Here is a 220,521-nt window from a genome sequence, read left to right as displayed (position 1 = left end):
AAACCACAAAACCTTTTTTCTTCCTAGTCCTCCAGGCCTGTGATGGGAGGGGCTGCTGTGAAGGTCTCTGACATGCCCTGGAGAGATTTTCCCCATTGTCTTCGTGATTAACATTCGTCTCCTTGTTACTTAAGCAAATTCTGCAGCAGGATTGAATTTCTCCCCAGAAAATGGGTTTTTCTTTGTGCATCATTAGGCTACAAATTTTCCAAACTTTCGTGTTCTGCTTCCTCTTGAATGCTTTACCACTTAGAAATTTCTTCTGCCAGATACCCTAAATAATCTCTCTCAAGTTCAGAGTTCTACAGATCTCTAGGGCAGGGGCACAATGCCACCAGTCTCTTTGCTAAGGCATAGCAAGAGTCACCTTTGCTCCAGTTCCCAAGAAGTTACTCCTCTCCATCTGAAACCAACTCAGCCTGGACTTCATTATCCATATCACTATTAGCATTTTGGTCAAAACCATTCAACAAGTCTCTAGGAAGTTCCAAACTTTCCCACACCTTCCTGTCTTCTTCTGAGCCCTCCAAACTTTCAACCTCTGCTTGTTACCCAGTTCCAAAGTTGCTTCTACATTTTTGGGTATCTTTATAGCAGCACTCCACTCAGTGTACTATATTAGTCCGTTCTCATGCTGCTATAAAGAACTGCCAGCCGGGCATGGTGGCTCATGCCTGTAATCCCAGCACTTTGGGAGGCCGAGGCGGGTGGATCACGAGGTCAGGAGATTGAGACCATCCTGGCTAACATGGTGAAACCCCGTCTCTACTAAAAATACAAAAAATTAGCCAGGCAAGGTGGCAGGCACCTGTAGTCTCAGCTACTTGGGAGGCTAAGGCAGGAGAATGGCGTGAACCCTGGGGGGCGGAGCTTGCAGTGAGCTGAGATAGCGCCACTGCACTCCAGCCTGGGTGACAGCAAAACTCCTTCTCAAAAAAAAAAAAAAAAAAAAAGAACTGCCTGAGCCTGGGTAACTTATAAATGAAAGAGATTTAGTTGACTCACAGTTCCACATGGCTAGGGAGGCCTCAGGAAACTTACAATTGTGACAGAAGGGGAAGCAAACACATCCTTCTTTACATGGCGGCAGGAGAGAAAAGTGCAGAGCAAAAGGGAGAAAAACCCTTTATAAAATCATCAGATCTCATGAGAACTCACTCACTACCAGGAGAACAGCACGGGGAAACCACTTCTATGATCAAATTACCTCCCACAAGCCCCTCCCTCAACACATGGGGATTATAACTTGGATTACAAATCATTATGAGATTTGGGTGGGGATACAGAGCCAGGCCATATCACTTACTTTGGTAGCTCACATGAGAGCTCACATGAGAGAGCCTGGCAACTCCCATTCTTGCTCTCTTGCACCCACCCTCTCTTGCTTGCTCTCTTGCCATGTGACACACCTGCTCCCCTTTTGCATTCTACCATGATGTAAGCTTCCTGAGGCCCTCACCAGAAGCCGAGCAGATGTTGGTACTGTGCTTATACAGCCTGCAGAACTGTGAGCCAAAATAAACCTCTTTTCTTTATAAATTACCCAGCCTTAGGTATTTCTTTATAGCAACACAAAAACTAATATACCATCTGTCTACATTAGTCCAGTTAATGATTATCTTCATAGTGTGTGATGTTATGTAATTATAATCTTAGTATATAATTTTGAAATTTTTAAAATTATAGGCATCTTTCTATGTTGCTACATAGTCATCACTATTATTATGATGACAATGTGGCTCTTTCATGATTGTTTCAGAATGTCTTCCATACTAGCTAATTTAATTTTTGCCAGTCCAATCCCATGAAACAAATTGAATAGACATTATACTAAATACTTACAAAGGAAAACTACTGGGAAAATTCAGAGCGAATTATTGTTAAAACTGCCTAAAACAAATTAGGAAACTAAAATTGATCCATAGATGCAATTTTAGGTAATACCCACAGCCAGTTCCCATGGATGTGAAAAAGTAAAGGGGGTGGACTATCCAAGAATCATTCTCAAACTTGCTATAAGTACAAATATCTGAAATTTTTATGAGCTTTCATTTATTTTTCACATAAGACAAACATTTCATATATGATATATTTAGTAGCATTTCTTCAATCTACAGAGGAGCACTTAAAGTCTGTTCCTCCACCAATGACTACATGCATTTTTAGCAGCTTATATGCTTATTAATAATATGATGATTTAGTTTCAGAAGGGGCATCATTGTCTTGCCATAGGTCAAGGTATGTCTTGCCACTACTAGTTTATCTTTACTTATTATACTGTCTTATAATGTCTTACATGGTGAATCAAATCTTTAAATTCCTGTTGGCTTCTATTATTTTCATCCTTCTTTCCATATTCTGTTTTACCAGTGGGCTGTATAAAACACCAGCATCAAAATCACCAAGAATGCTTCTTAAAGTACAAATTCCTGGCGTTCCCTAAAGATCTATTCACCAGAATTTCTGGGGTAGAGCCACAATCATTTTTCATTTCCTCCATGAGTCTTAGATTACACTTAGATATTCACAGGATAGATCATATTGGGAATTTTTTCAGTGTTAATGTTCTGTTTGAGTTTATCTCCCCACCAAGAAGAGGAGAAAGAAAATGAGGTGTCTGCCTGTGTAGTGGATTCATACATAGAATATTATTATTACCTCCTGTTAGAAAAAAAAAAGGTGGAGGGAGTAAAAGTTACACTAAGTTTAGTATTAAACATTAAATGTGGTTTGGGTTAAAACTTAAAAATTTACTTGATGAGAATAACTTGTTATCTAAGTTAGCAAACTGTGTTAAAGTATCAGCCCCACATGTAGACTTATGTCTTCCTAGGACGCAGTGAGAGATAAGCCTCTGCTTCTGATGTGGCAGCTTTGGAGGAGTTAGAATAGTGAAGAAGTAGCTCTGCTCTAATGGGTGGGAGGGGACAGTGGTGGCCACAGAAAATAGAAGACCTTTGTAAAATGTGCGAGTCCTAGCCACAGATCAAGGTTTCTGTGGTTGACCTGACATTTATCCTGTTCTGATGACCTGTTAAGAGCAGACTCCCCTTCTCAAATTATGCCCCTCTATACTATGACTAGTAAACAAGACTCTAAAAGGATCCTTGTTCACCCTGAGAGGAAAAATGTCAACGTTGCTTCTCCATTCAAGAATACCCAATACATAGATAGTTGGGGCTCTTCCTCCTCTTTTGAGTACCTGGCTGCAAAAGATTGAATCAGGCAGAAAGATAACTGGGATCCATCCAGAAGCCAAGCCACTACAGTGATTTTAATTAGCAAGTCTGCTGTTTTAGACATGATTTCTCATTTACGTTTTTCTATAATTCATTCAACCATTACTTATTGGCTGCCTATGTGTATGTGCCAGGTGCTATTATTTTAAGTTTTCAGCATGCATGAGTACAAAACAGACAAAATCCCTGCTGTTGTAAAACTTGCATTTTGTGTGGGGAAGACATATCATAAACATAATAAATAATTTGTCTAATATGTAAAAGGAAAAACAGAGTAAGGAGAAATTGGGAATCCAGGTTGAGTTCAGGGGTAAGAGCAGCAAATTGAAATTTTGAATTGAGTAGGTCAAGGCAGGCCTCACTGGGAAGATAACAACTGAGCAAAGTGGTGGAGGGAAGCAGGACTGAGCCCATGTGGGTCTGGAGCATTGAAGTAGCAATGCCAAGAGCAAAAATCCTAAGGCAGGAGTGCAGCTGGTTTGTTCCAAGAACAGCAAGGAGGCTTGTGTGGCTGGAGTGTAGGGAGCAGGGAAGAGAAGCAGAGATGAGGCCCCAGAGGGAGCAGGGAAACACGTGGGGCCTATGGGTCATCTAAGGACTTGCCCTTTTACCCTGGTTAAATGAGAAGCCACTGGAGGGTCTTGAACAAAGAAGATCATTCACACTGTGGTTTTGAAAACTGATTGTGCTGGGGGCAGGAGCATGGATGGAAACCAGAAGATTATGAGATTTCTATAAATTTCCTAAGGTGGAAATAGAGAACATTTTGTAGCCAAATAGGTTTTTATAAGGCTTATTCCAAGGTATATTGCCACTGGCAATATATGAGATTTCTAGTTTCTTCTTTCCTATTCTTCCTAGGATAGAATATTTTATTATTGTTATGGTCTTCTTAATAGGTTTAATTTTTTTCCCTACATATTTACTAGTCATAATGTTTTCTATGAATGTCCTTTGTCTTTTCTTTGCCAATTTATCCACTGGATCTTAATGTTTTTATCAATTATAATGGTATTCCTTAGTTCTAGGTGCTAAGTTTGGATCCTAAATACTGGATCCAAGTTTAAAGAGATTAGCCCACTTTCAAGTCAGAAATCTAAATTTCAGCCTTGAAAATATTATGCCAAGCTAACTAAGGAAGCCAGGGTGGGAATATGACTAATTTTCCCTGCTTGAGGCAGGACTAGCTGTAGGACTGTCCCTATTATGTTATTGCTTCCTGTTCTCTTTAAAGGTTAAAAATGAAAGATAAAAATGTTTAAGCTTTTAATAACACTGTAAATTGAAAATGGCTAAATAGTAGTACCAGTACAGTTTTGAAAGGAATCATGCAGAATGCCAAACAATGAGTCTTACCTAATTAAAGCAGCTAAAATTGGATGGCTGATTTGCATCTGTAGTCTTCTAGGAGAACTTAGTAGTTGGCAAGACCGGGGATTACCATCCTAATGCAGGAATTCTCCCCATTTGGAGAGTAGAACATGAATACTAGGATTCAGGCCAGAATCTCATGCATCAGGAGCATTCTGTCCACAGGTGGACAGAAACAGCTGAGCCTACTGTGAAATCAGCAAGTAGACTGAGCTGTCCCTTCTTGTGTGAACAACAGCAACTCAGACAAGACCACATGCTCACAGCCTCTTCTGTGCAAGTTCCTGCTAGTTTCTAGTGAGTGGTAGAGGCAGAAGTAGAAAAGAGCTCTGGCTTTTGATTCAAGGATTAATGTCCCTTTCACTCTTATCGTGTTGCTTCTTGAACTATTACTTATCCGCAAAGTCCAGCTCAAATGCAGCCTTTTCTGTCCCCAACCCTTCGCATTGAAATCAATTATTTTCTTTTCTGTGAGAGGTGAATAGCACTATATATTTATTCCTCCATTATAGTCTTTAGGTCATTCTGACTTGTATTAGAATTGTTCATATTATCTCTTTTACTAGATTATAAACTCACTGAGAATACAGATTGTTTTATGACAATGTTGGCATTATTGTTTTGCACATTAACAGTTCATGTTTATTGAATTTAATAGATACAACATCCTGTGAGGAAAACAAATATTCTTTCCACTTTACTTACTGCATTAAGTAAAGTTTAGAGAGAAGTTAAGTGGATTCCTGGAAATCACAGGCCTTCTGCATCTTGTCAGCATTCTAATACTGCATTTGAAAGCACTTTGAGGGGTGTCTCTCTGTTCTGTTCCAAAAGCCCATGTAATATCTTTGAAATATAAGAATATATTTGTTTTAAGGATCTCCAAAAAAGGAGACTTAACATATCTAACTTAAATACCAGGTTTTTTAAATTTAGCTTACTTTTAACATATATGTACCTGATCATTGTATTCAGAGAGCTTCTCATAAATCTTAAGGTATAAAAAGTAATACATTTCTTTTCAAAATAGAAATAAATTTTATAATAAATTAACTTTTTGCATAATTCTTGCCTCCTAAAATTCTACTAATCATTGAGATTTTTACTTAAAGTCCTTTCTAAATTATTTTATTATGTTGTTTGCTATGGAGCCTCCAAATGAATACAGTAAAGATTTGCCTCATGTCAAAACAAAAACCAGTACCTCTTTATTTATGCATTCTATATACCTTTCAATGCAGCCTAGAATGCTTTGTGTTTTCTGAAACAATGATTAGTGTTACCAGTTATGGGTTGTTTTTTTCCCCCAAAGTGAATAAATGATACCAAGAAAGTAAGATTCTCTGGGTAACATCTTAGTCATAGCAGTATGTAAGGCATTTTGAGAGTTCTCATACAAAATTCCTCTAATGCCCCAGGGGAAAAAGTTTAACTGACAAAGGGCTGGTCATCACATGTTTACTGCTGCTTTTTTTGTAGAGGATAAGAAAAAAATAAACATGAAATACTTAACAATAAAAATAGACTCAGGGCTCAAAGGCTAAAAATGTTGTTCCAGAGTGACTTCTTATATGGGTTTTTGTGTAATTATTGATATTAACTTCTGTGTCCAGAATTTATTCCTTCCGGTGGGTTCTTGGTCTTGCTGACTTTAAGAATGAAGCTGTGGACCCTCATGGTGAGTGTTACAATTTTTAAAGATGGTGTGTCCGGAGTTTGTTACTTCAGATGTTCAGATGTGTCTGGAGTTTCTTCCTTCCGGTGAGTTCATGGTCTTGCTGACTTCAGGAGTGAAGCCACAGACCTTCGCAAGTGAGCGTTACAGCTCTTAAAGGTGGCGAGTGCAGAGTTGTTTGTTCCAACCTGTGGGTTCATGGTTTCGCTGACTTCAGAAGTGAAGTCGCAGACCTTCGCAGTGAGTGTTACAGCTCATAATGGTAGTGTGGATCCAAAGAGTGAGCAGCAGCAAGATTTATTATGAAGAGCAAAAAAAGAAAGCTTCCACAGCCTGGAATGGAACCCACAGGTTGCTGCTGCTGGCTTGGGTGGCCAGCTTTTATTCCCTTATTTGGCCCCACCCACGTCCTGCTGATTGGTCCATTTTACAGAGTGCCGATTAGTCCATTTTTACAGAGTGCTGATTGGTGTGTTTACAAATCTTTAGCTAGACACAGAGCACTGATTGGTGCATTTTTACAGAGTGCTGATTGGTGCCTTTACAAACCTTTAGCTAGACACAGAGCACTGATTGGTGTGTTTACAATCCTTTAGCTAGACAGAAAAGTTCTCCAAGTCTCCACCGACCCAGAAGCCCAGTGGCTTCACCTCTCACTTTCATGTTTGAAACTTGACCTCCTGAACTTGAAAGTAGCAGTAACATATTTTGATTTTCTGATGAGAAATACCATGATTTGACCACAGTCATAGAAGACCTAAATAATGTGAAGAGAGTGGCAGAACAAATAAGAATAATATATAGTGAAAATGAGAAAAACGTAATCCACCTGGATGTAATATAAATTAGTTCAGTTGATACACTCTCATGAAAAATAGTTTTAAGGTCACCTGTTGCACTTAAAACCCCACTTACTTGAAACTACTATGTTTTAGGGGATATTTTTCTCAAAGAAAAGTTAATTTTTTTCCTTTTCCTTCTATAACATCACATGTCATTCCTTTGACTTCTCATTTTCTTTAGTTTTTTTAAGAAAAATTTTAAAACTCTTGATTTATTAAGATTTTAGAACTCTTGGTAGGCTCTCAAACCATAATTTCATTTTTACCAATACCTACTCCAGCTTGTATCCTGCCCCACAAAACAAAGTACTATTAATGTAATTTACATTAATGTCTGTTAATTTGTCTCTAGAATATACTTAACCATTTACAGATAGATTTTATTTAATACAGAAATCTGCAGAAAGTACAATAGCTATAGACTGTAGGTTGCTTTTCTGAATCTGAAGGAGGATTTCGAATTTAGAACTTTTTGAACTGGAAAGAATCTTGCTTATTGGAAGAGGAATGTAGAATCTACAGAGGTTAATTTTTTAAAGCCACATGACTAGCAAGTGATGGGGACTGGCTTGAAACTAGATCTTAATCTAAACTTGTTTTATTTTTGCTTTTGCTTTTTGTCATGCTTTCTTGTGTACTTCGCCTCCTTTAATGTAGAAACATAATTATTTGCCCCTTCATACTGTATGTGGTTAAAAATTATTGTGTTGTCCTGACTAAGGAAAAGAAGATATACATCATTTACTATTCTTTGCTGTAAATTTCTTTCCAACTGACAGCTGTTTAAAACTGATAGTTTTAATACAAAATAATATTCTTCATACAGAGATCTTTTTCTGTAATAAGAAGTTGGTAGACTCTCAAACCATAATTTGATTTTTACCACTGCCCAACCTGATAATATTGCTTGTAAATGTGACTATGAATTAAAGATCAAATGTAAATTCAGGAATACTGTGTGACTTAACATTTTAAATTTTAAAATATTACTTGTGATTGACTCACAGCAACTTTTTTGGGCAAAATTATGTTTAATTATTATGTATGAGTCCAACAGTAAGCTCTTTTTGCTCATCCTTGGAATGTTTCCAGTCTGTGGCTCCTAGTATCCTATGCTGGGAACAGGAAAGAGATGAATGCAAATCTGTGGCTGTCTTTCCCTTAACACTTATGTTGGACAATAAAAGTGTGTGTCAATCTAAGTTTTTCAGTGTTGAATGTTAATGATGTGTTAGTACTTTGAACAAATGGGAGGAACATAAACCAACCATTCTATTAAAAACACTGTCTTTATATTAGCATCTGTTTGTGTAGATATTTTCCCATGGTATAAAACAAAAAGTGCAACAAATTAGGTTTACCACTCCTTAGTGCTTCTTTCTAATGTGCATTGAAAGAATGATTTAAAACAGAGACAGAATTCCAAAGATAACAGGTGGTGTGGGAGCTGGAATTGATATTGGCCAAATACTCTGTGGCACAGATTAGATTCATCCTCTCTAACCAATTGTCCATCCCATGAAAGCTTTTTGCAATTTATTACAAGGAATATATTTTGTGAGGAGTGTTAAGAGTTGGTCTCAGGGTTGGATACTTGGGGTGACTGAGACAAAGAATTATTTAGTGAAACCTGCATGCATACTAAAAGGTATCTGGTGTTAAAATGCAGTTTCAAGTTAGATTTCTTATTTTTTGGAGAAATAAAGTACTTTTTACATGCAGATGCTATTTGGCTTCTGACCCTTTCTTCTCCCCTAAAAAGGATCATCTAAGTGGCCAATATTACACTTGATGGTTTATGGGGGTGCACAAATATATATGGCTTAAGGTGGTGCTTCTTGGAGAAAAAAGGGAGAAACAGTAAATATTTGTTTATTTTCTCCACAAACAAATTTGGCTATTGCTTTATATAGAATACAAACCTTTGAGGCAGGATCAGTGTAAAAATTCTGTTCCCAAGAAAATAATTCACAAAAACAATTATCTTTCTGTAATCTGTGAAAATAGGAGTACAACACTTTACATCTAAGGAAATAGGTAGTGGGTGCCCCTTTGCTCTTTGTTATCACAGAGAATATGGTCACTAAAGCCAAAGTTGTCATCACATCATAAAAAGGAGTTGGTAATTTATTCACTACAACTGATAACTAATAGATTATTTGGCAGCCTGAATGGTATGCACTTTGGGATTAATTTTGGAATCATTTCAGATTATAAAGATATTTCTCCCTACTGTTCTCATTAGTTTTCTAAACTAATATGCTGTATTTTTAAGTTTTGAAATATAAATTTTTGGTGTGTGTTTAGTATTTAGTAGGAAGAATATTACATGAAGAAATTGACGGTAGAAAGAATGTTAGTTGAGGGACCTTGGATTGGCAAGAAGTCACATTGAAAGGCTCACGTAATTATGTTGGAAGTGTACTTGCTGCAGCTTCTCAAATGTTGGAGTGTTAAGAGAAAAAGAGCCACATGTTTGCATTTGCCTCTTTCCCTGTTCCTAGCATAGGATACTGGAAGTCATCAACTGGAAACACTCTAAGGATGGACAAAAATAGCTTATTGTGTGACTCAAATAAAAGTTAAACAGTTGTGAAAGTAATTTTTCCCAAAAAGTCAAATATATGATTACATCAGTTTAATAGAGGAAACGTTGATGTTTTGAATTTTGTTATATTATTAATCTGTTTCTGAGTAAAAATCCATAAAACCTAGTGGCCTAAGACAACAAACATTATTATCTCACAATTTCTGTGGGTCAAGGAATCCAGGAAGGGCCTAACAGGTTTTCATATTTCCAGGGTCATCTCAAGTCTTGACTGGGGAAGGATTTGCTTCCAAGCTTACACTGGTGGATAGGAAGATTTGGCTTCTTGCTCATCCCCTTACTATATGTGCCTCTTTAACATAGCAGCTTGCTTCATCAAAGTGTACAAGCCAACAATGAAATAGAGTCTCCTAGCAAGACAGCAGTCACCATCTTTTGTAACCCCTCTTGGAAGTGACATCTGTCAACTTTGCTGTATCCTATTGTGTAGAAGCAAGCCATGAGGTTTAGCCTACACTTGAGAGAAGGGATTAAACAAAGGAGTGAAGATCAAGAGAAGAGGGTCATTGGGCACCATTTTAAAGTCCCCCTACTATAACTACTAACTATAAGCAATAGAAATTCAACATAGGCCAGCAAATGTTTATATGTGAGAAGAGATCTACACTGCCATGTTCCAAGGGAAAACGTGCCCTGGTGGAGGATTTGCAAGGTTCGCCAGACTTGAAAATTGATGCACATTATGGGAAGGTCTTTCCTAGGAATAGTCTTAACAGTGAGATGCATCTAGTCAAAGAAAATATGATATATTCAACACATAGGCCAACAATAAGTGGTTATATCCATCTAAAGCATTTTATGCTTTGGAATTTTTGCAGGTGTCCATTGAGTCATGAAAAATATAGAAGTTAACAGAGGAATGAATGATTTAAAGGGAAATAGAACAAGCTAATACATTTCACTACTTTAAAAAACAAACAAACAAACAAAAACTGGCAGGGCACCGTGACTCATGCCTGTAATCCCAACACTTTTGGAAGCCGAGGCAGGAGGATTGCTTGAGTCCAGGAGTTTAAGACCAGCCTAGGCAATGTGGTGAAACCCTGTCTCTATAAAAAAAAAATACAAAAATTAGCTGGGAGTGGTGGCATGTGCCTGTAGTCCCAGCTAATCGAGAGGCTGAGGTGGGAGAATCACCTGAGCCCAGGAAATCAAGGCTGCAGTGAACCATGATCATACTACTGCACTCCAGCCTGGGTGATGGGTGTGAGACCTGTTTCCAAAAAAAAAAAAATGAACACTTTGTTTTAAAAATTAACATATAATGTCAAGGAACATAACACTGCAACCCCTGAAAAAGTTTGGACTACTCACACTTGACTCTAGCTTTCCAGCTGTAGGGGAATGGCAGTGCCAGGGCTGTTTGTGTGGGTGTACAAGCTGATTGGGTAGGGATTTGTAGGGTACGAGATATCAGAAATATTATGTAACAAAAATGTTAGAGAAGCGATAAGACAGTATCGCATGATTGTTAAAAAGCTTTGGCTTAGGCCGGGCACTGTGGCTCACACCTGTAATCCCGGCACTTTGGGAGGCTGAGGCCGGCAGATCACCTGAGGTCAGGAGTTTGAGACCAGCCTGGCCAAATGGTGAAAGTCTGTCTCTACTAAAAATACAAAATAAAAAATAGCCGGGTGTGGTGGCACATGCCTGTAGTCCCAGCTACTCGGGAGGCTGAGGCAGAAGATCACCTGAACCCAGGAGGCGGAGGTTGCAGTGAGTCAAGACCAAGCCACTGCACTCCAGTCTGGGCAACAGAGTGAGACTTGGTCTCAAAAAACAAAACAAAACAAAACAAAAGCTTTGGCTCAGAGTTTGAACAGACTTAAATTTACTTCTAAGTCCCATTGCTTTGTAGTTGTATGATCTTGAGCAAGCTAACTTTTTTAGTTTCTTAATCTGTAAAAATGGCTTTACCAGTAGAATCTATCTCAGGGGTTTGTTTGAGAATTAAAGGAGATAATACATGTACCATTTAGTGGTATACAGTAAATATCCACTAAATATTAATCAATACTATTTTACAAATTGATGACTGCACTCAGAAGAGAAAGAGATGAGGCAGGATGATTCAAGGTTTGGGCCAAGGATGGTGAGAGAATGATAATACTATTCATTCACAAATAGTAAAGGTGGCCTATAGTTTGGGTGGGAAATTATGAGATCAGTTTCAGGCTTGTTAAGTTGGAGATGGCAGCATGTGACAATATCTAGCAAATTCTTTATGTGCTCAGATGGGAAGTTAAGTCTGGAGGTGACATTAGGGACACCATGTTCTTATGACCACCTAGCCATGGTTGATTGATCCAAGGTGATCACTTAACCTTTTCCCTTGACTGTACCGCCTGCTGAAATTGATTTATTCAAGACCTAAGCCTAAACTGAGCCAATCAAAAGCCTTACTTAGAAATCTGGAATTGAGACCAAGACATTACAACCCAGTCTTCCTGCTCTCTGGAACAAAAGAGATATAAATTCAAAATGGTCTGCACACAGGAAAATGAAACAGTCACACAGAAAAAGAAAACAAAATTGGTAGAAAACTCACATGTTTGAGTCTCTGATCCCAGGTATTCCTTATTTAGGCAGCTTCATTCTTGCCTAAGATCCTTAAATATGTTTGTAAAATTTATGCTAGTTCAAGTTAGGTTTCTATTACTTGCAACTCCCAACTAATACCAAGAAACCACATGCAGGTGATAATTGCAGAGACACTTGGCATGAATAAACTACCTGAGGGAGCAGGAAAGGAATGAGAGCAAAACTAACTTGTCATTGTGGGTGTCAGAGAAGCCAGGATAGGAATGGAAGGTTAGAGGGACAATTGTATCAAATGCTAGTCTCTCTCTCTCTCTCCTCTCCTCTGTCTCCTGGAGCTGGGACACACTTCGTCTCCTTCTTTTGGACATCAGAACTTCGGCCCCTCCAGCCTTTGGACTCTAAGGCCTAGTGGTCAAGGAAGATGAGGTCAGAGGAAAGCCTGCCGAATTGAGTTTTGGGAGTTCACTAGTAGCTTTAAAAATGTCTACCATTCTCAACAGACTAACTGTAATGAAATTTCAAAGTTAAAACTTTTTTGAATCTTGGCAAACAATGTTCCATCTTTTATAAGTCTCTTTTACTCAGAACACGTTTAGTATGCCCGTATTTAATTTATACCTGTCTGTTAAACGGGTTGACTGCATTAAGTCTATGGTGGTGGTGGTGGTTCAAAATAGTCTGACCTTTTAAAGACAAGGTTACTGATTCCAGCTGAGTCATTCCCTTAGTCTTGAGGTTAGGAACCAACTTAGAAACAGCTGAGAGTGACATCATTGTGGCCATTTGAAAAGGCAGAGAAAGAAGGGTACATCGGGCTGCTTCAGGAAGACTAGAATAGAGACCTTCACAGAAGAGAGAGGCCCCATATCAGAAGGAACTGTGACCCAGAAGGATGGAGCTCTTCAGAGACAGGCTTCTTTGAGAATCAAGAAAGATTCAGAACAGGTGAATTGAGTAGATTGTGGCTTTTGGAAACTGAGTAACACAGTAGCAAATTGCATAGCGTTTTAAACACTGCAACCTGACTTAAGAGAGAATCCCCCTGTAAAGGTAAGGCTGAGGGATGGTCAGTATAAATACCTTAGGAAATGTAGGTTACCTCTTATCTACCCCCGGTCTCTTTGCTTTTCTTGTTACTGTGTTGTTCCATGTATTTGTGTTTGATAAGAAAATGAACCGATATGTGTAAAAGTGTGTGTCTATGTGTTTGAAGGATAGACGGGAGGTTGTTGGTTGCCCAGATTTACATTTCTCCAGGCTTAAATCACTGTGCCTTTTACAGTAGCCAAAAGAGGCACACAGTTCTAGAAGCACTGACTGAGGGTCCAGAGGAGAAAAATTCAAAGATGTTCACTAATAGTACCAGAAAGACCTCAAGTCCCTCTGAGTCTCAGCTGTGGTCAAAGGAGGAAAATACCATCCTAGATTTTTCTGTAACATATTTGGGACCTATTTGGAGAGAAGATAGAGGCATACAACTTTGAGTGCCTATAGAAAACACTAGTTTCAATTTGTACTGCATGTCACCTACTGACCCGTATTGCCCTCAGTATGAAATGTGTTGTTGCAGTGATCCCTAGCTGCTTTTTTGTTGTCGTTGCTTTTGAACCCCAAGTTAAGTATGATGAAAACCTTCCAAATCTGCCTAGATTACTGCCAAGAAAGAGATGGGTGCATACTGATCCCCTGCCAGGCAAATGAAAAACTGGCAACATCCTGGGATGAGCTCTCCTGCTGCCAGTTTAGTTTTTGCTTACATGTGGCCAATGGTTGTCAACACTCATGGTGAGGGGGTATAAGCATGAGCTTGTCACCTCAAAGGCTAGGTTACCAGATTTAGCATTGTTTAAAGAAGTAACTAGAAACACTAAAAGTTTAACATCTGACATGGTTGAATGTGGCTACTCAAACAATAATTTAAAAGAATTAGCAGTTCAAAAAAGTGATTCCTGACAAATTATATGAAGGAAAGCTAACTAAAAGTGCCATCTGTTATGATTAAAACTAGGTAAAATGTATACATGTATACAAACAGAACACAAAATAATACAGGAAAACTAATGAAGGTGATTTCTTGGAGTGATGGACATCTGGATGATTTTTACTAATTCTTGTTGATGTTATAATGTTATGGGTATAACAAATTTAAAGTAACCAAAATTGGTGGATTTACAGCAAGTGATGGTTTTTTGCTTGAAATACAATAAAAACGTCTTAACCTAAACCATTCTCATAATCATTGAATCAGAGTGGCCCAAGTCCAGATTCTTGTAAGCTAATCAGTTATGTAAGATGATAGAGTGGTGAGGCCCCACATCCCAGGACAAAAACCAAAACAGCTCAGATATGGTAATAGGATTGCTTAAGTGGGGTTTTTTTCTCCATAAAGAAAGGCTAATAGCTAAACTCCAGAGCTGAGCTGTTGAAGAGTTACATGAGTAACTCTAACCTCGTGGCTAGTTAGAAACAGAAAAAAATATATGTCAATTTCATCTGGGAAACCATCCATAAAGATAAACAATAGGAATGGTCTAGTGATGACAAATTGTGCATAGCAAATTGACCAGAAAAAAGTCAAATTTTTCCTTGGGAGCAGATGAGTCTAACGTATTGGAAATATACATGTTCTGCAAAAGCAATTAGATCTGGAGTCCTTGAAAGAAGGCCAACTCAGCTAGAAAGCAGGAAGTTTCACTTCCCTAGACTTAATGATGTAGATGAAAATATGGATACTCTATGTCTGTCTGTTTACAATGAGCAGTTGTTTTGAGTATTAAACTCTAAGAAGACATGGCAATAACTTCTGTAAATCATAAAGCCTCTAGCTTAGATTTAGACAGCTTTAACAAACAGCAAGGTACATTAAAATTTTTGGATCTAAATTAATCTAGTGGTGAAATGCACAAATTTTGGAGTCATGTAGACTTGGGCTTGAATTCCACATTTTCCTATCTGTATGATCTCAGGTAACTTGCTTAAACTCTCTGAGTATGTTTCCTCATCTATAAAACAAAGATAAGGATAGTCTCTTAGAGACCATTGGGTTGCATTGAATGTATTCAGTAGATGACCTTATCTATTCAAGGTAATTTAAGAAGAAAGGAGAAATAATTGTAAAGATACAAGGTGCCTCATGAACCCCCAAGGACATGAAATGCGGCAGGCCTCAGAAACAAGTCAATCTAGGAATTGAAACATAGACATCAGTGAGTACTGAGTGAGTTTGTCTTAGAGCCAAATGGTCTTTTGTCTCTACATCGTTTTTTATTCGCTCTAAAGACTTACAAATGGATCAAATATAGCCTATTACAGCATTTATTGGTTTTAATATTTTATATATCCAGCTGCAAATTCCTACAGATATGAATTTGATTAGCACAGTTTACTTGATATCAGGTGTCGACCTCTGATCTAGTCAACTGTGACCTCGTGGATCAGGGTCTTGTCATATGAACGTCTACCCCTTCCTGGAATGTGATGATGAGGTGGGAATAAAGAAAAAGTGATACACATCTCTAAATTGAAACTTGACTTGCTAGGAACAGTATGAGGATCAAATGAGATAATGTATGTGAAGCATCTAGAATAGTGTCTACCTGATACATAGCTCTAAAATAGTCTTTGAAATAACGGGGCTGATGGACAAAGGCCAAAAAATCTCATTGGCTTAATCTTTGAAACCATATTTTGCTGCACCTGTCAACAGAGAAAGAAGCTCATAGAAACATTAGTCATGTCATACCTATGAAAAATTATTTTCTTGTCCAAAGTGGTCACTCTGAGAAGGAGGCGTTCCAGCAGCTGATGTGCTCAGGTTCTCCAACCTGGAGAATGCTTGCATCTCCATCAGAGGCAAGACAGGGCACAAATGAAAGCTCCTTGCTTTAACATTGAAATTTTATTTACTCTTTTTCTTTTTTTTTTTTTTTTGAGATGGAGTCTTTCACTGTTGCCCAGGCTGGAGTGCAGTGGCATGATCTTGGCTCACTGCAACCTCCGCCTCCTGGGTTCAAGCAATCCTCCTGCCTCAGACTCCCGAGTAGCTGAGATTACAAGTGTGTGCCACCACACCTGGCTAATTTTTGTATTGTTAGTTGAGACTGGGTTTCACCATGTTGGCCAGGCTGATCCTGAACTCTTGACCTCAAATGATCCACCCTCCTCAGCCTTCCAAACTGTTGGGATTACAGGCATGAGCCACCACGCCCAGCCTGAAATATTACTCTTAACAAGCACCTCTGCTCTGGCTGTGAGAAAGTATCTCTCCCAGGCAGAAAGAAGCGGGCAGTCTCCCAATGGACAAGCTTAGCTAAAACGCATGCTACTACCCAAGATAGGCAGTTTCATTCCTGCTTGAATTGGACTGTCAGTTTTTAGATTTTAAATATCCTCTTTAAGTAATGAAATTTTATAAAATGGGTATAATGCAGCTTTTCTGCTGCATCTGCAGCAGTTGTGGTGTTTAGAGGTGGTGCTGTCTATAAAAGCAAAATTATCTCAATAAACCTAAGTTCTATAATTGATATTGGAGGTAACTTTTTGAAAAAATTAAAAAATTCAATCACACTGAGTAGCTTCTCTTTTGTTGATTTGAATTTATTAATGTACCAAATTTTAAAAATGTCTTCTCTTGCTTAACTGTCAAGTTTTAAGAACAAAAATATAAAAGCAAAAAAGTTAGCTTCTCTCTGAAATATTTTTAAATGATATACTTGTGGGAGACATTACCTAATATATTTCCTTCTTTTCTCACTTGCAGCTTTCCAGTCTTTACCCTTTGGGTCTAAGTTCTACTTTAGTCTAAAATCAATATTTATTTTAGAAGCAAGGGCACCAATGCAGTTGTCAGGAAATGTCTCATAGAAAACCATGATGCACAGGTTCTGAGGGGAAATGTACCTTCTTGCACATGTTAGTGAATTGGCTATGGCAACTTATGGTTATAGGCTGGAGAATTTGGGGAAGAAACCCAGTCTTCCGCCTGGTTTAGAATAGTATCAGGCATCTGTATTCTTCCTTCTGGGATCCAGTCCGCTTTGGTACAGACTTCCTGAAATTGCCCCAGATGAGCTTGATAAGACTGTACCTAGAGGGCCCTCCCTGCGGGGGAGTAAAGATAACTATGGTTTCATGATGGATGCATCAAGTCTCACTGAGGTCTCAGAATTGCATGGGCATTGTGGATATGGACATCAGAAATGCTCCTGTTAAACGGTTAGGGTTGGGTCAAGAGAGAGTGAAGGTAATGGCTTTAGTGCAGATACAGGAGGAGCCTGCTCTGGGCCTTGCATAAGAGGCCCACTGTTTTATCAATGCAACCATCTTTCCTGAGCCTCACCCATGTATCCAGCTACCTTTCAGACTTTCCCATCTGGAAAATCCACAGGCATCAGCATGTCCAAAAATTGGACTTACGGTTTTTCCTACCAAAACCACGCGTCTTCCATTGGTGAATGGGGCTTCAGCCTTCATCCACTTACCAAGGCCAGAAAGCCCAGAGTTATTCTTAGCAATTCCTCTCACAGTTGTCTTGTCTCCACATGCAGTTTCTTTCTCTCTCTCTTTCTTTTTTCTTTCTCTCTCTCTCTCTCTCCATCCCTTCCCCTTCCTTCTTTCTTCTTTCTTTTTTTTTGAGACAGATTCTCACTCTGTCACCCAGGCTGGAGTGCAATGGCGCCACCATGGCTCACCGCAACCTCCACCTCCCGGGTTCAAGCGATTCTCCCGCCTCAGCCTCCCGAGTAGCTGGGATTACAGCTGCCCACCACAATGCCAGGCTAATTTTTGTATTTTTAGTATAAACGGGGTTTCACCATGTTGGCCAGGCTGGTCATGAACTCCTGATCTTAAGTGATCCACCAGCGTTGGCCTCCCAAAGTGCAGGGATTAGAGGCATGAGCCACTGCATCCAGCCTGCAGTTTCATTAGGACATGTCAATTCTACCTCCTAGTAAATTTTTGACTTTGTAATTTGCAGTATTCTTGGGCTACCTTTAAAGTCCACCTATTACAGTATTTTTTTTCTGTCTCAATTTAAGTCATGGTTAGTTTCCTGAAAGTGGGTCATTTAAAAAATAGACACATTAGTTTTCCATAGGAAAACACGGCATTTTGAAGTATACGTTCAAGTAGTTAAAATAAAATAGCCATATAGTACTTAGTAATGTAAATAATAAAAACAATTTATAGAAAAATAAATATATGAAGTTGTTTAATGAGAAACAATGTTAATGATAGTGCCCAAACCAGCCACTGATTTAAGCTCAGATCTCCTCAAATCTTAATGTGCTTCCAAATCACTGGCAATCTTGTTAAAATGCAGATTCTGATTCACTTGGCCTGGGGTAGGGCCTGAGATTCTGTATTTCTGACCGGTGTCAATGATGCTGATGATGCTGCTGATGGTTAGAAGACCATATTTTCAATCGCAAGGCCCTAGCCTTACAACTCGCACTTATGCTAAATGTATCTCAAGGAAGTCTTGCCCCCAGACTATCTTTGTCTTACTGGGGAAAGTTTCAAATCTGTCTCTTTTTCTTTAGTGTAGGGAACACTGCTCTGATGCTTTGGGTCTGGTGAAGCAGCACCTCAGAGAGATGACATATTCACATTTTTCATTGTAGGTGATAACCTTTATTTTTATAGCAGAGGTAAAAGCTTCAATTTGCATGAATCCCAGTGACATTAAGTGACATTTTACAGACATGTAAACTCTTGAGAGGTTTAAAAAAACAACACTCTAGAAATTCGTATGTTTACAGGGGATGAACCTTAAAACACCTCAATAGCAACTGAGAAATCACTTTGCAGCATGCTTAGCCACTCTCAGCATGTGAACTTTTATTGCCAGCAAAAGACCCCCAAAATGTCAGATGATATGAATCATGTTATCCTGAAAACAGCACATGAATATTTTTCCCAGAATAATTGTGAAATTTTTCATTACTTTATTCTGAAGATACAGAGATATACTAAAAGTTGTAAAAATTTGTTATTTTCCTAAGATAAAATCTTTTTAATTGACACATACTAATTGTATATATTTATGGGGTACATAGTGGTGTGATATATATAATGTAAAGTGATCAGATAAGTGTAATTAGCATATTCATCATTTCAAACATTTACCATTTCTTTGTGTTGGGAACATTCAATATCCTTTATTAGCTATTTTGAACCTATGTAATGTAGTATTGTTAGCCATAGTCATCATACAGTGGTATAGAACACTAGAACTTATTCCTCCGGTCTAGCTGTAGATTTATAAAAATTTTTACACAAATAAGATGATGCAATTTATGTGTTTTCACTTTGCTCTTTTTTAACTTAATGGTCTTTGGTTTTCTCATGTACTAGCATGTATATATGTGTGTGTGTGTGTGTGTGCATATGTGTGTTAGTTTTTAGCATATGCAGTAATACCTACATAATGCTTATTTTTATACCTTTGTATGTATTCTGAAATTGTATGTAAAATTTTTTGGCCTGAGGTAGAGAGTTCATATCCATTAAATTAAAAAAAACTAATTTGATACCTGCATTAAATTTCACTATATTACTAACATTTTTTGAATGCTTCCGGTATACTAGATATAATATTAACTACCTTATATGCATTACTTCATTACATCCTGAGGCAGTATTTAATGTAGGATGATGTATAGCTAAGGTACAGAAGTGAGTCACTGCTTCTGGCTGTCACAGAAACCCATCCTGCCTCCATATTCAGCTCTGTGGTTCCTTACTTGTCCTAGCATATACAGTGACAAAAACAAAACTTTATTTCTTATGAAACACAATTCTATAAAGAACTTATTACTTGTTGCTTATGGCAGAGGTGAAAAGAAAGAGAATGCAGACTAAGAAAATCATTTGGATAAATTGAAGTGAAATGTCGTATTTGGCAGTGGTTTACATGAGCATCATAATAACCAACTTCATCATTGCAAAAGCACTTCAATGATCATTCCAGTTTGAGTGCAAAAACTGCTCAAGTGAAACAGAAAGATACGATGAAAAATTAATAGTCATTTAACTGATGGTATCAAGACAGGTACAGGAAAGGAATCTCTAAGTGGCAATGGAAAGTTGTTTGAGAGAAAGCCAGGCCCTTCTATAAACACTTCCATGGTCATCAGATAGGGGGTTTGCAAGGACAAATCTCTTGTGAAGATCAAAGGCCAGCTGTACCAGATTGTTTGAATTGCTTCTCTTCTCTCTGTACTCTCTGGCACTCACCTAGTTCAAGCTTTTTTGGCTTCTCGTCTGGACTAGACCAGTAGACTCTCATTTGGTCTCACTGACACTAATCTCACTGCTCACATCCACCCTAACCCAACTCATGTTATGCTGGTAACAGAATCACCTTTCAAAATGCAGATCTGACTGTCATTCCTCTACAAATCCTTCAGTGAAGCTACATCAAACATAGGGTAAAGTCTAAACACCTTTTTGTGCATTCAAGTTCCCCACAGCCTGGCTTTGCTTCTCTTTTCACTCCGTCTACCCCTAACCCTTAACTCTATGCTCCAGAAATACCTTATTACGTCCAGTTCCTCAAATATACTAGGCTATTTCATCTCTTATGGGCATGTGCTACCCTTTTCATCTGGAGTCACTAGACCACCATGGGCATCATGAGCACAGGGGCAATCTGCCTTGCTTCTTATTCTCAGAGCCTAGCACAGCCCTTAGGAGGTGCTCTACAATGTATGTTGAATAAATGTCCCTTTAGTTCTTCTCCCACCTCCTGTGTTACTGCTGAACCTAGCATATATCTCAGATGATGTGCTTATTACATCACATCGTGATTATTTATGCTCCTATTTTCTCCCACTAGGTAGTTTGTAATTTGTAAATTTGTAATTTAGCAAAGAGACAAATAAGAAATTGTCTTCAATTCCTTATTTGTCTCTTTGCTAAATAAATATTTTGTATAGGGCCAATATAGAGCCCAATACTTTTTTTTTACATAAATTAAGTATGTGACTTTTTCTTCTATTCATTTATTTATTTTGGGATAAATCCTCAAGCTGGCATTCCTCAGTCAAAAGGTATAAACATATTTTTGGTTTATAACACATATTTTCGGGTTGCTCTTAGGGTTTTATCTCTTAGGGGTGTTATTACTTTAGGATGTCAGCAGCCACACATGAATGCATTTTATTTTACCACCATGTCACTCATATTGGTTATATCAACATTCATTTTTTAAAAATTAATCTAGGAGGATTATGTGTGTGTGGCAAATGGTGTGGCAGATTGTTTCAAGATATATCTCTGCAGTTCTTGTAAATTGCTTACTTCTAAAAGAGAAAAAAGTAATGTGTCTGTTTGTTCAGAGTAGCAGGAAGCTCTGGGGTCTGCTGGATTGTATCCAGAAATTGTCTTCTCCACTTCCACTGTATTGGACTTATTTTAACCATTAAAAGTCAGTTCCTATGCATGTGTAGAACAGGTCCCTATTCCAAAATAATCTGAATATTTTTTACATAGGAGATCAATCTAGGGGATAAGTTATTCTTCATTTCAATGAGTAATGGAAGCAAAAACTCTTCTCCACTTTTCCTGATCTTATTAAGCAGTTTTCCACAGATTTCTCATGCTCATTGATGGCTTCTGACTTTGGAACATTTTAGCATGATTAACTGATGTTTATCTAGTATTAAAGTCTTCTGGGTCTCATTTCTTCATTGTCATCTTCTACTTTGTGAGCTCTTTGGGGCAAAAACATTTCTAGTTGAATTAATCTAACACACATGCTGAGAACATACTTTCGAGTAACTGACTGAGGTCGGAGTTCTTACGAACAGTCCCTGCAGTGAAGCCTCTCACTGTTTCTTTCTGTAGGAATTTTGTGCTTGTAATAAAGTGCATGGGGGCGGGGTGGGATGAGAGAAGCGCAGAGAAGGGGTAAAGGAAGCGCGTGTGTTAGCTATTCCAGCTCTCATCATACTTTCTGTTTGGATAGCATATCACGTCTGGCTGGGGCTGAAAAACAAAATCCTATATTTAATGAGCCAATAAAATGCCTGGAGCAGCAGGGTCCTGGGGATGCTTGACTTTTCACCAAGCTAAAAGCCGATAATTGAGCCTGTGTGCCAGCTGAGACCTGGAGATTTCTACTGAAAGAGCCCTGGCTTTTACATTTTTTTCCATCTCATGTGCAGCCAGCTTCTGATGAGGCCTCAGGTCTCAGATTCTCCAGAGAGTTAACTGCTATCACCTAAATTATTTTGATTAACCCTTAACTCTGAGAGTCTCAATTTACTGACATGCCACATTAATACTCTTGTGTAAATGTCTGCAGGGGAAAGTGATAAACCAGGTCTAATGCCAAGGGGCTGAGGGTGAGCCTTTGTAAGACATTTTTTTTTTTAAGCTTGAAATAGAATTGTAACAGTTTCTGCTCAGAAATACACAAGGGAGAAGAAAAGGTTAGCAAGAAAGACCATTTTGTCTTATTCTAAACTAATCTCCCCCTCAAGTGACAAGTTTAACAGTGAGGTTGCTTAAGTGGAGATATATTTTAAAACACATCGAAGGGAGCCCTCTCCTTTATCATATTTTTAAACAGTTTTCATAGTCTAATCCTTCTAAGAAAATGTTTAAAAACTAACAAAACATAGGCTAGTTCAATTAAATTTGTGGACTTAGAAGGCTAGCATTGTGATGGCTTTTGAGCTTGATCTAGAATCTGGATCCCAAGGAGGGAGATATGATAAAAGAATCAATCATATGCCCACAGCCTTTGAGGTTTTGATAGATTTTTCAAGGAGTATAAAATGAACTTAAAAAATTATCAGATTCATATGTCAGGTTTACTGTGTAGCTGTGATTGCACATCCCCCAATTTTAAAAACAATAGGCAATGTATTTGAAGATGGTTCATTACAAGTTGGGTAGGTATATGACATTATGGGCTAGAAGCAGCTATGTCAATCTTTTGCCATTTCATTTGCAAAGAGGTCTTATGCCACTTTATTCTTCTTTCATTTTAAAACATCTCTAAAGCATGTGGTATAGTTACGTAGCATTAAAAGTTGTGTTTAAAATAATTTAGTCAGGAAATTATTGCTCGCTAGCCTTCATTTGCAAACTATGTGTACACAAGCTGGCCAGTTTAGCAACTAACTCTAAAGACTTGTTTTCTAGAGCCAGTTTTGTCTTCTGTCCTCTTTGGTCCCTTGTAGTCCCTTTCTTCTGTATCAATCTCCTCTCATGTGAGTGTTGAAAGTCAAAAAACGCGACGCAAAAAAGCTACGCAAGGAGGTGAATGATAAGAGATGAGTGGCACCTGGAAAATCCTTCTCGGCTACCTCTAACTAACCAGGATTGAAGGAGTGTCTAGGCTGTTTTATGGATTTTCTCAGGTGCTCTTAATTACATGTTCTCCTCCATGATTGCAAAACTTTCCCCTTAAATTAGCCTGTTTTTCAAGAAGGTAGATATAAAAAAGGTTTTTTCTTTGAGGAAGCAGAATTTTCATTGGCATCAGTTAAAAATTAAACTGAAATCTATCACCACTGAATAAAACAAATCAGTAATGGTTAATATAATGTAATTAATATAGTCATGTATTATAAAATAATTTATTAAAGTGAGTTCCTCTCAGAGATTTCCTTTAAAATTAAGAACAGATATCCTTGGCTTAGCTCTAAGTTTTGAAATCAAACAGCATGCCCCAACCCTTCCACTATTTCAATGGTTCTCAAACTGTGGTGTGCACGAATCAGAATCAGCTGAATTACATTAAAACACAGGTTTTTGGGCCTTCCTCTGGAGTTCCTGATTCAGCAAGTCTGGGATGGGGCAAGAGAATTTGAATTTCCAAAAATTCTCAGGTGTGAAAGGAACAATTCTACAGATTCCTCACCGAGGAATCCCATCCCTGGTTATTTAAGCACCAATCTAGATGCTGCTGTGGAGGGACTTTGCAGAGGGAATCAAGGTTACTAATCAGCTGACCATAAAATATGGAGATTAGCCCAGATTGCCAATGTAATCCAATGAGCCCTTGAAAGCAGACGAGGCAAACAGGAGAGGTGAAGCGGAAGGAGAGGTCGGAGCCATTTGGGGCATGAGAAACATTCACTCTGTCCTTGCTAGCTTTGAAGAGGGAGGAAGGAGCTGTGAGCCAAGGAATGTGGTTGGCCCCTAGAAACTGAGAATGACCCCCAATGGCTCAAAGAAACAGGGACCTTGGTCCTATATGGAACTGGCTTCTGATACCCTGAATGATCCAAAGTGGATTCATCCCCAGAGCTTCTGGAAAGCAGTGCAGCTCTGCTGAAACCTTGATTTCGGCCTTGTAAAAACACTAAGCAGAAAACCAAGCTGGATTCAGACTTCTGATCTACAAAAACTGTGAGGTAACAAATTTGTGTTACGTTAAGTCATTTAATTTGTGGTCATTTGTTACAGCAGCAATAGAAAATCAATGTCTGGTAATGCTGAGGCCGCTGGTCCCAGGGTTACAATTTAAGAATCACTGGCTTATTTTTTGAGAGTTTTGTATTACCAATTTAAACACTTCTGAAAAAGTTCAGCTGTTTTCTTAGTTTCATTCTCTGAAACAGGGCAAACAAAAGTGAAGAGTGATATTATTTTGAATGAGATAGTATAAGTAAAATATGTAGAACAGTACTTAGTCCTTGCTGAATGTTCAATAGTAGCTATAATTTCTAATAGATATCACTTATGAAAATGCTCCATGCCAGGTACTGTGCTGATTATTTACCATGAATTTTCCCAATTAATTCTTATAATAACCCTGTGAGGTAGATACTGTCATTCTTCTTGTTTCACAGATGTGCAAACTAGGACTCAGGAAACTTGCCCACAATCAGGCAAGTCAGTAAAATGGAGGTAAGATGTGAACCCAGGCAGTATGGCTCTGAATCTAAACTCTTAGTTGCTATTAACTTCTTATACGGTTATTTCATATCTGCTTATGCATTCTTATCTTACTTGCCACTTGAGCTACACATTTCTATATAGTTTCACAAAACAATACAATGTAAGCTATACAATTTATTTTTTTTTCTTATTTTATTTTCTTTTTTAGATGGAGGCTTGCTCCGTTGCCCAGGCTGGAGTGCAATACCAGGTGGCAGAGGTGAGCCGAATAACCTGAAAAGAATATCCTCCATAAAAGAAGTCAAACTGACAGAACTCTACCACATTTTCAATGGGTCTGCAGATCATGGAAGGGTTTTGTGTCAGAGGCATGGGCATTTAGAAGGTGGCAGAGTCTAAAGGTGCAGGCAAATGTTGGAAGACTGTGACGTCATCTCTTCCTACAACCCTACACATTTTCAATAACATTACTAAATTCACAAAATCATTGACTGGACTTTCATGGAAAATGACATAGTGAAAGTCTTCACGTTGGCTGGTGTAGGCTGGATTGTAATGGTATCAACGTGCTAAGATTGACGATGATTAGAGGTGACCATAAGAAAATGGAGTTGGGAAGTCATAGAAGTTATGTGGTGAATTCACATACACAAAAAGTGGCGTATTCAGCACTATTCACAATAACAAAGATAGGGGATCAACCCAAGTGTCCATCAATAGATGAGTGGATGAAGGAAATGTGTTATACACACAATGCAACACTACTCAGCCATAAAAAACGAATGAGTTGTCATTTGCAGCAACATGGATGGAACTGGAGTGGTGCCATCTCAGCTCACTGCAACCTCTGCCTCCCAGGTTCAAGCGATTCTGCTGCCCCAGCCTTCCGAGTAGCTGGGACTACAGGTGCGCACCACCATGCCCAGCTAATTTCTGTATTTTTAGTAGAGACGGGGTTTCACCCTATTGGTCAGGCTGGTATCAAATTCCTGACCTCGTGATCCGCCCACCTCGGCCTCCCAAAGTGCTGGGATTACAGGCGTGAGCCACCATGCCCAGCCAACTATACAATTTCTTTCTTAAACTTTGCTAACATGGTAAAGCATATTTATCACTTATCCAGTCAATATCTTTTAAACATATACTGTATATCGGGCATGGTGCTAGGACTGTGCTTACAAACTTGTGAGTGGTCTCTGGTCCTGTTGAACTTATAACTAAAATTAGGAGCTATTAAACATACTTGACAGAGAAACACTGTAGAGTCATTTCTAGTAAAACAGAAATAGTACGGCAATGCTATCATCATTATTTGGCACAATTCTTGTAGTGCTAGCACCACAACCAAACTTGCCAGATTTACCAAATAAAAATACAAGACACTTAGTTAAACTTGAGTTTCAGATGAACAACAATTTTTTAATAATAGTACTCTAAAGTATTGCATAGGAAAAACTCATACTAAAAACTTATCAGTTTACCTGAGCAAACAATTTTTGGTCCTCTATTTCATCTGGCTACCCTAAATGCCACTACAGAAATGGACTATAGCTATCTATTATTTGCAAATAATCACCTGGAAAACTATTAGTGCCAATAAAATTAAGTTAAATGGCTGGCTATAAGATATTAAAGTCAATGGTTTTTACATATACTAACTGGTTATACAGTAGGAAAAAGTATATAACAATAAAAAATACAGATGAAACTTACCAATAAACATGTGGGATAATATGAAAAAGACATATGAGGGCTATGAAAAGATTCTTGCAAGAATGTATGGGAATATGCTGTAGATTCAGGCATCAATGCTTTTCAAATTAAATGGCATATTTAATGCAATCCCATTGAAGATTCTACTGGTATTGAGCTGGGGAGTGAGAAGAGGGAATATTTGCGAAATGACTCTAAAATTTTTTGGACAAGTAAAGTATGATAATAGCTTGAAGTCTGCAAAAGAGGAGTAAAAGGGGTGAAGACATGGGCAGACTGAATTTGGTTCAGGAGAGCCAGGTCTTGATAAACAGAAGTGGGATTTTAAGTTCAGCAACTGTTTGTATAAGCCTTTTGGAATTGGGATGTAAGTTCCAAGTATAAAGAGTTGTGGTGTAGCACAGGGAAGCCCCAGAGTGGACAGGATAGTGTTGCTGGGCCACAAGCCCCTGCCACTGGCATATTGAGGTGTAGGCAAAGAAAGCTACACTGAGGTATGAAACATTTGCTCAGCTACCTTACATCAACCAAATTGGATAACTCAATTAGGAAGAGGGGGGTGCAGGTGTACTCTTCCTGCCAATTGATGGCCCACCTGAATATCTGCAAAGATATGTCACTATGCACTCATTTTAAAGGGGAGAAGACATGACATCTAGACAAAATCTCACAAAGCAAAATATTTTTATATTTGACTTTAGAAAAATAAAACACATACTTAGGTTGAAAAAAGTCATTAATATCTAGCAGACAAAATGCCAATATTTCTAATATACAAAAAAATGTTAAATTTTGTACAGAAAATACACAATAGAAAAATCGATGTTTACAAAAAAAGCTATAGGAATGGCCAAAAAACAAAAAGTTGTAAATACAACAAGATTCTATTGATTTTTTTTCCTAAGCAATCAGCCTGATAAGGGAGGAGGTAGATAATCCCTTATCTGAAAAGGATAAAGGACACTGTAATAAATTGTTGGATTTTAAAATGTATGTCAAGAGCTGGAAAGCACCTGAGATTTTTACATTCCTGGCACAGCCAACAGGTTAGGCCATAACAGTTTCATGGATGCCTGGGCCAGAGACAAAAACTTTATTACTCACAGCAACAGCAATAGCCAGAATAGCAACATCTTCTTAGGCCAATTTCCTAAGCCCAAAGGGACAAGGTGACTCTTTACCTGGAATATGCTACGAGGAAATTATTAGAATAGGGTACAAACATAAATGCACATAGGCATAAATATATTTGCATTGCAGCATTATTTAGAATATTAAAATTTAGAAATACATGTGTCTTTTTAAATGATGGTATATCCATACAAGAGAATATTAGGAAACCATTAAAATGATCATGTAGGTCTATATTGACATGAATTTAAATATCTGAAATCTTTATGGGAAGGTGTTGTGAACTGAATCACGTCCATCCAAAATTTGGCCTAGCCCCCAATGTGACATAAACGTTTATAAAAACAAGATTCTATTGTTTTAAAAACTATCAGTCTGGGCACGATGGCTCACACCTATAATCCCAGCACTTTGGGAGGCTGAAGCAGTGGATCAGGAGTTTCAGACCAGCGTGGCCAACATGGTGAAACCCTGTCTCAACTAAAAATACAAAAAATTAGCCGGATGTGGTGGCAGGTGTCTGTAATCCCTGCTACTCGGAGGCTGAGGCAGGAGAATCACTTGAACCTGGGAGGCGGAGGTTGCAGTGAGCCAAGATCGTGCCATTGCACTCCAGCCTGGGCAACAAGGGCGAAACTCCATCTCAACATTTTAAAAAAAACTAAAACTATCAGTCTGATGTGGGAGGAGGTAGAGAATACTTGATTTGCAAGGGATGATGGGCACAATCATAAATTGTTGGTGAAAATGTGCATCAAGAGCTGGAAAGCACCTGAGATTTTTACTGTATTTGGAGACAAGGCCTTTAAGTAGGTAATTAAGGTTACATGAGGTCAAAAGCTTGGGGCCCTGATCTGATAGGATTTCTATCCTTATAAGAGGAAGAGAGAGACACCAGAATATTGACTTTCTACAGTAAACATATGTGTCTTTTATGGTCAAGCAAAAAAAAAAAATAATAAAGTTTTCATTTTAGGGAAAAAAGGAAGTGCCTCTTGAAGCTAACCTCAGTATAACTCCATTTTTCTTTACCTTTCTGGTTTGTCACATTTCAGCTACTGTTATGGTTGTAGGGACATGATAGTTCCCACTCAATGATTTTATTGGTAAGTCAAGTGCATCCTGAGATAAATAATCTTAGATGTTATGGTAAGTGGCTCCTGAGGAAAGAATAGAAAGGGTCTTAGGAGACAGGGCTAATACCGCATGACATGTTAGATTTCAGCCTGCTGAAGTTCACATTTAATAAAAGAGTTTCCTAGTCATTAGGTTGGTGGAATATCTTTTGCTTCAATCTCTCTGCTATCCAATACAATGCCAACTTATTTTAGTGGTTTTTTCCTTTGATCAACAGCTTTGATTTCAGATGTTATTGGTGTGGTAAATTTTTAAAAGGTAGAGATCCAGAGATAATTTCTTTTTTAATCGTAGTTAGTACTTTGGAGTAGGTATAAAAGCAAATGCAGTCTTGCACATCCTGTTAAGGCAAATTATTTTTTCAGTTAGTACACAGAGAAGGCTTGTGGGTTTTGTTTGTTTTTTGTTTGTTTGCTTGAAATGGAGTTTCACTCTTGTTGCCCAGGCTGGAGTGCAATCTCAGCTCACTGCAACCTCTGCCTCCCAGGTTCAAGCTATTCTCCTGCCTCAGCCTCCCAAGTAGCTGGGATTACAGGCATGCCCCACCACGCCTGGCTAATTTTTTGTATTTATTAGAGATGGGGTTTCACCATGTTGGTCTGGCTGGTCTTGAACTCCTGACCTCAGGTAATCCACCCGCCTTGGCCTTCTAAAGTTCTGGGATTGCAGGCGCGAGCCACTGTGCCCAGCCCAAAGGCTTGTTTTTTTATGAGCTGTATCACTAAACATCCTGCCTTATTCACAGGAAGTATTTCCATTATAATTGGTGTTGGCCTAATTATAGCATCCTACCATTTCCATGTAACTTTGATATATTAATTTCTTATATTTTAATCACATTTATAATAGTCCAGTTATGCATTTGTGGCCCTAGTTGTTGGCAAGGAATGAGACATGTAACCTAGATGTCACTTGGGATTTCAGTTTCTTGAAGGTTTAGGTGACTTGGGCTCAAATTCTCAATATGCTAGGTTTTCTTGTGGCATGTATAGAATGCACAATGATTACGTCAGGGTATTTGGGATATCTATCACTTATTTGTGTTGTAAACATTTCAAGTTCTCTCTTCTAGAGACTGAAATATACAGTATGTTGTTGCTAACTTTAGTCACCCTGCTCTGCGATGGAATGTCAGAACTTGCGCCTTCTATCTCATTGTATGTTGTACTCATTGACCAAACTCTCTTCATCACCCCTCCCACCCATATATCCTCCCCAGACCCTGCTATGTATTACCCTACTTTCTACATCCATGGGATCAAGTTTGTAAGCTCCCATATGAGTAAGAAAATGAGAAATCTGTCTTTCTGTGCCTGGCTTATTACACTTAATAACCCCCAGTTCCATCCATGTTGCTGCAAATGACAACTCATTCATTTTTTATGGCTGAGTAGTGTTGCATTGTGTGTATAACACATTTCCTTCATTCATCCATTGATGGACACTTGGGTTGATCCCCTATCTTTGTTATTGTGAATAGTGCTGAATATGCCACTTTTTGTGTATGTGAATTCACCACATAACTTCTATGACTTCCCAATTCCATTTTCTTATGGTCACCTCTAATCATCGTCAATCTTAGCACGTTGATACCATTACAATCCAGCCTACACCAGCCAACGTGAAGACTTTCACTATGTCATTTTCCATGAAAGTCCCGTCAATGATTTTGTGAATTTAGTAATGTTATTGAAAATGTGAAGGGTTGTAGGAAGAGATGACATCACAGTCTTCCAACATTTGCCTGCACCTTTAGACTCTGCCACCTTCTAAATGCCCATGCCTCTGAACAAAACCCTTCTGTGATCTGCAGACCCGTTGAAAATAGGGTAGAGTTCTGTCAGTTTGACTTCTTTTATGGAAGATATTCTTTTCAGGTTATTCTGCTCACCTCTGCCACCTGGAATTATGGAGAATGTACATTTTTCCATTTTGTTGCACTGGTGATAATGAAATGTAACATTACCAAAGCTCATGCCACACATCAGTGCTGGGGGTGATAGGCTCATTTAACAGATGTTTATTAGGCATCCTCCAAATATTCAGTATGAAGTACTGGAGATACAAAGATAAGACATAGTCATGGGAGAAACATTTTAAAAAGCTTTCCTTTTGGAAGAAATGTTATAAAGTTACAGAAATTAAGAAGGAAGGCTTTTGGAGATCATCTGTTTCAACCCTTCATCATTGTACAGATGAGAAAAGTAAGGGATAAGATGATACAACTGGTGGCAGAGCTGGGATTGATACATGTGCCTTCAGTCTCAGTCTCATTCATTTTCCTGGACATCATGGAATATGGAAGATGTCGATCACATTAAGGATACAAATAAGGATACAAAAGTGGGCTGGAGAAACACCAAGGGGGAAAACACAAGATGTTTACAGAGAAGAAATAAAACAAGCAGGGCCTCCTAATAAGAAAAACTAAAAGAGGACATGAGAAGTAACAAGACAGTGGTGGGTTCATTTGAGTAGGAATGGTTCACCAGCCAAATGAGGCGTGATGCAAAGACAGCGAACATAGGTATGTGTGTTAGCAGGTGGGAAAAGAAGAAACATGAAATCAGTGCTTCCCCAAGCTTGATAACGTTCCATCTTGATTGTACCCAAAATTTCTTATGTCAGTTTTCTCAATATGGGCCATGAAAGTAGAAGTTGGTAATTTTTGAGAGATTGAGCATCTTTGTGAGATTTCTTATACTTTTTTTCTTTCTTTTTGAGACAGGGTCTCACTCCTGCCACCCAGACTGTAGTGCAGTGGTGATCATGGCTCACTGCAGCCTCGGCTTCCTGAGCTCAGGTGATCTTCTCCCTCAGCCTTGCAAGTAGCTGGAACTACGGGTACATGCCACCTTGCCTGGCTAATTTTTTTGTATTTTTAGTAAAGATGAGGTTTCACCATGTTGCCCAGGCCGGTCTTGAACTCCTGGGCTCAAGCGATCTGCCTGCCTTGGCCTCAAACTCCTGGGCTCAAGTGATCTGCCTGCCTTGGCCTCCCAAAGTGCTGGGATTATAGGCAAGAGCCACCATGCAGGATTTCTAAGGGTTGAAAAAATGAATGGAATGATTTAAAAAAAAAAAAAAAAGACTTCACTTTTTCTCAAAAGATTTGTTGGAATCACGGGAGTAGGTGCCAGAGCTTCAACTAGTAAAGTTAAACATGACTGTTAATCCAGGGACTTTAGAGACATGTATAGTATATGATTTATATGGTCCAGAAGTCTCACAACACTGGAATGCTTGGAAGTGGTGATAGGGAGAAATTGGAAATGCGGTTAGACTTTTGTTTACTCCCTAGTGCATTAAAAATGGGGAACACCAATTATGTGAAGGATATTTCTACCTCTAGTTTTGTAGTAGTTTCATTCTCAATTAATACACGAATTGTCCTTATATGATTTGGTAACTTGGGCCAGTTACAATCCAATTTTTTAAAAAAAGATTTATTGCTTGTAGGGAATAAAAGCCCACTTAAAGTAGAATGCATACATTTAGGAATAGAAAACAAAGTAGAGCAAGGTCATGCAGAAACTAGAACTGGAAATTCAAAAAGTTAAGATGCTTCCTCTGTCCTTTAAGTCTATGTGTTTTTTTTTTCAACTGCTACATAATATTTGTACATGTTTAGAGGGCACATGTGATATTTTGATACATGCGTAGAAAACATCAAGTGAGGTTATTTATGATATTGAACACTTTTATGTTGGTAACATTTCAAATCTTCTAGATATTTTGAAATATACAATATATTGTTAACTATAGTCACCCTACTGTGCTGTTGAACACTAGAGCTTACTTTTCTATCTAACAGTATGTTTGTACCCATTAACCAACTTCTCTTCATCCCTTCCTCCCATCCACACACCCTTCCAGCGTCTGGTAACTATCATCCTACTCTCTACTTCCATAAGATCAACTTTTGGCTCCCACATATGAGTGAATACATGCAATATTTGTTATTCTATGCCTGGCTATTTCACACAACATAATGACCACCAGTTCCATCCATGGTGCTGCAAACGACAGGATTTCATTTTTTATTATGGCTAAATAATATTCCTTTGTATATATGTGTGTGTGTGTATATATATATATGTGTGTGTGTATATATATATGTGTGTGTGTGTGTGTGTATATATATATATATATATATATATAACATTTTCTTTATCCATACATACATTGATGGACACTTAGGTTGATTCCATATTGTTGCTATTGTGAATAGTGCTGCAAAAAAACATGGGAGTGCAGGTATCCCTTTGAGATACTGATTTTTCTTTCCTTTCCTTTGGATAAATCCCCAGTAGTGGGATTTCTGGGTCATATGGTAGGTGGCTTGTGTGGTTTCCAGCAGTGGCAGTAGCAGGCCAGCAGGGCCAGTCCCGAGTTTGGTAGGTTGTGTGGGTGGTGATGGTGGTGCCAGGCAGTGCAGTCCTATTCTCAGGCCCCCAGATAGTGTGCCTGTTCAGACCATGGTGGATGGGGAATCTTGAGTGCAGGTGGCAGGTGTTCCGGTCCTGTTGTTAGGTCCTCTGATGGTCCACATGTGAGCCAGAAGCCACAGGCAGGGCATGTCAACTCCTAGGCCCTTGGGACAGTGTTCTTGGATGCCAGTGGCAGGCAGGCTGGGACTTTTGTCCAATCTGCATGTTCATCAGTGTTTATCAATATCTCCTACTAAACCTAAATGGTTTCATCAGCACATACCCATTATGGCTGCATGACCCAATTCCACATGCTGCTGCTTCCAATTCTTGTACCCGTCATCATATTTTTTATTTAGTCTGCCTTACAGCTCAAATTCTTGAGGGAGAATCTGGCTCACTGTGCACAGTTTACATCTTCATTTCCTTTTATAAAGTTGCCACTGTTGGTCAACTCACTCGTGACTACAGAGGAGGAGTTATAACCAACCCTGTGCTGGTTTTAAGCCCTTTTCTCCAAGGGAATATGGTTTGCTGTTTCTAAGGAAACTCCATGTGATTGGATCTGTGATCTAAGTAATCTTTTTCAAGCTTGTAGTTTTGGGTAAAAAAACTCATGATGCTTTCTAATTCATTAAGCATTTCTAAGCAGTCTTTTGGTCTGGGATTCAGATTCAGGCTCTCTTTAGTGAGCACTTAAGAAATTTAGAATATGGGATCTCACAAGGGAAGGTGAAAAATTGAAAGCACTGGAAATGTGGGGCTTTCTCTCCTTAAGCTATAAAGAGCCACAGTGCTGCATAATATACTTAATGTTGCTGATTCTTTAATGTGGCACCAATTTAAAAGAAAATCAGAATAGATTTTTTTTATTATACTTTAAGTTTTAGGGTACATGTACACAACGTGCAGGTTTGTTACATATATATAAATGTGCCATGTTGGTGTGCTGCACCCATTAATTCGTCATTTAACATTAGGTACATCTCCTAATGCTCTCCCTCCCCCAGACCCCCACCCCACAACAGGCCCCAGTGTGTGATGTTCCCCTTCCTGTGTCCATGTGTTCTCATTGTTCAATTCCCATCTATGAGTGAGAACATGCAGTGTTTGGTTTTTTGTCCTTGCGATAGTTTGCTGAGAATGATCGTTTCCAGCTTCATCCGTGTCCCTACGAAGGACATGAACTCATAATTTTTTACGGCTGCATAGTATTCCATGGTGTATATGTGCCACATTTTCTTAATCCAGTCTATCATTGTTGGACATTTGGGTTGGTTCCAAGTCTTTGCTATTGTGAATAGTGCCACAATAAACATACATGTGCATGTGTCTTTATAGCAGCATGATTTATAATCCTTTGGGTATATACCCAGTAATGGGATGGCTGGGTCAAATGGTATTTCTAGTTCTAGATCCTTGAGGAATCACCACACTGACTTCCACAATGGTTGAACTAGTTTACAGTCCCACCAACAGTGTCAAAGTGTCCCTATTTCTCCAAATTCTCTCCAGCACCTGTTGTTTCCTGACTTTTTAATGATCACCATTCTAACTGGTGTGAGATGGTATCTCATTGTGGTTTTGATTTGCATTTCTCTGATGGCCAGTGATGATGAGCATTTTTTCATGTGTCTGTTGGCTGCATAAATGTCTTCTTTTGAGAAGTGTCTGTTCATCACCTTCACCCACTTTTTGATGGGGTTGTTTGTTTTTTTCTTGTAAATTTGTTTGAGTTCATTGTAGATTCTGGATATTAGCCCTTTGTCAGATGAGTAGGTTGCAAAAATTTTCTCCCATGTTGTAGGTTGCCTGTTCACTCTGATGGTGGTTTCTTTTGCTGTGCAGAAGTTCTTTAGTTTAATTAGATCCCATTTGTCAATTTTGGCTTTTGTTGCCATTGTTTTTGGTGTTTTAGACATGAAGTCCTTGCCGATGCCTATGTCCTGAATGGTAACGGCTAGGTTTTCTTCTAGGGTTTTTATGGTTTTAGGTCTAACATTTAAGTCTTTAATCCATCTTGAATTAATTTTTTTATGAGGTGTAAGGAAGGGATCCAGTTTCAGCTTTCTCCATATGGCTAGCCAGTTTTCCCAGTACCATTTATTAAATAAGGAATCCTTTCCCCATTGCTTGTTTTTGTCACGTTTGTCAAAGATCAGATAGTTGTAGATATGCGGCATTATTTCTGAGGGCTCTGTTCTGTTCCATTGGTCTATATCTCTGTTTTGGTACCAGTACCATGCTGTTTTGGTTACTGTAGCCTTGTAGTATAGTTTGAAGTCAGGTAGCGTGATGCCTCCAGCTTTGTTCTTTTGGCTTAGGATTGACTTGGCAATGCGGGCTCTTTTTTGATTCCATATGAACTTTAAAGTAGTTTTTTCCAATTCTGTGAAGAAAGTCTTTGGTAGCTTGATGGGGATGGCACTGAATCTATAAATTACCTTGGGCAGTATGGCCATTTTCACGATATTGATTTTTCCTACCTATGAGCATGGAATGTTCTTCCATTTGTTTGTATCCTCTTTTTCTTCATTGAACAGTGGTTTGTAGTTCTCCTTGAAGAGGTCCTTCACGTCCCTTGTAAGTTGGATTCCTAGGTATTTTATTCTCTTTGTAGCAATTGTGAATGGGAGTTCACTCATGATTTGGCTCTCTGTTTGTCTGTTATTGGTATATAAGAATGCTTGTGATTTTTGCACTTTGATTTTGTATCCTGAGACTTTGCTGAGGTTGCTTATCAGCTTAAGGAGATTTTGGGCTGAGATGATGGGGTTTTCTAGATATACAATCATGTCATCTGCAAGCAGGAACAATTTGACTTCCTCTTTTCCTAATTGAATGCCCTTTATTTCCTTCTCCTGCCTTATTGCCCTGGCCAGAACTTCCAACACTGTGTTGAATAGGAGTGGTGAGAGTGGGCGTCCCTGTCTTGCCCAGCACCATTTATTAAATAGGGAATCCTTTCCCTATTTCTTGTTTTTGTCAGGTTTGTCAAAGATCAGATAGTTGTAGATAAGTGGCATTATTTCTGAGGCCTCTGTTCTGTTCCATTGGACCATATCTCTGTTTTGGTACTAGTAAATCATAGATTTTTAAAGAAGTATGTATTTGACATGACGCGCCTCCCAAATAAAAGCTAGCTTGAGAAGGAGATGAAATAAAATAGGTCTGTAGTAGGAGGTTGTGCCAACTTGGGAGTGGGGGTAGGTTTTTCCCCTTGTCTATAGGTTTAGTAAGTGGTGAAATCAGAGAATTCCATTTTCTCCTTTGTGGAGATGTTAGAGAGTCTAATGCAGGGCATCATTTATGCCTCTTAGTAATGTCTGCAGGATTTGGTGGGTCATGATGAAGCATTTTATTGATTACATTATGAGAAATGGATTCAGAAGTCATCAAGACTTTTAGTTCCAAGATGGTTCCTGTACATGCAATGACAGGCTGGCTGTTCATCACTGCAGCTAACACTGAGTACTGTGGCATGCCCAATTACAGTCCTGGTGAGAGATCTTCAGGGAGGTAATTGTGGTTTCCTTCATTGCCTTCATGTGGCCTCTGAGTGAGGAGCCTCACAATTCCTTTCACAGTCTGGAGCAGTAAGTGCACTAATGTAGCTAATGGTAATTTTCACTTCTCTTGTCTACTGAATTGAATCAATGCTCCCCAATCTCTTGAATAAAACAATTTCCCACAGATGCCGAGCAGCTGTTGTTGTCCAAAGATGCTCTGAGAAGGACAATCAGGGGCTAGAAACTCTGTTTTTCTTCATTAATTGAAAACAAAACTCCCTCCTAGGAAGGGGAGAGCAAGAAGAAGTAAATGAAAGAGAGAGCCAGAAAGGATGGAGGAATGTAAGGAAGGAGGAATATTGTAAGCAGCCTGTCTACAGAGGCTGTATTCGAAGACCATCCAGCTCTCTTGTGCATGCTACAATTGAAAATGGTTAATAGAGTACTTTGCATCAAATAGATTTCTTAAAGAGGACATAGGAGATAAGCATTATGGCTATTGGAATTTAATCCATTTGCCAAAAAGAACAAAAGTGATCAGAGCTGTCTGGGTGGTTTCTGATGTCTTAACTACTGCTTATTATTTGCTCTGCTAATAATTTTCTGCTTTCACATGTAGAGCCCCTATGTGTAGAGGATGAGGTAGAAGTAGCATGAGTTGTATAATTTTTTAAAAAACATCTTCTATCAAAAAAAGCTTTTGTTTTACCTTATATTCTCCTAATTGTCTCCCTTAGTCATTGCAAGAGGAGGGCAATGGGCAACAGAGCCAACCAGCTGTGCTGGGGAGGTAGCTGGTGGGAGACTCAGTGAAAGATGGTGTGCTCAGACATCCAGTTTAGTTACAGTGGACTGATAGGTCTGTTATTTTGGGAATTTGATAGTCTAAAGGTAATAGTACATGATGTATTTCTACTAAATTTTTCCAACTGTAGCTCATCTTTTACATTTTGAATCTTCACAGCAAAAGAGACATCTTCAATGACTAAGTCCTGAGTGTTTTTATCCCACTCAAAGAGTAGAATAGGCTTTCTTGCTGATTCTGCCATAATATATGGGAACCACTCCTGTAATGGAATCAACACCTCTTTTGCATTAAAATAAACCACAATCCCAGCTCCTAACAGTGGAAATAGAAAACAGCTGGTGAAAACAAGGTGGTATGTGCAAGCCAGCTTTGAGGAATTATTCATATTCATTTTCAGAAGCAGACTTTTCTGGACTTGTTTTTCTTTTATTGCAATAGAGCAAAAATTAGTTTAGGAGAAAGGCTGTTATCTTAAAAGTATGAAAAACATTTAAGCTACACCATCCTAGCTGTGACAAGTTTTGGTGATGACTGATGAGCATAACACTGACAACTTCATTTCAAGAACAAATTGTCAACCTAGAGTGTGGAAGGCAAAATTATTGGCTCTGGATGAGCAAAATTATTGGTTGTGTCTCTGGAAGGTGAAAGTCTTTGAGTGTAAGAGAAACTGGTCAGATGCATATTTTTAAGACAGGATTGTTGTCCATGTTGGTTAAATAACAGGGTACTATTGTTTTACTGCTGAACTGTGAAATTTACCATTTTTATCCCCTTTGGCATTTGAATTGACTAAGTGAACTCCTCCCAAATTGTCATCTGCATTGGTACTTAGTAAGGACATATTTGCCACATGTGTGTTTGTGTTATGGGTAGGAAGGTAGATACATATGGCCAACCAACCAGATAATATATGATAAAACGTTGCTAGTGTTAATGGAGAAAGAGCCCTTCTGGATTCCTTAATGGGTACTTCAATTCAAAATGAAAAACAGCAAGGTTAGTGGGAGGTGGGATGAAGCCTCAGGAAGTGGGACAGTCATTACTAGAGCAGTGCATTTAATAACATGGCTGGCAACAGCTTTGTGCCAAGTCAATTCACGTCTGAATCACATTGGTGCTGTGTGTATGTGTCAGTCTACACACTACATTTCTACACTGGATCCCATTCAACTGGTAAGCAGTTTCTGACAGCCTTCAGAATAAGGGGCAGAAAGATTAGAACATCTTGTGTACATCTATATAATGAGTTTTCAAATTCATATTTGAGAAATTAGCTTGAATGCCACTGCCAACATGAGGTATATCTAACTCCATTACTGGAAGGATTTGAAGACCCTTCCCAATTACTGAGCTGTTAACACTGTGTGCATTTTTTTAAGACTAAGATGATACTCTTCAGCCTCCTAGGAATTTCTGGGCACCTATAGAAATTCATTGTCTAGTTTTTATTCTGTGGGTGCGATTGCGATTATGGAAGGCAGACCCAGCTGTGAGTCTAAATTGAGGAAGTATTTGTTAGAAATGTAGAGCTTCAGGATTTCCAGTTTGTTCTTTATCAAACTAAATCTAGTTAGCTGTATTGTAAAATGCTGACCCACAAATTTTTAGTGACTTCCCCATGCCTACAAGATAAAGTAAATGTCTTAGACTGGAATCCAAGACCTTCTACAATGGGGCCTCACTGATCTTTTTCATTATGTTCCAGGCCCTTTCACATACTCTGCAGGCAAGCTGCTCCAATCGTTACGTATGTCCTGGGCCCTACCGTATTGAAATCTAAGCCTAACCTTAACTCTGACACTGACCCTTCCTGTTTGAGCTCCTTAGGATCTAGACCAAATATATCTTTAGTGAAATCTAGTGGGTCTAAAGTGTACTCTTACTCCTCTGTACTCACAGCAGTTATTGTCTCTCTATATTACTAATTTGGCACTGATTATATGCTGTCTTTTATTGTCATTCATGTATGTAAATAATATTTTAAGGGCTAACTATGTGTACTATGTAGTTGTATAATGGTAAGTAAGACATGTCTGCTTTCTTGGACACTAGTTAAAAACAGAAGGATCAGAAAAGAACACAGGTTAGATTCCATTAGAGAGCAGTGAGTGTTAAGAGTGGGGAGCACAGCAAGGAGAGATGGGAAAGACTCCTTACTCAGACTTGCAGTCCAGAAGGTATTCCCTGAAGAAGTTACATTTGGCCTGATACCTGAAGGAAGGGGAAGAGTCAGCCAGGCCCACAGGCAGATCTTAGATCTTGCAAGGAAATAATGGCAGGATAGCTTATTAAGGAAATTTAGTTAGTTCCCCCTGTACTACTACGTTTCTCCTTATTCAGAGAAGGTGAACTCTACTATGTGAGGTGGGGATGGCAAGTGATGAGGAAGTACATTTCATGAAGAACGTCATAGGCTATCCCAAAGGTTTTGAACATTAGCTTAGAAGGAGCCATTGAAGGAATTTAATAAGGACAAGATCAAATTTACATTTCAAAAACATCACACTGGCTTCAGTGGGAAAAGATAAGTTGGATAACAAAACGCAATAATTTGCCTGTTCTAGTGTCTTATCTATTTTTAGCATTTGTCTTAGATTTTTCATTTTTAACAAATTAATAACTCTATATTTCTGGCTTCTACCAGGATCTCTTTTTGTAGCACTTGAGATGTTTGTCAGTGAACAGAATTCTCACCTGAACATATGGTTAACTCTAAAAGGCATCTCCCTTTCAAGGACAATATGCAGGGTGCTTACCATAAACTAGCCCAGTAGGTAACTATGTCTGAGTCCTTTAAGTTTTGGGCAGTGGTGGGAGAAGTATTTGAAACTTCTCTATCTGATGTGCCAGCCAGTTATGCCAGTCTATGAGACACAGGAAACCATCATGGTCAGTAGAAAACAAGGGTCAGTAAAGGTTAAATGTACATGAAATAATGAGCAGGAAGTAGAAGTTGGGCGGTCTTTCTGTAAAGCATAAAAAGAGAAATCTCGATATATACTACAGTGGGTTTGCCATTTATTAGAGGGTATAAATCTACAATTATTTATTTAATTTCATTGTTTGATGGTGCTCTTTTATTTAGCAAAACATGCTTTCAGCAGCCATGAGTTTAAATAGTCAAAAACCTATGTTCAATGAAGAATTAAGTAGTGAATTGTTTCTTGAGAAAGTAGATGGTGATTGGATAACTTGCATAAAATGATATCACTAACCAAATGAAAAGTCCACTGAAAAATCTATTACAAAATTTAATATTTATAAGAAAACTGTGTAACAATTTAATTTGTACAGATGCAGAAAGTGCATTTCCTTATTACTCTATGAAACATGACTTTGTATTACAGTAAATAACTACTCTGCTCATCTTCATTTCCAAGTTTTCTAGTGAACTTACGAAGTGAAGTGAAAATTCTTAATATATTGGCTCCATTAATAGAAGAAAAATTCTGAGTCAAATGATACCAGTTTATGCTGGTATTATCAGATGCTTTAAATAATAGAAACCAATTCCAATAATGTCCCCTTTTTAAAAAATATATAATTCATGGAACCAAAGTAAACTTTTCTTGGAAGTTCATTTGGTTGGCATTATTGTGATTGCTATTGCAAATTTAGTTTAAAAGTTCAACTTTGTACAAGGAATTATTTTGTGATAAGAGAAATACAAATTTGGTGAAGGACAACAGGCATGGTATAAACCATTATTTTTATAGTAAATTTAAGAAACTATGGAGCTGAAATATATGTACTTGGATTTTCTTGTGGTGCATACATACTTTATAAATGCAACTGAACAAGCTGCTATTCTACCAATTAAATACATTTTTAATATATTCAGAGTAGCTAGAACTCTGAATATATAAAAATCAATATGTAAACAGTCTATATGAGTTCCCGATGCTGATAATGTTAAATACACAAAACTACTTTTTCGTGGCACAATTATTTCTTTCTCTTCTCATCAACAATTGGATTTTATTTTTATTTTATTTCATTTTATTTTATTTTTTATTATTATACTTTAAGTTCCAGGGTACATGTGCACAACATGCATGGTTGTTACATATGTATACATGTGCCATGTTGGTGTGCTGCACCCATTAACTCCTCATTTACATTAGGTATATCTCCCAACGCTATCCCTCCCCCCTCCCCACACCCCACAACAGGCCCGGGTGTGTGATGTTCCCCACCCTATGTCCAAGTGTTCTCATTGTTCAATTCCCATCTATGAGTGAGAACATGTGGTGTTTGGTTTTCTGTCCTTGCAATAGTTTGCTGAGAATGATGGTTTCCAGCTTCATCCATGTCCCTACAAAGGACATGAACTCATCCTTTTTTATGGCTGTATTCCATGGTGTAGATGTGCCACATTTTCTTAATCCATCTATCATTGATGGACATTTGGATTGGTTCCAAGTCTTTGCTATTGTGAATAGTGCCACAATAAACATACATGTGCATGTGTCTTTATAGCAGCATGATTTATAATCCTTTGGGTATATACCCAGTAATGGGATGGCTGGGTCAAATGGTATTTCTAGTTCTAGATCCTTGAGGAATCGCCACATTGTCTTCCACAATCGTTGAACTAGTTTACAGTCCCACCAACAGTGTAAAAGTGTTCCTATTTCTCCACATCCTCTCCAGCACCTGTTGTTTCCTGACTTTTTAATGATCACCATTCTAACTGGTGTGAGATGGTATCTCATTGTGGTTTTGATTTGCATTTCTCTGATGGCCAGTGATGATGAGCATTTTTTCATGTGTCTGTTGGCTGCATAAATGTCTTCTTTTGAGAAATGTCTGTTCATCTCCTTCACCCACTTTTTGATCGGGTTGTTTGATTTTTTTCTTGTGAATTTGTTTAAGTTCTTTGTAGATTCTGGATATTAGCCCTTTGTCAGATGGGTAGATTGTGAAAATTTTCTCCGATTCTGTAGGTTGCCTGTTCACTCTGATGGTAGTTTCTTTTCCTGTGCAGAAGCTCTTTAGTTTAACTAGATCCCATTTGTCTATTTTGGTTTTTGTAGAATTTCCTTTTTTTTTCTTTTTCTTTTTAATTATTATTATACTTTAAGTTTTAGGGTACATGTGCACAATATGCAGGTTAGTTACATATGTATACATGTGCCATGCTGGTGTGCTGCACCCATTAACTCATCATTTACATTAGGTATATCTCCTAATGCTATCCCTCCCCCCTCCCCCCACCCCACAACAGTCCCCAGAGTGTGATGTTCCCCTTCCTGTGTCCATGTGTTCTCATTGTTCAATTCCCATCTATGAGTGAGAACATGAGGTGTTTGGTTTTTTGTCCTTGCGATAGTTTACTGAGAATGATGATTTCCAATTTCATCCATGTCCCTACAAAGGACATGAACTCATCATTTTTTATGGCTGCAAATAGTATTCCATGGTGTATATGTACCACATTTTCTTAATCCAGTCTATCATTGTTGGACATTTGGGTTGGTTCCAAGTCTTTGCTATTGTGAATAGTGCCACAATAAACATACGTGTGCATGTGTCTTTATAGCAGCATGATTTATAGTACTTTGGGTATATACCCAGTAATGGGATGGCTGGGTCAAATGGTATTTCTAGTTCTAGATCCCTGAGGAATCGCCACACTGACTTCCACAATGGTTGAACTAGTTTACAGTCCCGCCAACAGTGTAAAAGTGTTCCTGTTTCTCCACGTCCTCTCCAGCACCTGTTGTTTCCTGACTTTTTAATGATCACCATTGTAACTGGTGTGAGATGGTATCTCACTGTGGTTTTGATTTGCATTTCTCTGATGGCCAGTGATGATGAGCATTTTTTCATGTGTCTGTTGGCTGCATAAATGTCTTCTTTTGAGAAGTGTCTGTTCATGTCCTTTGCCCACTTTTTGATGGGGTTGTTTGTTTTTTTCTTGTAAATTTGTTTGAGTTCATTGTAGATTCTGGATATTAGCCCTTTGCAGATGAGTAGGTTGCAAAAATTTTCTTCCATTTTGTAGGTTTCCTGTTCACTCTGATGGTAGTTTCTTTTGCTGTGCAGAAGCTCTTTAGTTTAATTAGGTTCCATTTGTCAATTTTGGCTTTTGTTGCCATTGTTTTTGGTATTTTAGACATGAAGTCCTTGCCCATGCCTATGTCCTGAATGGTAATGGCTAGGTTTTCTTCTAGGGTTTTTATGGTTTTAGGTCTAACATTTAAGTCTTTAATCCATCTTGAATTAATTTTTGTATAAGGTGTAAGGAAGGGATCCAGTTTCAGCTTTCTACATATGGCTAGCCAATTTTCCCAATACCATTTATTAAATAGGGAATCCTTTCCCCAATGCTTGTTTTTCTCAGGTTTGTCAAAGATCAGATAGTTGTAGATATGCGGAGTTATTTCTGAGGGCTCTGTTCTGTTCCATTGATCTATATCTCTGTTGTGGTACCAGTACCATGCTGTTTTGGTTACTGTAGCCTTGTAGTATAGTTTGAAGTCAGGTAGCGTGATGCCTCCAGGTTTGTTCTTTTGGCTTAGGTTTGACTTGGCGATGTGGGCTCTTTTTTGGTTCCATATGAACTTTAAAGTAGTTTTTTCCAATTCTGTGAAGAAAGTCATTGGTAGCTTGATGGGGATGGCATTGAATCTATAAATTACCTTGGGCAGTATGGCCATTTTCCCGATATTGATTCTTCCTACCCATGAGGATGGAATGTTCTTCCATTTGTTTATATCCTCTTTTATTTCCTTGAGCAGTGGTTTGTAGTTCTCCTTGAAGAGGTCCTTCATGTCCCTTGTAAGTTGGATTCCTAAGTATTTTGTTCTCTTTGAAGTAATTGTGAATGGGAGTTCACTCATGATTTCACTCTTTGTTTGTCTGTTATTGGTGTATAAGAATACTTGTGATTTTTGCACATTGATTTTGTATCCTGAGACTTTGCTGAAGTTGCTTATCAGCTTAAGGAGATTTTGGGCTGAGACAATGGGGTTTTATAGATATACAATCATGTCATCTGCAAACAGGGACAATTTGACTTCCTCTTTTCCTAATTGAAAACCCTTTATTTCCTTCTCCTGCCTAATTGCCCTGGCCAGAACTTCCAACACTATGTTGAATTTTAGACATGTCCAAGCCTTTGGAGGACTCTCTGCAAATCAGCCTAAGTGGCCTACAGTGGTTTTAAAATTTTGTGGACAATTCCTTGGACTGTTTTGTTTAAAATAAGTTGAGAATTTTTAATGCAAGTTTTTAATAAATGGAAACCCAAAAAAAATTATTCAGCAAATTATATTTACTGGGGGTGACAAAGGAAAGCTTAGAAGTAGGAAGACATTCAAATTTATCTCTGCAATGTAAGAGAAGAATGGAAATACCTAATGAGGACTTAAGTGGTATGTAATATCTAATTCTGAAGTTCTAAATTTTGCCTTGCAATATTTCCATTTGTGGGAATAACCTTTTAATGGAGCTCCTGTTTTTACCTGGATGAATCAGTATTCTATGCTAAGACTGCTAAGATGGAAGGACGTGAAAAGATTTATGATATTTAGCATCTAAATTTGATGTAGCATTCAGAAGGATCATAAATAGAGGCAACTTTTTGAACAAATTTGTTTTGTAAAATTATGTATTGCAGAAAAGCACTCTAAAGAATGGCAGAAAGATAGTATCTGTGAAAATATTTGACCTGAAATACCTATAATTTCAATATGCAACATTCAATTTTGATATGGGCTTACCAGATACTGTGAAGAGTGCTTTCTCAGCTGGGCATGGTGGTTCACGCCTGTAATCCCAGCACTGGGAGGCCGAGGTGGGCGGATTGAAAGGTCAGGGGTTTGAGACCAGCCTGGCCAACATGGTGAAACCCCATCTCTACTAAAAATACAAAAGTTATCTGGGCATGGAGGTGCACACCTGTAGTCCCAGCTACTTGGGAGGCTGAGGCAAGAGAATCGCTTGAACCAGGGAGGCGGAGGTTGCAGTGAGCCGAGATCGTGCCACTGCACTCCCATCTGGATGACAGAGCGAGATTCTGTCTCTAAATAAATAAATAATAAATAAGAGTGCTCTCTCAATGAAACATAATGCGGACTTCAGGGAAGAGTCCATTAAAGGTGTAACAACTTCAAATTTTTTAACCATAAAATTCAGCTATAAAAAAATTCAGATAATTTAATGAAAATTTTAATTTTTTGGGGAAAATAACATTCACATAGTGTAATTTACAGCAAAGAAAGTAAATATCACACATAAATATGTACCAAGAACAATTATTCTAATATAATTTTAAATTTCAGATAATCCATATAAATAAGGATTTTTTTTTTTTTGCTTTCATGTGCATGAATGTTATTTCTGGAAAGAATTTTATTTATTGTGGTAAAATATAGCACAAAATTGGGCATTTTAACCATTTTAAAGTTTATATTTCAGCAGTATTAATTACATTCACTATGTTGTATAACCATCTCCACTATCTACTTCCAATATTCTTTTATCACCCAAACAGAAACTCTGTACCCACTAAGCAATAACTCTTTACTTCCCTCTCACCCAGCCCCTGGAAATCTCTAATCTGTTTTCTGTCTCTATGATCTTGCCTGTTTTTGTTATTTCATATAAGTGGAATTGTATAGGATTTGTCCTTTTGTGCCTGGCTACTTTCATATAGCATAATGTTTTTGAGGTTCATCCATGTTGTAGCAGGTATCAGAACTTTCATTCTTTTTTATGACTGAGTGATATTCCATTGTATACCTAGATACACTGGATTTTCTTTATCTATGTATCTATTGATGGGTACTAGAACTATTTCCATCTTTTGGCTATTGTAAGTAATGCTGCAAACAAACATTGGCATACAAGTATCTGGTTGAGTCCATTTTCATTCCTTTGGGTATGTACCTAAGAGTAAAACTGCTAGCCCACATAATTCTATAGTTACCTTTTTTGAGGAGCTGTGAAACTGTTTTACACACTAGCTGTGCCATTTTACTTTCTCACCAGCAGTGCACAGGGGTTTCAGTCTTCAAATCCTTACCAACACTTTTTTCTTTTTCTTCTTTTTTTCCTTCTCTTTCTCTTTTCTTTTTTTCTTTCCCTTTTTCTTTTTTTATTTCTCTTTCCCCTTCCCTTCTTTTTCTTCACAATCATGGCTCACTGCAGCCTCAACCTCCCAGGCTCAAGTGATCCTCCCACCTCAGCCTCCTGAGTAGCTAGGACTACAGGCATGCACCACCACACCAAGCTAATTTTTCTGTTTTTCGTAGAGACAGGATTTTACCATGTTGTCCAGGATAGTCTCAAACTCCTGGGCTCAAGTGATCCACCTGCCTCAGCCTTCCAAAGTGCCAGGTTTACAAGTGTGAGCCAGCATGCCTGGCCTGTTTTTTTTTTTTTAAATTAAAAAACTTTAAAATTATAGCCACCTTGGTAGGTATAAAGTGAGATCTCATTGTGGTTTTGAGGAATTATAAAAGCAGTTTTTGAATATAACTATTTTATCAATTTACCAATATAAAAGAGAATGAAAACTTTTCAGTCAAATATTTCAAGATATCCTGTATCAATTAAATGTAGGTGGAAGGATAAGGAGAGAAAATAATAAAAGTAGAGAGACTGAATGACAAGTATAGTCCAGGCAATAGATGGGAATGTCCCGAACTGGGGGTTGGAGAGGTGGTTGGCAATATGAGGAAATGAAGAGATTTTAAAAGTAAATATCAAGAGAGACACCTGGTAAGATGAATAGATTCAAAGATTGATATGGGAGATAGGAAGAAGAAAGGTTGAGGCACAGTGGTCACATTTCTGGCTTGAGTAACAAGGGAAATGGTGCAGCCATTTACTACAAACCCCAAAAGGAGGGAAGGAGGTGATGAGGTGAAGGTAGATAAAGATAAGCTGGGCATGTTGAATTTGAGATGTCCATGGGGCATTCAGATGAAGATGTTTATCCAGCAAGCAGTTGGAACTACAGCCTGAAGCTCAGGAAAGAAACAGGCATGAACATGGAAAGTTTGGATTTCTCTCTTTTCTGGGTTCTTATTTCTATAATGACGACAAGCTCCTTGGAGGCATTTTTGTTAATCCATTTTGCATTGCAATAAAGGAATACCTGAGACTGGGTAATTCATAAAAGAGGTTTATTTGGCTCACAGTTGTGTAGGCTATACAAGCATTATATCCTCATCTACTCAGCTGCTGGTGAGTCCTCAGGAAGCTTTTACTCATGGCAGAAAGTAAAGGGGGAGAAGGCATGTCACATGGCAAGAGAAGGGGGAGAGAGGGGGCAGAGGTGCCAGGCTCCTTTAAACAACCAGCCACCACTAAATGAACTAAAAGAGCAAGAACTAACTCATTAGCATGGGGGTGTCACCAAGCCATTCATGAGGGATCTGCCTCTTGACCCAAATGCCTCCCACCAGGCCCACCTCCAATACTGGGGATCACATTTCAACATGATATCTGGAGGGGACAAACATCCAAACCATATGGGCATTTTACATATTTCCTTATTTGTGATTTTCAGGCATGCAGCAATTTTAATTGAGAATCTTCCATATTTGGACCATTGTATTAGATTTAAGAAGAATTAGATAAAAGATGAATAAGGTACAGTTGTTGTCTACAGAATTTATAATTTAGTAAGGGCAGAATTTAAAAACACATACAGAAATATAGAGATAAGTGAAGTATTATAAGGCATGGAGAAAAGTATAATCTACACATTCTAAGGAGATCTTAGAAGGATATCTACACTTAAATGGTACTCCTTTGCTGATTGAAAATCAGTCAAATCATGGAGGCTGCATAATTTGAGGGACCCAGTGTACCATGAAAATTTGAGGCCTCTTGTTCAAAAAGCAGGAATATATTGTCCAATAAGGATTCACATAAACTTCCTTTCTTCCGTGGTCTCTCTTGACTTTGCCTGGTGTGTTCTATTTGCTATTTAATGTTCTAAGTTAAAAAAATTAAAAATTTATTAACATGAGTTTTACCATTCACTTATACTGTGCAGTGCTAGTTTAAAATTCAAATATCAGAGCATCTAACTCATATACAGAAACACTGAAATTACACAATTTGAATTTGGTGGCTCATCCCCTTCAAAGAGTGCCTAAGATAAACACCAGATTCAGGGAAACTATAAAGAAGAAGATAGGATCCTTTTCTCTTCACAGGCACTTGGACATGACAATATTTGAGGAACAAGTATAGACACTGGGCATGAGGATATTCCGTGGACAAGTACAGACCTTCATATTTACCGGGGGCCATGACCTGCCATGCAGGTCAGGTACCAATTCCCACCAGCAGCCAAACTGCTGAGCTGTGCCTTGGTTGGGGGTGGGGTTTGGGAAGGTCAAGCCAGGCATGTCCCCTTCCTATGGACACATTCCACAACCCATGAAAGATAGGAGAAACCCAAGGATCTGTCAGCTTCCATGTCACTAGAAGATTGGTTCTTGGATCAGGGATGAGCAGGTGAGAGACTTCCTTTTCTGAGATACAGACTCGTCAGCTGCTCACCAGATGCACCACAGTGTTGCTAGTGTGGCTGCCATCCAGTGTACTTGTCTGACCCCATCCCATCTCTACTCCCTGTAGGGGATGGAGGGCAGCTGTGGTAAGAGGGAGGGAGGAGCCTGGGCAGACCAGGCTAGGTTTTAAGCCCCACGTGCATTAGGTATTTGTCATAATGTTCTCCCTCCCTTTGCCCACCACCCCACCCCCCGACAGGCCCTGGTGTGTGATGTTCCCCTCCCTGTGTCCATATGTTCTCACTGTTCAACTCTCACTTACGAGTGAAAACATGCAGTGTTTGGTTTTCTGTTCCTGTGCTAGTTTGCTGAGAATGATGGCTTCCAGCTTCATCCATGTCCCTGCAAAGGGAACTCATTCTTCTTTATGGCTGCATAGTGTACCGTGGTATATATGTGCCACATTTTCTATATCCAGTATATCATTGATGGGCATTTGGGTTGGTTCCAAGTTTTTGCTATTGTAAATAGTGCTGCAATAAACGTGTGCATGTGTCTTTATAGTAGGATGACTTATAATCCTTTCTAAATACCCAGTAATGGGATTGCTGGCTCAAATGGTATTTCTGGTTCTAGATCCTTGAGGAATCGCCACACTGTCTTCCACAATGGTTGGACTAATTTACACTCCCACCGACAGTGTAAAAGCATTCTTATTTTTCCATGGCCTCACCAGCATCTGTTGTTTCCTTATTTTTTAATCACCATTGTAACTGGCATGAGATGGTATCTCATTGTGGTTTTAATTTGCATTTCTCTAATGACTAGTGATGGTGAGCTTTTTTTCATATTTATGTTGGCCACATATGCCATCTTTTGAGAAGTGTCTCTTCATATCCTTTGTCCACTTTTTGATAGTGTTGTTTTTTTTCTTCCTGTAAATTTAAGTTCTTTGTAGATTCTGGATATTAGCCCTTTGTCAGATGAGTAGATTGCAAAAATTTTCTCCCATTCTGTAGGTTGCCTGTTCACTCTGATGAGGGTTTCTTTTGCTGTGCAGAAGCTCTTTGGTTTGATTAGATCCTATTTGTAGATTTGGGCATTTGTTGCAATTGCTTTTGGTGTTTTAGTTATGAAGTTTTTGCCCATGCCTATGTCCTTAATGATATTGCCTAGGTTTTCTTCTAGAAACTGGACCTCTTCTAGTGTTTTTAAGGTTTTGGGTTTTACATTTAGGTCTTTAACCCATCTTGAGTTAATTTTTGTATAGCATGTAAGGAAGAGGTCCAGTTTTAGTTTTCTGCATATAGCTAGCCAGTTTTCCCAACACCATTTATTAAATAGGGAATCATTTCCCTATTGCTTGTTTTTGTCAGGTTTGTCAAAGATCAGATGGTTGTAGATGTGTGGCATTATTTCTGAGGCGTCTGTTCTGTTCCATTGTCTATATATCTGTTTTGGTACCAGTACCATGCTGTTTTGGTTACTGTAGCTTTGTTGTACAGTTTGAAGTCAGGTAGCCTGATGCCTCCAGCTTTGTTCTTTTTACTTAGGATTGTCTTGGCTATATCAGCTCCTTTTTGGTTCCATATGAAATTTAAAGTAGTTTTTTCTTTTTCTGTGAAGAAAGTCATTGGTAGCTTGATGGGAATTGCATTGAATCTATAAATTACTTTGGTCAGTATGGCCATTTTCACAATACTGATTCTTCCCATCAATGAGCATGGAATGTTTTTCCATTTTTGTCCTCTTATTTCATTGAGCAGTGGTTTGTAGTTCTCCCTGAAGAGGTCCTTCACATCCCTTGTAAGTTGTATTCCTAGGTATTTTATTTTCTTTGTAGCAATTATGAATGGGAGTTCACTCATGATTTGGCTCTGTGCTTGTCTATTGTTGATGTATAGGAATGCTTGTACTTGTGATTTTTGCACATTGATTTTGTATCCTGAGACTGCTGAATTTTCTTATCAGCTGAAGGAGTTTTTGGGCTGAGATGATGGCATTTTCTAAATGTACAATCATGTCATCTACAAGCAGACAATGTGACTTGCTCTCCTCTCTTCCTATTTGAATAACCTTTATTTCTTTCTCTTGCCTGATTGCCCTGGCCAGAACTTCCAATAGTGTGTTGAATATGAGTGGTGAGAGAGGGCATCCTTGTCTTGTGCTGGTTTTCAAAGTGAATGCTTCCAGCTTTTGCCTATTCAGTATGATATTGGCTATGGATTTGTCATAAATAGCTATTATTATTTTGAGATATGTTCCATCAATAGCTAGTTTATTGAGAGTTTTTAGCATGAAAGGGTGTTGAATTTTATCGAAGGCCTTTTCTGCATCTATTGAGATAATCACTTGGTTTTTATTATTGGTTCTGTTTATGTGATGGATTATATTTATTGACTTGTATATGTTGAACCAGCCTTGCATCCCAGGGATGAAGCTGACTTGATTGTGGTGGATAAGCTTTTTGATGTGGCGCTGGATTCAGTTTGCTAGTATTTTATTGAGGATTTTTGCATCGATGTTCATCAGGGATATTGGCCTGAAATTTTCCTTTTTTGTTGTGTCTCTGCCTGGTTTTGGTATCAGGATGATGCTGGCCTCATTTAATGAGTTAGGGAGGAGTCCTTATTTTTCTATTCATTGGAATAGTTTCAGAAGGAATGATACCAGCTCCTCTTTATAACTCTGGTAGAATTTGACTGTGAATCCATGTGGTCCTGGGCTTTTTTTGGTTGGTAGGCTATTAGTTACTGCCTCAATTTCAGAACTTATTATTGGTCTATTCAGGGACTTGTAAGTCTAAACTAATCTTTTTATCTGGTTCTGATTATTCTTTGATGTGGTGGAATGCCAGACGGGAAGGTGTAGGAGGCTTTATTTGGCATTGGAAAAGAAATATCTAAAATAAGAGCCACTTTTACTATGTGTTGCCATTCAAATACACCATATCATTTAATTCTGTTAATCTGCAAGATAGCTATTACAATATTTTTCAGACTGAGGACATTAAGGCTTAGAAAGGTTAAATTGTTCAAGTTCAGACATGGCGGAACCAGAGTTTGAACCCAGGCCTGACTGCAGAGTGACTGCTTTGTCTTTGATATTAGGCTCTTGTCCTTATGCAGCAGACTATATAGTCTCTCGCCTGAGTCTCAAGAAGACTGTAAGTGACATTTTTTTTTCCAGGGGTTCTAATCACCAAAACAGGTAGTTTGCCCAACAACTTTTTACTGGCCAAGTCAGATGTAGAAACATTTTCTAACAGAGTAGCAAGTATGAGGGTGGGGGATGCGAAGGATGAGGGGAGAGAAAGAGGAATAGGAATAGTCCCTTTCCCTGCTCCAAAGTTTTAAACGTTCTAACTTACTAGTAGAGAAAGGAAAATAGTTCTGTTCTTCCGTCTCTCCTTCCCTTGTTCCCTCATTAATCCTGGAAGGCATAATGATATAATGAGTCCATGTGTATGAGATAGAGGAGGATTTTTCTTGCCTAGCCCAGCTTTTCTCTACGATTTTCAGATGTCAATGCCATACACACTGGATTGTGAGGGCAAGCTTTTTTTTTTTTTTTTTTTTTTTTTCTCTAGGCTAAGTCTCTTAAAACTCTGAGGTAGTGGGGTTGGTTCCAAGATGGCTGAATAGGAACAGCTCCAGTTTACAGCTCCCAGCATGAGCGATGCAGAAGACGGGTGATTTCTGCATTTCCAACTGAGGTAACGGGTTCATCTCACAGGGGCTTGTCAGACAGTAGGGGCAGGACAGTGGGTGCAGCCCATCCAGCGAGAGCTGAAGCAGGGGTAGGCATCGCCTCACCCAGGAAGTGCAAGTGGTCAGGGAATTCCCATTCCTAGCCAAGGGAAGCTGTGACAGACAGCACCTGGAAAATCGGGTCACTCCTACCCTAATACTGCACTTTTCCAAAGGTCTTAGCCAATGGCACACCAGGCGATTATATCCTGCGCATGGCTCGGAGGGTCCCACACCAACAGAGCCTCACTCATTGCTAGCACAGCAGTCTGAGATCGAACTGCAAGGTGGCAGTGAGGCTGGGGAAGGGGCGCCCGTCATTGCTGAGGCTTGAGTAGGGAAACAAAGCAACCAGGAAGCTCGAACTGGGTGGAGCCCACCGCAGCTCAATGAGGACTGCCTGCCTCTATAGACTCCACCTTTGGGGGCAGGGCATAGCTGAACAAAAGGCAGCAGAAACCTCTGCAGACTTAAATGTCCCTGTCTGACAGCTTTGCAGAGAGTAGTGGTTCTCCCAGCACGGAGTTTGAGATCTGAGAATGGACAGACTGCCTCCTCAAGTGTGTCCATGACCCCCGAGTAGCTTAACTGGGAGGCACCCTCCAGTAAGGGCAGAATGACACCTCACATGGCCGGGTACCCCACTGAGATGAAGCTTCCAGAGGAACGATCAGACAGCAACATTTGCTGTTCAGCAATATTCGCTGTTCTGCAGCCTCTGCAGCTGATACCCAGGCAAACAGGGTCTGGAGTGGACCTCCAGCAAACTCCAACAGACCTGCAGCTGAGGGTCCTGACTGTTAGAAGGAAAACTAACAAACAGAAAGGACATCCACACCAAAACCCCATCTGTACATCACTATCATCAAAGACCAAAGGTAGATAAAACCACAAAGATGGGGAAAAAACAGAGCAGAAAAGCTGACAATTCTAAAAATCCGAGCACCTCTCCCACTTCAAAGGAGTGCAGCAGCCCCTCACCAGCAACAGAACAAAGCTGGATGGAGAATGACTTTGATGAGTTGAGAGAAGAAGGCTTCAGATGATCAAATTTCTCCCAGCTAAAGGAGGAAGTTTGAACCCATCATAAAAAAGCTAAAAAACCTTAAAAAAGATTAGATGACTGGCTAACTAGAATAACCAGTGTAGAGAAGTCCTTAAATGACCTGATGGAGCTGAAAACCATGGCATGAGAACTACGTGATGAATGCACAAGCTTCAGTAGCTGATTCGATCAACTGGAAGAAAAGGTATCAGTGATTGAAGATCAAATGAATGAAATGAAGTGAGAAGAGAAGTTTAGAGAAAAAAGAATAAAAAGAAAAAAACAAAGCCTCCAAGAAATATGGGACTATGTGAAAAGGCCAAATCTACGTCTGATTGGTGTACCTGAAAGTGACGGGGAGAATGGAACCAAGTTGGAAAACACTCTGCAGGATATTATCCAGTAGAACTTCCCGAATCTAGCAAGGCAGGCCAACATTCAAATTCAGGAAATACAGAGAATGCCACAAACACACTTCTCAAGAAGAGCAACTCCAAGACACATAATTGTCAGATTCACCAAAGTTGAAATGAAGGAAAAAATGTTAAGGGCAGTCAGAGATAAAGGTCGAGTTACCCACAAAGGGAAGCCCATCAGACTAACAGCGGATCTCTCGACAGAAACTCTACAAGCCAGGAGAGAGTGGGGGCTGATATTCAACATTCTTAAAAGAATTTCCAACCCAGAATTTCATATCGAGCCAAACTAAGCTTCATAAGTGAAGGAGAAATAAAATCCTTTACAGACAAGCAAATGCTGAGATATTTTGTCACCACCAGGCCTGCCCTAAAAGAACTCTTGAAGGAAGCACTAAACATGGAAAGGAACAACCGGTACCAACCACTGCAAAAGCATGCCAAATTGTAAACACCATCGATGCTATGAAGAAACTGCATCAACTAATGGGCAAAATAACCAGCTAACATCATAATGACAGGATCAAATTCACACATAACAATATTAACCTGAAATGTAAATGGGCTAAATGATCCAATTAAAAGACAAAGAGTGGAAAATTGGATAAAGAGTCAAGACCCATCAGTGTGCTGTATTCAGGAGACCCATCTCACTTGCAGAAACACACATAGGCTCAAAATAAAGGGATGGAGGAAGATCTACCAAGCCAATGGAAAACAAAAAAAGTCAGGGCTTGCAATTCTGATAGAACAGACTTTAAGCCAACAAAGATCAAAGGAGACAAAGAAGGCCATTACATGTAAAGGGATCAATTCAACAAAAAGAGCTAACTATCCTAAATATATCCTAAACTATCCTAAATATATATGCACCCAATACAGGAGCACTTAGATTCATAAAGCAAGTCGTTAGAGACCTACAAAGAGACTTAGACTCCCACACATTAATAATGGGAGACTTTAACACCCCACTGTCAACATTAGACAGATCAATGAGACAGAAAGTTAACAAGGATATCCAGGAATTGAACTCAGCTCTGCACCAAGTGCACCTAATAGACATCTACAGAACTCTCCACCCCAAATCAACAGAATATACATTCTTCTCAGCACCACATCACACTTATTCCAAAATTGACCACATAGTTGGAAGTAAAGCAGTCCTTAGCAAATGTAAAAGAACAGAAAGTATAACAAACTGTCTCTCAGACCACAGTGCAATTAAACTAGAACTCAGAATTAAGAAACTCACTCAAAACTGCTCAACTACATGGAAACGGAACAACCTGCTCCTGAATGACTACTGGGTACATAATGAAATGAAGGCAGAAACAAAGATGTTCTTTGAAACCAATGAGAACAAAGACACAACATACCAGAATCTCTGGGACACATTTAAAGCAGTGTGTAGAGAGAAATTTATAGCACTAAATGCCCACAAGAGAAAGCAGGAAAGATCTAAAATTCACACCCTAACATCACAATTAAAAGAACTAGAGAAGCAAGAGTAAACACATTCAAAAGCTAGCAGAAGGGAAGAGATAATTAAGATCAGAGTAGAACTGAAGGAGATAGAGACACAAAAACCCCTTCAAAAAAATCAGATCAATGAATCTAGGAGCTGGTTTTTTGAAAAGATCAACAAAATTGATAGACCACTAGTGAGACTAATAAAGAAGAAAAAAGAGAAGAATCAAATAGATGCAATAAAAAATGATAAGGGGGATATCACCACCAATCCCACAGAAATACAAACTACCATCAGAGGATATTATAAACACCTCTATGCAAATAAACTAGAAAATCTAGAAGAAATGGATAAATTCCTGGACACATACACCCTCCCAAGACTAAACCAGGAAGAAGCTGAATCCCTGAATAGACAAATAACAGGCTCTGAAATTGAGGCAATAATTAATAGCCTACAAACCAAAAAAAGTCCAGGACCAGATGGATTCACAGCCGAATTCTACCAGAGGTACAAGGAGGAGCTGGTACCATTCCTTCTGAAGCTATTCCAATTAACAGAAAAAGAGGGAATCCTCCCTAACTCATTTTATGAGGCCAGCATCATCCTGATACCAAAGCCTCACAGAGACACAACAGAAAAAGAGAATTTTAGACCAATATCCCTGATGAACATTGATGCAAAAATCCTCAATAAAACACTGGCAAACCGAATCCAGCAGCACATCAAAAAGCTTATCCACTATGATCAAGTGGGCTTCATCCCTGGGATGCAAGCCTGGTTCAACATAGGCAAATCAATAAGTGTAATCCAGCATATAAACAGAACCAAAGACAAAAACCACATGATTATCTCAATAGATGCAGAAAAGGCCTTTGACAAAATTCAACAGCCCTTCATGCTAAAAACTCTCAATAAATTAGGTATTGATGGGATGTATCTCAAAATAATAAGAGCTATTTATGACAAACCCACAGCCGATATCATACTAAATGGGCAAAAACTGGAAGCATTCCGTTTGAAAACTGGCACAAGACAGGGATGCCCTCTCTCACCATTCCTATTCAACATAGTGTTGGAAGTTCTGGCCAGGGCAATCAGGCAGGAGAAGGAAATAAAGGGCATTCAATTAGGAAAAGAGGAAGTCAAATTGCCCCTGTTTGCAGATGACATGATTGTATATTTAGGAAACCCCATCATCTCAGCCCCAAATCTCCTTAAGCTGATCAGCAACTTCAGCAAAGTCTCAGGATACAAAATTAATGTGCAAAAATCATGAGCATTGCTGTACACCAATAACAGACAAACACAGGGCCAAATCATGAGTGAACTCCCATTCACAATTGCTACAAAGAGAATAAAATACCTAGGAATCCAACTTACAAGGGATGTGAAGGACCTCTTCAAGGAGAACTACAAACCACTGTTCAACGAAATAAAAGAGGACACAAACAAATGGAAGAACATTCCATGCTCATGGATAGGAAGAATCAATATCATGAAAATGGCCATACTACCCAAGGTAATTTATAGATTCAATGCCATCCCCATCAAGCTACCAATGACTTTCTTCACAGAATTGGAAAAAACTAATTTAAAGTTCATATGGAACCAAAAAAGAGCCCACATTGCCAAGACAATCCTAAGCCAAAGGAACAAAGCTGGAGGCATCACGCTACCTGACTTCAACCATACTACAAGGCTACAGTAACCAAAACAGCATGGTACTGGTGCCAAAACAGAGATATAGACCAATGGAACAGAACAGAGCCCTCAGAAATAATACCGCACATCTACAACCATCTGATCTTTTACAAACCTGACAAAAACAAGAAATGAGGAAAGGATTCCCTATTTAATAAATGAAGCTGGGAAAACTGGCTAGCCATATGGAGAAAGCTGAAACTGGATCCCTTCCTTACACCTTATACAAAAATTAATTCAAGATGGATTAAAGACTTAAATGTTAGACCTAAAACCATAAAAACCCTAGAAGAAAACCTAGGCACTACCATTCAGGACATAGGCATGGACAAGGACTTCAAGTCTAAAACACCAAAATCAGTGGAAACAAAAGCCAGAATTGATGAATGAGATCTAATTAAACTAAAGAGCTTCTACACAGCAAAAGAAACTACCATCAGAGTGAACAGGCAACCTATAGAATGGGAGAAAATTTTTGCAATCTACTCATCTGACAAAGGGCTAATATCCAGAATCTACAAAGAACTCAAACAAATTTACAAGAAAAAAACAACCCCATCAAAAAGTGGGTGAAGGACATGAACAGACACTTCTCAAAAGAAGACATTTATGCAGCCCAAAGACACACGAAAAAATGTTCATCATCACTGGCCATCAGAGAAATGCAAATCAAAACCACAATGAGATACCATCTCACACCAGTTAGAATGGCAATCATTAAAAAGTCAGGAAACAACAGGTGCTGGAGAGGATGTGGAGAAATAGGAACACTTTTACACTGTTGGTGGGACTGTAAACTAGTTCAACCATTGTGGAAGACAGTGTGGTGATTCCTCAAGGATCTAGAACTAGAGATACCATTTGACCCAGCCATCCCATTACTGGATATATACCCAAAGGATTATAAATCATGCTGCTATAAAGACACATGCACACGTATGTTTATTGTGGCACTATTCACAATAGCAAATACTTGGAACCAACCCAAATGTCCAACAACGATAGACTGGATTAAGAAAATGTGGTACATACACACTGTGGAATACTATGCAGCTGTAAAAAAGGATGAGTTCATGTCCTTTGTAAGGACATGGATGAAGTTGTAAACCATCATTCTCAGCAAACTATCACAAGGACAAAAAACCAAACACCACATGTTCTCACTCATAGGTGGGAATTGAACAATGAGAACACTTGGACACAGGAAGGGGAACATCACACACCGGGGCCTGTTGTGGGGTGGGGGGAGGGGGGAGGGATAGCATTAGGAGATACACCTAATGTAAATGATGAGTTAATGGGTGCAGCACACCAACATGGCACATGTATACATATGTAACAAACCTGCACATTGTGCACATGTACCCTAGAACTTAAAGTATAATAGAAAAAAAAATAATAATAAATAGCAGAAGTATGACATGAATTCAGGTTTGCCTAATTCCAATGCATATTGTAAATCCGTATCTCCAGCACAGCAACCAGCACATTCCAACCTACATCAGAAATGTAGGAGCATACATTTCCAAAAGGGCTTATTTTCTTCTGAAATTACTCAGAATAAGGCCACAGCTTTTGTTTTTGGTATTATGTTCCTCTGAAAATTTGTAGCCAAACCCACATTGCCCCCCAAAACTTTGAAATCTTATTTTATGTTTTTTGCACAAGTCCCTTTGTAAATAAAAATGCAATAGAAACAAAGAGGCATTAGGCTCAAAGCAGCATGAAATTTGCCCTCTGTTAGTCATCCCAATCCTGCTGATGGTCCCACAAGGGTCTTTGCTCAAGACAGGGTAGTACTATGAGAAGGTAGTGCTATGAGAAGGACCTCTGGGCTGCCCTTGGCTGTCCCAGCCCAGCTTGACCTTGATGCCTGCAAACACCTGCTTTGATTGGAGTTTTCTTGTTACTGAGTGGGTCCAGCTTTCCAGCGCTTTCCAATTTACAAACTGGAAATTCCTGCGGTGAAAGATGTAAAAATTGTTTTTAAATATTAAATATAAAAGATTAAATATGCAAAAAAAAACTGAGGTAGATAGAACCCTGCCACTTTTGAGACCTTCCGAGAATACCGATGACACCCTTGAGAAGAGTAAATAACTGAGAGGAGCATCAACTTTGAGGAAACACACATCTCATCTTTCTTTCTTCCTCCTTCAGTCTCGCCCACAACCAGTTCCCCCACCATACCTGCTTTGACCCCATTTCCAGGATAGGTAGTACTCTCTTGAGTCATTCTTTCTGTTTCCAGCTGGCTCACATTAATAGTGACGCAGAAAAGCTGAACGGCCCTCTTTTCTCTGAAAGAGCTCATGGTTAGATTTAGCAAGTGGCTTCTGCTCTTTCTGTCCTTCCACTGGAGAGTGTCACATGTCATTCTGTACAGCCCTGGGGTTTTCCCCTCTTCTAAAATTCTAGTTATGAATGGTTATCATAAGTGTGAGTGACTCACCACTCTTTAATATACCAAGGCATAGGCAAGGCTGTGTGACAGCAGTGGCTGGCATGTGCTTGCAGCCAGACACACACCCACCTACACCCACACTGTTTTGCTTTTGTCCTTCAAGGTTGGAAGTGCTGAACAGAGCAGAATCCCAGGTATTGTAGCATCATGGTATAATGTTTTCCACTGAGGCTTTTCCGAGTCAGAAGTGGACAACCCAATTAGGGGGGTTTTAATGTGTGTGTGACATATACTCACCATCCTAAGCTGTGTCATTGGAACTGAGGATGTTTTTGACTTTTCCTTCCCACTCTCTTTCTCACTGACCCAGACCCCTTTCTGTGGAACAGAGAAATGGTAGGCAGTGTATCTTAGCCATTTATTAATGGGGCCCAGACATGATCCCCAGGACTTTGCTGACAGGTCTAAATAAGGCTAATCTACATGTTGCCACCAGGAGCTCTATTAAAAAATTGGACAGCTGGGGGAAAGGCTGGCCTACTGGGCTTTTCACTGTTCTGATTGGGCAGCCCAACATCCTATTGCCCTGATAGAATAGAACTCCTCATATCTGCCTTGCTTTCTACCAGGCTCTGGAGCCACTTATTAGCTCTGTTTTAAGAAAATTATTGATATTCTCTGTCTCAGTTTTCTCAAGTATGAAATGGAGATAAAAATTGTACTTCCCTTAAATTGCAGTTATGAGGATTAAAACAATAAATACATGTAAAATGCTGAAATCAATATTTAGCCCACGGTACTTTTAAATGTTAGTGATTAGTAATATCCATAGCAAGCCTCTTGCTTCAAGCCCTCTTGGGAACTTTATAAGCTGCAAATATGTGAGTAATATCACAGCCTGTATGGCAGATGAAAGCATAAACTTTGGAAAGTTGTGTGCCTTGACCTGAAAATGCTTGGACTGACCATCACTGTCATCGCAAACCATAAGCAACTGAGCACTTATTGAATATGATTTTCTCAACCTGCAGCTATACTTGAAGTCTGTAGGGGCTGAAACTTACCGTTATTTCCAACGCTCATTGTAGTTCTACCACAAAGCCTGGCCTGTTGTAGATGCTTAATTGAGTTAGCATTGAGGGACATCATTTTGAATCTTTATCATGAAAAGGACACTTTTGCTTGGCTGAACCTACATTGACACATAATTATGCAGAGCCCACAGTTTACACATGGGTTCGCTCGATTTGTACATTCTATGGATTTAAACAAATATATACCTGTATCCACCATTATAGTGTCATACCAAGTAGTTTCACTTCCCTAAAAATCTTCTGTGCCCTATTTGTTTCCTCACCTCTAACTCTGGCAATCACTGATGTAATCTTTTTCTATTTCTGTAAAATTGGTAGTAATATCCTCTTTCATTTCTGATTTTAGTTACTTGAGCTTTTTTTCTTAGTCATTCTAGCTAGACATTTTGTTGATCTTTTCTAAGAGCTTACTTTTGGTTTAATTTTTTGTGTTTTTTTTTGTATCCTGTATTTTATCTTTGTTGTAATCTTTATTTCCTTCCTTCTTCTAGCTGTGGGTTTAGTTTTTTCTTTTTTAGTTCCTAAAAGTGTAAAGTACATTGCTAATTTGACATCCTTCTTTTTAATGTAAGCATTTACAGCTATACATTTTTCTCTTGGATCTGCTTTCTGTACATGCCATAAGTGTGGGGGGTGGGGTTGTGTTTTCATTTCTCTCAAAATATTTTCCGGTTTCTCTATAGTTTCTTCTTTAACCCATTGGCTGTTTGAGTATATTGTTTAATTTCAATGTGTGTGAATTTTCCAGTTTTCCTTCTGCTACTCATTTCTAGTTTTCCTTCTGCTACTCATTTCTAGTTTCATTCCATTATAATTGTAAGGGATACTTTGTATGATATCAACCTTTTAACATTTGTTAAGACTTTTTTGTTAATAAATGTTTAGCATTTATTAAGACTTTTTTGTTAAGCTTCAATTGCTTAACATTTCTATTCTGAAGAATGTTCTATGTACACCTGAAAAAAGTTGACTTTGTCTAATATAAATATGGTCATCCTTGTTCTCTTTTGGTTACTGTTTGCATGGATTATCTTTTCTCATTATTTCACCCTCAATCTATGTGTAATCCTAGCTCTAAAATGAATCTCATAAAATTGTATCCTGCTTTCCTTAATCAGTTTTGCCAATCTATGTCCTTTGATTGGAAAATTTAATCCATTTACATTTAATGTAGTTATTCATTGGCGAGGACTTACTTTTGCTATTTTATTTGGTTGCTGTATACATTCTAGCTTTTTCTTCCTCTTTTTCTCCATTACTGCCTTAGTTGATTTATTATCATGACAAGTTTTGATTCCCTTCTCATTTCCTTTTGTGTACATTTTATATATTCTTTATGGTCACCATAGGGACTACATATAATATTCTAAAGTTATAACAATCTTTTTTGAATTTATACCACTTCAGCTTCAATTGCTTACAAAAACTCCTGTCCTTTTTTCTCCTTCACTTTATTGATGTCACCGATTACATCTTTATACATTATATGCCTATAACCACAGATTTATAACTATTTTTAGGCATTTGTCTTTTAAATCATGTAGAAAATTAAAAGTAGAATGAGAAACCAAGTTTATAAAAATATTGATTTTTATATTTGCCCATGTGTTTACTTTCTCCAGAGTTATTTATATATTCATAAAACTTTGAGTTACTGTCTAATTTTTTTTACTTCAATGCAAAGGACTCCCTCTAGTATTTCTTGCTGGGCAGATCTAGTGGTTATAAACTCCCCCAGTTTTTTGTTTTTCTGGGAATGTCTTTACTCCTCCCTCATTTTAAAGGCATGGTTTTGCCAAATATAGAATTCTTATCTGAGTTTTATCTTTCAGCACTTTAAATATATCATTCCAGTGACTTCTAGCCTTCAAAGTTTCTGCTGAGAAATTGGCTAATAATCATATTGGGACTCCCTTGTACATAATAAATATTTTCTTGGGTTTATCCTAATTAGATTTTCAAGCTTATTGGATGTATATTTGTGCCCTTCATCAAGTTTAGAAAGTTTCTGGCCATTATTTCTTCAAAGAAAGTCTCTGACCACCCACACTTCAGAGACTCCATACAGCTTATATTGTTCAGCTTGATGGTATCCCATAAATTCCTTAGGCTCTGTATACTTTTCTTGTCTTTTGTTCTGTTTTTAGACTTGATAATTTTAAATGTTGTATCTTCAAGTTCACTGTTTCTTTCTTCTGCTGGCTCAAATCTGATTTTGAACCTGAATAGTGACTTTTTTAAAAAAAATTATACTTTAAGTTCTGGGATACATTGCAGAACTTGCAGGTATGTTACATAGGTATACATGTGCCACAGTAGTTTGCTGCACCCATCAACTGTCATCATCTACATTAGGTATTTCTCCTAATGCTATCCATCCCCTAGCCCCCCACCCCCCCAACAGGCCCTGGTGTGTGATGTCCCCCTCCATGTATCATGTGTTCTCGTTGTTCAACTCCCACTTATGAGTGAGAATATGCGGTGTTTGGTTTTCTGTTCTTATGTTAGTTTGCTGAGAATGATGGTTTCCAGCTTCATCCATGTCATGCAAAGGACATGAACTCATTCTTTTTTATGGCTGCATAGTATTCCATGGTGTATATATGCCACATTTTCTTTATCCAGTCTATCCTTGGTGGGCATTTGGGTTGGTTCCAAGTCTTTGCTATTGTGAATAGGGCTGCAATAAACATGTGTGCATGTGTCTTTATAGTAGAATGATTTATAATCTTTTGGTGTATATACCCAGTAATGGGAATGCCAGGACAAATGGTATATCTGGTTCTAGATCCTTGAGGAATCACCACACTGTCTTCCACAATGGTTGAACTAATTTACACTCCCACCAACAGTGTAAAAACATTTCTATTTCTCCACATCCTCTCCAGCATATATTGTTTCCTGACTTTTTAATGATTGCCATTCTAACTGGCATGAGATGGTATCGCATTATGGCTTTGATTTGCATTTCTCTAATGACCAGTGATGATGAACTTTTTCTCATATGTTTGTTGGCCACATAAATGTTGTCTTTTGAGAAGTGTCTGTTCATATCCTTCGCCCACTTTTTGATGTGGTTGTTTGTCTTTTTCCTGTAAAATTAAGTTCCTTGTAGATTCTGGATATTAGCCCTTTATCAGATGGATAGATTGCAAAAATTTTCTCCCATTCTGTAGGTTGCCTGTTCACTCTGATGAGAGTTTCTTTTGCTGTGCAGAAGCTTTTCAGTTTAATTAGATCTCATTTTTCAATTTTGGCTTTTGTTGCCATTGCTTTTGCTGTTTTAGTCATGAAGTCTGTACCCATGCCTATGTCCTGAATGGTATTGCCTAGGTTGTCTTCTAGGGTTTTTATGGTTTTAGGTTTACATTTAAGTCTTTAATCCATCTTGAGCTAATTTTTATATAAGGTGTAAGGAAGGGGTCCAGTTTCAGTTTTCTGCATATGGCTAGCCAGTTTTCTCAACACCATTTATTAAATAGGGAATCCTTTCCCCATTGCTTCTTTTTGTCAGGCTGTCAAAGATCAGATGGTTGTAGATGTGTGGCATTATTTCTGAGGGCTCTGTTCTGTTCCATTGGTCTATATATCTGTTTTGGTACCAGTACCATGCTGTTTTTGTTACAGTAGCCTCGTAGTATAGTTTGAAGTGAGGTAGCGTGATGCCTCCAGCTTTGTTCTTTTGGCTTAGGATTGTCTTGGCTATACAGGCTCTTTTTTGGTTCCATATGAAATTTAAAGTAATTTTTTTCTAATTCTGTGAAGAAAGTCAATGGTAGCTTGATGGGAATTGCGTTGAATCTATAAATTACCTTGGGCAGTATGGTCATTTTCACGATACTGATTCTTTCTATTCATGAGCATGGAATGTTTTTCCATTTGTTTGTGTCCTCTCATTTCCTTGAGCAGTGGTTTGTAGCTCTTCTTGAAGAGATACTTCACATCCCTTGTAAGTTGTATTCCTAGATATTTTATTCTCTTTGTAGCAATTGTGAATGGGAGTTCACTCATGATTTGGCTCTCTTTTTGTCTATTATTGGTGTATAGCAATGTTTGTGAATTTTGCACCTTGATTTTGTATCCTGAGATTTTGCTGAAATTGCTTATCAGCCTAAGGAGATTTTGAGCTGAGACTATGGGGTTTTCTAAATATACAATCATGTTATCTGCAATCAGAGACAATTTGACTTCCTCTCTTCTCTTCCTATTTGAATTCCCTTTATTTCTTTTTCTTACCTGATTGCCCTGGCCAGAACTTCCAATAATATGTTGAATAGGAATGGTGAGAGAGGGTATCCTTGTCTTGTGCTGGTTTTCAAAGTGAATGCTTCCAGCTTTTGCCCAGTTAGTATGATATTGGTTGTGAGTTTGTCATAAATAGCTCTTATTATTTTGAGATAAGTTCTATTGATACCTAGTTTATTGAGAGTTTTTTAGCATGAAGGGATGTTGAATTTTATCAAAGTCCTTTTGTGCATCTATTGAGATAATCACATGGTTTTTGTCTTGGTTCTGTTTATGTGATGGATTATGTTTATGATTTGTGTATGTTGAACAGCCTTGCATCCCAGGGATGAAGCCTACTTGATCGTGGTGGATAAGCTTTTTGATGGGCTGCTGGATTCGAATTGCCAGTATTTTCTTGAGGATTTTCACATTGATGTTCATTAGGGATATTGGCTAGAAATTTTCTTTTTTTGTTGTGTCTCTGCCAGGTTTTGGTATCAGGCTGATGCTGGCCTTATTAAATTAGTTAGGGAGAAGTCTCTCTTTTTCTCTTGTTTAAAAGAGTTTCAGAAAGAATGGTATCAGCTCCTCTTTGTACCCCTGGTAGAATTCAGCTGAGAATACGTCTGGTCCTGGGCTTTTTTTCGTTGGTAGGTTATTAATTACTGCCTCAATTTTAAAACTTGTTATTGGTCTATTTAGGGATTTGACTTCTTCCTGGTTTAGTCTTGGGAGGGTGTATGTGTCCAGGAATTTATCCATTTCCTCTAGATTTTCTAGTTTATTTGCATAGAGGTGTTTATAATATTCTCTGATGCTAGTTTTTATTTCTATGGGATCAGTGTTGATATCCCCTTTATCATTTTTTATTATGTCTATTTGATTCTTCTCTCTTTTCTTCTTTATTAGTCTGGCTAGCAGTCTATCTATATTGTTGATGTTTTCAAAAAAACCAGCTCCTGGATTCACTTTTTTTGAAGGGTTTTTGGTGTCTCTGTCTCCTTCAGTTCTGCTCTGATCTTAGTTATTTCTTGTTTTCTGCTAGCTTTTGAATTTGTTTGCTCTTGCTTCCCTAGTTCTTTTAATTGTGATGTTATGGTGTTGATTTTAGATCTTTCTTGCTTTCTCCTGTGGGCATTTAGTTCTATAAATTTTCCTCTAAACACTGCTTTACCTGTTTTCCAGAGATTCTGGTATTTTGTGTCTTTATTCTCCTTGGTTTCAAAGAACATCTTTATTTCTGCCTTAATTTCATTATTTACCCAGTAGTCATTCAGGAGCAGGTTGTTCAGTATCCATGTAGATGAGTGAGTTTCTTAATCCCAAGTTCTAATTTGATTGCACTGTGTTTTGAGAGACTGTTTGTTATGATTTCTGGGTTTTTTTTGCATTTGCTAAGGAGTGCTTTACTTCCAATTATGTGGTCAGTTTTAGAATAAGTGGGATGTGATGCTGAGAGGGGTGCATATATTCTTTTGATTTGGGGTGGAGAGTTCTGTAGATGTCTACTAGGTCCACTTGGTCTAGAGCTGAGTTCAAGTCCTGAATATCCTTGTTAATTTTCTGTATTGTTGATCTCATATTGACAGCAGAGTATTAAAGTCTCCCAGTATTATTGTGTGGGAGTCTAAGTCTCTTTGTGGGTCTCTAAGAACTTGCTTTATGAATCTGGGTGCTCCTGTATTGGGTGCATATATATTTAGTATAGTTAGCTCTTCTTGTTGCACTGATCCCTTTACCATTATGTGATGCCCTTGTTTGTGTTTTTGGTATTTGTCGGGTTAAAGTGTGTTTTATCAGAGACCAGAATTGCAACCCCTGCCTTTTTTTTTTCTTTGCTTTCCATTTGCTTGGTAAATATTCCTCCATCCCTTTATTTTGAGCCCATGTGTGTCTTTGCACTTGAGATTGGCCTCCTGAGTACAGCTCACCAATGGGTCTTGACTCTTTATCCAATGTGGCAGTCTGTGCCTTTTAATTTGGGCATTTAGCCCATTTACATTTAAGGTTAATATTGTTTTGTGTGAATTCGATCCTGTCATTATGATGCTAGCTGGTTATTTTGCCCATTAATTGATGCAGTTTCTTCATATTGTCAATGGTCTTTACAATTTGGCATGTTTTTGCAGTGACTGGTACCGGTTGTTCCTTTCCATGTTTAGTGCTTCCTTCAGAAGCTCTTGTAGGGCAGGCCTGGTGATGACAAAATCTCTCACCATTTGCTTGTCTGTAAAGGATTTTTTTTCTCCTTCACTTATGAAACTTAGTTTGGCTTGATATGAAATTCTGGGTTGAAAATTCTTTTCTTTAAGAATGTTGAATATTGGCCCCCACTCTCTTCTGGTTTGTAGGGTTTCTGCCAAGAGATCTGCTGTTAGTCTGATGGACTTCCCTTTAGGGGTGACCTAACCTTTCTCTCTGGCTGCCCTTAACATTTTTTCTTTCATTTCAATCTTGGTGAATCTGATGATTCTGTGTCTTGGGGTTGCTCTTCTCGAGGCATATCTTTGTGGTGTTCTCTGTATTTCCTAAATTTGAATGTTGGCCTGTCTCGCTAGGTTGGGGGAGTTCTCCTGGATAATATCCTGCAGAGTGTTTTCCAACTTGGTTTCCTTCTCCCTGACACTTTCAGGTACACCAGTCAAACATAGGTTTAGTCTTTTCATATAGTGCCATATTTCTTGGAGGCATTGTTCATTTCTCTTCATTCTTTTTTCTCTAATCTTCTCTTCACATTTTATTTCATTAAGTTGATTTTCAGTCTCTGATATCCTTTCTTCTGCTTGATTGATTCAGCTATTGTTACTTGTGAGTGATTCACGAAGTTCTCGTGCTGTGTTTCAGCTCCATCAGCTCATTTATATTCTTCTCTATACTGGTTATTCTAGTTAGCAATTTGTCTAACCTTTTTTCCAGGTTCTTGGCTTCCTTGCATCGGGTTAGAACATGCTCCTTTAGCTCAGAGAAGTTTGTTATTACCCACCTTCTGAAGCCTACTTCTATCAATTCGTTACATTCATTCTCCGTCCAGTGTTGTTCCCTTGCTGGCGAGGAGTTGTGATCCTTTGGAAGAGAAGAGACGTTCCAGTTTTTGGAATTTTCAGCCTTTTTGCACTGTTTTTTTTTTCTCTCATCTTTGTGGATTTATCTACCTTTGGTTTTTGATGTTGGTGACCTTTGGATGAGGGTTCTGTGTGGATGTCCTTTTTGTTGATGCTATTCCTTTCTGTTAGTTAGTTTTCCTTCTAACAGGCCCTTCTGCTACAGGTCTGCTGGAGTTCACTGGTGGTCCACTTTTTGTTGATTTTGATGCTATTCCTTTGTTAGTTTTCCTTCTAAAAGGCCCCTCTGCTGCAGGTCTGCTGGAGTTTGCTGGTGGTCTACTTCATACCCTGTTGCCAGGGTATCACCAGTGGAGGCTGCAGAACAGCAAAGATTGCTGCCGGTTCCTTCCTCTAGAAGTTTTGTCCCAGAGGGGCACCCGCCAGATGCCAGCTGGACTTCTCCTGTATGAGGTGTCTGTTGACCATTGCTGAGGAGGTGTGTCCCAGTCAGGAGGCATGGGGGTCAGGGACCCACTTGAGGAGGCAGTCTGTCCCTTAGCAGAGCTTGAGCACTGTGCTGGGAGATCCACTGCTCTCTTCAGAGCCAGCAGGCAGGAATATTTAAGTCTGCTGAAGCTGTGCCAAGAGCCGCCCCTTCCTCCAGGTGCTCTGTCCCAGGGAGATGGGAACTTTATCTATAAGCCCCTTTATCTATAAGCCCCTGACTTGTGCTGCTGCCTTTCTTTCAGAGATGCCCTGCCCAGAGAGAAGGAATATAGAGAGTCAGTCTGGCTACAGCAGCTTTGTCGAGCTGCGGTATGCTCTGCCCAGTTCGAACTTCTGGAAGCTTTGTTTACACTGTGAGGGGAAAACCACCTACTCAAGCCTCAGTAATGGCAGATGTCCCTCCCCCCACCAAGCTTGAGCATCCCAGGTCGACTTCAGACTACTGTGCTGGCAGCGAGAATTTCAAACCAGTGACTCTTATCTTGCTGGGCTCTGTGGGGGTGGGATCCTCTGAGCTAGACCACTTGGCTCTCTGGCTTCAGCTCCCTTTCCACGGGAGTGAATGGTTCTGTCCCACTGGAGGTCCAGGTGCCACTGGGGTATGAAAAAATACATCTGCAGCTAGCTCCGTGTTTGCCCAAATGGCCATTCAGTTTTGTGCTTGAAATCCAGGGCCCTGGTGGTGTAGGCACCTGAGGGAATATCCTGGTCTGCAGGTCGCGAAGACCATGGAAAACGTGTACTATCTGGGCCGTAGTGCACCGTTCCTTGTGGTACAGTCCCTCAGGGCTTCCCTTGGCTAGAGGAGGGAGTTCCTCAACCCATTGCACTTCCTGTGTGAGGCAACGCCCCACCCTGCTTTGGCTCACCCTCTGTGGGCTGCATCCATTGTCTAACCAGTCTCAATGAGACGAGCCAGGTATCTCAGTTGGAAATGCAGATATCATCTGCTTTCTGCATTGATCTCGCTGGGAGCTGCGCACCGGAATTGTTCCTATTCAGCCATCTTGCCAGCCACCTCTGAATAGTGACTTTTTCAATTCAGTTGTTGTTTACAGCTCGAGAATTTTAGTTATAATTTCTTTTTCATATTCTTGTTTTTTTCTGATTTTGTTTAGTTCTTTGTCCATGTTTTGCTTTAGCTCTTTTAGCAAATTTAAGGTTTTTTTAATTGTAGTAAAATATACACAATAATTTACCATTTTCACCAAAAACCAAGGGTTTTTTTTATTATTGTGGTAAAGTATACACCACAATTTACCATTTTAACCATGGACCATCATCATCATCCATTTCCAGTATTTAAAAAAAAATTTTCCAAACTAAAACACCATACCAATTAATCAGTATCTCCCCATTTCTTCCTACTCCCAGCCCCTGGCAACCACCATACTACTTTCTGTCTCTCTGAATTCAACTACTCCAATTATCGACTACTCCAATTACCTTGCATAGGTGAAATTATACCACATCAGTCATTTTGTGTCTGACTTATTTAACACAATGTGTTCAAGGTTCATCCATATTGTAGCATGTGCATGTATTTCCTTCCTTTTAGAATAATTTTCTTCCTCTTTGAAGAATTTGAATAATATTCTAGTGTGTGTGTATATATATTATATGTGTGTGTATATATATGTTTGTGTGTGTATATATGTGTGTGTGTGTATATATATATACACACACACACATATATATACACACACACTATTTTTGTTTATTCATTCATCTGTCAATGGACATTTGGGATTCTTCCACCTATTGTGAACAATACTACTATGCACATGGGTGTATATATCAAGCATGACTGTTTGAGTCACTGCTTTTTAATAATTTTGGATATATACCTAGAAGTAGAATTGCTGGGTCATATGGTAATTCTATGTTTCATTTTTTGAGGAACAGTCTTACTGCTTTCCACAGTGGCTGCACCATTTAACATTCCCACCATTAATGCACAAGGGTTCCAATTTCCCCATATCATTACTAATACCTGTTGTTTTCTTTTTTCTTTCTTTTTTTTTTATAATTGCCATTTTAACAGGGATAGAATGACATCTCATTGTGAATTTCTTTTGTTTTTTTGAGACAGAGTCTCACTGTGTCACCAGGCTGGAGTGCAGTGGCACAGTTACAGCCCACTGCCATCTCTGCTTTCCAGGTGGAAGTGATTCTCCTGCCTCAACCTCCCTAGTAGCTGGGATTACAGGCATGTGCTACCACGCCCAGCAAATCTTTGTATTTTTAGTAGAGATGGGGTTTCATCACATTGGCCAAGCTGGTCTCAAACTCGTGACCTCAGATGATCCACCTGCCTTGGCCTCCCAAAGTGCTGGGGTTACAAGCATGAACCACCATGCCTGGCCATCATTGTGGATTTTATTTGCATTTCCCAAGTGACTAGTCATGTTGAGCATCTTCTCATACACTTATTGGGCATTTGTATTTCTTTTTTGGAAGAATGTCTATTCAAGTTCTTTGTTCATTTTTAATTGGTATGATTGTTTCATTGAATAACACAGTTATTTTAAAGTCTTTACCTAGTAAATCTGTGTTTTGGGGAGGATGGGAAAGGAATTTATTCCTGAAAATTTATTTTCTTGTTTGGAATGGGTTATACATGTTTTCCTGTTTCCTTGTATGCCTTGTGAATTTGTTAAAAACTGTTTAAAAATTGGGCATTTGGAAAAATAGCCATGTTTCCCAGTCTTTATGGACTGTCTCTGAGCAGGGGTAGTCCTTCTTTTATTAGCTGGGTGTTCTCTAGGCCTTGGGACCAGCCTGAATGGAAAACAAATTCTTCTCCAGTCTTTTCTGCATATGGGTCTATTCTGAGCCTTTGTGTGACTTTCTCAATTTTCCCCATATACAAGGTGGTTCTTAAATGTTTTACATTTCCAAAGTCTCACCTTTAGCTTCTTAGGACCTTACATGGCCTATTGTAGGTCTCTACCTATAACCTTTTGCTCCAGGCATCTGCTGGTCTTAGTCTCTCTGTAGCTTTCATAAGCAGCACCCACTGCTTCTCTTTATTCGAGATGTAAGTTAGGCAAAACAGACTAGACCTTCGGGTAGCCCCCAGACAGGTTAGAACTTTGCAAATAAGGTCTTCTCTGCCCCTCTAGTTTATGGGAAGGAACTGGAAACCGGTACGCTTCCTCTTCCAGACCAAGACTGCCTTGCCAGAGAGGTGGTAGGGCAAGGGTAACTAAAAACAGCGTATGATTTTTTTTTATCCTTTTGAATACAGCTTTTTCTTGATTTTTGCATTTGCTTGATTGCTATAGACCTGTGATTATTTTTCCAGAGCTTCTGTAGGGTTAATTTAGCCAGCAGTTTCTTCTCTTTTTTTTTCTGTTTTTTTTTTCTTTTTTTTAAAGTGTTTCCATGGGGAAGTGAAGACTTGGAGCTTCCTAGTCTGCAATTTTGTTGACAGTACTCCTAAACTCAGATTTTATGACTTTCTTTTTCTGCTCCTGGGTGCCATGCTGGAGGTTTTATGACATTTTGGGGGAGTTTAGAGTAGTTTGGGGGATATTGATGGAAATTGATATTTCTGAATGATCTCTCCACTGAAATTGCTCTTAGGTACTATTCCAAATTTCTGGATTTTGAAACTAACAGTAACTAGAAACTCCCACTAGAAGGCATAGTAAAGAAGGCTTGGAGAGCTATATTTAGAGTTGAGAAAAATATCTTAAAAAAAAAAAAAAGACAGGGTAGGGTCTTTCTCTGTTGCCCCAGCTGGAGTACAGTGATTATCCGTGGACTCCGTCCCGCTGCTAATCAGCACAGGAGTTTTGAACTGCTAGAGTTCTGGCCTGGGCTAGTTTACCACTACTTAGGCAACCTGATTGTCCCCTGCTCATGAGAGGTCACCATATTGATGCCAAATTAGTGCAAATACCTGATCAGCCTAGTGCACTACAGCCCACAACTGGACTCAAGCAATCCTCCTTCCTCAGCCTCCCCAGTAGCTGAGGCTACAGGCCTGAGCCTCAGTGAGAAAAATACTTTTCTCTCAATCTCATTTCCTCATTCTCTCAATGAGGAAATCATTGAGGGTACTACTCACAAGATCAACGTGTGTTGTTTATGAGATCTTGGGGGAGAAGATTTTTCTTTTTCTGATAGGCTTTAGAATACATAAATATACTCCGAAAAGTAGACAGGATATTTATCATCTTCATTTGCCTCATGAGGAAATTGAAACTTAATTAACAGGAGTTTTAGCCAGGTTTTTTCTGCCTCTTTTTTCCCTCCCTGAAAATGGAGGATTCTTTTTTTTTGGGGGGGTGGGCTGTATATTTTTTTTTTAGTTTTTTTAAAATTATTATTATACTTTAAGTTTTAGGGTACATGTGCACAATGTGCAGGTTAGTTACATATGTATACATGTGCCATGCTGATGCGCCACACCCATTAACTGGTCATTTAGCATTAGGTATATCTCCCAATGCTATCCCTCCCCCCTCCCCCCACCCCACAACAGTCCAAATGGAGGATTCTTATTTGCTGATGTGCCTCGTGCATCTAGAATTGTGCCTGGAACATACAGAGTAGGCAGTTAATAAGTATTTGTAACATGAATGAATGGGAGGAGCTAGTTGTCCATATTAGGAAAAGTGATGACTTTGTTATCTTTTTAAAACTTTATTTAGTGAACTTTATAATGAAGTCTAACCTATATCAGAAAAGAGTACCAATCATAAGTATAAAGGTCAGTGAGCTTTCATCAAGTGCATACACTCATGTAACCAGCTTCCAGATACAGAAAAAGAATATTATCAGCACTTTAAAATCAGAAATTCCTCCGTCTCAAGTCCTCTGCCAGTCACTACCCACTACCAACCCCCATCTTCTCTAAAGTGTAACTACCCTGATTTTCAAAATACATGGATTTGCTTTGTCTATTTTGAACTTCATATGCACTAAATAATACACTATGTACTCTTGTGTATGGCTTCTTTTGCTAAATATTTATTAGATTCATCCATATTATTGAATGGGTATAGTTGAACTTTGTTACATTTTCAAACTTTATAAAAACATTTTACTTTGAAATTAATCAATGCCAAGTGAAACTCAGATTTATAGAAAATTAAACTCCAATAACTATCATTTTTGAAACACATAACGACAGAAACTATACCAAGAACTGACATACACGAGTGATCTCACTTAATTCTCTCAAGTTTCCTGAGGTGTAGGTGTTATAATCCTCATTTTACTGACAGACTCATAGAGAAGTTTACTAACTTGCTAATAAATAACAAGTTTGTAGTTGATGAAACCGTGTCTGGACCCAGGTCCCTCAGTCAACCATGCTTATGCTTTATTAATCACCACTCTATTTGTCTCTGTCATGTGAGACTCTTTTAAGAAATTTTTAATTGAATATGCATTTAGGTGAAGAATGGGGAAAAGTGAGGCTGGTATTAACTTAGAGACAGCTGTCTTATATCCATGTGCACCACGTGATAGAACAGTTTGCCAGGGCCTCTTTGCTGTCATAAACTGTGTGTTTGCAGACTCCTTTAGGTCTTGTTCTTTCATCACAACAGGCTAACTCAGGAACTCTGAGCCTAGGAGGAAAGAGGCATGGACCTGGCCTCCTAGCCTCTGTATTATAGATTTGGGTCTCAGGAGAAAGTCAGGAAGGACTGTGTTTATTTGCCTCATGAGGAAATTGAAACTTAATTGACAGGAGTTTTAGCCAGGTCTCCTCTGCCAAATTCAGCCAAATTCTCCTTTTACTTTTAATTTTTTTTAATTTAAAAATGCTTTATTTGCCGATTTAATAGATTTGACCAACATTTAACTCTTGGTTTAGATCTTTCACTTTCCCAGTTCAGTAGGGGAAAAAAGCATATACTGTCTTCTAGTCCTGTCCCTTTTAACATACTCTGCCTTAAAAATACTTTATTCTGTTTATATAAATAAACGATATAAATAAATAATATATCTGTTTCAGGCACAGATATTATAAACATTAATTTTATGAAATGAAAATACAAATATTGTCATTTCCTCACTTTTTTCTCTTTGATTTTTTTTTCTGCTGCTAGCTCTTAAATTGTTTGGGCTTTTTATTAGTGTTTGATGTGTATTTGGTAAGTTAGAAACTTGTGATGTCTCTCCAACTACTAGAGTTTCCACAGTCACTGGGAGATAGTAACCTCATCTAAGAGCAATTTAAGGCATTATGAGATTACAGACAGGGAATTATTTCCTTGCTTTGTGACTATCTTCTCTCTAATTTGAGAGTCCTAGTTATGCTTCATGATCACGTGTTCTTTTGCTGCTATGTAAACCTGTTTTGTCAGAGGAGGAATCGGAGATCTTGCTTATGGGAAGAAGGGAGAAAGGGCTATAGGGCTCAGCCAGCAGAGCTCTAAGATGTGCTCAGTAGAAGAAACCTCCTAATGTGAAGAAAGGGGAGGAAGAGAGATGAAAAAAAAATTTTGTATTAATAGAAAAAAACATTTATTGCTACTTCATACTTAAAGCTTTACATTCACATTTAATCTTCACCATAACCCTATGATGGGTGCATATTATACAGATTTTTTTTCAGATGAGGCTCAATGTATACAACTGAAAAAACTTCAAGTCTGAATCCAAAGCCAGGTAACTTCTGCTACAGTTGTCTCTTGTGTTTCCATGAGGTTCCTTGATCCCCCAAAGATACCAAAAATACAGGGATGTTCAAGTCCTTCATATAAAATGGCTTAGTATTTGTATATAACCTACGCACACCCTCCCATATACTTTAGATCGTCTCTAGACTACTTCTAATACCTAATATAAGAGGAATGCCATGTATATAGTTGTTATAATGTATCATTTAGGAAATAACAAAAAAGTCTTTACATGTTCTGCACAGATGCAACCATTCATTTTTTTTCCCGAATATTCCCAATGGTTGATTGAATCCACATATGTGGAGCATCAACTGTGTACTGTTTTCTGTGCTTCATTTCATTCCTTAAAACCAAAATAAAGAGCCTCCCAATGAGAGAAGGATGTGAGAGCACCACAGGCAACTCAGTTTTCAAGCAACAACACTCAAATTTCTATTGACATTACTATTTTTTTTGCAAGTAATAAAAGCAAGTGCTCAGTGAATATGCCTATAAGTCCTTAATTTCATGAATTATCAGAATTCATTCTTTTTGGGGGAGTGAGATAGGAGGTCAAGTAACTTTGTATAACTACTATTTCACTAAATAGAATTCTCATTTTTGTGTGAATTAAGAATTGATTAGAAGCCTGCCTGGCCCGGATCAACTGGGAGCTGGAGTGACTTCCCAACTCGGGGAAAGGGTGAATGAGAGACTTCCACATCCCTACTGTAAAACTGTGGAATCTGGGCTGTTGGAGAACCCCTTGACCCTCCCAACCCCTGAAACTAACATAGGGAGCTGCAGGGATGTCACGGAATGAAACTGCTCCAAGAAGGGATCTTGCAGTGAGCCCCATACCTTTTCTGAGACCTAAGCAGCTATGAAAAGGAACCATTTCCAAATCTAGCCTGTAGCAGACTACACACTGTCCTTAGGACCCAGTGGTTCCAGGACTGAGGCATTACAGAAACTCGTGCTGTTGCTGATGCAACTCGGGAGTGAGCTGGGAGTGCCTTCTCACCTGGCGTAGGAAGTGAGCAAGGTGTGCACTGCAGCTGCTGCTGCCAGGAAGTGGGCAACCCCAGGATGGAGATTAGGATATGAACAGGGTGTGAGTTGCCTTTGGGACTTGCTGTTACGACCAAGAAGGTGTAAGCTAGGCATGGGCTTTCACTGCTGGAGGGGCCAGCCCCACTAAGACTGGGGTATGAGTGGGGGTTGCATGTTTCCCACCCATTGGCCCAGACTGTGACCACCCAGGCAAGTCCTCAGTGCAGCTGCTACTGTCTCTTTACCAAGCAGAGCACTCCACCTGAGGCCTGGGGATTGTCCACCCATGCCCATCATGGCTGGCTGCTGCTGTCACCATTAGGGAACCTGAGCACAAGCCTGCCCAGCTCATTTAGCCCTCCCCCCATCCAAGATAGAGCACGTAGCCTGGGGATGTGGGGATTGCCCAACCAATCCACCACCTCATGTAACTCAGTACTCCTACAGGCCTGAGGTTGGGCCTTAACTCACAGCCTGTACCTCCTCAGCTGGTATATACCTGCAAGCACCAACTGTGGACCTGGAGACAGGCCCGCCCAGCCCATCACAGCTACTGCCAATATCAATGCACACAGATTAGGACCCAGAGAAATCATCTTGCCATGGCTACTGCTATTGCCCATGCCACACCAGCTATCTAGGAGCCTGAGAACCCCTCTACCCCTGCCACTACTGGCATCTGAGCAAGCCACCTTGAGGCCTAAGAATCAGGCCACCAGTAACAACCAACATAGGTTCTCAGGTACATCATCTTGAAGCACAAAGATAGGCATGCTCAGCCCACCACTGTCACCACTGGGGCCTTAAGACTGGCCTACCTGGCATCTTAGTCCCCAGTACAACTTCACTGTATCCTCCACTAATAACTACACCCTAACCAATTGCGGAAATCACAGAAACCAATAACACTGTTTACAGCTAAAGAAATCATATGGAGACTACCTATTGCATGCACCCAGAATCAAAGTTGAAGTGCCTTACTCAACCAACATCATAGATACATCTTCAGGAAAAATTCTCCCATATGAAAGTAAATTTAAAAATAGGAAGAAGTGACTATTAAACCAGATGCACAGATATTAATGCAAGGACACAGACACAAAGCAAGAAAATACAACATCCCCAGAGGAACACAGTAATTCTCCAGCAAAAGATCTTCATCTAAAAGAAATATCTGAAATTCCAGATAAAGAATTCAAAATATTGATTTTAAAGCAGATCAGTGAGATATGAGAGCATTCTGACAAATAATACAAGGAAATTAGAAAAACAATTCAGAATATGAACAACTTTTCAAAAAGATATTTGAAAAAAGAACCCAATAGAAATTCTAGAAGTGGCAGGGTGCAGTGGCTCATGCCTGTAATGCAGCACTTTGGAAGGCTGAGACGGATGGATCACTTGAGGCCAGGAGTTCGAGACCAGCTTGGCCAACATGGTGAAACCCTGTCTCTACAAAAACTACAAAAATTAGCCAGGCATGGTGGCATATACCTGTGGTCCCAGCTGTTTGGGAGGCTGAGGCAGGAGAATCTCTTGAACCTGAGAGGCAGGGTTTCAGTAAGCCAATATCATGCCACTACACTCCAGCTTGGGTGACAGAGCAAGACTGTCTCTGCATCCCCGCTCACCCTCAAAAAAAAAAAAAAAAAAAAAAAATTCTAGAAGAATTCATTAAAGGAAATAGAAAATACATTTGAAAGCTTCAACAATAGACTAGACTAGTCAGAAGAAGAAAATTCTAAGACTTGAAGACAGGTCTTTTGAAACAATCTAGCCAGACAATAATGAAGAAAAAATAGGAAAGAATGAGCAAAGCCTTAGTTACATTTTGGACAAAAAGTGGTCAAATATTTAAATTATTGGTATCCCCAAGGGAAAAGGAACAAAATATTAGAAAACATATTTATAGTTTGTGTTTATTATTTCATATATTATCTTTATTTAACAAGATAATATATGAAAACCTGCTGGATCTAGCAAGAGATTTAGATATTCAGATACAGGAGGCTCAGTGATCCCTGGACTGAACAAGGCAAAAAGGTCTCTACAATACATTACAGCCAGACTAAAGTCAAAGATAAACAGCAAGTTCTAAAAGCAGCAAGGGAAAAGTGCCTAGTCACTTATAAAAGAAATCCCATCAGAGTAACAGTGAATTTCTCAATAAAAACCTTTCAGGCCAGAAGAGAATGGGACGATATATTCAAAGTGCTGAAAGAAAAAAAAAAACCTGCCAGACAATACTATACCTAGCAAAATATCTTTTATAAAGTTTTTCCAGACGGGCAAATGCTGAGGAATATTTTACCACTAGAATAGTTCTACAAAAAATGCTTAAGGGAGTCCTAAACCTAAGAGCAAAAGGACATTTACCATCATATAAACACATGAAAGTGTAAAACCTACGGGTAAAGAAATCACACAAAGGAGGAAGAGAAAGGACTCAAATGGTACCACTACAGAAATCCACCAGGATCACAATGACAATAAGAGAAAAAGACAGGAATGAAAAATATACAAAACAACCAGAAAATAATTAGCAATATGATAGGAACAATACTTCCCATATCAATAATAATCTTTAACATAAATAGATTAAATTGTCCACTTAAATGTTGTAGAATGGCTGAATGGATTTTTTAAAAACCATGATCCAACTATATGCTTCTTACAAAAAATTTACCTATAAAGACATATAGATAAAAAGCAAAGGGATAGAAAGTTATTCTGTGCAAAATGAAACTGAAAGTGAGCAGGAGTAGCTATACTTATATCAGATAAAACAGATTAAGTCAAGAACAGTTTTTTCTTTTTTAAATTTTTATTTTACTTTAATTTCTGTGATACATGTGCAGAACATGCAGGTTTGCCACATAGGTACCCATGTGCCACAGTGGTCTGCCACACGCATCAACCTGTCACCTAGATATTAAGCCCCACATGCATTAGGCATTTGTCTTAATGCTCTTCCTCACCCCGCCCCCTGACTGGCCCCAGTGTGTGATGTTCCCCTCCCTGTGTCCATGTGTTCTCATTGTTCAGCTCTCACTTATGAGTGAGAGCAGGTGGTGTTTGGTTTTCTGTTCCTGTGTTAGTTTGCTGAGAATGATGGTTTCCAGCTTCATCCATGTCCCTACAAAGGACATGAACTCATCCTTTTTCATGGCTGCATAGTATTACATGGTGGATATGTGCCACATTTTCTTTATCCAGTCTATCACTGATGGGCATTTGGGTTGATTCCAAGTCTTTGCTATTGTAAATAGTGCTGCAATAAACATACGTGTGCATATGTCTTTATAGTGGAATGGTTATATTCCTTATGACTAGTAATGGGATTGCTGGGTCAAATGGGATTTCTGGTTCTAGATCCTTCAGGAATCGCCACAGTTTTCCACAATGGTTGAACTAATTTACATTCCCACCAACAGTGTAAAAGTGTTCCTATTTCTCCATAGCCTTGCCAGCATCTGTTGTTTCCTGACTTTTTAATAATTGCCATTCTAACTGGCGTGAGATGATATCTCATTGTGGTTTTGATTTGTATTCAATAACAGGTTTTTTTAAAAGCTTTATATATCAATAAAGGATCAGTTCAGTGACAGAACACATAACAATTCTACATATATATGCACCCAACACTGGAGCACCCAGATTCATAAAGCAAATATTACTACATCTACAGGAACAGATAGACTGCAATATATTAATACTGGGTTACTTCAACATTCCATTCTCAGCATTAGACAGATCATTTAGACAGAAAATCAACAAACATTGAGTTTAAACTGGATTTCAGACCAAATGGACCTAACAGACATTTAGAGAACATTCTATTCAACAACTGTGGAATATACATTCTTTTTATCAGCAAATGGACCATTTTTCAAGATAGACCATATGTTAGGCTGCAAACCAAGTCTCAACAAATGTCAAAAAATAAAAATCATATCAAGTATCTTCTCAGACCACAATGGGATACAACTAGAAATCAATACTAAAAACTTTGAAAGCTATAGTTATAAAATTAACATGCTTCTGAAGAAATTAAAATGCAAATTACATTTTTTGACACAAATGAAAATGGAAACACAATATACGAAAACTTGTGGGATACAGCAAAAGCAGTACTAAGAGGGAAGTTTATATCAGTAAATGTCTACATCAAGAGTGAAAGATTACAAATTAACAATCTCACAGTGTACCTCAAAGAACTAGAAAAGCAAGAACAAATCAAACCCAGAATTAGCAGAAGAAAAGAAATAATAAAAATCAGAGAAGAACTAAATGAAGTCTAGACTGAGAAAAGTACAAAGGATCAACAAAACAAAAAGTTGCTTCTTCAAAAATATAAACAAAATTGATAAACTTCCAGGTAGACTAACCAAGAAGCGTAGATCCAAATACGATTAGATGAAAAAGGAGACATTACAACTGATAACACAGAAATACAAACATTTATCAGAGACTATTACAAACAACTATATACAACAAACTGGAAAATCTAAATGAAATGAATAAATTCCTAGAAACATTCATCTTACTAAGATTGAATCCAAAAGAAATAGAAAACCTGAACAGATCAACAATGAGTAGTAAAATTGAATCAGTAATAACAAGTCTCCTGAATGGATCCTTAGCCAAATTCTACCAAATGTACAAAAAATCCCTACTACCAATCTTTCTGAAACTATTCAAAAAAATTAAAGGTGAGAGAATTCTAACTCATTCAACAAGGCCAGCATCACCCTGATGCCAAAAATCAGACAAGGATATGAGGAAAAAGAAAACAGGGCCAATATCTCTGATGAATATAGATGGCAAAAATCATCAACAAAATACTAGCAAATCAAATCCAACAGCAGAACAAAAAGATAATACACCACAACCAAGTGAGATTTATCCCAGGGATGCAAGGATTGCTCAATATATGTAAATCAATAAACATGGTATACCGACAAAAAATGAAGGATAAAAACCATATGATTTTCTTAATAGATGCAGAAAAAGCATTTGATAAAATTCAACAATTCATGATGAAAACTCAAACTGGACATAGAACACACCTAAAAACAATAAAGGCCACATATGACAAACACATAGCTAACATCATACCCAACCGGCAAAAGTTGCAAGCCTTTACTAAGAACTGAAACAAGGCAGAAATGACCACTTTTACCCTCTTATTCAACTTCATACTAGAAGTGTTCCCTAAGCAATCAGGAAGGAGAAAAGGCATCCAAATTTGCAAAGAGGAAGTCAAATTGTTCTTTTTTGCTAATGGGATGATCTTATATCTAGACAAACCTAGAGACTCCATGAAAAAAACTCTTAGATCTGACAAATGAATTAAAGTTGCAGGACACAAAATTAGGATACAAAAATCAGTAGCATTTCTATTCACTAATCATGTAGCTGAGAAAGAAATCCCATTTACAATAGATAACCGCTCCCCCTCCCCCACCCAAAAAAAAAAAAACCCTAGGAATAAATTTAACCAAGGAGGTAAAAGATCTCTACAAGGAAAAGAACAAAACGTTGATGAAAGAAACTGAAGGCAACACAAATAGAAAAGTATCCATGCTCATGGGTTGGAAAAATTAATATTAAAATGACCACATTGGCCATGGCAATCTATAGATTCAACACGATTCCTATCAAAATACCATCTTATTTCTTTACAGAATTAGAAAAATACTAACATGTATATGAAACCCAAAGAGCCTAAATAGCCAAAGCAATCCTGAGCAAAAAGAACAAAACTGGAAGCACCATGTTACCTAACTTCAAAATATATTACAAGTAACCAAAACAGTATGGTACTGGTTTAAAAATATATATATATATATATATATATATATATATATATATATATATAGACTATATATATAGACTATATATAAATATATATATATATATAAAAATATATATATATATATATAGACTAGTGGACCAGAATAGAGAATCCAGCAATAAAGCCACATATTTATAGTCAACTGTTTTTTGACAAAGCTGACAAGAACTTACAGTAGAAAAAGGACACCCTGTTCAATAAATGGTGCCGGGAAAATTGTACAGCCACATGCAGAAGAATGAAACTAGACCCGATCTCTCACCATATACAAAAATCAACTCAAGATGGATTAAAGATGTAAATGTAAAACCTAAAACTATGAAAATAATAGAAAAAAAACCTAGAGAAAACATTCCTGGATATTGGTCAAGGCAAAGAATTTATGACTAAGACTTCAAAAGCATAGCCAACAAAGACAAAAATAGCCAAATGAGACTATATTAAACTAAAAAGCTGCTGCACAGCAAAGGAAACAATCAACAGAGTGAGAGAACAACTTGTTAAATGAGAGAAAATATTTGCAAACTGTTCATCTGACAGGGGACTAATATCAGAATGTAGAAGGAACTCAACAGGAAAAAAGCACAAATCTTTTTAAAAAGTAGGCAAAGTAAGTGAATAGACATTTCTCAAAAGAAAATGTACAGATGGCAAACAGGTTTATAATCAGTAATAATCAGAATGATACAATCTATACTGATATAGATTATTACTGATTATTTGCCATTTGTATGGCAAACAGGCTTATGATCAGTAATAATCAGTAATGTATTTCAGTAATAATCAGAGAAATGTAAATCATATCCACAATGAGATATCATCTTATTGCCATTCATAATAGCTATTAGTAAAACAAAACAAAACAAAATAAACACATGTTGGCAAGGATGCAGAAAAAAGGGAACTCTTTTTTTTTTTTTTTTTTTTTTTTTTTGAGATGGAGTCTCGCTCTCGCCCAGGCTGGAGTGCAGTGGCTCGATCTCGGCTCACTGCAATCTCTGCCTCCGGAGTTCATGCCATTCTCCTGCCTCAGCCTCCCGAGTAGCTGGGACTACAGGGGCCCGCTACCACGCCTGGCTAATTTTTTTTTTTTTTTGTATTTTTAATATAGACAGGGTTTCACTGTGTGAGCCAGGATGGTCTCGATCTCCTGACCTCGTGATCCGCCCGCCTCGGCCTCCCAAAGTGCTGGGATTACAGGCATGAGCCACCGCGCCCGGCCAAGGGAACTCTTTTTACATTGTTTATGGGAATGTAAATTTTACAGCCACTATAGAAGACAGTATAGAAATTTCTTAAAAAACTAAGAATGGAACTATCATTCAATCCAGCAATCCTACTATGACCTAAAAGGAAAGATGTCAGTACATCAAAGGGATCTCTGCACTGCATATTTATGGCAGCACTATTCACAACAGTAAAGACATGGGATAACCTATATGTCCATCAGTGGATGAATAGATAAAGAAAATGTGATTTCTACACATAATGGAGCAACCACAGAAAAGAACGAAATCTTGTCACTTGCAGCAATGTAGATGGCACTGAGGGGTCATTATTTTAAGTGAAATAAGCCAGGCATAAGACAAATATCATATGTTATATGTGGGTTATCTGTGGGAGCTAAAAAATTTGATCACACGGAGGTAGAGAGTGGAAAGACAGATAACAGAGACTGGGAAGGGTGATTGTGGAGAGAGGAGAGAATGAAGGGAACTGGGTTAAAGTATACAAATATATAGTAAGATAGAATAAAGTCAATATTTGGCCATGTGCAGTGGTGCACACCTGTAATCCCAGCACTTTGGGAGGCTGAGGTGGGAGGATCACCTGAAGTCCGGAGTTTGAGACCAGCCTGGCTAGCATGGTGAAACCCTGACTCTACTAAAAATACAAAAAATTAGCCGGGCGTGGTGGCGTGCACCTGTAGTCCCAGCTACTCGGGAGGCTGAGGTGGGAGAATCACTTGAGCCCAGGAGGTGGAGGTTGCAGTGACCTGAGATTGTGCCACTGTACTCCAGCTTGGGCGACAGAGTGGAGTCTTGACTCCATCTCAGAAAAAAAGTTAATAGAGTAGGGTGACTATACTTAAGAAAAATGTTGTACTTGGTGATGGATACCCTAAATACCCTGACTTCATCACTATGCATATTATATATATGTGTATCGATACACATATATATGTAGATACATATATATATGTATAGATACATGTGTGTATATCTATATGTAACAAACTTTCTCACATACCTCATATATTTGTGCCAAAAAAAAACTCATTAGGGAGTAAAATGCCAAATTGAAACAGCATAAAAAGAAATCCCTCCAAAAAACTATATTTGTTGAGTATATATGTGAGGGAAAGTGTGGCTCTTTTAAAGAGTGAATGTTGGATGAGAAAACCAAGGAAGTTTGTGAGAAACTACCTGGTTAGAGAGGAGAATTTAGGCAGGTAGCCTCTAATATATGGGAACAAAAGCATCTTCGTTCTTTGAAACAATTCTCCTAGTAAAACCAAAATAACATAAATGAGTTAATTCTAAGCATCTTTTGTGAACACTTTTTCATTCTTTCAACAACTTTGAGTGTATTGGGGGAGGGGGGCAATGGGGGTGGGGGAGATAAAGTCCCTGACTCCTTACGGATAAGTTGGGTGATTGAAGTTAATAAACAAGTGTCTTCATGAAAAAAGCACTTCCCTCAAATCAATTAAGGGAAGAAAAGATGCTTCCCCACACCCTTTTTTCTTTTTTTGATACTCGCCTCCAGATGGCCTTTAAACCAACAAAATCAATCTAAAATTCTCCACACTCTACGGATTAGGTGCCTTGTTGAAAAATGACTTTTCTCACTAAGTCTGGCTCTTACACAGCTGATGAGTGCTGGGCAGTGGAATCAGGCAGGACTCAAAGATAAGCTAGAATTACCCATAGTGGAAGGATTTTTATGATAAACCAACTGAAAAAAAGTGAGGAAGAAACGGATGGTACTGTGTGACAGGGCAGCTGTGTGTGCCTACAAGAAAAGGTTTGGCCTTGTTATGTCTTTCCAGGAGAGGCAAGGGGCCAATAAAGCTTTGTGAATGCTGGCTCATCTGTCATTTCCAGCTGTTTCCCCTGTTCAAGTCCACCTGCAGGCTCAGAAGCAGCAGGCCTTCCCACACGTTCATTTATGGTGTGCTAGCATCACCAGCCTCCACTAGTAGAGATCCTAGCAGAATGGGGCTCTAGCAGGAAAGGCTTTTGAGCTTGTGGAGTCTAAAATTCTCCCTGCCCTGGGCAGTGGAGACTTGCAAATGTGGAGTGGGAGGTTCCCAAGGTTCAGCCAGATGATGGATGGTGAAATGAGGGTTGACAATGTGCTCAGAGGGTTGAAATTAAAACAAAAGCCAAGTCATTAGATCATTGTGTTTAAACAGTGATGTTGTGGCTTCTCTTAATATCCTGGCTTGCAGAGTCCTGGAGGAATCTCCCAGTCAATAAGCTCAGAGGTTACTAAATGGTAGTCATTTCCTGGGTTGCACTATTTGAATCAGATTTGGCCCAGGCTGAACAGAGAGAAATGTGAGAAAGGGAATTCCTTTACTTCATGCGTGATGAAAATGATTTCTCTGCCAATTTGGGAAGGAATGGAGGGCTGGAAGATTCCCACAACTATTGTTTAGCATCTTGTGGTTCTAGGAAGTGTTTCAGCTGGAGTGCACTGATATTATGTATGGGATGATTCACATGGCAGAGAATGGGTAGAGATGAGGATGATTTAGCCTCAAGCTCCTTGAAGCCATGTGGGACTAGATGAGGACAAGTATATTTGTCTGATACCTTCCAGGCCTCCTCTCCCCATTCCTCCAGCCTACCACCCTGCCTTTCTGATGTACAGGAAGAAGTATCTTCCCTTAAGAAGAGTAGGCAAGAAGTGGAAGGTGAGAGTCTGAAAACAGAGTTGGCCTTAGTTCTAAGCAATATGAATTCAACCTTAGTGCACCTGCTATATCACTGAAACCCTTCACAAAACACTGGAGGGGGCAATCTAAGATTAGAGGTGCTTTACTCTATATCTGATTTACACTGTCTACACATGCAAAGTGAATACACTAACAAGTTAGTTGGAAGGAAAAGTGAGTGAATATCTACACCATTTAACCAGAGAAATACTTTGGCCTTAATTATTTGGGTATTATCTTAGATATAGTTTAATATAAGACTAACTATCTTAAAAGTGTATTTAAAAATTATTTTTTATTCCCTTTTCTTCATTGAGGTGGCAGTCATTCAAGCACTAAAAAAACTTCAGGAAGACAACACTTAGAGTGCATTAAATAAATATAAATTTTATTAAAAACACTCACATAGCATTATCAGGAATGATATAATAATAAACAGCTTTCAAATAACCTGCATTCATAACATTACAATACTTACAGTATTTATAACCATCCTCAGATCTTATAAACAAACCAAACATCTCATGAAAATGAAATGAAACTAGTTTTAAAAAAAGCATAGAAAAATGCACACAGAAGTTATCTTAGTGTCAAACTGCAAAAGTTTCCTACACAAGTTAACCACTAGCTTCAGAAGTGAACTGTACATCACTGTGCGTCAATCAAGATGAAAAATTCATTCAAGTAAAGTTGACACCACTCAGAAGCATTTTCAAGTATGGCTATATAGTCAACCTGATATTCCTATATTAGCAAATTGTAGATCTGCTTTCCATTCATTCTAACTGAGGCAGGTTTTATATTTACAATTATAGATCTGATATTTACAATATGCCACTCAATTTCTTCCCTTCCTTATGTAACCTCTCCCCAACCCCCCAAACTATACTTCCTGTTCTTGTTGGCCAGCAGTTTAACAAATGACAGTAGGTGACACAGAAATCAAATATTAAGAATGGATGATCAAAATCACCAATGCACATGTAGTAATCAAATGTTTGGGGCTAGATATTATGGTATACAAAAAACATTAAAATCATGTGGTTTGTAAGCAAAGCAAATATTTTTGGAAATGTTTGCAAATTGGACACAACCACAAATTTAAGAAATTTTTTAAAAAGACAAAAGCCAGCTTACAAAGATTTGACCAATAAAACCCAAAGGCCTCCTCTGATTAAGAATTTATTTTAAATACTAGTAAGCAAGAATGTATTTAGGCCAAAATGTAATTGTACAATCTATTGCACACCATACCTGTAGGTGTTTGCCTGTTTAAGGGAAGTCCACATGGAGTAGGTACCTTCAGTGATTACAGGATCAAAAAAACTTCATTTAGAGAGTTAAAAGTCTCTGGCCAACAGCCACTTGCCAAACTCCTGCCTTACAATTTTTCCCTTTATCAACTCAGTGCATTCTATTTTCATGTAATTTTTTTTTCCTGCTTGAAACAGTCAAAAGATTCCTCAAACTTTTAAAATGCTTTTCTTTACAATAAAAAGAGCCAACAGATTTACAAAATTATTTTTAGTTACATCAGTACATGTACAAGTAAAATAGAAGGGATTCAAAATAAAAGGGTTAAATCCCTGACAAAGAATATATTTATTAACCTACAACAATTTTACATAAACACAGGTGACATGTTGGCATAGGGAGAACATGAGCTGAAATATCCCTGAATTTTTAGAACAAAAAGGTTGAAGTTCAAGTTATACTTGCTAAGAAATCAAGTATTGAAAAAAGGTATGCTTTTTTTTTTTTAACAATAAAAAAAAGGACTTGGAAAAAAATGATGGTACACAATGCTTTCACTCTCAGTTCAATATCCTATTGCCAAACTAGTGTTGAGGTATATGACAAGTAGGAACATCACTCAAACATTTAATGAATTCTTAGCTCACATTATGATATATTTGTAGCAGGCTGAGTAGCACCATCATGATGTGAATTCTGCTTCAAACTCATATATATATATATGTATATATTTAATTTTTTTACAGTACTAAAATACTAAAGCATTGCGTTAAAAAAGTTTTGTTTACAATTTAATTTACTATACAACTCTTTCACTTTATACAAATTAATGATTTAAAACCACCACAGCAAACCAGCTGCCTGTTTTTGTTTCTTTTTAACTGACAGATTCACATGGAACTAACCCTGTTTATTCATCTTATGCAGGCATCAGTCTGCTCAATCCTCTTGTTAAAGAGGACACTTAAGCTAAGAAATGACAACGTCACAATGTACATAATTATCAACACAAAGGCAGACTGCCATTCAGTTCTCTGAAGAGCATATGATCCATAAAATAGCATAGGCTTCAGTGAACTAGCTTTGTTGAGTCTGCAGCATGCGGCTAATTATTACCTGCAGTTAATAGAAAATTCTTAAAACTGTACATTTTTGAGCAATGAACTTGTCATACAATTTTGTATAAAACTGTTTTACAGTATAGCATGTGAGATGAGCACCAGAAAACATGTTTTGTGGACTAACATATTCCCTTGAATCCAGTAAGCCCCATGGTGGATTTAACTGGCTGTGTTAAAAATGGACACAATTGCTCATCAGCAGATGCATGGCTAAAAGCAAAAATATTTTAAAAGCTTTCTTTGTTTCCTTAAAAAAATCAACTTTGCATTCTAAAATGAAAGTAAACTTGTTTTTTAAACATCTCAGTACCTTAGCATTGTTCAAGTTGTCAAAGCTTAGGTAGACAAAGTGCTTCTAAAACACCATTTAAAATATTTATACATATACATGTGTGTGCACATATACATGTTTGTGTATATATGTACATATATACGTTTATTGTCCTACAAGGACTTCACTGGATGAGCAAAATCCAGAGGCCTTTAAAATGTCCACATTTTAAAAACTAAGCTTGTGTAAGAATAGGTAATTATGATAAAAACTTGAATGAAAAGGTACCCCTATTATTCAAGGGCACTGGAGTACACTGATAGCATCTTGATGATATAAAGGCATTAAATTTTTAGCTATTAAAGACACCATTTTCTTAGCACCATTTCTTAGAACATCCAAACAAATTCAGTGTTTTCCTGCTATTCATGTTTCCTGTAGCTATTTTGATAAATAAAAGTTAATATTAAGATTACAGTAAAAACTGCATTTCAAAAAGCCATAATTCCAGTATTTCAGTACATCATATATTCAGCACCAGATGGTATTTTAAGATTCCTGTCACTGTAATACTACAGTACTTGTTTGATTTGTGTTCCATGACTATGCAAACTTGGTATTATTAAAAGTGGTCACAGATGTGTAGAGTTGTAAGGGGGGGGAAATCACATTTACATATCATCTCGTCCAATAATAGAACCAGTGTTTAAAAATGTAAATTGTGGAACACTTTCTTCCCCACCTTCTTTTTGCATAGAATGCTTTGGTCTTTTCCTAGATGCCATCTGTGACCACTTGGGAGCCAGTGACAATTAAGTGCTATGGTAAGATAACCTCTTTTGTTGCTGGTGAGCTGAGGTTTTTCCCACCACATTTGTCATGAATACTGTGACCTTTCCCCACTGCCCACGTCATGAGAACTATACTACTGACAGGTTGGTTGTGGTCTTTTCAAGTGAGGTAACCAACAAAAGGGGGTGATATCATATATATCTGTTGTAAGGCCCTGTGACCCGAGTGAAGGCATATGGAGATGTAGTTACTGTGGAGTCTGTGGTCACGGACATGGTCCTTTCGGCAAGGGACTTGATGAAACGCAGGTAAGTGGGCTCTGAAGTTTCATGTGGCTCAGCAGGCTCCCGTTTCACTTTTTTGCCATGGGATTTCTGAGGCACATAGTCTGGGCCATACTTTTCACACTCTTCCTCTTTCTCACGGGCTTTTTCAGCCATTTTGGCTTCCCAAAGAGCCAAGCCATGTTTCGGCTCATTCATGCTCTTATGCTGGTAAAACACGAGGGAGATCCTGGTGGGGTGATTCCTATTGGGATTCTTTAAAGGGGTTGTGGCATGCAGCTCACGCTTTGCACACTCAATGAGAATTGACCCATGAGTTGGAGCCACGGCCACTCCCCCAATGTCAGGATCCAGAAAGCTCTGCTCGCTGTCTGACCAGACCTCATCGTTGTCCTCTGCACCAGAAGCCACACCCTGGACTGGTGCCAATGGCTGCTTTTCCTGACCATTAGCATCACTTAATTTGTGTAAGCCTCCTTGGACACAAGCAGTTCTATCATGGTTAAGAGCTGGAAGCATCTTTGATAACCCATTAGCTGTGTGGGAAAGCATGTCATTCTCCTTGTTTTGGAGATGCAGGGCATGAAGCGAGCTGTTGAACATGCCCGGAGCTGCACTGTAGTTATGCATTATGTGAGAAGGTGAATGATGTTCACCATTTTTATAGTCCATGTTTGGATTGCTCAGATTGGATGGTAATCTAGAGGTGGCTCCCATGAAGTGGCCATCCATCTCATGAGTGGGATAAGGAGGCAATTTCCCTACATGATGTACATTTGGTCTAATGGTACAACTGCTGAAACCATCTCCCTGCATATTTTGGTTTCCATAACCTAAGTATTTAGATGTAAAACTCTGGCTATTTCCAAACCTTGGCTGGTAAAGTGTATGGATGGGTGGTAGACTGAGCTTAGACAGAGGGTCTTGGCTTGGATACCTATACAGATCCATAGGCTGAGTCTGGGGAGAATAGGAACCCAGATATGGGGAGCAGTTGTCCACCGATAGGTTTCCATTGCATTGATATGATGGATATCGGGTATTCTGATTCAAAAGCCCAGGGTAAGGGTTCATGGGATTAGAAGAATTCAAATATGAACCTGCAGCTTGAGATGAGGTGGAATAGAAGTTCATAGGGCTGGTGCTTCCATAGATATCTGAAGTGTGTGAAGAGCTTGGATAAGGACTAACTGGATTGGGCCGTCTCATGTATGGATTGGTGGATCCAGAAGCAGAATAAGAGTTGACAGACTCTGTCTGAGGGTGATGTGGCTGCTGCTGCTGGGGTCTCTGCTGCTGCTGGGGCTGTGGTGGCTGCTTCTGTAGAGGCTGGGGCTGCTGGGACTGCTGCATGACTGGTCCTGAAAGTCGCAAAAGTTCTGTGGACAGGGTAAGAGAGAACAGAAACAGGTATCTTTGATGTTGATGATTATTTTATGAAGGCTAGTGAGGATACTTAAATGTAGGTAAGAAACTCCACTAGGAATATACAACACCCATTAAGCAAAGATAAGAGCAAAGTCAGGGTTCTGATCATTGTCCAGCACAATTTTTTGTCTAAGGCATTAGAAATGCAAAACTTAGTGAAAAAAAATTTAATAAACATCCAAAGCCATTCCATTGAGAGCAAAATGTTCTTTGGAACTTCTGAACATGCCTCTGCTTGAAGTGCCTCCTTTTTCCTCCCTCTCTCCCTATCCTTCCTTGGTGTAGTCATCCCTTCCTCAAGGGACCACTGTGACCTCATCTTCTAGTGCTTTTGTAATACTCAACTGCAAAGATAGATCTGATAAAGCAATACTCACAATGTATTATAGTTATGTTTTTAGCCCTCTCTTCACCCCCACTGGTAAGTAAATTCCTAAATGGGAAGGAAAATGTTTTATTTTACTTTACTTCTTCATTGCCTGGCATGCAATGGAATTTGCTACATAATTAAAATAAGATTTATTATGTAAGATTCGGGAATGTTGTGAAAAAAAGAATGACACGTGTTTAAACACAAAAAGCATCTTATATAATCAACAAGTGCTACTTTATGAGCAGGCTTTCCAGAAAGGAAGTTAACACAGTTGTAGATAACACTTTAAAGAAACTTTCAGCTTTGTAAATGAAACTTTTAAAAGTCATACTTCTGTTTTGACCTCACTTTAAAAAGTCATATGAGTTAAGAACAAATAGATGAAACTGCAATGGCAGTTCTGAGAACAGAAGGGATTATTACCTGCAGAAGCCAGTTAAAAGGGAGCAGAGACAAGGTTCTATCTGATTATATTTCACAGCTAACCTAAGTGAACAGTATTTACTTAGTGTAAGTCAACCAATCAATAAACACTTATCAAGCATCTTTAGCATATTCTAAATTATCTAACTTAGTTCCTCTGAGCTTGGAAATGAATCAGTAGAGAAATCTGACTTCATGAAGCAGCAAAGATGGCTAGTTTTAAGCAAACTAGTTTGCTTTTGTTAATGGCCAGGCCAATACCATTTCCAAATTTTGGATTTTTTTTCTTTTTACAAACTGCAGACATAAAGCAGGAGGCTATGGAAAGAAAATAACTTAGTATTCATGAATAATGTTCTATTGCTATTACTACAGCTGTAATCTATTTTGATGGGTAAAAGTTTTGTAGGATAATCTACATGTAGAACCCCTCCTAAACCACAGACTCAACATGTCTAAGGAAAGGTGTTTCATTCTCCCCTCTCTCTCTCTCAATCATATTTTCAAACTTATTTCAACAAATAGTACTGTTTTAGAAACCTAAAACAGTAGGTTAAGTTTAGGTTTAAAACTTTGGGGTCATCTTTAAACTTTTCTTCTCTTTCATTCCAGTGTTTTGTCATCAATGTATTGATTTTCTTTTTCCCATTTTGGAAGAGCTCATTTGCACCATTTTGCTATATCTTTGCTACTAACCAACAAAATTCAAGGTCTTGTTACCTCAGTTCTGGTTTACTGTGTTTATCTCCAAACTATTAGCTCCTCTACTAATTTGGCCTACTGCCAAATTACAATGAATTTCATCGTATCACTTACCTGTTAAAAAAAGTTGCTGTTTATTATAGAATAAAATCCAGACTTTTCCATGTTTTCCATGTTGATGGTGCAATATCTCATTACCATCTCTGAGAACAAAGCCTGGCCCTTGCTACTTTAGAGAAGACTCTGGCACAGAACTAAGACCATGATTGATATAACTTTCCAAAATTAACAATGTTCATTTTACAATAAGAGCACATGGTGGACACATGGGGGGGGAGTGGAGACAACACACACTGGGGCCTATTGGTAGGGGTGCATCAGGAAGATGCTGGGCTTAATACCTAGGTAATGGGTTGCTCTGTGCAGCAAATCACCATGGCACATGTTTACCTGTATAACAAACCTGCACATCCTGCATGTGTACCCCAGAACTTACAAGCTGATGGGGGCAAAACCAAAATAATTTTCATTTTTAATATACCACACAACACATTTATCTACAAATGCTTTACATTAAATTTACCTGCCAACTGTTTAGCCTGGCTTGCGTTTTCAGTTTGCTTTGTACGTGATGGGGCTGACTTTTCCTTTTCATTTTTATTTGAGCTGTTCTCCAGGGAGGAAAGCTTTTCAGCTGCAGCTTTCTTGGCTTCTAGTTTCCTTTGTCGGCAAGTCTTGACTGGCTCTGCTAACATCCTGACTTTTCGACGAAAAGAACTCAGTACCTGAATGGCACCACTCCGTTTTTTCTCCTCCTGAGCTTCCACACTCCCAAATTCATCCACATCAGAGACTTTGTATAAAGGCAGAACGTGAAGCTGCTCATCCTCAGGTTTTCCTCCAAATTCTCGATTGTCTTCTCTAGTGAGAGTGCATACCTGGTAGGGAAGTAAGACATTGCAGCCTCAACTACAGGTCCCAAAGAAAGTGTGTGTGTGTGTGTGTGTGTGTGTGTGTGTGTATCTTTCTCCTCTCAGTATTCAGATTTGTGTTGGTGGCCTAGTTGATCCAGATCAGTGACATATATATTACCATAAAACCATCCTACCTGTTATTAATGAAAATAGCATCAAAATGGTACAGGGAGGTAAGACAAATTGACATTGCCCACCCACCCTTTCTCTGAGTCTATCAGGAACAGTTAGCTGTGGTGACCCTTGTTCTTCACATATGTTTCTGTCTATGGGAAGAAGCAACACTCCCCCAAAATGAAGCACTCTCTTGCTTTTCACACTTCAAAAATAGATGTGCTAGATGTGAAGCCTCTTCAAAAACAGGCTAAAAGTTTTTTCTACGAAATGACTTCCTCTGTTTTTGGTAGTATCACATTTGCCTCATCTCATACTTCTGAACACAAATTTCATGTCTTTTCACATACCTGACACCTAACTCTCTCTGTTTAAGAAATTTCCATAAGATAACTGAAGTAAAAATATAAAAAAATGAAAAGGTAAAGATTTGGCTGATATAGGTAATATGCAACTTAATACTATTTTCACTCTCTTTTCTCTCCTCCTTTGTACTCTGTCAAACCTAACTTTCCCTTTTCTTCATTTCTTTTCTGAAATATGACCATATAAGTGGGTACTCTGAAAAGGGTAAGGGGTGGAGGGAGGAAAGCTACCTCTGTTGCTTTGATAATTAAATGGTACTTTTTGCTTTAGTTACCACAATTACACTAGCTTTCATAAAAGATTATTTGTGGTTTTTAAATACTAACTTCTTAGTATTTAGTGTTTTTGATCAATGCAGACAATGTGATCTAATGTGATCTAAAATAAAATTAGAAGATATTCTTGAGAGAAATGTGATCACAATGGACTGACTTTAGAAATAACATGAGATGGTATTAATGAGCCTGTCACTTCCTGCACAGAAGTCTTCAAATTCATGTCTCTGAGCACCTTGTTACTTTTCCCATACATATTTAACCCTATTCAGTTCTTATCTAGTGCTCCTTTCCATTTTACTTCACAGAACCCATGCTCTATCAGAGGCAAATTCTTCTTGATTCTAAACATCCTTCTCATCATCTTACTCTCTGTCACCTTGCTGGAATGAAACATGGTTATATTAGGATGCACTATAGCCCCAGTTATCATTTACTACTTCTGCTTTTCAGAAACTAACATAGCCTCCTAATAATGAGCAGGTGCTGAGTACATGATTAGTGATGATTTTAGATGTTGGGGTGGTTGGTAGGCCTTGTGTTTGTTCTTCTGGATCAGAAGTTAGGAAACCAGAACCTATGGCTAATGTGCCTCACAGCTTGTGTTTGTATGGCCAGTAAACTAAGAATGGTTTTTACATTTTCAAGGAGTTTTTAAAAAACAAAATAAACAAACAAAAAAAACCCCCACCAAACAATGTGACAGAAATCCTATGTGGCCTGCAATCCCTAAAATATTTACCATCTTGCCCTTTATAGAGAAGAGTTTTCCAATCTCTGATCTAGACCATTAAAAGAATACCTTCTCTGCTTCTCAACAAAAACTTCACACCAGCTTCTTCAAATTACTTCAGCTATCATCTAATACCTCCATGAATGCTTTTCTGCCCTAGAATATGACTTTAATTCCTGATATCTATTTCCATATTCTCACTGACCATCTTCTTCAACTACACCTACATCCATGTTGATAATTCATTAGGTTGATTGATTCATAGTTTTTTCAACAGAATATTTTGTTCTTTATCTCTACTCTGGGTCATCCCTTTACATGCAAAATTATACCCTGAACCCTTTGTTGGTATAGAACATATATATATATATATATATATATAAATAACATGTATCTATTTTCCCCTCACCACTGCCTCCAATTACAAGACCGATCCATTTTATCCACTGTAATATATAGTCAGGCTCTTTTGCACTGTGAATCTTTTACAATAGGTTACCACAGTTACTGTGACAATGACGATGTGTTTCTCATTTATGCTTCTCTCTCTGTAAGGTGAATATGCTTCTCTCTCTGTAAGGTGAATGGCTTGTATATGGCTTTTTGCTTAACTGATTACAATCTACCAGGTAACTGGCACTGAATTTTGAGATTTTCCTGGAAGTTAACTGTAACTGGCAATGCATAGTCACTGGTTTAGATTAACACCAAGGATTTCCATGATTCTCATGTGCTTGTCAACACAATTGACAGGAAACTAATGTGCCAACCTATCATGAGAGTGCTAGTTATGCCAAAGCAGGTCACTTTGCAACAGGAATTCATTCATGAAAATATTGCTGTCCAGTGAAACCTGCAGAAAACATATTACTCTAACCAAATGCTACTAAATTCCAGTGTTCTGCTCCTCAACATGAGATGCTGCTGATATGGTCTGGCTGTGTCCCTACCTAAATCTCATCTTGAATTGTAGCTCCCAAAATTCCCATGTGTTTTGGGAAGGACCCAGTGGGAGGTAATTGAATCATGGGGGCGGATCTTTCCCATGCTGTTCTCGTGAGAGTAAGTCTCATGAGATCTGATGATTTTTATAAAGGGGAGTTCCCCTGCACATGTTCTCTTGCCTGCCACCATGTAAGATGTGACTTTGCTCCTCATTTGCCTTCAGCTATGATTGTGAGGCCTCCACAGCCATGTGGAACTGTGAGTCAATTAAATCTCTTTCCTTTATAAATTACCCAGTCTTGCGTATGTCTTTATTAGCAGTGTGAGAACAGACTCAACAGCTGCTAAGCTGTCCTCAGCCCAACTTACCAATGTGCTGCCATTCTGCATGTTGTGCAAGTCTCTGTGGGCATGAGCACAGAAGTCCAAACATGCAGTGACCCCTGAGAATGGACGGCCTTCCTTCAGACCCAGACGGCACTCTGGTGCTCTATGTTCATATTCAATCTGAAAAATAAAAGTGTGTGTGAATGCAGAAGTAGTTAGTTTTACTCTTACACCGAAAACTCACTAGTATTTAGACCATTTAGAACTTTAAAAAAATGTTTTGAACTTAAATATATATCCAGAAACAAAATGGAATGACACAAAATAGAGCAAATATCTTGACATGGTAAAATTTTTATTTTATAGTGTTATTGAGGCCATAAAGTATGCTATTTGAGTTTTGATATATATTTGTCACAACCAAAATAAAGTACATATTCATTACTCTTAAAAATTTCCTCATGCCCCTGTATAATTCATGCTTCCTGCTTTGTTCTCAGACAACTACTAATCTATCACTACAGATTTTCATTTTCTAGAATTTCATATAAATGGATTTATTTGGAGTTAATTTTTATAAATGGTGTGAAATTAAGGGTCAAGATTACCTTTTTTCCCTTATGGCTTTCCAACTGTTCAGATACTACTGGATAAAATGGTTATCCCTTCCCAATTGAATCATCTTTGTTAAAAATCAATTGACCATATTATATATGTTGGGTCTACTTAAGGATTCTCTATTCTGATCCACTTGTGTATAATGGTGTGTATGTAAGTATGTCAATATCAAACTTTTAAAAATTTTATTTATTTATTGAGACAGAGTCTCACTCTGTCACCCAGGCTGGAGTGCAGTGGCACGATCTGGGCTCACTGCAACCTCTGCCTCCCGGATTCAAGAGATTCTCAGGCCTCAACCTCCCAAGCAGCTGGGACTATAAGCACGCGCCACCATGCCCCGCTAATTTTTTGTATTTTTATTAGAGATAGAGTTTTGCCATGTTGGCCAGGCTGGTCTCAAAACTCCTGGCCTCAAGTGATCCACCCACCTCGGCCTCCGAAAGTGCTGGAATTACAGGCGTGAGCCACTGCACCTGGGCAATATCAAACTGTCTTGACAGACAGTAGCAAGTATAGATTTCAGTAAATCTGAAAACCATGCAATATATAGTCTCAAATTCTGCTCTTCTTTTAAAATATTATTTGACTATTCCAAGTCCTTTGCATTTCCAAGTATATATATTTTACAGCCATCTTGTCCAATTCTTTCAAGAAACCTGCTGAGGTTTTGAAACATCATGTATTGAACATATTGATTAGTTTGGGGAGAAATGACATCTTAATAATATTTAGTCTTTTGATCCATTAACATAGTGTATCTCTCCAGTTACTGAAGTTTTCTATAATTTATCTCAGCAATGTTTTAGTTTCCAGTATATAATCTTATACATTTTTGTCAAATGTATGTCTAAGAATTTTATATTTTGATGCTATTTTAATGGTTTATTTTGATTTATTTATTGCTAGTATATAAAAATACACTTGAATTTTGTATTTCACAACTTTGCTAAATTCATATATTAATTTCATTTTCTGGTAGATTTTTTGAGACTTCTTATGTAGACAAACATGTCATCTGCAAATAAGTACAGTTTTATTTTTTCCTACCCAATCTTGACTGCTTTATTTATTGCCTTACTGCACTTTCTAAAATTTACAGTTTGATGTTGAATAGAAGCAGTTGGTTAAAAATGGACATTGTTGTCTTGTTCCTTATCTTAGGGGTCAAGTATTAGTCCTTCACCACTAAGTATAGCATTAGCTTTTGGCTTTCCATTTATGTATTTAATAGGTTGAGAAAGTTTCCTTTTATGAATGTTGAATATTATCAAATGGTTTTTCTGCACCTACTGCAATAATCATATTTTTTCCTGTTATGTCTTTTCAACATCATTTTTTATGTTAAAAATATCTTTTTAATTTATTTGTATCTTTATATTTAAAGTGGTTTTCTTGGTTTTTGCTTTTTTTTCAATATCACAAGCTCTGCCTTATAATTAGGGGTGTTAAAACCATTTACATTTAATGTGGTTGTTGATACAGTTGGGTTTAAATAAACCATCTTGCTATTTGTTTTATTTTTATATTTATCTTTTTTTGGTCCTATATATTTTTAAAAACATTTTTGGATTGATTTCATTTTTCTGTCTTTACTGGCTGATTAGCTATACACTTTTTTTTTTTTTAGTGGTTTAAGGTATACAGTGTACTCTAACGTCTCACAGTTTACAGCCAAGTAATATACCCAGTCCACATATCATATAAGTACTTTACAATAATATACTTTCAATTCCTCAGCCTCTGTGCTACTTCTACATGTTATAAACCTCATAATACATTGTTAATATATTTTTAAGATAGCAAGTTATCATTTTTTTAAAAGTCTTTTAACCATGTTTACTATTTTTGATACTGTTCATTTCATTATGTTGATCTGGATTTCTGTCTGGTATCATGTTCTTTCTTCCTGAAGGATTTCGTTTAACATTTTTAAAGTGCTAGTTTGCTGGTGGTGAATTCTTTCAGCTTTTGTATGTATGTCTGAAAAAATATTCTTTATTTTGCTTTCTTTTTTGAGAGTTGTTTTCATTGGTTATATATTTCTGGGTGGAGAGTCTTTTTTCTTTTAGTATGTTAAAGATGTTTCTCTTACATCTTCTCTCTTGCCTTTTTCTGAATGAAGTCTCCTGTCTTATTTTTTCCCACCTAGTGTAATATGTCCTTTTTTCTCCATTTGCCTTTCTGAGTTTCTCTTTACCACAGATTGTAAGCAAGTTGATTATAAATTTTTGATAGTCTTTTTTTATGTCTTTGTTTTTTAATCTGGGGGTTTGCTGAGCTGCTGAGATCTGTGGGTTCACAGTTTTGAACAAATCTGAAACAAATTTGGCCATTGTTTCTTTAAATATTTTTCTGTCTCCCACCTCCTTCTGGTACTCCAATTACACATATATTAGTGTAACAATATTGGCTAATAGGTCTTTTATATATTCATTTTTTTCATTTTTTTCTTTATATTGGAAAATTTCTATTACTGTGTCCTCAAGTTCCTTAATCTGTTAATTCCACCTAGTGTATTTTTAATCTAGATATATATTTTTCACTTCTAGAAGGTCATTGTAGGGTATTTTAATATCTTCTGATCTTTCCTTATCACTCTCATGCTTTCCTCTGGCATTTTAACATATGAAATATGATAGCCATTTTAATGAACTTATCTACATATTGTATCACACATGTCAGTTCTGGGACTATTTTTATTGATTGACTTCTGCCTGTTCCCCAGTAAAGGTTATATTTTCTTTTTTCTTTGTATGCCTTGTATTTTCTGATGGAATGCTAGACTATAAATTTTACCTTGTTGGTAGATTTTTTTTTAATTTTTGTACTGTGATGCAATTAAATTACTTAGAATCAATTTGGTCCTGCTATGTTTTCATTTTAAGCATTTTAGATGAGGTCAGAACAGCCAAATTTACTTCTACTACCAAGGCAATACAATTATGAATAGTATTATGAAGTCTTCTCCGTCTGGCTGGTATGATCAAGAACTATTCCGGGTCCTGTGTGAGATCAAGGGATTATTCTGCCTGCTTCTTCTGATGGTTCTTTCCCTACCTAGCCTTGGCAGTTTTTTCACATGCATGTGCTGTTTAATACTCAGCTGAAGACTGGATCAGAACCCTCTGCAGGTCTCTGGAGCTCTTCTCAATAACACTGTCTCCTCTCTGATATTCTGAATAGTGAACTCTCGTCACCTTGGCCTCTCCAAATTTTGAACTTTGTCTCCTTAATACAGAGATAATGCTGGGTGTGTTTGGGTTCCTACTGGCTACACTGGAGCCTAATACTCTCTTCAGGAAGTAAACTGGGGTATTTATAGGTTCACCTTTTTACTTCCTTTCTCTCTGGTGCCACTGTCTCTTGAATTTCTTATTCTATGTCTAAAAACCATTGTTTCATATATTTTGTCAGTTTTTTCTTAAATGTGTAAAGGCATATGTAGTCTCTGTTTACTCCATCATGGCTAGAAGATGAACTTGCATTAGGATAAAAGTTTGTGGTGGCTTCATATTATTTACTGTTGGATTCATATATGTATTTGTCTATCTAACCTCATAAAACTTTGGCCAGAGGAAAATGAAGGTACCAACTACTCTTTAACATAGATGTGTGCTTTGTGGCCGTTCAGTTCATGCTGTGGTCTAGTTAGCTTTATTCTGTTCCTTGAACAAAAACAGATATACAATCAGCTAGAAATTACACTTATGCCATCTTCTAAAAAATACCATGCAGGATTTTGTGAATGAATTACTGGAAATCCATCTAAATGTCTGGAAGACAATTCTAAATGCATAACTTTCTCATGGTCTAAGGTTGTGCTGTTCGGTAACCATTATCCACATGTGGCTGTTTTTTGTTAATTTTTACATTAATTTAAACTCAATTACACTAGCCACGTATCAACTGTTAAATAATAACCACATGTGGCTAGTGCCTATTACACTGAACAGCATAAATAGAGAATATTTCCATCTTCATAGAAAGCTCTCTTAGAAGCATTTGTCTAAAATGTCATCTTCATATATGATAAATAGCACACGATTTTGAGATCGACACCTGCTATTTCAGGTCCACTGTTAAATTGTAAGGCAGGCATAGAAAAGACAGAGCCAAATATATGTCTACTGGATAGACATGAAGAAAGGACATTTAAGTTGAGAAAACTGAAGCTCTAATTCCATGGGACTGACAGAAGAGATGCTGTGGAGAGCCAACTAAACTTTAGCAATAAGACTTCATGAAATCAAGGAATAAAGCAAGGAAGAATATTCAGATGTGAGAAATAGAGATAAGACACTCAGTTGGGGAAAGGAGGTAAAGATCAAATAGTAGGTTTTATGACAGCATCTATAACATCAAATGGTCTTCCCGTGTACTGTGTGGAAACATCACATGGCTATTATTTTGATCTCTAAAGCATATTAACATACATGGATGAATATTACCAATAGTACCTACCATGCAATATAAAAATATTTTATCCATTCAGAAGCATCTCATCCATTTACAACTATTAATTGACTTAATTTATCTAGACATTACATCAACACATTGTTTCATATATAAATATTAAAACACATATTGGGAATTACATCTACTCATCTTGTTGTAACTTGAACATATTTGATGGCTTCATATTTTGGGTACTTAAGTTTTAGGAAATGTATAAAATAGTTTCAAGTATGAGACAGTCCATAATAAGAATCAAGGGAGCAAAATGAACATCAATGCTTTGTTATTCTGCCTCTTTCTTCAAGTAAAGCCATTTGATTAACAGCACCTATTAAAAATTCATTTAATAGAAAATGACCCAACTTTAAATCTAGCAACATAGACTCATTCACTTATTTATTTTTATAGCTTGATTTATTTCAGAAGTTCTTGCTGAGAATTAAACTTTTACAACAGTATCAAAGCACTCCTTATACTTTGTGATACTAGCTAAACAAAATAACAGTATTAATCCAACTATTAATAGTGTTTAAAAACTTTTCATATTCATACACATTTCTAAAAACATAATTTATGACATAAAATAACTTACAAATAGACCATCGTTTAATTTGCCTCTATTGTTCGAACCAAAAAAAAAAAAAAGTTTAAAAAAAAAAAAAGTTTGTTTGGGACTGTTAAAGTCCACAGTGGAAAAGAAGAGTAGCTAAATCATTTTAGGATTAGTCCCTTGTCCATGTCTGCTGTGTAAACTAATCTAATCCCACGAGAGTCTTTAATATTATCAAGTAAATGACAGAGCACCCATCCCAGAGCCCCATACCTATTGCTCCTGTATACTCTGCTCTGGGTGTCTTCTCATCATTCCAGCTTTCCTCCATCCATCCATCTCCCTCTTTCACTTTTCCTACTCCATTTCTTCTACTCCCTCCCCCAGTTCTTACTTCATTGGCTTCTCTTCCTCCACTCATGCCTAAAATGATTGATGGCTCCAGAATCCCATCATCAGCCCTTTGTCCTCTTTATAATCTCTACTTTGAAAACCTCCTTTCATTCCTATGTATTCAACTTTAAGTCTTGCCAGCATTCTGACTCTCAAATCTACAGTGCTAGCCTGAATTTTTCTCCTGATTCTCCATCTAATTAACCTAGAAGCCTAGCATGTCCAAAATTTTGATATCTTCTCCCCATCCCAAAACTTACTATTTCTTACCAATTTCTGATACTAGTTAATAGAACTACCTGTCCAAACTGGAAATTTGTTGTATCTCCAAATTCTTTTCTCATCCATACATCTAGTCACCAAGTTCTCTAAGCTCCACCTTAGTTAGTGTACATACTTAATTCCTGCCATTTCTTTAGGTCCTTAAAATCTCTTGCCCAATGATTGCAATAGCTTTCTTCTCTCTCTAATCTTACATAGATTTAAGTTATATTTCCCTTACTTGGCTTTTAAGTAAATTTTTCAAAATACGAATTACATCACTTTACCCCTCCATCCCCAACACACACTTGAAACAGCCCAATGGTTACCTACAGAATAAAGTTCAAAGATCTTTATTTAGCATCTAAGGCTGCTTGTGACATCTAGTCTACTTTCGGGTTTTTTAAAAATTTTTTTTAGAAATGTGCACATACTTCTATTCCAGCTGGAACTGTGTAATTCTAAAATTGCTATTTATTTTATATGTCTCTGTCTCCACTAAAGAAGGAATTCTTTTGTTTTTTGCTTTTTTTTTAGAATCTGCGTCATCTTTGTCACCCAGGATGGAGCACAGTGATGCAATCATGGCTCACCGCAGCCTCAGACTCCTGGTCTCCTGGGTAGCTGGGATTACAGGCATAAACTACCACACCCAGTTAATTTTTTTTTTTTTTTTGAGATGGAGTTTCGCTCTTGTTGCCTAGGCTGGAGTGCAATGGTTTGACTTCGGCTCACTGCAACCTCCACCTCCCAGGTTCAAGCTATTCTCCTGCCTTAGCCTTCCGAGTAGCTGGGATTACAGGCGCCTGCCACCACACCCAGCTAATTTTGTATTTTTAGTAGAGACAGGGTTTCTCCATGTTGATCAGGCTGGTCTAGAACTCCTGACCTCAGGTGATCCACCTGCCTTGGCCTCCCAAAGTGTTGGGATTAAAGGTGTGAGCCACCGTACCCAGCAAAGACGGAATTCTTAAAGACAGACAGAGATGGTACTGCTCACCTTTATGTTCCCAGTGACTAAACACAGTGTTTAGTTTGTAATAGACTTTCACTTAATGCTTTTGTTGTTGATGTTACTGAAACAGTGAAGATTTTAGTTTTTTGCCTTCATGATGAGAGATTTCTGACCAAATCATCTACCTGTCTTAACTAGCTATAGTTTAGAATACAGATGTAAAATACAAAAAAAAAGTTTTTGCTTGGTGTATGAAGTCAAGGTCAAACAAAAAAGGAAGATCTGGCAAAATCTGACACATCTGGACCCAAATATATATACTTACAATGTTAGTATATGCATAGCTTTACGTGAATATTTGTAAGTCTATAAATTCTTATGAATACTCATTTATACTTATAGACTTGCAGTAAAAATAGGTAGTTAGAACCTATAGCTTGGGCCACATAATTTTGATGTAATCTCCATAGTCTGTTTACAGAAACAAAATTATTCATATGAGAACAAGATTAGTAGATAGAACAGCCTGTGACTTTAAAAAGCGCATGTCTTTACAGCTAAAAGACAAAAAAAATGTACTTTTGTATGGTATAATTTTTATATACTCGAAACTGAACACTGAAGTGGTTTCAACAATTAAGAGGAAAAGTTAGAATAATATTTAAAAATCATTGTTTCAAAAATATTTTTGAACATAGGTCATTAGTAACAAGTAAGTTGTTACAATTGCTGCCAATGATTATTTAAACTTACCTGATTATTATATGCATCAGGTGCAAGTTTCTTATATGTTGGTGCCATAAGAGTGGACAGGTTTTGCAAATGAGACTCCAGTTTCTCTTCCTGTATAAAGCGAATAATTCTACATATTAAATTCTAAGTCCATTTTCTCTATGTAAAAGAGACTATCAGTTAGATTATTCCCCTTACATTTTGAATCCCAAACACAATATATGGTGCCTTTATTACTAAATAAAGCATCTTTAAAACATGACTATCATTTAATTTCATATGTGCTAGTAAATATCTAGCTATTTGTTTTTTTCATAAGATTGATTTTCTAACTGCATGCGGATATTTTGCATTTTATACACACAAGCCTGTGCCAGGAGTAGGGTTAGGGGAATTAAGCCGTATGGTCTTAAAGAGGTCACATTTTTTAGCTACCAAAGAAGATGAACTATTAAAAGAACTTATTTAGCTTAATTTGTCTATTTCTAATCTTTACATTTTATGTTTATAAAGATAGTATTTAAATAATTTGGAATGATCTCTCCATAGAGCAACTAAAATTTACTGGACACTTCAAATATGGATAAAATGCTTCAGAACTAGAATGCAGGATACATGAAAACCTTTGCAGAATTTACTTGAAAGGGGAAATGCTCAGTTACACCCCCACCTGCCCTGCTCATGAAGAACAGATTTTCCAAGTAATATGCTGTTAAAAAATGGTAGGTGATCATATTTAGCTGCTCCATTTATACTTAGAAGTCTTCATTTCAGATTGATATTTCTCTAAAAAAAAAAAGTTGTGAGACATAACCACCTGGCAGAGATGTAAATTTTAGAAGGTGAGGAGGTTTCTGAACAGAGCTCTCCTACCCAACAGAGGCAATAAGTTACTTGGTATCCTCTGGATTTGGTTTACATGAAACCTCGTGAAAGTGATAAACATTTATCACTTGATAAAACAGTGGTTAAAAAAAAGTTATCTGTAGAAAACTAAAATGACAGCATGCAAAATCAGTACTTTTCATTAAGTTATTAATATTCATGTTCTCGTCTTATGAAATGATGTCTCGCACATTTAAGTAAAGTTTAATTATTGAAAACATCCTTTAAAAAACTTATATTGTGATTTCAGGAGTTTTTGCACTTGCTTTATTAACTGTGACTATAATAGTAAGTGAAAGCTTAATAAGGTTAACAAATTCTTCATTTAAAGGGACTCATCAATGTTATAATATCTATAGTATGGAAATATTTTAATTGTATTCGAAATTCAAAAGATAATTGTAAGTGTATAGAATGACTGAAAATGTGGTCATATCTAAATGCTAAATATACTGAGGTTTTCTAATCATTCAATTAGTACGGAGACAGTCCCTGACCTATAATGGCTTGGTTTTTTTTTTTTACTTTAGGATGGGTTTATTGGGGGTATTAAATGGATTTTCATTTTACAACGGATTTATAGGAATGTAGTCTCCTCATAAGTCAAGAAGTATCTATACTCTAGACTACATGCCACCCAAAAGTTGTTAAATTTATCAATTTGCAAATTATATTTTAAGAAATATGTATTCTAGAGATAAGACAAAAACCAATGACTTCAGTGAGAAATTAGTGTCCATTTATTTCCATTACAGAGTTATACTAAAATCTAAATGTTTTAGTTACTTAAATGCATTCATTACAGTGACTTTAAATTATTTGAATCTCATTGCACATAAATGTGACTAAAAATGGTCTTTTCTGAATGTAGTACTTATGTAACTTCCATAATTCAGAGTCAAAATATGAAAAACATCACCAATTCTCATTTAGTTTTAACAATGAAGTGACACCCCTTTAAAACTTTGGAATTAACATAAAAGACCAAAGAGGAAGTTTTTGTTGCTCAAATTTTATCTATTATTTTGGCATAATATGATTATTATGCCAACTTAAAAAATAGTGTGTATCTACAGTTTGGGAAAAACTTTAATAAGAGCTTACCAAGATATGTCATATTGTTCACTTCATCTATGCCAATGAATTCTCTATGAAAAATAAAGTGATTATACATCAGGAAGTAAACAAACCTCTTTTGGGTCATCCCCAAGCAGCTTAAACTTCCTTGGGATCTTGCTTCTGGCAAACTTACATCCATTGTAGTACATGCTCCATGAACAACCAAAAGAGAAGGAGGCACCACAGGTTTCTGGATCCAGCCCCTGACAGGCGCAAGTTCTCCTGAAAAATCAAAAGACCAAATTCATTGCTATGGATAGCATTATATAGGCTGTGCAGCTGATATTCTAGGTGTCTATATGCAAAATGAGTTTGAAAAGAAGTCTAATCTAACTCTGTATTAAGCTGTGGCATAACCACGCACAGAACTATTTCAATTGACTTTAAAACAATTTTATTGCAGTGTAATACACATACAGAAAAGTGCACATAATTTTACAGTTTACAAATGGAAAATACCCAGTTAAGTAGAACCCACACTAAGAAACAAAATATTTACTATCCTCTGGAATTTCCCCTCATTTTGCCTTTCAGTCACTCACTGTCTGTCTCCCTAACAGTAACTTCTCTAAGAATATAGTAGTTCTGCCTATTTTTATGTTAATAATGCTTTCTTTTTTACAGATGGGGTCTTGCTATGTTGCTCAGGTTGAACCTGAACTTCTGGGCTCAAGTGATCTTCCCGCCTCAGCCTCCCATATAGCTGGAACTATAGGTGTGTGCCACCATCAGTGGCTTGTTTTGCCTACTTTTATACTTGATATATACATAGGTATATGGAATTATATAATATAAGCTTATTTGTGTCTGCTTTTTCCATTATGTTTGGGATATCCATCCAAATCACTGCATGTAGTTGTGTACTTGATTCATTTTCATTGAATACCATATTCCATCTTATAAAAATGTGACAAATGAATTATCCTACCATTGATGGGCATTTGAGTGCTTCCTAGTTTCTGGCTAAAATATAGTATTACAGCTTTATAGCCCTAGTTTGATATATCCTAATGACAATAAACAAACATACAAGTAAGCAAAGAGAGATAAAACAACTTACAAGAAAAAACAGGTAGCACTGTAAATTATTTTTAAATTAATGTATGTATATTGTGATATAAATAAATGTTAATATCAAAAACCAAGAATTTCAGTGTACAAGAGAAGCAGAACAAAAGACAATAATATTCTGTCAACTATGAATAGGAAAAAACAGTATGAATTAATGATTTGAGTTAATCTCAGATTTTCTTTCTAAAAAATAATTACTTCATGTATTTGCCCATTAAAAAAGCCTAAAAGTAATGACACCTCCATAGAGGGAGCACATCTAGACACTGATTGTGATCTCTAAATATAATTTCCCATCAAAATCTCTGAAATTTGAGAAGTAAAGATTCTTGCCATGCATTTATTCTATCATTCTTACAAACTATATTAAATGGTAACTAACGGTTGATGAGGAAAAGTCCTGTAAAGTATTCCAGCTAATAAATGCAAAGGGAATTTTACAATTAGAAATGATCACTTTACACATGTCAGCAAAAATGGCAGAATAAGGATCTCTGAAAATTTTATCCTCCATAAAAGCAATAAAAGTACTGATAAATATTGTCAGAATCAGCTTTTTCAGATCTGGAAATTAGCAAAAAGCTTGCAGCAATATAGGGAGAATTTATTCAAGGGAAAAAAAGACAGGATTTCAGTGAGAACAGTGAGCTCTGTGGTATTTTAACTTTCCCCACAGCTCTATGGTAGCCTTCAAATCAAAACGGCCCACATTTATTATGAAAAGCAGCAGCCAGGCTGCCACTAGAGGAGGCCAGATTGGTTGGATATACTCTAGATTGGTTGGATATACTCTAAAGTCCCATTCACAGAGACCTTATATTATTTGACCTATTTGGTAGTTTCCTGGAAGATCCCACTAGTAAGGTTATCTTTACTTTATCTAACTTGGAGTTCACCTAGTGTGAACCACCTCTTCCACAGAGGCATTTGTCAAATAATCATAGGCAGCTGTTGAATATTGTCACTGACTCAGGTGTAGCTAATAACTGGAGCAAAACATAAGATAACTAAAAAAGCGTAAAAGTAAATTACCTGGGAAATGAGATGATCCACAGGAGGCTTTGAAAATATATTCCTGGGAATTTAGAAAGCCACATGCAGATGTAGGGCCCACAAAAGACCTCAGAAAGCTCTAAACTCTCACCACAGTCTAACCTTGAGACTCTGCACAAGCAGGGAATAAAGGCTAATCCGGAGCTGCAAATAGCCTGGCTGAGTGTTGAATGCATGCCCCAACACACATACAGACCCCTTTGTCAAAGACTGACTTATTGATCTCAGGCACCTAAGGAATTCTGTCTAATCCTTAGCTGACCTCTAAGTTAACCAAGCAAAGACTTCGATGGCTATCTATGAGAAACAATACAAACTTTATAGGAGTAGTTAAAAGAAAAAGAAATAAACAACCACCACCAGAAACAGTAACATATTCTGGGCAGGGGGTAGAATCTGATTTTCAGATTTACAAGATTATATTATTTTATTTATTTTTATTTTTGTAGAGACAGGGTCTCACTATGCTGCCCAGGCTAGTCTTGAACTCCTGGGCTTAAGTGATGCTCCTGCTTTGGCCTCTCAACGTGCTGGGATTACAGGCACGAGCCACTGCTCTCAGCCATTACATTAGTTTAAAATGTCTAAACAATTAAGAGAAACAGAAACAAAGTATGGCCCCTATAAAGCAGTCAATAGAGGCTATTCCTGAAAAAGTCCAGATGTTAGGCCACTGGACAAAGACTTTAAGTCAGCTATTTCATGTATGCCCAAATAATGAAAGAAAACTGTATTTAAATAACTAAAGACTACAGCATTTTATTAAATACATGAGATAAACTCAAGAAAAAGATATTATTAAATAGAATTCTAAAGCTGAAAGTGTAATAACTGCAGTAAAAATTAGAGGGGTTCAATAGCAGAGTTGAAAAGGAGGGGAAAAAGGGACTTGAAGATAAGTCAATTGAGATTATTCAGTCTGAAAAATGAAAACATAAACAGAACCTCAGAGATCTGTGGAAGACCATAAAGCATACCAACATAGACATAATGCAGGTCCCCAAAGTAGAGGATCAAGAATAAAGAATAGGAAGAATATTTGAAAAATAATGGCCGAAAACTTCTCAAATTTGATGAACAACATCAATCTACATGTCCAAGAAGCTCAACTAACTCCATGTAACATAAACCCAAAGATATGCATACATATAAACATCATAACCAAACTGCTGAAAGCCAACACAACAAAATCATGAAAACTGTATGATTATCATGTATGCAGGATTCCGAATAAGATTAATAGCTGATCTCTGATCAGAAACAACGAAGACCAGAAGGCAGTAGAATGACATAGAACCACAAGAAAAAGACTGCCAACCAAGAATTCTGTATTTTGCAAAACTATCTTTCAGAAATGTATTATATAATAAATTAGGACATTCTCTGATAAATAAGAGTTTATTGTTTTCAGGCATGTCCTACAAAAAATACTAAATGTGTACTTCAGGCTGAAAGGAAAGGACACTAGACAGTACCTCAAATACACCTAAGAACTTAAAGAGCACCAGTAAAGATAATTACATAGGTAAATATGAAATCATATATGTATTTTTGTTTGTAACTATTTTTCTCATATTTGATTTAAATGACAATATCAATCTGATTTAAAAGAAAAAACGTAATCTGTGTTAATGGGCATAAAATAAATAAAATGTAATTTGTATAATAGCACAGAGTAAAAAGAGGGAATGTAGCTATATGGGAACAAAGTTTCCTTATATTGTAGTGAAATTGGTATTACTTCAGACTAGCTGTTATAAGTTAGTTGCAATCCCCAGGGAAACCATTAAGAACATAACATCAAAAAATTTAGTAAAAGACAAGGGAATTAAAACAGTACACTAGAAAATATCTATTGAACACAAAAAAAGACAAGATACAGACAAAATGGCAGACAAATCCTACCTTATCAATAATTATGTTAAATGTATATAAATTGAAAAATTAAAAGGCAAAGACTAGCAATATCAATTTTTAAAAAGTTTTAACTATACGATATCTACAAGATATACACATTTTATAATAAAAAGTTCAAGCCATTAAAATGATGTAACAAATGTCAACATATATGTAATCAGCAACAGAGCACCAAAATACATGAAGCAAAAAATGGCAGAATTAAAGGAATAAATAGATAATTTACTAATCCACTTTCAATAATGGCTAAAAGTAGATAGAAGATTAAAAAGAAAACAGAAGTTGTAAAAAACACTATAAACCAACTAGGTCTAACAGACATCTATAAAACATGCCACCCACCAACAGCCGAATATACACATTCTTCTCAAGCACACATGAAGCATTCTCCAGGATGGACTGTATGTCAAGTTATAAAACAAGTCTAAATAAATGCAACACTGCAAAAATTGTGCAAAGTGTGTTTTCTGATAAAATTATACATGAATAACAAGCAAATTTGGGTAATAGGTAAAAATATACTCCTATATAGTCAGCAATCAAAAAAACATGATAGAAATTAGAAAATACCTTGTTGTAAATGAAAACTCAACATACTCATATTTTATTGGATGGAGCTAAAGCAGAGCTAGAGAACAAACTTCTAGAAAAACACAAACTACTAAAATTGACTGAAGAAGAAATAGAAAATCTGAATATACTTACAACAGGTTAAAAGATGTAATCAACACTACTTAGATCTGTCAGAGAAATGAGGTCACAGGGAAAATCACTGCCCTCAAAACCAAGGAAACAGATGGATAAAAAGAATTACAGCTTACTGGAGCAGAAACCTCTGTAGGAACCAGTGTTGGGATAGGAAAATCTGAACTATAATTGATGAATTGCTGGAGGTTCAGTGTGAACAACTCCAAAGGCATCCAGTCATAATAGGTTCCTCACAGTTTTGTGAGTTTTCTACATTCAGGAGCCAGATGAGGTTCTCACAATGAATACTAGAGAAAAATCCCTTCATGCTTCCATAGGAGGAGGGGAAAACAATTTTTGAAAATGCCATATACCATTCTATTCTTCTTGAAAAGTTCTGCCATCAGGCTAGGTGTGATGGCTCATGCCTGTAATCCCATCACTCTTTGGAGGCTGAGGCAGGCAGATTGCTTGACTCCAGGAGTTCAAGACCACACTGGGCAACATAGGAAAACTCCATCTCTAATAATAATAAAAACCAGGCATGGTGGCATGTGCCTGTAGTCCGAGCTACTTGGGAGGCTGAGGTGGGTAAATCACTTGAGCCCAGGAAGTCAAGGCTGCAGTGAGCTGAGATCATGCTACTGCACTCCAGCCTGGGCAACCAGAGTGAGACCCTGTCTCAAAAACAAAGGATAATAAAGAAATATTATTAACAAATGTGCCCACATATTTAATAATCAAGGTGAAATGGACCAATTCCTTGAAGGACACAACTACCAATATTTATGCAAAATAATAATCTAAATAGGCCTGTATCTATGAAAGAAATTGAATCAGCAATAACTTTTCAAAACAAAGTACCAGACCCAGATGGTTCATTCTGATTTCTACCAAAGTTTTAAGGAAGAAATTATATCAATTCTCTACAATCTCAATTAAGACAGAAGCAGAGAAAATACTTCATAACTTATTCTATGAGGGCAGCATTACCTTAATACCAACACCAAAGTCTTTACAATAAAAGATAACTACAGACTAATAGCAACCATGACCATGAATGCATTCATAAATAATGTATCACAACCATGTGGGATTTGCTCCAGGTATGCCAGCCTAGTTCAAAATTTGAAAATCAATTAATGTAATCCATTTCGTTAATAAGCTAAAGAAAAATCATATGGTAATATCAATAGGTGGAAAAAAAGTATTTACAAAATCCAACACTTATTCATGATTTTCAAAAGCCTCTCAGTAAAGTAGGAAAAGAGGGGAACTACCTGAACCTGATAAAGAATATCTACAAAACGATACAGCTAACATATTTAATGTAGATAAAGAATATCTACAAAACCATACAGCTAACATAAAATTGAAGATTTCCTGCTGAGATCAGGAACAAGGCAAGTATGTTGCCTCTCACCAATGCCTTTCAACATCATACTGGAAATGCTAGCTAATACATTAAGACAAGAAAATAAAAGGTATACAGATTAGAAAGAAGTTGTCTTTGCTAGATGACACAATCACCTAGAAAATACGAAAGAATGACCAAAAAAAAAGCTGGATCTAAAGTGATTATATAACATGGTTGCAGGAAACAAGTTTAATATACAAAAGTTGATCAATTTTCTGCATACCAGCAATGTACAAGCAGAATCTGAGATAAAAATACATTATCATTAGCACCCCCCAAATGAAATATTTATGTATAAATCTAATATGTACATGGTCTATATGGGGAAAATGCAAAATTCTCATGAAGGATATCAAAGAAAGAGATGTTCCATGTTCATGGATAGGAAGATGTGTATTGTCAAGATGGCAGTATTTCTAACTCAATCTAGAAATGCAGTGCAATCTATCAAAATTCCTGCAAGATTTTAAGGATACTGACAAACTAATTTTAAAGTTTATATCAAGAGGCAAAAGACCAATAAATGACCGTATATATAGCCTTTTCAGACTGCTTTTTTTACTTAGTAATAGGCAAAAGAATAGCCAACTCAATACTGAAGGAGAAAAACATTGTCAGAGGACTGACACTACATGACTGCAAGACTTACTCTAAAGCCTAAGTTAACAAGATAGTGTGGCATTGGTGAAAGTCTAGACAAATATATCAATGGAACAGAATAAAGAGTCCAGAAACAGACCACTTAATTATAATCAACTGATCTTTGACAAAGTAGCAAAGGTAATACAATAAAGCAAAGATAGTCTTTAAGAAATGGTACGGGAACAACTGGACAACTCCACATGCAAACAAGTGAATCTATACATAGTCTTTATGGCTTTTGCAAAATTAATGCAAAATGGGTCACAGCCCTAAATGTAAAATGCAAAACTATAAAATTTCTGGAAGATAACACAGAACATATAGATGACCTTGGGTTTGGTGTTGACTTTTTAGATACAATACCAAAAACATTATTCATGAATTAACTGATAACCTAGACTTCATTAAAATTAAAACTTTCTGTTCTGCAAATGGCACTGTCAAGTGAATGAAAAAATAAGATACAGACTGAGAAAAAATATTTCTTACTCTTACTGTCAATCAAGCTACTGTGCTCTGTGTTATTTACTCAAAGGAGCTGAAAACTTTTGTCCACACAAAAACCTACATACTTTTATAACAGCTTTATTCATAATTGTCAAAACTTGGAAGCAACTAAGATGTCTTTCACTATGTGAATGGATAAATCAACTGTGATAAACCAGACAATGGAATATTATTCAATGCTGAAAAGAAATGAACGATCATGACATGGTGGAAAATTTAAAAGCTTATTACTAAGTGACAAAAACCAGTCTGAAAAGGCTACATATACTGTATCATTCCAACTATATGACATTCTGGAATAGGCAAAATTATGGAGATAAAAAGATCATTGGTTGTAAGGGTTAGTGGGGTAGAAGAGAAAAATAGGTAGGGTACAGAGGACTTTTAAGGCAGTGAAATTACTCTGAATGATACTGTAATGGTGAATGAGTATCATTAAACATGGATCCAAACTCACAGAATACATAACACCAAAGGTGAACTCTAAACTATGAACTTTCAGTGACAATTGTCAATGCAGGTTCATTGATTGCAACAAATGTACCATTCTGGTAAAGGATGTTGATAATGAGGGAGGCTATGCACATACAGGGGCAGCATGTACTTAAGGAAGCTCTGTGCCTTTCATTCAATGTTGCTTTTACCCTAAAATTGCTTTAAAAATAATCTATTTTAAAAATGTTTAAAAATTCCCACAAAGGAAAGCCCGGGGTAGAGAATTTCCTCAAACATTTAAAAAAGAGTTAAATCAATCCTTTGTAAACTCTTCCAAAAGATAGAGAAGAGAACATTTCCCAATGCATTTTGTGAACTCAGAATTACTCTGACACCAAAACCAAAGATATCACAAGAGAACTAAAGATCAGTATACCTTATCGACAGAGATGCAAAAGTCCTCAATGAAATACTTGCAAACAGACTCCAGCAATATATAAAAAGTAATACACACTGAGGCCAAGTGGGGTTTATTCCAGAAATATAATGTTTATCTAATGTATAAAAATGAATCAATATAATATACCATATTAACAGAATAAAGGAGAAGAACGCATGATCATTTCATTAGATGTAGCCACAGCATTTGAGAAAAGTTCAACACCCTTTCGTGATAAAATTATTCAACAAACTAGCAACAGAAGGGAACTTCTGAACTTGACACAGTCTTTTTTTAAACAAAACCTACAACTAGTATCATACTTAATGGTGGAAAACTAAAAATTTCTTTCTAAAATGAATAAGACAAGGATGTTTGCAGTTGTTAATTGTACCTGACATTTTCTGGAAGTTCTAACTGGGTAATCAGGCAAGAAAAAAACATAAAGCCACCCAGATTGGAAGTGAAGAAACAAAACTATCTCTACTTGTAGATGACATAATCTTGTATGTAGCAAATCCTAAGGAATCTACCAAAAAAAGTTAGTGCTAATAAGCTAGTTCAGCAAGTTGGTAGGATATAAGACCAATATATAAAAGTGAAATTTATGACCATATATTATCAACAAAAAATTTGATTTTGCAATAGGATTAAAAAAATACATAGAAAAAATTTTAACAGAAGTACAGGCCAGGCGTGGTGGCTCATGCCTGTAATACCAGTACTTTGGGAGGCCAAGGCAGTCAGATCACTTGAGGCCAGGTGTTTGAGACCAGCCTGGCCAACATGGTGAAACCCTGTCTCCACCAAAAACACAAAACAATTAGCCAGGCATGGTGGCGCACACCTGTAGTTCCAGCTGAGGCAGGAGAATCACTTGAACCTGGAGGTGGAGGTTGCAGTGAGCTGAGATGGCAGCACTGCACTCTGGACTGGGCAGCAGAGCAAGACTCTGTCTTAAAAAAAAATAAAAAGTGCAGGACTTTGTACATGTTTCATCCAAAACATTACTGAAAGAAATTTAAGAATAAATGGAAAAATAGCTTGTGTTCATAAATTGGAAGCTTTAATGTTAAGATATCAATACTCTCCAAATTGACCAACAGATTCAACAGAACCCCAGTCAAAGTCCCAGAAGGGGGTTGGATGTGGTGGCTCATGCCTATAACCCCAGCACTCTGGGAAGCCTAGGTGGGAGGATCTCTTTAGCCAGGAGTTCAAGACCAGCTTGGGTAATATAGTAAGACTCCAGCTATACCAAAAAAAAAAAAAAAAAAAAAAAAAATCCGGAAAGGAAACGGAGAAGCTGATCTTAAAATGCATATGGAAACCCAAGAAACATGGTAGGCAAAAGTATAAAGTTGGAAGACTTACCTGTCTTGATTTCAAAATTTACTACAAAACTACAGGAATCAGCACAGTGTGGTACTGGCATAAGAAAAGTCATGCAGATTAACAGAATTAAGAGTCCAGAAATAAACCCATATATCTTGGTCAGTTAATTGAAAAAAACAGTCTCTTCAACAAATGGTGCTGAGAAAACTGGACAGCTACTTGCAAAGGAATGAAGTTGGATTCTTATCTCTCACCATCAAATTAACTCAACATTAATTAAAAATCTAAATGTAAGAACTAAAGTTATAATACTCTGAGAAGAAAGCATAAGTGTAAATCTTTCAGATCTTGAATGAGGCAATGATTTCTTAAATATGACCCCAAATGCACAAGCTGCCAATTAAAAAGAAATTGAGTTTCATCAAAATCAATTTAAAACTTTTGTACTTTAAGGACATTATCAAAGTGAAGCGACAACCTGTGGGATAGGAGAAAATATCTGCAAACCAGGCATTTGACAAAGTTCAAGTATCAACATAACATATTCTTACAACTCTAAAAATAATACAATTAAAAACATATAAGTAGACTTTTCTCAAAAAAATACATGGTCAATACACACGTGAAAAGATGCCCAATATCAGCCATTAGGAAAATGCAAATCAAAATCACGAGATAAACTTCATACCCACTTGGATGGTTACAATTAAAAAGACAATAACATTTTCTTGAGGATGTGGAGACACTGGAACCTTCATACATTGTTGGCAGAAATGTAAAAGGATGCAGCTACTTTGGAAAACAGTTTGGCAGTTCTTCAAAAAGTTAAACATAAAGTTACCATATTACTAACAATGTCACTCCTAGGTGTATATCCCAAGATAACTGAGAACATGTTCACACAAAAACTTGTACACCAATGTTCATTGCAGCATAATTTATAATAGTCAAAAAGTAGAAACGATCCAAATGTCAATTAACTAATAAATGGAAAAAGAAAATGTGGCTGGGCACAGTGGCTCATGCTTGTAATCCCAGCACTTTAGGAGGCTAAGGTAGAAGGATCACTTGAGGCTGAGTTTGAGACCAGCCTAGCCAACATGGTGAAACCCTGTCTCTACTAAAAATACAAAAATTAGCTGGGTGTGGTGGTGCACAACTGTAATCCCAACTACTTGGGGGCTGAGGCATGAGAATCGCTTGAACCTGGGAGACAGAGGTTGCAGTGAGCTGAGGTTGCACCATTGCACCCTAGCCTGGGCAACAGAGCGAGACTCTGTCTCAAAAAATGTGGCATGAATAGTTATACATGGACAAAAAAAAAAAAAAAAGAAAAAAGGTACTTTTTTTTTTTTAATAAAATGAATGAGACTTGAAAACATTGAGGTACATGAAAGAAGCCAGACAGAAAGGCCAAATACATGATTTCACTAATACAAAATGACCAGAATAGGTAAATCCAGAGAAACTGAATGTTTATTGGTGGTTGCCACTTAGAGGAAGGAAGAAGGGAAGAAGGGGAAGTGACTGCCTAATAAATACAGGGTTTCCTTCTGGGAATGATGAAAACGTTCTGAAACTAGGTAGAGGTGACATTTGCATAGCTTTGTGAATGTACTGAAACAACTGAATTGTATACTTTAAAAGGGTAAATTTTATGGTATGTGAATTATATCTCAATTAGAAAAAAACATGGGGGGGATAACTTAAAGTTGATTTTCTAATAAAATGGCTACTAAAAGGTATTTTTATTTTGATAGGGGTCTTTCAAATATTGTTAGAATTAGCACATGACAGTCATTTTAATATGACTTGAAATTTGGCTCATGGTAAATGATACAAAGGGCAAATATTAAAATGTCATCTATATAACAGATTTCTGCAAAAATTCTTAACCTTTGATTTACTATTTGGACTTCTAATTGTAAAATATTTTTAAAGTAAAAATTAGGTCAGTTATTCAAATGTATACAGCATAGAAAAAATAGCAAAATAATTTAACTTTATATAACTAAATTTACACAACATCAAGTGAGAGAAAACTGTCAACTTGAAAACAAAATAATAGAAACAGGCAATGATCATCAATTGATGTGAAACTATCTGATGAAAGTTTGATGAGGAACATAATGATGGATCAGGCTGACAACTAAACATGCTAAACACTCTTAACATCACTAAAACGGGAAACAAACAGACATTATGTGTCTCCTGATGTATATAAATAAGATGATTTTAGCACTACTTACGAAGTGTTTTTGCCAATGTATACTATACATGCACACATACTTATATTACTTAAAAATCAGCTGGGCATGGTAGCTCATGCCTGTAATCCTAGCACTTTGGGAGGCCAAGGTGGGCGGATCACTTGAGGCCAGGAGTTCCAGACCAGCCTGGCCAACATGGCGAAACCCCGTCTCTACTAAAAGTACAAAAATTAGGGTGAGGTGGCGCATGCTTGCAGTCCCAGCTACTCAGGAGGCTGAGGCACGAGAAGAGCTTGAACCTGGGAGGTGGAGACTGCAGTGAGCTGAGATTGGGCCACTGCACTCCGGCCTAAGCGACAGAGCAAGAGCCTGTCTCAAAAAAAAAAAAAAAAGAAAAAGAAAAGAAAAGAAAAAGAACCAGTCAAACTACCAGTCCACAGAAGATACTGGGGATAGAGGAATAGGTTAAACAAAAGAACCAAGATGAAATCGGCCAAATCCAGAATGTGGGGAATTTTACAGAGAAAATCACAGTTTCTTTAAAAAACAAATTCATAAAAAAAAGGGGAAGGGCTATTATAAATAAAAAGAGGCTTGTGAATCATAGAATTTATCTTCTAAATGGAGAGAATTTTATGAGAGGAAGTTTTATTTAATAGCTATCCCAGACAATGGACATGAACTGGGATCACACTACTCAGAAGTGTCAATCACGTGGAAGGGCTTTCTTTTTCTCATTATCATTTTTGTTTATGTGTGTTTTCTGAAATAGAATCTAATCAGATAATTTGAACAAACACAGTCTAAATATTAAATGATAAAGTCTTTACCTGTTAGAAATACATCCTGAAATGTTAACAGGTAAGATGGTAAGTTATCTGTCTTCTGCTTTCAAACACTAGTGGGAGTGGATGTGGGAAAAATATATGAAAAAATATTGATAAAATGTTGATAAATATTGATGCTGTGTGATGGGTCCATGGAATTCATTATATTGCACTTTTCCTTTTATGTTTGACAATTTTTATAATATAAAGTTCCTTGAAATGTTTAACATCACCCACCATGGCAGAAGGCATTTCTGGCTTTGATTTCCTTATGATGACAGATACACTCCCACAACTCTTACTTGCCAAAAAAATACTGGTTAGACTTAGTCATAAAATGGAAATCTCAAAGGGAAATCTTTAAAGAAGAAACAGCTGGTTTGGCTCAAAGGAAATGTAAAAATCAGTTTTTACTTTCCCACTGAAAGATACACTCAGAGTTCTTTTCTGAACTCACAGTGGGTGGTTTGGAGCATGTGGACACAGGGATTTGTAAGAACTCAGTGATGAGGTTCACACAGCTTTGAACATAAAACTGAGTCCGCAGCCCCAATTTGAGATTATTCTATTCTCTGTTCTTGGCAAAAAGTTGTAATTTTCATTTCTGCCAGCCATAAAATAAAATCTATTTATGGGGTAGAAGAAACTTCAAAAGCTATTTCTGAGTAAAGTCTGTATTGACATTGGATACGTGTCTATTTTAATCATGTATTTAAGTATTAAAATTTTTTATTTTGGAGAATTGCTCTAAGTATGCATAAGCATAGCTTAAGCATTATCTAAATGATTATTCATCTTTACCTTGAAACTAGACAAAAAGCAAAAGTGCACAGCTGTGCTTTTAAATTGTCTTCATATTTGAAGCATGTCTTTTAATAGTTTTGTATCTGCCTGACATTTACAGCAGTTAAACTAACAAACTACAAACTTTCTGAGACTCTGGTCCAACTATTTTTCATGGTTTTCAAATGCAAAATAATAAAAGTTCTTCATGTAATTTTTTTATATGTCAGATTCCATTTCAGGCATTGGCATTTATAAGAATTATGGAAAAGCTGGCTGGGCATGGTGGCCCACACCTGTAATCCCAGCACTTTGGGAGGCCAGGGTGGGTGGGTTACCTGAAGCCAGGAGTTCGAGATCAATCTGGCCAACATGGTGAAACCCTGTCTCTACTAAAAATACAAAAATGAGCCGGGCATGGTGGTGGGTGCCTGTAATTCTAGCTACTCGGGAGGCTGTGGCATGAGAATCACTTGAACCCGGGAGGTGGAGGTTGTGGTGAGCTGAGAAAAATATTAGAGATCTATGTTAATGAAAATTAAATTCATTACAATGAATGAAATATAGTTTCCAGGAAACTTCAAGAAATTCAAACATTTTGCAATAGGACTATTTTTGAAAAGAAATTTTAAAACTATCATTTTCACAAGAGGTTCTTCAGTGATTTAGAATTTCAAACCGTCAAGTCTAAGAGATATTATGCTTTAAAGACAATGCAGTATTACTGAGTTCTTGAAAGAAATGCTATCACCAATATGAGCCCAAGTTGCCTTAATTTTTAATTTTTTTTTCTAATTAAAGGCACCTACATACATTTTTAAAAATTTTTAAAGAGCAAGAGGAGTCAGGGTAGATTAAAAAAATATTTCAGGCTGGGCACGATGGCTCATGCCTGTAATCCCAGCACTCTGGGAGGCCGAGGCGGGCGGATCACCTGAGGTCAGGAGTTCCAGACCAGCCTGATCAACATGGAGAAACCCTGTCTCTACTAAAAATACAAAATTAGCTGGGTGTGGTAGTGCATGCCTGTAATCCCAGCTACTCAGGAGGCTGAGGCAGGAGAATTGCTTGAACCCGGGAGATGGAGGTTGCAGTGAGCCAAGATGGCACCATTGCACTCCAGCCTGGGTGACAGAGTGAAACTCTGTCTTAAAAAAAAAAAAAAATTTACGCTTAAAGTAGTCCATCATAAGTTTATAAGTTGCATGTTATGAATCAGCAATTTCTACCTTCCAATTAATCATTTGTAAAAGTGGTCAGGTACACACCATAAAATTTTTGGATCATAATTATCATAGAAAGTCAAGTCACCCTTTCATATAGAAAGAGTAACTTTTCTAAAGAGATTATTTATAGTTGATTTGTCTCCCCACAACCCAGAGAGAGAAACTGTGTTAATATAAATTTAGTAAAACCATGCTAGTTAGAGTTTTAAACAGCAAAGGACAAATTTGGCTAGCTGTTGCAATGAGCAATATGAGCATTTCTTATAAGCTCAGCAAATGATTCTATAGTTTGGTGGATGCAGAGAAAAAGACACTAAAGCAAATAGTGCAAAATTAAAATCATTTTAAAACCAATCGTGAGCAAAATAACTTGTAAGATTTCTGGCCAGGCATGGTGGCTCATGCCTGTAAGGCACTTTGGCAGGCCGAGGCGGGCGGATCACCTGAGGTCGGGAGTTTGAGACCAGCCTGACCAACATGGAGAAACCCTGTCTCTACTAAAAATACAAAATTAGCCAGGCGTGGTGGCACATGCCTGTAATTCCAGCTACTAGGGAGGCTGAGGCAGGAGAATCTCTTGAACCTGGGAGGTGGAGGTCGCGGTGAACCAAGATCGCGCCATTGCACTCCAGCCTGGGCAACAAGAGTGAAACTCCACCTCAAAAAAAAAAAAAAAAAAATTTCTGTGTAGCCCCGTGAACATTCATCTATTCTTTTAGTGTTATACAGGATTATCAGCACAGTAGAGGAATATTAAAAATGAAGCTTTTTCCAAGTGAAGGTTTAGACTTCGTGCAAAGTGGATGGTGTTTAAAACAAAACATTAGCAACTGGATGCACTAAATATATTTAAGTGCATACTCTTGCAGTTCTATTCTAAATTCTTATATTCCTGGAAAATAATATATATCCATATCCAGTAATTTCCTGATCATTTAGCAGCAGTAAAAGTGGAAGCAGTTTTGATTACTATTGGGGAAATAATGAATAGTTTGAATGAAAGTAAAAATCAGTTCTATTTCTACAGAACTTCTAGGCTTTGTATTTTGTTTTTGCTACATACATATGGAAGGTATTTGACCTCGGAATCCCAAAGTTTCTCATTAGACTTACTTTCTGTTTCAGATACTGCAACATGGAAGTGGAGTCAATATATACTAATATAGTGGCCAGGCACACAGGAGCTGTCACTTGTAGCATGTGAGCACATAAACAATTTCAAGTTTATGGTATAACTGAGGCCATGTGGTTACAGACACTCTGACTGCTCCTAATTAATGGCTAAACTGTACAATTCAGATAATGAAATCATCTCAAGTTATTCACATTAGCAAATACAACTTCTTATCGCATGACTGCCAAACAGGCATTTTGATGCCCATTTTATAAAAGTAAAAGTGCACGCTGAACTCTCTTCCTTCCAACCAAAGATTGGGCTTTCCTATCAGTGGCCGCAAGAGGGGAGAGGCCCTGGGCTTCACTTACTCTTCATTCAAGGCACACCGGCGATTGGTGAGCGTGCCGTATTTCCTCAGCGTCTCGGTAAGCTCCGAGTAGAGTTTGTCAGCCAGAGACAGCGGGATTCCTTCCCACACCAGGATGAGAATCACAATCACTGCAGCCTCACAGGTGTGGCCAGCTCGCTCCCGCACCAAACACAGTAGCTTCTCTTCACTGCTGCTTCTGCGAACCACCTGCGTGGATCACCATTCCATCCCAAACACCCCCCACCCCAACCAAAACAAAACAAGGGTCACTTGCAGTAGATAAGGGCACTTATGTATGTATATTTTATCATGTTTAGATCATAATTAGGGCAACATTTATCAGCATGTCCAATTTGCCTTTTGCTGCCCATCTATAAAAAGTGGGCTTTGACCCTAGTATCAGAACAAGGAGAGATGCAAAACTACTCCTTAATGTTTAGCAGACTATACCCAGTACAGTGGGGACAATTAAATGCTACCTGCATTAAAACCAGAGCTAGATGAAAGATACAGAAGTCTTAGTTCAAGGTTTTCATAAATGACAATATAAAGATTAACTGAAGGTATTTAAAAGTTTAAGGACCACTTCACATTCTAAGAAGGATTATACATTTAGCAGGCACTAGAATGGACCTCTTCCTCATCACTAAATTATTTCAATTAAATACAGTTTGTTGATTTTAGAACTAATCTGCCTCTTCTTAAGAGATAACACATGATAAAAGATACAGGTAATGTTCTTTTTAACTGGCATGAGTCTTTGATCTGGGTAACCCAATTCTCAGGGTCAGATTTACAAATCAAAATGTCCAAGATTTAAGACCAAAGGCTTTATCAAGTCACACTTACCCACTTAGCAATAGGACATCCCTGAGAACTTTTGCCTTCTTTACCAGTATAGATGACTCTTTCAATCCTAATAGCTTTACCCTTCTGTCCAAACCTTAAAGAAACCCACAGAAACACACACACATACAATTAGCAAATGAATTCAAGAGGCAATCAAAATATTTGAACATTTGAGCATAACTTTATTCTATGACCACATCCTGAGAAATGAATGGTTTATTATTTTTTAAACAGGTCTACGCCAAGCAAACTGGATAATGGTTTTTAAGCCTTGTTTTTCCTCAATATAAAAATGTACAGATAATTGTAATGAACTATTTTGTAAATTACATGTGGGTGAAAATGGGAAAGCTCATTTCGATATAAAATTTCACAAAGCACAAAATTCAGGTTAGTTTGCTAAGTTCAGTCTTCTAAAACATAAACTATTTTCTCCCTTACTAAATTTAGCTATTTTAAAACTTGGGGAGTCATAATAGATTTTAGTTAGAACTGTTCCTCCAAGAATGTCTCACAATTTAGAAAAGGAGGCTGGCAAATAATTAGTATCCAGCCACATTGAAAATATGGAATAGTCCTAGAAATAGACTATATCTTCCCTTATGACCAAAGCACCACCTACTGCTTGTTTAAAAAACAAAACAAAAAAAACAAAAAAAAAGGCACTTAGGGAAATTCACTATTTATGCCAGGCCACTAGATGATTATTTAGTGAACTTCTACATGCTAATTTAGAAATGAATAATTTGGAAATGGAGCAAGAATGATACTGAATATGTCCTAGCTGCCCCAATGTATCCTAAGTACTTTAATAATAATACTGCCTACCTCTTAATGAAAAGGCACCCTAGAAGAAGAACAGCTCAGAGCTGTATAAATTTATATGAAAGGCCCTCTCTGCATTATCTTGCTCATAAGAGTCTTCTACATGCAGGAGTAAAGGCAAGTACTTGTATACCTGTGATTGATAGCGAAAAAAAAAAAAAGGCAGCTGTAAATAGTAAGTTTCTCTTTCTATTCAACATATCACACTTGCTCTCTTTTTATGGTAAAAGAAAACTTAGAGATAAGTACTCATTTGCAACACTAGGTGAATTTAATTCAGTGGTTCTTTTCTTATACCACACTTTACCAGTCTTTCTGCTTTGACACTTTATTATCAGGTGGGAAAGCCAGAGTGGGACCTCTCGTTGGAGCCTGTGCCAGTACCTTGTGGCTGGCAGGCTGGCTGGCCGATTCCTGTTCATGCCTGGGTTTTCTGGCATCCATCGCAAAGTGGGCAGCCTGTGCCAGCTAGCAGACTATTAGTCCTGTCAAATATTGTGACTCTCTGGTGAATAGCACAGTGTGTAGTGTTGGCAACCCTAGAATAGCTAAGCCTACTAATAATTACTCAATTTACAATTGTTTACTGCTTTGTGTGTGAAGGCTGGAAAAATTCTGACATATACAAAAGGATAAACGTTAATCTGCCCTGTGCCTTTGCGTTAATTACCTTTCTTCCATGATTTCTCTAATAGCTGCCACATTAGGACCTGCTCCTAGATGGGTATAAAAAGGACCTTCATCTTTTTCAATAATTTGCTCTGTTGAGATAATAGAAGATTATTATTTTAGACCTCAATTATACTAAATATAAAGGCTACATCCACAAAGCTTAACCCCCAACTACACATTAAGGGCTCTAAAAGTGACTTTAAAAATTTTTTTTCTTTAAAATGAGTAGATTGATGGACTGATCTATTAGAAAATGTGCCACATAATTAAGTATATGTACATGCTGGTTGTTGGATAAAAATATATTACATTTCAGATATGGGATAAAAAATTATTTTAAACCAAATAAATGAAACTAAACAAAGAATACAGTGAGGGAATTAGAATGTATTATATGTAGTATCAACTACAATCCAATTTTTTGAGCTGGAAAAAAAAAAACATTTAAAGCTAACTGGAAGCCTACCTGTTACTTGGATTTTAAAAGATTAAAAATAAAATTTCCTGCTCTATCCCACCCCCAGAATATTGCTTGGTTTATTGTCAAGGATACCCCTTTTTCTTCCTACTTCCCTGTAACATTTAATTGCTGTTTTGCAAATAAGAATAGTCAATCCAGACCCATATTAGTATGTACTTTAGAACAATGTATGATGAGAGAAAATCCTGGAGAGTCAGGCAAAAAGAAGGGGCTGTTGCAAACCAACAAAGATGGAAAAGTGGGAAGATAGGGGTGGGTGATAAGAGAAGAGTGAAGACGATTACAACTTACCAAATATTATCTATGAGATGTGTGGTGTTTTAGCCCAGTGAGGCAACTTAATAACCACATGCAAAGAGGGACAGTAGGAGTCCTCCCTCCATCCTCCTACACAGTGTAGGGTATCTCATTGCAAGAGGGAAAACATGGCACGGGTAGGTCATTAGCCACACTAATTTAACATTTGTCTTTTCAAATGTCTTTTACTAAATCTATGCTGCATAGCTATAATTAAGATCTTCATCTCTACCCACGTATATATCTACATCCATCAGCAAAAATATTTCACTATTCCTGCAGACCTATTACATATCCTGAATTTTAACAAAAAGCTTTTTTTAAAAATACAGGCATACCTCATTTTATTGTGCTTTGCTCTTTTGTGAGTCGCAGTTACTGTGACTTTTACAAACTGAAGGTTTGTGGCAATCCCACGTGTTAAGTATGTCTATCAGTGTCATTTTTTTCAACAGCATGTGCTCACTTCATGTCTCTGTATCACATTTTGGTAATTCTCACAGTATTTTAAACTTTATTATTATTTATGTTATGGCGATCTGTGATCAGTGATCTTTGATGTTACTATTCTAATTTTTGGGGGGTGCCACAAACTGTACCCATAATCTGGTAAATGGTGCAAACATAATCTGATAAATGTTGTGTGCATTCTGCCTGCTCTATCAACCAGCCGTTTGGGCTCTCTCCCTCTCCCTGGGCCTCTCTATTCCCTAAAACACAACAATATTGAAATTAGGCCAATTAATAACCCTACAGTGGCCTCTAAGTGTTCAAGTGAAAGGAAGAGTTGTATGCCTGCCACTTTAAATCAAAAGCTAGATATGACTGAGCTAAGTGAGGAAGGCATGTCAAAAGCCAAGACAGGCTGAAAGCTAGGTCTTGCATGCCAGTTAGCCAAGTTGTGAATGTAAAGGAAAAATTCTTGAAGGAAATTACTCCAGTGAACACATGAAAGGTAAGAAAGCAAAACAGCCTTATTGCTGATATGGAGAGCGCTTTAGTGGTCTGGATAGAAGATCACATCAGCCACAACATTCCTTAAGCCAAAGCTTAATCCAGAACAAGGCCTTGACTCCCTTCAATTCTATGAAGCGAATGAGGAAGCTGCAGAAGAGAAGTTGGAAGCTAGCAGAAGTTGGTTTATAAAGTTTAAGAAGAGCAGCTGTCTCTATAACATAAAAGGACAAGGTGAGGCAGCAAGTGCTGATGTAGAAGCTGCAGCAAGTTATGCAGAAGATCTAGCTAAGATCACTGATGAAGGTGGCTGTACTAAACAGCCTACTATTGAAAGAAGGTGCCATCTAAGACTTTCATAGATAGAAGTCAATGCCTTGCTTCAAAGGACAGGCTGACTCTCTTGTTACAGGCTAATGCAGTTGATGATTTTAAGTTGAAGCCCATACTCATTTACCATTCTGAAAATTCCAAGGCCCTTTAGAATTATGCTGTCTACCCTGCCTGTGTAGAGTAATGGAACAACAAAGTCTGGATGATAACACATCTGTTTACAACATAGTTTACTGAATATTTTAAGCCCAGTGTTGAGACTTACTGCTAAAAAACAAACAAACAAAAAAAACACAAAAAAACAAAAAACAAACCAAAACCTCCTTTCAAAATATTACTGCTCAAGGCACCTAGTCACCCAAGAGCTCCGATGGAGATGCACAAGATTAATGCTGTTTTCGTGCCTGTTAATACAACATTGATTCTGCAGCCTATGGATTAAGGAGTACTTTTGACTTTCAAGTCTTATCATTTAAGAAATCTATTGTTAGTCTACAGCTGCCAAGATAGTCTTCTGATGGATCCTGGCAAAGTACATTGAAAGCCTTCTGGAAAGGTATCACCATTTAGAAGTTATTAAGAACATTCATAATTCATGGGAGGGGGTCAATATATCAACATTAACAGGAGTTTAGAAGTTGATTCCAACCCTCATGGATTACTTTGAGGAGTTCAAGACTTCAGTGGAGGAGGTCACTGCAGATGAGGGAGATGTAGCAAGAGAAACAGAATTAGAAGTAGAGCCTGAAGATGGGGCTGAGTTACTGCAACGTCATGAAAAAACTTGATAAGAAGTTGCTTCTTATGGATGAACAAAGAATGTTTGAGATGGAATATACTTCCAATGAAGATGCTGTAAACTGCTGAAATGACAACAAAGGATTTAGAATATTACAAAAACTTAGTTGATAAAGCAGCAGCACAGTTTGAGAGGACTGAGTCCAATTTCCAAAGAAATTCTGCTGTGGGTTAAATGCTATCAAACAGCATTGCATGCTACAGAGAAATCTTTTGTGAATGGAAAAATCAATTGATACAGCACTTCATTGTTGTCTTATTTTAAGAAATTGCCACACACACAGCCATCCCAGCAACCTTCAGCAACTACCACCATGATCAGTCCACAGCGATCAATACTGAAGCACGACCCTCCACCAGCAAAAAGATTAGCACTCACTAAAGGCCCAGGTAATTGTTGGCATTTTTTTAACAATAAATTATTTTTAAAGTATATATTTTTTAGATGCAATGCTATTGCACACTTAGTATGTTACAGTATAGTATATAAATAACTTTTACATACAGTGAGAAACCAAAAAGTCCTTACAACTTGCTTTAATATTCATTTTATTGTGGTATGGAGCCAAACCCACAATATCTCTGAGGTATGCCTGTATCATATTTTTTAATCAAAAAGATGAAATTTTAGAGAAAATGGAATCAAAATGAATATAAATCACAACATTCCAAATGTATAAATGGAGAAAAGGAAACTTTAGGAGCACTAAGAGTGTCAGCATTATCATTTCCCCCAACTCATGAAGACTGAAGATAATAATTTCCCTATTAGCCAGAAATCTTGTGAAACTAATATATTTTACCTTGAATTAAAAAATATTTAAAGTTCCTACATTAGACTGCCTATGGTCGTTATTTTCTCATTTTAATAGATTTTTTTTTTGCTGCCTAGCTGTCTCTCCAGGAGATAATATACAACGAGCTAAATAGATGAATTGATCTAAAACAGATACATTCAAATTTTACAGGGTCTGAAGAGAGGGAAAAATAAACATGCACAATTATTTAATTCTTTTGGAAAAACTGCATGTAAGTGAAGTTCTCTTTCACAAGACACAAGCATCGGTAACTTGACAAAAAATGTAAGCTTCAGATTTTTATGAGCCTTTACAAATTGCTGCCAGACTCAAGATTTAAAAAAAGAAGGAAAATCCCATATCTGAAGATAAATTTGCTAATTCTGGATAAACACCATGTGTCTCAGTACATTTCTGGCACTTACCTACACATCTGCAAGATGGGAAATCATATTGAGTCTTGACAGGTGTATCCAATAAATTTTTTATAGGAGTATCTAGTAATTTGGAAGGTGACTCTATAAAATTATTGAGAACAGAAGCAGCTGTTCTTTTGGTTGGTGTCTTTTCTGAAGAAGTTGTTTGCTGCTCTAAAGCTGGGGTGTGGCTATCAAGTTCTGCAGCAGTGGTTTGTCTAGTCAAAACTGTGACTGGCCCTGACATTTCAACTTTTACTTGCTTCTGTGATTTGAGAGTAAGAGCCTTATGGTCAAATAACGACTTGGCCTGAAACTGCTTCAGATGCTGCTCCATGGTCTCAATGATGCTCTTTTGCTGCACATTATCACAGCTTGCAGGTGGATTCTCTTGCTTAGTTACCTTTTTCCACGTTTTGTTTTCTGGTGGTGCTGTGTGCATACAGGCATGTGGCTTGCATCCAGGTTCCACCTTAATTGGCCTGTGCATCTGACTATGGCAAGACTCAGTTTGGGGTTGCTGTGTTTGCTGCTGTTCTTGCTTCTGTAAGAGATGCCACCTTAGAGCAGCATGCTTTTGAATGTCCTTCTGGGGAGGGGTCTGAGTGTGACTTCCTCCCTGGTCAGGCACAGGAAAAACATTTGCATGGTTATGTATCAAGTACCTTTGCTGAGCAAGTTGTGCAGCTTGTTGACCAGACATATCTTGGTTTCTATTTTTATATCCCTGTAGAACTGAAGCTTGTTGTGACTTCTGCTCCTGTTCTTGAAAGCACCTGTGAAGAAGATCTTGCTTTGGGATCACATTATTTGGAAAATATTGCATGTGATGCAAGTTTTGGGTCTTGTTTCCTGCAAAAAGTTCAGGATGTATAGTCTGTTCTTTATTCTCTGAAACTAGGTGTGTATTGTTTGAACAAGAAACCTGTATTTTGCATGCACTTGATTTCATGGTCTGACTATAAGGGGAATTTCTACTATTTATATTCTGTACTTCCTCCAGTCCCACTTGGACATTATGAGTATCGAACTCACTTGATTTTGAATACTGATTTTCACCATGAAAACATTCTTCCACTTTAGTCTGGCCAAAGAATGATCCTTCTCTTTGCTGATCATTGTTGCTTTGGGGGTGAGGAAAAGTCTGGAGTATTTCTTCTTTATTCTTTATTTGTAATTTTTGCTGCTGTTGCTGGTTTTGAGGGAGATGTGAATTCTGGGATGGTTGTGTTTGTGCTGCCTGTTTATGAGGCTTATGTTGCAAAAGGTGTGAGTTTGAAAATGGCTCAGTCTCTGAAGCCTGTTGATTCAAGTGCTGTTTCAACACTGGGGACATAAGTTTTTCAGTTTGGGAATCTGTTCTTTGTTGAAAATGAAATCTAGTGCCACACAGTGACTGCACATGAGCTTTTGGTAAATGGTCTGTTTTGGAGAAGTGCACCTGGTGTGAGGGTTTTTGGAACTGGAGATGTTGGTCCACTGTACCTTGGGACTGCCCTTGATTCATTTCAACTTGGTACATTTGTGACTTGTGCTCCAGCTGTGTTGTTTTCTGGGTGTAAGCTTGCCTTGGGAGCCCCCCAGGCATGTTGGAATTTCCAGTGTATTGTTTGGAGGTCATTTGATTGGAGAGATTGGGTTGATACTGAAGAACTGATGGCAGTGATGCCTCATTACGTTTTAGATGGGATTCTGCTTGGTGAAAATGAGGGGCCTTCAGTTCAATCCATCCTGGTTTCAGATAGTGCTGTGTTGGGGGCACAAGATCTCGTGTTTGCTCCTTGTCTCGAGCCTTCAGAATCTCTTGCTCTTTGTTTCTCATCAACTGCTGGCAGTTGTCCTGTAGCTCTCCACTGCTACCAAAAATTGGTGGGTTATGCTTGAGGTGTTCTGACATTGGTCTTGTTTTCTCAGAACACAATGGAACAGTCATTGTCCCTGCAGTCTGTATGTCTTTCCTGTTCACACAATTATTCTGAGGCCTTTCAGAAAGCATCGGAGAAGGGCTGCATACATGTGTAGATGGATTAGGACTCTGGGAAGGTGGTGCCTCAGGTTTACCCTCTATTTTCACTTCCCTTAAAAGTGTTGTGTTACTTTGGTTGGGGTAGTGGTGGTGTTCTTCTAAAACTCCACCATTCAGAGTGCTTTTTCCTTCTGAAGGAAGCTGAGGAACCTGTGGAAGAGGAGGAGGGGGAGAAAGAAGCAATTGTGATGGTGGTGGTGGTGTGGTAGTGGCAGAAAAGGAATCCTTAGTGAACACTGAGCTTTGCTTGAAGTAAGCACCATTCATTTCATTTTGCTTTAAATACCGTTCAGAGCTGCCACCAGGAGCTTGCAAATTGCTGCTGGAACCTGAACAGAATTCTTCACCAGACGCTAGCTTTGTGGTTCCCTGGATGTTATTTTCTGCAGGAGATGGGCATATCTCAAAAACTGATTTTTGTTGTTGTAGTTGTTCTGGTTTCTGAAAGGAACAGGTATTTAGCATTGCAGCTGGTTTACTGGCATTATCAGCATCATCAGCATCACAGGCCTCAGTCACCACTGCAGCTGGCTTTGGAGGCAGCTCAGAGTTAGAGGTCTGTGCGGAATTGATCTGCCCTGAGGTATGCGATGGGTGAGTGATCTCACAGGACAACTCATTAGTAGCCTGACTGTTAATGGCATTTATGTGAGATGTGGTTTTCTGCACCGCAATGGAAACACAATCTGGATAATATTGAGACAGTGTTTTTTCCAGGAGTTCACCATGTGTGTGTTCCATGGAAGAGGCAGAAACTGTAGCACCATTAGGCATTAGCACTGCCTTGTTTTTAAGTAATACAATGTTCTTGTCATGGTAATTAGCACTTTTCCCCTCCTGCTCATTCAGAATCTGAAGCTCTGGATTTTCAGGCCCACTGCAGTTATGTGTTGAAAAACTGGTGAAATCTTTAACTGCATTTTCTTGGGCTACAGAACTCACAGATTCTTTCTTATCACTCAAATCGGAGACATTTGGTTGACTGCTTTCACCTGGATTTCTTCCTTGGCTTACCCCGAAGTTACGTCTTTCTCCATTAGCCTTTTGGTCTTGTTTCAATTTCTTGATCTGAAGGAGCCCAGAGAGAGAAGGTTCACTAACTGTGCGTTTTATTCCTCCATTTTGCAAACACTTGGAATACCCTCTACTTTCTTGTGTAAAGTCAGGACTCACACGACTATTCTGGCTTCCCTTCATACAGGGTATTCCATAATAACTTTTGAAAGACTGCCACTTGGTGTCTCCATTTACTTCTGGATGAGCTCTCTCAGGCAGTGGGCTTCCATTCTGGAGCTTTGTAGCCAGAGGTTCTGTCTGGCAAATGGGAGGTGATGGTATCAGGAATGGACTTAGTCTGTTGCCCTCAACATGGTTGGTTCTATCCTGTTCCATCAGGCTTGCTTCGGGGCCATCCACAAGGCTGCCCTCTAGTTGAATTCTAAAGAGCATGGAAACAAAAATTAAAATGTGTTTATTTCTATCTATCTATCTATATATAAAAATACTAAAATATCTTAAGGAATAATTGTGCATAAATATCGGAATACCTAGACATAGCAAACTGATATTTATTTTCATGTTTCATAGTGACAACTGACAGCTACTCAGGAAATAAACATTCTTGTCTTCCTAGCAACTCTAAAATATTTATGGTCATGGAGAACAAGGGTGATCAAAATTACCAGCTAATGTGGGAAGTTCATACTTTTAGTTATTAGCATCAATTTCATTCCTAAATAATTTTTTGCCAAAATGCTAAAAACAATTGAAAAATATCCCCTTTATTTTCTCTAGCACTTCATTTACCTAATCACTTGCTAAGTTCTATCAACTCTACTTCCTATATATTCCTTTAATCATCTTGACTGCCACTTCATAGCTCAGATCTTCTCTTTATCACTGTGCCTCCTCCTGATCTACTGCAGTAGCTTTTTTTTTTTTTTTTTTTTTTTTTTTGAGATGGAGTCTCACTCTGTTGCCCAGGCTGGAGTGCAGCGGCATGATCTTGGCTCACTGCAACCTCTGCCTTCCAGGTTGAAGCGATTCTCCTGCCTCAGCCTCCCAAGTAGCTGAGATTACAGGTGCCTGCTACCATGCCTAGCTAATTTTTGTATTTTTAGTAGAGACAGGGTTTTACTATGTTGGCCAGGCTGGTCTTGAACTCCTGACCTCAGGTGATCTGCCTGCCTTGGCCTCCCAAAGTGCTGGGATTACAGGTGTGAGCCACTGCACCCCACCTGCAGTAGCTTTTTAAAAGGGTTCTCCTCCCCTAGCCCATCTGCCCTTCCCCTCCAGCCCTTTAAGGTTCCCTTTGTTATCAAAAGGAAGATTGTAAAATGCAAATCTGATGTCATATTCTCTTTAACACACTGGCTTAAACTTGCCTGCATGGTTCTCAAACTATTTCATCCAAATACACCTGAGAGATAAGGCACACTCCCTTCAGTGTTATCAATATTCCAGGTGACAGAATAGGGGTGATGAAAAGTGTACTTTATGAAAAACCCTTTCTAGGTGATTCTATGTTTTTCTCTAGAGGGGCTGGCTGCCCAAATCTTTTGAGAATTTCTGTTTAAATGTTTTCTTCCCCCCGCATACAGGCTGTTTTTTCTGTCCTCCTACTCTCTCTTACAGTTTACACTCCAACAATAACAACAGCTTATAAATATCCAAACACAGTAAGCTGTTTCAGAGCTTCATGCCTTTGGTTTTCTGTCTGCCTAGAATGCCTTCTTAATCCCCTTATTTGCCCAATGACTCTAAACCTGCCTCAGATATCATCTTCCCTAGGATTCCATCTTTGACTCTCTAAAAGAATTAATCATTCCTGCAGAGAAAAGGGAACACTTATCCCCTTATTGCTTGTGGGAATGTAAACTAGTTCAGCTGTTGTGGAAAGCAGTGCAGTAATTCCTCAGAGGACTTAGAATTGCCATCTGACCGAGCAATCCCATTATTCAGCATATTACCCAAAGGGATATAAATCATTCTACCATAAAGGCATATTGCACACGTATGTTCATCACAGCACTATTAATGATAGCGAAGACATGGAATCAACCTAAATGCCCGTAAGTAGTAGACTGGATAAAGAAAGTGTTACATATACACCATGGAATACTACACAGCCATAAAAAAACACAAAATCATGTTCTGTGCAGCAACATGGATGAAGCTGGAGGCCATTATCCTAAACAAACTAACAAAGGAACAGAAAAATACCACATGTTCTCTTAAGTGGCAGCTAAACAGCAAGAACACATGGACACAAAGAGGGGGAACAACAGACAGCAGGGATACTTTGAGGATGGGAGAAGGGAGAGGATCAAAAAACTACCTATTAAGTACTACGCTTATTAGCTGGGTGACAAAATTGTCTGTACACCAAACCCCCAAGGCATGCAATTCACCTGTATAACCTGCACTTGTACCCTTGAATCTAATTTCATTCATTCGAACATTTTTGAGAGTAGTACTAATGAAGATTTCAGAGTCCCAGTAACAGAGAAAGCCAGAAGAAATGGCACTAAAAAAATTAATCCATTGTATAAGGTGTCTGCTTTATTTTCCCACAGTCTTTCTCATTACATTTATTTTAAAGACATAAGTAGAAAAAAAAAGACTATTTTCTTTTTGGGCAAAAAACAACTCTATTAAAACAGCTATTTCTTGATAAACAAGAAAAATGAAATAGAAGAAATAAGAATATAGATGTTGAAAGCAACGCTAAAGTTATTGTTTACAGATAAAAAGATTATATACAGGTCAACCTAGAGAATCAAGTAAAAAATGGTTACAGTTTGTGAGAATTCAGCAAAGTAGCTGAAGAAAAATTCATAGCCTTGATTTATAAAAGCATCAACCAGTCAGAAGTTTTACTGGAATAAAATACTATAGTTATAATAGAAGAAATTAATACACTAGGAATAAGTTTTTAAAATGTGGAAGACCTATTTTAATATAACTTTAAAACTATACTAAGTAATATATAAGTACAAAAACAAAACAAGTGAAAAGCTATAATATGTTCTTAGATAGTTGTCAAATTATTCACTTAATATACTCTTACTAAAAGTACTTGCAGAATATTTTGAGGAATTAAGGAAGTTGACTCCAAAGTTCATTTGGAAAAATAAACAAATTGGGTAGCCAGGAATATTCTGAAAAAGAATTGTATGGGGCCTAGTAGCCAAATTAAAAGATATTTAAAAGCAACAAAGCTACTATACTTAAAATAGTTTGTGTTTCCACATATAATATTAATATGATCAATGGAATAAAACAGAATGTTCAAAAATAGACCCAAACCACAGAAATATGCTACAAGATAAGGATGGGATTTCAAAGACATACTTGATATTAGAACAACTGGGTAATCTCCTGAAAAAATGATAAAGTGGGATCAGTCCCTTACACTTTATATTAAGATAAATTCTAGATGAATTTAATATTTGAATACAGGAAATAAACCCCCCCCCAAACGTTAAAAACAATCTGAGAAAACTTAAAAAAAATCTAATGACTGAGTAAGTTCTTTTTTTGTGAAACAAAATCTAGAAGTCATAAAAGATGGGAAAGTTTGCTAAAATTTATATGAGCCAAAATAAACATGTACAAAGAGTTAAAAGTTGTATAAAACTTTTCTTAACATATAGGATGCCTACAAATAGATGAATAACCACATACTAAAAAATGGACAAGGGACATGGACAGTTCATAGAAAATGAAATGTGAATGGCTCTTAAGTATTTAAGAAGAGATCTACTATTGCTCATAAAAAGAAATGCAAATTAAAACTGCAACAAGGTACAGTTTTTTTCTCTTCTCCAATTAGTGAAGATCAGTAAGCTTGATACTATACTATGTTTGGCAAGCATGTGGGAAAACAGATACTCTCTCATGTGGCTTTTGAGAGTCAAAACTGCCACAAATATCATGTAGGATGACAATTTGGCAATATGTATAAAATTTCAGAAACACTTTCCTTGACCCTTTTAAGAATTTATCTAACAGGCTGGGTGTGGTAGCTCATGCCTATAATCCCAGCACTTTGGGAGGCTGAGGCCGGTGGATCACCTGAGGCCAGGAGTTCTAGACCAACCTGGCCAACATGGTGAAATCCCGTATCTACTAAAAAGATACAAAAATTAGCAGGGCATGGTGGTAGGCACCTGCAATCCCAGTTACTTGGGAGGCTGAGGAAGAAGAATCACCTGAACCCAGGAGGTGGACACTGCAGTGAGGTGAGATTGTGATGCTGCACTCCAGCCTGGGTGACAGAGTGAGACACTGTCTCAAAAAATATATATACATATATATATATATATATATATATATATATATATGACAAATATGCTCATATATACATTAAATGATGTAGGCACAATCTTTTGCAGTAATAAAAGGTTAGAAACAACCTACATCAATAAGGGTTATGTTAAATAATTTATGGTACAGCCACACAATATAATACCATGTAGCTATTAAAATTAGTATCTCTATATTTTCAGATGGAAGTATCTCCCAGTAATTAAATGGAATAAAGGAAGCTACACAACAGTTTATATAAGAATGCTACAACCTATACCTCTTTGTAAAATAAAAAAAAAATCATCTCTGGAGAATATATAATGAACTGGCCATAATAATTTGCCTCCAGGAAAAGGAATGGGGCAGCTGGAGAAAAGCACTGGGAGGGGGATTACTTTTAACTATTCCTTTTTTTTTTTTAAATAACTTCCAAGCATGTGCATTACTTAATAAATAAAATAAAAGGCCAGGCACGGTGGCTCACGCCTGTAGTCCCAGCACTTCGGGAGGCTGAGGCAGGCGGATCACGAGGTCAAGAGATCGAGACCATCCTGGCCAACGTGGTCAAACCCCGCCACTACTAAAAATACAAAAATTAGCTGGGCATGGTGGCGCACGCCTGTAGTCCCAGTTACTTGGGAGGCTGAGGCAGGAGAATCATTTGAACCCGGGAGGCGGAGGTTGCAGTGAGCCGAGATTGCGCCACTGCACTCCAGCCTGGCAACAGAGCGAGACTCTGTCTCAAAAAAATAAAGTTATAACTCATATTGGACAAAGAAAACAAAGGATGTTTTTATTTCTGCTAGATTTACTTCCTTCCATACATTAAGAGATGGTCTAGATATACATCATCCAACAGTGACTAGTCCAATATAGCTATTGAGCCCTTAAAATGAGTCTAGTCCAAATTGAGATGTGGTATCTATGGAAACATTTAGTTTGGATTTCAAAGATTTAGTGTTAAAAAAACACAAAAATACTCAAAAAATATTTAAGACATGTTGAACTATTTTAAATGTATTGGGTTAAATCAAACGTATCATCAATTTGTTTCTTTTTCACTTGTTTTAATGTGAGTACTAGAAAATGTAAAATTCCATGTGGCTTACATTATGTTTCTATTGAACAAGTAGAAAATTTGGGTGAGACAATGGCTTTTAATCATCAATAACACCTAATAAAGAAACTTCAGGTTTTAAAATCATGAAAATTGATTTGTAGTCTTTGATATGAGAGGCTTCTCCAAAATCAGGACACTATCACTTTTCAAAAATTAAGGAGCATAGACATAAATCTAAATAAATCCTGTAGAAAGAAAGTCAATTAGCTGTCCAGATACTACCAAAAAAAGGCACTTTTCTTTTGGTAACTGTAAAACACCAATTCATATACAGAGCAATCAAAAGGTATTTACATGTATACACGTGTACATTTATGATAAGTTATATAAAATTTGTAGGATCTGTACATAATACATGTTTTTCTACTTTCTAAGGTATAAAATATTTTAAGCATTTAATATATTATCTTTTATTATAATCCATTCCACATAATTTTGGACATTCTTTAAAGTGTCAAGGGCAAATCCTTTGAGTATAATAATAGCTACTAAGAAATGAAGGTGACTAAAAAAGAAATGTATTTCAATATGGAGTTTTAAACACAATGGCCATTTTTAAACATTATACAGAACTATTTTGTCTGTGACAGCAAGTCCTTTATACAACCATTTGTGTGAAAAGTTTAATGGTTAACTTTTTCACAAGAAGGGCAGGAAAGTTATATGTTAGAATGAGGAAAATTTGTTATTGGTCTTTAAATCTTATTTCAGGAAATTTAAACTAATAAACTGCCATGTTAGAAGGAGAAAAATGCAATATTTTCTTTTACTTTAATATGTGCTAAATCACACTTTTTATATACATACCCTGGAATATTATGATCCAGTAACCCACTTGCACAGTACTCTTTCAAGCTCTTAGTGCTTGCATACTGATGTTGATAAAGTATTATTTTGCTGGCCGGGCGCGGTGGCTCACGCCTGTAATCCCAGCACTTTGGGAGGCCGAGGCGGGCAGATCACGAGGTCAGGAGATCGAGACCATCCTGGCTAACATGGTGAAACCCCGTCTCTACTAAAAATACAAAAAATTAGCCGGGCGTGGTGGCGGGCGCCTGTAGTCCCAGCTACTCGGGAGGCTGAGGCAGGAGAATGGCGTGAATCCGGGAGGCGGAGCTTGCAGTGAGCTGAGATTGCGCCACTGCACTCCAGCCTGGGCGACAGAGCCAGACTCCGTCTCAAAAAAAAAAAAAAAAAAGTATTATTTTGCTTAATAAAAGAGAAGGAAATGAGACCTATGCATTTTGCTCATTGTAGAAATACTGAAAAAGCTTCCATGCTGTAGTTTTTATGGGGTCATTTACACAGTGTTTTCAAGCTTGCATAACAAGTCTACGTAAAGTCAATAATTTTTGCGTAAGATAAAAAAATCTTCAAAGATGAATTTTTGTAGATATTTACCTGCTATTCACCTGCTATTCAGTGAAAGTAGAGTTAATGAATTTTTTTTACGAATTTAAATGATTGCAAAGAAAAGTTTTTCAAAGTTAAACTTTTTCAGATAAATATAAATTTTTGCTATAGAGATTATTTGTGTGATTTTTGCTTCTCAGAGACTAAGAACAAAAATATAATTTTAATTCATATCTGCTCTTATAAATGACTCATCAGAAATATTTTGAATTATCATGATTGATTTTTTAGTTGAAATTAAACATCTTTCTATTTTTTCTTACATCAGAGAACACAAAATTAATATGGTATACAATATTAAGATACTGCTCTATTGTGCAACTAAATATTCAAACACCTTGCTATTGAAGGTCTACACATTGTAATTCACTGTATGCAAAAGAGTCCATGCCAAATAAGATTCTACCTATAAAAATCATTCCCTAGATGGAAACAATTCTTATTTTAGAATGAGAAGCAACTTTACAAGAGGATGGCAATGTCTTTCCTAAGAGGATGCTGGCCAATCAAAATTAAGGCCTTTTTTTGGGTTGTTAAACTGGTTACGAAGTTTATATACAAGAACAGAGACAGAAGAACCTTTGGGAAAACCTGGAGTGACTAATTGTTTACCCAGGGATGATTTTCATGATGTCAATACTTCACTCATTGCATTTAGTTAAAATTTAAGAATGAATACAGTTTTTAACATATTCCTCAGGAGATGCTCTTATGGGTTATAGCTGGTATCATGTTATCAACCTACAGCTCATGCAATTCCTGAAAGTTTCACAATGTGCTCTTGAGAACTGGTTCTAAGCACTGTTACAGCTACCAAAATATTAAAAAATTATATTACTCTTTTTTCCTCCTTTTGAAAAAATGAAACTTCCCTGAGATCAAATACATGCCATATTATTTTGGCATCTTTATTTCCAGAATTCTGGACAAAGAGCTCTGCCTTCTGGAATGACTAAATAGCATTTTAACCTTTTGAAAGGTATGTTAGGCTGTTTTTGAGTTGCTATAAAGAAATAGCTGTCTGGGTAATTTATAAGAAAATAGGTTTAATTGGCTCATGGTTCTGCAGGCTGTATAGGAGGCATAGCACTGGCATCTGCTTTGGGTGAAGCCTTACAAAACTTAGAATCATGGCAGAAAGCAAAAGGGGAGCAGGCATCTAACATGGCAGGAGTGGGAGAAAGAGAGAGAGGAAGAGAGAGGAAGAGGGAGGAAAGGAGAGAGGGAGGGAAGGAGACAGGGAGGGGGACGTGCCACACACCCTTAACCAGATCTCTTGAGAACTCACTATCAGGAGGACAGCACCATGACATGAGGGATCTGCCCCAATAATCCAAACACTTCCCACCAGGCCCCCACCTCCAACACTGGGGATTATATTTCAATAGGAGATTTAGAGGAGCCAACAACCAAACCATATCACACGGCTAAGAAATTCTAAGGTGACACTCAAATATAAGTAATAATATGTAACAATGGTCCTAACAATGTATAAACATTTCAGAGTAGCAGCAAGGATCTAGTACCATTTTCTCATTTTAAAGATGTGAAAACTGAGGAATCTGCCCATGGTGAAGCACCAAAACAGAGGCTCCCACAGGGACTAGGCCTAAGCACTCTGGCAGCTCTCTAAAGCTCTTCCCACCACATAATACTACGACAAGTGCATAATTAAAGGAGTAAGTGTTGTTATTAAATTCACATTTAGCCAACAATTTAAGCTTTTTTTTTTAAGGTTTACGATTAAAAGACAAAGTATTTTGGCTACGTATCTGTAGGTCTGTAATTATTAAGATGATTAAGGGCATTTTGCATGTCTTTTGCCAACAAATCATTTCTCTATGTGGTTTGGGATAGAATAAAAAAGAAAACGTAAACTTTTAGGACATGGAATTTGAAGCTGCCACAGAGTTATTCTGATCCCTTCTTTGCCACCTTCCCAGATTATCTTTGCAATGCTGGACTGCTGATGATTTTTCTCTAGAATATTTGAGGATGGTTTATGAATCTCCCCTGGTAATGTCACTCAGAGAATTGGAGCTCAAGACACATTAGTTCATTTATTTTTTCAGTCCTGCTGCACTGAGTTGAATCCTCACTCAGTGCAGCTGCCATGGCATGGAGCTAACACAAAGATGCATACATCCTCTACTGCCCTGAACTGTGGTTATGTTGAGGCAATGAGACTACTGAAGTGCCATGGGAATACAGGAGAGGGGAAGAGTAGAGCTCTTGTCCCTGTCAATGTGGGCATATCAGCCACCCAAGTCACTCTTGTAAAATTTAACTTCATTTCTTCTTGCCGTAGTATGAGAGAAAAACACTAAGTCAAAGGTAAAAGGCTGACAACGAATGTTCATCAAAGCTACCTACAACATTGCTGAGGGAGGAGAACCAGTGACCTAAGGAGAAATGTGCATCAGTAGTCAGCAAGTACAGAGAACAACACATAAAAAACTCACAGAGTGCAATTTCAAAAAAACTAGTAAGACGGCAAATGAGTTGTAGAAGCTCTTCTGATTATTGAACCCTTAACCTAGGAAAATACATGGCATGTTTATCTGCTTCACTATAAACTTATCTTTGCTTATCAAAATATAACATATAGCTCATTATTCAAATGACACACACACACACACACACACACGATTTTTTACTATATGGTGCAGCATGAGATTTCTTCATAGGTTTATCAAAAAGGCAACAAAGTGAATTAAATTTTAAGAATGAACAAAATATAATGCTAAAGTTATAAGAACTTTGGTATTTTTTTAAGTCTAAAAAGGCAGTTTTAGAAATTATCATTTGCCTAAATGACAGACTAATTAAATTACAATTTTAAAAGGTTATAATTTAGATCCCACTAGTCATATTATGTATGTCTATCCTTTTATTCCAATAATCTAATGTTCTTTGTAATGCATGGACTTCCAAGGAACCAAAAAGAATATTTCTATTTACTATAAATACCACCATTTTTTTCAGAAATTCTAAAGGTCAAATTATAACCAGGCAATTTAACATAAATAGAAACATGCAACAATTATATGGCTACTCAATAATTTCAGCTAATGCCCCAGAATAAATTTTCATAAGCTACGAGAGAGAGAGAGAGAGAGAGAGAGAGAGAGAGAGAGAGACTGGCTGATATGTCAATTATGTTAACCTTTATCTTCTATGTCAGAGGCATGTATTAATGAAGCATGTTTATCTCAGTTGAAAATACTGGCCTTTTGACTACTAGCTAACATTTTGATTTCCTAAGACCAAAACAGGTTTTAGCCACAGCAGTTTTCCTTTGATTTTGTTCCTTCTCCCGCCTCTCTGAAAATAATTTATTATAAATTCTAGTCGCATTGGCAGCATCTGTGAAACAATTACTGCATCTAGGACTGACTCTGCAGTCTAATCCATCATAATTATGACAGGCCTCTTTGAAGATGCTATGATGCATGACTTAAAAATAGCACATTAGTGTGCAAATGGATCAGCATCTCATTTCACCAATATGCATTTAGGATTGTAATTTTGCTCCATACCATTTGACTCTTCGGATTACTCAAGAATGGTAGCTGTATCTCTCACCACATAAAGCTGTAGATATGCTCAAATTTGTGAAGAGGGCTTGATTTTGTTTTTGTTTTATTTTTTGGTTTATTGCTTTTCTAGGTGGGGGTATATCTTTTATTGCTCTAAGAGAAAAGATACACATCATTTAAATTTTATGTCAGCTTTTTTTCAAGGGGACAAAAGAGTCAATTTATAGATTTGTATAGTTGCCATACTATAAGGTAGTAAATTATTTTTTCCATAAAATAAGTTTTGCATGTCCTAATACTACAAGTATATATAAATTACTCTACCATCATGAATCCTGTTTATTTATACATTCAGATTACTGAGGGTAAATACTTCAGACTCCTTGCTTATGGGAACTATATCTGCTAAAGGCACTGTGTTTCAGGATCAAACTTACGGGAATCACTGTATATCTCTCTGTCACTTCCACTGACAGGCTTCACCTCTATTAGTAATTCAGAGTGTTAGGAATTAAATATTTATTGACATGAAAAACACTGAGTAAAGATGATGTATACGGCCACACCTCCTGCATAGATGGCATTATTCTCCAAAACTATTTTGGATTCTTCCTATCAACATGGGAAATAGCTTGTGTCAATTATACACTTATTTCAAGATGTGTGCAATGCTATGGACTTCATTATTGTCTACTAAATTTCCCTCTGGATAGTGTTCTAAAATCCCGAGCAAAATGTTAGTTTAAATTCTTATCTTCTGTATCTATTAAGTTCTCTCCATTTCGTTTGACTTTAAAATTACTATGTAATATTGGTATGGTTGCCAAGTCTCACTCTTGAGGTAAAGAGTGTGTTTTTTATAGGGCATTTCTTATAAAATTAAAAACTATTCTTCGTTAATTTAAAGTTAACATTATTTAATATTTAAATATTAAAGCTAAAATTTTAAAAACATAATCCAAAACATATATTTTTCAACAGCAAAATTAATGTAACCAAGCTACATGTTAGACCTGGAATATAATGTTTCCTATATGGATTAAGTATGGAGAATATAAGGTGAATTAATATTTTTAAGGCAAAGCTAACTTTTTATTTCTCATTCTGTAAGAACTTTCTATCTAAATATTTAAAAATCTGTGAAGATGTACTTCACATCTCTTGAAAAAGGACTGCTGAGCATGGTACTGGTACCGGTACCAAAACAGAGATATAGATCAATGGAACAGAACAGAGCCCTCAGAAATAAGGCCGCATATCTACAACTATCTGATCTTTGACAAACCTGACAAAAACAAGCAATGGGGAAAGGATTCCCTATTTAATAAATGGTGCTGGGAAAACTGGCTAGCCATATGTAGAAAGCTGAAACTGGATCCCTTCCTTACACCTTATACAAAAATCAATTCAAGATGGATTAAAGACTTAAACGTTAGACCTAAAACCATAAAAACCCTAGAAGAAAACCTAGGCAATACCATTCAGGACATAGGCATGGGCAAGGACTTCATGTCTAAAACACCAAAAGCAATGGCAACAAAAGCCAAAATTGACAAATGGGATCTAATTAAACTAAAGAGCTTCTGCACAGCGAAAGGAACTACCATCAGAGTGAACAGGCAACCCACAAAATGGGAGAAAATTTTCGCAACCTACTCATCTGACAAAGGGCTAATATCCAGAATCTACAATGAACTCAAACAAATTTACAAGAAAAAAACAAACAACGCCATCAAAAAGTGGGCGAAGGACATGAACAGACATTTCTCAAAAGAAGACATTTATGCAGCCAAAAGACACATGAAAAAATGCTCACCATCACTGGCAGTCAGAGAAATGCAAATCAAAACCACAATGAGATATCATCTCACACCAGTCAGAATGGCGATCATTAAAAAGTGAGGACACAACAGGTGCTGGAGAGGATGTGGAGAAATAGGAACACTTTTACACTGTTGGTGGGACTGTAAACTAGTTCAACCATTGTGGAAGTTAGTGTGGCGATTCCTCAGGGATCTAGAACTAGAAATACCATTTGACCCAGCCATCCCATTACTGGGTATATACCCAAAGGACTATAAATCATGCTGTTATAAAGACACATGCACACTTATGTTTATTGTGGCATTATTCACAATAGCAAAGACTTGGAACCAACCCAAATGTCCAACAACGATAGACTGGATTAAGAAAATGTGGCACATATACACCATGGAATACTATGCAGCCATAAAAAATGATGAGTTCATGTCCTTTGTAGGGACATGGATGAAATTGGAAATCATCATTCTCAGTAAACTATCGCAAGAACAAAAAACCAAACACCGCATATTCTCACTCATAGGTGGGAACTGAACAATGAGAACACATGGACACAGGAAGGGGAACATCACACTCTGGGGACTGTTGTGGGGTGGGGGGACGGGGGAGGGATAGCATTGGGAGATACACCTAATGCTAGATGACGAGTTAGTGGGTGCAGCGCACCAGCATAGCACATGTATACATATGTAACTAACCTGCACATTGTGCCCATGTACCCTAAAACTTAAAGTATAATAATAAAAAAATAAAAAATAAAATAAAAAATAAAAAAAAAGAAAAAGGACTGCTGAACACACAAATATGTCAAAGTCCTCAGAGAAAGTTCCTCCATTTCTGAAAAGGTGTTAATTGGACAAGTAGCTGCACATATACATACAGCGTGTGCACTGCTCCTAATCTAAATCATGTGCATAGGAGGTTTTGTCAGGTTTTTCATAATCCTCAGTAGGGACTACTTAATTCCCATGTTTAAAGTTTTAAAATGCATTTCTTAAAATGGCAGTATAAACAAAATTTAATAATGTATAGATTATTTGAGGGAGAAAAATTCAGAGGAATGCCATTGAAGATGAGAGGCAGATTAACTCAGAGATAGAGATCTGCATTTAAGATCTGGAGACACCTGCCAGTTTAGTATAAATCTGCTTTCAGTTTGCAACCCAAGTTAACCAACCAGTTTCTCATTGGTAAAATGAGCATGATCTTTTGTCAATTCTCTATTATCCACATATCTGTTAATCCTGGAATTGTTTCTTGAATTTGGGCTTATTCCTGGCCTTTCTCCAAGTCTCACCAAACTAGTGTGTACTGAAGGAAATGATAATAATAATAATAAAGATAAACATAAGTAGAAATGTACCGTGTCACAAATATTATTTGTTTCTCATAAATTATTTTAAAAATCTATATTTTTCTATTTCAGTTGACTCCCATTATTAGAATGGATAATTGTGAGCTGGTTGTCATTACTGGAACACTGTCTAGGATACATTTACATTATCCAATGCTTGAAACTTTCAATTAAATAAAAGTGTACTTAGAAAAATTGCAGAAGTTGTTTAGGCTTGGTCATGCTCTAAGAATCTGTCCAGGGCAAGGATGCCCCAGCAGAAAGAGACTGTGGGGTGGACTCAGCAGGCAAAGCTGAAGTAGCTATGGTGATAGAAGAAATACGGACAGATCTCTCCTATCAGGGTACTGTGCAGTGAGAGCCCTTGTAGGCCTCTCTAAAGAACGCTCCATATGTGTCAAGAAAGCCAGTATTTGGATGCCTGCCTCACAGAGGGCGTCCAATAGCCAGTCAATACCAGGCAGAAAAATAGCAACATCCAAAGTCCTCCAGTCTTGTTCAGGTGCTTAAGGAGCCCTGAGCTCCTTTTCATCCTTCCTCAGTCCTGCCCAATCTCCTAGGCACTGGTGCTCAAGGTAGAGGGGGAGGGGAGGTATCAGGAGTGAGGCTCCCCTACTTTCAACTCCAAGGGTTGGAGCCAGTGTTTAAGTTTGTGCTGGGAGAAGAACACTGACTCAGGCTTGAGTTGGGAGTTTTAAAATGAATAGGACTGAGTTTGAAAGACTAAAATAAAAATGTTCTAATAACCAAAAGGTGCTGTAAAAATTATGTTATCTGGTCAAGAAGACACTAATGGCTGAATGGGGTGAAGGAGAATATAATAGTATATATGAGGGGCAATTGTAGAAAAAAAAACTTTCATTTTTATATACGGAGGTATGATTTTTCCAATAGAACCATTACATAAGGCCAACAAATGGGTTCTAATAATGTATAAGAACTTTATGTAATTTCTAGGAGGGCTCATAATCATTCAGTGTAGTTATATAATGACACTGGTAGAGTTACAAAAATAATCCGTCAAGGTATTCATTCTTTCATGCAACGAATATTTATTGAACATATTCTACGTGTCAGGCACTCTAGTAGTCACCAGTAACACACCACTGAACAAAAGAGATAAATACTCCTGTCTTCTTGGACCTGATATTCTAATGAGGAGAAAAACAATAAACACAATAAGAAAGTAAATTATGTGGTCTGGTAAGAAAATGTTGAGTGCTAAGGGAAAAACAAAGAAATAATAGGGCAGCTAACGGGGAATCAAGAGTATCGGGGAGTGGTTGCCCTATTAAATACTATATAGTGAGAGTAAATCTCATTAAGATAGTGAGATCTGAACAAAGTCTTAAAGTCGAGTTATATAATAAACATCTAATTCACCAAGATGATCTTAATCAATGCATAATTCTTTATTGTTTGATACATTGTCTCATATCTTCAGCCCTAAAATCAAGAATGGCAAAACAAAAAACAAACAAACAAAACACCACAAAGCTATCAAAAGGTAGAAATTAACTATATTAGAGTTGGTCAACTAAATTGTCACATCCCCAGGGGACTCTACAATATTAATGTGAAACAAACATGACATACCTAGCATTTTATTTAAAAGCTGTGTACCAGGAATCCTTGTAACACAAGCATTTTGGCAATTATGTACTGTACTGTATCCCTAAAATCTGCTCCTTCTCAAAAATATTTTGTTCCCTACCATTGCCTCAAAAGGCATGCCATCTATGTTTTGGAGAAGTTTTGTACAGACTTGAATAAATTCGTTTTCATATTGATCTAGTCTTAATCAACTGGTTACCATAACAATCTGGTCATTTTTATTCTTCCTATTTTGGAACACCTAGCAATGATCATGTTTTAGTTAATTTGTAGGACATTACAGTTATTTTTGAGAGTAAGATGAAGATCTTCTTAAAGATTAATAATGGAGATGCCATTAAACCAACTGCACATCCATGAGCTATCAATTTAAGAAATTTCAATATGCATCAGTTCTAATGAAAAGCTGCCAACATTATTTCATAACATAAACAAAATAACTTCAGTCTATCAGAAGAAAGAGTAAAAGAAATTCTCTCGTGGGTTAAATATTAGGAAAATGACAAATTTCAACTATACAGCTGCTTTAAAAGAGTATCATATAACCATGTGTTCATCAGAAAAATACATTAATGTTCCCATACATGATGAAGATTACTCTAATTTTCTTTGATCTGAAAAGCTCTGATAAATAGGTTAAGATCGCCTAAAATTATATAGCATGTTTTAGATTATCAAAATAGTAATAGACTATATATATATATAATATAGACATTATATATATTTTTTTCATTACAAAAGGTTCTTCTGGGAACATAATTTATGGGATCCAGAAGTTGCATAAAATATGGTCTCTATCTTTAAGAATCTTTAATTATTTAATTGAGAAGACAAGACATATACCTACAGGACACAGACACAGTCAGAACAAGAATGCTGAGTTTTGGTTCTAAATGTGGGTTTGTGAGCAAGTCACAACCACCCCACATCTCAATTTTTAAAAATTTATAATATGAGGGGAATGAACATGATTACATCTAAGGTCGTCTTGTGTTCTAAAATGCTATGATTCTCTAAAACTGGCAATGATAAATATCTACTGGGGCTTCAATTAAATAAGTCATCACGAAGACCACTTTCGGTTTGAAGGGTATAATTTTTACCTCATTTTACACATAAGTAAATGGAAGCTAAAAGAACGAAATGGCATGGCATAGCCGACATGAGGAAGAAGTAGATATAAAATGCAGCCTTGTCCAACTTCTGAGCCAAACTATGAATAGATGGAGATGATCTATTCAGGACAAAGAGGTAGATTTGGTGCTCCTTATCAGTACTGTCCTTGGAAAAGAAACACTGGATTGGCCAATATGATCACATCACTAGGAACATAAATTCTTCTATGGGGCAGGATGATTAAAAAGCTTTCTTCATTGAGGTCTAGAAAATAAATATTCCTAAGACTCTTCATCTTCAAGAATCATTGGGTGCCCTTAAAGCAAGTACCCTGGACAGTGGACATAAATAATATTCTGAAAATTAAAAATCAGAATTCTTGATTATTAATTGATAAACTTACAATTTTGTTTAAACATCAATCTCATGTAAGTTTAATTAAAACAACTCAATTTCCTTCACTCCAGTCAACTCTGTGGGAGAGATAAAATTGGGTTTCTGAATTTTTAACATTAAGAAGCAGGTCCTAGGCAATGGTGTCCACCCTAAAATGATGTCTTCTTGATGTCTCTATCATGTCTCTTTATAAGTGCAGTATTAATAAACTAGAGATGTGTCCTAATGTGTAGGTACCTGAAAACACACATATACACCAACACCATTGAAACAGATTCTTATCATACGTGATATCTATCTATGGGACACTGGTTCTTTGGGATATTAACGTGTAATTTTAAAAAAGGAGGACCAGCCTGAGAAAGAATAAAGTTCTGTGCTCAAGTAAGAAAACTTATTTTTTTTCTAATTTAAAACTTTCTTTAATGCATGGCCTCAAAGTCTTTAATATGATGATAGGATGTCTGGAAAGGTGCTGTGTGGCATTTCCTGGACATAATGAAATACAGGATCATTGTTTATGGAGCACCCTGAAAAAACAGTATTTCCATGGAATAGCATACTTTGGAAAACCCTAATTCAGATGTAGTATATGATATCTTATGTAATTTTAATCTGTGCGTAGATCTTGAGGCACTGATGAGAACCTGTGGACTAGGAGAGTATAAATTCATATAACCACTCAGATGTAGAGTTCTGAGTTCATTTTCAAGAGCAAAGGACACATACCTATGCAAGTTTTGCTTTAGCTTCAAATTTAACTTGTAAAACCTAAACTATCCTCTTCCAGTTATATTGCTGTTCTAATGATTCACGCTCTTCACCTGTACTTTGCCCAAATACAAAATCATAACTTTTTTCTTTCACCATGAGCTAAACAGACCATCCAAGTTATGCCTTTGAAATGAAGAGAAAGGTCTGTTCATAGGATAAAATTTGGTTGATTGTTATTTTAGTGTTGCATAGTGCTGACATATATCTTCATAGGGAATGCAGGGAGGGGCAAGAACAAAGAAAGAACACACAAAAAAATTGTAAACTCACAAAATCTAAACATTTAGGACAAACAAAAAATACACTTCCACGTATGTATTGAAAATAACATTTGAATTCAAAATAAGACTTAACTACCTGCAAAGAAATTTCCATATAACCTTAACATTACCTAGGAAATATCATAAATTCACATCACGCTGTATGATGCATTTAAGATTGATGTGACCAACAGTTTGTCCAACAGACTTAGCTATACATCTGTTATCACGATTATAACTAAATCCACTAAAAGATGAATTAGCTGTTTGTTTGAAAACAGCTTCAAATTAATTAGTGAATGATCCAAGTTTATGGCATTTTTCATAGAACAAAAACAGGATTGTAGAGGAAAACATCTAGGAAATATCATATAAATGTTCTGCTTTAACCTGTGGCAAATCATTACTTTTAAAGTTTATATTTGAATATAATATATAAATGTAAATCAGAAGCAATAAACACTTCAAATATCACCAACAACCTAAAAGTTGTAGCTTACCCCCTTTCCCCTCTATCATATCCATCTTTCAGGAGTATAAAAAATCTGATTTTAGTTGCCATCTTATAAACATGATACCATAAAATAAGTCCACCAGTTAAGACAAGCACTGAATTACGATGAAGAAAAAGAACATTTCAGATTAACTCACAAAGATTATAGAACTGTTATTACCAGAAGCACCAATAATTCCATGAAAGAACTTTGATTAAAATTCAAAGCAATATTTTAACTCTCCTCCCCTCGACCTGTTTCAAAGAAGTACTACGAAATAAACATGTATAAAACATTCCTTTTGTTTTAGTCAGCATGGCTTTAAAAATACTCATTTGCACTCTATGTCTCCTCTTTTACCTCCCCCAGAAATACTAGCCAAACTCCAAGTATACTAGCTCTAATATTCACAGCATGGAAATGTTTTACATTGTCTTCTAAAGACCCACAGTTAGTAATCAAGATCATAAAATATTTTGAAGCTGAATTAACTTTATTTAAGGGGAGAACAAAGAGTAGAAGGAAATGGTGCTTGATCTCTTAATAGAAAAGGTACTTTAGTCACACATGGAGAAAACAGAACTCTGAATTGTCAGACATGTCTCTTCAAAGGTACTGACTTACAGTTAAAATGTTACTCAGGCCAACCATTTATGGTATTGTATAAAAATTCTACACTGCTCTGCTAAAAAAGGTTATGGTTTAGAACCCCAGAAATGAGTTGGCATTCTGGTTGAAATCAAAGCAAACTCTTTCCCATGTTTCAATGTTCTCTTTGTGGTAAGATGTAGCATGAAGAGATGGTAAAATCACTGCAGATAAGGGGGAAAAAAAAACTGGCTGATCTCATCTGTACTGCAGTTATTGCTTTGAGATGATGCTGAAGACTGCATTATTGAAGCAGTGCTGGGAAAATGTTGTATTCCTTTCTGTTTCTTTTTTCAAAATACTTTCAAAACTCTAAATCTTTTCTCAGAGGCATTTCTAACTCTGGAAGCCCACACAGCTACCAATCTTATAAACATTTACAAGTATTTCATCTCTAATTTAAATTTTAAATAAAATTATAATGTGCTGAATAATAATTCAGGCTTTTTGGTAATAAATATAAGTCAAATGTCACAAAGTTTAAAAAGCTCTTTCACTGATTTTCTAGAACATTATTTCACGGTCTGACAAGTGATCATAAGATGTTATTACAGAGAGACAGTGAAATAACCTATTCTTTTTAGTTTAAATGCTACTCAGTTGAAGAAAATTAGATTTTATAAAAAGGTTTATGTAGCATTTTCTGGAAAAAAGCATCATATTCTTATCACTGCCTATGGCTGTGTAGGAAAAAACCTCTCCAAAATGCATTTTTCCTCTGCTCTCACATCACAACAATATTCAAAACAGAAAACTTCTCTCTTGTGACCAAATGTGTGAGGGTTTCTCCCCAATAACAAGCAGCAGACACTAGATGAGTGTCCTCCAATTTAATTCCCGGAGACAGTGTCAGACCCCGTAGATTAAACGCTCAGTCCCCAAGATGCCCCTGCCACAGACACAAGTCACAAATCCAGGCCTCCAGAACTTCTGACCAACCAGCTTCGAGTTGGGGTTCCCACAACACCCTCTTTGGGTTCAATATGTTTGGTCAAGCAGCTCACATAACTCAAGAAACACTTACTTATATTTGCTGGTTTATCAAAGGATACAGATGAAGAGATGCTTAGGGTGAAGTATAAGGAAAGTGCACGGAGCTTCTAAGTCCTCCCTGGATGAGCCACCTTCCAGGAACCTCCACTGGTTCAGCTATCCAGAAGCTCCCCAGACTCAATCCTCCTGAGTTTTTATGGAGGCTTCATGATCATCAGCATTCCTTTCCCCAGTGCAAAGGGTGGGACCTTCTCTGGGGTTTTAAGACTCAAAATCAGAAGGGTGGGGAAGATTAGAATCTCCCTCAGGGTTGGGTGTGGTGGTTTAAGCCAGTGTGGGTGGATCACTTGAGCCCAGGAGCTGGAGGCCAGACTGCGCAACATGGCGAAACCTCCTCTCTACAAAAAAAAAAAAAAAAAAAAAAAAATGCCAGGTGTGGTGGCATGTGCCTGTAGTCCGAGGTACTTGGGAGGCTGAGATGGGAGGATTGCTTGAACCTAGGAGGCTGAGGCTGCGGTGAGCTATGATCACGCCACTGCACTCCAGCCTGGGTGACACAGGGAAGTCTTGTCTCAAAAAAAAAAAAAAAAAAAAAGAAAAATCTCCCTCGGGGGGCAAGTGAAAGGAAGGCAGGAGAGATTCTGTTTTCTAAGGCCTGCCCTGAGGTCCAACACACCCCACATTCTAACAAAAGACTGTAAAAAGGGATATTGGAGCTATGAACCAGAAACCATGGACAAAAACCAATATATATCATAACATGACAATGGCAAAGTTTTGTCCTAGCACTTTATGAGGCCAAGGCAGGTGGATCACTTGAGGCCAGGAGTTCGAGACCAGCCTGGCCAACATGGTGAAAACTTGTTTCTACTAAAAGTTAGCCAGGCATGGTGGTATGGGCCTGTAGTCCCAGCTACTCGGAAGTCTGAGACAGGAGAATCACTTGAACCCAGCAGCAGAGGTTGCAGTGAGCAGAGATTGCACCACTGTACTCCACCCTGGGTGACAGAGGGAGACTCTGCCTTAAAAAAACGTAGTTCAACTCATTACTTATTGAGCCTGTGAGCTGAGTACTGTACTAGGTGCCATGGGAAACAGAATGACAATTGGTCATAGTCCTCTCTGAGAGCTTTTATCTAATTTAGAAGCAGATCATAGAGTTAAAATAAATGCCATCAGACATGCAACTATGGGGACTCATACGAAGGTGGCTCATCCAAATGAAGGGCTTTTGGTAGTGTGCTTTAGGAATTTTTAGAATTTCTTCACTTGCAGTGAAAGAAGAACATCCTAGGTAAAGGGAAATGCTTGAGAAAATTTGTAGAAAGACTTAAAACACAGAAAAATATCTTAAAATAGCAGGAAGTCCATTTGGTCAAGCATAGGTATATGTAACATCTTACAATGAGAAGAGTACAGATGTGGTAGAAATTAGTGTGTCATTTTGAATAAGGCTACTTGTGACGATCATTACAAGCTTTGAAGCATAATCCTGTAAGTTTCAAACTCAACTTGATTAAAAATTGGCTAAAGAAATTTTAGTATGCTTCCTCTCAATTTTTCCTCTTCTGCATATTTGAAAAGCTGTGAATTTTCCCAAATTCTGCCTTTATGACTTAGAATAACAAAAGAACTATACTGAAGTGTCAAACTTCAGCAGGTTATATCATTATGCTTATAAATATTGAGTTACAGCCCTAGAAAATAGTCACTATTAGCTATTTCATAAAGCACCTGTATATTTCTATGTCAGAAAAAGAATTGAGGAGTTAAGATTTAAACTCAAGCTTGTAAAACTAGTTTATGCACTTAAAAAGAAGTAGATGAGCAGATGCATTTGTAAAATAAAACTCCAATGGAGTCTTTTGGTGGGTGGGTGGGGGAATGGGGAAAATTAATTTTTTTTTTTCCTCTGAGACAGATTCTCACTCTGTCGCCTAGGCTAGAGTGCAGTGGCACGATCTCAGCTCACTGCAACCTCCGCCTCCTGGGTTCAAGTGATTCTCCTGTCTCAGCCATCCAAGTATCTGGGACTACAGGCACGTGCCACCATGCCTGGCCAATTTTTGTATTTTTAGTAGAGACAGGGTTTCATCATGTTGGCCAGGCTGGTTTTGAACTCCTGACTTCAGGTGATCCACCCGCCTCAGCCTCCCAAAGTGCTGGGATTACAGGCGTGAGCTACTGCACCTGGCTGGAAATTAATATTTTTTAATCATGAAAAAAGTAGAAAATTAAAAGAGACTAATACCATTAATTCAATTTTTAATTTCACTTAAACCAGAAAGGACAGTCCTAGAAAATATAGACCAGCCATAGACAATTTGAAAATTTTGGGACTCTCAAATTTGATTTAGTATGCATAAATGATTTTACTCTAGTTTAAAGCATGTATATATGTGTTTATACACACAAATAAAGGCAAATACAGGTGAATAATCTATTATAACTCTGTTAAGTCGCCAGTCATTATATGTAAATATTATTGACTACATTAAAAACAAATCAACACCTGAAACTAACATGAGCTTATTATTTTATTAGTTGGGTTTCTGTAATTAAATGTAATGTTCTGAAAGTCTGCTGGACCTCAATCTGAAAGGTACACTGAGTAATCTTTATAGATCATTTGGCAAAGCAGAACATTAAGAAGATAAAGAGGAGGTATTCATTACAACTATGGGTAACCTGGACTTCTCAACCATCTGACTAGATAAAAACTGCATGGCTTGAACATTTGGAATTTCTCATGTTTCAGGACAGATAAAGTGCTGACATGGGAAGAGTTACTTTATCCTCAAACTCAATTTCCCTTGAAGCTACCAAAGGAATAATCAAGGTGAGAATATCTGTTTCTATTGCTACCCTGCTTATTGACACCTCATTCCAACATTGGCATACTGTTATATGCAGGGTGAATATGAGGTGCCCATAAGGAATCTCAATGACTTAAGTTACAGTAAGTAGTCTTTGCAGTCAGATAGATCTCCATTTAAATCCATATTCTTCTGTTTACTGTGTGATCCTGATGGAGCCTTTGTTTTTTAATCTAGTGACAACATTAACACTAAAAGGATTAAATGAGAAGTATTAAATGAGATATGTGAAAGACAAATGGGATGACTATTCCCCAAACAGGCATGCATCTTCTGCCTCTATGCCTCTATGCCTCCATTTACTCCTTCATACAGAATTTCCCTATCTTTCACGGCTCAATTAAAAATTCACCTCCACCTTACAGCCTTTCTTGTTCTCTTTCAGCCAGCTGCAGTGCCCTCTTCTGAACTATCCTTTCATTTAGACCTGTGTTAGGACACTCTCATTTTAGGGACACCTTGTTCTTAGTTTTCCTCTATCTCTCATTGCTCCTTCTTAATGGCCCTCCTCTGCCTCGGCTTATTCCCTAAATGCTGGTCACCTCAGGGGGCTGGACTGGACCCTCTTCTCTTCAACATTCTTTCATCTATTTATTTATTTATCTTTAACATATTGTTCTAGGTTCTAGGGATGTAGGGATGAACAAGATAGTCTGGATTCCTTCACCAGTGAAGTTTATCTAGACAAACAAGTAGCCAAATAAACAAACAATTTCAGACTGATGGGTGCTATGAGGGAAATAAATCTGAGTGATGAGATAAAGAGGACTAAAACAGGACTATTTAGATAGAGCAGGTAAGGAAAGACTCTCTTGATTTGCTGATATCTATCTGAACTGAATGAAAAAGCCAATGATAGAATGACCTGGAAGAATGATCCAGCTAGAGGGAACAAAAGTACAAAAGGCACTGAAGCATAAATTAGCATGATATAGCTGAGGAGAAGAGAAACTGGTCTAGTTAGTTCTCAGTGAACAAGAGGAGTGTTTTGAGATGAGGCTAGAAGTATGTAAAGGCCATGGAGGAGTAAAGTGTTAAGATTATTATTTAAATCCAGTGGGAAGCCATAGGTGCATTATATATAAAGCAGTGACATGAACTGATTTAGACCTTTAAAAGATCACTCTGGTAGCTGTATAGACAATGAGTTAAAAGTATAAAACATAGATACATGAAGTTTAGAGACTGCAGTAATACAAGAGAAAGGATATAATGTCCTGAACTAGAGAATAGCAGTGGCAGAGAAATGGATAAATTTAGGACACATTTTGAAGGCAGAAACAGAACAACTTGGTAATGGATTAGATGTGAGAAAGTACATGAAAGGAACGAAAGCAAGATAATGCCTAGAGTTTTGTCTTGAGCTAAAAGGTTGATGATGGTGCTATTTGTTAGGATGGGTAAATGGGAACAATATGACTGACAGAAAAATTAAGGCTTCTATTTCGAACAAGCTCAGTTTGAGATGTACATTATCATTAAAGTGGGTATATTAGGCATGCAGTTGAGTGTACAAGTCAGGAAATCAGCAAGGGGTCTAAGCTGGAGAAAACTGTGAACTGTGTTAACCTACCAATGGTATTTAACGCCCCATGACTAGATAAGATCATCCCAAGTAAGAGTACAGTTGGAGAAGCCAGCCTGAGATTGGGGCCTTAAAAACACTAGAATTTTGAGATTGTAAAGAGAATGAAAAGTCAACAAGGTGACCCAAGAGATGGCCAGGAAGATATTGAGATAACAATTTACTGAATGACCTATTTTATTCCCATGAACTCAAGTAGCAATTCAATCTCAGATCTATACTTCTAACCTTCAGCAGAGTTCACAATTTGGATTTTCAATCGTCTCCTAGTCATCTGTACCTGTACGTCCCATACGCACTTCAAACTCTACTTATCCAAAATGGAATTCATTCTTTCACTCCAAACCTGTCATCTACATTCCCCATCAGTGTGAGGGGTACTATCATCCACCCAGTTACTTAAGAAGAAACCATGGATGTTTAATTCTTTCTTCCCGTTTAAAAAATAACCTATCAGTTCTATGTTCTTATTGTCTGTAGAACCCATAAATTATCCATGTCCTTACTTTTACTACCATGGCTCATGCTGTCACCATCTCATTGCTGGATAACCGCAACAGCCTATTGAATGAACTTCTTGTCTCTAAGCCTTGCTCATCTTCTACCTATTCATACTGAAGCCCAATGCTGAACACTATCTCTTCCATACTTACTTATCACCCTTCAGTAGATCTTCACACCTCTATACTAATTCTGTTTAAAATAATTCTTTCATGGCTACCTACAACATTTCTTAATTTTCTTAAACACGTCCTCTTTTATAAAAGCATCTTCACCAAGGAAGAGTAAAATTATGTATTTTAGCTCCATTCAGAAACATACATACAAAAAATTAGAGAAATCTGTCGTCAGATTTCTGTTTTGTTTCCATTGTGACAAACCAACTTGGTATATGTACTGTTTCAGTTAAAAGAAAGTTGTTGGAAGCACATCAGCCACTAACCTATATCAAGAGGTGTAGAACATTTTGATCTCTAGTCCTAGAAGTCAACCCCACTGACTACTTACATAAAGATCCAAAGTTGGTGAGCTCTGAGTCCAGGCTCATCCAGAGCATCTCAGTCAACACTGGAACAGAAATTTCAGATTTCCTCCCTATTTGGATGGAAATTCATTTTGATATAGAAAATGTTATTGCACTTGAGTCATCTTAGAACAAATTCAAACTTCAAATACTGTTAATCAGATGTGACCTTAAACGTTATTAATCAGACTCAAACTTAGTGAGCCTGGTTGAATAACTCACAGCTGGAATACATACCAAAAGTGAATGGATAAAAAAATTTTCATGCAGACATTTATGCCAGTGTATTCAGTTTTGCTAGAAGTGCCCCTCGCTCAAACATATATATATATACCATGCCTTGAGGCATCTATTTCATTTCTGATGTGCAAATTGTATCTTTTATTAAATGCCAAACTTAATTCTACTGGCATGCGCTTTGTGTTCCAGCAGATGTTAAAATTTAATAGCCTTGTCTCTTTATCCTTGTTTCACTCTAAAACACTTATCACTTTGAATTTGAGATTGTTTGCTGACAGTTCGTTCTTTGGTGGAAGAAGACTGTTTTAATTGGTACCAAGTTTCCTGCTGTTTCCTTTTGTTATGGCAGGTTACCACGTCAAAAAGCAGGAAGACACCAAAGAACAGAATTCACGCTAAATTAATCCTAAACTTTGAGATTAATTGGAAACACTGACTACTTACCACTGTGCCTTTATCCACTCCTATTTTACTCTTCTTCATGCTATAAGCTAGTAAGTAAAGCTGCGCATGCTCAGCAACTTTTTGATGACTGGAAAAGATTCAAGAAGTATAAACTGATTAAATGGCAAAGATGCCTAATTAAATTTTTTAACTTGTTGTACATAAAAATCAATCAAGTCTCTATCCCTTATACTTAAAGGCAAGAAAAATAATTAGATGATGAAAATAAATGAGAAAGCTAGAGTTTCCTAGTTTGAGATATTGATCCTTCAGATAACTCAAAATGTAATTCAGAGGAGTATGTTGGGGAGTCCTGCTCAATGCTAGCCATTTGGGTTGTTTACAAATGAATGTTTGCTACCAGTTCCCACCAAAACAGAGAAGCCAGCTTGAGAATGGGGCCTTAAAAGCACAAATTTAGAGACTGTAAAGAGAATGAAAAGTTAGCAAGGTGACCCAAGATAAGTTGGCCTAAGATGAGAGCCTTAAAAACATGAGAATTTAGAGATTGTAAAGAGAACGAAAAGTTGGCAAGGTGACCCAAGAGATGGCCAGGAAGATATTGAGATAACCATTTGCAGAATGACCTATTTTATTCCCATGAACTCAAGTAGCAATTTAATCTCAGATCTGTACTTCTAATCTTCAGCAGAGTTCACAATTTGGATTTTCAATTGTCTCCTAGTCATCTGTACCTGTATGTCCCATAGGCATTTCAAATTCAACTTATCCAAAATGGAATTCACTGTCTTTCACTCCAAACCTGTCATCTATACTCCCCATTGGTGTGAGCGATACTATCATCCACCCAGTTACTTAAGAAGAAACCATGGATGTTTAATTCTTTCTTCCCTTTTAAAAAATAACCTATCAATCACCAAGTATTGATTCTATCTTCTTATTGTCTGTAGGACATATGAAAGCATATGAAAATATTCTAAATCAGAAGAGTGATAAAGTTAAATTTGGTTCCTAGAGCTGTGGCTAATGCCTAACTGCATAATGAATGACTTCCACAGCAGTGTAGGTTAACAAGGAAATTGCTAAACTCTTTTCACATCCGAAATCATACAGGTACAGAGTTGCCATTGTGACCAATCTTTCCAGTTCCTTTTATGATCCCTTAAATACAGACACTGAAATGGAAGCCATAGCCAAAACAAGCAGAAAGGGCTTTCCACTTGTCTTTTAAAACTCCCTCCTCCTTTCTCCTTCAATGTATATCCCAAAGAAACTATGCAATACAAACTCTTGTTTAAAATCTGTTGGCTATTCTGAAAGGACTTCAAATCACAGCAAATTCAATTTTCTACATTTCCAGTTTGAGTTATTCACTTTAGTCTCCCTTTGTACTTCAAAAGGAGAGTTCTCATGCTTAAGGTTTTCATGTTTGTGCTAAAGCAATTTCTTGTGAAATTAAGTTCATTATCCAAACTAGAAACTCACAAGATGGTAAATCTTTGTCTTAATTTCCCCATATACTTACAATATTAGTCCCTAAGATTTGAGATCTTTTTGAGAATCTTATAAAAGCAACTGGTCAGTCACCTCTTCTAGTAAAATTTATGTAAAATTTTCAGTGAGCTCATACATTTCCATATATTAATGTTTGGAATCTTTATCAGTTAAAGTTTTTTATATCTCTGAAGCTTCACTTGAAGAGTTCAACTCGAATTTGAAATGTAAAAACAAGTTTACTCCAAACTTGTTTTATATGACTTGGCTTATTTTTGTTCTTGCGAGACTGGCTGATAATTTATTCTCTCTTCTTGAAAGCCTGCTTGCTATTTTAAATTTCCTTGAAAGCAGTATCCAATATTAAAGGCATTTAAGAAGCTTATTTCCATCATGTTCATGAACAAAATCAGGCTGGAGGACTTGTAGACTAGCAGGAGCATATGAGCAGATATCTAAGCCCTCTTTCCAGTAAATGATTTAAACAGTCAAAGAAAAACAAAAATTAGAAAAGATCCCCCATTAGCACTAAAATACCATGGAATAGTGCCAGCTGAGAGGCAGAGAGTTTAAAGAATTTCTAGAGAAAATGCAGATGAATCCACATTAAAAGTCATCACTAAGAGCCCAATCCCAGTCCCTCTTCTAAAGTCAGTTGTGGAGTGCTACAGAAAATAAGTAAAGACTGCTCCATCATCTCTTATTTGGAGGGCATGGGTTGTGGTAGACAAAACTAACAGGAGAGAGGTAGACTGCAGTTGAATCCCTCCACATTTGTACCATTTGAGGGAGACAAAGAAACACTAAACAGAAACTCATCAGTAGGTCACTGTCTGAGTTACATACTTGTGTAGCAGGCTCACCCTGACATAAGGAAGCTGTCTTCCCAACCAAAAGGTCCCCAGCATCAAGGACTAAAGGGGAAGCAGGCTTTAGGAAACATGGGTATGTCTTACTTAATCACAAAGCAGCCAAAGGCAGCAAAGCTGGGGAAAGGAAACATATACAAACTCAGCAAACAGAATGCTTATGGGCAGCAGGACCCTGGCGTCACTCATGAGGAAAGGGAGAGGTCCCAGTGGGATAGAGCTGTTCCCCAACCAGATGGGCTGAAGCACTAAAAAAGAAAATCAGACATTACCAAACTATAAATCTGAACTAGAGGCCAAGACAAGTAAAAGAGAAATACAAAGGGTGTGGGGTGTGGGGTGGGCATGACCTGATCTTTTAAGCAGTATTTTCAATAGAAAAAAGTTTGTCAGTGACAATGTTCTAAATGCTCCATTAAGATAATGTTTTTGGCTGGGTGTGGTGGCTCACGCCTGTAATCCTAGCACTCTGGGAGGCTGAAGCAGGTGGATCACCTGAGGTTGGGAGTTCGAGACCAGCCTGACCAACATGGAGAAACTCCGTCTCTACTAAAAATACAAAAAAATTAGCCGGGAGTGGTGGTGCATGCCTATAATCCCAGCTACTCGGGAGGCTGAGGCAGGAGAATCTCTTGAAACCGGGAGGCGGAGGTTGCAGTGAGCTGAGATCCTGCCATTGCACTCCAGCCTAGGCAACAAGAGTGAAAAACTCAAAAAAAAAAGAAAAATAAAAAAGACAATGTTTTGAACACTCTGAGAAAATTATATTATAATTTTGTGGGTACAGATAAATCAGCTCTCCTTCAAGAATGTGTGAATAGGAGAACAAATCAGAATAGTACCTATTGGGTTGCGGGGGGCGACTTCAACTAAAAGACAAAAATAAACATGTTACTTAATAGTAGAAGAACACACTTTCAGAAATTATTTGCTTACTGTTCTAGAAATAAATCTTAGACCTCATGTGCCTTATCCTGACAAAGAAAATTTTCTTAGGTATTCATTGAAACAATAGATAAATGATTAACTTGGAAAACAGGCTAAAATTAAGAAGTTAAGGAAAATATTGTTAGGTGACATAATTCCACAACAAAATATAAAGAAGTATTACAAGAAGTAAAAAAACAGAATACTGCAAATAATAAAGCTAGTCAAGTGGAGAATAAGTTGAAGAGATTTTTATTCCTTTCTTTTCCTAAATAACTCTTTGTTCAAAGAAAGCAAAGCTTTGAAATAAGGAATTTCTGAAAATAATTGTAATACGTAAGCACCTCTCAAAATGCATTGGCTATAGCTATAGTATAACTAGAGTCTTAAAACTCTTTTATTGACAAAACAAAACAAAACAAAATAAAAATCACTAATTTAGGAAAACAAAGCAAATTTAAGCAAAGAAAGGAAAAGTAATTTTTAAAAATAAGAGAATTAGTTAATAACAAAATATATACAGTAGGCTTAATAAATCTAAGAGTAGGTTCCTTGGAAAATAATCTAGTGAATAGCAAAACTAAGGCAATTTAAAAAAAATACATACACTAACTTAGTGTACACAGAGGTGCTGTACCTACAGATACAGAGAATATTTACCTAGTAAAATGCCATGTATTTTAAACTAATAAATTAGAAAACCTAGAGTGCATGGTGTTCCAGGGAAATATATACTGCTAAAATCATCTCAAGAGGAGACATAGAGCCTAAATAAACTTATACCTATGGAAAATATTCTTCAAACTTTTCAAATTATCCTGCAATTATACCCAGAGCCCATTGTCCCACAGATATTCTTTTCAATTTTCCAAGAAACGTAACTCTTAATGTCATTTAAATTTTATAAAGCAAAGAAAAAGAAGGGAAAACTAACAGTTTTCCCCACTGGTAAATTATTCTTAGTTGAGAATACTTTTTCTATCAACTGTAGGCCTGATATTACATGATGTCTAATATTTTTAGGCAATAGTAGCTCATTATTCATTTAAATATCTATTAAGTACCTCATATGCACTAAGGATTCAAGATTCTTGTCCTTGAGGAAGAGAGATGCTTAAAACATTTTAAGAAAACAATGTAATTAGTTTTCTAATGTATGTATGTGTGTGTGTGTGTGTGTGTGTGTGTGTGTGTGTATATATATATATATATATTTTTTTTTTTTTTTTTGAGATGGAGTCTCACTCCGTCGCCCAGGCTGGAATGCAGTGACGCGATCTCAACTCACTGCAACCTCTGCCTCCCGGGTTCAAGAGATTCTCCTGCCTCAGCCTCCTGAGTAGCTGGGATTACACGCACTTGCCACTACGCCTGGCTAATTTTTGTATTTTTAATAGAGAGGGTTTCGCCATATTGGCTAGGCTGGTCTCAAACTCCTGACCTCAGGTAATCTACCAGCCTTGGCCTCCCAAAGTGCTGCAATTACAGGCATGAGCCACTGCACCTGGCCAGTTTTCTAATAGATCATACATAACATCCTTTAGAAACATTAAAAAACAGGGGTGGGAGGAGACTAAATTTGCCTCGAAGAGTTTGGGATGACTTCACAGAGGCTGTATATTCCTTATTATAATTAAACAAAAATTATTTAAATATTTCCCAAGACATTTCCTCAAGGTTGTTAATAACGGCCCTGATTTGTCTCGGTATTACCTACTGTATGGCAGCATCGTGCTATGTTAAGGGTTTAGGTAGATGTGTTTCCCAAAGCCAGGCACTCCCTTCTGTGTAATGTAATGTATTGGTATACAAAATGTAATGTATTGTATACAAAGACCTTTGTCTGACACAAAGCACATTCAATTCCCAACTGATTACAGTATTGTTTAGAACATTTTTAAAAAAGAAAACATGACTTTTTTTCCCAGTAAATACATAGCTTAAAACCCTCTCCTACTACTACTTCCTTTTCCAACTTTTGGTGCTTTGTTTATTCTAATGTAATTATATAGGCCAAATATGAGTCCACATGGTCAATGTAGGAATGGAAGCAACTCTTAGTAAAGCATAATCATATGGTGCTCTTTTACTTTTCTCCCAAATCTTATGTAAAAATGTCTTAAAGGAACCAATTTGAAATTGATAGCCCTTTCCAACTCTCTTAGTCACTAATTGAATGATAATCATTATTCATCCATCACACATTTATTAATTACCTACCATGTGCCAAGCACAGTGTTAGGAATCAAAATAAGAATGAGACAAATCCAAGTACTCCAGTCTTTCCAGTGACATTTCTTAAGACATTTAAAAATATTTGGCCAGGTATCCAATTATATTTGATACCTTATTTACTCATACTCTGCCCTGTTCCAGGAAATGTTTATATTTCCTGTTTTTATTTTGCCTGATGTATAGTTAACAGCCATTTCATGTTTTCACAATGAAATCTTTATAACATAGTGCATCCACTACTTTGTTGACAGCAATTCTATTACAAAACTATGGAAAGAGTGGTACTTTCTTTTCATTAAATTCTAAATAATAAAAGGCAAGCCAGATATGAAAAGTAGGCATATGTTGCAAAATGAGGGCTCACTGTGGCCACTGAAGTTATGATGTTACTAAAAATACTAAGTGTCATTTAGAAGAGACCAAAAAACGACTGCCTTTAAGGAAAACAGAATTTCAGAGAAGAAAAATAATCACCAATGTATTCAAGAGCAATGAGTAATTTACAACTGTTTCCTGTATTTGTTCAATAAAAATGTAATAAGTTATGAAAAAGATTAAAAAATAAATTTGTGAATTACAGATTTTTTAGGGTAGTATGTAGTAGTGGGAAGTGACCTAGGATTTGGAGGACCTGAAGGGTGAACCCAGCCTCTAGAAATTCACTGCTTCACTTTACAGCAGTCATCTCACGTCTCAGAGGCTCAGGCTTTTCAAAGGTGAGGGCTAGAAAAAAAGAGAACTAATTTGACATTCACATTATTTTCAGCATCAGTTATTCATTAACTAAGATAAATATATGTTATTTATCCACAGTTTTTGTAAGCCTTCTATAAGTTAAAGTATATTTAAGTATATTTGTAACTCAGGGAACTACTTAATTGTATATATATCTGTGTTCACAATATGTCAAGGATTAGGAAGAAGATGAGGATGGGTCTTACCTCTAAAAATATGCACAAATTTCCAAGGACATAAAAACCTGGAAGACAGAAGTTGGTAATCTAAAGATTCTGGAGGGGCCGGGTGTGGCAGCTCATTCCCATAATTCCAGCACTTTGGGAAGCCGAGGCAGGTGGATTGCTTGAGGCCAGGAGTTTGCGAACAGCCTGGGCAACATGGCAAAACCCTGTCTCTACAAAAAATACAAAAAATTAGCCAGGGGTGGTGGCACGCCCCTGTAGTCTCAGCTACTCTGGAAGCTGAGGTGGGAGGATCACCTGAGCCTGGGAAGTTGAGGCTGCAGTGAGCCTCAATCAAGCCACTGCACTGCAGTCTGGGCAACAGGAGTGAAACCCTGTCTGAGAAAAAAAAAAAAAAAAGGTCCTGGATGAAGATGTTCTGTTAATGATACTATTTTAACTGTATTGGCACTAATCGAATTCTAGCCTCAACTTGGTAACCTTCTATTACTTTATACTTTGCTTAGTACAATCTATAATTAGCAGTCCTTAAAACCCCTCAGTAAGGTTAAGTTTAAAAAAACACAACTCTCACAAATAAGCAATACTTCCACTTGTGGAACTGTTTGATTTAAATGTTAGCAACTGATAATTTTATTTATTAGAAGCTACAGTAATTGGGCACTGAAATGGGAACAAAAACAAGCATAGCACAAATGCACCCCCTATTGTATTATTTACTATCATACATGAAAATAAAGTTATACTTTCCTTAAACTTTTTAGGAAACACCTTGCATTAGAGCAACTAAAATATATAAGCGTGAACCACTCCAATAGAAAACAATTCCTAAATTACACATTTGTGGGGGAAGTGATGCCTTTTTTTGAAGAAGAGATAATTTTGTTTAATAGGTTAATTTATCCAGCTTTAAAAAATGTATCAAGTATAACATTTCTAAATTGAACTCTTGATTTACAAGTATTTAATGATTCAGACAGATAATTAAAGGGAATTCTCAGTCCTCAAGGGGTTTAAGGATTCAACAACATGGATTTCAACTGTGGTATTATCAAGTAACTCAAGATGTAATAATCTCAAGAACATAAACTTAAAACTTGAATATAAAACCAGACATAAGCACTCCAGTGAAGTCAATCTTTTTTTCTCATTTTGATTAAAAGTATGACCTGGGGCCGGGTGTGGTGGCTCAAGCCTGTAATCCCAGCACTTTGGGAGGCTGAGGCGGGCAGATCACGAGGTCAAGAGATGGAGACCATCCTGGCCAACATGGTGAAACCCCATCTTTACTAAAAATACAAAAATTAGCTGGGCGTGGTGGTGTGTGCCTGTAGTCCCAGCTACTCAGGAGGCTGAGGCAGGAGAATTGCTTGAACCCGGGATGCGGAGGTTGCAATGAGCCAAGATTGTATCACCACACTCCAGACTGGTGACAGCGTGAGACTCCATCTCCAAAAAAAACAAAAACGAAAACAAAAACAAACACAAAACAAACAAAAAAAACAGTGACCTGGGAGTTAAAATTAAACATATGCTCATATCAGACCCAGTTCATAGCAAAAATTCACAAATGGGATCTAATTAAACTAAAGAGATTCTTCATAGCAAAATAAACTATCAACAGAGAAAACAGACAACCTACAGAATGGGAGAAAAATTTTGCAATTTATGTATCTGACAAAAGTTTAGTATCCAGCACCTATAAGGATCTTAAATTTATAGGAAAAACAAACAAACAAACAAACATCCCCATTGAAAAAGTGGGCAAAGGACATGAACAGACACTTTACAAAAGAAGGCATACATGCGACCAACAAACATATGAAATAAAGCTCAACATCACTGATCATTAGAGAAATGCAAATCAAAACCACAATGAGATACCATCTCACACCAGTCAGGAAGGCTATTATTAAAAAGTCAAAAAATAACACGTTAGTGAGGTTGCGGAGAAAAAGGAACACTTATATGCTATTGGTGGGAATGTAAATTAGTTCAACCATTGTGGAAGACAGTGTAGCAATTCCTCAAAGACCTCAAGACAGAAATACTATTAAACCCAGCAACCCCACTACTGGGTATATACCAAAGGAAAAAAAAAATCATTCTATTATAAAGACACATGCACACGTATTTTCACTGCAGTACTATTCACAATAGCAAAGACATGGAATCAACCTAAATGCCCATCAGTAATAGACTGGATTAAAAAAACTGTGTTACATATACACCATGGAATACCATGCAGCCATATAAGAGAATAAGATCATGTTTTTTGCAGGGACATGGATGGAGCTGGAGGCCATTATCCATAGCAAACTAACACAGGAACAGAAAACCAAATACTGCATGTTCTCACTTATAAGTGGGAGCTAAATGATGAGGACACATGGACACAGAGGGGAACAATACACACTGGGGCCTATCAGAGGGTGGAGGGTGGGAGGAGGGAGAGGATCAGGAAAAATAACTAATGGGTACTAGGCTTAATACCTGGGTGATGAAATAACCTGTACAACAAAATCCCATGACCCAAGGTTGCCTATGCAACAAACCTGCACATGTACTCCTGAACTTAAGGAAAAAAAGTTAAAAAGAAATAAGCCACTTGATGGTATGGAAAAAGATTTCCATAAATTTCCTTAGACTTAAAGGAGGGACTTGAAGAAACAGGATGGAAATTAATAAATTGTAAGTTAAAATCTCCAACATTTATTTAGAAAATCACAGTCACAAAGTGAAGGATAGTAGAGATTCATTCATCAGCTGCTTGCCTGAAAAAAAGACAAAAACCTTTGCGGACTGTAACTTCAATGTGATTAAATCGTACTCTCTTACTATCAAAAAAGCAAGTGTGCTTTGAGACTGTATTAATAGATGTGCAGTATCCAGGCAATTAGAAGAGAGCCCTATAAGGATGTAATCATGTTTAAGATACCAAACACCAAACTTTAATATTTAAGGGACCAGTAAGTTATAAATGAATCCAACATTCTTTAATAAAGAGTAGAAGACCTAGAGTGACAGATTCTTGCTCAACTTGCTCTCAAATTCTCTTTCTACAGTAAAACATTTATGTTCATCAATACTATTGGAATTAGAACACTAAACATATCCCTAAAGTTTCCAAATAGCTAAAACCTCACAACTCTCAACTGCAACACATTTAATTTTGGTAGGACACTTTAGTGAAAAAAAAATGTAAGTATCAAATGTTCTACAAGTGTTAATTATAATTAAGTATCTCTGAGGTTCAAGCTCTAATATAGTGTAACTTCGCAAATGAGACTATCATGTTTTGACACTTGAAGTTCTGACTACTCGACTCCCACACTGATGTACCAGATCAGTGAGTTCCCAATTATTACCACAAGTATCCAATTAGGTGCTAGACTAGTCCTCTTAGGAATGCAGTAAAGAAGGTTCCTGCATGGTATGGAAAGGGAATGTTAATTTTTTCAGGCTACAAGGCATATTTTTTCCAGATGATAATAATAGCAATTTTGTAAACATTCTGATTCTCATAAATTTAGAAAACATTCTCTTGCCCTTATTTTCTGGCTACTGCTTCTTTCTCCATAACTTCCTTCTGTCTCCTTTAACTGGTTTCAAATATTTGATGTTAGCATTTTATAACATATTTTAGTTTCTGACTTAGGTTAATTAAGAGAAATATCTTCCATATCATTATCAAAAGCTAAGTTTTAAAAAATATATTTTGATAGTTTTCCTTTTCATAGGACAATGACACCTTCGTTAAATCAAAAAGCATTTATTTATATATTTTATTTATTTATTTATTTATTTATTTATTTATTTATTTATTTATTGAGACAGAGTTTCACTCCTGTTGCTCAGGCTGGAGTGCAATGGCACGATCTCGGCTCACTGCGACCTCCACCTCCTGAGTTCAAGCGATTCCCCTGCCTCAGCCTCCCAAGTAGCTGGTATTATAGGCATGCACCACCACCCCCAGCTAATTTTGTATTTTTAGTAGAGATGGGGTTTCACCATACTGGTCAGGCTGGTCTCAAACTCTTGACCTCAGGTGATCCACCCGCCTCGGCCTCCCAAATTGCTGGGATTACAGGAGTGAGCCACCACACCTGGCCCAAAAAACATTTATTAAATACTTACTATGTAGGCATTCAGAGATGCTTTTCTACCTTGCTACTCTAGGAAGACTTACTAATAGAATAAACATCATAGTAATTCTAATTTTTCAAATGTCTAAAAGGTGACTCACTTTCAAAAAATAAAACTTTTGGAAAAACAGAAAGGGACAATTAAAATATAAATTAAAAAACAAAACTACTCTTCCTTGCCTTACTCTGAAAGTGAGTAAAGGGAAAAACCTTTCAGAGACCATCTGGTTTTATATTTCATTAATGAATATATGATTTTATTTTGTTCTAAATGAAATACACTTGAAATGCCTAAATATTTAATTCTAAATTTGATGTGGGAAGTGTATTTACTTTCCTCTATAGCTATGGATATTAAGAATCACCTTTTACTCTTTGGTCAGGGAACCTAAAGCTTAGAAGTCTTTCCTAAAATGCTCTCTGGAGATCTACAGTATTAGTTTTTCCCTGCAAGCCTGCATCCATTCTCAGCCACATCACAAAGCACCTGGACAGCACTCTCAAACATATGGCCTCCTACAAGAGCCTACATTCTAAAGTCCACTGACCACTTTCTGCTTCTCTGACAGTGAAAAACAGAACACAACCAAAAACTGCTGGATAAGAAAATCTATAATCAATGATAAACTCAAAATTTTCAAAATATTTTCTGTATTCATGTATTTCTCACTAAGGTCTTGAGCACGTTTAGTCATCAGAAATTATCACCTAATAGACATCAAATATCATTCACAACAGCTCTCAAACTTCTCTTCCTACAGTGAAACATTTATATTCATCAATACTATTAGAATTAGAACACTAAACATATCCCTAAAGTCTCTAAATAGCTAAAACCTCACAAATCTCAACTGCAACACATTTAATTTTGATAGGATACTTTAGTGAAAAAAATGTAGGTATCAAATGTTCCACAAGTGTTACTTATAATTAAGTATCTCTGAGGTTCAAGCTCTGATATAATGTAACTTTGCAAATGAGATTATCATGTTTTGACACTTGAAGTTCCAACTACTCGACTCCCACACCTCTTCCCTCCACTTAATGGGCAAGTGCTGTATCTATTTTAAGAAGTAGGAAGAAGTTGCCAGTAGGGGGAGAGGGAAATAAAACATATGAAAAAGATCACAAAGTCAACCTCTTCTTTTAAATTGTATGATTGAATGCCTACTATGTAACCAGATACTGTGTAAAATATTAGTAATAAGAAGACAAGATGCAGCCTTTGCCCTAGGAATTTCAGAATCTGCAAAGGAGACAAGCATAAACAAATGACTACAGTAAGTAGGATGCTTGAGGAACAACAGTGCCACAACAAATATGAAGCTTCCCTTATGAGAAATCTGAGCTGTGTAGTTAAGAGAAAAGGGAAGTTCATCAGGAGAGGAACAGCGGTACAAAGGTTCAATGTGTAAAATATGATGTCACGGTAAAGATTTACAAATCTGAAGGGACAATATAGTAAGGAGGAATTTGAAGAGTAACCAGGAGCCAGATCAGAAATATCAAGCATAGAGTTTGATCTACTTTCTGTAGGCTGATGGTTTTCTGTACTGAGTTCTTCAGATTCCTGGGTTCACAGAGCTTTTCAGGGCCACTCTGAAAAGGGGATAAGTAGGTGTCCCCAAGAATTCTACATCACATCTATTTTTGCATTAACCAGATAAACTCCATTCTAATTGCAAAAACTTCAAGTGGTGAGGTGGGGGGAGGGAAGCTTCCACTCCTTTAATAAAGTCTGAAATGGATATCCATAAAAGAAAGGATATTAAGAAGGGGTATAGATGGTCAGATTTGCACTTAAGAATGGGCATACAGAGGTACTTTGAACTGATCATCAGAAAAAAAAAAAAAAGAACAGAGGCAGAGGGAACAATTAGGAAATAATTTATGGAAGTGGTGAGATGACTCTGAAGAATGAAAAGAATGGATATGTATAAACTGTGTTTTGGGGTAGAGGTGGAAAAAAATGGTAGAAGTTCTTGGTCTACAAGTTGAATGCTCTCAATGCAATAGGAAGCAAGCTGGTGAGCAGGACTTAAGGAAGGGTATTGTGAGTGTGCACAAGTATGTGCACGTGTACAAGTGGGGGTAGGAGTCAAGATCTTGAGAAGATGGTCAAAATATTTTAAGAAAAGTCCCCAAGACTCCTACCAAGATTCAAGGACTATACGTGTCCTTGGTTGAGAATTACAAAATTGCTACGCACATAGACAACATTATAGTCAGCCCCCCATGGGTATTCATGGATTCCAGCATCTGTGCATTCAATCTATCACAGATCAAAATATTCAGAAAAAAAATGGATTGCTGTGTTTGTAATGAACATGTACAGATTAATTTTCTTGTCACTATTCCCTAAACAATACAGTGTAATAACTACTTACATAGCATGGACATTGTAGTATTATAAATAATCGAGAGACGATTCAAAGTATATGAGAGGGTATATGTAAATCATGTACAAATACTGCACTATTTTATATAAGAGACTTGAGGATCCACAGATTTTGATATCCATGGGGGGTCCTGGAACCAATCTCCCACAGATACTGAAGGACAACTGTAATTATATGATTATAGATTCTTCTATAACATCATTACTTGTTTTTCTAGTCTTTTCAATATTAAATGAGCTAAGAAAATCCATACTATTTTCACATTTTGAGAAAAATGTCTGGTCAGATTAACATCTGTAAAGATGAATAAATGTTTTTAGTGCCTGTATTTACATTGCAATTTTCTTTCAGAATACAAACTGTTTTCACTAAGACTCTTCCATTTCTACTTAAAAGATCCTGAGATCAATAGAGGCAGCTGATATTTCACCTTTTGATGAGGAAACTGAAACACAAGAATAGTGAAAATGACTTTCATAAGGTGCAGTCTATTTTAGCGTGCTTTACTTGTTCTAAAATCAAAGGACACATCATATGTGGATATGCATTAAATGCAAAAAAATGCTATACAGCTATTTGTGAATTTAGGGATTGCCAAGGTTGTCAGATAAATGCCACAAGAACGTCAACAGTCTTGTTTAATTCAGTCTCTTGGGACACAGAGACTACTGATACCACTCTGGGCCTTAACATATATGCAAGACACCATGTATAAGAGTGGTTTTGGTTTCACATAGTTGAGTTATGACTTGTATCATACCATGTGGCATGTGTAATGGAGAGAGTAAAGAAGTGTATAAAGAATTGTAAAGCTACTGTAAATACATGTCTGCTCACTTGCTAGGTAATTATATTTTATTAGAATAAAAAACAACTGATGAGTAGTAGAAAAATTGAAGAGTACAGTTTAAAGAGCACTGTATTATGATCTCTAAGGTCTATTTTTTCTTTTATAAGCCTGTGACTCAAAGAATAAACTGCTCAGGCTTGCTAGAACAATGACTATGGATTTTAGGTCATAAGAATGACCTGTAAGGAAGTAACAATGAAGTCTTAAAGTCTAAGTATTGACTTAAATTTGAAGAGAAATCAGTAGCCAGATCAGGAAAATCAAGCAAAGAGTGTGATTTATTTCCTGTAGGGTGATGGTTTTTTGGGCCAATAAGAAAAGCTATTTTTCTTCTGAAAGATAAACAGAAAAATAGTACAACAGTAGAAATATCATTCCTCCTTAAACTACTGAAAAGATAAAAAGATAACATTGTAAATCAGGAAACTTCAACAATGACTAAAGGTGGGAGAAAGTAATTAATTAAATCAAGAAGACTGAAGCTTCTAAACAAGTTAGATCTGTTTCATGAGAAAGGATAAAATGTGTCTATGTTAATTAGAAAAATGGCTACAAGAGAGTGCTAACAGGCAAGTCAAACCTTCTAATCCTATTCTCCACAAGCAAGCTGGCAAAATACAAATCACTAATACTTTTTTATTATTTTTTTATTAGCAGGAGGAGAGTCTCAGTATGGAGACCTGGGCTAGACCAAGTTACATAATAGCTAGAGGCATGGCTATAAAGTCATGTAACATCTCTGGGTATCCTTTTTCCTTCCACAAAATGAACTAATTGGACTAGCTGATGTCTAATGGTTCCAAATCAATAATTTTTTGATTCTCTGTCTCTCCAATTTGTTATAAAAATACAAAATTTGGATAGCAAACAACTTTTGTACTATGTTAGTATTACACGGATTTCATGCATAGTAAAAACAGCTCTTAGAAACTTAATTCAGCCTATATGACAAATATCAAATCAACTTTAGTTGCCTTAAGAATATCTGCATCTGATTGTCTTAACTGACTCACGCTGAATTCAAACTCATATGTCCCAACTTCCCTATTTCTTTTAATACCAACACGTAATTAATCATTTTGAAAATTTTAGAGAAATCTTTGACTCCTCTCTTTTATCTCTTACGTGCAGTCAGCAAATAAATCCTTATGATTTTTCCTTAAAATATATAAAATCTATCTTCCCTTCTCTCTTAACAAAATCCATTTTCAATTTATCTCCTAAATTACTCCAACTACTGCCTCCACTTCCTTATTTGTTTAAATTTGTAAAAATAATGATATAGCTAAATACAAGAATTCACCTTTCTACTCATCTGCTCTAATTATTCCCCAATATTTTCAGGATAGCATGCAATAATCTTTAGCTTGACTTTAGGATTTTACTAAATTTGGCCTTACCCTGCTTTCCCATCTTCTCTCTATTTGCCAACATGAACTCTATACAAGGTCGCCTTTTTCCTGCTTCCCACTTGCCCTCTGCCTGGCCCATTCCTGCCCTAAAGGCCAGCATTCTTATTTCACTCCATTTCATGCTGTTTCCCCTCCACTTCTCTCCACTGGGATGTCATTCTTTGTTATCGATCCCAATTCTTCCTGTCCTTCAGGATCCAGGCCATGCCCTGTCGCCTTCCTTTGTGAAGCCTCCTCTGTTATAGTCCAGATGGACCTTGCTATTCAACTTCCAAAGTTCTTGTCCATATCACTTACTTAAGTGTATGTGTAAATATTTACTGATGTATAAGATACTGTGTTTCTTTTTAAATCACTCTGCATAAAACCTTTTACTACTCCAGGTCTTTTGGCTGTTCTCCACTACCTGCAATTCCTTCAGATAACTTCATGGCTTGTTTCTATACCTTTATCAGATTTTTATTTAAGACATAATCTTCTCTTGAAGCTGCCTTACTTGACTACTATATCTTCAATTACTACCTAACCCTGCCACTCAATTTCCTTTTTCTGCTTTATATTTTTATACTTAGCACTTCTTGGTATTTAGTATATTATACATTTTATTTTGTATGTGTCTGTCTCTTACTCTAACAGATTCTAAGCTCAACAAGGGAAGAGATTTTTGTCTCTTACTCATTAATGCCACTCTAGTTCCTAGAAGAGTGCCTGGTATTTGGCAGGTGCTCAAGAAATATTTTTGAATGAATTCATATTTCAAAAACTAAAAGCAACATTAATAAAAGTGGTTAATAATAAAACAAATACCAATATAAACTTGAGAACTTACTATATGTTGGGCAATGTACAGGTAATGCATAAAATAATCCTGTTATTATCTATTATTACCTACTTTCTTCTTTGCCATATAAAGCAGGGCTTACAGAGGTTAAATAATTTTCCCAAGAACACATTCCTAATAAATGTACTAAAAATAAACTCTAGGCTTATTTGCTATTGAAAATATGTCAAGGGCTGAGCTTATCCAACTGTAAAAAATTAAATGCAAAACAACATTTTTGAGGAGATATGAGGGAAGAACTCCTCAGAGAGCTACCTGTAAAACCTTTTCCCTCAATGGCTAATATTTTAATTTGTTGTCTTCGTTTTTTTGTAAGTTATCTTATAATTTTCCATAAACTTCTGCACTTTATTCCTTACCCTGGCTTAACGTTCAAGAAGAGAAAATCTTCTGACTAATGTTATGACTTCATTAAGGAGGAAAATTCCATCTTAAAAATGCGCTCTCAGTTCTCATGTAAAAGACAAGAGCAGAATGAGTAGTCACAGTTCTCACAGAGTGAGGTAAAGCAATCATCAAGGGAGGAGGGGAAAAGTAAAGAATGCTTTATTCATAATTACCTAAGATTTTCCAGCATGAGAGGGGAAAGAGGAAGTCTATTTTCAGTGACAATGATTACTCTAAAAATATTAACATGCAAGGGGAAAATTTTCATTCTGAGAGTTACTACTATACTGAGTTCTCTTTCCCTCACAGAGTGACTTAAAATTCCCAAGGTAGAGAGGTAATCTAGACAGATGCGCCTGCCCTGTGTCTTGAAAATGGCAACATCCAGGAATCATGGGAGTTCAACTGAGGACACACTGGAAAGGATTTCTCAGCACCAGAACAGTCTCTAAGAAGTATCAAGTGGCAGAGTGGATACTTATATCCTCAGGTGTCTGCAGTAAGGCAGAGATTAGAGCTATACAGGCTTATTAGAAGATTTGTTATGCTGAATGCATAAACAAGATTTAGTGAAACTGAAGCTGAATTACCTACTAAAAGGATTATAGACAAAAAAAAAAAGCCTAATTCTTCCTTTTTTCTATCTAATCCAGAGTCTCTCCTGCAATGTCTCTATAATTTTAACTGTCTTATATAGTTCAGGAAAATTATATATTGTAGAATTCATTCTCTTCTTCATCTTAAACATTTTAGACAAAAATATATTAGTTCCCTACTTCTATACATGCATATATGAGAAAATGGTCTGACAACCCTTAGGTTGGGACACTCAGCAGGTCATGGCATTCAGAGCAAATTGATTTTTATTAAGATAATTATAAGAACATGATTAAAAAAGTATTTTGTGTCTCCCTCTTTCTTTTGTATTTTCAGAAAATCATATGAACTGGGCCTGGGGGCATGCACCTGTAATCCCAGCTCCTTAAGAGGCTAAGGCAGGATGATGGCTTGAACCCAGGAGTTTCAGAGCAGCCTGGGCAACATAGCCAGACTCTGTCTCTATCCATTAAAAACAAACCGTATGTAAAATCACATAGCTGCTCCTGAGATCTGCCATTCCATAATTTAGTTCTCTGCTAGTTCTATGGCACCAAATTGTCACAAGACTGACTAGCCAGGTGCAGGAGGTACTCACTTTTCAGATCAGCAAGTAACCACACATACCATTTATTTGGTCCTTAACAAGATTGAGATGAAGTGGCTACAAGTGAAGCAAAATGGAGGCGATAAATACTGTAACAACTGGTTATAGATATCACATTTTCTTATGTTTATAGTTACATTTGAATAATCCTTACCTCTTTTTAAAAACTCCATAGACATTGAGAATTGATAAAAATCTATCTTTCTCCAGAAAAATACAGCTATACATAAGTCAGCACACAACTTTAGTAAATTCACAAATCTTAACAATCTAATCCATGTGTCCTAAGCACAGACAATAAAGAAAAGTATTTGAGAGGGTGCAGGGTAACTTGAAGTTTGGGAGAGAGATTAACCATTAAATTAGGAATAAATTCATACTTGACAAACAAGTGTCAACTGTCTCCACTGTCTTACCAGCAGCTCAGTCCCTTACTGCTCTTCCTGGATCATGTCCTATCGGCTGCTGCTGAGCCCATCTCCTGCTTCCAAGCGTTGTAACTCAACAGGAGCAAAGGCAAGTAAACAATCTTGAGAGGGTGTGCTGCTGAATGTTTGCCAGCCTAGAGAAGACAGAGTTTGAACATTTTTAAGTTAGCAAAAAGGAACAGGGTATATACACCTGATATAAAGAGTTTAAAAGGTTTTGGATACCTATAATTGGATATTTCCATTACACTGTGGCTGTTAAAAAACTTAGAGGATCTTTCTCAAAGCAATGACACTCTCAAATGTACCATAATAACAATTATAATATCTGTAGAACACTTTGCCATGCCCAAAGCATCTTTAGTCTTCACATCTTCACTGCAATAATCAATGAGGCTTAAGAGCCAGTGGCTTATATTACTTCATCTGTTGAATCCAGTGGTTCACAGTGTGGCTTAAAAGAGTATCACCTAGGTAAGAAGTTGAGGATTTTGCTCAGAGATTCTGACTTGTTGAGCTAAGAGGAAACTTTATTCTCCAGGTGACTTTAAGATGAAGTCAGGATTGAGAATCATTAAGTCCCTGTACTTCATGAGATGTGGCACTAACTAAACTCATAAATAGCAAGCATTCATTCAGTATATGCCATGTCAAGGTAACATGCTAAGTGCTATGGAAAAGGTAAAACATTATAACATGTGGTCTCTGTGCTCAAGGGTTTTAATTTAGCTGGAGAGACTGGACATATACTTTAAAAGGACCACCTAATAAGATACCTACTTTAAAAACATAACCCAAGTAAGACTTAATTGGTCAAAGATGTAGTAAAAATATTGGGTGCTACAAATAAGTGGAGATGACATGCACTGATATAAGGGAGTAGGTTAAAAACATGAGAGAAGTCCACGGAGTTCCAAGGGCAGAGAGAAGAGAGGAATGGGGAGAAAGCGTTGTTTTGAGGCACAGATACAGCTGCAGCAAATTGGAAGAGATTAAAAAGCTCTCTCTGACTGAAGAGTGTCTACAAAGGAGCACAAGAAGACTTTGGAAAGACTGATTTGAAACAGAGTCTAAAGAGTTTTGATAAAATGGCTAAAGGAGTTGGTCCATTGTCCTGAATATATGGAAACAGTATTGGAATATCCTGAAATAGTATCTGGAATAGTATCAGAAGCAGTTGAAGCTCAGGTTCCAGGGGTTCTTGGTAAATGCCAGACACTATGCTAGATGCACTACATATGTTACCTCATTTAACACTCAAAAAAATCCGGTAAGATCATTATTATTATCATTATCATCATTATTATTCCCATTTTACAGAGTAAGAAGGGAGGTCTCTTAATTTTTTCTCAAAGTCACATGCCTAGAAATAGTAAGCTGAGACTGGGACACGTTGCTTCTTTAGAAACATGGCATCATAAAAGCCATACGTTAAGATTTAAGGGGTGTTTTGAGATATAATTCACATACCATAAAATACATCCTTGTAAAGTATATGAGTCAGTGGGTTTTAGTATATTAAAAAAAATTATGCCACTCTCACCTATCATTACTATCAAATTCTGCAATATTTTCATCACTCTGTCCCCCTCGCCCCAAAAAACCCAGTACCCATTAGGAGCCAGTTTTCATTCATTCCTCCCCCGGGCCTTGGTGACCACTAATCAACTTTCAGTCTCTATGGGTTTTCCTATTTTGAACGACTTTATATATATAAAACCATACAAAATTTGGCCTTTTATGTCTGGTTTCTTTCACTTAGTGTAATGTTTTTAAGGCGCATCTGTGTTGTAGCATGTGTCTGTACTTTATTCCTTTGTATGACTAATATTCTACTGTTTTGATATGCCATATTTCCTTTAGCTATCGATGATGAACTTTGGGGTTACTTCCACTTTTAGCCTCATAAATAATGCTTCTTTGGATATTCATTTCAAACTTTTTAATTGTGATAAAATATAAGTAACAAAGTTTGCCATTCAAACCATATTTAAGTATACTATTCTGTGGCATTAAGTACATTCACATTGCTATGCAACCATCACTGCCACCCATCTCCAGAACTTTTTCATCTTCCTAAACAGAAATTCTATACTCATTAAACAATAACTTCCCATTTGCTCCTCCTCCAAGCCCCTGGCAATCATTATTCTACTGTATGCCTCTATTAATTTGACTATTCTAAGTACCTCATGTAAGTGGAATCATAATATTTTTCTTTGTGTGATTGGCTTATTCCACTTAGTAGAATGTATACAAGATCCATCCATTTTCTAGCATGTGTCAGAATTTTCTTCCTCTTTAAGGTTGAATAATAGTCCATTGTATGTCTATACCACATTCTGTTTATCCATTCATCCATCTATAGGCATTTGGGTTGCTTCTACCTTTAGGCTATTGTGAATAATGCTACAACAAACATGGATATACAATGTTTATAAGTTTTTGTATGGGCATATGTTTTCAGTTCTCTTGAGAGTGGAATCCCTAAGAGCGAAACTACTGGGTCTTATGGTAATTCCATGCTTAATCTTTTGATGAACTGCCAAACTGTTTTGCAAAGTGGCTGCACCTTTTTACATTCCACTAGCAATGTGTCAGGGTTCCAATTTTTCCATATCCGCACTAACACCTGTTATTGTATGTTTTAAAAATTATATCCATCCCAGTGAGTGTGAAGTGGTAGAAGATTTAGGTGTTATAAATAATCATATGCAAGATATTGGCTTATTGCAGTACTCAAGTATAAGCGATAGTTGGAATGAGAGGGTGGCAGAATAAATGAAATAAAATGATCAAACAGAAATATTACTGATAAAGAAATGAATGGCATTTAGTAACATTTTAAATGTAAGAAGAAAAAATAAATTCAATTATAGTGATAAAGCTTTTGAGTTTGGTTGTCTGGAAGAATGATGCTATTAATCAGATAAATAGATAATTCTAGAAAGGAATCTGAAATGACAAATTCTTGACATGATGCATTTGAAAAAACTTATGTATTCCAAAAAAATATTCATCAGGCAGGTGAAGTACAGGAGGTCAGGGTTGGAGTCAATAGGCTATTTCATTTTTCTTTTTAAAGAAATGATCAAAGAAACATTATTAAGATTAGAAGAGGGTTATTGCCTGTATATGATTAGACTCTTAAATCTGAGTTCAGCAACTGACAAACCAAATACTGAGGAAGGCAGAGGAGTTTTTTACCTTCTGTTTTCTGTTTAAAATAGTAAAACAAAACTTAAAAAGTAAAAAATATATCTTTATTAAGCTTTATAGAACTTGTTTTTATCAGAATTTGAGTTGGTATCACATTTTTAACTATACCAAGGTGGTGCTTGTGGTTCTTGGAATGGTGTGAGCAGTTCTAGGGGGATTTCCCTCTCCGAGCTGGCACAAGATTGGGAGTCCTAGAGGACATGAGTGTCACTACCAGCAGTTATCTGGTTGACTGGGAATCAAGCTGGCAAACTATCAAGGAGAAACCATGAATTCTAGTTTTATATGCCCAAAACAGTCCCCTTTAGTAAAAAGAGGTGATCCCCAACAAATAGAATAGTCTCTTGCTAGAATATAGTCCCTCAGTAGCCAATAATTCTTGCTTTGTTCAGCTTTGGAAAGTCTCCAATATGATAATATTCTGGAATAAATACAGTGATGACTCACAGGCTTATATACATGTTTTGAAAGAGAAGCTTAATGATGCTATTTTGGATCATGAAGCCAGGCCGCGGTGGCTCATGCCTGCAATCCCAGCACTTTGGGAGGCCAAGGTGGGTGGATCACTTGAGGTCAGGAGTTCGAGACCTGCCTAGACAACATGATGAAACCCCGTCTCTACTAAAAATATAAAAATTAGCCAGGCATGGTGGTGCAAGCCTGTAGTCCCAGCTACTTGGGAGGCTGAGGCGGGAGAATCGCCTCCAGGAGGCGGAGGTTGCAATAAGCTGAGATCGCACCACTGCACTCCAGCCTGGGTGACAGAGTGAGACTCCATCTCAACAAAAAAGAAGAAAAAAAAAGAAAATGCAAAATACAGTCAGCTTATACATTGAGTTTTCCTTCTGCCATGATACATTGAGAGCTATAAAAAAATCACTTAGAAGATAAAACAGAACAAACATATGAAGGGTAGTGCTGAAGACAGAGGTTAAGATAAGGGCCATGAAGGGGGTTAAAGAAAAATCTAAGCCGATGAGCACATTTAAATGTTCTCATTCCCACACACATATCTACTGTTGTTTTTGTTTTTTTGTTTGTTTGTTTTCTTGAGACAGGGTCTTGCTCTGTCACCCAGGCTCAAGTGCAGTGGCACGATCTCGGCTCACTGCAGCACTGACCTCCCAGACTCAAGCTATCCTTCCATCTCAGTCTCCCAAGTGGCTAGGACTACAGGCACGTACCACCACACCCAGCACATTTTTTGTTTATTTTTTGTAGAGATGAGGTCTCACTATGTTGCCCAGGCAGGTCCCAAACTCCTAACCTCAAGTGATCCACCTGCGTCAACCTTCCAAAGTACTGGGATTACAGGTGTGAGCCACCATGCCCAGCCATATCTACATTTTTAATTGAATAAAATACACTTCACCATCAAAGTTGCAATCATTTTGAGCATAATATCATTCCTAAACATATTTTCCTTTGTTCCCTAAATTGAAGCCTATTCTATTTTATCTTTATAAACTATTCACTGTTCTATTTTTATTTTTTATTTTTCAGAGACAGAGTCTTGCTCTGTAGCCCAGGCTGGAGTGCAGTGGTGGGATCTTGGCTCACTGCAAGCTCCGCCTCCCGGTTCACGCCATTCTCCTGCCTCAGCCTCCTGAATAGCTGGGATTACAGGCGCATGCCCCCACGCCTGGCTAATTTTTGTATTTTTAGTAGAGACGGGATTTCACCGTGTTAGCCAGGATGGTCTCAATCTCCCGACCTCGTGATCCGCCCACCTCGGCCTCCGAAAGTGCTGGGATTACAGGCATGAGCCACTGCGCCTGGTCTCACTGTGTTTTAGAAAGGTATTACTTTATCTGCAATATTTTCCAAATAGATTTAGAAAAAAAAGACAATAAAAATAGCTAAAATTTATTGAATGGATTCTAAGTCATCTAATTTTCAAAATACTATCAGTTGTTTACCTTAGCACAGCCTTTGTGGGTGGCAGTGCCTCCAGAGCCTGTGCTCTTATTCAACATGCTTCATGTCCTCCACAAGCTTGTAGGAGATTCAGTGAAACATTTCATTTTGGGGAAAGGTAAATAATTCTACATTCCAAAGCCTAGAGACAGACAAGTTTTCTTTCAAAAAATGAAGGAAAAAAAAAACCTCTTCTCTAAAAACCAGTCACTCTACCTATAAACATGAATATATCATTACAAGCTAGGCACCTTATATAAGAATCCTCCATTTGGGGTTTAAATGCATTTTCCTTTCAAGAGATAGATCCACCATTGATCAAACATCATCAAACACTTCCGTTACAAAAAAGGGACTTTGTTTATCATGCTGAATTTAGTCCTTCCCTTCCCTTTGTGATATTAGTACACCTTCATGGCATGTTTCTTCAAAGCCCCAGTAATAGATGTTTCCTTCCTGTTGAAATGCTGCCTTGGCTGCTTCTGTGCTTGATGTGATTCTCCTCCAGGTTTAAATGGGGTCAGACTGGAGTTCACTAATCAGCACGTTACTCACCTCAGCAGGATATGCCCACAAAGTGTTTCTCTTATTCTTATACACATGAGTACACACATAAATACACACACACACACACCTCTCTGCAAGTAAATGATCCCAACTGTACAGTGCCTAAAGGGAAGTGCTATTTCAGAATGTCAGCTACTTGGCAGTGATGGCTATTCTCCTGTTAATGCTTTAAAAAACCACTAAAGTAGTCAAAGTTTTAAGAAGAAAATTAAAGACCTTAAATGTATTCACTTCCTGCTCCTCCTAACATAGACAAAGTGGTGACTCCCAGTGAAGAACTCAGTGTTTGCAGAACAAATTCCATGAAGATAAAAACAAGCATACACCATATGAGGTTGTTTCTAATCAACAGTCTTTATATAACTACGATTGCCAAACAAGGCTGAAATATCAACCACCAGTTATAAACAATTTAACATAGTATTTCCATTATACAAAGTGATTATTTAAGAACCAAACACTGGAACATGAGAGGTACAGGTATAAATTCACAAAGCATTGTGTATAGATTATCAGATCAATTTATATAGTTTCCGAAAATAAAAAGAAGTTATGAGGGAATATTTTTTAAAATAATAGATATTTTTAAAAACCAAGATGGAAAACATTTCAGAAGAAAATACCCTATAAACATCACACAGAAAACGCAAAAAAAAATTCTGCATCTGAAACACAAACTTTTCACGACATTCTGACACTGGCTAATACTTGACCTCACTGGTCAGAGACTGGGCCAATGAAGGGTGTGCTCAAAATCTTAACTTTGAAAAGCCTCTTAAGGGTATGGTTTATTTTTCATCCACTAAAATAGAAAATATAATTCTCTACAATAGACTTACCATTCCTAACATCCAGGCATTTTAGAGATCACCGCTAGAAATTTCAAGTGGTATAGGAGAAGAAAGGAGTGAAAGGGGAAGAAAGGGGCAAAGAAAGGTAACTTGCATTGATTTTGATGCTTTATTAGTCATTTTCTTTTTCTTCACACAAGGAACTTCAGGTATTTGTGATTGTATTTGCACGGCTGACTGCAGGACAATAATTCTATTGGGAGCTAGGTTTTTAGCTGAATCTCAGAATGTCTCTCCTGTAACTTCCATAAACCCACAGGCAAACTAAGGGGGTAGGCTGTAGAAGAGATAACAAAGTATAAATTAATCTTGGGTTCTAATTCTGACTCTAATCCTCCGTAAATTCATGATCTTGAGCCGACCACTTAGGGAAACTGAGGACTAGAGAGCCTATAAGATGTTAAATTGTATTATTTCTGTTCCAACCCAGCTTTGAGGTTTTATGATTCCATGATTTAGATACTATCAAATTTGAGATAAAAAATATATATAGGAAAAAGAGTTATTGAAATGAATAGGTATAAAAACACAAGCAAAATTATATTAATGGAATTATTCTAAGTCTACTTGTGTGATATTGTTTATAAAAGGATATCCCTTACATTGTAATATATAACTATAATTGATAGCCACAATACTTATTATTGATTCCAAAGCAATTTTTACAATATATATTCTATTCCTTATATTTAGTAATTTAATATTACAAAATGATGTAATGGTTTCTTGGGAGTAATGAGTCTACTACCATGGTTCTCTTAGACTGAACTGCTAATTGCATCCATTTAAAACAGCCACAGATTGAGGATCAATAAACTGGTAGACTTTAAGTGCTTTTTAAAAACTGCTTCCAATCTATAACATTAACCCAGATATTTTTAAAATGATTTTATTTTTTGTATTTTGGGGGGATAAGTATTAGGTATACATGAACCCTACCTTACAATTTCTTCAAAATGGATGGAAAGAATGAATTTTTAAATCACTTATGTCATAAATTATTTATAGCCCAAATATCTTCATCTAAGGATGCTTTAAGTCATATGACCTATATGAGCTAAAGTTTAAAGACATTACATTAATATCATGAATATAAACATCAAAGGATCAATTATAAAAATTCTAATGCTTAATGGGATGGCAAACTACAAAATAAAATTTTACACTATAGTATAAAGCTGCTGACATTTGATCAGTCACTATTTTTTAAAAAATTCCTTCAGTAACAATATTCTCTAATTTTCATTCTAAAAATTGAAACAAGGAAATTTTTATCTAATCTATTTCTAATAGAAAGGCAAATAAAAAATACTTTTTTAAAGATTTCAAAACATACAGGAAAACTCTGCAGTTATGTTTACCTGGTTTGTTAAAAAACAAACTATGCATTCTGCAAAATTGCAAATGTCTACTTTTATCATAAGGTAATCTTAAAAGTAGTTTAGTAAACATCAAGTTACGACAAATAGATGTCTCCCTTACCACACAGGAGTGACAATCAAAATATTTAACAGCTTATATGTCCAGGCATGAGACATAGTGCTGGAGGAGGATCCTAGAGGAACCTACGTGCCATTTATTATTCTAGCTGCAGGATGGTGGGTAGACCCAGGGAGTAATGGGGAAGGAGCTATAGTGGCTTAGGGTAGCAGAATTACTAGCTACCTTGGAAATCTTTCAGTAACCATCAGCACAGCCACACTCATGTGCACCTGCTGCCTATCAGCTCTGGTTGTTTGCATGATTCTTAAATAAGGGATAAAAAAGTATTAAGCAACTGTTACAAGTCTTTGCAAATCTACCATTTGTCATTGGAAAAAAATGTAACTATTAACTTTGGTTGTAGCCAGAGAACAAATGATAGGGAAAATTTGATAAAAGAAATATAAAAATTTAAAGATGCAATATTTAAAAATGTTTTTGAATTATACATAAAATTACATAAAATATTTTCATAATATTAAAATTATATAAAAATGAAAGTATGAGGTTGAACTTTCAAGTAATAACCGAGATAACAGAATTTAAATACACTTCTCCCTAAAGAAAGTAGTATAAAAAGCTATAAATTCAATCATACTTAAGGTTGGAGGGTAATATAAGTGAATCAGAAATCCAAATGAGTATTTTTATAACAAATTGTGAGATAGTATTTTTCATCAAAGTAACTCATTATCACATTAAACTGGATTTTCACATCTTCGATTTCCTAGAAGGGGCTACACTATTACTACTTACAAGTTGATTGCCTATGAATAAGCATATCATAATGCTCAAGAACTAGCATAAGTAAAAAATATTTGGGGCAGGGGTTACAGATGTAGGAGATTGTACAGAATTACACATTTTAAAAAAGTTTTAAACCATTTTTTATTTGCTAGATTTTCTAAGTGAAATATCTGAATCTAAAGAAAGCAGGAATTTATTGTTGTTGATTGTCCTGTGTTAAAAGGGATTAAAGTCGCTTAGCAACCTCTGTGTTGTAGAAACCAAGATAAAAGAAGAGTTGGTTGTCTATCACCAGCTCTTCTAAGATGGAAGAGTGCAAGTAAATAGAAAAGCACTATTTCTGCAGTGGTGCTTTGACATACATTCTTCATCACATGACAAAATAAAAATCATCAAGAAATTCCCAGGAAAAGGAAAATCCTCAAAAAGCATATTGTGACTAAATGGAGAATTTACAAACCACTACCATACAGACACACACAAAGACAAACACACACAATAACAAAAGACATGGCCAAGGAGTATATAGATCGTAGCTGAGAGAGGTAGACTACATAGTAGAAACTCTGTTACAAAGGATTTAAAATATTCTAGATAGAAATATAAATGAGCATAAGAGTGATGATTTATAGAATCAGAGACTATTTTTAAACTTGGTTTTATAGAGGCAAAGAAGGAATGAAGATTAAACTAGGACAGTACATAATTAGGGAAGGCAACTTCACATGGAGGGATAAATTTGAGGATTTGAGTTAAAAGAAAGATAAAAGGGCCAGATGCAGTGCCTCACGCCTGTAATTCCAGCACTTTGGGAGGCTGCGGTGGGTGGATCACCTGAGGTCAGGAGTTCAAGACCAGTCTGGCCAACATGGTGAAACCCTGTCTCTACTAAAAATACAGAATTAGCCAGGTGTGGTGGCACATGCCTGTAATTCCAGCTACCCGGCAGGCTGAGGCAGGAGAATCGCTTGAACTCAGGAGGTGGAGGTTGCAGTGAGGCAAGATCGTGCTTCTGCATCCCAGCCTGGGCAACAGAGTGAGACTGTCTCCAAGAAAAAAAAAATGATAAAATGGCAATATCAATTAGAACGTGAAATAGTGTTTGTGACCATGGAGATCATGGAGAATATTTACATTTTAGAAAGGTTTTTAAGTGTCATGAGATTCTAAATGCAGTAAATAAGCTCTGAAATAAACATAATTTTGCTTCCTAGTAAAACAAAAAAAGATAAAACTTAAAAGAACTCAATAATTATAGAACACAATTGTATATATTTTATCTATCTACAACAGCCGAGAAGCACAGGCATGTAATAATTTGTATTTTCCTCCATGTATTAATGACTGAGATTTTCGAATATGAGGAAGTATTTTTAGACTAGGAATGAATCAAATCACCATTTTAATGTTATCACTGAGCAAAGTGGAGTTTGGCAAAAAGAAGCCACTGACTCTGCGTTTAGAGAAGCTTGTCTGAAAAGTCCTTTATGCCAAGTTGACTCAGGTTCATAGGCCATGAGAAATCAATACTGAAAGTTTTGTCATTGATTTTGGATGAGAAACTAAGTGAAGGCTGGAACATCTAATTCCTTACACTTGAAGATGTGAAAGTGTCATTTCTATGATAGGTCAACAGCCAGCTGACCAGAAAGGCATAACTACTGTAACCTCCAAGAAAAAAAACAGTGAAAGAAGGGAGACAGACAAATGACAACCCTTAGTAGGCACATTTTATTTCAGCTCAGTAGCCATTAAAAACCAGATACTCTGCACGCTAGAAAAACTTTCCTCTTGGGCATGACAAGTAATACTCCAGAACCCAATAGCGGGATAAACTTAATCATGCCTCACTAGGAATGCAGCTGCTTTAGAGGATCTCACTGTAGATAGTCTTCCAGTGGGATGTCAATCTTCCCTCAAACATGTGCCACTGAAATGACTTAATACTCTAGGTTTATGCCAGGTCAGGGTACACAGGTCACCTAGAGAGCCATGAATGAAGTCATGCATTATCAGAAAGCAGGTCAGAGGTGACACAAATCATCTAAGTGTAACAGCTGACTACAAATTACTTTCTATTATAAGCACTCATTTCCCAAATGAAGAGGATATTTTTCATTTTTTGAGGATAGACGGTGAAAAAAATCCTCACATAAAATGAAACAAGATTTTTTATCTTGAATACTTTGAGAAAAAGGATGGAGTCTGTCTGTAGGTACATGAATTTGCCTTGTAGGCTTTGCAGTATCATTGGCATTGAATGAAGGCAACTGAATTATGCCCATGGACACTCATGGATATCCCCCTATCACCTCCCCTATTTCTTTTAATGAAAGATTTGTGTTGATTCTTCATTGCAAACAAGGTTGTGGGTCAATTAAGGAGGAGACAAAGTTATTTTTCCTAACCAGAAATTGGAAAATGGAGGTCAAAAAGACGACTTGAAATGAAACACTATAGCACCCCATAAAAGAAAAGACATACTTTTATCACTGATATGGTTAGGCTGTGTCCCCACCCAAATCTCATCTTGAATTATAATCCCCATAATCTCCATAATACCCATGTGTCAAGGCAGAGACCAGGTGGAAGTAATTGGATCATGGGGGCAGTTGCCCCCATGCTGTTCTCATCATAGGGAGTGAGTTCTCATGAGATCTGATGGTTTTATAAGTGTTTGGTAGTTGCTTCTGCATTCATTTCTCCTTCCTGCCACTTTGTGAAGTCACCTGCCATGACTGTTAAGTTTCCTGAGACCTCCCCAGCCATGCTAAACTGTGAGTCAATTAAATCTCTTTCCTTTATAAATTACTCAGTCTCAGGCAGTACTTTATAGCAGTATGAAAATGAACTGATACGTTCAACTAGTTTTTTTTTATTAACATTTTTTCAGATTGCCTAAATTTTTTTTTATTTTATTATTATTATACTTTAAGTTTTAGCATACATGTGCATTAAATTTTTTAACATTAATAAACTTTACAGTAAAATTGATTCACAGTAAAACAGTAGAAAGTTCCCATATACCCCTGTCCCCAGAGACCCACAACCCTCCCCATTATCAACATCCCATACCAGAGTGGTATATTTGTTACAACTGATAAACCTACATTGATGCATTTTGATACCCAAAGCCCATAGTTTACATTAGGGTTCACTATTGGTGGTTACATCCTACATGTTTGGACAAATGTATAATGACATGGATCCACCACTATAGTATTACATAGATTCATTTCACTGCTCTAAAAATTTGCCTATACATTCCTCCCTCTGGAAAACACTGCTCTTTTTACTGTCTCCATAATTTTGGCTTTTCCGGAATGTCATATAGTTGGAATCATACAGTATTTAGCCTTTTCGGATTAGCTTCTTTCACTTTATAATATGCATTTAAGTTTCATCCATGTCTTTTTATGATGTGATAGCTCATTTCTTAGTGCTGAATAATATTCTTACATCTGGATGTACCACAGTTTATCCACTCAAATATTAAAGGATATATTGATTGCACCCAAGTTTTGGCAATTATGTAAAGCTGTTAAACAACGTGTGCAGGTTTTTATGTGGAGATGTTTTGTTTGTTTGTTTTTGTTTTTGCTTTTTTTTTTTTTTGAGATGGAGTTTTGCTGTGTCACTCAGGCTGGAGTGCAATGGCACGATCTCAGCTCACTGCAACCTCTGCCTCCTGGGCTCAAGTGATTCTCCTGCCTCAGCCTCCCTAGTAGCTGAGATTACAGGTGCACACCCAGCTACTTTTTTGTATTTTTAGTAGAGATGGGGTTTCACCATGGGATTTCACCAGGCTGGTCTTGAACTCCTGACCTCAAATGATCCACCTGCCTGGGCCTCCCAAAGTGCTGCAATTACAGGCGTGAGCTACTGTGCCTGGCCAGGACATAAGTTTTCAAGTCCATACCAAGGAGCGCTATTGCTGAATCATATGGTAAGAGTATGTTTATTTTGTAAGAAACTGCCAAACTGTCTTCCAAAGTGACTATGCCATTTTGAATTCTTACCAGCAATGAATGAAGGTTCCTGTTGCTCCACATTCTCACCAGCACTTGGTTTCATCAGTGTTCTGACTTCGGCCATTCTAACAGGTATGTAGCGGTATCTCATTGTTGTTTTAATTTTCAATACCCTAATGACTATGATGTTTAACATCTTTTCCTACGCTTTCTTGACACTTGTGTATCTTCTTTGGTGAGTTGTCTGTTCAGGTTTTTTGCTCATTTTTTAAGTTGAGTTGTTCATTTTCAAACTGTTGAGTTGTAAAAGTTGTTTGCACATTGTGGACAATAGTCCTTTATGAGAAGTATCTTTTGCAAATAATTTTTCCATCTGTGGCTTGTCTTCTCATTCTCTTAATATTGTCTTTCATAGAGCAGAAGTGGCTTGTCTTCTCATTCTCTTAATATTGTCTTTCACAGAGCAGAAGTTTTAAATTTCAGTTAAGTCCAGCTTATCAATCATTTCCTTCATGTATTGTGCCTTTGGAGCTGTATCTAAAAAATGTCACTGCCATACCAAAGTCATCTAGGATTTTTCCTGTGTTATCTTCTGGGAGTTTTATAGTTCTGCATTTTACATTTAGGTCTATGATTCAAGTTAATTTTTGCAAAGGGTATAAGATCTGTGTTTACACTCATTTGGGATTTAAAAAATTTTTGTTGTTGTATGTTAATGTGTAGTTTTTCCAGCATTATTTGTTGAAAAGACCATCTTTGCTCCATTGTATTGCCTTTGCTCCCTTGTCAAAGATCATTTGATTATATTTACATGGGTTTGTTTGGGCTCTTTATTCTATTCCATTGGTCTATTTGAATATTCTTTTACCAGTACCCACTACATTGATTATCTGAGCTTTATAGTAAGCTTTAAAGCCAGGTAATGTCAGTCCTCTGACTTTGTTGTTCTCCTCAAATACTGAGTTGGCTATTCTGCTCTTTTGCCTCTCCATATAAACTTTAGAATCCTTTTGTTGATATCCATAAAATATCGTGCTGTGTTTTTTAATGGCATTGCACTGAATCTATAGATCAAGTTGGAAAGAACTGACATCTTGACAATGAACATGTAACATCTCTTCATTATTTAGTTCACTGGTATTTTTCATTACACTTTTGTAGTTTTCTTCATATAGATCATGTACATATTCTGTTAGATTTATACAAAAGTATTTCATTTCTTGGGGTGCTAATGTAAATGGTAATGTGTTTTTAATTCAAATTACACTTGTTTATTGCTGGTATATAGGAAAGTGATTGGCTTTCTTTATATTAAGTTTGTATTCTGTAACCTTACAATAATCAATTATTAGTTCCAGTTTTCTTTTTTCTGATCCTTTGGATATTCTATATAAACAACTGTCATCTGTGAACAAAGACAGTTTGATTTCTTCCTCCGGAATCTGTATGCTTTTCATTTTCTTTCCTTTGTCTTACTGCATTAGGTAGCACTTCCAGTAGGAAACAAACTGGTAAGAGGAGACACCTTTGTCTTGTTCTTGATCTTAGCAGGAAAGCTTTGAGTTTCTAAAAATTAAGTATGATGTAAGCTGTAGGTTTTTTGTGTATTTTCTTTATCAAGTTGGGGAATACTACTATATCCCTAATTTTATTTTCCTTATATGGATCTGAGTTTCTAACCTGTATCATTTTATCTCTCTCTAAAGAACTTTAAACATTTTTTGCAAGGGTGGTGCACTGGCAACAAATTCCTGAAATTTTTGTTTCTTTAAGACAGACTTTATTTCTTAACTTCTGAAGGACAATTTTGCAAGGTCCAGAATCGTACACTGCTGGATTTTTCTTTCAACATCTTAAATGTCTCACTCTACTCTCTTATTTGTATGGTTTATGAGGATATGTCAGATAAAATTATTATTTTTGCTCCTCTATAGGAGTTTTTTCCTTCTGGATTCTTTCAATTTTTTTTTAATCTTTGATTTTCTGAAGTTTGAATATAATATGCCCATGAGTAGTTTTGGGACATTTATCCTGCTTGGTGTTCTCTGAGCTCTCTGGAGAAGTAGTTTGGTGTCTGACATTAATTGGGGGAGATTTTCACACACTATTGCTTCAAATATTGCATCTAATCCTTTCTTTCTTTTTCTAGTATACCCATTACATGTACATTATACCTTTTGTAGTTCTCCTGCAGTTCTTGAATATTCTCTTCTGTTTTTTTCACAGTCTTTTTTCTCTTTGCATTTTAGTTTTGAAGTTCCTATTATCATATCCTTAACTTCAAAGATTTTTTCCTCGGCTATGTTCAATCTACTTATGAGCCTATCAAAGGCATTTTAATCATTTCTGTACACTATGCTTGATACTTGGCATTTCTCTTTGGTTCTTTCCTAAAATTTCCGTCTCTATATTTACATTATCCATCTGTTCTTGTATGTCATTTTTTTAATCCCTCACCATATTAACCATAGTTTTTTATAAAGTTTCTGGTCTGATAATTCCAATGTCACTGCCATATTTGACTCTGCTTCTGATGCTTATTCAGTGTCTTCAAACTGCATTTCCTGCCTTTTAGCATGCCTTATAATTTTTTGGTTGAATGACAGACATGATATACTTGGTAAAAGAAACTGTTGCAAATAGGCTTTTAGTAATATGATAGTAAAAGGTGTGGGAAAGGGAAGCATTCTGTAGCCTTATAATTTGGTCTCCCTCTTTGGTGAAACTGTACCCATGGACCATGAACTTCACCAGTTTTCTCAGTTCCCCTAGGCTCCCTAACGTGGACAGGATGGTTTGAGTTGTCCAGAGTTATATATTTTCCTTTCCCTATGTGGAAAGCTAAAAGCGGGCTGAACTTAGGTATTTTCCTTCCCTTTGGGAGGTTACCCTCATAAAATCCCAAAAGTTTAGGTTCTGGTAAAATAGTTTCACTTGAGGGCAGGCTTGAGTCCAACAAAATGCTCTGACATATTTCAAGGTGGTTCCTTTTCTTCTCCCCTTAGGGAATTTTCTCCAGTAGTCACTGTGAACACTCCTGGAAGTTAAACTCACAAAAGTACAGGCCCTTCCGTAAGTGAGTCCTCCTGGAGTTTTTAACCCTCAGACTTGCCCACACTGAACAACTGCCCACACTGAGCAATTTTTCAATTACAGTTCATGTTTTCCTACCTGGCACCGGTTCCCACAAAAATTTTCCTTGTAGGTTTTTGCCCCACTAAGTTGTGATTCTTTCTATATACCTGTCTGCTTCTCTAATATTTGATGCAGTGGTTTGCCCTATAATGTCATTTTTCTGACAGATCTAAGAAGATTCGTTAATTTTCCAATTTATTCAGCTTTTTACTTGTTGTGTTTTTAAAGAGTTTTTTGTTTTGTTTTGTTTTTTACTTTTTAACCATATGTCATCCCAGAAAAATATCGATCTTCTATTCCAAATAAATCTTAGGAAATACTAGTGGCAAGAAAATCTGTGATCATAGTCTACTTCTCAAAAAGGGTTGTTTTGCAATGTACAAATACATTTCTTTAGAAGAATGCAGTGATAAAATATCTTTTAATATCTATCAAATTAAGGGATAGGCTTATCAAATTCATACATGTATTTGCTCTTTTCTAACTCTCTCTGATACCCCTAAAATTTTACTTATATATGAACAGTATAGCTATAGAACAAATTGAGGCTTTGGGTAGAAATATAGTTAGCATACTAAGCTCATGTTTCTAATTGTTTTGTTAATATATATGTTGATAGGGACAGCTATGGTCCTTTGAAGTCATTGCTACCTACTCTTTTAAGAAATACATACACCATTTTTGCATGCCTGGGTAAAATATATATTTCCTCACATATATCCACCTAAGTCAATATTTTATTAAACTGAAGTCTTGAAGAAGGCTCAAGATTTTTCTCAACCAATATTAATCTCCATTAGATTATAATCTTGTTTATATGTCACTTTGTTAACAGGAATTCTAAGAATATGAGCCTAATTTTATAAACGTTTTAATTTACCATGTAATAAATATTTGAATAAATGGGTTCCTGGCCTGCATTTGCTGAGTAGTAGAGAAAACAAATCAGCAAACCCCTTTTTTCCTCATGTCATCACCTTCGCATTCTTGTAGCAAATTATGTCATTTTCAAAACTAGAATTTCTTTATTTCCTTTATTGACTAAAATGACTCATTCTTCTCTGCAATTTTTTAGTAAGATTGAGTCTTTTTTGTTTGTTTGAGAGAGAGTCTCCCTCTTTTGCCCAGGCTGGAGTGCAGTGGTGCAATCTCGGCTCACTGCAACCTCCACCTCCTGGGTTCAATCGATTCTCCTGCCTCAGCCTCCCAAGTAGCTGGGACTACAGGCGCACACCACCATGCCTGGCTAGTTTTTTTTTTTTTGTATTTTTAGTAGAGACGGGGTTTCACCATATTGGCCAGGCTGGTCTCAAACTCCTGAGCTCGTGATCCGCCCACCTCGGCCTCCCAAAGTGCTGGGATCACAGGCGTGAGCCACCACACCCAACCAAGATTGAGTTGGAACTTATTGTTTTGGTAACTGGCACACAGCAGATGGAAATTTTATGCACATTTTCCTCTTAGAAACTAAGGATAGGTAAACCTTTTATCCTTTGTGTTGGCATGCAAGAATAAATTTCCTCTTAAGAAAATTTATATTGTTGAGAGGTCTGAGAAGCAAATACTTTTTCATATTTTCTATTCTCTAAAGGGATATTTAAAATTTGGTTTATAAAAATAAAACTAATTTGCTTTCTGCTCTGAAAAATAGTATCATTGTATAATAAGAGAGTAGCAGCATAGCCAACTTGGAAAAAGCTGTTAATTGCCCATATCAATTTCATTACCAAAAATATGTCATCTACTAGAATACTTCTGATGAATACTCTTTCCTCACTGAAAGATTTTCTTTTTAAGTTGCTTAAAGAGTTAATCAGTTAATCAGTTTCAAGTTGTAAGACCATTAGTATTCTCATTCTATGACAAACATTACAGAAAGTATACAAACAATCTGCAAGAAACCTTGAATTCAACTTTCATAGTTCTGAAATGTTTCTCATAAACATACAGGCATTTGAATGGAACACTATTTTTTTCATTGAAAAAAATTAACAATGTCACTTACAAAATGCAATGTAACAAATACCGTTGACCTTAAACAATACAGGTTTGAACTGCATGGATCTGCTTATATGTGAATTTTCTTCCACTTCTGCCACCCCTGGGACAGCAAGACCAACCCATCCTTTTCCTCCTCTTCCTCAGCATACTCAAGGTGAAGACAACAAAGGATGAAGATCTTTATGATGATCTACTTCCATTTGATAAATAGTAAATATATTTTCTTTACCTTACGATTTTCTTAATAACAGTTTCTTTTCTCTAGCTTAGTTTATTGTAAGAATATAGTACACAATACATATCATAGAAAATATGTGTTAGTCAACCGTGTGTGTTATCAGCAGGGCTTCCAGTCAACAGCAGGCTATTAGTAGTTAAGTTTTTGGGGAGTCAAAAATTACATGTGGATTTTTGACAGTGCAGGGGGTTGGTGCTCTTAACCTCCATGTTATTCAAGGGTCAACTGTATTTATTTAAGGTCTGTGATGCATTGCAAATAGACACACACACACACACACACACGCATCCCTACTTTGCTGAGCTCAAAGTTCAGTGAAATTTCACAGAATGTTATCTTGCCCAGGTCCTTCATTTTACAGATGAAGAAACAGTAGGCTTTCTCCCCAGTACCACATGAAAAACCAAGGATATAATCTAAAGACAACCTTGACTTTTTGCTATACCAAATATATACCAATTCTATCTTACCTGTCTGAGAAATGCATGCTATGGACATATGAAGGTGATGATAAATCTTGGAAGATTAGGAAATAGGCTTCCAAAGCAGATAAAGGCAGGCATATGAAAATGAATAATGCAATCTGGAAGAAAGAGAATAGTCTGTTTCTGTAGGTTTACCCACAGCTATTTTAAATTTGTTGCTCCACCTTCTTCACCATCCCAGGTACTATATTGTACATTCCACTGTAAATGAGCAAACATTACACTGGCAGCAGGGACCAGCATCCTTTATCAAGAGGCAGTTGTAGCTCAAGAGTTGCATCTTGGTAGCACCAATACAGAATTTAAGGATTACAGAAGATATCTCAGTAAGTTACACTACTGGTTTGAAGAAAACTGTTTTGACCTCTAATTTTTTCTCTTATTCTAATCTTCCTGTCATTTTTTAAAGAACAAAAGATGGCCTGTGTTATCTTATTTGGTTATATGATTACATATTATTATGATCAATAACATATATTAAAACTTATTAATCAATGCTTCTTTAATTTCAGAAAGTTCTCTATACTTGGAAGAAAAATAAAGAACAAACAATTTGCACTGCATTTCCTTAGCATGGAGTAGAGCATTAATCATTATCATTTTTTCATGCCACTAAATCTTTGCAATGATAATTCTTTAATAGTATTGGTCTACATCCACTAGATAAACATTATAGGCTTATAATGTGCCAGGCACTGTGCTAGACACTGGAGATAACACTTTGAATAAAACAGAAATGGAACTCCCATCATGGAGCTCAGAAATAACACTGAAATTCTCCTGGATTTTGAGCCAGCAATAACAGCAGGAAGAAAACTGCACTCAAAACACTATGAATTTATTTCCGCCATTTAAAAAAATGAATGAAGAAGGTATTTCTAATCCAGAAAAGATATTTTCTCATCATGATAGCAGATGTTAAAGATATTGGAAACAGTGCAATTTCTCCTAGTGTAGAAGGAGGAGGAAGTTGGTAGACACACAGCTGAAATAAAGGAAGCAGAAGGAAGAACACAGGCAGTGCTCATCTTGCAGGAGGCTTGAGCACCCTAAGTCTATTTATAAATCAGTTGTTCAAAACTAACAAGTAGTGTCGCACATCATGTTTATATTTTGAGGTAGCCGCAACAGCCTTTTAAACGCACAATGTAATTGAAACACTAGCATCGGAAAAGAGTACAGTTGCCAATATAAATGGTATTTTAGTGGCCAACGTTTCCTCGGCTCCAGAAGCTCCTGGAAGATTGTCTCAGCTATTCCTCATGGATCCAAAAGCCTAATTTCACCTATAAATAATCAATGGATATTTTATCTATCTTCAGTTTCCAATGAGGATAAATCAGCAGAGAAAAGACAACACTGGCAGCCTTAAAGAGAAAAGCAGTAAAAATAAGATTATTTCATTGCCATTTTTTTAAAGAGATGGGTTCTCACTGTGTTGACCAGGCTACAATGCAGCAGCTATTCACAGGCACAATCATAGTGCACTACAACCCCAAACTTTTGAGACTCAGGCAATCTTCCTGCCTCAGCCTTCAGAGTAGCTGGGACTATAGTCATTGCCATTTTAGAAACCATTTTCATTCACTGCAACTTTCACCAAATATTTATTGAGTGCTCACCATGTGCTAGCCACTGTTTGGTATGCTGACAATACATGTCAGTGACCCAAACAATGTTCCTCATCTCATAGAACTCACATCTACTGGGGAAAGGAGACAATAAAAATTTTTAAAGAAAAGCAGAAACACTTTGCCAAGGGTTGATAAACTATGCAATTCCCACCAAAATACCACCATCATTCTTCACAGAATTAGGAAAAACAATTTTAAAATTCATATGAAAACAAAAAAGAACCCACAGAGCCAAAGCAAAACTAAGCACAAAGAACAAATTGGGCAGAATCACATTACCTGACTTTATACTAGAAGGCCATAGACACCAAAACAGCATGGTACTGGTATAAAAATAGGTACAGAGACCAATGGAACAGGATAGAGAACCAAGAAAGAAACCCACATACTTACAGCCAACTGACCTTTGACAAAGCAAACAAAAACATAAATTAGTAGGGAAAGGACACCCTATTCAACAAATGGTGCTGGGATAGCTGGTAAGCCACACATAGAAGAATGAAACTAGATCCTCATCTCTCACCTTATATAAAAATCAACTCAAGATGGATCAAAAACTTAAATCTATATCCTGAAACTATAAAAATTCTAGAAGATAACATCAGAAAAACCCTTCTAGACATTGGCTTAGGTAAAGACTTCATGACCAAGAACCCAAAAGCAAATGCAACAAAAACAAAGATAAATAGGTGAGACTTAATTAAACAAAAGAGCCTCTGCACAGCAATAGGAACAGTCAGCAGAGTAAACAGACAACCCACAGAGTGGGAGAAAATCTTCACAATCTATGCATCCGGCAAAGGACTAATATCTAGAATCTACAAGGAACTCCAACAAATTAGCAAGGAAAAAAACAAACAATCCTATCAAAAAGTGGGCTAAGGACATGAATAGACAATTTTAAAAAGAAGATATACAAATGACCAACAAACATATGAAAAAATGTTCAATATCACTAATGATCAGGGAAATGCAAATCAAAACCACAATGCAATACTTTACTCCTGCAAGAACGGCAATAAAAAAAATCAAAAAATAGTAGACGTTGGCATGGATATGGTGAACAGAGAACACTTCTACACTGCTGGTGGGAATGTAAACTAGTACAGCCACTATGGAAAACAGTGTGGAGATTCCTTAAATAACTAAAAGTACAACTACCATTTGATCCAGCAATCCCACTACTGGGTATCTACCCAGAGGAAAAAAGTCATTATATGAAAAAGATACTTGCACACACATTTATAGCAGCACAATTTGCAATTGCAAAAATGGAACCAACCCAAATGCTCGTCAATCAGTGAGTAGATAAAGAAACTGTGGTATATTTATAAGATGGAATACTACTCAGCCATAAAAAAGGAATGAATTAATGGCATTTGCAGTGACCTGGATAAGACTGGAGACTATTATTCTAAGTGAAGTAACTCAGGAATGGAAAACCAAACATCATATGTTCTCACTCATAAGTGGGAGCTATGCTATGAGGATGCAAAGGCGTAAGAATGACACAATGGACTCTAGGGACTCAGGGGAAAAGGATGGGGAGGGGGTGAGGAATAAAAGACTATAAATAGGGTGAAGTGTATACTGCTCGGGTGATAGGTGCACCAAGATCTCGCAAATCACCACTAAAGAACTTACCCATGTAACCAAATACCACCTGTTCCCCAATAACCTATGGGAATAAAAAAATAAAATTTAAAAAAAAGAGAGAAAATAAAGCAAGGTCAATAGTCAGAGTTCTGTTAGATAGAATGGTTAGGGAATTTATCTCTGAAAAAGTAACACTCAAGGAGAGATTAGAAGGAAAGATAGAAACAATACCTGTGGCTCTCTGAAGGAAGGGTGCTCCAGGAAGAGGGAACAGCAAGTGCAAAGGCCTGGAGGAAAAAGGATGCTCTTCTTGTTGCCAGGACAGCAAGAAAACCAAGGAAATTAGAATAGAATGAGGGAGAATAGTGGCAAGAAATGGAATCAGAAACACAAATAGCAGCCAATTCACTTGAGGACTGGTGGGTCATGAAACGGGCTTTGGCTTATATTCTGAGTGAAACAGAGACCCATGAATGGTTTTAAGCAGAGGAGAGGCATGACCTGACTTAATTTTTAAATGATCACTTGAATTTTTGTTTGGGTAAAAACCCACAGTGAGGTAAGAAGGAGGAGCAAAGCTAGAAACAGGGAAACCCATGACAGGGAAACTGCACTTTTCAAAGTAACACATGAAGGTGGTTTGAATGGAGATGGAAATTGGTGAAATGGTGTGAAGTAGTCAGATCCTGAATATACTTTACAGGTAGAGTCAACAGAACATGTTGGAGGATCAGTTATTCCTTTTCTCTCTGTTGTTTCTACTGTTTCCTTCATTCCTTAAAGCTAGGCAAGATTATGTCCTTATGGGTTTCACATTTATTTTTGAAGACTGTTAAGCAGTGGAAAATGATGACATTTAAGTTTTATCTCCTTTTCTATTACCTGTTATTGAACAGCAAGATAGGTAAAAGATATGAAGACGAGCAAAGAATCTCCAAGGGCCCAGAAATGAAAATAGTTACACCTTAGATCTGTACAGGATGAACCGCTACTGCTAGGACTATTAGCAGAGTCACTGACTATGCCTGGGCACTGTAATACTAAAGCATTATTATTGAGGGCTTAATAAACAACCATACACACCAAGTTCTGAAAATTAGTCAGTCATGAACTCTAGCACTGTTATTTTTAAAAGGGGAGCAAATAAAGTACAGTGAAACTATTATATACATATTTTTTCTTTGTACATATACATGTATATATACTACATGTGTATATACATACATACACACATATACTACATGTACATATATACTACATATACATGTATATGTAGCATATGTGTACACATACACACATATGTATATGTGTACACATATATGCACTTTTCTTAAGTTTAGTTGTATTGTTTTTAGATATAGTTAGGTAAAATTTAATTTTATTTGTTTGCCTAATTTTCCCACAAAATTTAATACATTTTATACGATTTGAGCCACGAAATAGGCTACCATTAAAAAGAATCAATCAGAGAATAGAAAATGGACTTTTTGGAAATTAAATTTCAATTAACAAAAATATCAAAAGTTGAGAAAATAAAATATACAGAGATAAACAGATGAAAAATATGTGATGGAATTTAATAAATAAGAAAAATCAGTTCACAAGTTCTAATGCACCATTAACATGAGTTTCATAAAGATAGGGTGAAAAAAAGAAGGAAGAAATAATCAAAGGTACAATGGAAGAAAAGTACCTTAAGCTAAATAAAGGCAGTTGTTTCCAGATTGGACAGAATCATCAAGTGCTGAGAAGAATACATTTTAACAGAGCCATATCTGGAGGAATTTCAGAAGTGAAAAGGTAAAGATCCTATTATGGATAGGGAAAAAAGTTATCTAAAAAAGACAATCAGACTGGCATCAGATATCTATCTCATAAGCAATACTAGATGAAAGGTAACAATGTACCAATGTTTCCCAAGCTCTGAGAGAAAATTACTTTGAATTTATGGTTCTAATCACAATAATTTATGAATGTACTATGAGGAAAAATATAAGGCATTTTGGACATGTAAAGACTCAGCACAATATTTGTAAAAACCCCTATTTTTTTTCTTTTTTTTCTGTAAAAAGAAAAACAGTAGTAAAAAGAAAAATAATAATCAAATACAAAGACATGAGACTAAAGCAATAATAGACATAGCCAGGAGAAAAATGAGAAGAAACTCTAAATTAGAACAGAAAAATCAGACTTCAAGAAGAAAGTGTATTTCATTCATCAAATGGTATAATTAAGAAATCTGAAAAAAAATTGTGATATGATGAAAATGTTTCTTCTGTCAACAAGAATAAAAAAATGCAATTAAAATTTTCAAGAAAAATTGAATGCTTACAGGAAAATCTAAGTCCAAATGTGAAAGAAACAAATATGTGGCATAATTTTGAGGAACTGAAAGAATTTAGCAAAAGGGAATCCATTTTACCCTAATGCTTAAAGTAGCATCCTTAAAACAAGCTAAGTTTTAGTGTCACAGGATCACTTTTTCCTTTCCTACATGTTCAACCATACTGCTAGGTGTTACAGTGAATTTTATTTATTACAATCATGGCATTGTAAATGATGTGTTTTTTTTTTCAATTAGCACTGAGAAATGAAGCACAAGAGAATTAACTATAGATGCAAACCAGAATATAAATATTATAAATTTAGCAATAGGAAGTAATGATATGGAATACAGGAGTTGACAGAAGGCAGGAAAAAAAAGTAGCTGGAATTGAAGAATATTAACTTTCACATCTTACATAGTGGAGACTCAGAAAGGTATGGTCTGACACTGATAAATAATTTTTTAAAGCAATGCATTATTGTGGGTAAGAATAATAAAGGCATACTTAACATTGTAGTATTTAAAATAGTTTTGTTACCATGCTCCTATATATTTTGAAAAGTCACTGTGGAAACTAAGCAACCAATCAAACATTTCATTTTGTGTTCTGTATTTCCCTAAATGCAGACTTAGAAAGGTACTCAAGAGTATCCCAACTTATACATGGCAATAATCATCAGTAAGTGTTACTGAGGGTCTGCTATTCATTTGCTTGCATGATAATTATTGTGGGAAATTCAATAGATATACAAGATGTGATCCTAGTTCTCAAAGAAACTTCAATCTCAATGAAAGTAGTTTCTGACACATAAATAATGTATTTTTAAACTGTTAACTATTTTAAGAGACACTCAAAAACATCTTTCACATGGGCCTAAAATTTCATGACACTGCCATGTAAGGAATTTCCACTCTCACAGGAAGCTCCTGATTAGCACACCAAGACAATTATGTTTTTTTTTTGTTTTTTTTTTGGGAGACGAAGTCTCCCTCTGTCACCCAGGCTAGAGTGCAATGGCACGATCTCAGCTCACTGCAACCTCTGCCTTCCGGGTTCAAGCGATTCTCGTGCCTCAGTCTCCTGAGTGGCTGGAATTACAGGTGCCCACCACCACGCCTGGCTAATTTTTGTATTGTTTGGTAGAGACGGGGGTTTCTCTACGTTGGCCAGGTTGGTTTCAAACTCCTGACCTCAGGTGATCTGCCCGCCTCGGCCTCCCAAAGTGCTGGAATTACAGGTCTGAGCCACCACACCCGGCTATCATCTATCTTTAAGCAAGGTATGCCAAAATGTTGTCTCTTCTTCCTGAAAATATGATATAAAATAGAGGAAAAACAGTAATATCTATAGTCCTTAGTACTTTTTAAATCATGCCTGCTATCATTTAATATTTCTATGGACAAACTTGTATTTTTTCATTGTATCTAATAAAGACAATAAAGGATGATCGTGAAAGGATGGTACTATGAGCTCATAATTTATATCTTGATTGAAACAATAAAAGGGATGGAAGTAATCCTTCATCTCTTCCCCCTTGAGCCAATCTTCAGAGGCTGTGCTGTTACACTTGTGCAATCTCCCTGTCAGGTCCCAATACTGAGAAAGCTATGCCAACTCTGGCGCCTATTCAGGCAACTGGGAATTCACACCTTTTGAGCAGAGGCTGGAAGCATCCTGGGAAATTCCTCAACTGACCAGTCTATGAGTCCTATAATTTTCATCTCATTATGCTTTAAAAAAAGATCAAAGCATTGATTATTTCCTATGAGCCTGTATATTCCAGAAGGGTAAAGATGATGGCTCTCTTCTTGCCTGATACATAGATGCTCAACACATGCTTGAAGAATAAACAAATATTTATTCAATCACTACAATTTTGCCAAGTAACATGCTGGATGTTTTATTTATGTTACTTCATCTGATCCTCTCAGTAATCCATGAGATAAGAATTATTAGTTGTTCTCATTTTACAGGTAGAGAAGCAGATTCACAAATGCTAAGGCAACCTGAATATGACATACACAGCTAATAAAGTCAGGATGCTAAACTAGATCTTCCTATTGCATTATCTCACTTATATGTGGAATCTAAAGAAGTCGAACTCATAAAAGCAGAGAGTAACATGGTGGTTGCCATGGGCTGGGTAGTAGGGGAAATAGGTTTGTCAAAGGATACACAGTTTCAGTTATGCCAGATGAATATTTAATACATTCTGGAGATCTAATGTACAGCATGGTGACTACAGTTAGTACTGTATGGTATCCTTGACTACATTTGAGTAGCTCTTAAGTGTTCTCACCGTAAACACAAAAAATGACTGAGAGGTGATGGACATGTGAATTAGCTTGATAGTAATAATCACTTCACAATGTATATTAAAACATCACACTGTATCCCTTAAATATGTACAGTTTTGTTGACTGTTTACTTGTCAATTATACCTCAACAAAGCTGGAACACACACACACACACACACACACACACACACACACACACACTCTTGAAACTTTCGAGCTCCAAACACCAGACTGCTTGTTGGCATCCAACTTTTTAAGAGTTGATTTACATTGATTACGAGCAAAGAGACAATGGAGATTTGCAAATAGGGAGATGATGCCAAAGATAATTCAAAATTTATAGGGAAGTTATTTAACCCCATGTCTTGGTTTCTTCCTTAGTAAAGTGGGGAGAGTAATAGCACCAACAAAAATATAGATGATGTAAGAATTAGATAATCTTTGGAAAGTGCTTAGCATGGTACTTAACCCAACATAAGAACTTAATCAATAGTAGCTATTATTAGAAATATACATAGCTTGTTATGCTATTTGAGGCAACTGACTTTACTTTCCCATGCCTCCATTTTCTCATCTGTAAATGCAAGGAATGGGGTTACTGAGTCTCTAAAGTCCTTTCAGCTTGTAGCAATCCATGATTCTATGTTTGAAAATAAACTATGTTTTTGATGAATTGTTTATTGAAATACTGGAGTGAAGGTGGTGGCAATCCAGGTGGCAATGTCTTATAAGCAGTTAGAAACAGCTCTAGTTTACAAATCTAGATCTAAAATATAAAAATATATTCAAACACACACATACATACACAGAATTAAATCTATAATTCAGGGAAAAAGATGAAAAGCTCAAAAAAGGTAGATTAAAAAGTCTGATAATTTGTTACAAGTAGGAAAAAGTTTAAAATACATATTTAAAATGTTCATAATTTGTGACAGAAAATTTATTCTTCACTGAAAAATTCATAGTCTCCTGATTTTTACTTTTTTTTTTCTCATCCTTTTAGGCAATTATCCATGCTAAGCACAGCTGCTGGTGTTTAGTTCAATAAATACCACTAGTTTATCATTGCATATTTTCCAAAATTACTTCTCACCTTTTCTTTCTCTTTATCATTAATCTATCACACAAAAGGGGATTTTCTCCCCGTATTATTGCAGATATAGGCTCTTCAATAGAATCCTAATGTTAAGCAAAATAGTTCTATACAAACAGTGATTTTGGGAAGTATTTCTATATGTAATAGGAACAGCATGTTTTCAAAAATAAAATGTAAATAATAGATAAACACTTAAAAAAAAGAAAATGCAGCTCTTGCTCCAACTGTTTCTATGAAGGCATGCAGCAACATTATTAGAGATGGTTAAGTTACTATACTAGCTTCTAAAAGAGTTTGAGTCAGCTTGGTTATGAAAGAGAGTAACACTCCTCAGGGCTTGTCACCTTCAGTTCTTGAATACTAAAGTGCCTACTTGCTTGTCAGGGTTAAAAGCTACTATTTTAAGTTCAAAGTGAAAAGCTCCTTTCAGGTGGTAATGATAGTTTAAAATAAACAATGTGGGGCAGGGAAAAGCCTCCTTTAGGCATCTACCATGTTTCCCCTGCAGTCAGGCCAGTGCTTTTTTATTCTGTATCAGTATTCACGATCCAGGTCATTAAACAGTGAGTAAGATAGACACCACTCTTTCTCCCTGTATCCCACTGATAAACAACTGCAGGCTTCAGAATTCTGGAGCTGTGTGTAAATATGAAAGCTCCATGTGTTTGACCATGTGGGAAGGCATTAGGGTAACCTGGGACTCCTACGCAAGAGAGAACTCCCTTGCACGAATGTTATCATCACCAAGCAAGCTGTTGGTTTTGTGTGTGTGTTTGGTGCCTCAGCTGTCTTCTACAGGAACCATATAAAAACAATTTATACAAAAGACCCCAAGGATTCTGTGCACTTTCAATATATTAGGGAAAATGCAAGATATCAGTATTTTTTCATTTTATATTTATAGACAGAAACTTTTACTATAGTCTATTTAACCATTTCTACCAAAGAGGATTCAGCTTAAATATGAAAAGTTCAAAACACATACACACCACACACACACACTTAGTAGTAACTGAAAAAAGATGAACAGCCTAAAATTTCCACATTGCTCCTTGGTATGCATCAGATTCAATCTACCATTTTGATATTTTATAATACAGAGACAACTGTCACTCAGTCTCATCTTTATGAAGACAGCCTATGCATTGAATAAGTCAATGTTTATTGCATGCTTGCCCCTTCAAGTGAAACTACAGTACAGCCAAATGAAAGTTCTATTTAAATCCCTTTTTTAGTAGAAATTAACTTATAGCCTTAATCAAATTCTGAGCACTTGCAGCTTATATCCATATATGATTTACTGTGAAACAAAAGTCCGAGAAAGAGGGAAAATATTAATATTCTAATATAAGGATGATTTTTGTTAAAGCTCGAGAGTGTTCAGTAATGGCTCTGCTCTGTGCAGGAAAAGTACACTCATAAGTAATTTCACCCAAGCTTTTACTATTTAGGCCGAGGATAATTGAGAGAAATACATCATTTATAGTCCGACACTAAAAAAGCAAGTAGATAAATCACGCAAATAACAACTTTTAAAAATCTACAACCTACTCTCATCGCATCTTAATTCAGTGTATCAGAAATGTACAATAAATTATAAGTAATAAACACTAAAGAAGTAATATCTTTTCATATCCAGAAGGCTGCTTTTGCTCTGCAACAGAATGAAAAAATATCTATCCTTAGATTTTATTGTTAGTTAAATGAGTCACTCTTTTGGTAATTTGCTCTAAATGAGAACAGCTTTAGATGTTAAATGGCTAAAACCTGAGTTTCTATATGTGAATAATAGATTCGGTCAGATAATATTTAAATTATTCCAGATATAAAGTTCTCTTATACCAAGTATTACTTAAAGAAAAACACCTGTAATCCCAGCACTTTGGGAGGCTGAGGCGAGTGGATCACCAGGTCAGGAGTTCAAAACCAGCCTGACCAAGATGGTAAAACCCCGTCTCTACTAAAAATACAAAAATTAGCCGGGCGTGGTGGCGAGTGCCTGTAATCCCAGCTACTCCGAAGCCTGAGGCAGAGAATTGCTGGAACCCAGGAGGCGGAGGTTGCAGTGAGCCCAGATCGCTCCGCTTCACTCCAGCCTGGGCGACAGAGAGAGACTCTGTCAAAAACAAACAAACAAACCAAAAAACCCCCAAAAAACAGATTTGGTGCTTGGTTTGGCTCTTGGGAAAAGATCCTTTATTTAAAAATATATATATTTCATTTATAGTATCACATTTCAGAGACTCTGATTTTTCCTATCTTTAGAAAGGTAGTGTAATTACAAAAACATATTCTATGAAAGAAGCAGTCAAATGAGCTAACTTTTCAATTACTATAAATTTCATCTTTGATGATCTAATTACAATTGTTAGGCAAGAAGGCTTCTATTTTGGATGATAAATGATGACATCCATCTCAAATGATCCTTAGATGCAATACAAAAAGAACTCAAATTCTGTTCATATTTTAAATATTCAAACCAGTCTGCTTACAGCTAATAAATAGCACCAGTACACATATACCAAATATACGTGGTTAGACATTTAAATTTTTGATGCCTTTTTTTTTATTTCAACTTGCTTTGTATTGATAAAAATAAATGAAAAGCTCTAAAAATCAATTTGGGATAGGAGGCACATTCCCTAAATATAGAGACTTAAAGCTTTGTTGTTGTTGTTTTAGCTCTAGGTCTTGGTATGAAATTAAAAATGAAGGAAGGTTGAGAGAATCTACAGAGGATGGGGAAAGGGGAGAGGCAGGTATAATGGTATACTAAGGAGCATGATTAACCAAGAGTTTTCTTGAGTGTTTTCTGGTCAGACCGTTTAGTTTGGGAAGTCAATCATGAATTCTCTTGCTTTTTAAGATGCATACAAATATCAAGATTTTTTTTTTTTTCTGAGACGGAGTCTCGTTCTGTCGCCAGGCTGGAGTGCAGTGGCGCGATCTCGGCTCACTCAACCTCCGCCTCCCCGGGGTCAAGCGATTCTCCTGCCACAGTCTCCCAAGTAGCTGGGATTACAGGCGCCCGCCACCACGCCCAGCTAATTTTTGTATTTTTAGCAGACACGGGTTTTAACCGTGTTGGCCAGGATGATCTCGATCCCTTGCCACCCGCCTCGGCTTCCCAAAATGCCGGGATTACAGGCGTGAGCCATCCTGGCCAAGATGTAATTTTTTAAAGGCATTTTGTGAGGCTGGGAGGCAGGTATGCAAATCTCACGTAAATTACAAGAGCACTGTGAATTATAATCAGATCCAAAGCATCATCTGCTCACGTTTCCCCAAATCACAAAAATGGTTTGGCATGACTAGTTGTTTGCTGCAGGGCATAAAAAGATTAATCTTAGCTGGGCGCGGTGGCTCAAGCCTGTAATCCCAGCACTTTGGGGGGCCGAAGCAAGCGGATCACCGTAAGTCGGGAGTTCAACACCAGGCTGACCAACATGGAGAAACCCCGTCTGTACTAAAAATACAAAATTAGCCAGGCGTGGTGGCGCATGCCTATAATCCCAGCTACTTGGGTGTCTGAGGCTGGAGAATCGCTTGAACCGGTGAGGCGGAGGTTGCAGTGAGCCGAGATCGCGGCGCCATTGCACTCCAGCCTTGGCAGCAAGAGCGAAACTCCGTCTCAAAAAAAAAAAAAAAAAAAAGAAAGAAAGAAAAAGATTAATCTTGTATTTAGGCACAGCTTTTGAGGCTTTGGTAGGAAAACCATGCGTTAGGGAATATCCTGACCTAAACACCTTGATCTTTGGTTCATGACCCTATCAGAGCCAGACAAGGGCTCCCGGACAATGAATTAAACTGTGTTGATTCCTCCGCCCACAGACACTCAAAGCTTACTCTCTCCACTGTTACATAAGAGTCTCTGGAATCCTAGGATGGTGTTTGTAAATACTGCTGCCACGTGCACGGTACCCACGTGTCAAATGTTGATGTGACCGAGTGTAACTGGAAGGAGAGAAAGCGTCTACAATTTCCAAAGAGAAGCCTACTATTTTTTGGCCCTAAAAATGAGCATACAGATGTCAAGGAATTATTACTAACTAAGGCTGATTTATTTGTCTTTTCTTTCTTTTTTTTTTTCCAAAAAAGAGGAAGAACTGTAATATTTTTTTCCTGTTGCATTTCTTGTAATCTAAATTAACTGCTCTACCTAATTCAATTTAGGATCAGTTTTACAATTTCAGCAATGCATTCTGAATGCACTTTCTACTTCCTCTATTTGCAGGACTTATTCTTGCTTGCTTATTTACTTCAGTGTAAACTGAGATATTATGGGAGATGAATTACATAAAAATCAGAGATATACGCTAAGTAGGCAAATGATTTACAAAGTTATAATTTACACCCAATTAAATTACAACATGACCCATTCAGTATTCAATGGCTTTCCTTGGGTGAAGGAAAAAAAAGTAGTATTTTACCTCTCTTCCTATCTCGGATTTCACCTTCATCTACATTCATTATATCTTTTACAATGGGTTTGTGAACAGAAAACAAGTAAACTCCATTCCTTAAACACCTGAATTCTTACCAATACTGAGAAAAATTACAATGTCAATAACTAAGTTTTTAACCCCTAAATATAGTTTCCCAAAAACCCCAAGGATTAAGGCATGACTAATTATAACAATGCAAAAAAAATTAAATAAAGAAAAACTGTCAGTAGTAAATTAAACTCATTGTATTTTTAAAAATATTCTGACTTCAACAAAACCCAAGAAGCGTCTTCAAAGTCACTTTAAAATACCATACCCTAGATTTCCCATGCTCTTGAAAAACGTTGGTAAAAATGTTTTAAAATTACAATATATGTTTAAAAAATTAGTTGATGTCCATAAAATCTTATTTGAAATAAGAACCACATTTTTTAACAGTAAATAAGTTGTTTCGAAGTAAGTAAGTTGTAACAGTAAATAAGTTGGCCAGGCCGATGGCTCATGCCTGTAATCCCAGCACTTTAGGAAGCAGAAGGGGGTGGATCACTAGAGGTCAGGAGTTCGAGACCAGCCTAGCCTACATGGCGAAACGCTGTTTCTACTAAAAATGCAAAAATTAGCCAGGCATGGTGGCTGGTGCCTATAATCTCAGCTACTCGGGAGGCTGAGACAGGAGAATCTCTTGAACCCAGAAGGAGGAGGCTGCAGTGAGCCAAGATCATGCCACTGCACTCCAGCCTGGGCAAGAGAGTGAGACTCTACCAAAAAATAAAAAATAAAAAAAAATAAAAATTTTTAGTTCCCACAGTTAGTAACCAAACGTCTTTTTCAAGTTTGCTTTTCAGTAGAAATACATAATTAAATCTTAGCCATTAATAAGGTGAGCCAACAGCAAAATGTCTATTAGCTTTGCTTTCTGCCAGTGTTTTTCCACAAGCGTAATGTGGCAGACAACTGCAAAATTAAAATACAACCTTGTTTTAAATTCAACTTATGTAGATAATATAACTTCACTGGAGAAAAAACCATTTCGGTGGCTAGATTGGAAGAAAGATAAAATCTATAAAACAAGGTTTGAAGTATGTTTTTTCCTGCTAAAATGTATGTTTGTACTAAAATAATTATTTACTAAAATAAATAATTTATATGGTAAGAATCTTTAGTTGTGAGATTTTTTTTTCCTTCATTTTTGAAAGGTACCCATTTATGGTATTCTTCTTTTCATCAGTTACATTTGGTACATTAAAATAGGAATGTAAATGAATTAATATTTTAATAATTCACTTTTTAAGATGCTCACTCTGATTTGATGAACTATCAGACACTGTATTTGTAGAAATGTTTTTTTCTTCTGTTATAATGTATATAGGAGAGTGCACAGTAGAACAAACAAAAAAGCTAATAATCATCTGAATTAATTACAGGGTGCTCAAAGTGATCCTTTTAATGCAAATATAATGAAAAGTTATAAAAGAGCTGAGATAACTTTACAGCCAATGGCAAATATAAAAATTCTATAACTTCAAAGCAAGAGACTTCAAACAAAAGCAGGAAAAGTGCTAAAAGAACAAACAGGTTAAAAAAATTAATAAGACCAGGACAGTATGTTATGGATAGAATCTGGGTGTGGTCTCATTGTATTACTCTCACATTCTGGTGCTCTACTTCAGAAGCAGCACAACTAATAATTATGGTATTTTTTAATGGGTGCCCTTCTTAGTGCAGACAGGTAAGAAAAACGGGAGGAATAACTCATATACCATGCTACGTTATCTGGCTTTCATTATCCCTATTGAAGCTTTTTAACTTTTTTTTATGCATCATCTATTTCAGGAGAAAATACTATAATAACCCATTTGAGAGATGGGTGAATGTTCTCATTAATGTATAACCTGGACATAGAAGCTAGATTTAACACTGCATCAAGAAAATAAGTGATTTGGTAAGGCAGGTTTTAGCAATGGCTAACGAGGCACGACAACTGTAATTAAAATTACCATTACTTTTACCCACCCACAGAACAAACTGTGACAAATCTCAAAATGTTAAAAGTAGCAAATTAAAAATATCAATACTCTGTATGGCATACCTAAATGTCAGACTGCCTGCATTTCTATGCCTGAACATAGGCAATTCCCTTTGAAGAGAGTAGTACATCAGCAAAAATTCACAGCCCATTTTTCTTCTTTTGAATATGGTGTATCTTCTGTATAAATTACTTATAAAAAGCAAAGCTAAAAATAAACAACAAATCAAAATGTTCCTAATATGTGAGAACAGATTTACATTTTTTGGAAGTGCATTAAAAAGCAAAGATGAAGTACTACACTCAAACTTGTGAACAACTTTTTTAAAATTATGGAGCTACTAGTACAAAAATTTATAGTCAGCTGAGGTGGTTCACAAAGTTTTGAGAGAAACAAGAGAGAGTGAAGACAAGTAAGCTACTCATTTCTCCAGTAAGGAGAACAGAACCTAAATTCTATCTTACTGCTTTCCATAACCATCACTACACCAACTTCTTAATAGGTCTAACATAAGCATCTATCTTGGGCTTGTCAAACATACTCAACAAACCTACAAGTAGATGCTATGATCATACTCTTAAAAAGTAAAATTCTATAGTTACTCATTGAACAAGTGATCATAACAATTATATAAAGCCAATATACTTCCTTATTGGGTACAATCACATGCGTACCTTAAATAAGTCTCTGAACCCTAAAGCTCAACCTTTCCAGATCAGTGAATTTTCTCCACTCCAGTTATCAGTCATGGTCCCAAGGTATGGGATCCAACTGGCTGCAACCCAACATTCTCATGAGAATAAAAAGGGAGAGAAGCATTGCACAACAAGAATGTCTGGTATCTAGAATTACATAAGGTTAGAAATTCAAATACAATCAACCCCAAGTAATTCATCCTGTGTGTCCAAAACTACAAGTCATAGTTCCATAGGGACTAGTGTTAAAAATCTGCACTCATTTTACCTTTAAGTGGTTTGTAGAAGTTCTGCTGGTATTTGTAAATACTTGCAGCCATGTGTAGCAAAGATGGAGAGCCATTATCATTCTGACCCTGTTTCTCACTTTGTCCTGGCATTATGAAGACTGCTGCAAAGCAATTTCCTTTTCAACCTTATTTTACATCTTCAACATGCCACAGTATCAGTTAACAGGAAAAGAGTCACTTGTTTAAACCCTATGAGATACTTTGTCATTTTAACTTTAAAATCTGAAACATGACAAGTGGAGATATAAACAGTTAACAAACTCAAAGTTTTGAAGTTTATTCTCTGCCCTGCATTGCCCTTCTGTTTTCACATAGATAAGACATTAATACCCCCCCAAATCTAGTAATTTGTTATTTCTAGATTAAACTGCACTTTGTAGTAATTTAAACAAGAACAGCAATTTTTATAGTTTTTTTTTTCTTTGAGAGAGAGGGTCTCATTTTGTCACCCAGGCTGAAGTGTGGGGGCACCAACATGGCTCACTGCAGCCTCAACTTCCCAGGCTCGAGCCATCCTCCCGCCTCAGCCCCACAAGTACCTGGAACTACATGGATGTGCCACCACACCCAGCTAACTTGTGCATTTTTTGTAGGGATGGGGTTTTGCCATGTTGCCCAGGCTTGTCTCCAACTCCTGAGCTCAAGAGACCCACCCACTTCCGCCTCGCAAAGTGCTGGGATTACAGGTGTGAGCCACCGCACCCAGTCACATTCCTTTTAACACTTGGGTTACATCTCCTGAACTGAATGGCTAGGTAACTAAAGACATCTGAGAAAGTTTCTTGCACCTATACATTAAGCCCTCTTTACCAAGTCATATAACATATCACTATCTATTGAATCTTCCCATATGAGCTCTAAAGGCTATTGTTATCACAAAACACAATGCCAACTTTTGAGTGATTAAGTATCCTTCTCATCTATAAGAGGATGTTGCCCAGACTAATCTCAAACTTCTGGTCTCCCGCCTTGGCCTCCCAAAGTGCCAGGATTACAGGCATAATAAAACTCCTTGATGCCATCTTCCTAGAAAGATATGCTTAGCCTCATTCAATCCAAATAGTTCCTGCATTTCTTTTGCATGAGATGTAAGATATTTTCTGACATAACATAAACCAAATAACTCAACTATATTCATTTTTATAACAACAGCTTTTTGAAATATAATTCACATACAGTAAATTCATCCTTTTAAAGCATATAATTCAGTGGGTTTCAGCATATTCAAAGAGTTGGGCAATCATTACTATCTAATTATAGAACATTTTCATCATCACCAAAAGAAATCTCATACTTATTAGGAGTCACCTCCCTCCCATCCCTAGCCCCTAGTAATAACTAGCCAACTTTCTGTCTCCTTAGATTTGCCTATTCTGGATGTTACTTAAAATTGAAAGCATATCATATGTGGCCTTTCTTGTGCCTCTCAGATTCACCTATGTGACAGCATTTATCAATAATCCATTCCTTTATACTACTTAAAAATATTTCACTGTATGGATATACCACAATTTGTTTATTCACTCATGACATGATAGACATTTGGGTTGTTTCCATTTTTTACCATTATTAATAATGCTGTAATGAACACTTGGCTACAAGTTTTCATGTGAACAACTGTATGCATTTTAAATCTCCTTTTATGACTTTCTCTATATAGTCCACATTATACACTTTTACAGCTATCAATGATAATGAGGAAGTATAATATAGTGATTAAAAGATTTGGCACTAGAGACAGACTGCTTAACTCAAATGCTGGCTAAGCCTAAGCCATGTATCGGCTGTATGAACTTAAGGAAGTTATTTAACCTCACTGGGCTTCAGTTTCCTCATTCATAAATAGGGATAAGAATAATACCTATCTCTAGTGTTGTGATCAGAATTAAATGACATTGACTTACACTGTCACAAAACAACTTAAAATATTTTTAACATAAAGGCCATTCCATCAAAAAAAGGACTTTTAAGAAAACAAAAACTTACATTCTGACACACATTTTAATATGGCATAACAGCACAATCACAAGATTGATAAATTGCTAAACTTTTGTGCTAAACTTCTCTGTTTTGAGAAAAAAAGGTTTAAAAATATGTGATCATGTGACTAAATGGTATAAAACAAAACACACAAATGAGTACAAGTTAAACTGAGGACATCTGAATAAGATTAGTAGGCCACATTAATGTCAGTATCATGGTTGTGATATGATATTATAGTTTTGCATGTGATGTGATATGATATTATAGTTTTGCAAAGTGTTGCCACTGGGGGAAATTGAGCAAGTATACGTGGAATCTCTCTGTATTATTTCATACAATGGCATATGAATTTATAATTAACTCAAAAAATATTTCAATTAAAAATATATGATCCCATATAAGTTTACTAAAAACCATTCACTTTTGTGCTTAAAATGGGTGGCTTTTATAGGGCAACTGCCATAGCCTGTAGAAATTAAATGTAAGGAAAACACACCATTACTCCTACCATCATCACCATCACCAAGACACTTAACACTATTTTTCTCTTATACATTGAAAATAGATTAGACCAGGTGCAGTGGCTCGTGCCTGTAATCCCAGCACTTTGGGAGACCTGGGCAGGCAAATCACCTGAGACCAGGAGTACGAGATCAGCCTGGCCAACATGGTGAAACCCTGTCTCTAATAAAAATAGCAAAATTAGCCAGGTGTGGTGGGGCACGCTCCTAGTCCCAGCTACTCTGGGGGCTGAGAAAGACAATCACTTGAACCTGGAAGGCAGAGGTTGCAGTGAGCCGAGATCACGCCACTGCACTCCAGCCTAGGTGACAGAGCAAGATACCGTCTCAAAAAAAAAAAAAAAAAAAAAAAAAAAAAAGAGAAAGAAAGAAAAAGGAAAAGAAAATAGATTATACTTTTTTTTCTAGTTAAATTGCATGGTTTTTCACTAGTTCTATATCATCCATTAAATATTGACTGAGAGGTCAACAGTAGGTTCTATTAGGGAATAGAAAGACATAGAAATCAGTGCCTACCTTCCAATAGACAAAAAAGAAATGTAATTTGAAAGAAACATTTGTAGTATTTTTAGTCAAACAACCAGTTCATTTTATATCCTAGACTGTCCTTCAAAAACACTTTATCCCAATTTATTCATCTCCTATTTATTATTATTATTTTTCTTTTTTTGAGGCAGAGTCTCTCTGCCTCACCCAGGGTGGAATGCAGAAGAGCCATCTCAGCTCACCGCAGCCTCTGCCTCCCGGGAGGGTTCAAGCAATTCTCCTGTATCAGCCTCCAGAATAGCTGAGACTACAGGCATGTGCCACCACACCCACCTAATTTTGTATGTTTAGTGGAGACGGGGTTTCACCATGTTGGCCAGACTGGTCTCGAATTCCTGACATCAGGTGATCCACCTGCCTCGGCCTCCCAAAGTGCTGGGATTATAGGCATGAGCCACCATGCCCAGGCTCAAGTGATTCTCGGGCCTCAGCCTCCTGAGTAGCTGGGATTACTGGTGTGTGCCACCATGCCCGGCTAATTTTTGTATTTTTAGTAGAGACAGGGTTTCACCATGTTGGCCAGGCTGGTCTCAAACTCCTGACCTCAGGTCATCCACCTGCCTTGGTGTCCCAAAGTGCTGGGATTATAGGCATGAGCCACCACAACCGGCCTCGTCTCTTACTTTAATTCTCAGTTTATTTGGAACATGATTTCAAGTCAGTTTAGAGGAACAACTTTCAGTGAGTATAAAGCATTGAGTTCTGAACTATTTTTATTTTTATTTTTATTGAATAGAGACAGGTATCTCACTATGTTGCCCAGGCTGGTCTAGAACTTCTGGCCTCAAGTGATCCTCTTGCCTTCCCCTCCCAGAATGAGCCACCACACCCGGCCTGAGTTCTGAATTCTTAAAACTGCAGGTAGGATGATATTATCACTGAATTTATTTTTACATATATTATATATTGAAAATATATATTATCTATATCTAATATATATTATATTGAAAATCCACCTACTATCTGTTTCTTCTTTTTGAAGTATGACACATTTAACTACATGTCATTACAAATGAAGAAAACATAAATCAAAGCTGATAGAATGTGCTTTTTTGTTTGTTTGGTTTTGTTGTTGTCGCTATTTGAGATAGGGTCTCTCCCTCTTGCCTGGGCTGGAGCGCAGTGGTGTGATCATAGCTCACTGTAAGTTAGAACACTTGAGCTCAATCCATCCTCCTACCTCAGTCTCCTGAGTAGCTGGGACTACAGGAATGTACCACCATGCCCCACTAACTTTTTAAATTTTTTGTAGAGACTGGGGCCTGACTGTGTTGCCCAGGGTTGTTTCAAACTCCTGGCCTCAAGTGATCTCTCACCTTGGCCTCCCAAAGTGCTAGGATTACAGGCATGAGTCACCACGCCCATCCAAAATTTGTTATTTGGAATGGACAACCAAATATCTATTCTTTTGAGAAAAAGATTATATATCTATTTTAAGTCAGCAAGTCTCTGCAATGTACAATATAGGACAAAAATAAGGCTGGAAATAGCAGACATACAGAATTCTTTTTGGATTGTAGTCACAGTGATTCACATGCTCTCACTTTCCCCTTTCCCTCCTGGAACCCTTCTCTCCTACTATACACCAAACCAACAGATGTACTGCATAACCTCCTTCAATAATGTCACAGTATTCACTCAGTTTTGGCAGTGAGTAGAAATAGAAATTGGAGATCTAGACCAAGTAAATACTGTATATTTGGCAAAATCATTTGTGGTTGTGTTCTTCAGCACAGTTTCCCAGATAACCACCAGCTCTACTTGGCAACTGGTCTTTCCCACAGTGAAGGCTCCAATTGTAAAGTTGGCTTGGGAGATATTCTATTGCTGCTGGCTTTGGTACCATTACTATCCTTAAGAACTACTGTGCAATGGTAGAATAATCATTGACAAAGTGTTATTCTGATGAACAAATACTGACAGCTGGTCCAAAGTTTTAGCCTGTTCCCAAGGTAGGAAACAATTACATTAAAACAGTCTACATGGTTATTTATATAACAAAGATGACTCTTTCCAGCAATTTGAAATTGCTAGATAAGACTATGAAATTCTATTAAAACAATAACAACAAAAACAATTTAACTTGCATTAGAAGCAATTAAAGCATAAAAAGTAGATCTAAGATTTTCTAAATATTAGATATTCTAAAATATTGACATTATACAATGTCTAGCATCCATAACTTTTGAAGATATTTTATTTCAAGGTAATTTCATAAGAATTCATAAGAATTTACCTACTCAGACTTTGGGCAGGATGGAAAATAGAGTTTCTGTGAGGTGTGCCTATGAATCATAAGAAGGGCTTCTTAATGAGGTCAGTAATTAAGGAAACACATTTCAATAGTGACATCTGACTTACAACATTGTTTGGGGGTGGAGTCTTAGAAGAATTGATAGGGAACTTTTAACTTCAACAAGTGAAACTAAAACATTAACTCCAGTTGTTGTTACCTAATACAAGACCAGTGCCCAATAAGGACTTTGGAATTCTTTCATAACAACTCCTTGGCAGGTGCACTTCACTTGTTCTGGAAGTGATGTTCACTTGCCAATGTCTAGTAGGACCATGTGCCACTGCCTCAAAATCATATCAATTCCTCCGGCTTCTGGCATAAACTGGCACATCAGACCTAATTAAAGCCTTAAGAAGAGTTTGGCAAATATGACAATTTAAACAAAGCAAGGGACTTCTCTCACTGCAACTTAATTTCTCATTAATGATTAGTTCAATAAGAAAATAAGCAAAACAATGTCATAGTTAAGAAAAGCTATCTATCTTGTTATTGTCCATTATCATGTTCCTAAAATTCAATAACCCAAGACAGTCCTATGGAATTTTTGGAGCACCTGGGTAGTATGATCACATATATGGTAAAGAAAGAACTGAGGTTATGTCTTTTATTGTAAACTACCCCATACTTATTAAAATAATTTCTCTTTTCCAACAAAGGATAAAGTGACTAACATACACATCTCTTCCTTATAATCACTGAAATACTTTATACAGTATTAATTAGCAGCTATTTTCAGCATAAAAGTAGGATGCACAAAATAACAAGAATCTAAATTTGATGACAGGAAAAAACAAGCCTTCATAGTTGTATTCAAAATTATTAACCAATGTAGTTATTCTTATTTATTGAGTGGAAAATGTTGTATCTATTATTAGTTGAGTAGCCTGAAGACAGTATATACCACAACATTTGAAAAGTTGTCCCCAAAAAGTAAATATTAGTTTGTTAGCAAAAGGAATTGTTTTTAATTCTGAATTGCTGGAATAATTAACCATAGTTTTCTCGATAGTTTACCATGAACAGCATTAATGGTAAAATCCTATTTTTTTTTTTAATTTTAGGGCAAATAAGAACTAACCAATGAACCGTTTCTATTCCACAGAGATGAGTAATGCTTCTCCCTTGTAATCATGTGAAAGAACCCCACGTATCAATGATTAAAGCAAACTACATTAAATTAACAAAGATCAAAATAGAAAGTTACAAAGTGAACTATCGAGGACAAATAGTTTTGGAAATTCGACTTATGGAGAAATATCTATTATTGTGTTTTTCCTTCTATCCATTTTTTAATCCTATAAATTGTCTTCTAAACTTCAGTTTGATTATCCAACACTTCATTAACAGTTCTCTACTTATTAACATTTAAAAAAATCAATATTTATTGTGTTTAAATTTATATTCTATTCCAAACATTATTAAGCACACATACAAACATGTAAAAGAACATAACTCCCCTTAGTATTTCAACTTTCCATTAAAATGCAAATGTAATGATTTCATTAGCCAGGCAACAATACCCACAGTATCACACCAAACCAAACCAATGTCTTTTCTCTGTGAATCCCAACTTCCCTTAAGATACAATCTTATTCCTATGATGGATCATTTGTTGATGAATACCTTTGAATTTGGGTTTCCTATTATAATCCCTGGCTGAAGGGGAAAAAGCACAATGTGTGATTTGAGATATTAAATTCATGAATGTATTCCACTCCCTAGACACATAAATATATAAATATTTCACTAAATTTTATGCACTAAATTTTACCGCTGCAAAATAAGCCTTTTCTCAATTCTTAAACATTAGATGAAGAAGGGAGAACTCCCTCAATGTAATTAAAAGTATATCATGAGGGGAATAACCAGCAAATTAACACTTATATTTCATTTTCGGCCTTTCCAGGAGTCTATCCAGGCCACACTTCATTATGTCATAGGTAGAAAACTCTCCATACAAACCCTATTAGCTTAATAAAACTAGACAAGCAGTCCCAGTGAAAAGATTCAGCAAGATGCGAGTGAGGTGTGTGTGTGTGTGTGTATGTGTATGAGAGAGAGAGAAGAAAAGAGTAGAGAGGAGACACAGAGAGAATAGGCAGAGAGATGAAAGACCAAAGAGAGAAGCCAAAAGAGAAATTTGGATGGGACTGTTATAAATCTGCTCTTCACTTCTTTGCTGGGATTGGGTTTCATTTCTTTAGGCGCCCCTGACCTTGCAGTCTTGCAACTCTCAACGCTGCGCTCCCCACCCCTCCCGCCCCCTCCCCGGGCCTGCGCCTGCCTTTGTGTCTGCCTGTCACTTACCAAGGAACCAAACGAAGCTGATTCGGGAGAAGCACAAAGCCGGGACACAGATTTGTCCATAAATTCTCTTACATACATTCCCCAGGCTGGAAGGCTCAGCCCAGCGCTGACTTATGTACCTTGAGAAAAGTGAGTTCTGGTCTTGTTTGGGGAACCAGAGAAACTATTCTTTCCTCTTTCACTCAGCGCCGCTAACAAAACGCGCGGACTTAAGGGGGGAAAAAAAACCCCCACTCAGTGTACTCCAATTCCACTCCCTGTGACATTCACTTCGTACAGCCCCCTAAAGGGGGATAAGAAGGTAGGAGGAGGCAGACACAAACCCAGACCCAGACCCTACAGCTGATAAAAGGGTCGAAAAACACCCTATCAGTGTTCTCTCTGAGGTTGTTGAGGATAAACGGGAGACTCGTTTCACTTACACGAAAGAAACAGGGGAAGAGGATTAAAGGGAAAAGTAGTGCCCCCAAAGCTGAACTATTTTAGAAAGGAAAGCAAATTTAAAAATCACTTTTCTGAGGATTAAAAAAGGCCGGGAAACCGGCTCGTCGGAGGCACAAAGGTAAGTTTTCTGGGAGATAAGGGGACGAGCATTAGGAGGAGAGAAGAGAACACAGAACTACAGGTTTAAAAGGGGTAGAGGGAATTAAAACTATATTTGTCAGCCATGTTGAAGAGGCTCCAGTAATTTGTGAAGCTTCCCTCTTCCCTCTTGGTATTTGTGGGTGACACTACAGGGTTTGCTCCCCAGTCCCTGGAAGCCCGAGAAAAAGCGAAGGGGAGAAGAAAGGGAGAGTTTCGCGGCATAAGAGAAGCGCTCTGACCTCGTTCTCGTCCCTCAGCCTTGCAGCAATCCAGCAGTTGCAGTCGGGTCTCCTTTCTAACAAATCCTAAAGGGCAGCCATCTTGCTTCCTTCTGCTTCTCTACGAAAGCAGCCTAGCCTCCGCATCAATATTCATAAGGCAGTTTGACGTCTGTTCTCATCACTCAGCGGGGCCGGCGTCTCGGGGCGGCCGCGCCGAGGGGGCGGACGTGACTTGCATGCGAGCGGGACCTGGGCGCGCGGCGCTCGCGAGGAGGCGGCGGCGGCCGCCCGAGCTCTCGCCGCTGCCACTGCCGCTACCGCCGGCTCTCCTCCTCCGCCCGGGCCTCCTCCTGCTCCGCCCCGGCCTCCTCCCGCTCCGCCCCGGCCTGCGCCGCCGCCCTGGGGCCCTCAGCCCCGGCTCCCAGGGAATTAGCCCCCCGCACCGGGCGTCCAGCACAAAGGCCGGCGGCACCTGGGGCCGTACAGCGGGGCGCGCAGTGGAGACCTGGGCTGCCCTCACGCCGTGCAGTGGCGTGGGGGGAGTGGTGCGCCCGGACGAGCGCGGAGTAGGGGCCAGGGCTGGCGAGCGCGGGGAAGGGTGCAGCCCTCGGGAACCCCGGGGACATCGGCGGGTCT

The 220,521-nt window shown here is 37.1% G+C and overlaps 1 protein-coding gene across 2 annotated transcripts; it reads right to left on the bottom strand.

The window, feature by feature from the left end:
- Positions 1-86,843: 86,843 nt before the first annotated feature.
- Positions 86,844-220,242, bottom strand: TET2 (tet methylcytosine dioxygenase 2). 2 transcript variants are annotated; one of them, XM_004040224.5, is made up of 11 exons: positions 219,904-220,242; positions 176,395-176,540; positions 129,297-132,751; positions 125,210-125,300; positions 123,715-123,808; positions 122,864-123,072; positions 106,901-107,051; positions 104,847-104,936; positions 96,901-97,038; positions 93,708-94,062; positions 86,844-91,577 (listed from the first exon to the last, which is right to left on the bottom strand). In XM_004040224.5, the coding sequence occupies exons 3-11, from the start codon at positions 132,703-132,705 to the stop codon at positions 90,106-90,108; spliced, it is 6,009 nt and encodes a 2,002-aa protein (XP_004040272.5). In that variant the 5' UTR covers positions 132,706-132,751; positions 176,395-176,540; positions 219,904-220,242; the 3' UTR covers positions 86,844-90,105. The 2 variants fall into 2 exon arrangements, with proteins under 2 accessions (XP_004040272.5, XP_055240643.2); XM_055384668.2 differs by lacking the exon at positions 176,395-176,540 and having other exon boundaries at positions 219,904-220,239.
- Positions 220,243-220,521: the final 279 nt, after the last annotated feature.

The sequence above is a fragment of the Gorilla gorilla genome, chromosome 3 (genome assembly GCF_029281585.2).
Source record: "Gorilla gorilla gorilla isolate KB3781 chromosome 3, NHGRI_mGorGor1-v2.1_pri, whole genome shotgun sequence".
NCBI classification, from domain to species: Eukaryota; Metazoa; Chordata; class Mammalia; order Primates; family Hominidae; genus Gorilla; species Gorilla gorilla.
Note: the sequence above shows the minus strand (reverse complement) of the source record. Positions and strands in the feature narration are given on the sequence as shown.

Bases quoted from the DNA above. Each gene is read 5' to 3' on its own strand.
- TET2 (XM_004040224.5), bottom strand. From the start codon at position 132,705: ATGGAACAGGATAGAACCAACCATGTTGAGGGCAACAGACTAAGTCCA. The intron at 123,073-123,714 runs GTAAGTGTGACT...TGATCCACGCAG, and splicing joins GATGTCCTATTGCTAAGTGG to GTGGTTCGCAGAAGCAGCAG. The intron at 97,039-104,846 runs GTAAGTTTAAAT...TTTATTTTTCAG, and splicing joins CTGATGCATATAATAATCAG to ATTGAATATGAACATAGAGC.